General features: G+C 34.3%; 19 protein-coding genes, 1 long non-coding RNA gene and 1 pseudogene across 27 annotated transcripts in view; 12 read left to right on the plus strand and 9 right to left on the minus strand.

The window, feature by feature from the left end:
• Positions 1–62162: 62162 nt before the first annotated feature.
• On the minus strand, positions 62163–65901 carry LOC126752532 (DNA polymerase subunit gamma-1, mitochondrial). The gene is made up of 2 exons (XM_050463413.1): positions 63013–65901; positions 62163–62947 (listed from the first exon to the last, which is right to left on the minus strand). The coding sequence occupies exons 1-2, from the start codon at positions 65829–65831 to the stop codon at positions 62302–62304; spliced, it is 3465 nt and encodes a 1154-aa protein (XP_050319370.1). The 5' UTR covers positions 65832–65901; the 3' UTR covers positions 62163–62301.
• A 436-nt stretch (positions 65902–66337) lies between these two features.
• On the plus strand, positions 66338–67062 carry LOC126752697 (probable 28S ribosomal protein S23, mitochondrial). Its single transcript, XM_050463670.1, has 3 exons — positions 66338–66447; positions 66508–66669; positions 66723–67062. Exons 1-3 carry the CDS (start codon positions 66404–66406, stop codon positions 67033–67035), a joined length of 519 nt encoding a protein of 172 aa, XP_050319627.1. The 5' UTR covers positions 66338–66403; the 3' UTR covers positions 67036–67062.
• On the minus strand, positions 67045–68027 carry LOC126752666 (DNA-directed RNA polymerase II subunit RPB3). The gene has a single exon (XM_050463630.1). It carries the CDS (start codon positions 67910–67912, stop codon positions 67085–67087), a length of 828 nt encoding a protein of 275 aa, XP_050319587.1. The 5' UTR covers positions 67913–68027; the 3' UTR covers positions 67045–67084.
• A 333-nt stretch (positions 68028–68360) lies between these two features.
• On the plus strand, positions 68361–68907 carry LOC126752698 (glutamyl-tRNA(Gln) amidotransferase subunit C, mitochondrial). Its single transcript, XM_050463671.1, has one exon. The coding sequence runs from the start codon at positions 68419–68421 to the stop codon at positions 68905–68907; it is 489 nt and encodes a 162-aa protein (XP_050319628.1). The 5' UTR covers positions 68361–68418.
• Positions 68908–68918: 11 nt separating this feature from the next.
• Positions 68919–70224, plus strand: LOC126752633 (DNA polymerase subunit gamma-2, mitochondrial). Its single transcript, XM_050463574.1, has 3 exons — positions 68919–69675; positions 69731–69829; positions 69887–70224. Exons 1-3 carry the CDS (start codon positions 68919–68921, stop codon positions 70171–70173), a joined length of 1143 nt encoding a protein of 380 aa, XP_050319531.1. The 3' UTR covers positions 70174–70224.
• Positions 70130–71867, minus strand: LOC126752604 (origin recognition complex subunit 5). 2 transcript variants are annotated; one of them, XM_050463540.1, is made up of 3 exons: positions 70825–71863; positions 70576–70767; positions 70130–70496 (listed from the first exon to the last, which is right to left on the minus strand). In XM_050463540.1, the coding sequence occupies exons 1-3, from the start codon at positions 71725–71727 to the stop codon at positions 70215–70217; spliced, it is 1377 nt and encodes a 458-aa protein (XP_050319497.1). In that variant the 5' UTR covers positions 71728–71863; the 3' UTR covers positions 70130–70214. The 2 variants fall into 2 exon arrangements, with proteins under 2 accessions (XP_050319497.1, XP_050319496.1); XM_050463539.1 differs by having other exon boundaries at positions 70576–71867.
• Positions 71868–72235: 368 nt separating this feature from the next.
• Positions 72236–79348, plus strand: LOC126752520 (brefeldin A-inhibited guanine nucleotide-exchange protein 1). Its single transcript, XM_050463381.1, has 4 exons — positions 72236–73324; positions 73394–75714; positions 75874–77841; positions 78608–79348. The coding sequence occupies exons 1-4, from the start codon at positions 72511–72513 to the stop codon at positions 78752–78754; spliced, it is 5250 nt and encodes a 1749-aa protein (XP_050319338.1). The 5' UTR covers positions 72236–72510; the 3' UTR covers positions 78755–79348.
• Positions 79349–90343: 10995 nt separating this feature from the next.
• On the minus strand, positions 90344–98986 carry LOC126752732 (uncharacterized). Of its 2 annotated transcripts, none has more exons than XR_007666032.1 (3): positions 98842–98986; positions 98508–98554; positions 90344–90455 (listed from the first exon to the last, which is right to left on the minus strand). It is a non-coding gene; the product is annotated as an uncharacterized LOC126752732 (long non-coding RNA). The 2 variants fall into 2 exon arrangements; XR_007666031.1 differs by lacking the exon at positions 98842–98986 and adding an exon at positions 98618–98775.
• Positions 98987–102938: 3952 nt separating this feature from the next.
• Positions 102939–132352, plus strand: LOC126752667 (carbonic anhydrase). 3 transcript variants are annotated; one of them, XM_050463632.1, is made up of 5 exons: positions 102939–103127; positions 103426–103505; positions 128917–129075; positions 131203–131459; positions 131530–132352. In XM_050463632.1, the coding sequence occupies exons 2-5, from the start codon at positions 103469–103471 to the stop codon at positions 131893–131895; spliced, it is 819 nt and encodes a 272-aa protein (XP_050319589.1). In that variant the 5' UTR covers positions 102939–103127; positions 103426–103468; the 3' UTR covers positions 131896–132352. The 3 variants fall into 3 exon arrangements, with proteins under 3 accessions (XP_050319589.1, XP_050319588.1, XP_050319590.1); XM_050463631.1 differs by having other exon boundaries at positions 102939–103109; XM_050463633.1 differs by lacking the exon at positions 102939–103127 and having other exon boundaries at positions 103139–103505.
• Positions 132353–153563: 21211 nt separating this feature from the next.
• Positions 153564–190107, minus strand: LOC126752539 (brain tumor protein). The gene is made up of 3 exons (XM_050463428.1): positions 189629–190107; positions 157183–157368; positions 153564–157108 (listed from the first exon to the last, which is right to left on the minus strand). The coding sequence occupies exon 3, from the start codon at positions 157073–157075 to the stop codon at positions 154043–154045; it is 3033 nt and encodes a 1010-aa protein (XP_050319385.1). The 5' UTR covers positions 157076–157108; positions 157183–157368; positions 189629–190107; the 3' UTR covers positions 153564–154042.
• Positions 190108–192263: 2156 nt separating this feature from the next.
• On the plus strand, positions 192264–193243 carry LOC126752690 (dynactin subunit 6). Its single transcript, XM_050463660.1, has 3 exons — positions 192264–192388; positions 192447–192894; positions 193073–193243. Exons 1-3 carry the CDS (start codon positions 192366–192368, stop codon positions 193172–193174), a joined length of 573 nt encoding a protein of 190 aa, XP_050319617.1. The 5' UTR covers positions 192264–192365; the 3' UTR covers positions 193175–193243.
• Positions 193168–193716, minus strand: LOC126752713 (probable DNA-directed RNA polymerases I and III subunit RPAC2). The gene is made up of 2 exons (XM_050463690.1): positions 193602–193716; positions 193168–193547 (listed from the first exon to the last, which is right to left on the minus strand). The coding sequence occupies exons 1-2, from the start codon at positions 193617–193619 to the stop codon at positions 193239–193241; spliced, it is 327 nt and encodes a 108-aa protein (XP_050319647.1). The 5' UTR covers positions 193620–193716; the 3' UTR covers positions 193168–193238.
• An 869-nt stretch (positions 193717–194585) lies between these two features.
• Positions 194586–195532, plus strand: LOC126752679 (uncharacterized; annotated as a pseudogene).
• A 1976-nt stretch (positions 195533–197508) lies between these two features.
• On the plus strand, positions 197509–200275 carry LOC126752611 (general transcription factor 3C polypeptide 5). Its single transcript, XM_050463546.1, has 8 exons — positions 197509–197678; positions 197790–197991; positions 198190–198301; positions 198365–198623; positions 199348–199575; positions 199651–199782; positions 199853–200065; positions 200126–200275. The coding sequence occupies exons 1-8, from the start codon at positions 197556–197558 to the stop codon at positions 200201–200203; spliced, it is 1347 nt and encodes a 448-aa protein (XP_050319503.1). The 5' UTR covers positions 197509–197555; the 3' UTR covers positions 200204–200275.
• Positions 200258–202473, minus strand: LOC126752587 (asparagine--tRNA ligase, cytoplasmic). The gene is made up of 5 exons (XM_050463508.1): positions 202354–202473; positions 201720–202294; positions 201372–201664; positions 200785–201163; positions 200258–200714 (listed from the first exon to the last, which is right to left on the minus strand). The coding sequence occupies exons 1-5, from the start codon at positions 202385–202387 to the stop codon at positions 200319–200321; spliced, it is 1677 nt and encodes a 558-aa protein (XP_050319465.1). The 5' UTR covers positions 202388–202473; the 3' UTR covers positions 200258–200318.
• A 434-nt stretch (positions 202474–202907) lies between these two features.
• LOC126752547 (pre-mRNA-splicing factor ATP-dependent RNA helicase DHX16) lies at positions 202908–206388 on the plus strand. The gene is made up of 7 exons (XM_050463437.1): positions 202908–203429; positions 203490–203626; positions 203686–204002; positions 204070–204286; positions 204367–204635; positions 204702–205465; positions 205528–206388. Exons 1-7 carry the CDS (start codon positions 203089–203091, stop codon positions 206150–206152), a joined length of 2670 nt encoding a protein of 889 aa, XP_050319394.1. The 5' UTR covers positions 202908–203088; the 3' UTR covers positions 206153–206388.
• Positions 206389–206852: 464 nt separating this feature from the next.
• LOC126752665 (protein l(2)37Cc) lies at positions 206853–208222 on the plus strand. Of its 2 annotated transcripts, none has more exons than XM_050463628.1 (3): positions 206853–206951; positions 207147–207598; positions 207662–208222. In XM_050463628.1, exons 2-3 carry the CDS (start codon positions 207167–207169, stop codon positions 208058–208060), a joined length of 831 nt encoding a protein of 276 aa, XP_050319585.1. In that variant the 5' UTR covers positions 206853–206951; positions 207147–207166; the 3' UTR covers positions 208061–208222. The 2 variants fall into 2 exon arrangements, with proteins under 2 accessions (XP_050319585.1, XP_050319586.1); XM_050463629.1 differs by having other exon boundaries at positions 206859–206951; positions 207130–207598.
• Positions 208223–219851: 11629 nt separating this feature from the next.
• Positions 219852–228156, plus strand: LOC126752596 (aromatic-L-amino-acid decarboxylase). Of its 3 annotated transcripts, none has more exons than XM_050463525.1 (6): positions 219852–220083; positions 223131–223244; positions 223358–223443; positions 225916–226150; positions 226214–226612; positions 227107–228156. In XM_050463525.1, the coding sequence occupies exons 2-6, from the start codon at positions 223170–223172 to the stop codon at positions 227818–227820; spliced, it is 1509 nt and encodes a 502-aa protein (XP_050319482.1). In that variant the 5' UTR covers positions 219852–220083; positions 223131–223169; the 3' UTR covers positions 227821–228156. The 3 variants fall into 3 exon arrangements, with proteins under 3 accessions (XP_050319482.1, XP_050319483.1, XP_050319484.1); XM_050463526.1 differs by having other exon boundaries at positions 223134–223244; XM_050463527.1 differs by lacking the exon at positions 223131–223244.
• Positions 227470–229906, minus strand: LOC126752599 (protein anon-37Cs). Its single transcript, XM_050463530.1, has 4 exons — positions 229740–229906; positions 227897–229663; positions 227687–227807; positions 227470–227632 (listed from the first exon to the last, which is right to left on the minus strand). The coding sequence occupies exons 1-2, from the start codon at positions 229745–229747 to the stop codon at positions 228172–228174; spliced, it is 1500 nt and encodes a 499-aa protein (XP_050319487.1). The 5' UTR covers positions 229748–229906; the 3' UTR covers positions 227470–227632; positions 227687–227807; positions 227897–228171.
• Positions 229907–230484: 578 nt separating this feature from the next.
• On the minus strand, positions 230485–231775 carry LOC126753686 (3,4-dihydroxyphenylacetaldehyde synthase 2). The gene is given in 4 exon segments (XM_050465362.1): positions 230485–230990; positions 230993–231193; positions 231196–231634; positions 231698–231775. Coding segments are annotated over 4 exon segments (1224 nt in total).
• A 21224-nt stretch (positions 231776–252999) lies between these two features.
• LOC126752589 (LIM/homeobox protein Lhx3) overlaps positions 253000–288358 on the plus strand; it is a 95171-nt gene continuing 59812 nt past the window's right edge. The window contains exons 1-2 of the mRNA XM_050463514.1: positions 253000–253243; positions 259761–260789. Coding sequence (XP_050319471.1) covers positions 260285–260789 — 505 coding nt within the window. The 5' untranslated portion in view covers positions 253000–253243; positions 259761–260284. The remainder of the gene's footprint in view (positions 253244–259760; positions 260790–288358) is intronic.

Consider the following 288358-nt stretch of genomic DNA (forward strand, 5'->3'; position numbering starts at 1 on the left):
AGCAAATTGTTCAGATCAGACCACTATATCATATAGCTGCTAGATAGATCTTATAGAATAAAAATCTTTTTATACCCCTTTGTACTGTAAAACATGCACCTGTGAAGTGTTAAAGATTCTGTGCAGCCGAAGTTAACATTTTTTCTTATTTAAAAAAAATTTACTTTTAATTTCGTAGACCAAGCACTTATCGGACCACCCTCGTAAGTACATTTGTTTGTATGCTTATCGATATGTAAAGGAATGAAAGTGCAATGGAAATGGACAAACGGCGGTGTTGAGAGCCAACCAACAATAACCAGTACACAAAAACGCTTTGAAGCGACAAAAAGACGATAAGAAGTAATGGCGAAAAAATGAGAAAAAAATATGCAACCAAGTAACAACAACTAAAAAGAAGTTATGTTCGTGCACCAAACAAAAATACATATGATTATGTGCATATCTATGTGTGCATACATATTTACATATCTACACGTGTTGCTTGGCTTGCTCATGCTGTAATAGCTGATGAATCAAGCAACAATAGCAATAACATAACAACATGCGCCAGTCAACGCACAACAATTTGCAAGCGAAAATTATTTATTACATAAATTTCTTTATTTCACTCAAAAATATATACATAAGTACATATGTATGTACAGTTTTATATTTATGTTTATAAATATGAGCTTTGTATTTTTTTTTTTTATTTTTTTCCTTATAAAATTTTATTAGCACTTTTTCGGCAATTATAACTTTTTATGCTCTATTGTATGCACTGCACAAACGAACATACATACAAACATATGTTGATATGCACTTACGCTTAATAACAACGCCAGACACAAATTCATTATTCTTCACAAATTGGGTTTATGATTAAAACTGTGTTAATGGCATGTTGGTTATAACCTAATAATGTTATTTTTAGCATTTTTTTTGTGATTTTATACGAATTGTGTTCAACTTTTGAAGTTTTTACTAAATGTTTATAGGCTGCTCACTTTTTCATATTAACGCCATTTAATTAAGTATTATACAAGATATGCAACCTTTTACTTTATGTATTAATAGAAGGGATATTAAAGCTAAAGAGAAGGGACATATTCACAAAGCAAATTTGAAGGGAGTAGATAGTAAGATAATAATCGCGTAAGCGGTGTCTACGCCAATTAAGAAGAAGAAGATAGTAAAAAACAGGGGCATATGCGCTCATTCAGTACTTATTCGTTATTCCGATAAGACTTTACCAACATTAGTATAATAGTATTACACAATCAGTGGCGTAGCTACAACTTCGGGCGCCCGGGGCCAAGGATGTTCTGCCGCCCCCTTTAACTACCTACCTACAAGTTTCATGAGGTGGTTCGAACAAAAGTGAATTTTTACAAAATATCTTCGATATTAAGTATATAAAATTTAGGAACTAAAAACCACGCAAATTCTGAAGTTCCAAAATTCTCACAATACGAGGAAATTGATAGTAAATTTACAAGAAATCTTATTAAAAGCCATAGAAAAAACCCATTTTCGCCCTATATCTTGTACACTTTTGACACAATTTGCAGGAATTTCTCCCCGAATTGGAGTTTTCAAATACCATTTTTGAAAATTTGGAGAAATAAAAGTATTTGTTACATTCAAAGCATAGGATAACTGTGAGAGTGACACATCGCTAGACAAAGCTAGAAAAGTGCATCTTTAAGTTCTATCACTATTTTTAAGAAAGATATAAACCAAAAGATATAAGACAAATTCAAAGATTAAAGAGTATTCGAGTAAAAATTAATATTTTTCAATTTTATTCAGATTATTACATTGTGAGTGTACAGCTCTTTATCTTTTATAATAAATTTTGTAAAAAAATTTGTGGAAGTATTTTTCTGAATATTAAAAACAGCGAAACCCCTTTTTTCGCCCCCCAAGACGTTGCGCCCGGGGCGACGGCCCCCTTCGAAGTGGACTACAAACGGGAAAGAACGCAACAGTCGGGAAAGCACCATGAATAGCGACTATTACACAGGGTTATTGGACTCTTTGAAAGAAGGAAGGAAAAAAAGAAGGCCCTGTTTCACCAAGGCAGTGCACTGTGTCACAAATCAGTGAAAGCGATGGCAAAATTCATTGAACAGAGCTTCAAATGACTTCCACATCCCCCAAACTTTTCAGTTCTGGCCCTCAGCGACTATTTCCTGATCTCAGATCTCAAACGGATGCTCGCTGGGAAGTAACTTTCGTCGAATGAAGAGTTGATCGTCGAAACTGAGTCCTATTTTGAAGCAAAAGACAAATAGTACTACAAAAATGGTAACGAAAAGTTGAAGGGTCGTTATAATCAATGTACCATCCTTGAAGGGAACTAAGTTGAATAAAAAAACGAAGTTTGTCATGATAATGTGTTTTACTATGATAGACCAGAGACTTTTCAATTGACATGAGATTTTTCATAAAAATAAAAAAAACTGAAACTCTAATGTACTTGACAAGCGCATTCCTTATGGCATAAAAACATAGCATAGATGTCGATCGGCCAGTTTCTATGGCAATATGTTCTAAGATTGCCACCTTTCTCTGCCAAATTTCCTGAAGATATAGCGACATATAAAAAAAATTTGCATAGAAGAACTTGCTATATACTATATGCTTCCGATATCGGCGTTTCCAGAATATGAGCAGCTTTTTTTGGAATAAATCTAAATATGACTGATCTGCATATGCGCAGACAAACGAACATACAGACAGACATGGTTAAATCTAATCAGTTTTCCACGTTGATCATTTATAAAAATATATACTTCATAGGATCTCCGACGTTTTCTTCCGGGTGTTGGAAACTTGGTGGCAAAACTTAATAAAAACGACTTAATATAGTATGTCCATGAGCACTAGGGCTGCAATAAACTATATTTATTAAACTTTAGCATAAAATCACATTACTGTCAGAAAACGATGTGCGCTTAATTTTCTTCAAATATTTCGCAAATCAACCGATATTTCCGGTACGTTGCAAGTCATAAGCCCTAAAGCTCTTGTTTTCGACTGTTAGGATTAGGTTTTTTTTTAATTTTAAAATGGATCCGTAATGTGGATCGCTGGGTACTTTAACTCTTTTTGGGATATCAACCATTTATTTATAGACAATTATCACAAAAACCGAGTTTCATCATTTTCACCTTTCGCCATCTTCAGCTTTTTAATTTTTGGAACCTTAATATTAAAGCTTTTTTTGTGATTTTATAAAAATTTTTACACATTGTTTTCTAGAGTCTATAAAGACTACTCCGATGATTAGAAAAGTTATACGTATTGATATGTAAACTTAGTTCACCGCAATCTGATTTTAAGTAAAATATCAGCACGACTATTTTATTTATTAAAAGAAATTGCGAATAAAATAGCTTTATGGAAGATCGTCATTTTCCGGAATATTATTTAAGAACAACATGATTCAAGAACATCGGATCTTTATCTTTGTAATTTCAAAGTTTGCAGCATGGTATATATTTTTAAAGGTAGGGTTACCATGTAGTCAACAATTTCACTAGACCTAAGGGAAATTTTATTGTTTGGATCCCGCAAACCTGATCACAACTGAAGATGGCAGTAGGACGCTGACTTTTAACGAAAAAGAAAAAGTTAAAGGAAGATAAAGCGTATAGAATAAGGTAGGAATAATTTGAGTTACGTCATTGTAGCCATATGCTCCTTGAAGCAATTTTTTCAAGCTTAATTAAAAGTTTTCAAATCAACTATCAACAGTTTTAAGAAAAACTTTGTGTAAGAAATCACAAGTATATGTCACCGAGAATTTACTATGACTTTCCACACTAAAGAGTACTTAAAGCTTTTTTTTATAATTGTATCCACTTTTTATATATGTGCGTTAAAAAATTTAATTATAATTTTAATTGCTTTAATAATTAACGAATAAAGCAGAATTTAATTAAATACTTTCTGCTCATTTTATCGCACTATTACAACTGCTGTGCTAATGTATATACATAATTAAGCCCCATGCATTTGTGCAATGACATGAGAGCAAACACGCATGCGCATCTTCTTTCCGCGCTGTGGGAGCCAATAAAATATAAATTCACAGTATTTAAAGGCCAATGAATACTATAAAAACATAATAAACAACACTAAAATCTTTTTTTCTTGTGGAAAATTTCCGTAGCTTTTGGATTGACAATGAGTTCTAGTAAATGGAATCGTTTTGAAAAAAAAGTTGCTTTTATTTAAATTTTTTATGCTCATTTATATATTTCTGATTCGTTTCTTCCACCAATAACTATATTTATCATTTTTACATTTTATATTTTCGCGTTTTTCTTGCATTAAGTAATTTTTTATTCTTCCTGTCAGTCGAATTTCCATATTTCTCGTGTGACTGCTGGCAAGGGAATTTTATATTTTTCAACTACTAATTAAATTAAATGAAGAACAGACACAAAACACAATAAATTTCCGCCGCATATTCACACAGTTAATAGCAAAATTATTCAACATCAAGTTGCACTTTGAATTTTCATATTCCACGCACAGCGCTTAGATGCCAGAAAGGTGAGCGAGTGTGTATTTGAGGCGTCGCTTAGCTCGACTTAGTGACGCTACTTGTTGGTTACAATGAACACACTTGCCTTATTTAGTTGAAGACCTCGTCGATGACACCGTTGTCGTTGCTATTGTTGTTGTTTCTTTTTTTTTTTGTTTTAATTTTTATATAATTATATTATTATTATTTGTTGTATTTGTTTTTGATTTATTACTTGTTCTTATAGTCGTCGTCACGCGCGTCCGTCATACGCGTTTCACGCTATCGTCGTTATTATTTTCGATTTAATCTTGAAAAACAAAAAAATGTATATCACTTGTATTCTTCAAACATTATCGAAATCCTTTTAGCGTTCCGTAACCGACACGTCCGTCTTACACGCCTGTTTCAAGTTAACTGAATATTCACTTTAAGCTCAAAACTCAGTTAAGTTGAGCGCGCAAAAGTTTTTCGAAAAACCCCCACAACAAAAATACGACAAAAACAGTACAAACACAAAAAAGTAAGAAAATCAAAATTAAAATAAATAAAATAACAACAAATTAAAGGGGCGCCAAACGTCAAAAGCTCCATCGCCGCACAGCTGAGCGGAACTGAATGGAAATGAGCTGAGCTGAGCCGAGTCGCGCTGAGTGGAATGTGACTCCAGCCACAGCTTGACTTTGCAGTGACTTTGTGGCTGTGGCTGTGGCTTTTGGCCGGTCTGGGCTCAGCTTTAGCTTGACTTTGTGCAAAAAAGTGAATAGGATAGTCAAATAAGAAAAAAAAAAACAAGAAAAACAAATCAAAGTGAAATAAAAAGGTGTATGCTTTAAACTAAATACCTGTTCGCTGTTATTAATGCTGATTCCCCTAGCCTTGTTGTTGCTTTAAATAGTAACTCATTTACTTGTGAACCGACAATTTATAAATAAAGAAAACTGTATATGAGATATGTCTGTTATCTATAACAGATAAGTGGTTCTACTGGCATTGCTCTCTTAATGTTCTGCCTTCCTTTAAAAAAAAAGAAATAAAATATCAAATATTAATATAAACAAGTAAGGAAGAGCTAAGTTCGGGTGTCACCGAACATTTTATGCTCTCGCATCATAAAGTGATAATCGAAATTTCATTATCCGTCATTTACATATTTTTCAAATACCGTATTTATGTAAAGTTTTATTCCGCTATCATCATTGGTTCCTAATGTACATATATATTATACAGAGAAGGCATCAGATGGAATTAAAAATAGCGTTATATTGAAAGAAGGCGTGGTTGTGAACCGATTTCACCCATATTTCGTACATGTCATCAGGGTGTTAAGAAAATATTATATACCGAATTTCATTGAAATCGATTGAGTAGTTCCTGAGATATGGTTTTTGGTCCATAAGTGGGCGACGCCACGCCCATTTTCAATTTTTACAAAAAGCCTGGGTGCAGCTTCTTTCTGCCATTTCTTTCTTTTCTGTAAAATTTAATGTTTCTGACGTTTTTTGTTAGTCGGTTAACGCACTTTTAGTGATTTTCAACATAACCTTTGTATGGGAGGTGGGCGTGGTTATTATCCGATTTCTTCCATTTTTGAACTGTATATGGAAATGCCTGAAAAACCTGAAGAAAGTAGCTATAGTAGTTTCCGAGATATGTACAAAAAACTTAGTAGGGGGCGGGGCCACGCCCACTTTTCCAAAGAAATTACGTCCAAATATGCCCCTCCCTAAGGCGATCCTTTGTGCCAAATTTCACTTTAATATCTTTATTTATGGCTTAGTCATGACACTTTATAGGTTTTCGGTTTCCGCCATTTTGTGGGCGTGGCAGTAGGCCGATTTTGCCATCTTCGAACTTAACCTTCTTATGGAGCCAAGAAATACGTGTACCAAGTTTCATCATGATATCGCAATTTTTACTCAAGCTACAGCTTGCACGGACGGACACGGACGGACCGACGGACAGACAGACATCCGGATTTCGACTCTACTCGTCACCCTGATCACTTTGGTATATATAACCCTATATCTGACTCTTTTAGTTTTAGGACTTACAAACAACCGTTATGTGAACAAAACTATAACACTCGCCTTAGCAACATTGTTGCGAAAGTATAAAAATAAATGAACTCAAAAAAGACAACATCTAGCATAGAAAGGTATAAAATGATCTTAATCTTGATTTTAGTCGGTAATTTTGTATGACTGCTATATGCAGGTCAATGTGAGGTTGTAGTGTTGTCTTGGACAATAATCTGTGAAAATTTCATAAAGATATCTTGTAAAATAAAAACTACTTTAAAGTCTGTCCGATGTTTCCTACTGTTAGCTACAAACTTCATATCAAGAATGGGTGATTTTCAACTCATGGGGCGATTTTATTTATAATATAACTGGCCATATTGATTAAATAATTATTAATTATATGTAGAAATATTACTCTAAAGCAGAGTGAGAAAATAGCTGCTATCCACTCGAATCCGACTCAAGCAATAATTGTTAATTTGGATGATAAACAATACCGAAGGTACTCTAAGTACTCTGTTACATACGGCAAATCTTACTATCTGTTGTAGTCATGTCATGAAAAAATCTCTGTAGGTCCACACTTCGCTTAAAGTGTAGGTGGAGCTATAATTCGTGTTAATGGTGAGTGATATAAGCAAATAATTCGAGACGGTTCCCTTCAACAATATAGATCATCTTAACGTTTCCAGGGGAATTCCATAATTCATTGAAACGAACTGTTAATGATAGAATCATAACAATCATAAATTAGTTCACTGACTACCTGGGTGATGCGACTTGACTAGATTAGACTACCATTTGTGAGGGTACATGAAGCCAATGGTCTATGTCGATAAATCAGGCCCAACTGACTAGTTAGAATACAGATAGACCGGTTATGATCTGGCATAAGTGGTGAAAAATTTAACCGACAGGATGTCTTCATAAACCATGTACACGAAATAAAATGAATTACTATACATATGTGGAGTTGATGATGAACTCGAATTTCCCAAAAAATTAAAAATAGACCATCTGATTATATTTGATCTCTCGGACTGATCCATTTAAACTGCGCAAGCCAACCAAATTGAAAATAAAAAAATCCTAGAATGTCAACATCTCTTAGGGGTCGACTCAAGACATTTTGGTTAATATTTTGGGTATGAAACGTGTTAATCGTAATCTCATGCGAGAAGGCCAGAATCTTTTGCAAACATAACGTCGAATACATGTCGCAGAAGAGGTGCTGGATAATGTGGATGGGAACCCTACATTCGTCAAACACATACCTACGGACAAGGAGACGCGAGTTTATGAATATGATAAACTTGACAGTGGCGTTCCAAAAATAATAATAATTAGACACTGAACGCCACGGCTGGTCTTATAACAAGTGGGAACAAAATTAATCTAAGCGTTAGCATTCCGTTCTGTCTTAAAAAGGATTAAAAATACCACTTTTTTTGACCACAGTGAAATTTGACCTAACATATTATATTTATGAATAGGGCCAACTCAATGTTATATACTTATTATAAAATGAATATGTACTTTCTCCATAGTGAAACTGACTTGGATGCTTCAAGATTGCAGACTAATTGCTTAGCTTCTAGATCCTTAAAAAATATATATACTTGTATATGGCGACCAAAGGATTACAAGAAATAAAGCTAAAATCTTAAGATTATTTAAACAAAGCACAGAAGTGCGAGTTGCATATATCCCTGAAGAAACAGTGTGTCCCTTATTTTAGTATTCAATAAGTTTCAGAGTTGATAATTATTGTAAAACAAACCGTTGATCGCTATGCAAGGAAACCAACAAACTTATATAGCTTTCTGTGAAAGAAAAAAATTTAATATATTCTAAATTTATCTGGATTAAAACTTATTTATTTCAATTAAAAAATGTTAATCGAGCTCTAGCTGGTAAAATACCTAATTTCTCATTTGATCTGAACTCGTGCGTCATTGACCGATGACCGCCGACAACTAGTGAACAAACAAGAAGCCACCAGCAAATAGCTTTCAATGCCTACGCATTCAACATTTATTGAGCACTACCAATAATTCAGTCATCCAATTATCGAATCTCCTACATAAAAGCTTACGCGAAACTCATCAAGCGATCTCTTTGATGAGAGGAAACTCACAAAATACGATAAATGCATCAGTTGTTCGCTTGGTTTGAATCATAATTTTGATTACGAACTTTTTTTCGGTTACGTGAAAACCAGATCCGCATTGAACGCGAACGCATCAAATAGAGTTCATATATGTAGATGTATGAAAGTATGGTGCGCCTAATGTGCGTAAAAATTTATTGAAAACTTGAACTTGAACCAACACCGTAAAAGGAAAGAGGAATTAATATGTAAATATGTAATACATGTACATATGTATGTTATGTCTATCTGTGTGTTTTTCTGCGCCGATTATGCCGGACGAATCAATTCGGTAGTGCAAACATAGAAGCAAATAAGTTGGTTGAAAGCCTTCAAACGAGTACGTATGTAAATTACGCCGAACTACCTTTGGTTAAGGGAATTCCCTCATTCTGTATAACTATCACTTCTCTTTATAATATTTACAATTACAAAAACTTCAACACAAGCCGGATTATTTGCAGTTCCGCACTTTTGAATATTGCTTGGTAAGCACCTACATACATATACTAGGGTAGTGCTTAAGTATGGTAAGAAAAAAATACAATGAATTTCCCATGCCGAAGCCTCTACGCCGAAATTACAGTAGTCAAAGTTATGACAAATAAATGTTTATCGCAAAGTCTCAGGCCCAGTACACCAAGTCGCAGTGAATACCTCAATAACTTTCTACCTTCTGTGCGACAAGCCTAAACAATATTCTTTTGAAATCCAATTTCGTAATGCTGGTGTTGGTGATAGCAAAATGTTGAATAACGTTTGAATTCGGTTTTAATCGATTTGATGGATTACGAGATCATTTCTTCAACAAATGCTTCAATGAAAATTTTTATTTTACGTAAATGACTTGAGTCGAAAATCAGACAGACAGAAATAGTTGTGTAAACTGTGCAAAAAGGGAAAGAGACAGTTGAAATTAACTTTCTACCTTCTGTGCGACAAGCCTAAACAATATTCTTTTGAAATCCAATTTCGTAATGCTGGTGTTGGTGATAGCAAAATGTTGAATAACGTTTGAATTCGGTTTTAATCGATTTGATGGATTACGAGATCATTTCTTCAACAAATGCTTCAATGAAAATTTTTATTTTACGTAAATGACTTGAGTCGAAAATCAGACAGACAGAAATAGTTGTGTAAACTGTGCAAAAAGGGAAAGAGACAGTTGAAATTTCTGGATAAACGAATAATAAAGCTTAAGAACTAATTAGTTTATAAATGAAAACAAAACTGCTTAAAATGAACAACTCACAACACAACAACAACAATTTGCTATAATCTCATTGCCATACTAGATAAGCCCAAATTGCTTCTATATCTGAACATTGGAATTACGTTTTGAACGAAAATGCCGCTAGTCGAAGTTTCATAACTAAGATCCACAAAAAGATATAAAATTTTATTCCGGTACAGTGGATGTCAATTGTGTGGGGCATATGTGGGATAAAAACTTTTAAAAAGTAGACGTGGCCTTCCTCCTAATAAATTTAATGTACATATCACAGAAAATATGCGAGCTATATCGGCCCTTTGATACTTTCTTTTGGAACGTGAAAATGAGTGAAAATTTTACGGATAAGATGGCACTTATGAGAAGCAAAGAAAAAAATTGGACGATGGACCTGGTACCACCATGCTATGTATGAAATACTCTGCATCTCAGGAACAACTTAACTATTTTCAACCAAATTTGGTGTATAACATTAACACATTCTTACATATGTTACGCCTACTTCCCATATGTCACAATTTTAAATCCCATATTGTTATTTAATTTCACAATATATGAAGAAATCACCAACTAAAATATTGCGATAGTATTTTGTGAAAATAGTACCCTTATCATTTATATGTAAGAACAGTAGGAACTACTAATACCTTCTGCGAGTAAATCTCCCCAAATATAAAATTGTATTGGTCCAAGGGAGCCTACAAGGCCTCTTCTGAATCCTTTGCACTCCACTTCTGTTGTTTTACTTATTCAGTGAAACCTGAAAGTTCCTTTATTAATAATGTTGAAATGTTCTGTGGTAAAACACAAAATGCTGGTGGGGGGTTTCGTATGACCATTTCTCCTAGAATATGGAACACAAATGTCAAAGTCAGGTGTTTACTTTGACAGATAGCTCTCTTGAAAATTTTATGTCAATAAAAAGCTACCCTAAGCATTGTATATACACATGAAGAATAGTTGAATAGTTCCTTCCTATTTATTGCGAAGGTTAACCTTAAGTATTCGTTTATTAATTTAGTGTCATACAAAATCTTTGAAGCTTATAGAAAACAACTTTCTAATGACTTTCATGTGTAATACAGGTATCTAAATATGCATAAAAGTTATAAGAATATTAAGGCCTAATGAATGTTACGGTGAAAGGCACGTTTCTTTGCAGTAAATTGACAGTTGTGCACCAACAACAACATGCAGGCATTTTAAGAATAATTTATTTGGCATTTAGAAAGATTGAGTAAAACAACTCACAGCTTTTAGCTTACACAGAAAAAAGTCATTTGCAATGACAAATCATAAAAATAGCTCTTATGTAAATGCGTGATCAAGTATATACGAGGGCGATTCGATAAGTATATAGTTCGTGAGTACGTTCTCCTAAACAATGCTGTCAAAATTGGATCATTGGTGTCAAATCTTGATTGGTCATCAATAGCTATATGCTTAGCAGACTGACCTAAATATTTGTTTTGGAAATTATAGCTGATCTATATGAAATCTTTTATAAAAATTCCGCTGTTTGTTGATTGGTCAAATTCTAGGAAAGTGTGCAAAATTTAAGATTTATTCTTCGTATTGGAAGACTTTGTGTGAGAGAAAAAAAAATTGTTTCAAAAGAAGTTTCTTCGTTTCGTGGTCGCCGACTAAACATAGATGCACTGGTAAGCAAGAAACGCTGGATTTACCCAAGGAACCTGCTCCGAAGACGTCAGAGGCTGTAAAATCGACCGGAAAAATGATGAGTACCGTTTTTTGGTGGCTCACTACCACCACTATCCCCACAGTCAACTTGGTCGAATCAGGCTACAAACTACTTCCCCAGCTTATTCTCCAGATTTGCGTCAAGCTACTTTTTTTGTTTCCAAACTTAGGCCTTCGCTAGGCAGAAAGACTTCAAAAATCGTTTTTTTTTCAGGCGAGTTAAAGAAATTGGAGTTCCACTGGGTCAAGTGTGTCGACATAAAACATATTAGGTTGTCAAAAAAGTCTTGCGGTATTTTCGCTAGTTGGCGCTGAAAGCGCGTAGTTCTAGTTTTATTCGTCGCATTCGTCGGGTCATGCTATACCTTTTGGAAAGCTCATTTCACGCGCTAACACGTGTTTGATTGATTGTCGTTTCTTTTACGTCGTTCGTGAGTTATAGCCGTCCAAACATGGAGCAAAATAAAGAGAAAATACGGCATATTTTACAGTACTACTACGATAAAGGCAAAACTGCATCTCAAGCCGCCAATAAAATTTGTGCAGTTTATGGACCCGATACAGTTTCCATTTCCACCGCACAACGATGGTTTCAACGTTTTCGTTCTGGTGTAGAGGTGGTCAAAGATGCGCCACGCTCCGGAAGGCCTGTCGTCGAAAATTGCGATAAAATCGCTGAATTGGTCGAAAGAGACCGGCATAGGAGCAGCCGTAGCATCGGTCAAGAGCTGGGCATCAGTCATCAAAAATTCATTTCAATTTCAAAAAAAAAAAAAAATTCAATAAAAATACCGCAAGACTTTTTTGACAACCCATTACTATACGTATTGTGAAGTTATAAATCATCATTTCTCTACAACCTTAATTTTTCTTTTTTCGACCAAGTACTTATCCAACCCACTCGTATATGTATACATACTGATATAAAACCAATGTGCATTCTCGCTTATTTATTGACAATGAAATTCGCAATTGATCACTATTACTTAAGTCTTTAATTTCAGCTTAATTGCATGATAAATTAAGTTTAATTTTTTTTTAAAGCTCAATACTTCCTGTAGCCCCTTACTAGTGTTCCATCTACATCTAAACGTCATAATTATCATTACATTTGTTTTCAATGCAATCAACAATTTCAATTTCGAATGCTCTTAACACTTAATTAACGAAATCAATTTAGAATCGCAAACACACTTCGACATACGCCGACAAAGCGCCGAAATTTACAAAGTCATTCACAGCAAATGGTCGTGTGTGTACATTTGCTCATTTGAATACTCATTTAATGCTTTTTTAATTATCGCAAATTTACGGGGAAAATCAAAAAATGCATTTTTTATATTTTTTTCTGTTTTTGCAAAAAAAAAAATCTCTTTTTTCTATGATTTCATTCAGATGTCGCTTCGAGTGCTTATCGAGTATAATCCTGTTGTTATTGGCATAGCTCACTGAATTTAATGATTTCTAGTTGAGTTGTAACTTTTTGCTGTATTGCAATTTGTAAAAAATGACATTGGTGCTAACGGCGTTTTAGAATTTTTATGCGCAATTTGAGACAAATGCGGTTTTAATTTTTTTCTTTCAACAGAATAAAATTCCTAATTAACAAATTTAGTATCCAATTAGTAATATTATCTAATTGGAGAAGACTATTTAAGTTTTCGATCAAAATAGACTTATCATATAAATTACTTTAGATAACTAAAGTGGATTATTTGAAGTTCAGGGAGAAATAGTATTACACATTAGATCTGCATATTTATTTCTAAGACAAGCTTTGGACTTTTGCACCACATTTTCATTTTTTCGTTTTCGACGTTTCGCTTAGTCAGGTTAGATTAGGTTCAAACACTGATCCTCAGGATCTTGCACTTGGACTACTAGTGATAGTCCTTTGTGAAGTCATAAAATAATACTCCTGTAACTGTTCTTAAAAGTCGGCAATTCATCGTGAGGACAATACAAATTTGCCTAGATGTTTAATTTCTATTCCTATTAACCCAGTTAGCTGCCAATTGTTTAAGTCTTTATCTCGCAAACGCGAGGCAAACAAGAAGAAAGTGTTAATAAGTTTCCACCCTGTTTTCTTCCATACAGCTTCTGCAGCTGGCATCCGGTAATAATCTCAACCTTACAGCTTGGATGCCGATAGGGCAATGACCAGTTAAAACCCTCACAACAAGGGAGAATCTAACCATAATGAGGGGAAAGAGTTCACTGGATCTCGTGCGATCAACCTTGATCCAAAAGGGTAATGTATAGCACAAGAACCAGTGGTAGCCCAGCTACTCAATAATAGACTGCACGGTGAGTGCAGAGCAGGTGGCTAATGTACCTTTCATGCTATCTTGTCGACTTTGCTGTAACCCGTGCTTCCTCTTTGGCCTGACAGCCTACTAGTCTTATCACAAAATGACTCGCTGCTATTGATAATGTGGTTAGGCATTCAATGAGAATAGAACACGTCCAGCACGCAGTGAAAAAAATTAGCAGCCGTAGCTAAAAGTGTACACAAACACCGTGAAGAGTCGATTCGGCGCTGTTCACAGCAACTCGAATTTACGTATGGAACGACTTGGCTTCACGTCGAAAGCAAATTGCCACATTTGGCACGAAGCGAAATCTGAAGAGATTCAAGAACTGCCATGTCATCCAGAAAAAACAACAGTTTGGTGTGGTTTGTGGGCCGGTGGAATCATGGGTCCATATTTCTTCAAAAATAATGCCTACCGTCAATGGCGAACGTTATCGCGCCATGATAACCGACTATTTGTTGCCTGAAATTGAAACTCGTGGTCCCGGCGATATTCGCATTAATTAATAGATTTATTGAGAGAAAAATTCGGTGAGCAGATAATTTCACGTTTTGGGGCGGTCGATTGGCCACCGTGTGATATCACACCGTCAGACTTTTTCCTACGGGGATTTATAAAGCGTAAAGAATATGCGGACAATATAGCATCGATTCAGGTCTTGGAGCCAAACATCACGCGTGTTGTTCGCCAATTACCATTCGAAATGCTCAAATCGAATGTTATCGAAAATTGAACTCAACGGATCGCGGTCAATATTTGAATAAGATAATCTTCAGAAAATAATTGCCAAAAAATGTTCTTTCGAATGATAATAAACATTCCCTATTAAATTTGAAGTTTTTGTGTTTTTCCTTCAAAAAACTAGGAAACCTCGAAATGGATCACCCTTTATTACGTATGAGTTTGCCGGGCGAACATTGCATTTATTTGATATACATATATTTTCTGATTCCAAATCAGGGTAAATTGCCTTTACTTCAAATTTTTGACTCCACAGTAACGAGCGAACAGAGATCCTTCTTAAACCAATTGTAAACAGCAGGACTAACAACGACTAATTTTTAAGTCCGATGGTTTTGGGTGATATAGAAATCCTTGAAAGCTAGAGAAATGGTAAACGCTAAAGGACCTTTTCTGATATATGAACGCATTTTTTTTTTTAACTTTTCTCGCGTCTCATTGTTCTTTGAGAGTACGCTAACCCCTCTGAAGTTTTTCATTCTTCTCAAGGTAAACGTCAATAATAGCATAATATATACATAAATCTATTTACACAAAATGCCATTACTGCGTGCATTAATATTTAAATATCATTTTAAATTATTTTGATTTTTTATTTGAAAAATTTGAAACAGAATCTGAGCAACAAATGGAATAAATTTGGTAAATGTGCAGTAATTATCATTTGATATGTGCGTATTTACTTCTGTGGTATCATTAGTTCGTCCGCGAATTATCTTCATTATTCACACGTTTGAGTGCATTCAACCCGGATGATTTTGTGGTATTTTTCTGCCTTAATTACATAAATTGTGAAGTAGAATTACTACTAGTTTCAAAAACCACATTGTGTTAATGAGTGCTCTTGTTGAAAAATTAAATTTGAATTGCCATTATTTTTAGTAATCATTTGACTTCAGTTTTTCAGTTCATCTAATATATATAAATAATGCCTGTTTATTATAAAATTTTAAAATCAAAGCGAAAAATTAGCTCTTTAAATTATAACTGAAATATAATAATAATATTTTAATCAAATAGTTTGTGGTCCATATTATATGTATGTATATGTATTTTGATTTTTTAGAAAAGCAATCTAGCATCAGCAAGCGAATATAATTACCGTATGATCATAAACGGTCTACTGAAGCCGTACCTGATGTAATGGGTGTAGAGAGTGGCCCGAGAAGTAGTCAGGGCAAACCTCCTATGCGAATTATATAATATGATATTCCCACATCGGGAATATTCACGTTCGTTCTGCGTTCAGATGAAAGAAATCCATCTACTGGAGCAAAGATACGTGATCGAAGATAACCACTACTAATGAGTAAAAATGTTTTCCTCAAATAAGTGCTCAAAGTTAGCGTTTCACTCTATTAAGGTCGGAGAAAAATTCGGACGGGCTAGAAAGACACCACAAGATATCATAACTTTCCGCAAATCTTCAAAATTCCTATTGAATAAGAAAGAAATAATAGAAAAGACTATATACAATTACCCAAAAACCAAGCAGCACTTGTTGAACAACGTCATGTATTACCTCTGCATTTCAGCCCTCAAAAAAGTAAAGATTAAGAATAATGCTGGAACGTCTGTTGAAGAAAAGGAGACAATTCAGTCTGCTTGAAACCATGGAAAAGAAACTGATTTTGTATTTTAAGCAGATGGGTCTAATATGACCATAGCAATTTGGTCGAGTCTAACATTCTTCTTCTCTTCTTCTTAACTGACGTAGACACGGCTTACGCGGTTATAGCCGAGTCGTTTCTTCTCTTCGCAATGCGGCGCCAAACGAAACCAGGTCCTTCTCCACTTGGTCTTTCCAACGGAGTGAAAGTACTGCGTCGAATACTTTCAGAGCTTTAGTGTTTTCGTCCATTCGGACGACATGACCTAGCCAGAGTAGTCGCCGTATTTTAATTCGCTGAACTATGTCAATCTCGTCGATATCTCATACAACTTATCGTTCCGTCAAATGCGATATTCGCCGTGGGCAATGCGCAAAGTACCATAGATCTTCTGCAGAACTTTTTTTTTCTCGAAACTGACTTATAGAGTTTGTTTTTTGTTCGTCAAAAGAGAACGTTACTTCTCAATTGCCTGCTCAGTCCGAAATAGCACCTGTTGGCAAGAGTTATTCTGCGTTGGATTTCGGATCTGACATTGTTGTTGCTGTTAATACTTATCAAAGAAGACTTTTAATTTTCCTGAAGATGTAATAGAAAATCTCTCTGGTAGAGAGAAAAGTTTCGAGATATAGAAGTCAAAGCGTAGCGCAGAGAAGCCACCCCAATTCAGCCGTTAAGGAACCGTGGATTGTTCGATATCTTCTAGTAGTACTGTATAATTCACAGTGGCAAAAAGTTCTGTAGTTTCACTAATTTCTTAAATTCACTCTCTACTAATCCTAAGCCGTGCTTTCTGGAAAAATAAGTACTTATAAGGAATCCATACTAAACAATGAAATCATTTACATATGACAATAAAATATATGAAAATCTGCTTTTAGCGGCTTGAACTTGTATTTTATTGATCTAGCTAGATTGTTGAGCAGATAACAGCAATTTCATGCCTGTAAGAAATAGACTAAGGTCTGCAAAATTTTACACACACAAACGCATTTTCTACATTTTACTACCCGCCTAAAGCATATCATTAAAATTCAATTAATAAATTACTTTATTTTATACGATTGTAACTCCCTTCAGGCCAGTCAGTTGTAAATTGTACTAATGTACCAATGTATAAACCCACAGAATTGGTTAATAAGAATTCAGCTGACTGACCGCCCATAAAGTAATTTGCTTAACTTAAATGGAGGAGGTTATCAATTCGACAAAGGAAAGATAATAACTGTCAAATCATGATATACTATAATAGTACGCGCGCTTGGATGTTGTATACGGTTAATTTACTTCTTCTATGGTGACCGTAAAAATTTGGTTTATCTGATTCCCCGCAAACAGCTGCTACGGAGGATAATGTGACGAAAATCCGCGATCTCGCATTGGCAGACCACGGAATGACAAAGTCACAAGATAACTGAGACAAGCAAATGACCTTGTAGTTCATATGGTGTACGAAATGTTGGGTACGATAAAGCTGATGGCACGATAAGTGCCACAATTAGTCACTCCAGACAATAAATACAACCACAAGGCCACTTCAGTGTTTGATACATGGACCTACTGGTACAAACCAAAGAAACACCGAAACTGTAAACTTCGCCGGCGCACCGTGTCGGAAAAAAGTTACATATTTGTATTATCCTTTCTAGTAAAAAAGTCAATGTTTTCTGGGATTTTAAAGCTGTGTTCAACAGCGATTACTTGGATAAGAGCTCTTCTATGCTGAATTATTGTGTCGATTTGCCGCCATATAAAAATGATCCCATTTGCTGAAAAACGGGCAATTTTACAATGACAATATACTATCTTCCACTATCTTCACGATCAAATTGGTCAAATTGGAATAAATTATGTTACCTCCTATATCGAATTCCTCAGATTTAGCCAAGTGAGACTTTTTTTAGTATCCGAATATGAAAAAGTCACTCATCTTACAGAAATTTTAGTCGAATGAGATATATTCAGCCGCCACGAGAACCCCATATTGCACACCACCTTGAATGAAGAGTAGGTAATATTATTCTGTGGTCTTAACAAGTTTTTTCATGTCCGCAGAGAAGACACATTGAAAATTTGATTCCAACGATTTGGTACCATTTTGTACTTTGTGGTCATAACACATTTTGATAATCAGGGGTTCCCATTTTAAAATTTTTTTTGACGATTTGATACACACTTTGTCCGAGTTTTTCTAGAGGTTTTAGTTTTAAACCGTGGCCCATAGACGAACATTTTTCCATCCCATAGATAAAGATTTGTTGGAGTATAAGAAAATCAAAGCATTTATTACAACCGGCCTTTACGCGGTTATGGCCGAGTTAACTTTTCATTGGGGGCGTTTTTTATCTGGCGGGTCCCAAACCCTGTGCACAAAGAAATGTTCCCTGACAGGATGGTTCAGTCTTCTCTCTTTTAGCCTACCAGAGACTTCAAAATAATGTTCTTTGGAGAGTTTAATATTTCTACCGCTTTTTATCAAAACATCGGGAACTACTAAAGTTCAATCAAACATTTATAAAGAGGCCAAAGGGTAATTTTCCTCCTAAAAGGGTTAGGAGGTTAGCTTCACGATCAATGCGATTAACACAATAGAGTCACACTCATATTTACGAATATACCATATATAGTATATACATAGTATATATTTAAAGCGCTGAGTATGCGCACAGGAAACTGCCACCTATAATTGTCAGCGATGGCAATATATCTATGTATGCTTAGCAACATTAGCAATAAATAAATATTAGTTGTTGTTGTTGTTATTTTGTTTGTTGCCACCGTTGCGCGTGATGGCGTGCATGCGACTTAGTACTTCGGCAAAAAAAAAAACAAAACAGAAGATTCAAACAACGACTCATTTTGACTTTTCAGCACTGATGACAAGTATTTATTGTTATTGTTTTGGTTGTTGTTGTATCGTGCTGATGTGTTTGGCATTTTTAAATCGGCATAAAGGCAAGTAACAACAACAATAACAATAATGCTTATTAAACATCATAAGCGGCAAGCAATGACAATGATTTTAGCTAAAATATATTGCGGTATGTAGATGTTTGTATCTGGGTGTGACATAAGGGTGGGCCAAAAAACAAATTTAATTTTTTTCCTTAGATAAAAAATATTGTTCGAAAGGACGTTCGAAAACAAGAAAACACGTTAACTGCGGAGTCACCAAAACTATACTACCCTTCACAAATACAAAAATATTCCGTATCTGTTCGGTTAGCCTCTATATCGGACTACTCTGCCATACAAACTGAACGATCTAGGTTAAGTTCTTGTATGGAAAACTTTTTATTTGACAAGATATCTTCACGAAATTTAGCGTGGGTTTTAGGCTTGATTAACTTATTATGTGGAAACTTTTTTATCTGTGAAGGGTATAAAGCTTCCTTGCGAAGTTAACGTTTAATTCTTTTCATCAATTTGAAAATATTTTCACGGTATCTTAAGAAAAGAATTAAAGCTTTTTTTTCACACACCCTAGTATACATAAGTATGTATACATACAAGTATATGTATATGTATTAAAATGTGTATGACTGTGAAGTTGTAAAGCAAATAGCAGGGTGACCACAATTATATGATTGCTAGTGGTGGCAATATCATTCTTACGAGCTAATATTATTAGTTAAATATATATTTACACACTTACATACATATTTATACACTTACATCCGATTATGTTTCTGTATACATACATTTTTGACTGAACTTAATTATCTACATGTACTTGGTAGCACTATGTTTTGATTTTTTACAACTAGTCCATTGACCGTCCTCGGAAAAGCTAACTACAACAAACACACTTAGACACAACAACAGCAAACAAACCAACACGTTGCACTCGATATGGGCACGTTTCGGTGACTCCGATGTTCAACAATCGAAGTAATATTTATGCGCATAGCTTAGACCGGTCCCACCCGCCACTTGAGTCGTCGGACAGAACGCTCATTAACACAAGCGCTTATTTGCACATGGTTTACTTTGCATTTCAATAAGAATCTTCTTTTTGCTTTTTGCAAATTCGCTGCAAAAAGCTGGCGTACTAGTAATAAAATAATTTTTCTCTAAATATTGTTTTGTATGCGTGGACGGACTTATATTTATACGGCTAAGTACTGGTTGTAATATTTGATCACGCCTAGTTGTGACTTTGTTTGGCTTCCATGTTGGAAAATTCAACTTATTGATTAAGAAAAATACTCCAAAATCGTTATAGTGACATAAAAAGAAAACACAAATACAAAATGTTTAAGGTTATGTTATATGAGGCTCTTGGGGTGACCCACAAGACGGGGATTACACTTGGACTGCCAGTTTATTTAAATATATCGATGATGCCTTGAATTGCTGAAGTATGAGATCCAAGAGGCTTGAGCTTTTTTGTCGATAAAACACACCACACTGCTAACGAAAACAATGTCAGGAAATTTTTACCATGGAATCACTCAAAATGATTCAGAAATGTTTTGGGGAGTACAATGAATTACGAACGCAAGTATTGGTGTGTTACATTCAGTGAAGATCTTAAAGCCATCCGCTTCTGTTAAAGACCATGACATCAAAAAATTAAAGAAAAAATCCTTGATAATATGTTGGCATCAAAAAGATAGCAGAGGATTTCAATCGCTCTCAATCAATACTTTTTGTTAATTTTTTGGGTAATGCTTGACTTGTACCAAAATACGGATGGATTTTTTACCACGATAATGCACTGCCACGATGTCTGAATCCCTGCAAAACTAATATGGCCGTGTAAACTGACGCTGAGCAACTCCAAAAGCTCCGTCAGGATCGGAAAGTACCTCTCCAAGCCGTTCGATACCAAACGAGGTGAAAGACTAGATGACTCCCTATCGTGTGACTTCTTCCAATCTGCTGCTGAAGAAAATAATTTCAGCTGCAGAATTTAATCGAACAGCTACACTATCTATAAGAGTGTACCGCTGCTGGCGTAAGCTGATAATATTGATATCATTGGCCCCAACACCCGCGCCGTTAATTTTGCTTTCTCCAGACTGGACAAGGAAGCAAAGCAAATGGGTCTGGCAGTGAACGAGGGCAAGACGAAATATCTCCTGTTATCAAACAAACAGTCGTCGCACTCGTGACTTGGCTCCCACGTCACTGTTGACAGTCATAACTTCGAAGTTGTAGATAATTTCGTCTATCTTGGAACCAGCATCAACACCAACAACAATGTCAGCCTCGAAATCCAACGCAGAATATTAGTGAAATTTGAATTTTAGCTCTTCCAGGTCAATATTAATAGTCGGTACGTTAAGAAAACTGTTATTTTCTCTCGAAAGCAGGATTAATACTTATAAACACGGAATTAAACGCTAGAGACACTCTTGCCAACTAGTCTTACCATGCAATCTTTGAAAAGGAACCACTTCCGACTCGTAGAATGTAAAATCTGGCGGATTGCTTGGTCCAATACCAGCTATTTCCCTTCCTGGAAGATGAGTTATACAATCTTTCTTCGCACCAAGTACTTAAAGAAGGAGAAAATAATTCGAAATTCTCTATTAAATTAGTTATTAGATCTCTCATTTTGATACAGAAAACAGCGTCCAAAAAAGACGGTAAGTCCCACGACAGTTAACAGAAGAACAACAGAAGCACAAAACTTTCTTGGTTTCAGTAAAAAATCAGTTAATGATTTTAGCACCATCGAAGCATAGTCTAACCTTCCCACTTCAATCGCAAACAAACTCGTGCCAGCCAAACTGCATTAGCACGTACATAGTTTTTACCTCACATTTTTAACGTAGCCTTTTCCACCTAATTACACTTGCCCGCTTCAGACGGTTTCGCAATTTTCATTACAGTTTGACTGATCAAAACAAAAACAAAACCAATTGTAAAATTCTATATGTTGAACTTGGTTCACTAACTGATTGGTTGCTAATGCCTAACCGCTCAGCCACGACAAAGCTGCGGGTGCCCGTCGTTTGACTAATTCGCTCAGATCGGCGATTATGTGCCACTTGCATGTGTTGGGGGTCATGGAAATTGTCTAAGGTTAGTGTAGTCTCAGCTGGATTTCACACCGATGGTTCATGGCATTTGCGGCGATTTGCAGGTGAGGCGATTGCCTTATACTTCTGTGTGCATATTATGTAAGCAAGCATATATGGATATATAAATATATACCATATGTACATATGTATATGCATAGGTTTATATGTATATATATATTTAGATACATATGTAAGGCGGTAATCATGATGATTACCCCTACACAAAAGACTTTAATTCTCGCAAATAAATTGTTTAATTAAACCACAGCATAACCGAATGAAAGAGTTCGTGTGAAAACTTGAACCAATGCGGGCTGAACTAAAGTTACCATTTGCAGCAGATACACCGCGCTTATTGCGGTTATGTGTTTCGTTATGCACGAGTGATTCTTCAAGGAACCAACCACTGGTGAATAAATAATTAAGAATTTTGCGAAAAAATATATATATTTACATATAATGTATATGCGAGTTATAAGTTATCATTAAAGTTTAAACTGTGCAATGAGCAGATTTTCTATCAGCCGATTTTTATTTGTATTAGGGTGAATCTTAAAAAAATTTGCATAATATTTCTTAAGCCTAAGCCCTTCAAATTCCTCTGTGAATATTAAAAGTATAGATTACATTTTGTGGTACTTGTATCTGTATTTTAAGGACCACCCTAAACTAGATAAGCCATGTAAATGAAAGACGCCAAACAGAAACATTCGGACACTCACTCCTTATTCGACTGCATTCCTGAAAACTTGAACCACTGCGTCGCAAAGCCTACACCTAGTGCATATTTCTCTGCTCACATGCCGACAAAGGATATGTGAATAAAGCGAAGTCGGTAGGAGAGGCGCTCTGAGCTCTTTCACAGATGGCTCGAAGGTATTGCCGCTTTAATTCTCACAATATTGAAAAAGTTTCGTTGACTAAGCTATGATGCTGGTAGTATATGAGCGGCAAATAGGTATAAAGTACCGCAAGATCATCCAACGTAAAAATAACTATGCGGTTCTTTCGTCAATTGATGCCCACCGGATGAATTTGGTTGGGATCGACTGCAATAACTTATTTTTGGTGTTGTTCTAAAATGTTTCAATATTTTCAGTAGCAGCACACAACGTTGGAAAATTCTGAAATCAAATATACCCAACTCATTTCACTGTCTATCAAATACACGGAGGTCGCTAAAATCGAAACCCTCAAGTCATTTGCGAAATAAAATTTCGGATTGATAATAATTAAATTGTTGTAGAGAGTTTAGAGACGATTTTACTATTAGCAAAACACAAAAAAGAAAAAAAAGGATACGGGAAACGACCTACATGAAGAAGTGTATGAAAACTGTAGTAAAGAAGAAATTGAATTCAAAAAAATCGTTCTCATTCCTATAACAGTTCCATATTACGAAAAAAGATAACTCAACGCAGCTATAAAAAATTTTGCAAAAAATAATTTCATTCATGTATGCGTTAAGTAAAATTTTCATCAAAGATGCTCTCACAGAACAGGATTTCAGGACTAGCTACACTGTGCCTAGAGGCAGAATTAGCCAAGAATTGGATTTGTAGACTATTACCATGTTATTACTATGTTGTTGTTGTTGTAGCGGCAGAATTTTACCGAGTTGACAGTCTTGGTCTGAAAATAAATTCGGGTCTGCTTTGGTTACGTAGACCCGACTGTCGAGGAAATGAAAAGCTCACTTCTAAATTCCAAGTAATTGAAGTTTGAAGGATTTTAAGCTGCTTGTTCAAAAACTTCATCACGATTGCCAACAGATTTGAAAACAATCATTTATTTCATTAATTGCTTCTTAATTGGCGTAGACACCGCTTACGCGATTATAGCCGAGTTAACAATAGCGCGCCAGTCGTTTCTTCTTTTCGCTACGTGGCGCCAATTGGATATTCCAACCGAAGCCAGCTCCTTCTTCCTCTTCCTTTGCTTCCCCCGGCGAGTACAGCGTCAAATACTTTCAGAGCTGGAGTGTTTTAGTCCATTCGGAGAACATTTTATACCTAGCCAGAATAAAGCCGTTATTTACTTTAAGTATTAATTACATCGATGAATAAATGTTTGAAGAGATGTTTCTGTCTTCTTATTAATGAGTTATACTTACACAAGTTAGAAAGCCAAACAATGCAAATTTTGCAGAATTTTTAGCTGAAAAAAATTTTGAATTTATGAATACAAAAACTTTTACACATATTATGGTATCTCTTAACTGCATTTTAAGACTTTGTATTAGTAAAAATATTTATGTAGAAAGTAACTACAGCTGATCTCCGGGATCTCCTCTCATAAAAATATATTAATAACAAGTAAGGAAGAGCTAAGTTCGGGCGCAACCGAACATTTTATACTCTTGCAACTTGCAAGAATCAAAGCCAGGGAAATACTTTAAGGTGTAAAACCAATCGTATAGAGTAAAGTCAGCCGGATTTTAGAAAATTCTGATATTAGTTATATAGGGGCTGGCCCAAGTTTCCGCTCAAAATTATCTATTTTGGGCGCAAAGATACACTGTTATGGATAAAACAAACTCTCTTATTTTCATTGGGGTAATTCACATATTGGCCGATCTATGCTATACAAAGTCACCCGGAAGTTCGAAAATCTTTACATACGGTATATGGGGGCTAAAGGAAGTATTGGTACGATTAAACCCATTTTTGACTTACAGACATATCATTATAAAATAATGATTATCTCTTAATTTCAGTTTATATATAATATAATTTCCATTTCCACCGCACAACGATGGTTTCAACGTTTTCGTTCTGGTGTAGAGGTGGTCGAAGATGCGCCACGCTCTGGAAGGCCTGTCTAAGCGATAAAATCGCTGAATAAAGAGACCGGGTAGCAGCCGTAGCATCGGTCAAGAGCAGTTCAAAAATTCATTTCAATTTAAATTAAAAAAAAAAATTCAATATAAATACCGCAAGACTTTTTTGACAACAAATTAATTTCAATTGGTCATAAGATGAAACAAACAATTATTGGTCATAAGATGGCACACTAAAAGACATTATTCATGCAAAGTCTAATCCCGTTTGTTAATTGCTTCATTGATTTGTGTACTTGAAACCGAACAAATCAAGTAGAATTTAAAATTGTGCTATATGGGAAGAAGGCGTGGTTGTTATCCGATTTCTTCCAGTTTAACAATGTGACATAATAATGTAAAAAGAATGCAAGTAGGGTCAGGTACCGAGATATGGAATTTCACCAAAAAATGGGCGGCGCCACGCCCTTCGTCCAATTTTTACCACGGTTCCTATAAAGCCTTGTCATACCATCTCTCCGGAAAATTTTTACGTTTCTGGGGCATGTAGTTAACGACTTATCAGGCTTTCAGTAGTTTTGAACAGTACTGTTATATGGAGAGTGAGCGGGGTTTTCATCCGATTTCATTTGATTTTCACACTATCGGTAGGAGTTCTTGCAATATTCGTGCTGGGCGAATTTGGTTGTTGTAGTTTTAGTAGCTTAGAAGATATGCACATTAAACATATTACAGGGCCGGGCCACGTGGGAGGAACCCAGGAAAAACAATTATTTGATGTTTTCAAGAACCACCATAGTATAAAATTAACATTGGTATTACCCATTAAAGAAGCAATAATCAATGTAATTTGGTTACACATACGAGTATACTTACTATTAGTATTCTAACATTTTTATTTAAAATATAGTACTCAACGCTTGAATACAAAAGAACAACCATAAATATTATGCAATTTATGTTTACAGAAGCATTGAAAGTCAAGGTTTATTTTCTAAGTTTCTATTATTTTTACTTGAGGAAAAATATATGCATATATGGAGAGAAGAATATTTAATTAACAAATTATAAAAACATTACTTGGTTTATTAAAAACTGTTGAACAATTAAAAACGTTAAAAGTTTTAATTGCTAGATTAGTTATCTTAATGGTCACCTTTTATTATATTTTATTACCCAATTAACCCGTAGTGGATGCGCTACCATACGACAAGGCTTGTCTCATACCGCGCTCATCTAAATACATACACACACATACGTTTGTATGTACACCGTAATTTATATAAACTAAAAAGGTGAAATCACATAAAAATGTTGAGAAATGGGTGTGGCCAATTTTTATACACACTTATTATTAATATGAATACAAGCGTATATTAATCCGTCAAATAATTTCTTATTATTTATGTTTTGGTAGATTTCAGCGCTCAAGAAAAAAATGATGAAGACCAGCTATTGAAATAGTCTTGAAAAAACAGATAATAACATAATTTTATAATTCAGCCATACGAAGAAAAATTGAATGCTGCTCCCTTTTCACTCTGGAATCTGGAACTGAAGCAATACATTCCTCTAACATTAAATATTGTCAAGATCACGAATTAGGAATAATTTCAGGAAAATTGGTAAACGAAAGTAACTAAGTGGATTTTATATCACTCCAAAGTTATCCAAGTGTTAGTCATTATCGTAACTATATCCTTAAAATCTAAGTAATGCATGATGCATTAGCAGCTGAGAAACCGCTTCATAAATAATTTTGGTGGATCTTTTTTGACATTGATCTGACTTAGAGATCGCTTTTCTCCACTCTTTTCTTACTAAATTAACTAAAATACGACAAAGATTCGTGATCTTTCACTCTATCACTCTTACATTAGCAGTAGCGCCATATACATAGCTTCGGGAAAATTTATGAAATTATTTTGGATGCCCGCAAAAAAACAATTAGTAAGTATCATTGCTGAGATGAAAAAACACGAAAGTCTTTTAATTCTGGAATTTTACAAATGAAAAGGTTTTTGGGCGATAGATGTTGCGTTTTTTGGTCATCGATCGAAAAGATAAATGTGATAAATTTGTAATACCAATGAAATTACACTTTTCAATCGCTGACTGCAATGAGGAGTTCATGATGTAAGCAAAAACCTATTTTGAAGGTCCCGAAGCTTCACACTATCATTACAGGGTCCGGCACTCGAAGTGTATAATTTAAAAAGTCATAAATTCGGTTTGGAAAATTATTTTTATTTATTTTAAAGTACAAAATGTGTGAAAATAATCATAAATTCAGGACCAATTCACTTTCGTTCGATATGGCCACCTTTTGCCTTAACTATGGCCTTGAGACGGTCAAAAAATGAATCGCAAGCTGCCCGAATGGCTTTCTTCAGCATCTCGAGACTGGTGTATTTTTTACTTCGGACCTTGCTCTCCAAATTGACCCAGAGAGAATAATCCATTGGATTCGCATCTGGTGAATTCGAGAGCCATTGTGTGTTCGTAATGAAGTTCGGAACGTTGTTTTTCAGCCATTCTTGGTTCACTCGCGCTTTGTGAGACGGTGCTGAGTCTTGTTGAAACGTCCATGGTTTGCGACCGAAATGTTTGTTTGCTCACGGCTTCAAAGCAGCCTCCAGCACACTTTCCCGATAATATGTCGCATTTACTTTGACGCCAGGCTCGATGAAAGCATTTGGAGATTGCCCATCTGCGGTGACAGCGGCCCAAACCATTATTTGTGGCGGGTGCTGCCTCCTGGTGCCCAACCGATGACTTAGATTCTCGTATGAACGGTCGGTCAAGTAAACCCTATCGTTTTGAGAGTTTACGAATTGCTCAATTGGGAAAATTTTTTCGTCAGAAAACACAATGTTCGGAATTTGACCGCTTTCGGCCAAGCGAAGCAACTGCTTCGCTCTCTTAAGTCTTCCTTGTTGTTGCTTTGGTGTGAGACCATGAGCCTTTTGGAACTTGTAAGGCTTGACCTTGAGCTCATTTTTCAATATGCGTCGGATGCTGCGGTCGGATATTTTCAGTCTTTTAGCCATTCGATTGGCACCCGAATTACTTGTATGAGAATTGCCATGTTAAGTCCCCCAATACCCATAAAGAGATTTTGTATAACGTTTAAGATGCCTGTGTGACAATCGTGCTTAACTATTTTATCACTTGTGCTCTGGAGAATTCAACTCTTGCAAAGCCAATATATAAATTTAGATATTTAGATTTAGATGTTCTCACTGATGATTTCGACTAATTTTTGATGAATTCACGCACGGATCACGGATTTTGATTTGCCCACATGTTGATCGTCATTTGTGCCCTCACGACCACTTTTAAAACGTTGAAACCACTCGTGCACTCTGCTACGGGATAGGCAATCATCGCCATAAACTTGTTTCATCAATTGAAGCGTTCGGTGAAAGTTTTACCAATTAAAAAAAAAAATGAATGTTGGTTCTTTGTTCGAAACTCATTTTCGCACCGATAACACAAACATACTAACACTTAAAACGCAATAACTTCACTTCCCATAGATGAAATGTCATGAAATGATGATGAAGATAGCAGATTCTAACGCACCAGTCGACATATAGATGGCGTCACCAGGGGGCGCTAGATTCAAAAGGCCTGTTTACTTTGGAACGCACCTTGTGTAATGTTGGAAAGGTAAGGTTTTAAGCTTAATTTAACAAAAAAAAAAGGAAGTTAAAAAAAGTCGAGCTGCTCAAATTATATATATGGAAATTTTTTTTTAAAAAGGGAAGAATGTCACGCAAGCCACCAATGAAATTTGTGAAGTTTACGGAGACGATGCTGTACCAATTCGTGTAGCACAGCAATGGTTCGCTCGCTTCCGTTCTGGAACTATCGATTTACACTGATGGAATAATGTTTCTAGCGGAAAAATGGCAAAAAGTGGTTGATCAAAATTATACATATTTGTTTATTTATTTAATAGCATAAATATAAAAAAATAAGTTTAAGTTTGATTAGAAATGCGAAAAGACTTTTTCGACTACTCAATAGTATTAAAATAATGTAGAAACTTTGCTCGCTCAAAGCCCCGTAATTTCCAACCTCAACTATCGATTAGAGAAGAATAATTATCGTATATAACAATATTTCCTACAAAAGATTGATAACAATGTTATTCTCTTCATTGATTCATTGATTAAACTAAACTATAATTAAGTGTTTTTTGTGTGTTTACCACATTGAGTCATTAAGCTCGTACAAATATTTTGAAGTTTAGTCAAAACAAATTCCACGAAAGGCGTCCAACCGAAGCTAACGAGGTGATCCAAACACGTTGACCGACGAATACAAAAGTTTGAATGAAACACCGTCAAAGAATGAGAAGAAGCAGAATTTTTAAAAGAATTTGAAGTTCATTAAAACTGATTTAACCTTTTGCCCTTCGGTTCAAATCGATTCGAAAGAGTTAAGTTCAAAGTTTTTTTCCGCGCCGAAAAAGAAAAAAGGTAAACAAAATACGCAAATGAATTTTTAATCTATTTTAGATGCAAGATATGTGGAGAATTGTGTAGATAATATATAAAATCGCGTGTGACAGCATGTATGTGTGTATGTTTGCGAGTTTGTGGGGGCTGAGTGCCAATAACTAGTTGCGCTTTGGTCACACAGCTTATAGGCCATAAAAAATTATGGTATTCAAGTTTGCACACACAAGCATATGTACACGTATGACCGATTATATACATATACATATATTATATACATACATATTATACGCATATTTATATATATGCATTTACCCATATACGCGTGCTTGAAAGCATGTAGCGGCGACTTGATGCTACATATGTATATTAAATCATTAAGTTTTCCGCATTTTATGGACACTCACACACACATACTTACACACAATTCACCAGCTCACTGACTTGTACAACAGTAAATATTTGCTCGTAAAATCTGTCCGCCTAAATGATTTCCTCGTAACGCCGGAAGGTTTGCGTTTACAGCATTTCAAATGAGCAGCAAAATAACCAGTACCACAAAACAGCAACAACAACAACAACACAATACATAAACAACTAAATATAAAGCGGCGCGTAATCGCAATCAGTCATTCCATTTACTATGACTATGGTTGGGGTTTAGCGAACGCGTTCAAACTGTTGATTCGCCATAGACTTGAATTGACTTGCAATCGGTTGTTTGGGCGATTACACTGACAAACAAACATACGTCTGTACAAGGCGGTGTTTCCGTAACCCTTGGCGCTTGGCACATGGCACTCAAATAGTTCTACCAAATTAAGTTTATTGTATAATGCGCTCAGCTTTGCAAATACCGATAAGAAGAAAAAAGTTGGAAAAAAACAAAGCAAATACTCATACGCCACGTCTACCCTGTCAGAGACACATACCGACATTTGATTACCGCGTGCTACCTCTTCCGTCGCTTCCGTCTACATGCTATTATTGTTGTTGTTATTATTGTTTTGATTGTAGTGTCACTGCACAGAATTGTGCGGTCAAATCAAGAGAAGTGGTCAACCTTCAAACTTGAAATGATAAGCACCAACTACCAGCATGACTACCACTGCTGTTGATGGTGTTGCTGTTGTTGTTGCTGAGCTTGTGGCCTGAAGCTACTGGCCTATGCCAACTCAAACTGCTGCTGTCATTGCGTATCCAATTCTTTGTTTTTGTATTTTCTTCTTTTTGTCTTCTCTCATTTTGTTGTCACAGCTTGTATTTGACTCGCATTGACTTCGGCTTAAAGCACGCAGTCGCAGCAGCAGCAACACTTGTCGTTGTTGTTGTTTTAACGCTGTGCACACGCCTGCAAACAACATTGGAATGTTTACAATTAAACATTTCATGTTTACATGTGTCCAAACAGGCAGGCATGTCATACGTTTTTTGCCGCCACCCACAGCTGGACACCCCTCCGGGCATATCGCTGAGACAAAAAATTGCTAGCTCAATAGTAAAATTCTGTATTTTCGATATTCTCTGCTATACATATATATATATTTTTTTTTGTGCTTTTTCGATTTCGTGCAAATAGCTCTCCTGTTCTCACTTTTCGTGCAGGAATTCCAGTGACATTTTAGCAATTTGGAAGTGTCAATCTTAGCAGGCGTTTCTAATAACTACAAGATTATGGATTTACGTCCATGAACTGTATGTACATATGTATATGTATAAGCATACCATATACATATGTATGTATAAATATATACTGGCATTAACAAATTTTTTTAATATTCAATAGCATTTTTAGTGCTTTGATAATTTTATTTCCTTGTTACTTTTCTCTGGAACATATGGCCTCTACAATGTTGCGTTATCTCACACGATAGAGGGCTATGGCATTTACGCTGTTATACTTGTATGTAGGTGTCACAGCCACAACTTCTGCTTTCTTTAGGATTCCATACAAAGGACATCCTTGTAAGGTTGTCTGGAGTCTTAGCCCAACGCCTTATTTGCTTCAGTATGAAACTCCATTGCGCTTCCTCGCTTATATTTATACTCTTGCAACATGTTGAAATCCGGGTGACTGTCTGTCTGTCCGTCCGTCCGTGCAAGCTGTAATTTAAGTAAAACTTGAGATGTCTTGATGAAGCTTGATATGCAGGTTTGTTAGTATAAAAAAAGTTCGAGTTCGTAGATAGGCGTAATCAAACCACTGCCACGCCCACAAATCGCCATTAACCGAAAACCTATACACTGCCATAACTAAGCACCTAATTAAGATATAAAACTGTAATTTGGAACAGGAGATCGCAGTAACAAGGGACACTTGTGGATAAAAACTTTTGAAAAAGTGGGTGGGTGTTTAATGTGCATATCCCCTAAGCCACTAAAGCTTCTTCTTCTTCTTAATTGGCGTAGACACCGCTTACGCGATTATAGACGAGTTAACAACAGCGCGCCAGTCGTTTCTTTTTTTCGCTACGTGGCGCCAATTGGATATTCCAAGCGAAGCCAGGTCCTTCTCCACTTAGTCCTTCCAACGGAGTGGAGGTCTTCCTCTTCCTCTGATTCCCCCGGCGGGTACTGCGTCGAACACTTTCAGAGCTGGAGCGTTTTCATCCATCCGGACAACACGACCTAGCCAGCGTAGCCGCTGTCTTTTAATTCGCTGAACTATGTCAATGTCGTCGTATATCTCATACTTCTCATCGTTCCATCGAATGCGATATTCGCCGTGGCCAATGCGCAAAGGACCATATATCTTTCGCAGAATTTTTCTCTCGAAAACTCGTAACGTCGACTCATCGGTTGTTGTCATCGCCCAAGCCTCTGCACCATATATCAGGACTTGAATTATGAGCGACTTATAGAGTTTAGCTTTTGTTCGTCGAGAGAGGACTTTAAACCACTAAAGCTACAACAACTAAATTTGCTAAACTCGTATATTTTAGGCGTGGAAATTGATGAAATCGGAAAATAACCCCGCTCACTCCCCTTATAACGGTACTGTTTAAAACTACTTAAAGCGCGATAAATCAATAATTGCGCCCGAGACATTAAATTTCACCTCCGAGATGGTACTAGAAGAGCCGGTATGAAACTTGCACGATGGGCGTGGCACCACCCACTTTTTTGTGAAATCCCATATCTCGGTACCCGACCAACCGATTTCGAATAAATTTAGTCCAAATCCAATCAAAACTGTTCAAGCCCCTAGGAAATGAATATGTGGGCCCCAGTATCTATAGTTGACTTTTGACCGAAAATATCGCATAATGTTTTAGATATTCCATTTAAATTCAGACAGAATACTTTCCTAACCATAGTAATTCTGTGTGTCAAAAATGGCTTGAATCGACTGAGCCCCCCTATACCTAATATAAAGACTTTCAGACTTCCTGGTGACTTTATGCGGTCAATATTTGAGTAAAACACGTTTTGAACTTTTATATCATTAGGCAATTGGGAGAAAACTTGACCTAGCTCCCATAAAACCATTACCAGGATTTCCGAACATCTTGCGTATAATGCTTTTGGGTTTTCTAACAAATCGAATTCCGAATATACTTGTATAGATTAGTGCATAAGTTATATATTGGGGTTTTTTTTTATGGTAGGGGGAAGCATCGAAAGCCGGAGTGCGGAACTTTAATCCGCTAAACCTAACCTACACCCAACTCAAGACTCTCCCACGGAACCACCGATTAAGTATTACTTCGTGGGAGGGACAGGACTTTTAAGTCTCCTCTATTGTGCGGACTGATCTGTTGAAAAAGTCTCAGTTTTGTCATTATGGATGCTGACGCTTCGCTGACAGCTTTCCAATTATCAGTCGACTGACACATGAGTGTCGTTAAATAATCGACCGTAAAACCACCACCGAGTGTGGTTTTTAGTTTTTCCCTTGTATTTGAAAATCGAGGGCAATAAAATAGTACATGCTCAGAGTCCTCTATATGCTCTGTACATGTCGGACAGTTCGGACTAATGTCATTGTGGAATCTGAAAAGGTAGCTTCTAAAGCACCCATGTCCACTAAGTATTTGAGTCAGATAAAAGTCTAGGTCTCCATGTCGTCTGTCTATCCACGAGTGGATGTCCGGTATCAGTCGGTGGGTCCAACGCCCTTTAGATGAGGAATTCCACCGCTCCTGCCACATTTTAATGCTTTTGTTCCTCTCCTCTGTCTTTGCCGATACTGTTTTAGGCGTTGATAGCTGATAAAACGCTCGAGTTTATCTCCCTGGATGTCAATGGGCGGCATACTGGCTAATGTTTCAGCATCGTCGGTTGATATATGTATGTAGTTCGGAAAGCACTTATTACTCGAATTGCAGAAAGCCTATGCACGGCAATTATTTGTTTAGCATACGCTTTTATATCCATTGCCTGTATCCATACTGGTGCTGCGTACAGTATTACGGAGCTCATTGCTTTCGCTATTAAGAATCGCCGGCTGGAACGCACACAGCCTGTATTGGTCATCATTCTCGATAGAGCATTGTAAATTTTGGTTGTTTTCTGGAGGAATACTCCAGGTGTTCTTTAAATTATAATTTAGAATCTAATATTACTCCCAGATACTTCAGCTGCGGCTGCAAAGTAATCTCGCACTCCCCTATGATGAACTCTATTTGAACTTCTACCTTCCTGGTGCTTATGAGCAAAACTTCAGTTTTTTGCTCCGCCAGTTCCAGACTCACAGAAGAGAACCAATGCCGTAGACCATTTAAGCACTCATTGCATTTGTTTCTTAGGTCGGCTAATTGTTTGGCCACTGCTACCACCATGAGATCGTCCGCATACGCTATTAGCTTCACGTCTGTTGGTTGCTGTCTTTTTAGCACCCCGTCATACATGAGGTTCCATAATAGTGGGCCTAACACTGACCCTTGAGGTACTCTACTCGAGATAGAGTAACTCTTGGTACCTTCGTCTGTATCAAAAAACAGCTTTCTGTTTTTAAAATAGCTCAATATAATGTTTATGAGGCATTCAGGGGCGCGTATTTCATCCAGGGCTTTGATTATGTGTGCCCATTTTGCCGAGTTGAACGCATTCTTGACATCAAGGGTAATCAGAGCGCAGTACTTTTTTGTGCCACCTTTCCATCTTTTGGCACTTACTGCACATTTCGCAGTATCAACGACTTCTCGTAGTGCGTCATTAGTGGATCTCTTTTTTATAAAGCCGTATTGTCTCTCTGATAGTCCGCCGGCTTTCTGGATTGCTAACTCCAAGCGGTTTCTTATTATATTTTCGTACACTTTACCCATTGTGTCGAGCATACACAGTGGTCGGTACGATGAGGGTTCTTCAGATGGTTTCTTTGGTTTTGGGAGCAGAACCAGTCGCTGTACTTTCCACGCCTCGGGGAACACCTCTTCCTTTATGCACGCGTTGTACATTTTAGCGAATAGTTGAGGCTTTGAGCTTATAGCTTCCTTCAGGGCCCTGTTGGGTATCCCATCCAACCCAGGCGCTTTGGTGTTTTGATTTTCTTAGCTATGGCCAATAGCTCTTCTTCCGTGACTAACGGGGGTGAAACTGCAGCTTCGTTTCGTCGCTTAGCATAGGAAATCTGATCGTGTCTCGGGAACAATGTTTCGACGACTTTTCCCATAAAAGAGGCATCTTTAGGTTGCTGCTGCTTATTTTTAAATCTCGACATACAGATTTTGTAAGCAGTTCCCCAAGGGTCAATGTTTGCTTCCTCATAGAGCTTCTCAAAACATGATTTTTTTCTCCGGGTAATTGCCGACTTTAGGAGGTTCTTGTGGCTTTTATATTCATCTCTAAGGCGGTTTTCGTTCGTTTCACTCCGGTTACGCTGTAGACGCCGTCTGGCTGAGTGACAAAGCTTTCTCAGCGTGGAAATTTCCTCATTCCACCAATACACAGACCGCCGCTTATTGCGATGTGCTGTTCTACGCATTGTTGCATCACATGCTGCGACCAGTTCCTTTCGCACTGTCGATACCAAGTGGGCGGCGTCGTCACCTGATACATTTGATGCACTCCAGACTAGCTCAAACAAGTCTGGGTCGAACTCCTGTTGCTTCCAGCTTCGCTTTCGGAAAGTGTTTCTGCTAAGAAGTTCGGGCTCTCGGGAGTACGAGATTTGTGCCATAATTGCCATATGATCGCTGTTTGTGTATATGTTTGACACCGCCCACTTAATGTGCCTACTAAGCGAAACATTTGCAAACATAATGTCAATAATAGATCCTTTATTCCCTTTTTGGTACGTATTTTGTGTTCCGGTGTTCACTATTGTTAGGTGCGTTTGACTCAGGTATTCCTGAATTAGCCGCCCTCGATGGTTTGTGCATCTGCTGCCTCATGCAGTTGACCAAGCACTAAAATCACCCGCTATTATAATCGGTGTTTTGACTCTGGTTTCTAATGAAAGTCTTAAAAGGAAATCTTCGAATTCGGTGATTGCTGCGCTGGGACGAGCATAGCAACTTACTAAATATATCCCATGTATATTGGCCCATGTGAAGCAGTTATGAGCTTCTCTGAAGCAGGTCTTAAAAGGTTGACCTTTGCAGGACCATATTGCTGCTTTGCCAGATTTGCAATCCATGTGCTTTCCGGACGCTGGGAGTATTGTTCACTTAGTATGGCGACATCAATGTTTTCTTCTATGACTGTCTGTTCTAGCAAAGTTATATATAGTGTATGTATGTATGTATGTACAAGGTATGTCGCAAAAGAAACAGGACTGTTAAAAAAAACAACAAAAAATTAATATTTTTCAAAAGTTATATTTTTTTATTCAAAATAGTTTCCTTGTGCTTCGATACAGCGTTTAGCCGGGTCAATTAGCACTTCAAATGAGTGTTTAAGGTCATTTTACGGAATGCTCTTGAGAATATCGGTCGTCACCTTTTGGATAGCTGAAATGTCCTGAAACCAGTGTCCTTTCATGGGCAAATGAAGTTTACCAAATAGGTAAAAATCACAAGGTGCCAGATCAGGTGAGTAGGGTGAGTGATTAATGGTTAATATAGAGTTTTTTGTCAAAAAATCAGTGACAAGCGTCGACCGATGACACGGCGCATTATCGTGCAACAGGCGCCAGGACCCTGCCTCACGGTATTGTGGTCGAGCACGATGAATGCGTGACAAAAGACGCTTCATAACACCAAGGTAAAACACAGCATTAATCGTTTGGCGAGGTGGGACGAACTCTCGGTGTACAATACCTTCGGAATCGTAAAAATAAATCAGCATTGTCTTTATTTTTGACTTCTGAAGACGACCGACTTCTGATCGTCACAGAGGTCCTCACGACCTTCTTGGAAACGTTTAAACCACTCAACACATTACTACGGGATAGGCACTGACAACATAAACTTTCTTCATCATTTTAAATGTTTCAGTAAACGTTTTCCCAAGTTTAAAACAAAATTTAATATTTGCTCTTTGCAAAATTTTACGATCGATGACCAAAAGCTGCTGTCACTTTTTGATCGATAACATCGATTGTAGTTATCCAATTGTCTTAAAATTTTTACGAAATGTCAACAAGAGATCAAACTTTTTATTTCATATACCCACCAATAGGTGGCGCCACCAGAAACAGTTATATTTAAAAAGTTATGTTTATTTTGCGACAGACCTTGTATGTATGGCTTTGATTCCTGCAAGTTGCAAGAGTATAAAATGTTCGGTTGCACCCGAACTTAGCCTTTTCTTACTTGTTCTATAATGTGTCACATTTAAGCGTGTGCTGAATAATAAAATCAAATTTTGACTAAAAATTTAACTTAATAACCCAACTCTAGTTTTTTAAGATTGAGTGTGTTTGAGAAAAAAGCTTTAATAATTACCAAATAATTTTGTTTTGAGTACGCCGAGGAAATGCACGGCTTAATTGTAGTTTCTATGCTTAATCCAACACAATGGTAGCAAAAAGATACTTGAATAAGCATTGCCGTTCCGTACACGTAGCCTTCACCTAAGTCAACTCAAAATCAGAATCATAACCAGCTAAGAAAGGCCTTTGAGGTTACAATACTATATGCGCGTAGAAATAAATAATGTTAAGCAAGATTATATAATTTAACCTTTTCACTTCACACTTGCGTGCGTTCGCAATTTACTTACATACAAGTATGTGCATGTATAGATAACATACACTTATTGTACATATGTATTTACCTAGATATTCATGTATGAGTTTCCTTAGAGAGCAATGCTAATTAAAACATTAACACCCGGTCAAAGCAGGCGATTTATGGGCGTCACATGGGCAAATCCATCATGTCATGTCAAGACTACAAAAGTTTGTATGTATGTATATACGAATTATATACATATGTATATGTTTATTAAATAACTATAACTGTACGTATGTGTTTTTGCAGGCAATTTAGCTTCAAATTAGTGACTTTAGTGACGTCTGGTAAGAATGTAAAAAAATATATAAAAACACATTATGTATATCTGTATATAGCATTATTTATAGACCTGACACTTAATACTAACAAAAACATCAGTTGCTTTAATTAAAATATGACCCAATTAGCATAAACATATTTATATATTTAGGAAGTATATAACAACATTTAGCTGTAAATTAAGGCCCACATTTTCAACGGTGTTAATAAGAGTACAAGTTCATAGGGTATTACGTGTACACTTCCGATCAGTAGAATAGCACCACCCAGTGCTTTAGCGTGTGTAAGTGTAAATAAGTCAACACAGTGAATCGACTTGAGATTTATCGATACATCTAATGGGTAATTCAAGTAGAGGTACTTTTTTCAATAGCGTTCTTTTAACAGACCACGCGTGAGTCATGTCAAACCGTCACGCTATTTTTGTTCAGTATTGTCTGGCATTTCATCGTGAAAAAAGTACTCTTGAACAACGTTTACAAATTGTTCAACTTTATTATGAAAATTAACATTCTGCAAAGAATGTGTTTCGCGCGCCTCGCTCAACTTATGGTCAACATAATCGGTCTACTGAGGGTACTATTCGCAACACCACCATTCATCTTGAGACTCGGCATTCATTCCTGGATAATATTCGAACGAATATACTACGTTCAGCATGCAGTGAAGAAAATATAGCAACCGAAGACCGTGGAGAGTCGATTCGGCGCCGTTCGCAGCAACTCACACTGACGTATGGATCGACTTGGCGCATTTTAAGTCGAGATCTTAAATTGAAAGCGTATAAAATACAGCTCCGTCCAAAAAATAATGGTTCGGTGTGATTTGATATCATCGGTCCATATTTCTTCAAAAATGATGCCGGTGAGAACGTAACCGTCAATGGCAACCATTTTCGCGCCATAAAAATTGATGCCTGAAATTGAAACTCGTGATCTCGGCGACATTTGGTTTCAACAAGACGGCGCCACTTCCCACAAATTGCATCAGTCAATAGATTTATATTCCAGAACACTTCGGTGAGCAGATAATTTCTCGTTATGGACCGGTCGATTGGCCACCAAGATTGTGCGATATTACACCGTTAGACTGTTTTCTGTGGGGATGTGTAAAGTCTAAAGTCTATACGGACAATCCCGCTTCGATTCAGACCTTGGAACAAAACATCACGCCAGTCGAAATTTCTCGAACGAGTCATCGAATATTAGACTCAATGGATGACCATCTGAGACGTAGACGCGGCCAACCTTTTAAAGAGATAATCTTCAAAAAATAACTGGCAAAGAATGTTCTTTCGAATGATAATAAACATTTCCCATTAAATTTAAAATTTCTGTGTTTTTATAAAAAAAAAACTAGAGAACCTCGAAATGGATCACCCATTATAAAATCTGGTGAAAAGAAATCAATTATTTTTCAATTGATGGCTTTAGTAAGCATAAGTCGGATAGTGTTATACTTTATGGCGTTATTAAGATAATACAGAGTTTGTCCGGAAGGTAATAGGACTGATAGATGGCGTTCCTAGCTAACGAACGAGCGGCTGGCCAGTTGTCTTCGAGCCCCTGGAGAGTCAGGACAAACATTTCCGCGCGACGTGTTTCTGTGAGTGGTAGAAGCTAAAAATGCAGCGTTCGTTAGACCGGAGGTACGTGATTAAATTCTGTGTGAAACTCGGTAAACCTGAAACAAAAACGTTTAGTATGATCAAGCAGGCTTACCCAGACGTTGCTTTGGCAAGATATGGTGTGTTTTGGTGGCCTTTTTAGAGGGCCAGGAAGAGGTCGCTGATGAAGACCGGAAACATGAACAAACTCAAAGTGAAAACGATGTTCCTTGAGTTCAAGACAGATGGCTAAAACTATGAATATTTTTTATGGTTCGGTAAAAATAAGCGCGATGAATTAACATAAAAAATGAAACGAATCACAACAAAATCGATATAATTCTGAAGCGGATCGTTGCTTGCTCTAGTGTCACTTACAATAACGACAAGTAAAAACCGTCGTAGTCAAATCAGGGTTCGCCAGCTTAAGCGGTGATCAAGCCATGATTGAAGGTCAGGAAGGTTTTGCTATGTATTTGGTGAGATTGGCAAGGAATAATCTACTAAGAGAAGCTCCCCTACGGTCAAACTCTTGACTCGGACCTGTATTGCCTATAATTAGTTGAAAGACATCCACCTAATATGTAGTTCAGACCAGGCACGAAGTGATTACTATCAGTTCCCATATATTGCAAACGAATTTGCTGGTGAAAATTTTGCCTCAAGAAAGCTTATGAAAATCGACTATCCCAATGTTTTACCAATAAGAACAAGGGTTTCAAGAATAGTGAAATGATAATTATGCCGACAAGTTATCGAAACATGAAAATTCCATATTTTTCAAGTGTTTATCGAATAACAGTAAGCTATTCCCCTTTTTAATTTAATAATTTCACTGCTTTGGACTAATATTAAACCGTTGGATAAGCTCTAGATATACATACATACATACTACGATCAATAAAAGAATATCTGCTGAGGTCTCTTGCAGAACATGAAGGGAGAAAACAATGAGGTCTGCATGTTTCCAATTAATTTACTTTAAATTACCAGCTTATAAAATTATCTTCACGAGTTCTCTTCGGGATTGTTTAATTATCATATCATATTTAATGTCGTATCAAACTCCTATATATCCTTACGATCCGACCTCTTCAAAATAGCTTATTTATTAGACCTCTACATCTATCTTACTATCAAACAAGTAATAAAGGGCTAAGTTCGGGTGCAACCGAACATTTTATAGAATCAAAGCCAGGGAAATACTTTAAGGTATAAAACGTTAACCAGAGGATCGAAATCCAAGCAACTTTATATATGTATACATATACTAACAGGTGGCGCAAAAATTACCTTCCGATGTTTTTTAGAAAATGAAAAACTTTTTAAAAAATTAAAACTTTGATTTTGCTTGTGAATTATTTTTATTTGGTCTTTTAAATTTTTTTACATCAAGTCGGGAATATGATATCATGTAAATTGCCGCCGCCACAGTTCATTGTCATTTGAGCCCTTTTTATGGCATTTTCCATCACTTTAGCCAGAACTTCCGGCGATAGGTCCTCACATTCTTGACGGATATTGTCTTTAAGACAATTCTTGCAAGAGTCTGAGGCTTGTTGACATAAACCCGCGACTTCAAAAAGCCCCACAAAAAGAAGTCTGGAGCGGTCAAATCAGGCGATCTTGCTGGCCAGTGCAAATCGCCAAAACGGGAGATTAGGCGCCCGGGAAACGCATCCTTCAGCATATCGGTTGTGGCACGCAGTGTAGCGTACCATTGTTTATTTACGGTTATTTCGCATGTGTTTACTACACAAATGTCAAATCAGAACTGACATTAGAGGTCAATTGCAAAATTTATAGCATCTTCTGATCTTCTTCTGACTTTTGCGCCACTCTCTATATAATTATAACTCCTATACTGACAGACACATACATACATAGGGTTTGTTAGAAAGACGAAAATCATTATATATATTATATGGAATTTGTGGTAATATCGGCATGTTTTTATCTATTTCTCCAATGCCAAATACTATTAACCTGTCACATACTGAAAAACCAATCATATAGTGCAAAGTCAGCCGGATGTTCGAAAATCCTGATATTTGTTATATAGGGGATGGGTCAAATTTTCACTCAAATTTATCTATTTTAGACACAAAATACACTGTTATGTGTAAAACAGGCTTCCTTATTTTCATTGGGATAACTCACATATTGGCCGATATATGCGGTACAAAGTCTCCCAGAAGTTCGAAAATCTTTATTATTAAGTGTATGGGGGCTAGGGGAAGTATTGCCCCAATTCAACCCATTTTTGACATACAGACATACCATTGCCAAAGAAAGATTAGCCCTGATTTTTAATTATTTATCTCACACATTGACCAATATTTTCGATCAAAATTCAATTGTAGGTACCGGGGTCTAAGTATACGGTACCTAGAGGCTTGAAGAGTTTTGGTTGGATTTGTACAATTTTTGGTCCTAAGATGGCATACACTAAAGTCATTATTCGTGCAAAATTTCATCGTGTTATATTAATTGCTTCTTGATTTGTGTACTGAATAGTGGAAGAATCAAATGGAATTTGAAATTGTGTTATATGGGAAGTAGGCGTGGTTGTATTCCGATTTCGCGACATAGTAATATGAAAAGAATGCAACATACAAAATTTTGTCGAAATAGGTTAGACGGGCTCCGAGATATGAGATTTCAACAAAATGTGGGCGGAGTTTTTATAATATTTGAGCGGGGCGAGTTTGATTATTGTAGCTTTATTGGTTTAGGAGATATGTACATTAAACTTATTAGAGGGTGGGGCCACGCTCACTTTTTCAAAATTTTTAGCCCACATTTGCCCCAGTCAACCGGATTTCAATTGTTCTTGTCACCCTGATCATTTATATACATATACTATATATAACTCTATATCTATCTCGTTTAGTTGATAGGTGATGAACAAAACTATAATACTCTGTAGCAACTGGTTGCAAGAATATAAAATGGGTTTAGATAACACGCTACAAGCAACAACCCACTCTTCTAAGAAACATAATGCGTCTACTAAATGTGGATTCCTAAAGTATACTGATCAAAAAACGATTTAATAACTAGGGATTTACTATTTGGCCATATAAAACTTGAAAGCAGCAAAGGTATGAAGCTATATAATTGGCCGTCAGTGTATACTTGTACAATAAGTGCGTGAGGTAACGCAGAAAATTGACAGAGTGTCTTTAAAAAACAATTACCTAACTCCCAGACGTGTCAAATACAAATTAACTCAACATGATTTCGGCTGTTTCGCACAATTGTTGAAAATTGAAAAATAAAAAATTAATGAAAAATCGTACGAATTAAAAACGAAATCGTTTTCTTGTTTTGCCATTTTATTCTCGTGCGTTTCACTGTCTGACGAAGCTACATGTGTGTTTGTTGTTGTTTCTTAGAGTAGTTATTGCCATTGGCAAGGCTATTATTTGCATTTTACTACTGCGGCAGTCAAAAGTAATTTCAAATCGCGCCATAAAAAACGACTGACATCTCAAAAATAATCATACATTAAAATTTACAAACTTATTACTTGTGTATATATAAAGTGCTTGAACACAATTCAAACATACTATATATCAAAGTGGCAAAGGTAATTGTTGGCGAATTTGTTAGCATTCTGTTTTGGGCGTATTTGGCACGCGCCCCAAACGCCGAATTTTTCTTTTTTTCATTTGTCTTTTGACTGCACTTATGTTATGTTGTTGTTTTAGTTAATGTTGTTTTTTATTTTATGTGTCTACTGCGTTCACGAGCGTTGAAACATTTCATATAAAGCGATTACTATTGTTGTCGTTGAACCGTGTCCTCACCCTTTACTAAACATATGATAAATGAACTTTTGGTCAAAAACAAAATTAGAAGATCTGTAAATATGATAAGATTTTCTAATCGAAATAAGTAAGCACAAACGTGTGCAACAATTAGTTTTATATTTGTTACGTAGAGGTCGATGTCAATGATTTGTTGAAGCTAATTTGAGCATTCAGTAAATCGAAAGCGGTATCATTGGACAGTGGAATTTTAATGCCAAATGCAATTCTCATCTGCAAAATTATGCATTTCATTTTCAATTACCCGACAAATAGTTTTTGAGTAATGAGCATGGCATAATTGACTCCCAAAACTTTTTCTCGAAGCGCAGCGAGAAAAATTGTTTCGAAACGGCTTGACCGATTCACTTAAACATTTCACACGACCTCCGAAATATATTTTCCACGAAATAATCCAAGGAATAAGATTTTTGATAACAATTTCGATTTTTAAAACCACTCTGAAAAAAACGTTTCCGCAAAAATGATTTTTTTTGGAAGCCGCTTTGTCAAAAATAAAATTTTAACCAGAGCCTCGACCATTACCTGAATACATACCACCCTTGTAATAATAAGTTTGTATGGTTTATGAATTTGAAATAATTTAAGCATACAAATCTTTCTCACCGCCAGTCAACTTTTTTCGGAAGTCCTACTGAAGATGGCCTCCACGAACACGGGAATCAAAAATTTTTAAAATTCACGAATTGCTGAAGTTAATAACATTTATTGAATGTACTGTTATTTTTATTATTTACATAATAAAATGCCTATATAAAAAAAAAACAAAAAATTAGGAAACATGCCTTTTTTCTGACTTGCAAGTGGATCCAACTCCTTAATTGATTTGTAAGTAACATGATACTCACTGTAAATCTGAAAATCTGTTATTTTGTTTGATCACTGGAAAATATGTAAATAATTTTGTCAATGAGTTTGTATTGAATATTTACTGATTAGTCATTTTAATCGTAGAAGTAGTAGGAGGATGGAGTCATGTGTAGAAGTTCACGTAAGTGAGGAAAGTTTTCTAATCGCCATTCACTTGGGAGTGGCCAGAAACGATTCTTTTACATATGGCACAAGCAGCTCACGATTTCCAGTCTTTAACCAAGTATCCTCTGGGTAGCCTAAGAACATCCGCTTGAAGGCGAGCTAAAGTGAGAAGGCGAAACATCCCCTACACAGGGTTATGCGCTGGGTTTGGGACCCGCCACGTAAAAAACGACCCCAATGAAAAATTACCAACTGCCTCGGATGAGAGACCCCCCTTTTGATGACAACCATGGCAAACGAATTAATGACTACGATTTGAGGGTATTCCAGGTGTTCGGTCTCTTAATTGGGAAGGTGCCGCTGCGCAGCTGGTTGATGTCCTCACAAAAATAAAGGCTGACATCACCGCCGTCCAAGAAATGCGATGGACGAGAAAGGACTAAGGCGAGTAGGTCCTTGTGGAATTTACTAGAGCGGCCATATAAAGGAGCGTAAGTTTGGTGTGGGATTCGTGTTGGGAGAGAGACTCCGTCGCCGAGTACTATCATTCACACCGGTTGATGAACGTCTAGCCACAATATGCATCAAAGCGAAGTCCGTCCACGAGGAAACATCCCCAAATGGGTTGAGGCTGATCGACTTCACCGGGGCCCGAAATATGATTATCTGTAGTACTAGATTTCAGCATAAGAAAATGATAATATTGATATCATCGGCCTCAACACCCGCGCCGTTAGTTCTGCTTTCTCCAGACTGGAGAAGGAAGCAAAGCAAATGGGTCTGGCAGTGAACGAGGGCAAGACGAAATATCTCCTGTCATCAAACAAACAGTCGTCGCACTAGCGGCTCTCACGTCACTGTTGACAACTGTCAATGTGTTTTACGTGGGATCTGCTTATGAAAAGCTTAACACGATCAGCGCCCTGAAAATTGATAGTCATAACTTGGAAGGTAGAGCTTGTCTAAAACCTCTGCCATACTTTGGGTCCGGCACCCGGTTGCAAAACAACTCCATTTTTCCGCATTTTGGTTTTAACCACAGCCACCACGAATCTCCACAAAGGGCCAAACCCAATGAGCAGACTGGACCACCAACCAAAAGTCTTTGGTATTGACCTTGTAGCCGAAACTACGACCAAGCCTCTGGTGGCCAGGATCTTAGTCGCCTCTTACGACAGGCATGCCGCGGGTATATTCGGTTTCCCCTCGAACCCGGAGGGGTCCCCCCGTACCCGCAGGGGGACGTCATAACTTTGAAGTTGTAGATAGTTTCGTATATTTGGGAACCAGTGTAAACACCACCAACAATGTAAGCCTGGAAATCCAACGCAGGATAGCTCTTGCCAACAGGTGCTACTTCGGACTGAGTAGGCAATTGAGAAGTAAAGTCCTCTCTCGACAAACAAGAACCAAACTCTATAAGTCACTCATAATTCCCGTCCTGCTATATGGTGCAGAGGCTTGGACGATGACAACCGCTGATGAGTCGACGTTGCGAGTTTTCGATAGAAAAATTCTGCGAAAGCGTTGGCCCCGGCGAATATCGCATTCTATGGAACGATGAGCTGTAAGAGATATATGACGACATTGACATACATAGTTCAGCGAATTAAAAGACAGCGGCTACGCTAGCTAGGTCATGTTGCCGAATGGACGAAAACACTCCAGCTCTGAAAGTATTCGACGCAGTACCCGCCGGGAGAAGCAGAAGAAGAGGAAGACCTCCACTCCGTTGGAAGGGCCAGGTGGAGAAGGACCTAGCTTGGCTTGAAATATCTAATTGGCGCCACGTAGCGAATAGAAGGAACGAAGAAATAAGGAAGAAGAAGAAGATCTACCGCTACCTTAATGGGTAGCATGGTTAATGCAGAGCTCTCGACAGAAGACTCCACCTCCCATCCTCTCTCTTAACTTCAATCCACCCGTACCAAAGCCTAGCAAGTGTGTGAGCAGAGCAGGAACCGCCAGGAGCAAGTTCGGCGATGCAGTGGTCTAGATTGTAATAAATGCTATCGAAGTAATAGCAAATTTCAATTCGTCCTTACTTTGGGCCCTTCATATACTCAGCATCCGTATGTCTAATAGCAGCTTTCGCCGCAAAGCACGTGCCAGCTATGTCTACAGGTGCAACGTGTAAAATGGCATTAAGTTGGTGTTGTCTTTAATGAACCACAAATGCCGCTAAGGGCTGCACTTTTAGCATAACAATGGTTCGCTCGCTCCCGTTCGGGATATTTCGAAATTTCGATTTACACTAATGAAAGTTTTAAACTCATGGAATAATGTCTCTAACGGAAAAATGGCAGAAAGTGGTCGACCAAAATGGTACATATTTGTTTATTTATTTATTATTATAAATATAAAAAATTAAGTTGAAGTTTGATTAGAAATGCGAAAAGACTTTTTCGACTACCAATACGACTCTATACATGTCAATTCAATTGGAATTGCAGTATCGAAGCTCTTGAGGTAAATAATAACCCTTTTAAAGAAAGAAAGAAAAGTTTTTTGAATTCAAATAATAAGCCCCGTTATTGTCATTACGTAGGTTGCTATACATATTTCTGGCCTTATAATGTAAATAGGCATATTTATCAACGAAAATGTTTTTTGGTTTTTTTTTTGTTTTTTATTTTTATTTTTTTTTTTTTTTTTGTCGACTGCTGTTTTTTGTTTCGGGCTCATACGCATAGGTCCATGATTCGTCACCTGTGACGATCTTATAAACGTCTTTTGAAGCACCGCGATCGTATTTTTTCAGCATTTCTTTACACCAATCCACACGAGCCTTTTTTTGAGCGATTATCAAATTGTGCGGGATCCAACGAGGACAAACCTTTTTACCGGCCAGGTGTTCATGCAATATCGAATGTATGCTGGTGGGAGAAATGCATAGGCATGCCTCTATCTAAAGGTATGTTACATGACGGTCTTGCATTATCAGTTCACGAACGGCATCGATGTTTTCTGGCACAACGGCTGTTTTTGGGCGACCTTCACGGAATTCGTCTTTGAGCGAGCGTCGGCCACGATTGAATTCGTTGTACCAGTTTTTCACAGTGCTAAAGGATGGTGCTTCATAGCCATACAAAGATTTTAGTTCATCGATGCACTCTTGTCGTGATAATCCACGTCGAAAGTTGTGAAAAATGATCGCACGAAAATGTTCACGAATTAATTCCATTTTTTGGCCGAGATGAATTTTTTAATTCCCTGTAAATAAAACAATTCACGATTAAAAGACAAAACGTTCTGAGTGATGTTATGCTAAAAAATATCAAACTTTCCAATGGAAATGTCAGATTGCACCTGGCAACACTTAGTGTTGCCCTAGGCCAGAATATATATAGCAGCACTCGTATTTACAATATTTTATTTTTGAAATGCTCTAAATACTTCCGATACACACTTTGACTTAAAACACTTTCAAAAACAGATTCTATTTTCCTTTAAATTAATGCACACACGACGCATTTGGCTATGTTTTGCTATTGAATTTCTAATTACACAAATACAATTATTGCTTTACAAAGCAGTAAGTGAACGCCATTAGAACAGCTTAGGGCTTAGCGAATTACTATTTATTTATTTATTTATGGATATGTATATGTATATGTATGTATGCAGCAGTATGTTTGAATGTATGTAACTAGGTAGAATAATCAAAACGCAGCAAACATTTCAATTCCATTACAATTAAGCTTCAATTAGACTATAATCACTATTAAATGTTCGTACATACGTTCGTACGTACACGTATATTGGTATTATTATACTGCATGCACAGCCAGAGAGCTTTGGATGCACACGTATGCGAAGTCTACGATTGGAAACAGGGTATAGCATTTCATCTGGTCAAGAGTACCCATAAGGTTGTGCATGTAAACTATATATGTACATAAGTATGTATGTAACTATGTGTATAAACTCTTATGCACATGTAGTTTGCATAAATTGCTCCAAGCTTTCGGGCAATTTTATTTTCGTATTTCTATTTTACCATTCGAATTGTGTCATTATTCATTATCCTAGATTTTTCTCTTTACTTCAATTTAGAATTTCACATTGAAACGTTTTTACAGAAGTACATTGAAAGGTAGTGAATTAAATTTTCATTTTATGAGCCATTTTTAGATGTGATGTTGATGCAAATTTTGAATATATTTTCCAAGGATATCTTCAATTTTATAACACTTTTAGGAAATATAAACGAGTATTTAAGTATATTAGTTCTGAAAGATAAGAAAAAATAGTATTTAAAACATTATTAAAAGTCAGTTGTTCTTGGCAAAAGTAGGTAGGTAGTTTAACAACAAGTAATAAGGAGCTGAGTTCGAGTACAACCAAACATTTTATACTCTTGCAACTTGCAAGCATCCTATTATCAAGAAAGGCTTATCTCGGAATTTCAATTATATATCTCACATGATAGGAAAGGTTGCGTAATCACATACCAACATTTGGTTGAAATTGGTAAAGTAGTTCCTGAGATATAGGATTTCACCTAATGGTGGGCGTTGCAAAGCCCATTGTCTAATTTTTACACCAACTCTTATAAAGCTCTTCCCCAACATCAGTGAGTTGTAGCACTTTTGGTAGTTTTCAACATGACCATTATATGGAGACTGCGACCCAATTTTACAGAGTACAGGGTTGGTCCGGAAAGTAATAGGACGAAGTCGATTTAAAAAAATTTATTGAACCAAACGTTACAATTCTTTTAAAACTTTCAAAATAGGCTCCTTCTGCGTCAATGCAGCGCTGCCAGCGCGATTTCTAAGCATTGAAGGCGTCACGGAAGGCATTCTCCGGAATAGCCTTGAGAACCGAAGCGCATGATGTTTGGATCCCGTCTGTCGTCTCGAAATGCTTGCCTTTCATCGGCTTTTTCAGACAAGGAAACAAAAGAAGTCCGGGGGCACAGCTGTTCACAAGAAAGGAGATGTGAGCCGGGCGTTGTCGTGGTGCAAGTTCCAATCGGCTGCGATGTCTTGTCGAACCCGACTGACCCTTGAGACATGGACATATTCTTTCGTTATCCTTAGAGTAACTGACTCCATCAATTTCATTTTACGGTCATAAAAATCATTTTACCAAAAATTAATGTTTCATTAACAAAGCTGTCATCTTATTTTTTGTGCAGTTTTGTATGGAATTTCATCATGGAGAGACTTACGTCTGAAGAACGTTTACAAATCATTCAACTTTATTATTTCGGCATTTCGGAATCTCGGCACTTCGCTCAACTTATGGTCAACATAATCGGCCTAATGAGCGTACTCTTCACAACGCCGTCACTTTTCTTGAGACGCAGCAATCATTATTAAATAATATTCGACCGAATTCCAGAACGCTGAGAAGAAAATATAGCAAATTATTGACGAGAACTTCAAAAAAATTATGTTTTGTACAATCGGAGGCCGTGGAAAGTTTTCAGCGCTTCGCAGATCAACTCCACGTTGTCCGACTTAATTTTACGTCATTTCCAGTCACCGGAACATTCGTTAATGCTATTCCGGCTTTCCTCCAAAGGAAGCAAATTAAGGTTGACAAGACCAGAAGTATGGACTTATTAAATAGCTCCAGAAATAGTATATACAGACTTGCAGCTACTATAATATGAGAGCAAGCCCTAAAAATGTGTTGTCTTATTAAAAATACTTGCCAACAATGAATACTTGGAACCCATCAGGCACCAAACCTTGAATGAATGTCTACAAAAAGCATAACGGAAAGAAGCAGTTTCATTAAGAGTATCAAATTGTTTGAGCGCAACGATGAAACGAGATAGCAAGATTATAGCCAGAATACATGTGGCGATTTAAGTTGATTGTCTTCAATTGACTCAGAAGGGTTTCCCCGGAGCAGTCTTTTGAGTTCACTGTGTATCCAGATATATTATCTTCTTCTTAATTGGCGTAGACACCACTTACGCGATTATAGCCGAGTTAAAAACCGCGCGCCAGTCGTTTCTTCTTTTCCCTACGTGGCGCCAATTGGATATTCCCAGCGAAGCCAGGTCCTTCTCCACTTGTCCTTCCAACGGAGTGGAGGTCTTTCTCTTCCTCTGCTTCCCCCGGCGGGTACTGCGTCGAATATTTTCAGAGCTGGAGTGTTTTCGTCCATCCGGACAACATGACCTAGCCAGCGTAGCCGCTGTCTTTTAATTCGCTGAACTATGTCAATGTCGTCGTATATCTCGTACAGCTCATCGTTCCATTGAATGCGATATTCGCCGTGGCCAACGCGCAAAGGACCATAAATCTTTCGCAGAACTTTTCTCTCGAAAACTCGCAACGTCGACTCATCAGTCGTTGTCATCGTCCAGGCCTCTGCACCATAGCATATAGCAGGACGGGAATTATGAGTGACTTATAGAGTTTGGTTTTTGTTTGTCGAGAGAGGACTTTGCTTCTCAATTGCCTACTCAGTCCAAAGTAGCACCTGTTGGCAAGAGATCCAGATATCACACGAAGCTAAATCAAGCGAAACGGTGGTTACGGCATCATATTGGTTGAAAATTCGTCGAAATAGTTGTGAAAAATCAATGCAGTATGGGACGATGCGTTATCGGGGTACAAAAACCAAGAGCTTTCGGCCCTGTTTAAATATTTTTCTCCAAACAAAAACATTTGCTCGCTACAAAGAGGCCTCTTCCAACAATCTGAACTGTTCGGCGCCAAAAGTTTGACTCTGCACACCAAATTTAATGGAACATCTTGGTTAAATAATTTCACTCTTCATGAAAATCGCCGAATGCACTTTATGTACTTCAGAAAGGCAAGCCTATACTAAACACTAATAATTATTTTAATGTGATTTGGCATAATTGGCACTGACAGTCATACCAACCAGACAAAAAATATTTTTATTAACGGGGTTTCGCGCGAAATTTAAATTAAACAGTCTTACTATTTTTAATCCATACGATCAGTTTGTGTGATAACTATATAATATAGTGGTCTGCCGTCTATCAACTTCCCCGAATTTCTATAAAATTTACTTAAAAACGTCAATGAAATCTACTAACAAATATAATCATATTTAATATACATATGGTATGCTAGTATAACCAGGCCGTATAAAAACAGAAATATATGTCAACCATAAACTGAGACGTAAAATCAAAACAAAACACAAATATAATGACCAGCAAACTGCCATCGGTAATTTGTAAGCTTTTGTAGCACCTTGAACCTACCACTTCTTGTTTGAACGCTGCTCTAATTGTACAATTATTTGTTGCTGCCAACTTCCGCACCTTAAGTGACAACAATAACATCAACACCGTATCTACTGCTGTATTGCTGTACAAATACATAAAAACAGGCCTGCATTACCCACGCACATCAATGTCAAAAAATTTGCCATTCACTGCAAATCAAATCAAAATATACGAATAATCAGCATAACCGACATTATGACAGTGCAACACCCACCCACCCTTGGCCGAGCGTTCAACGACATTAATGTGACATTAAATGTTTACAAAAACAATGGTGACACGTGCTTAGTAAACTAAACAAAAGCAAACTAAACGCTCACATACTCCTACCTATGTATGTAGTAGTGAGCAACAAACTGACAAATTCACCTAGATTTATATATGCATGTATGTACAGCAAATCGAAACAGTTATACACAGACATACATATATAGGTATATATATATATATATAACGCATAGTTATATGCATGACATTGAACTCGTAGTGGTGTTCTCGCTGGCATAACCGGGCGTATGAGTAACCAGGCAAATGCTTTGAATATTTAACAGCAAACTTACATGCACACTCATACATCCATATTTATGTATGTACGTCCAAAGAAACACATATTGAAAGTGATGTGCCAAACTCCACATTTCCGTTTCTATTAATTTACATATATGGGAAATGTAAAAACGTAAATTGTTGTGGTTGTAGGCTTGTTTCCACTTATATAAAGCTGTGTGTACATATGTAACTTTACATAAGTGCCTACAGTAATTGTTTTAATTGAGTTATTGTCCTTCAATTAAAGCTTTTCAAAGTAAGTTCAATTGCACATGTTGTGATTTTATTGTTCTAAGCGCCTATACACGACCAACTATGTATAAATTTCTATATAGTTTGAAGCATTTATATTTTGAATATGCATACATGTATGTACATATGTAATAGAGTACGGAGTATATATTCGGCATGTGTAAGCATCTGAAGCAACAATATTTTATGCCACATGTAAATATATGCTTTCATATACGTTTACATTTATACTAATACACTACACATACATATATAAGTATGTGCATTAGGTTGAGCCAAAAAAAAACTAATATCGAATTTATTGGATAAATTAAACCTATCTACATATATAAAGTTAAACAAGAAAAAACGTTAACTTCGGTTGCACCGAAGCTAAATACCCTTCACAGGTGCATTTCTGTTAGTAACTATGTGTTCAGTTTGTATGGCAGCTATATGCTATAGTTAACCGATCTGAACAATTTCTTCGGAGATTACATTGTTGCCTTAGAAAATAACATATACCAAATTTCGTGAATATATCTTGTCAAATGTGAAAGTTTTCCATACAAGCATTTGATTCCGATCGTTCAGTTTGTATGGCAGCTATATGTTATAGTGGTCCGATATCGGCCGTTCCGACAAATGAGCAGCTTCTTGAAGAGAAAATGACGTTTGCAAAATTTCAAAACGATATCTTAAAAACTGAAGGACTAGTTCGTATATATACAAACAGACAGACAGACGGACAGACAGACGGACATGGCTAAATCGACTCAGCTCGACATACTGATAATTTATATATATACTTTATAGGGTCTCCGACGATTCCTTCTGGGTGTTACAAACTTCGTGACAAACTTAATATACCCTGTTCAGGGTATAATAATATGCCTGCAAGTCAAGACTTTTGGGATTCATTTTAAAAGATGTCTGTGAGTATCCACAATTCCACGTAAAACAAGTAAGGAAGGGCTAAGTTCGGGTGCAACCGAACATTTTATACTCTTGCAACTTGCAGCAATCAAAGCCATGGAAATACTTTAAGGTGTAAAACCAATCATATAGATAAAGTCAGCCGGATGTTCGAAAATCCTGATATTACTTATAAGGAGCTGGGCCAAGTTTTCGCTCAAATTTATCTATTTTAGGCACAAAGATACAGTGTTATGAGTAAAAATCGCTCTCTGATTTTCATTGGGGTAACTCATTTATTGGTCGATATATGCGGGACAAAGTCACCCAGAAGTTCGAAAATCTTTCTATTGTGTATATGGGGGCTATTCATATTCAACCCATTTTTGACATACTGATATAGCATTATAAGATTATTATTATTATTATTCTCCCTTAATTTCCATTATATATATCACACATTGACCGACATTTTCTATTAAAAGTCCACTACAGGTACCAGTGTCTAAATATTCGGTACCTAGGGGCTTGAACAGTTTTTACTGGACTTAAACAATTTTTGGTCAGAAGGTGACATAAAAATGTAAGAAGAATGCCATGTACTAAATTCAAAATCGGTCTGTCGGGGCCCGAGATATGGAATTTCACCAAAAAGTGGGCGGTGCCAGGCCCATCGTCCAATTTTCACATCGGCTCCCATAAGACTTTCTCATACCATCTCGGTGGTAAAATTTAATGTATCTGGCGTACTTAGTTATTGATTTATGGCGTTTTTAGTAGTTTTTAACAGTACCGTTATATGGGGAGTTAGCGGGGTTATCCTCCGATTTCATCCATTTTCACACTGTCAATAGAAGTTGTTATAAGATTTCCACTTAGCAAATTTGGTTGTAGTAGCTTTAGTGGTTAAGGAGATATGTACGTTAAACGTGGTCACGCCCACTTTTTCAAAATTTTTGCACACAGATGACCCTTGCTACTGCGATCCCGTGTACCAAATTTCAGCTTTATATCTTGATTGAGTGCTTAGTTATGGTACTTTGGCTTAGTTTGGTTACTTTGACAACCGGATTTCAACTTCTCTCGTCACCCTGATCATCTGTATATATATATAACCCTATATCTATCTCGATTAGTTTTAGGTGATACGTACAACCGTTAGGTGAACAACACTATAATACTCTGTAGCAACTGGTTGCAATAAAAATACCATTACTTTTGAAGCCTTCAGGAAAAAGTTTTTTAATTGAGCATTCTTGAAATCATAAAATTTCGTAGAAATATATATCTGGGGAACAAGATTTTTTAACTCTTTGGAAACTTTTACTGCTGATTGGCATCTTTAACAAGTAATCCATCCTCCCTTACAGCGATATTTTTTCTCTATATGTATATGTATAGGTTCAAAGCCGCCTTCGATAGCGCGAAAAGGTATTGCCTCTGGGCAGCTATGTCTAAACTTGGTATCCCCGTAAAACTAATACGAGTGTGTAAGCTGACGTTGAGCAACACCAAAAGCTCCGTCAGGTTCAAGAAGGATATATCCGAACCGTTTGATACCAAGCGAGGTTTCAGACAAGAAGACTCCCTATCGTGTGACTTCTCCAATTTATTGCTTGGAAAAATAATATGAGCTGCAGAGCTAAGTAGAGAAGGTACAATCTACTATAAGATTACTATAGCAAAATATAGTCTAACGTATGCCGATGATATTTATATAACTACTAAAGACAAAATATCCCCTGACATCAAACAAATAGTTATCGCATTCGCAACTTGGCTCACCCGTCACTGTTGACAGTCAAAGCTTAAGTCGTAGATAATTTCATTTATCTTGGAACCAATTTGGACTTAGGCAATTGAAAAGTAAAGTCCTCTCTTCACGAACAAAGACCAAACTCTACAAGTCTCTCATTATTCCCGTCCTGCTATAAAGTGCGGAAGCATGAACAATGATATCATCGTTGAGTCGACATTGACATAGTTCAACGAATTAAGAGAAAGCAGCTGCGTTGGCTAGATCCTGTTGTCCGAATGTATACTGCCGCTTAGAAGGTATTTGATTCACTACCCGCCGGTGGAGGCTGAGGAAGAGAAAGGCCTCTACTTTGTTAGAGAAATCAGGTGGTGAGAAGCCGGCTGTACTTGGTATCTCGAATTGATGCGAAAAGATGAAACGACTTTCGCGCTGTTGTTAGCTCGCCTATAACCGCGTAAGTGGAGTCTATGCCAGTAAAGAAGAAAAGAATAGGTTCATTTAAGGGATTAATTCGATGTTTTTTTGCTTCCCCTAATGTGCACATTCTATATGTTTGTATGTATAATACAAAATTTATAGACATATAGACATATTCTTAAACTACATATCACAATACTGTGTCTGACTTTAAGACCGAAATATATTGTATTAAGGGGGTATTCTGGTCTAGAAGCATGAATTTCAGGTAATTTTTAAAGTGTCGTAAAAAAATGGCAATTAATATTTTACAGAAAAAAAAATTAAAAACTAAAAAAAGTAAAAAATTTCAAAAATTATGAGCTGACGAAATGGGGGGTCTCTAAAAATTTCCACGTGACCATGCCAATGATTTCAACCCTCCTAGTTATCTGAAACTAAAAAACAAAAAGATTATTAATCTAGAATAATGTCGCAATGGCCAGAACTACGGAAAAGTTGGAAAATTTTTTTTTCACAAAATGGCGACTGCCTGAAAAAAACAAGTTTTTTTGGATCACTTTTTCTGACTATTTCGAGTTTTTTAAAAGTAATAAAAATAAAAATTTGAGGTTGGGGCTAGTTCCTACCATAGACAAGCCTATAAAGAAGACTCTATAAAAATTTCAAGCAAATCGGTCGAGTAGAACCTGAGAAATCGTGGGTATCGTTCCGAAAAAGTCAGTTTTGAGAACAACGCGTTTAAAGTTTCGCGTAAAGTGTTTTGTTCGATTAGTTCCGGCCGAACCAGTTTGGATGGAGGTTCAGAAAAATGCCTATATCTCCGAAATTAATTTGAATTTTTAAAAATCCTCTTGTACACATATTCTTGAATAGTTAAACATTGAAAATATAAAAAAAAAAAAATTTTTTTAGTCGTTTTTTTAACAAATTTCTAGACCAGAATACCCGTCTTTTCAAGACAACAAATTCATAGTGTTACCATATTCTATTTCATATTGACGACAACAAATTGATCGATCAGTTGGCAAATTTGAATGCGTTCTTGAAATCAGAAAAGAGGACCGAGAAATATCAGACGATTTTTTTGAGCAATCTGTTAATGACCAGCTGTGTCAATTCTTCAAAGCTAATAAGAACGCTGAGTCGTTTTCGGAAATCTTGATAATAGTTCAGAATTTGTTGTCTATCCCTAGTCACAATGCAAACTGCGAGCGTATTTTTTCCTTAATCAATACACAGTGGAGTAACGAGCGTGGGGGGGAGGTTTACATATGCAACGTGACTGATTTTGACTGAGATCGATATGGTAACTCTACATAAACCACTATATCCCTCATATCAGTGCTGGAGGACGGTTCAGACCGTTATCTCTAATTTTATTACCAAATCATATTATGTTAAAGAAAATATTATCATTTGTAGATATGTGCGCCGTAAAATCAATCGAAAAGGTAATATGTGGACCGATTTTTCTAATTTTGAGTACACCAGCAGTAATTTTGTTAAGATATCTCATAAAAGCCAGATCATTAATTAGGTATGTGGGAGATAAGGTAATTTCTGGACCATTTTTTCCTATTTTTGGAATTAGAGTAAAATACTATGATAACCCAAACAATCGTGGATATATTCGGCATTATATTGTATATACTAGAATAACAGTCGTTATATGTATTATATGGGGCTGGGGTAATTCACACAGTTTCGGCTCTAAACTATAAAACAGGGTGTCCCAAAATTAACGCAAGATTTAAATTTACCGCCATTTCAAAATCTCTTCCCATTTGAAGAAGTTAAAAGACTATTTCGACCACATTTGGTATGAAATTTTTGAACTGGCGGACTCGGATCGTCATGCTGATCATATATAAATACATACATATATCTATATATTCTTTATAGGCGACGTTTCTTATTGGATGTTATAAACATCGTGACAAACTTAATAAGCCCTATTCAGGGTACACACATTTTTTTAGTCATGTTATCCTTTCCACGGAGTAACAAATGTTCCTTCATTTTCCAAAATCACTTCGTCTTTTCATTTGAATTATTTTTATACGTGTGCAGAACCCCACATCTATTTCATTTACTTTTAGATCTAAAACAGAAACTTTGCTATAGATTCTAATATTAATAATATATAATCTCAGTAATTATATTTATAACAATAAATTCAAAATACCTTATTGAATATAACAACATTTATTAGAACTACTAAGTTATGATATATGAGCACTTCAGCCAAAAGAGGTTTCTTCGCAATTGTCTACCATAATTCAGCTAAGTTGGCATAAAAATAAGTAAATGAATTATATGTCCGGCCTACCGTAATGTATTTAGTAAAGCATTAACTGTTAATTCATAAATTTTTTCCAACAAGGTCTACACAGTCTACACACGGTTTTATGTACCATAGCTGTAATGCATACCTTTTGTTTCAAGCCACGCTTCTCATTGCACATTGAGGTTTTTGTGGCACTGATTGGCATTGGGTTTAGGAAATTCTGAACGCACAAGGTCAGTAATAAGTTTGTAATTTTAAATTCTGACGTATAAAAATCTAATCTAACGTTACATTAGTAACAATGCTAGTAAAAATATACGTTACAGAGAGTTAAAAAGAACATGAGAACGAAAGAGAACTAAAGCGGGCACGGAATGGTTGCTAACATTTATTCTCTATTTTTTTTTAGTAGCCTTAACTTCGTCAATTTTTACGTATATATATTTGTATTTCCCAATTTCATAAAACTGAATATTTTCTAAAGTTAGTATCATTTTAATTTTTCACAATTTTCTTACCCAGAAAGGGGTATTAAGTTTGCAACGAAGTTTGTTACATGCAAAAAGAAAAGTCGTGTGGGCGAAAAATAGTAAGACTTTTTAATTTAAATTTTGCACGAAAACTCAGTCGTCGAAATATTTTTTTTCTATGTTGGTATGACTCTCAGTGACATCAGTGCCAAATCACATCAAAATAATTATTAATGTTTAGTATACGCTTGCCTTTCTGTAGTACATAAAGTGCATTCGGCGATTTTTACAAAAAATTTGAACTTATTCAAAAAAGACCTTCCATTAAATTTTGTGTGCGGAATCAAATATCTGGCACCGAAACGTTCAGAATGTTGGAAAAGGTCTTCGGCGAGCAAGTGCTTTTGATTGGTATAAATTATTCAAAGAAGGTCGAGAACGCGTTGACAAAGAACCAAGTCCGGATGGTCATCAACATCAACTGATGATCAACACGTCAATAAAATAAATGAATTTGTGCTTGAGAATCGACGATTAACAGTCAGAGATCTTACTGGCATTTTTGGAATATCGGAACAATCAGTGAAAACCATTTTGAAAGATCATTTGGGCCTAAGGAAAGTGAAAGAACGATTGGTTCGAAAATCACTCATATTTTTCGAAAAAATGCGTAGTGTTAACGTTTGTGAAACAATGCTTTTCGAATACCAAGATGGATCAATGCTTACGACCCAGAAACTGACGAATTCGGTTTCAAAGGTTAGCCGAAGCCGAAAAAACCACGTCAAAGCAAGTCAAAAAGCAAGGTTATATTGACAGATTTTTTTCGATTAACGAGGTGTAGTGCACTCCGAATTCTTTCCGACCGGCCAAACTGTCAACAGGACATACTATTTGAGTTTTATGCGTTGTTTGCATCAAGCTATCCGCCTGAAACGGCGAGAATTATAGGCCGATCATTCTTGGTTTTTGCACCAAAAAAATGCACCGTCACATACTGCATCGATTCTTCGTCTGTCGCCAAATTTACAACCAATATCGTGCCGCAAGCACCATATTCTCGTGATTTAGCTCCGTGTGACTTCTGACTATTCAGCAAACTCGAACGACTGCCCCAAGGAAACCGTTTTGAGTCAATTGAAGGCACTAAACGCAAATTGCTAAGCGAATTGAAGGCTTTTCCGAAAATTGACTTTAACAACTATTTTGAGGATTGGAAAAAACGTTGGCACAAGTGGATTGGTGCAAAGGGGATTAAGAATTTTAAAATTATGAACAAAGTCTTACTATTTTTTGCTCATAGTACTAGTATGTAAGTTAAAAACGTTTAGTTATTTTTACTAAAAAAAATGTTTTCCGGGAGCTATGCTCCTTTTTTTGGGAGCAATGCCCCTTTATTTGGGAGCTATGCTCCTTTATTGAATTCTGTGCAAGAACTGAATTTTACAATTATTTACGCTTAACTCTAAACCTACGTTTGCCGCTGCAACGGGTATGGAGTTTGCTGACGCTGCGCTTCCCACGAGTTGCCACTACACGTGTCGCACTCTCAGCGATTTAGTGGTGTCATATTATATTGCTTTGTATCATATGATATTAATGCATCATATGATACTTTTTAAATGTATGGGGTGCTAACTTGTCTATAAAATATCAACATGATGAGTTCAGTCGGTTTATCCATTCGGCCTCGAAACTGAGCAAGGTGGAAACAGTGTCTCCTTCACCTGACCAATTGGAATCAACAAATGCTGCAAAAAGCTTCCATTATTTGGGGCGCTGATCAACACATTGTTTGGATATAAGGTACATATGTGCTTTTAATCACATTGGATGTTGTCCGTCCGCTTGTCTGTATACACGCGATCCAGTCCCTTAGTTTTTTAGATATTGCTCTGAAATTTTAAAAACGTACCCAAGAAGCTGCACATTTGACCGCCGATATTGTACCACTACCCATAGCATAAAGCTGTCATACAAACTGAACGATCCAAATCAAGTTCTTGTTTGGTATATTTTGTATTTGTGAACACCGGGCAGGCTTGTTAAATAACGGTAGCTTCTGTGGCCCCTTTAAAAACATAGAGCCGAGAGTTAACAAAATCAACAAAACCCGACAATCACAACTCCGTTGCAAGTAAATGTAGCCCAGGAACCAAACGCATCCTATCGCCAGAAGAGGCTGCATTGTTTGAGGAGTATGCCAGATATAACGTAGCGATCCCCACGACAACACCCCTAACCAGGCTCATCTGTAAACAGCTACCTCTCCGACCTTTCTCGTTTCCTCACTGCACGGAACCTCACACTTTCCCCCACCAAATCCACAGCGACCATTTTTACGAACTGGACGAAGGAGTATAGACTTGAGCTTAATATTGAAGTCGATGGCGTGAAAATTCGGACTGTAAATAATCCTAAGATTTTAGGTGTAACTTTCGATAGTCTATGCTCCTTCACTCCCCATACGACGCGATGGGTACAGGTACAGAGGTACAGAGCCGCAACAAAATCCTCAAGTCGCTAGCCGGCAGCACATGGGGAAAAGACAAAGAAACGTTGTTGGCAACATACAAGGCAATCGCAACACCTATATGGTCCCCTGGATGCAGTGGTATGCAGATGCAGTATGCCAGAATACTGCACTCCGGACCACGACGGGATGCCTTTTGATGTCTCCTACTCCTACACGTACACAGAGAGACGCTTATGCTCCCAGTTAAGGAGCATAATGAACTCCTCTCCAAGCAGTTCCTGCTGGGATGTTTTCACAGAAATCATCCTTGCAGCCATCTGCTTGGAGCGAAACCGCCTCCTAGGAGCATCTAAAGGTCCTTTCTAGACTACGTCGACGACGTCGTACAGTACGTCGACCGGACTTCGGACGCAACTGACTTCCGACAGGTACTGACCGCCATTCACAGCGGAGCCATTAACACCTTCACCGACTCCCTTCCCGTGAATGGCGTTCTTGGAGTCAAACCACCACCCATCGCAGACGAAGAGCTCGAGTTGCCGCGAGAAACGCGAGTGACCCTAGCGCAGCTTCGTTCTGGATATTATAGCAGGTTAAACTCCTACCTATCCAGAATCGACCCAGACATACCCAACGTATGTCCTACATGCAACGAGTCTCCGCATGACACAGACCACCTCTTTGCATGCCCTACCAACCCCACTCATCTAACACCCCTTTCCTTTTGGTCCGACCCAGTCGAAACAGCACGTTTCCTCCCCGTTAGGTGACGTCGATGACAACATAGATAACCCTTACCATCCTAACGGGGACTGATAAACCGTTAAAACAACTACGACAACACCCCTAAACAAGCTCATCTGCTCAGACTCGGGCGAATTATGAGCTTGTTCCGGAGGTCCGCGAAAGAAGAAAAAGAGGGGAGACGGATTGCCACTCAACCAGTTGTCACGGCGACACTGATAACCCGCAGGGTGAGTTTGAATGGTTCCAGCCTGCAGGCCAAGGACTGTCATTCTTGCAACGGCCTATATCTCGTGGGCGTCCACGATACCCACAGTGGTGATACATATTTATGTAGTTGTCTAGAGTATTGCCGTACTCAGCGATTGTCAAGCGGCACTTAAAGCGATCTCAGCTTACGAGATTACATCGCTATTGGTGCAGAAGTGTATTGAACGACTGAATAGCCTACACAACCAAATGTGCCTGGTCACAATTGTGTACCCGATAATGAACTAGCTGACGAGTTTGCTCGCTCTGCAGTTGCTTCCCGGATGGTAGGACCGGAACCCTGCAATGCGGTCGGTCCTCATATTATAAGGGAGCTGCCTATGTGATTCGTTGCGAAAGAGCGGACTCATTTTATTTCCATCTATTTATCTAAGGTCTGAAAAATTCTCTAAATTTTTCGTTTATCAAAATTTGAAAACCCAGTATGAAAACTCTGTTATGTTGAATTTCGATTCAGTATAAATATTTTGGTTATACCTCTTCACAGCATTTAAAAACAAACACAATAATTTATATGGTTAGAACTAAAAGAGAAAATAATTAAGATTTTCGAAAGGGAAAATTCCATAAAAATGTTATTTTATCCAAGTCCATTGACTTAAATCACCGCCTCCTGCTTTTGCTATAGCATCATATATTGTTAAGCTTTCACCAGGTGGAATCCCATAACCAATATGCAGACCATGAGGATTGGATGGGGTTTTACAATCCATAGTGCTGTCCTTCCTCAGAACAGTATCCACTTCGACGGATGAAAAGAATGCTACAGACATCGGTAAATCGGAAAGACCAATACGTGATGAACAAAAGGAGCGCGTCAACAGATTTGTTATATGTAGAGCCAGGGCTGTTTTATAGGCTAGTTCCTCCTTCACCAAGTAACGCACTTCATCGTGAAAACTTAAACTGAAGCGCATTTGTGTTCCCATAAGCCAACGCATACAAACTAACATAAGATGGAGAAAATCGACAGCACCACTTTGCACCACCCAATTTATACGTGTTGGCAGAAAGCGATTCTCATCGCCACTATTTACTTCCAGTGCTCGACTTAGCCGACAATTCAAAAATGGCGTTTTCGGACAATTACTTGAGGCAATCTCTTCCAATCTGTTGAACATCGCACTTTCAGTACCACCCACCCATTTAGGGTGTTGAAACATTTCTTTCACCGCGCGGTTGCAGGATGCAGCCAGTTTCAGTGCTTCGTAACCAGAGTAACTGTAAATAGAGATAAAAGTATTAAAAAAATTTTAATAACCACAGAATTCACTGAACCGCCTTACCTTCTGTCTTCATAATTATCCACGAATTCTTCGCGTAAATTATAAACTCGTTTACCCTTGGTAATGGCAAACATTTTTTGCGCCTTAACTCGTGCTTCTGTATCTGATAAGGTTGGATTGAATTGCTTTAGTAGACCTTCGGCGAAATTTTGGCCCGCTCCATAAATGCGTGCGTAATTGATAACTTTGGCATGATCTCTCGATATACCCACAGCTTTTGCGGTTATAGAATGCATATCAGTACCATTTGATTTTGACCCACTGATTGTCATCCATCCTAAAGGCGTCGCGCCATGAATGCCACAAGCGTAGGCATCGCCAAGTACTGAAGCAATCCATAATTCCTGCGAGTCAACATCGGCGCCAACTATCCGATATCCTGGTGGTGCTTGGACCATTGAACGTAATTCAGAACCGATACGTTCGCGCTGGGAATTTGATGCTGTCATCCAAGTTGGCTCCATTGCTCTGCGTGTCAACGTACCACAAGCAACAACTTGTGGACAAATTGCGCCGTATTCCGTTACATAGTCAATCTTTTTGTCATTTTTCAAACTATTCGGCAATTCGTCTCTATTTAACCAAACCACCATTTGTCCTATTATACGATCTCGATTGTTACGCCAATAGGACATCATCCGTGCAATATCAATAACACGTTTCGCCGAGCCTTCCACGGCATCTCCACTACTTAAGACATTTTCAGAGAATTTGTTTAGAAAATCCTTCGACAAAGGATTACCCACACGAAATGAGTTACCATTTTTATGTGGTAGTTTTAGGAAAAAACAACAGCCTTCTAAAATTTGTTTACACCATACACCTGCTCCCTTATAAACGCCATTTGTGTGGTCCTTTGGTTGTTTTTTATAAAATTCTTTTTTTCCCAATTTACTGTCAAGTTCCTGATCGAGCACGCCCATGTCGTAACCAAAGTCTTGCATTTCTAAAGTAGCCGACGCAACAGATTTAGGTACTGGACAACGTTCTGTAAGTTTTTTAATTGGTATACGATATGGATTCGAACCATCATCCGTACCTACAGGTGGGTATGGTTCTGTGCGAAATGGTACAAGAAATCCCCAACCATGTTCTCTTATATAATGTAATGGATATCCCTCCCAACACAAAGAAAGTAATTTTGGAGCTATTTGCATTCCGGTTCCTACTTCAGTTGCACCCGGTGACCAATCAGTATTATTCGTCGTGTGATCCTTCGGAAGTTTTTTGCACAATTTTCGATACCACGCTGGGTAACCCGGTAACAGTGGACGTCGAGCCGGCAAAAGCGACTTCATATCGTACAAATATTGAAATTTCCTTTGTAATTGAAGCTCTTCTTTCGAGAAACTACACTGTCCTGCTTTTAATAAATTCGTTGAGTCCTTCTTTAAGGGTTTCGTCTTCTTTAATTTAATTTCTTGCACACTCCAGTCTTCGTCCCACAGCCAGAGATGCTCACGATATGCCTCATTTTTCATTAGCCTACAAGCATTGTCAGCCCGACGCGTAAGGTGGTTCTTGGCTTCGATGTTTAAATCCTCATATGCTAAATCTGACTCTTTTATGTACCGCGTCCAATTAGAATTAACCGGTAAATATGCGGAACCTAATTCCAACATGCCGGCTAATGTAGCCGGATGAGGAAATCTCTCTAAAAATATGGGATACAGTTTTTCGAATACATTGAAAGTAGCTATAACGTCACCAGCACAGTAACTCATTAACATTTGAAAGTTTTCCTTGACATCCGATAGTGATCCTTCTAAAAATATGTTTCGTGGCTCCTTTGATAGCGACTCTCCGCCACAGTACAAACGATGGACATCAACTAAACTGTTAAGTGAACTCTGTGCTTGCCATTCCTCGTCTTCAGGATCGGTTTCTTTACGCGATTTCAAAAGTGCTCGCTGATAAGAGGTTATACCGCTTACGCTTATATGCAATGACATTGTATCCACAAAACGTACTGCCGTATCTTCAATGAGATACTGTTCACGCAATCTAGCTCTATCGTACGAAACATTATGACCAACTATTATTTTTGGTCCTTTCGTACCCAAGGAAATAAGGTCATTTAAATGGTAGCACTTTGAAGACACTGGATGATCATTTGATTTAATCTTTGTATCTTCGTTCACGAGTTGAGGACTTACCCAAGAGTACCAATTATGTGCACTTACCGCTGTAGCTAATGTGGGCGCTGCACCCTCAGATACACACACTTCTACATCAAATATTAATGCATCCTCAAGTGGTACACTAATTGTCTTTCCTTCTCCGGTTACTGAATTATAAATGGTCCAACCACTCTTGAAATTCCATTTTTGTGGACGTTTTGGTAATTTTTTACACGAAACTAATGAATTAAGTAATTTCTCGTAAGGATCTACTTGCTCTTTAGCTATATTGTAAAAGTGCTCTTCAATATTTTTGCCATGAAGTTTGGGCAGCTTTAGTTTTACATCTGGTAAATGGTCTGTGCTATTTACGTTAATGCCATGCTTTTTTAAATCGGCTAAATAATTCACTGCTTCCTCAGCGCCTGCGTTTGTGGTTGCAGTAAATATTTGGCTATGTAAACTTCGAGAGAGCATTTGCACTTTGACAATATTCTCAGCAAAATCGTTTTTTGCATCTGAATGAGTTGGTTCTTCCATTTGAATTATTTCACTGTCTTGCTGGTCGATGGAGGCAATTGCCTTCACATTGCCTTTAGCCTTAGTATTAACCAACCCGTCTTTTCGCCGAAAAATTCTTACTGTGCTATGCGGATAGACATCTTTAAATTTGGTAGAATAACATCGTAGAAATTGCATTTCCAAGGCAATTTAATATCATTAATAATTTCGACGTTTAAAAATGTAAACAATGCGGTAAATGATAAGTGAGTAAATCAAACACAGTTCATTCATAAAAAATAGTAAACAAATCATTATTAATCGATTGTATTTAAATGTTATCGGAAATATCAAATTGAGGAAATTTTATTACTTTTAGTACAAAAAATTTCAGAAAAGAATTAGAAATTTATTTTTTACGTTCAAATTTAAAAAGAAATATTAATTATAGTTAGTACTCCTTACATTTTTGTAATTGAACAAAACGCATATGCTATAAACTACATAAACTGTAAAAAAATATAAAACAAAAAAAAAAACACAACAAATGAAATATAAACAATATGGTATTTAATATTATTGTTTATGATTATAGAACTACAAAAATTATTTTGAACTGAAAAAGTTATTATTTTTCTAATTACAAAGATCATGAGTTTCAAATAGTCATCGATAAAAATCGATTAGCTTGAAACATACAAGTGATAAAAATCATATGTTTCATAACATTATTTCTATTTCTAGAAAGCGAATTTGTGGAATTGTTATAAATGGCGCAAAGTAGATTAGAAAAAATTGGAACTATATTCACAAGGTTTGTATGAATTTTTGGCAGTCATTTTTATGCTATACTGTAAGTAAAATTATTTTTCAGAGTAAATGGCCTAATAAAAGCCGGTGCCATGAAATATGAGGACAGACCCATTTGGTTTGATTTGTATACTGCTTTTCCACCAAAACTAGAACCACGTTTTGATCGTCCTGCAGCCGACATAAAAATCAAAAATATATTTTATGCAGAGGACTTAATAAGAGCGTAAGTTTATAAAAATAACCTAGATACCTGTTTAAAAATAAAATTTATTTCAGAAAATTTCATAAAACGACAAAACAAAATGAAACTATAAACTTTTTGGATACGAGAAGGAAAACCCAAACACAAAATTTTATTCAGATTTATGAAAATTTAAAAACTCAAAATCCGCTAGATGACGAGAAATTGTATGAGACAGCAGTTGAATTGTTAGCAGAGCAATCCAGAAACGCAAGTTCTGAAAAAAGTTCAGAGGCCACCGATGAGATCAAAACAACACTATCCAATGATTTCGCAGAAAGCTTGGATAAAGAGGGGCGTAACAAATCTGGTGTAAATGTAGACATTCAAAAATTATTCAGTGAATAAAACAATATCTTTTGAAATAAACATAAATTTATTAGTATAAATATTGTTTTTACACAGCTAGCGCATCGTTTTGTGTCTCATGGCTCAGTTGCGTTTGCAAATTGGACAATTTATTTTTTAAAACTTGTACTCCCATTATAACTATATTTTCAGGCTTCAGAGCACCGGATGATTCTACATTATAGAAGAATTTATTTGGTTTCGCTTCCCAACTATAAGGTGCCTCATATTGATCATCCTCTAATTCGGTGTGTTCACTTTTTGGCCACTCATCCGGTTTGGGATATAGCGTATGACGCATAGAATTATCTGGATCATATTCAAAGCAAACGCCTGCAGTTGGGTTCCATTTAGCGTGTTCCTTTCCAAAGCCTTTCTTCGCATAAGCTCTCAATTTCAATTCTTGGCCACGACGTAATTTGATTATTAAAATTTCATCGGTGCTCTCGCCATATTCATTGTCTTCTTCATTTACATGGCGTGATGTTACGGGTAATACTTTTGGGTTGCTCGACTTCAAATCTGCAGTTGTGACATGACGAGTTTGCTCTTCAGTACACTTGACGTCAAGTGTAAACTCTACACTACACTCCGGACAAAAATCCAAGCAAATGCAATCACGTGTATATTGAAGGCGTTCAACCACTTCATCAGATATTAAGGGAATAAGTCCAATACGATGAGCGAGAAATTCGTCAGAAAGTACCGTGGAGTTTGCTTCAAGCTGTACCCAGTCGATAGCTAGTGTTGGTGTCTCTGCAATGAAAACACGTCGCAAACTATTTGCTACACTCAGTTCGGTATCCTCCAAAACGAATTTCACATTGTCGTCTGTTAATTCGGTTATTTGCACAGAGGGCTGATTAGCGTACGGCATTTTTATCACTTAATTATGAATATAACCACACGAAAACAAAAACTAGAATGTTGTGAAAGTATTTGCCAAAGATACTCAATTTGCCATCGTTTTATTTTTCATAGATGTGTAATTCTACCGGCTATTAATCGATTATATTACCAAAACTTATTTGTCTGAATTTACGAAACACTACCGGGTTCAGTATTTTTAAGATGAGACACTTTTCAGAAATATTAATTTAATACAAAGGTATAACGTCAACTGAGTTTTAAGAATAGTTGGACGAATCCATGAGCTAGTCTATTCAACACTTTTTTAGTTTAACTTATTTTGATTTGAGGAGTATTAATCTATAAAAACCAATAAAAAATCCAAAAGTAATCGCTGAGTTCTATCGATGAATATATATTTCAAAAGCATCGATAAAAGTAAACACCATATGGCGAAACAATTACCTCTAATCGCATAATCAAGTTATTATTTATGCGATAAATATATTTTGTGCACGCTTCATAACCGGCGAAATGCAGCGAATATTACAGAAAACACGTAGCTACTGCACAGTTTTAAAAGAAGTGAATAAAAATCAAAAATTTGACAAACCGAAGGAAAACAAGTTGAACTTTAAGGAACTAAAATATCCATCGAAAGTTCCAAGTAAACCAATAAAACAAAATTTTCCGACAGGTGAAAAACCTGTAATAGATAACGCAACTATACAACTCCTTGAGCGTCTTGCTTTGGTTAATTTGGAAAGTAAGGAAGCTTTAACTACGTTGGAAAAAAGTATTGAATTTGCGGAAAAAATATCACACATCGATACAAGCAACGTATTGCCATTATATACCGTGTTGGAGGATCAAAACTTATATTTACGCGAAGATTCCGTAACAGAAGGAAACTGCAGAGAAGATATCCTACGTAGTGCAAAAGTTACTGAGGAAGATTATTTTGTCTCTCCACCCGGCAATATTCCACTACAACAAAAAGAAAAGGATTTTACTGATAATTAAACGCGGCGAATATGAAGCAGTTGAAACAAGTTATTGAGGCTTTACATTCATCTCAATATTTACGTGCCTCTATTGACTCTAATGGATCGATAAACAACTGTAAATTGTTAGAAAATGGTGTTAAATATAGTGAGCAACTGTTCCTCCATTGGCGTAAGACACATTCATTAGATAAGGAAGTACGCAATAATTTCATCGATATCATTGAAGACGATGCCCCAGTTGACACTAATAGTAGATATAATTTTATATTTTCAAAACAATTTCATGACGGCATTAAACATTTATATAGTAAATCGGCAAATCAACAATATCCCGCAATTTGGAAAGCGGTACAAAAAGTACATGTTAATAATTTAAATAAAGTAGGCTCAAACCATTTAGATGTTTCTACAACGGGAATTCGTACATACTTATTCACATATTATTTAACTCATCCGGCGAAAGGTGTTAGTGATTTTTTCAAAGCTCAACGTGAATGCAAAATCTGGTGGATGCGCTTTAGTACTGATCCCAGCAAATACTATTTAGATCCATATAAATTTAGTGACATTTCGGAGTCAACAGTACCTCCTGGCACCCAATCGATTACAATTAAATCAAAATTACCCTATGTTACACTAGATGTGGAGTCAATAACATTAGTTCCTCTATTAAAAACGCATCTGGATGAAAAAATAAAAGCATTTTTATCAAATAATACAATTGGTCAAGATATCGCACCTGCCGTTATACGGTCAGTTATTGATCTAGAGGCTGCAACAAGTGGTAAGCAGATAGTCAACATTCTGAAATTACTTTTACTTAATATTAAAAATTCTAGCGGTTCTCTTCGATAGCGTGGATAACGAACATGAAAACACTTTGTTGCTCAATAGAAAATTAGCTCCTTATCAATGTATCATAGCTTGCTGTCATCAAGGTAAATCTTATTTATGTTTTAGTTATTTGTAAAAAAAAACAATGTATTTTTATTAAGGTAATAAATTGATCGACTTGGAAGATCTTTGTTTGCATATAAGTAACGTGCTCTTGCGGTCCGGTCTACGTTTGAGATCAGAAAATATGATTTTTACCCAATGTTTCAATAAAATGGAAGAAGAACTTTATAAATGTGATAGCCTAGGCATACCATATGCAGTGATCGTCAACGAAAGCACCCTTCTGAATGGCCTATTGAAACTACGTAGCCGTGATACCACCTTAGAGGAAACCATACATATTAGCGATTTGCCAAATTATTTATTACAAATATTTTCTAACTAAATAAAGTTAGATAAAACACAATAAAAATAAATATGGAAAACTTAATTGAAATCGCTCAAGTATTGACGCACATTAAATCCTACTACTTGGCTTATGCAGATGACAAACTCCAGTCCTACTGTACACTGCAAACGCGACGTTCCATCCATAACATTTTCTCCCGAAACAAAACTAAGTAGTTTAAGATTGACTAATGTTGAAATTTGTGAGAGCAAGTTACAAGTTAAGCCAACTTTCTCATCAAGTATAGCATAAAATATGGCCAAAAGGCGGTCAACACTGAATGATTTTGGTCCAATATAGGTATTCATTTTCTCTGTTACCTGGTAAAAGCAAAATACGTCAAATATGTTTTAATGTTTAGTTCGCATATAAACAATTTAAGCCGACATTTTCACTCACCTTAGCATTCGCGTTGACATTTTGCAATCGTTTTCGTCGTTTACCATGATTCTTCACAAACAAACGTTTGTCCTCTTTTGATGAATTATAACTCGCGATAAAAGCAGCTATTAACAAATACTTGCCATAATAAGGCAGTTCCAAAGATTGAGCAACCTTTAAGATCTCTTTATCATTGTTTACCACTGGAGTCTGTATTAAATTTTTTAATATAGTCATTTTATTTAGATAATTATTATTATTTATTACCTCTGGCTGACCACTTCGTATATATACTTGTGATAAGGCTGTTCGTAGTTGACCGGCAATACAACGCCATAAACGCGAAACATCGGACATGCTAACCGTACCATCCAATATAGGTTCCATGTAGAATGTAAAACATTTTCTCGCAGTAATCTTCAATTCAGAAAGATCACGACATGCTTTATAAAATACTCCCAGAAATAGATTTAAATAATTGTTGAAAAACTCTCTCGTTACTGTATCAACTATATCCAGTTTTGTTGACAGATTCTCTGGTTTCTTACGATTGAGTAAAGCAACCATAAGCTTTTGTGCATTTTTGAAGTCAGCGCTTAATATTTCCAGTGTTTCAGACTTTGTGTACTGGGGAAAGTATAATGTAATGGGATCATCAATACTTGTTTTACAATAAAACTTTTCTAATGGAAGTTGTGATATTAATACAACACAAATATTCAGACCAGTAAGTTGTTGCAAACGTAACAAAGATGGTAACACATTTGCATCCATATCCCTTAGTCTCTCCGCATTGTCTAAAGAAATTATATACTGAGCATCTGGCTGTGATTGTATGCGTCGCAATTTTTCCACAAAGTCTTTTAAATTTTCTGTTTTAATATCATCCGCAATATCACCGCTTATATATTCCAATATATTTTCAAATAGTATTCTTGAAGTATAACTTTCAACACAATTGACATATGCTATGTTTAACTTATTTTTATTACGACGTATGCTTTCATTAAGGAAATTTTTAAGTAACGTAGTTTTTCCTGTACCTGTATGACCATAAATATGAATTGCAGCCGGAAGTATTTCTTCAGAATGTCCAATTAAGTTGGTAAGCGTTTTTAACACTTTTTTACGACAGGGAAATCTCTCGTTCAATTTATTGAATACTTCCATTTTTCTAAAGCTAATTAAAATATGAGTTTGATCTTATATTTTCACTTTATACGGATTTCGTAAAATATATATGGATTAAAGAATTGTGTTTACTATTTTTAAAAGCGCGCACATAGGTATGGATATTAATAATCGAATATTTTATTTGAACAAATTGAATGCCAAAGTCGAATAAAAGAAAAAAATTATCGTTTTCATATTTCACGTCTAGTAATGTGAACTTATTAATAAAGATTACAGTAATTTCTTTGATTTTAATTTATCGTGATATAAAATGAGAGAAGTTTTATGATTGTACCTGTATTAAACAAATTTGCTTTCGAAACTAATGAGAGTTATTTTATTTGGATTTTTAAATAAATAGATGTATTTAATGCCCTGCGCCTAAACCTATGCCTTACTTGGATATGGGATAATAGAATAACAACAACTTTCAATTTTAGATCACATGTGTCACTCTGTCGAATAACTTGCGATATTCTTTCATTTATCGTTTATCGATTTAACTAATGGTTGTATTGACAATCACTGATGACGTTTATTTTTCATGAAAGGACAGTGGACATTATTTGGTGGTTTTTTCTTTGCTTACACATATGTATTTTCAGTATATTTTCTAATCGATGCCATCGGTATTTTTAATTAAATTGTAAAATGTTGTGTTTTAATTAGTGCTGCAGAAAATACTACCTTATAAACACTTGAGTGTTGTGGGGGTGTGCGTGATTGCTGACCTTATCGGCCATCAAAAAATTTTGTCTTAATGTGAAGGATTTTGACAATATGCAAAGTTTTTCCTCGAAAGCTAAAGAAATGTTTATCGTGCGTGCATTAGAGAAAATTTTAGCGGATAAAGATATTCGGCGTTCGCATCATTCGCAACTGAAAAAATCTTGCGATTCAGCGCTCGAACAAATTAAAAATGAACTTATTAATGCAGGTCAAATTGCAGAAGGTAATGAATTGCCATGTGCAGCATTACCTTTACCAAAGAATGACGCTGCCAGTATTATTAATGCAGAAACATATTTTCTGCCATTTGAACTGGCATGTAAGAGTCGTTCGCCACGTATTGTTGTGACGGCGCTTGATTGTCTACAAAAGCTCATAGCATATGGTCATTTGACTGGTGCCATACAGGACTCTGCCAGTCCTGGGCATTTACTTATTGATCGCATTGTCAATACTATATGCGGTTGCTTCAATGGGCCACAGACCGATGAAGGTGTACAATTGCAAATTATTAAAGCGTTGCTTACTGTTGTTACATCACAGCATGTTGAAATACATGAAGGCACCGTTTTGCAAGCCGTACGCACCTGCTACGACATATATTTGTCCAGCAAGAATCTAGTCAATCAGACAACAGCACGTGCAACACTTACACAGATGCTTAACGTAATATTCGCCCGTATGGAGAACCAAGAATACGAGCTGAGCACGAGTACCCATATGGAAAACGGCACTAAAAACACCTCAACAACAGATATTGGTGCACAATCACCAGTGGTAGAACGAGCAGAAAATATCAACGGTAGCGAAACCGAAATGTCCTTGGAAGATATTGCAAGCTCCGTTCTAGATGAAGTACTAAATAGTAAGCACTTTATTTTTAATTGTAAAGTAAATTTATATATATGTATATATTGATATTTTCTTTATATAGACGCTTTCGAGCAAGCATTGAAAGAAATGTCCAACGGTGCCACGGAAGAAACGACCACTAATTCTTCCTTTGGATCAGTGGAAGGAATCGATAACCAACTCAATTCAGAAGAAAATGCAGATAATCAAAATGAAAGCGATGCCGTCGTCACAGCAAAATTCACACATATTTTGCAAAAAGATGCCTTTCTCGTATTTCGTGCACTATGTAAATTAAGCATGAAACCATTACCCGAAGGACATCCCGATCCGAAATCACACGAATTGCGTTCAAAAGTTTTATCGCTGCATTTATTACTATCCATATTGCAGAATGCTGGTCCGGTTTTCCGTTCCAATGAAATGTTTATCATGGCCATAAAGCAGTATCTATGTGTGGCGCTTTCGAAAAATGGTGTTAGTTTGGTGCCCGAAGTTTTCGAATTATCGCTTTCTATATTTGTGGCGCTACTCTCTAATTTCAAAGTGCATCTTAAAAAACAAATAGAAGTGTTTTTCAAAGAGATTTTTCTCAATATATTAGAAGCAAATTCGAGTTCCTTTGAACACAAATGGATGGTAATACAAGCATTGACACGTATATGCGCCGATGCACAATCTGTGGTTGATATCTACGTTAATTATGATTGCGACTTTTCTGCAGCGAACTTATTTGAGCGGCTCGTTAACGATCTATCGAAAATAGCACAAGGTCGCCAAGCAGTAGAATTGGGCGCAAATCCACTACAAGAGAAATCAATGCGCAAACGTGGACTGGAGTGTTTGGTGTCGATTTTAAAATGTATGGTCGAATGGAGTCAAGATTTGTATGTAAATCCAAACTTGTCCACAATAAATCCACAAGAAACGGTAAACACACATGCCACGCATAAAACAAGCGTCGATATGTCACATAAACATAACCAACTAGATAATACCGATTCGCTTTCGCAGACCAACAACTCGACACGTTCGGCATACGGTGGCTCCAGCCATAGTATAAATTCATTTGGTAGCGTAAAGAATACAGAGGTGCTTGATTTGCCAGAAGCTTTGGAAGAACGAAAAATGCGTAAAGAAGTGATGGAAACGGGCATCGAAATGTTTAATAGAAAACCTAAAAAAGGTGTACAGTTCCTGCAGGACAAGCAGCTTTTAGGCACAAAACCAGTTGACATTGCCAAGTGGCTGCATGAAGATGAACGTTTGGATAAAACGGTTATCGGTAATTATCTGGGCGAGAATGACGATCATTCTAAAGAAGTAATGTGCGCCTATATTGATGCCTTCGATTTTCGAAAACTGGAAGTTGTCGCCGCACTGCGTCTTTTACTCGAAGAATTCCGTTTGCCGGGTGAAGCGCAAAAAATCGATCGTTTAATGGAAAAGTTTGCGAGTCGTTATTGTGAATGCAATCCGAACAATCAGTTATTCCAAAGTGCCGACACTGTGTATGTGCTAGCCTTTTCTATAATTATGTTAACGACAGACTTGCATTCACCACAAGTTAAGAATAAGATGACCAAAGAGCAGTATATAAAAATGAATCGTGGTATTAGTGACAGCAAAGATGATCTACCCGAAGAATATTTATCCTCAATTTATGATGAAATCGCTGGACACGAGATAAAAATGAAAAATACCATCATCAACAAGCCGGGTAAACAGATCATTGTTAATGAGAAGCGTCGTAAACTTTTGTGGAATATGGAAATGGAGGCTATTTCGGCGACAGCTAAGAATTTAATGGAATCGGTATCACATGTAAAGTCACCGTTTACCTCGGCCAAGCACCTGGAACATGTGCGACCAATGTTCAAAATGGCTTGGACGCCTTTTCTGGCTGCATTCTCGGTTGGCCTGCAGGATTGTGATGATCCAGAAATTGCATGCCTATGCTTAGATGGTATACGTTGTGCGATACGCATTGCATGCATTTTTCATATGTCCTTGGAACGTGATGCTTATGTACAGGCGCTGGCACGTTTCACTCTACTCACTGCGAATTCGCCGATCAATGAGATGAAGGCCAAAAACATTGATACGATAAAGACGCTAATCATGGTAGCACACACGGATGGCAACTATCTTGGCTCCAGCTGGCTTGACATCGTCAAGTGTATCAGTCAATTAGAGTTGGCGCAATTGATCGGTACCGGTGTGCGTCCGCAATTTCTATCCGGCGCACAGACAACGTTGAGAGATAGCCTAAATCAGAGTGTTAAAGAGCATATTGGCGAGACAAGCAGCCAAAGTGTTGTAGTCGCTGTTGATCGTATATTTACAGGTTCCATAAGATTGGATGGTGATGCCATAGTGGACTTTGTCAAAGCACTTTGTCAGGTTAGTATTAAAAAAGCATTTTTACATACATATTATGCAGTTTGCCACGCAGTTTGTAACACCCAAAAAGGCCTGGTGCTACCGAAGTTATCATTTTTTTGTTTTATTTTTCAAAAAGAAACAAATTTTATAACTATTTTGTGTTTCCGCTTCCCATAGGTCTCCGTTGACGAATTACAGAATGTACAGCCTCGTATGTTTTCGCTACAAAAGATAGTGGAAATTTCCTACTACAATATGGAACGTATACGTTTGCAATGGTCACGCATTTGGCAGGTTTTGGGCGAACATTTCAACGCTGTGGGTTGCAATACAAATGAGGAGATTGCATTTTTCGCTTTGGACTCATTGCGTCAGTTGTCCATGAAATTTATGGAGAAGGGGGAATTTGCAAACTTTCGTTTCCAAAAAGATTTCCTTAGACCTTTCGAGCATATAATGAAGAAAAATCAATCGCCTGCTATACGCGATATGGTTGTGCGTTGTATTGCGCAAATGGTCAATTCACAGGCGCATAATATAAAATCCGGTTGGAAGAATATATTTTCAATATTCCATTTGGCAGCTAGCGACAATGAGGAGGCCATCGTTGAGTTAGCATTTCAAACAACTGGCAAAATCATTGGCGAACTCTACCAAAAGCAATTCGCCGTTATGGTCGATTCATTTCAAGATGCAGTGAAATGTCTGTCGGAGTTCGCTTGCAATGCACGCTTTCCGGATACAAGCATGGAGGCCATACGTCTGGTGCGCACTTGTGCGCTTTGTGTGCATGACGCGCCACAATTATTCGCTGAGCATGCTGGCATGGAGAATGATATTTCAGTGGCAGAGGAGGATCGCGTTTGGGTGCGCGGTTGGTTCCCAATGCTGTTCTCGTTGTCTTGTGTGGTCAACCGCTGCAAGCTCGATGTGCGTACACGCGGCCTAACGGTGTTATTCGAAATTGTTAAGACGCACGGTGATAGTTTTAAGCCGAATTGGTGGAAAGATTTATTCAATATAATTTTTCGTATATTCGACAATATGAAATTGCCCGAACACGTGACCGAAAAATCCGAATGGATGACAACTACCTGCAATCACGCGCTATATGCAATAATCGATGTGTTTACACAATATTTTGATGTTTTGGGTTATCTGTTATTGGAGGATCTCTTTGCGCAGCTACATTGGTGTGTACAGCAAAGCAATGAGCAATTAGCACGTTCCGGTACAAATTGTTTAGAAAATTTAGTTATATCGAATGGTTTTAAATTTAACGAAACGACTTGGGATAAGACTTGTCAATGCATATTGGACATTTTCAATGCTACATTGCCAAAAGAATTGTTAACTTGGCATCCGAACGCTCAACAAATGCAAATACAATCAATGGAACAACAGAAGGCAACATTTGTAGCGCAAAATTCGCACGATAAAAGCAATCATCTACAACATGGTTCAACAATTAATCGTAGTCAATCACAACATTCCGTTTATAGTACGAATATACTGGACGATGATGCGATGAGCACATCTCAGGGCTATCATCCGCATTCGCATATAATGCTGCACAATTCACAATTCGAAAATTTGCGTATTAAGTGTGCCGTGCAATTGGAACTCATACAAACCATGGACAATATAGTATTCTTTCCGGCAACGTCACGCAAAGAAGATGCCGAGACACTTGCACAAGCTGCCGCCGATTTGGCCGGCAGCAATGCGGCGCAAAATGTTTTGGAATGCCAAAGAGAGGAGCAGGGTATGTACAGTTATCTGCATACTCGGCAATTACTGATACTAGCCGATTGCCTAATGCAATCGCATCGCTTTGCGAAACGTTTCAATGCCGATCAAGAGCAGCGCAACATTTTGTGGCGCGGCGGTTATAACGGTTCGATCAAGCCGAATCTGCTGAAGCAAGAGACTGCTTCGTTGGCTTGTGTGTTACGTATTTTCTTTAAAATGTATGGCGATGAGAATCGTCGCAGCGATTGGCCGGGCATCGAACACGAATTGATACAGGTGTGCAAGGAGGCGCTTACATATTTCCTCAGTCTGCAAAGTGAAGCGCATCGTGATGCATGGACTTCACTGTTGTTGTTGATACTTACGCGTTTGCTGAAGATGTCTGACGCAAGGGTATGTATATACATATGTAACATGAACACGTTTTTAACGCACAGAATCAAACATCGTTGGCTATAAAATAGATATTAATGAACAATACGGCGAGCTGACTCGATTTAGCTATGTACGTGTGCCTGTCCGTCTGTCTGTTTATGCTCGAACGAGTTCTTTAGTTTTTGAGGTATCGATTTGAAATTTTGCACACGCTCTTTTCATCCCAAGTACATGCTCATTTGCGGAACCGATATCGGATCACAATAACATATAGCCGGCATACAAACTGTACGATCAAAATCAAGTGCTTGTGTGGAAAACTTTTTCATTTTACGAGTTATCTTCACGAAATTTGACAGGGTTTATTTTCCAAGCAAATTACACAATCTCCGATCCATATGCAGATCAGACTACTATAACATATAGCTGTAATCTGACCCATCAAAATCAAGTTCCTCTATGGAAAACTGTTTTTTTCCAGATATCTATATAAAATATAGCATTGGTTATTGTCCAAGATATCGCTACAATCTCCGAACCATCTCATTCAGACCATTGTTACATATAGCTGTCATATAAACTAACCGATACAAATTCTAGACACGACTGTCGCAAGAACTGGCACGTATTCACACCCGTTAAAGAAGTCTTATTTTATGCTTCAATTTTATTTTATATTAAAAAGTTGTAGGTAATTTTTGTAATAACCAAAAATCGATTTTTACGTGTTACTTCTTGAAATATTTCTCATATCTTAATAAATTATTTATTTTATTGATTTCAGTTTGCAACGCATGTCTCCAATTACTACACGCTGCTATGTGAAATGATGTGCTTTGATCTAAAGCCCGAACTAAGAAGTGTCCTTAGACGAGTATATATGCGAATCGGCCCAGTATTTAATATAGTGAGCCTTAACATAAGGAACTAAATAATTTATTATATATATACACATATATATAAAAAATATATCCTTTCCGAGTTTTCTTATCTTTATTGTAAACAGAAATCGTAAATATACAAACATACATACATAAATATATGCAATTATAAAATTTTATAATAGCAGAATTCACCTTTGTGGCTTTTGATGTTGTAGAATGTAAATACCAAATAAAATATAAAAAAAGTTTAGAGAAACTCTTTAGTAGTTAATTTATGTTTTTATGTTTCCAATTGAACATAAAACGAATATAAAATATAAAAAGGCCGCGAAAAGGAAAAAATATATTTTACTGTAAATTTCAATATCTCATGTATTTGGATTTTAGTATTTTAATATTTTGTTTTAGTTTTGAAACAATTTTGTTTAACTTCTGTTATGCAACAGGTGAAGGAAGCAAATTTATTTTTGTTTATATGAGTAATTGTAAGTTACTGACAATATATGAATATAATATGTAAATAAGTAATACACATACATACTACATACATACTATGTATATGTATAAACACTTTTAAGTAAGCATATGAAAATATTATTTTAAACCTGTTATATAAAATATTAAAATCGATTTAAAAAATATTTCGCTCATTATATTTTGGTGCAGTTGTTAGTCTTTTATGAGGCAATGCATTTCTGTTTAAGTGTGCTTTTTGGTCTTGTTGTTGGTTTTTTTGGCAGACAGGAATACATACTTTTGTTTCATTCGTGGGAAGCAGTTGCTGCGTCGATGAACCGCAAAGCGAGCTAATAAAAGTACAGCGATCAACTGGTGTGGAAAATATTGTTAAACCCAGTGCCGACAGTCTGTCTGCATATATTTAAAGTGTATAATTAAAATTAATTTTGAGTTTTATAACATTCCACAAATAATTTTGAAAAATGCTTCCGTTCCGGCTACCTCAACCTAATTGTCGTGGTAACGAACATCCCATTTTATCATTCAGTACGAGCACAATAATTGAGTCAACTGTAATATGAATATTTTTTGTGTTTCTTCGTCTCTGGAACAGTAACTAAGCAAATTAAGTTTTTTTGTAAAAAAAGTGTTTTGATAAAAATCAGGGTTGCTAATAATGTATTAAAAAGATGTTTGAATTAATATTAAAACTATTATTATTTTTTTTTAATGCCATTAATCTTAATTAAAAATAAGAAAAAAATTAACTTCGGTTGCACCGCAGCTAGAAAAAATAAAAAAGATTCCATAGAAGAATCAAGAATCGCTCTAGAGATTATAGCGTTTCCATGGATATGCCAAATTTCGTGAAAATATCTCATGAAATAAAAAAGGGTTCCATACAAGAACTTTATATTGATCGGTCAATTTGCCTGCAACTATATGCTATAGTGATCAGATCTTCGTTTGGGGGTTGTAGCGTTGCCTTGGACAAGAATATATTTCGTCACATCAGAAACAGCTTGCTTTTGAATTATATACATATATGTATAAGAACTATATATATGTATGCATAAGAACTATATACATATATGTATGTATAAGAACTTATTCTCGTTCAGTTTGTATGGCAGCCAAAGCTATAGTGTTGCGATATCGATGGTTCCGAAAAATGAGCAGCTTTTGTAGATAAAAGAACGTGACAAAATTGTAAATTGTTGTCTCAAAAACTGCGGATCTAGTTGGACAGACAGATGGACCGTTCCCGCGACAGTCGGGTATACGTTACCGGAACGGACTCTGATTTTTGTATTCGGTCAAGGACTGTCAACTCTACAGAACTCTGCCGCTACAACAACAACAGCCAGTTGGACGTGGCTAAATTGATTCAACTCGTTATTCTGATCATTTAATTATATATTTTATAGGAGTTCGAAAAATCAGAATGAAAATTAAAAATGACAGTTCCGCCCAGATTGAAAAATAAAAAGAAGTGGTAAACCTAAGTTTACAATTTAAAATAAAAAAGGGATTTATGAATTTTAAATTATTTTGCGTTGTGCCATTTTCGTTAGCTTTGTAAAGAGAAATCTTATTTTTGATGAAATTTACACATCGTGTTATTAAATTACTTTTTTTTTTATTAATTTTCAACACTTTTTAATATTCCAGTTTTAAAAAATCAACTTTTTTATGTTTATTTCGGAAATTAACAATAAAAAAATATCAATGATAATTTAAAATGTGATATTAAATGCAAATTTTTTAATTAGAAAATGCGGAACTCAATAATTATTAATTTTCATTTAAAGGCTAGGTCTAAATATTAAGGTTATATTCAATGCTAGTGGTGCTTTCTTGTAAATATAATACTTCAACTGGCACGGTATTCTCGACTTATGTTTCCAAGTAGTTTATATAGATATATTTCACATAAATTTTTCAATTTACCTAAAAATTTCAAATTAATTTAGTGATTTCCGTAAGCTTTGACAGTGATATATAATGCAGTTGATATATAAAAATAAATGGGATTCAATGAATCAGACTTCTCTTTGGCTCAAGCTTTATAATGTCTAACTTGTCATTAGTGTGTTTTTAGTTTGCGAAATGTATTGATATTTTTATATAGCCCTAGAAAAAAGTGTAATTTTAGGGTTTGCGGTTTGTTAGCCCAACGATAGGTGGGTTAAGCCAGCACATTAACACAGAATCGGAAAATTACTCATTATATATAAATATGGAAGCTGGCAAACTTTAACTCCCACAACACTTTACATAGTGACTAAAATAGTATAAAGCTAAAGCTTAGATATAGATATAGGTTATATGTATATGTATGTATATATATAAATAAATACATATTTATGCATACAAGTATCAAAAATGATCTGAATCATGAGCCAAATAAATATCGCTATGACTGTTTGCACGTATAATCTTTACATCCAAAGCTTGTGTTTACCCAAATATTCAGAAACGTCATGTCAGCTGTCTCGTTGAATTTCATTTTTCGATCGAACAAACTGTTTTTAATAGTCCTTTTTCACGTTCACTGGGTTTATTACCTTCGGTGCTCATTTGGCCTGTACGTTCTTTTTCAAATACCAAAACATGCGCCACTAAAAAGGTATATTTGAACGTTAGTGTCAACTAAAACACATATCCATTCAATACTAAGCGCTTTCGTTCATAGAAATCATTCAACCCTTTGTCTAGCAACAACCGACATTGAACCATCGTCATGCTCACAAAACGCGGGCCTAACAAGCAATTTGAACTGCCTTAGCAAAACTTACCAAGTACCATGGAAAGTTCCATTTCACCACTTAATGTTACAATGAACTCCTACTTTAGTAACGGTGTTATTCAAAACTACCAAAAATGGAAAAATTCTATAAATAATAAGTGTAAAAGTGTGAAGATAGCTCTGGGAATAAAATGCTTACATACTTGTATGTAATGGATTTATTTATAATGTCGATCTTTTAGTACAATTTGGAAATATGGCTGAAATATGGCGTTAACGCCGGATTACCGATGTAAATATCTGATATACATACATAAAACCTCTTGCATATGTAGGTAAGTGCTTTCGTCCATTATAAGTTAGTTCGACTGATCACCTTTGCATGTTAGAGAAGATCTCTTAATCAAACAAATATAAAGAAACATATTTCACGAAGTATAGGCCCTTAGGAGGCCTAGCCCTACATTCATAGGGTGTAGTTTTATCAAAAAACTTTTGTATTTAATAGTAATTTGTATTTACTATACAATCAGGACAGATTTTAGCACCACCAATAGTTGTTTACGCTTTTATAGTTGACTCAGCAAACTTTATACCGTCTAACAAGGAATAAAAGAGACTAATCAATTTAAGAACTGTCTAACTCTATTGTTTTTTCAGCCTGTTTTATTTATATAGAATTTTCAATAAATACATATGGTATACAAGTAGATTGTCACCAAATATTTCAAACGAATTTAATTTTCTTTTTATAAGACCACACTTATTGTAAATCTTTAGTTATTAAAAAATTGAATTTTCGATCTTTCACGGTATCATGTTCTTAGTATAGTTATCCATATGTTGATCCACCAGTTTTTTCTTCTTCTTTATTGGCGTAGACACCGCTTACGCGATTATAGCCGAGTTAACAACAGCGCGGCAGTCGTTTCTTCTTTTCGCTAAGTGGCGCCAATTGGATATTCTAAGCGAAGCCAGGTCCTTCTCCACTTAAACCTTCCAACGGAGTGGAGGTCTGCCTCTTCCTCTGCTTCCCCCGCGGGTCTGCGTCGAATACTTTCAGAGCTGCAGTGTTTTCGTCCATTCGGACAACATGACCTAGCCAACGTAGCCGCTGTCTTTTAATTCGCTGAACAATGTCAATGTCGTCGTATATCTCATACAGCTCATTGTTCCATCGAATGCGATATTCGCCGTGGCCAACGCGCAAAGGACCATAAATCTTTCGCAAAACCTTTCTCTCGAAAACTCGCAACGTCGACTGATCAGTTGTTGTCATCGTCCAAGCCTCTACACCATATAGCAGGGCTGGAATAATGAGTGACTTATAGAGTTTGGTTTTTTTCGTCGAGAGAGGACTTTACTTCTCAATTGCCTACTCAGTCCGAAGTAGCACCTGTTGGCAAGAATTCTTCTGCGTTGGATTTCCAGACTGACATTGTTGGTGGTGTTAATACTAGTTCCAAGATAGACGAAATTATCTACGACTTCAAAGGTATGACTCTCAATAGTGACATGAGAGCCTAGTCGCGAGTGCGATGACTGTTTATTTGATGACGGGAGATATTTCGTCTTGTCCTCATTCACTGCCAGACCCATTTGCTTTGCTTCCTTGCCCAGTCTGGAGAAAGCAGAACTAACGGCGCGGGTGTTGAGGCCGATGATATCAATCACTCTTATAAAAGATTGTTCCTGCTCGATTAAGTTCTGCAGCTCGAATTATTTTCTCCAGCACCAGATTAAAGAAGTCGCACGACAGGGAGTCGCCTTGTCTGAAACCTCGTTTGGTATCGAACGGCTGGGAGAGGTTTTCCAGTTTTTTACTTGATCAAAAATTTAATTGAAAAAACGACTAACAATTGTGTACAAAGTTTAATTTTTTCAAACGTCACCATTTTGTCAATTTTTAGTTTTTTTGGCCGTGGGTTATTGTTCGGACAATATCTTCTAGTAGAGAATTTATATTTATTAGATTTCTTCCACGGAGAAGGCCGAAATCATTGGAGCAGTGATGGATAATTTTCAACGCAGTCAATGATCCCGTGTACCTCGAAAAATATTACATTTTTTTCTTAAGAAATTTTTCAGTATACTTTTAAAAAATAAAACAAAAACAATATGCAGTACTTTATTAAATTCCGAAAATTCGGTTACTAGGGGTGCCCCTTACAGGCACTCGTACCTTTAATGTACGCTTAACTTGTTTATTAATCTCTCATCAACTAACTTGTTTGATATACAAAAATAAAAAATCTCCATCTTTATTTGAAGTAATTGAATACATTTAAAAACCAATTGTAATAAAGTGCTGCTACTGTGCACCCGAAGTCAATATTTAGATATTCATGGACATACTTACATACAAGTGCATAAATATTTGTGAAAATTATTAACAAATGAACATTTTACTGATTATCAGTAACTGTTATAATTACGAAATAACGGCTAATTGCTGATAAATGTGCAAATAAACGATTTGGTCGCGTGCTCATCGCCCTTTCATACCTAAAAACGAGCATCTTTGACGACATCATTAAAAAGGTGAGCAATAAAAATGCTTCATTGTGGATGCGTGTTGATGATTCGCTTCTAAATTTATGAACAATTTGTTTGAAATGTCTTTATTATGAATTATTTATATGCACATATATATTTACATAGCATGTATGGAATGTTGGTATGTGTGTATTAGATCGCGTGCCTTTTGTATTTATTATGTTTTTTGTGTTTGTCAGTGATATTTTTTTTTGTATATTGTATTTAACTCTAATATTTATACTCTCGCAACAATGTTGCTAAGGAGAGTATTATAGTTTTGTTCACATAACGGTTGTTTGTAAGTCCTAAAATTGAAAGAGTCAGATATAGGGATATATGTACCAAAGTGATCAGGGTGATGATAGAGTTGAAATCCGGATGTCTGTCTGTCAGTCCGAACGTCTGTCCGTCCGTCCGTCCGTGCATGCTGTAACTTGAGTAAAAATTGAGATATCATGATGAAACTTGGTACACGTCTTCCTTGGCTCTATAAGAAGGTTAAGTTCGAAGATGGGCAAAATCGACCCATGCCACGCCCACAAAATGGCGGAAACCGAAAACCTATAAAGTGTCATAACTAAGCCATAAATAAAGATATTAAAATATAATTTGGCACAAAGGATCGCATTAGGGAGGGGCATATTTGGACGCAATTTTTTTGGAAAAGTGGGCGTGGCCCCGTCTCCTACTAAGTTTTTTGTACATATCTCGGAAACTACTATAGCTATGTCAACCAAACTTTACACAGTCGTTTTCTTCAGGCATTTCCATATACAGTTCAAAAATGGAAGAAATCGGATAATAACCACGCCCACCTCTCATACAAAGGTTATGTTGAAAATCACTAAAAAAGTGCGTTAACCGACTTACAAAAAACGTCAGAAACACTAAATTTTACGGCAGAAATGACAGAAGGAAGCTGCACCCAGGCTTTTTTCAAAAATTGAAAATGGGCGTGGCGCCGCCCACTTATGGACCAAAAACCATATCTCAGGAACTACTAGACCGATTTCAATGAAATTTTCATTCGGTATATAATATTTTCTTAACACCCTGATGACATGTACGAAATATGGGTGAAATCGGTTCACAACCACGCCTTCTTCCAATATAACGCTATTTTGAATGCCATCTGATGCTTTTTCTGTATAATACGAGTATATACATTAGGAACCAATGATGATAGCGGAATAAAACTTTACAAAAATACGGTATTTGAAAAATATGTAAATGACGTATAATAAAATCTCGATTATCACTTTATCATGCGAGAGTATAAAATGTTCGGTGACACTCGAACTTAGCCCTTCCTTACTTGTTTATATGTATATTTGTTTATAGGTAGACTTTTTATGCGAAAACAAGAGTTATAGACACATTGTTGGTATGTACATAAGTACATATGTACATATATCGGCATAGAAATAAGTACACCATGATTTATATAAAGAAAAAAATGTGTATTCTATTTAATCACAAAACTATTTGATTTGTCAAAAAGTTTGTAAATTTGCTTCAATGATATTCCTGAGTCACGCTGTATATTTAATTATTTCATTGGGAAACCATCATTTGGTTACAAACCAAAATTTTTACTAGTCCTTCGATCATTACATACATATATTCATACATACATATATAGTAATAATATATATATATATACATATTTATTTGGGGATTTTTGGATTTGAGATATTTTTAGGCTGAAAAATTTTCCTCACCACCAGACACCTTTATTCGCAATAAAGCCTGGATCAAAGGAATCCAAAATTTTTCAAAATAAATCTCCGATTATTAAAGTACATAATTTCTATTAATATACAGTTTTTTTTTTTAATTTATTTATTAAATAAAATACATCTTCAAAAAAAAAATTAAAAAAAACGTATTCTCCTTACAATTTTTAATCATACACTTTACCGGTGCAATTTTGTTTTTGTTATTCTTGTTCGCATCTGTCTGTTCAAGTGGAAAGTAATCTAAATTGTAAAATATGGTAAGTAAAACGTAAAAATATTTAAAAATGTCTCAAAGTTGGGTTTTTGGTAGAAAAATATAATTTGATAATATTAAAACATACTCCGTACAAGGTGTGTTCCAAAGTAAACAGGACTTAAAAAAAAGAACAAATGGTTTTTTCGGCAAAATCAATTTATTTTATTCAAAATAGACTCCTTATGCTTCAATACAGCTTTTGCATGGTACAAAAGCATGTCGAACGAGTGTTTTAGCTCGTAGGTTGGTATGGCCGCCAGTATGCCGGTGCAAGCCTTTTGAATGGCCTCTACGTCTGCATAACGCTTTCCTTTCAAGGGCAAATGCATTTTTCCGAAAAGGAAGAAGTTGCACGGTGCCATATCAGGTGAATACGGGGAGTGGTTAATGATTAAAATGTGATTTTTGGTCAAAGAATCATTCTTCGAATGTTGGATTCTGAGCAATTTTTGGTCGTCAGTCAATTTGTGCGGAACAAACCTTTCGTAAGCCCAAATGTTCGGTCAAAATGCGACAAATCGATGTTTTGGAGATGTTCAATTCCATTTCCATGAATTTCAATGATGATTTCGGCTGATTTTTGATGATTTCATGCACAGTTTCGATGGAGTTTCCGGTGATCAGGGATTTTGATTGGTCCACATACTGATCGTCATTTAAGCAAGCTTTCTGAAAAGCATTCAAGACCCAACATCGATTTAGTTTAGAAGCTAACACATAAACACGTTGTGACTCATTACCTCTATGGATAGTTTTATCAACTACCTGTGAAGTTTTCATATGACCAGCAACAGGACCGGCACTTTCATATAGGCCAGTTAGCCAATTTTCTTTTATTTTCTATTTATTTTTTTTTTTTTGATTTTGATAAAAATAATTTACAAAATTACTTAATTGTTTTCATTTGTAATAATAGCACAGTTTCTCTAATTCAAACTTATCAAATCCTAACTACGCTCTACAATATGTCAAGAAACACTGACGTCTTGGCAACATTATCAGTTGGAAATAAAAGGACACACGCTTTTAACAATAAAATAGTTGGGACTAATTTTCCAAATTAGGGCAAGAAAATATTTAAATAATTTACTTTTTTACTGTATTATAAATTATAATATATAGTATATACATATATATATTTTTTTTTGAATTCGTTATTATCGATATCAATTCAATTCATCAAAAACTGTCGGTTGAGTGCTGTCAAATTTCAAAATTTTTTGTGGTATTACGATTTTCAACTTTGTGTCAGTGGGGTTGACTAGAGAATGAAAAAATTTCAACTAATACAAAGCAGTTGTAGTTAAACACTGGTGCGTTTATTTAGGAAAAATATTAATAAAATACGCAAAATGAGTTAAAAAATACTGTATTTATAATTTATTTACTATTTTAATCAAATATTTTGTAAAAATCTTTCTATGTATTGTATATGTGAAAAAATTGTAGAGCTCATGGATTAAAATCTCAAAACTAAACAAGGCAAGCACTAAAAATTAAATTAAGGGAGCGTGGGAAATGTTTCGAACGTAAAGCGCCAATCGACTATTTCTAGGAATGTACTTTTTGAGTAGAATTGAATTTTTGACACGTTTTGCTCATCTTCGGTTATTTGTGTTTTATCCATTACGCACAAAATCAGTGTTTGAAATCTTCTAAGCAACTATAGATAACGTAGTCTGCGCCAGCACAAAGTTAAAATTATTTTAAATATATTCTTGATAATTACCAAAAGCAAGGACACGAAGAATTTCTGATAATGCTCCTTATCCAATTAAAAAAAAAAAAAAAAAACAAAATGCTTAATTTTTTAAACGAAAATAACTGATGAATCTGCAACAAATGCCATTTAAAAGCCATTTGATTTTAATTGTCAGTAAAACTTTGGCTTACTTGATGTTAAGAAGTTCAAATGGATTAGTTTTCATCCCAACATTTTTGTCCTCGCAATATAATCAACACTAATATTCATTTTAATAATTATTTTTAATATAATTTTTGAGTGTTCACTGATTATTAAAATGAACATTGGTATCATTTTAGAAAAAATTTCCAGCTGTTTAATTATTTGTAAAATATTCATTTTTAAGGTTGGCACACCAATGAAACTTCGACTGAAAATAGTTGAACCACGTAAAGAGTCTGTGTTTTTGCCGCTATGACTGAATTTGATATCCTCGCAAAACTAATACAGCTGTGTGACGTTGAGCAATACCAAAAAATACCAAAAATCTCCGTCAAGATCGGGAAGGACCTCTCCGAGCCGTTCGATACCAAACGAGGTTTCAGAAAAGCCGACTTCTTCAATATACTGCTGGTGAAAATAATTCGAGCTGCAGAACTGAATAGAGAATGTACAATCTTCTACAACAGTGTGCAACTACTGGCGTCATTATCGTTGGTCGTGACAACGACGAAATATCTCCTGTCATTAAACAAACAGTCTTCGCATTTATGACTTGACTCCCACATCACTGTTGACAGTCATAACTTCGAAGTCGTAGATTATTTCGTCTATCGTGGAACCAGCATTAACGCCAACAACAACGTAAGCATCGAAATCCAACGCAGAATAACGTGCTACTTCGGATTGAGTAGGTATGCAATTGAGAAGTAAAATCATCTTTCGACGAATAAATACATGGTATCCCATATCCTACTAAATAAAAACGAGAATTTTTCAATCACATTACTAGCATGATATGAACCACCGAAAAAAATACGATAAAATGTTTTTTATATATCTATTTTTATTCAGGCGCTTATCCCGTGACGTGAGTATATATTTTTGTTTTTAGTTTTTTATCAATGGTATAAAAATAAATTAATAACAAAAGTTGGTGTTGCTATTCAATTTTGATTTTATATTTATTTAATCCAACACGTAGTCCCCCAAATGTATGCATATACACGTACATATATTATTAATCGTAGCTGTGTGCCAAAAAATTAAATATATTTGACAACAAAATATACATTAATATAATACTGTTTATAAATATATTGCAAAGATGACCGCCGAAAGTCAAATTTTCAAAAATCATGATGACAAAAATATAAAAGAAACTTAAATTTCTAACAAAAATCAAAATATCACAATATGTACATACATATTACATACATATAAACTAAATTTTTATACCGAATGCAAATTTTTTTAACGATGGACTTACTTCCGTTGTATACATGCATATAAACTAACTACATATATATACGTATATAGTATGTTCCATGGAAAAAAGAATTTTCTAAAATTGTTTGATATACATTATCTTAAAAAATTAGAAATATACTATTGTTCGATGACACAGAGTATGGACTTCATAAACAAGCGCAACGCGTCAAATATTTTTTTTGTCATAGCTAATTTACTATAAAAGTGCACTTACGGAAGGTATTTTCCAAGTAATTGCAATTTTTTAATATTATTACATATGTATGTATAATTTTTTTATTGCAATTTGTGAAATTTTTGGAAAGTTAACTCAACACCCCATAAACGAAAATTTCAAAAATTTATGCTATTCAAAAATTATCTCGTGCACCCTAATGTAATATTGCGTTGCGTTTCTTTGATAAGCGCCTTTACTTCAGCTGAGAATTTGAGATAATATTTAACAACATCTGATGATAAATCTAGCGTTACTGTTATCAGCCTATTTCCGCATGTCTCATCTGTCTGTCAACTTCTGTATGAAATACTTGGAAAATTAATCATTCCTTAGGTAATGTTTTTGTAATATTTATAATGCAATTACTTATCTTTAAGGTAGTAGTCTGGTAACTTATGCCTATTTTCATGACTTCTTTTGAGGGTGGTTTTTTATAGGAAAATAAAAATGAATTATCTTGAATATTTAGAGTGTTTTTATTTACATATTGAAAATATAAAAAAAAAATTATTTGAAAAAATTTAATACTTTATTACTATTATTATTGTCACTCGAAGTTGGAACCTCAAAAAAATGCACGTGGGTGGCCCGGGTGATTTTGGCTCTTGATGTTATCTGAAATCAAATATTCTTGATTATTCTTAATCTATAGACATGTCATTCTGGTCGGAACTAATGAAGTTAAATTTCAAGGGTAAATAACAAAATGGCGGACTTTGAAAAAAAAGTCCTTTTATTTTAGCAAAGAAAGGGTTGTAAAATAAAAAGTTAGGGGTGAAAAAAAGTCTCGTTAGTACCGGCGAGAACTATAGGTGTGTAGAACAGCCTGTTAAAATTTGAAAGCAATCGGTTTAGTAGAAAAAAAGTTAGGACCCGGGCCGACCAGAAAAACAATGTTTTGAGAAAAACGCGTTTAAAGTTCAACAACTCCGAGAGAGAGGACTCCGAGGCGCTCTAGGAAACTCGCTATAGCTCCCGAAATATTTCGAATTTCTGTCTGAAAATTTCAAAGTATATTCTCAAGACATTGTACTTTCAAATTAAGCAAAAAAAAATTCGATTTTTTGAACCCAAGTTACCAGACTACTATCTTAAATGGTAGGACGTAATTTTTGTGTGCTTTTTTATTGCAAATAGGGTTGCGAATTTTGCCAATAAAAAGTTTTGGAAAAAATACACATTTGTTTTTTTTTTAAAATTTTAATCCAAAAATTAAATTTTCAGTTGGTAATCCAAAATTAATAAAACATGTATTTCTATAAAAAATAAAAATATTATTTGACGAATTTTTGCGTGCTTTTGTAATGATATTACGGTTTCGAAGTTAGTTATAAAAAAATGTTGGGGAAAAAAATTCGTAATTTTAAATTAAATTTTCAATTATTAATCCAAAATTGATAAAATATAAATTTTTTGCCAGCTACAGCAAAAGTAAACTGAATATGTTGGTTTAGTTCAGAATGGCAGAACTCGAAGTTTAGTAAACGCGAAAAATCTATATTCAAAATAATAAAAAAATAAAATTTTTAATTAAAAACTTGAAATAATAATGTTTTTTATTTTTAATACAGCATTCGGGGTTAAAAGTTTATTTATAGTTTTTCAAACCGGTATTCGAGATTAGAAATTTTAAAAATATTTTTAATTAAGGTTCTTGGTATTACAAAATAAAAAAAAAATAATTTAAATATAAATTTAATTATTTGTGTACCCTGAAGAGGGTATATTGAATTTGTTCCAAAGTTTGTAACACCTAAAAGCAAACGTCGGAGACCAGCCCAGTCGATTTAGTCAATCCGTGTGTATATACGCAAATGAGTACCTCAGTTTTAGAATAAATAAGATTTTGCACACACTCTTTTCTCACCAAGAAGTTGCTAATTTTTCCAAACCGGCGTTATCGGATCACTATAGCATATACGAACTCACCGATTAAACTAAAATTCTTGTATAGAAAATTTTTTAGTTTCGATCGGTACATTTTTCGAACACATTGTTAAGATCGGGTCACTATGGCGTATACGTATCTGAAATATAAACATTTGCAACCCTTATTGCAATACTGCTAAGCTGATAAATGAAACTATGGTTTTCTCTTAAGGGAGAAGATTAGGTCGAATAAAATTAAAGTATGTACAAATATAAATACATATTTAATGGAAAGATAAGAAAATGTTATCTTGTCAAAAAAATGTCATTTTGCATATCGTGGGATGAATGCCTATGTAAAAAAAATTTTATAATTAAAGATTTCATCATGTTCGACGTTTTCGACTTACACATGATACACCTAGAATGAATTGACATTTTTGCTGGCCTGAAATAACATTGTATGCTTCGGTATATATTTCAGCAGCTTGCTTTTAACGACAGGATATATTTCGACTTAATACGAGATCGGTCATCTTCCAACTTAGTGATGTACTAGTAGAGATCAATGATATAATAAAAATGTATTCAAAACAAAAATTTTCAGACAAGCGAATATTTACAGTGAACCAAAAAAGACTTGTACAAAGAGATTTTTTGACTTTGAAGTGACTTATCTCCTAAACTACAGAAACTTTTGAATTGTATACAAAAGTGAGAAAGGCCGTGTGATGAGTTTTCAAGTAGTTAAAATTTATTTTTCAAAATCCTACATTTTTCAAAAAGTTGAAAAATTCAAAATTACTCCGTTTTAAAAGAACAAAAAAATTTATTTTTCAAAATCCTACATTTTTCAAAAAGTTGAAAAATTCAAAATTACTCCGTTTTAAAAGAACAAAAAAAGTTGTACAGTTTGTATTGATTAACATTACAACATTCTTAATACTTTATATGAGCACCTTTGGTCTTTTTTCGGAATTAGCATCTTTCATTATATCAAATTCAATTACGCTAATTTGACAGCCATACAATTTTGTTCCCAATATTTTGAAAGAAATGATTCTAATGTTCTCATGCTGTCAATTTTAATTGTGATTTAAAGAAAATATTTCAGATTTTCCTTCTTGAAATTATTTCGCATTTTCCTGACCAACGATAATGACAACTTGACACACATAATGACAGAATTATCAAAAATGACAGAATTATAAAAAAATTGCTCCAATTCTCATTTTTTTTTTTATAAAATTGACACCAGTTTACCAGTACTCCATTATTTCTGGCTGCTCCTTAGAATTAATACTGAATGAGATTAATGCTTCACGCTTCGGAATGAAACAATAAATGAAAGCAATTTTCTAATTATAAATGTTTACATTAGTTAATTTCCTTTTTTGCTGTAGCGAAGCTCACTAGGGAACCTCTGGTTATTTAATAGAATTTAGTGAGTCCATCACCAAGCGAAATCCCCAAATTGAAACAAATTGAAAGTAATTTAACCGACGTTGCACAATTTTCAATTGTTTATCACACTTAGCGGCACTGCATTAAATTCTGCTTAATTAATTTAGCGAATAGCATATAATGACAACGTTAAATTACCGCTAAGTTGGAATACAACGACAGTGATTTGTCGCAATCAGCGAAAAGGGTGCTATGATAATTTCATAAAATTGACATTTTAGATTAGGATGCACTTGTCAATTGGAGCAAAGCTAAATAATTTTCCAGTTTATCACTGCTACTATATACTAAGTAAATACATAACACAACTACAAGTATGTATTTGGCATGTGTGATCGTCATTAGTTGAAGATGTGTAAATTGTGAGGGCAAGCAAAAGTAATTAGGAGAAAAAATTCTCGAAACGTGACATTTAGCAAATAATTTGGGCTATACATATGTACATATGTGTATATTATTTTGTTTATTGAATATTTGCTACAACTAAACAATCTTTACACAATATAATTTGTTGTTTAAGTAAGGGCGAGCCAATAAATATTTTATATAATATATTTGTACTAATATTTTCTGTAAAAACAAGACTTCGGTTCACAAATACTAAAGATTCCATACAAGAACTTGATTTTGATCGGTTAGTTTGTATGTATAATTCCTTCGACGATGGCATCTTGGACAAACCATATTCTTGAAGATATCTCGTCAAATAAAAAAGTTTTCCATACAAGAACTGAATTTTTATCTATAAATTTGTATTTCAACTATATGCTATATTGGCCCGATATCGGCGGTTCCGACAAATGTGCATCTTCTCTTGGGGAGAAAATGACGTGTGAAAATTTTCAGATCGATAACTCATAAAATGCCGTGAAATTCCCCATAACCGGACACCCACCGTCGTAGTGTTTTTGTCCGGCTGTCCATATATGGGGCCGTGGCAAAAATGTGTGTCTAAAATGTATTCTTCGAGTCAGAAGCTATACATATTTCTATTGAACTAATAAATGCGATAGCCAAAGTGAGCCAGGAGTGATTGATTGATAAAGATGATTATCTCTCAGTGTCAAAATACCTACAACTAATAAGAATTTAAAAAAGCGGGAACTATAAATTGTACACATTTTTCTTGACAAATTTTATGAAATCTTCTCCGTTTAGCGGAGATAATTTGAACGCAATAGAAGTTCTCAGAAAAAATTCTGAAAATTTCTCTTTTTTCGGCCTCCTGTCTGTATACAAATGTACATACATACATATAACCACTTTTCAGACAGTTTTATGTCCTTTTGACCCGAAATTGTTGGAGAACGCCTCAAATATGAACACCAGCAAAGAGAAAATACGCCATATTTTACAGTTTTTCTTTGATAAAGGAGAAATCGCAAGCAAGACGGCTTGTGAATAGTGTTTATGGTTCTAATACTATAAAGAGCGCAGTTTTGGGTCCGTCGAATCCATTTCGGTAATATGTAATGATGGCAAGCCAAATGTCGAAAATACCAGTGAATTCGAATCTGCCCTTCAGGTAAGCACTGTTTAAATTACTCAGGAGCTACATATTGCACAGGAAACTGTTTGGAACCATTTAAATAAAACTCAATAAGCGCAATGTATGAATGCCACACGAATTAATGTAAAAACAAAACCTCATGAATCGAATTTCCAGCTACGAATAGCTGTCTAAATGCAAAAATCTTTTGTAGCGGATGGTAATGAAAAGTGGTCACTTACTACAACGTTAAACGAGACGGTTATGGTTAAATTACGGTGAGCATGAGCAAAGAAGGAAAGATTGGAACTCTGCGATTGGTAGCTAATCATCTATTATGAGCTGCTTCCCTACGACTAAACTCTCAATTCGGTATGTACTGTAAACAATTGGATTTTCTGAAGGAAGCAATCGCCAGCGATCGGCTTTGGCTGATAATTGAGGAATTGTATTCATTAGGTCATACACATCGAAAGTGACCCGCCAGAATTTTTGGAAACTTGGTTTGGAGGTTCTTATGCATAAAGCTTGTAGGCTTAAGGAAACAAGTGATCACTACCTTTTTCTACCTATAGCGAATTATTATGCTTAAGAAAAGTTCGTCTCAGAAGAAGCTTGTAAAAGTTTACTGTCCCAGTTTTTTGCTAATAGAGACGAAGGTTTTATGAGAGTAACATTATGAAATTACCTTCCAAATGTAAATAAGCTATCAAACGAAAGTTGCATATTTTACTCACATCGCATGATTTTAATCATAACAAAGTATATAGTATGTACTTATGGAACCTTCAATTTAGTGCAAAAACAATGGATTTTTTTTATTATTATGGAGACAGATTTTGCTATGAGATGTGTAGGTACTCTTTCATTTACTTCTGGGTTCATTAAATATGTAAGGATTGCTAAAATGTATGAATGTACATAGGTATGGTAGACAGGTATTCTAAGGAGAATGCAAAATGCTTAATTGCACACCCTTTTAAACGAGAAAAATACTGCAATTACATATAAGTATTTATTGGGCAATTAAGTTTAAACGAAATTGCCTAAGTAGAAATGCATAAACATTATTATAAACATATCTTCAATGTCTGTGCTACTAATTCTTAAATTAATACGTTTTTTATTTCTTTGAAATCGAAAATTTTCTTTTGAACATTCAAACTATTACGTATGAATGTACATATGTATATGAAAAGATAAAAGTGTGGGTATTCTTTGTGAAATACATAACAATACAATTAATTAAAACCGTAATTATTAATATTAATATATCATTAACAACAATTTTGTATTTTATTTTTACACCGAAAGCAGAATATTAACTTAAATGAACTGTTTATAGAAACTATTAAGGCTACACCTACTGTGACTACTGTATACAATTAAAAAAAAACGGGAAAAATTTTAACCTCGGTTGGACTAAAAATTTAATACCCCTCACAGGCAAAAAAGAAAGTGTATTTCGGCTGTACCGCAGCTATAATACCCTTTATAAGTACATTTCTTATAGCGTTTTGATCATTCAGTTTGTATGGCAGCAATATGCTATAGTAGTCCGATCTGAACAATCTCGAAGATCGTAGCTCATACAAGTATATCGCTCATATTAGAGCTCTTGGTTTTCGACTAATCGACTAACCGGATAGGGCATTATTCAAATAATAATATTGTAGTATCCGGATAGTCGTAAGTCGTCGACTATTCGATTAACCGCCCATTTTCGACTATCTGGTTAAACGTTCGTTGCTGACTATTCGAATAGTAATAGCAGAACCAGTCACACATCAGTTGAGCCCGTGTAAAAGCACAAATCAGCCATCTTTGTTTATTTTCATTTGAACAATGTTGCCATTGCTAAATACGCATATATAGTTTTGTACAATGTTTTCAATTAAATAAAATAAAATATCAAAACTGAAAACAAACTATTAGAAATAGTTTATATATGTATTTATAAATAATAGCATTCGACTCTGATTTTGAGTTATTTTAAGAAAATTTCAAATATATTGAACAGATTGAATTATAAAAGTTGTTAATTACTACAGTATATCGATATTGGCAACCATGGGTTGAGAGAGAGCAATCAGCTGCCACGTTTCTACGGCAAAAATCCAAATGCCGTGAATTCTCACGGCATCCTACGTCAAAGAGAGAAGGGAGTAGCGTTTTTCACTGTTAACTTACATTACGCGTCCATTAGATAGGTCGTATCAGCTGAGTCGGGCCACGATTCTACGTTCTCCACTGTTTGTGCTATAAGCGTTCAACTTCTACAAATTTTTTCTACCAAAGGCTGCTTGGATTTCAGATAATTTTCATTTTTTTCGTAGTAGAGTTTTTTGCGAGTATTTGAATAAATGAATCGAAGGAGAATAACTATTCGAATATTTAGTCGTAACATTGCGTATTCATCTTTTAATATTCATACGAACGGTTACAAAGCGGATATTCGAATTAAGATCCCTACTTCATATATACATATATAGTTATACACTATAGTGATCAGCTCATCACACTGATCAGTTATATACATATATATGTATTCTTTAGGGTTTTTTGTGGGCGTAACAATCTTCGTGGCCAAATTAATGTACCCTCTTCAGGGTATAAAAATAAATATTTGGCTGTAGTACATGAGACCTTCACGTTGGTTCAAAACATACAAATAATAAAAATTATTAGTCTGTAATTTTGAATTGAAATTTGAAAAAAATGTTGGGCATTAAAAATGTCCATTTTCGCTCGAATACTCGTATGAGATGATTTTTGACCCGCCAAAATTAGATTTTTCATACAATCAAAAACATCGGGCGATTGGGCAAAGTTATTCAAAATGAGCAGGAAAAAGTGAAGAGACCGAATGATTTACTGTATCTTCGAGCTACAACTGCAGCCAATAAAAAATATACAAAGTCTATCGCAAAAGAAACAGAACTTTTTAAATATAACTGTTTCTGGTGGCGCCACCTATTGGTGGGTATATGAAATAAAAAGTTTGATCTCTTGTTGACATTTCGTAAACATTTTAAGTCAATTGAATAACTACAATCGATGTTATCGATCAAAAAGTGACAGCAGCTTTTGGGCATCGGTCGTAAAATGCAAAGAGCAAATATTAGAGTTCGTCCCACCTGGCCAAACGATTAATGCTGTGTTTTACCTTGGTGTTATGAAGCGTCTTTTGTCACGCATTCATCGTGCTCGACCACAATACCGTGAGGCAGGGTCCTGGCGCCTGTTGCACGATAATGCGCCGTGGCATCGGTCGACGCTTGTCACTGATTTTTTGACAAAAAACTCCATATTAACCATTAATCACTCACCCTACTCACCTGATCTGGCACCTTGTGATTTTTACCTATTTGGAAAACTTCATTTGCCCATGAAAGGACACTGGTTTCAAGACATTTCAGCTATCCAAAAGGCGACGACCGATATTCTCAAGAGCATTCCGTAAAATGACCTTAAACACTCATTTGAAATGCTAATTGACCCGGCTAAACGCTGTATCGAAGCACAAGGAAACTATTTTGAATAAAAAAATATAACTTTTGAAAAATATTAATTTTTTGTTGTTTTTTTTTTAACAGTCCTGTTTCTTTTGCGACAGACCTTGTAGTTTAAACAAAAAACTCGCTTAAAGGTAAAATAACTGATTTTATTGCTTCCTAATACCGGAGCGGTATTCAGCTTTAGAATGCTAGAACTTGAAACAATAATTGAAATATTCATTCTTTTCGATTTTTATGTTTCGGATAGAAAGATTTGGGAATTGAAAATCGTCTGAAAAAAGATAAGTATCAATTGAATGAGACTTTTGTCCAGAGTATTTTACCTACCTCATAATATCAAAGCCATTGGAGGAATGATATGATGGCCCATCTTTCTGAAAAAAAGACGTTTTTTATTCACAATGCATAAAATATGAATCAATGAGTGCTCTACAGACAAATTTTTCGAAACCGTAGTATTGAGAGAATGTAGGAGTTTTCAGTGCTTCAACTTTTGATTAGTGCCAGTTCAAAATCTGGATTGATCTTAGTAGTTATTTTATCACATTTGACACATCAGTCCGAAAAAAATACATATTTTTTGTTTTCAATTCGATCTGATACTCCTTGATGTTGAAATACAATATGTAGAAATCAATATTTATAATTCATTCTTACTTACTTGTCGTATTATATTTAGTTATAAATTAATTTTCAATTTAGACACAATTTGTGAAATTCGCTTTACTAACCGCACTCAGCTGTCACACCTGGCATTTTAAAGTTAAATACGTAAATGTCTCAACGGTAAATCCCCATATTGTGCGCCAAACTTCAAAAGAAATTTACTAAATGAGAATAATGATGTTTATAAATAAATACGAGTTTAATTAGTTAACTAAATGAGACCCGTCCTAACCTACCCTAACCGCCACAACTATAAAATGTGAACGCTTAAAACTGTGAATCGCTGGTTTTTATCAGATGAACAAATTTATTTGTTCTGATATATATATATATAACAAGCAAGGAAGGGCTAAATTCGGATGCAACCGAACATTTTATACTCTTGCAACTTGCTGGAATCATAGCCAGGGAAATACCTATTGATGTAAAACGTCAAGCAGAGGATCGGAATCTAAGCAGTTTTATATATACATACATACACCATATACAACTTATACGCTGACCTACATACATACATATATATTCGGCATAAGATATGTTAGAAAAACCAAAATAATTATACGTAGTAATTATACAAAATCAGCCGGATGCTCAAAAATCCTGTTTTCGCCCAATTATATTAATTTTAGGCACAATAATATACTATTATGAGTCACATACGTTCTGAAATTTTCATTGAGATAACTCAAATATTGGCCGATATATCCAGCATAAAATCACCAGAAAGTTCGAAAATCTTTATATTAGGGATATGGGGGCTTAGGGAAGTATTGACCCGATTCCACCCATTTTGGATACACAGAATTACTACTGCAGGAAAAGAATTCTGTCTGAATTTCTATTGTATATTCCACATATTGGCCGTTATTTTCGACCAAAGTCAATTATAGGTACCGGGGTCCATATATTCGGTACCTAGGGTATTGAACATTTTTGGTTTGATTTGAACAATTTTTTGTCATAAAGTTGCATACACTAAAGGAATTATTCGAGTTTAATCCCATTATATTAATTGCTTCTTGATTTCTTTACTGGAAAAATAAAAGAATCAAATCGAATTTCAAATTTTGCTATATGGAAAGTAGGCGTGGTTATTGTTCGATTTCGCTCATTTTCACAACATGACATACAAATATGAAAGGAATGTCACACACCAAATTTCAAAATCGGTTGGTCGGGTCCCTAGATATGGGATTTCCACGCCCATCGTCCAATTTTTACCGTGGTCCCTATAAAGCCTTATCATACCATCCCGACGGCAAATTTTTACGTTTCTGGCGCATTTAGTTATCGATTTATCGCGCGTTTAGTAGTTTTTAACAGTACCGTTATATGGGGAGTGAACAGGGTTCTATTTTCACGCTATCGGTAGGAGTTCTTGTAATATTTGTGCTGAGCAAATTTGGTTGTTGTAACTTCAGTCGTTTAGAAGATATGCACAGTAAACATATTAGAGAGCGGGGCCACACCCACTTTTTAAAAAATTTTTTCCCATAGGTGCCCCTTGCTACTGCAATCCCCAGTGCCAAATTACATCTTAATTTAGTGCTTAGTTATGACATTTTATAGGTTTTCAGTTAATGGCGATTTGTGGGCATGGCAGTGGTCCGATTACGCCCATCTACGAACTCAAATTTTTTTTGTACCAAGGAACCTACATACCAAGTTTCATCAAGATATCTCAATTTTTACTCAAGTTACAGCTTGCACGCACGGACGGACGGACGGACGGACAGACAGACAGTTAACCGGATTTCAACTTCTCTCGTCACCCTAATTATTTATATGTGTACATATATATAACCCTATATCTATCTCGCGTAGTTTTAAGTGATACATACATACGTACAACCGTTAGGTGATCAAAACTATAAAATACTCTGTAGCAACTTGTTGGAAGAGTATAAAAAAGTATACATATTTACTTATCCATCTTTTCTATAATTTTACTTTTGAACATAGCTGATATTTTAACTTATAAGCCACCCAGCGGCAGTCACGCATCCAAGAACTGAGGAGCTGCTCATTAGTCGGAACCGTCGATATCGGACCCCTATAGCATACATGTAGCTGCAATACAAACTGAACGATCAAATTCAATTTTTTGTATAAAATTTTTACATTTGTGAAGGGTATTATAGCATCGATGCAACCGAAGTTAACTCTTTTTCTTGTTTAATTGAACATTGTAATCAAGGCCTGTAATGAGCAATGAAGCAAAACGAACACACGAGGGTTAATTATTGCCAAGGACGCTTAGCCTATACCTTGAACGTCAAAGCGTGGAGAAGCATTTTTTAGTTTGATATTGAAGATTTATTTAGTTCAATATAACAAATTTTTCCGATTTTAAATTTTCTCTTGATGGGTTTAGAATAACTTTCGATGCGCGCCTCGTTAACTTTGACTGTGCTCAAGTTATAACTTATAGCCCTGCACAGGTGTATTCTTTATAGCTACAATATATAAAAATGAAACGGAAAATGTAATTGGCTAATGGTAAACGTTTTGCTAGTTCTTACTAACCATGTTGTTTGACATAAATAACCTTCAAGTTGAATTAAGCTTACTTAATAAGGAAAATGGTATTTTTCAGACGTATTTTTATCAACTCAGCTAGTCACGCTGATCATTCATACACTTTTCGAGGTATAACAAACATTTTTAATTTTACTATATATACATTTTTTCCTAAAAAAGTTGCAATAACAACAAAAAAATCATAACTTTTTACATAATGTTAGTCTGAAGCGAAAGTAAAGTGGATAAGTGCGGATGCTCTGCGACTACCATCCGATTTAAAAAATTTAGTTTAAAGAAAAACAACTTTTAAAGTTTTTCTTGCCGAACTGTCTGAACGAAACTATTTTTACAAATACAAAATAGTCTGCTTTAAGCCAGCATAAATGTTCGATTTTTTTTAAATGCTGGATTGGTTAACTCTTAGGTATTGGTCTGGTTTTTTTGCTCCTCTATCCTTCTTCTTCCAACCTACTGAGCCACAAAAATCAACAAAACTCAAAACCGTTTCTAAATAGCCGACACCTGCGAAAAAAGGTGTCTGGTGGTCAGACTAGTAAAGATTTTGATTTTTTTTTATGAAAATTATTACCAAACCTGACAAATATACATATAATATACATATCTAAAAAGGTGGTGTGAAACTTTCAAGTCGATCGGTACAACCGTTCGAGAGAAATTTTCCTCTCCGATTCTAAATACAGTTCTTCGAGAAACCCGATCGTAAAGTTTTAGGAGTCGATTGCACTAAATTAAAATTTTAACTATGTGCTAATATCTCCGAAATTATATCGATATATGTATGTATGTATGTATAAGCAAAAACTCGATATTTTGAAATTAACAAGTGGATATAATCTTCAAAGGTTAACGAACCGTACTCAGTATTTTGCCGTTTACTGTTAATACAACATACAGCGCTCTGTTGACTTCATTGATGTTATGAATTTTACCAACAGCATACAAACATATATGAGATGCTGAAAATATAAGCTTATTTATACACATGCTAACGTACATACAAGCCGTTTATACTATTAAGCTTAATGTAATGCGTAAATGGTATAATTGCGACTGCGTTCCGAAGCGCTGCTGTCAACAAACAAGTCGATTTCGTTCGTAACCGAAGTTCTTTAGTGCAGAAGCACACTTTTAACAGCTAGCTTTTGCTCTCGTTGAGACTTACGCTGTCCCATGTCCAACGATTCTTCCCACGACACGAAAGCGTATGCGATGCGTTTCCGAAACACTGTCGCTGCTACTGCGCGTTGCGCAGCACGTTTATTTCATGCTCGCCGAGGGTAAAAGCAGTCAGTCATTCGGTTATTCGCCCGCATTTCCGCCTATAAGCATATACGCATACACACAAACAAATATTTACATACGTAAATAAATTCATACAAATGCATGGGTGTGTATGTGTGTAGCAGGTAGATTCTGAATATATGTACGTACGTTCACTATTCCAGCGCGCCCCAACGAACGCCAGACTATCTGACTAGCAGGCTAGCCGATTGGCTGACTGACTGGATGTGTGTGACTGACTTAATTTTTTAATTCATTTCGGTTGCAGTGCAAGCAGACAACGGCACACAACCCTCAACACTCAGCACAGTCTTCTTTAGGCAGACAAACGTGTGAGACGTCTTAGCACATTGTGTTCCGTCGCTCAACGAAACGTAAACGCGGCTCTCTACTTCTACTTATACTTTCCATTGATCACACGACGCCACCTAAATACTCGTAAGAGTCTATTAAGCGGTATTAAAGCTAACTGAAATCAAACAATTCAATTCAATTCACTTGTTGCTGCTCTCATATAAACAACATCTCATCCGTTGTGAAAAGAAACAAAATATCAAACAACAACTGCTCCCAGTTTTTGTTTTTTCTCTAAAAACGTTTTTATTTTTCGTTTGCCCGGCGTAACTATTTGTACTATTATTGTTATTTATTGCGGTTGATTGCGGTTGTTGATATTGTAGAAGTGATTTGTTTTGTTGTTTTTGCTGAGAAAGTGTCTGTTCCGTACAGAGTACTAATATTTACGACATTTTAGGTAAATCAAACTAAAAAAGTTCCACCCACGAAACGTCGGAAAAATGAGCTCACATCACTGGGGTTACACCGCTGAAAATGGTAAGTCGAGTTTACATCACAGATCTAGCATATTTATTGGTTTGAAGGTTAAACATTCTCCCAAGGCAAACAGTCACAATCTGTCTGTCATAAATAAGAGAATATGTGAATGTGTGTACATAGAAAGCAGGAAAAAATTAAATCATAACATTTGCTTACACCTTATCTTCTATGTCGCGCTTTGTCGCGTGCGATTGTGCAAAGTGATTATTTGTTCGCCTGATAGGCGCTCGCTATAGCTGTAGTCGACAGACGGACAGTTGACGCATAATGCATGCTGCATTGCTGGCGATTTCACTTCTATGGCATTAAATGCCGATCGGTTGCATAAACACGACTTTGTGCGCGCACATTTGCTTGTTTCATGTGGCTAAATGTTTGCTGTAAATATGTAAATATGTATTATGCATGCACGAAACATATTTACATATATGTATATGTATGTACATATGCACATATATAGCACACCCATGTACATTAGGCATGCGCTTTTTAATTAACGAATTCAAGAATTTATAGGAGAAAAAATTTCATTACAAATAGTTGGGTTTGAAAATCGATTAAAATACATATTTATTTTTAATATGAATTTAATTTCGTGAATATATCTTGCAAATGAAAGAGTTCTGCATACAAGAACTTGATTTGGATGGTTTAGTTATTATGGCAGCTATATGCCATAGCGTTATGATATCTGCGATTCCGCCAAACGAGCAGCTTCTTTGGAAGAAAAGAATGTGCAAAATATTAGGGCGACTCCGCTTATCACGCTGATCCTTTATGTATTTCCTAGGGTCTCTGACGTTTTCTTCTGGATGCTACAAACTTCGTAGCAATTTTAATATACCCTGTTCAGAATTTAAATATAAAATAATAAAAAAAAGTACGACATTCGCAGACACAGAAATATATTCGACAATAATACAATTTTTATTGCATTACATACATATTTCTAATAAGAAAACCGTGCTTGGTACGTTAATGTTTAATTGCTTGGGTTGTGCGTGAAGCAAAATTTCAGGTTTTTTAAAAGAATTCTAAGTAATGCTTGGTGAGTTGATGGGATTCCTTGAGAAAAGAGTTCATTAAAATAATACAATTATGTAATGTAATTACTTATTAACCCGTATAAGTCGGTATTGCGGTATTGCGTAACTTTCTATGGCTTTTTGGAGCAGGAAATAATATAAATAATAAATATTTCTACTTAACAAATTCATAAAAACTTATTTAACTGCTTTAAAACGGACTTTTCATAATCATTTTAGCTTTAGGAAATAAGCAAGACAATTTATTTTTTATGTAAAAGAAAATTATATTTTTCTTAAAGAATTTTTTTCAACGTTTTCAGTTAGTGAATATTTTTCATATATGAAGCTTTTTTAGCTTTTAATTTATTGTATTTCTACTATCATACTCTAATATTTATCAGAATTTTTAGTATCGAAAAGCATGAAAGTTTTCAATGATGTTCGCTTTTGCTAAATTACATCCTATTGGCCATCGTATTTTTTCTGAAATATTTTATGGCGTAAAATGTGTTCAAATAATATTGAAAAATTATTGGAAATATACAAATATTTACACTAATTAGACCTGATTACATAGATTATATTGAATTATGTTAAAATAACAAAAATTGAATTTTTACAATCAACTTCAATGTCTTGACATTTTTTTAAATTATTAACTAACAAAAATTAACTTATGTAAAGATAAGCATTTAATACGAAACTCAAATATCATCAACGTAGTTCCATGAAAAACATTATTTGGCCATTCATGTTGAAATACATATGTACAAAAATATATGAATATACATATGTATAGCTCTAGGCAAAGATCACAAGCAGAAAAATCCATAAACAATAATCAAAAAATTCCATAGTTTCTTTTAATGCTTTGATTTCTAATTCTATGTGCTAATTTCCTGCTTCGAACAAAAATCGACCCCGCCTAATATAAAGCCATAGATGTACGCATACTTAAGTCCAGACGTGAATGTACTTATGTATCTCGTGACTAAACGTGCAGTCGACAACGATTACAACCTTTGCTGTTTCTATTGAACTTTAGAATAAATCTAAACGATTTTTTACAGGTGTTATATAATACGTTAAGGAAACAATTATACTTGTTATTAAATGCACAATACAGAGAAACAATTATATCTTGATGCTGAATATTATCACTAAGAAAGTTTGTTGCAATTTGAACGGCTTGAAATGAGAGAGATTTTTTTTGATTTTTCGATAATATTTGCAATCAAAATCACATTGGATGAAACTTATTGAAAGAAGAAGATAATATAACAAAATTTAAAGAAAAAATAATATGAGACATAAAGGTGAATTGCACCGATTCTTTCAAAGAGAAGCTTTTTTGTTGTAGATTAAAATGAAATACGAAATTCACATTTATTTTTAGGTTGGGTTTATTTTTTTAATTTAATATAAATTATTTTATTAAAATAAAGGCTATTATTTTTTAATTCATAATAAAATTTATTTAAATTAATAATAAAAAAATTTATTAATTAACCTTTACTGGACAATTTTGAACAATTTTTTTTAAGGGGTCAGTAGGGTAATCTTTTTTTTTAATTTTTTTTTGCATTTTCTGTTCCCTTATACCCTTAGAATTAATGTAGAAACCCACTTTACCATTGGAAGGTTTCGAAAAAGGCCAAAAATAATAATACCGCTCGACGTTCAGAGCGCTCGGAGTACACACCTCAAACTTTAAACGCGTTTTTCTCAAAACACACTTGTTTAAACTGGCGGACATGATTCCGGTCGAACTACTCAACCGATTTGCTTATTTTTTTTTTTAATGTTCACAAAACGCTTGGCTATCGTCCCTACTAGATTCATAATTTTTTATAATTTATTGACAATGTTATGACAAAATTTATGTAAAAAAACACGGGGAAAAATTAAAAAAAAAAGTTAACCTTTTTTATTTATCAAACATTTTTTCATGATTCTAGTAGGGACGATAACCATTCACGTACTTTTTAAGAATAAATTGGGTTTTTGTGTTTCAGATGATCCAAACATGAGAAATCGTGTCCGCCAGTGAAAAAACGCATCTCATTCACCCAACCATTTCTCAGACAGATGTCATCAAAAAATTTCGAAAAAACGTGTGCATACACTTCACGATATACTTCATGATATGTGAAAAAAGTTCTATTGTAGAATAAAAATTTCTATGAAAAAATGTAAAAAAAAAACAGGCCAGATTACCCTACTGACCCCTTAATAAATAATTTTTATATTGTATGTTCAAATATTCCCATTTTCTCTAACTTAAAAGCAAAAGCAAAAAAAATATACATATATGTGACCTGGTCTACGGAAAGGGGGCTTAGGTATCAATCAAAAAATCAATTTTCACTTTTTAGTTGATTCGGATGGAAGATGAGATGTTTATTTTTAACAGCTGTTTCCCAGAAAACTAGTTTTCGCACGTTAGCTCCCTTTTCGTAGACCAGGTCACATATGTATATGTATACATTTAAATGAGACAAAATTAAAGTATTTTCTCATTTCCTTTATGTGAGTCAGCTGCTTGCGTAAATTAAACTTTAAGGCGTTATGGCTTAATTATCAATTTTTTGAGATTTAGATAGCTCAAAAATGCCTTTACCTTAATCCACGTAAAGAAAGAACTTTTTTTCAAAACCACTGACTCATGGGAGTTGGCTAGCTTATTTGCTTACCAGCACTTTCTTCATAAAAAAAAAAACGCACAAAAAATTACCGTTTCTTCTTTATTAAAATTGGACATACAATTATTCATAAAAAGGTGCTAATTATGTTATTTACACTTACATTTATATGAACATTCGAATAAAAATCCATATGCATAAGTTTCGCAAAATAATACCATTGATAACAATGGTTTAGTAGTATTATGTCTGGAATTTTCCTTCGGCATTAAAATTGAACTCTTAGTATAATAACTTAGAAAATTGAAAAGTAACAAATATAAAATAAAAATTGTTGCAAATGAGTAATAGATAGGCAAAAAAGGCAACGAACAAATGTATGCCCATATGTAAGATATATTCGATAACTCCAAGGGTTCACTAGGTTATAATTAGAATTAAACACTATAAACTTACGCATAAGAATATTTTATTTTTTCAGATTAATATATTTTATTTTAGACAGTTTCCCTTCAAATTTGTAACGAAGAGTTAACCTCAATAATTATGTTCCATTAGTTTTGTTTACTGATGTCTGCATAGCATGGGTACAAGTTTTTTGCAACACAAAATAAATTAAAATATATATACTTATTTTTCAAAATAAGAAAAATTCCATAGCAAAACAGCTTAACTGGACTTTCATTTATTTTATAATCTCTGCTCAAAAATGAATACTTTTTAAAGAAATTTGAAAAATAACAATTCAAAAATCTCACTTAAGGAAATGTTTGTCTAGGCATTGATTTAAATTAATTAATTTTTTTTATAAATTATGAATCAATTTGAACGCACTTAAAGGGAAACCTGCTAAAGTCCAATAATTTGTTTTGACAATAGATCATCATTTTATTTTATATGATTGACATTTTCAGCAACAATAACTGAAGATTGCTTATACAGACAAACCAGTTCAAAATTTTCCATTTTATTGCAAATGAAATTATAGGTAATTTATTTATTTATTTTTTTTCAAATTCATTATCTCTATTGCTTTTGGGTCAAAGTTGCAAGAAATGTCTAGTCAAAATTAAAGATGGATCAAAGTATACATATGTACATATGTCTGTATATACATACATATGTGTTTGTCTAATTGTTTCGCAATAAGGACAATTCAATAACTGATTAAATATTTTAATTACTCATTCTATCTGGTGGAATTCTACCAAATTCTAAAATATTTTTGCTGATTAATGCACATCTTGGCTTGTAAGCTAGAATTTTTAGATTTTCTTAAGGATTGAAATATATGTATACATAATAAGTATAAATATATAAGCGTTAAAAAATCATGCAAATTCTATTTGTTGCTTACTTACATGCACAGTGAATTTATATGTTTGTATTCTTTTGACTTACGCAACTAAGACCGCTTTCATTCTTAATAATGTCTCACTTCTTCGGGACATCGTACTCTATAAGTAAAAAGTTTAACCCTTAAATAAAAGATAACAAAATGACACGCACTTACTTATATACGTGCCGTCATAGAGTTTTCCACTTTTGTCAAAAAAAAAAAAAATCAAACAAAATGGACTAGAGAAATAGACTTACCTGTACTAAGTAACTTAGGATTTTTACACCAGCACCCTCCCATACCCTACATAATTAAAATGCATCATAGCCACTTTCTGTACGCACTTACATATATACTACGTTCCATGGTAGAGTTTTCCACTTTTGTCAAAAAAAAAAAATCATTTGAAAACACCACCATACCATAATATAAGAAAGCTTTTTTCGATTCACCAGCATTTAATCTGATTTTAGTGGCTGGGTTAAGTTAGATAAATATGCTGATTCTCGTGAGGCCACGAATAATCTCACGCCAGTCCGTTGTGATATTCAGAACTCGTGGGTATGGATCAAAAAGACCATCGAATATCGACAAAACGGCTAGAGTCTGCCACAATTTTTTTGAGGCGGCTAATATCAACTCCAGCCAATTCGACGGATTTGTAGAAAGTATAGCAACCGAGATGCTTCAACTTTAGTCTGATGAGATGTTGGTGAATTTTTCCATCTCATCTTTTTCCAAGTTGCATATTCCATAATCTTTGGTCTCACCGAGTAATTGCCAATGAGTCTGTGTCCAGTTAGGGCACTGCGGCGATGTGAACCTTACTAAGAGATCCAGAAGGTTTTCGCAACTCCACGAGTCGTGGCTGCTGACCAACACGGGAGGTCCATACATCTAATGCACGAAGACAATGGAACCCTTGCTCGTTCCTATCCTGATGGAATATGAGTATGGGTGCTCTATTAAGCAAGCATCGGCTTTACAGTTTTTGACTATTCTACTGTGAGCTGGTATCCAGACAGTTTTAGTGACTAAAAAGCAGTATTATTATCAAAGATAAATATGTGGGCGTGGAACCTGTGGGTAAAAGGTCCACACTAGCTGATGGGTGTTGCATCTCTGTAAAAACTGTATTCGTTTAGTAGAGTTGAGTTGAATGAGGGCAGACAGCGGCATCAACCGCTACTTGACAAAAATATTAATAAGTTAAGTTTATATTTCAAGTATAAATTGAATTAAAACTAATTTTTTAAGCAAAACTTTAAAATTAATATATTTAATAAGGCACACGCATATATACAATATAAGTATGCATATATTTTTTTAATATTTTCTAATAGTTAGAAACTATTTCGAACTTCTTAAGCATTTGAGGAACTCCATACATAATAAATTCGCTCCAATAGCATCTCGTGCTTCAATTCGAGACCTTTATGCCCAAAATAAAATTTTTCCAGACAACACACCCATTTTGAATGCCAATATACAAACAACTTTATCAAGAACATTTCGAACATTGTATAAAATATAGACATAAATACGTACATACATATGTATGTATATACATACCATTACTATATATGAAAGTAGAAAGCAAGGGCAAGAACAAATTCCTGTCACATACAAAATTATATACCATAAATGGAATTTTTTTTTATTACAGTTATAAAATTGAAGACTCGCGAAAGTATGAATTTGAGAGTGCAATATTAATTGAGCAATGACATCTAACTGTAAATGTTAATGTAATTAACACAGCTGATTATTGAAAAAATAATAATAACAATATTTATTATTTCTGTTTGTTTGTTGTTGATTACTTCTGATTAAGAAATGAATGATGAATGTCTCAAGGTAGATATTGGCCTATGCTTACAATGGAGAAATAAAAAAGAAAATAAATAAATTATTCTAAATTATATTAGTGATTGCGCAAATATAAATGCGTAATGTAGGTATGACAGGGTCTTTATGTGTTTTAGATATAAATTGGTTTACTGAATCGCGTTGATAACTGCAAAAGTCAATACATCAAAATGTCGTCTTAAAGATTTTCGGAACTAATACCTGATAAAAAAAAGTGAACTATGGCATTCTTGGTAAATGGGTTGGTGTGGTGTGAAATTGCACACTGCACTTCGAATAAAAATTTTTGAAAGGTATTATAATAGATTTATTATTTTGTGCGACGGCATTAAAGACACGCAAGTCTGATCGATTGATATTAGATTTTGCGAAATAGACATGATAGGCGTAGGGAAATCACCTGATTGAAAAACGCTATTTAATTTTTCTATTTAAACGCTATGTGTACTTTACAACCTGGTCATCCATCCTTTTGTTTAATAACACATTTTTGAAGATAATACAAAATTTTCAAGGTTAGATACTTACGTGACACCGAACAAACTAATTTCGAATTAATTACTTTCAGTAAGCAATTATTAAATGTCCCATAGATATCGACATATGAAACCATAGCTATAATTGTGATTCATAGATAGCACCACACACTTATTTAAATCGAAGCAATTAGCCTATTATTAATTTTGTTTTAAAGTGTCTCTTCAGACTTATCATATTTCCTGTCAAAGCTGAACCATATGATCACTGAAAGTGAGTCAATTTGCTAATGTTAACATTGTGCCAAATTCATTAAATGAAAGTTATCTGCATATCAATTTTAATGATAAAAAGTGTAATAATTGCTTCTGATTAAATATTAAAAGAACACAAAGAAAACATTAAAATAAATTTCAATTAGTATAGTTATCGTGATCAGAATGAGCGTTATGGTTCTTAACGCACTCGAAACTTTGACGCGTGTTTGATTTTTCGACGAAACCTAATGGACTCATCATAAACTAAATATAAACCAATTTTAAACCAATAATTTCTTAAAGCTTGCCGTGTCGACAAAACAAAGTGATGTTAATCGAACAGACCGACATAGTTTAAAGATTGGAAATGATGAATACTTGTACATATAAACAAATGAAGATATATTATCAAGCGGTTATACCACTTTAATATGGTATCCACAGCTAGTCTTGCATTGATTGAATTCACCTGGACATATACTTATGTACATACTAGGGTGTTTTTTTTTGAAGTATTAATTTTTTTCACTCCCGTCATGAAATTTCCTTGAATTTTTACCTAAACAAATTCCCTGAAAATTTGAGCGCTTAATATTAACATTAAGGACTGGACCAAGGCAAGTAAAAATGTTCCATAGAAAATGCAGCACAATCGTGATTTTTTATCTTTAAAGTTCTATAGCTCAGAGGAATTTTATGGCATCGCTTTGACTTTAGACACATATTTCCCAGAATTTAACACTCTCTAAAAAAGCCCATTGCGACTAAGTCGAAACTCACACCGCCGAGGTAGTACGGGGGTCTAAACTTGATTTTCCACGAATTTCGCATTTTTTTTATATATATCTCGTAAATGACAAGAGCTATAGAAAAAATGTATTTGACAAACTCGTATGAAATTTTTATAGAAAAGGTCTGAGGTCAAAATCGCTATCATTAATACTTCTCGAGATATTCGGCATTTTAAGTAAGGCTTTATAGAATTTTTATAGATGGTATGTTTAAAAAATCTATGAAAATTCCACACAAAATTTCTTCTTTCCTTCTTTCAAAACTTTGGAAACCATCTTATCCTTTTTATAGGTCTAACACATTGATAGTGAACAACAGCGCGCCAGTCGTTTCTTCTTTTCGCAATGTGGCGCCAATTCGAGACACCAAGTGCAGCCATAACCTTCTCCACCTGATTTCTCCAACGGAGTAGAGGTATTCCTCTTCCTCTACTTCCCCCGGCGGGTACTGCGTCGAATACTTTCAGAGTTGGAGGGTTTTCGTCCATTAGGACGACTTGATGTAGCCAGCGTAGCCGCTGTCTTTTAATTCAGTGAACAATGTCAATGTCGTCGTATATCTCGTAAGGCTCATAGCTCCTGTCATCAAACAAACAGTCGTCGAATCCGATATTCGCCGTGACCGCAAAACTCGTAACGTCGACTCATCAGATGTTGTCATCGTCCATGCCTTTGCACCATATAGCAGGACGGGAATAATGAGTGACTTATAGAGTTTTGTTTTTGTTCGTCGAGAGAGGACTTTACTTCTTAATTGCCTACTTAGTCTACTTAGTAGGTAGCACCTGTTGGCAAGAGATATTCTGCGTTGGATTTCGAGGCGTTATTGTTGGTGTTGATGCAGGTTCCAAGATAGACGAAGTTATCTACAACTTCGAAGTCATGACTGTCAACAGTGACGTGGGAGCCTAGTCGCAAGTGCAACGACTGTTTGTTTGATAACAGGAGATATTTCGTCTTGCCCTCGTTTACCACCAGACCCATTTGATTCGCTGTCTTATCCATTCTGGAGAAAGCAGAATTAACGGCGCGGTTGTTAAGGCCAATGACGCCAGCAGTAGGTTAAAGAAGTCACACGAAAGGGAGCCGCCTTATCTGAAACCTCGTTTGGTATCAAATGGCTCGGAGAGCTCCTTCCCGATCATGACGGAGCTTTTGGTGTTGCTCAACGTCAGGGATATCAAATTCAGACATCGCGGGATAAATGCAGCTCTTTTTCGTGCTGTCAAAGGCAGCTTTGAAATCGATGAAGAGGTACTGAGTGTCGATTCTTTTTTCACGGGTCTTTTCCTAGATTTGGCGCATGGTGAATATCTGGCCAGGTGTTGATTTGCCAGGTCTAAAGCCACACTGATAAGGTCCAATCAGTTTGTTGACAGTGGGCTTTAATCTTTCACACAATACGCTCGATAGAACCTTATACGTGATGTTAAAGAGGCTTATCCCACGGTAGTTGGCGCAGATTGTGGGATCTCTGAATTTTATGAGGACGTTCTTCTAACGACATACCCATGCATCCACAGCACTTAGGCAGCTTACAACAACATCGGCCTTCATTTTTAAGGAAAAAAAGCTTTCAAATATCATGCCTTCAGCCGTTTGGTGGCGACTAATGTATCTAATAATTTAACTCTTCATATGGTGAATGTATCAGTAAACTGAGGTACTGCGAAATACATAAGTATGTATATGTCTTTTACTTCTTTTATTTTTTGGTACTAAATATTATATGAAGTTAATAAACTTTTAATGCCCTATAGTATACCTACGCATTTCATATTTTCCCAATGGCTCTTTCTCATCTCTAATGAGCGCACGACGAATCCAATTCCTACATACATATGTAAAGAGTATATAACTTTAAGAGTATTGAAGGCGTATGTGTTAATTAATAAATAATATTTATTGTACTGTGTTCCTATATATACTCTCTGACGTCATGTTGGAATTATCCCAATTCTTATTTTATAGAGAATTATTATTTTTATCCGATACATGCGAAAATATCGGTTTATGCCGCCGAAATCGAAAAAACCACGTCAAAGTTGGTCAATAATCAAGGTGGTGCTAATCGTTTTCTTTGATTGCCATGTAATGGCTTATCGTGAATTCGTTCCACAGGGTCAAATAGTCAAAAAACTATACTACATAGCCGTTTTGAGGCTGAATTTGTGGACAGAAACTTCATGGATATGTCACCACGAAAATGCGCCGTCACATTTACCATGACTTTGGCTGTAGATTTGTTTGAAAATGTTGTTTTTTCGTCCAGGTGACCATTTGACCTGGTGATACTAAGACAACAATTCAATTTCAGTTTGCGAAAAATCAGTTCTCATGGAAATTATATTCAATTATTACCAGAACGTAAACTATAAATATTTTTATAAACAGTTATTGTTTAGACCAGCATTTAGTGACTAATAAATATATTTAAAGTTAGCGAACGCAATTTTATATTTCATTTGAAGATAAAATTACAAAGAAAACAGACAAAATTGTAGTATTGATTATCTCATATCTCAATTTCTTTTAAGAAGAATCGATGAATCTCCCTACAAAAGTGAACTTCTCATGATAAAAACTTTAAGCGTTCTTTACAAGCACTTTTTGTCAGAATAAACATTTTTCTTTAAATACGATATACTCTAAACTAAATTGACACACCCTTTAACTTAATCATTCTATTCTCATATTGCATATGTATGTTTATGAGAATTGACTTTATTATGTATATTTTAGTGATTTGACCGATATGTCTTTATTATTTTTGGAAACAATTGTTGCTAAATTTAAAATTATCTAACAATTGAAGCATTTCGATTGCGGCAATTACCAAAAATGAAATAATTTAATTGAACGTAGCCACGAGCCGTCAAACAGAAGCGATTGAGCAACAACTGATTTAAATCAATTATACAAATCTAAATAGTAACGGGCGTACATAGTATAATCAATTAATGTGCATAAACGATAGAATTCAGATTTTAATAAACAGTGTTAATAAATTGTGTCGCGCTATATTTATTATTGGAAATACAATTAAAGTTGAAAATAAAAATAAATGCAAATAAAATGAGTAAAGTTTTTCACAGCGCATTTTCTAAAGTAAATTCTGCTATTTTTCCAAATATAAATGATAAATTATATACAAACAGATGCTTTATTGATCATCATGAATAATTGGAGCGATATACTTTTTATATTTTTAAAGTAAATTCCGAAAATCATTTAAATTGGTTTAGGTGTGAAAACTGATCTTCAAAGAATCAATCAGCATATGTAAATAAACGTCATAAGCGCTATGGCAGCTGCGGCTGTTCGTGACGAATATAGTACGATATATGCATAATTGTGCGAAAAAATTAATATTATCCAAAAACAATATACACATATGTACATATATGTATGTATTTATATAAATGCATGAATTGCATTCAGCCTTCAATTGAAATTAAACCGAAAATATTTACATATGAATAACGTCATAAGAAGGCGTACAGCCCCTGCACTCAAATGTACAAAATCCATATATACTTACATATGCATAAACCTATATATATGAAGAAATGCATAAAAGTGTAACCTTTTTAGTGAGTTAAAAGTGATCATCCAAAACAAAATTGAGCATTGCTTTTATGACAAAAACTCCATTGTTTTGTTCTCCTTAAGAAGCGTTTCTCTCGCATTTATAGCGTGTATACCATATTTGGATGAGGCAAACTTTGGAATATACATTTTGTACATACATACATACATACATGCATACATACATACATACATATAATTGCGTAAATAAACGATTAAGTGATTTTTTGAAGTAGGCATTCAAAACTTGTTGCGGAATTATTTCACCGATTTTCTCCGATTGCAGCTGATTACTTTCCAAATATCAAACATGAAGTTCAACGAACACGCTTCTAAAGAAATCAGCAAGCATTTTGCTTATTATGCGCATATTAAATTATCCGGTAGACGTCATAAAACCCGTTAGTTTACAGTATTCCGGAAGAATATAATAAGATAAAATGCATTTAAACCCCATTCAGTTATAGATATTAAAATACCATAAATTATCATCTTTTTTTTAATAAATTAATTGTTTCAAAATGTTTAATTCAAATTGGCAGCATGGCAGACGAAAAAAATAAGAGGCTGCACCGATAATACCCTGCACAGGTGCATTTTTTATAGCATAAAAGAAATTAATTTGTATTTTGATCAGTTAGTTTGTATGACAGCAACTTATACTCGTATGCTATAAGATACGATATCGGCGCTTTCGACAAATATGCTACTTCTTGGAGTTAAACGGGACGGGTGTAAAATTTTAAATTGATATTCGAAAAAACTGAGGGCCTCTTGGGGTATATACAGACGAATAGACATGGCTAAATCAGCCCAGCTCGTCACTACTAGGGTGTGCCATTTTGAGGCAATTTATAAGGAAAACAGAAAATTTGAAAGAGGCACATCTTAATATTAATATTAAGAGCTCATCTTTTGAGTGACTTTTTTTTACACATTTCGAAAGTTTTGAGCCTGTTTTTCAGTTGAAAAAAAAACAAAAAAGGTTGCCTCAAAATGGCACACCTTAATATGTATATATATCTACTTTACTTGTATAGGGTCTCCGACGTTTCCTTGTTGGTGTTACACACTTCGTGGCAATTTTAATATACATACCCTATACTGTTCAGGGTATATAATTAAAATTGCTTTTGCCGTTGTTTCACCGTGAGATGCTTCAGTTTGAAAGAGTCACTGAAAACCGGCTTTTTGCAAAGCAAAATTTCTTTTGTAATTTTCAGCGAAAGAACTGTACATTTCTCAAGAATGCAGTGCGAAAGAGGAAGAGAAGAGTGCACATGCAACTACTTACAAATATATTTATATACATATGTATATATAAGTACATACATATTGTATATATTTGGTCTTAATTTTTTATACGCACTTTTACTCGCCGAAATTCGCAGAAAACCGATTTCAAAGCTGCGAATATCGTTTGAGACAAAATTGCAATCAGTCAGGTTGTTGGTGCAAGCTTTTGGACTGTATGGAATTGAAAAAAGCACATTTGTTTTTATATTGATCTTACCGATATGTTTATAATACTTCTCGGCTTTCTTCCATTTTGTTTTCTGCAAACAAGTTTTCGACCGGCTGCTAATGAGTGCTGGATTTTGTAAGAAGCCATAAATGCATTAAGGTTTTTAATATTGCCTGATGAACACTATAGAATTCTGCTTATACTCGTATAGTATGTATGTATATATTTTTTGACTTTTTCAGTCGATTTTTATTCGAACGATTCTTGAAATGGAACACTCTAATAAAGATATCGGTGTTTTATTACATTTATTTATGCCAGTACATATTCCTGTATATAGGTACCTCTTAGTTTATCAACATTTTTGATTCTGTTGATTTTTTAAGTTTCTTCTCTGCCTCCACTGAAATCAAACTTTCCTTAACTTTGATTATTAAAATCCGCTTTTCAAACATACCTTATACTAAATTACTTCAAACAGATGGTACCGTTATAAGGTTCGTATCGATTTAATGAAATTAACGATTTCAAAATTCGTTTTTATTATTCAATATAATAAGTGTTGGTCGATATACAAGTATGTATAGATTGTACCCAATTTTCGATAAATCTATTATGTCGCCGAAGTCGATATATAGATTATAGCAAATTTTCGATAAATGTTTTAATGGATTTTTTACTAAAATAATAGGCTTCAGTCATGTAAGTTATGTCCATAGCTTTCGAGTGTCAACTTTCTCAATAAACCTTAGCTTTTGGTCGTCCAAAATCATTTTTGTAAGGTTTTTGATGTTTTCGTAATAACCTATTATTGACAACTATGGGGTCGTAGTCTTCAATACTCATAAAGCCTATACATAATTTAGCAAACCATTTACAATATTTGATTCGAATTGCATTTAGGCCCGATAATACTCATGAACTTACTTTTTAGTATCTAGATACTCTTCTTTATTAAAATTTTCATTGCTTCAGTTTCTCAAAATGTTATGCTATATAATTAGGGTTTTCACAAGTCTCATAAAGTTATAAGTTATAACGATTCGAAAACATAGCATTGAGAATTGTAAATGTGTAATCTCATTTTTATATGAAATCAAACAACAATTTTTTTAAACAAGTGTAAAAATTTATAATTTTACGATTTTACGAAGCTTTACGACATTTTCTATATCTTTTTTCTGGTCTTTTCAATGGACTCATACATACTTATGTAAGTATGTATACCTAAATGCATATGTAGGTAGGTACAATTGAATAATAGGATATTTATTCAATATTGAGTACTCAACGCACCCGAGTATATTAGCAGTCATCGGCATTTGCAATGGAAAAGGCAACAAAACAGCTAAGCAATTGTTTAAGAACACAAATTCTGCTTAAACAGGTGAAAATGAAAATGTATATTGATAAAATGCAAATATTACAAGCACTAAAAACAAATTTGTGGGCTATTGCTTAAAAAAGCTATTCGTAGATACATATACAAATATTTCATACAATGATTTACATTTTTGCATGTCTAAGTAAGTTCCATTGTACTCATAGCGTGTTGTTTTCCACATTCAACTATTATTTACTTTTTGTCATTGTTGCCTATATGGTGAAAATAAGTTCTCACGAAAGTAGAAAAGTAGAAAAATAATTGAACACTTCTACTTACTTCAGTACATCAGTAATTGTTTAAAATAACACTGAAAGATTGTAATTTCAAACACTTATTTAAAATGACGATTTTAAATTCACCACTCGAGACGATGTCAATATTGATACTTGTAGAATGCGTCTTTGAACTGTGGCAGCTAAATTGTCAGTTCCTTGTGTCCTTGTTAGAAAAGTTTTTAGTTGAGTCCGTAATATTGCACTGTTGCAAAGAATTTCATATTGAAACGACTTTTGATCAGCACCGTATTCATTTGCTCATTATATTGGAAACAGACTTGAACTAAGTATATGGAGCATGAATATATGGTATGTAAATAAACAATGTTAAAAACCAGAAAGGAAGTGTTGGAAAGCAAGTGCAATACCTGAATATAAAGAAAAATCTGTGGGAGTTCCGTGATTTGGCATATTTGACAGACAACTACCGATGTCTGCTAACACAAAATTATGGCAATATTTAAAAAACAATTAAATGGAATATTTTTGTAAAAATTATTCAATATATACATACATAATTGCAGACAAAATGTTTTAAAACTCAACATCGTTCAATACTTGAGTGAAAGTAAAGTGATTTGATGATTTATTACATATTGTATGTATATGTAGCTTACATTATGTCAAATGCAATGACCGCGATTGACATTTCTTTTTTAAGGCTTCATAGTGAAAACAGTTAAATTTAATTGGTCGTTGCAAAATGGCAACAAATGGCATGGCAAATTTATCGATAGGCGTCTTTTGAATAATTTTTTTCAACACAGTGGAAACGACGTCATTCACTATCATCGAATTTGACATAATGAAAACGGTAGATTAGTCTGTAAATTTATGGTCTCAATATAATAAATAGTACATATTTAAAAATATTTCGACAATTCACAAATTATAAATATATATGTATATTAAATTGGTAAATTTGTAAATTACATAACTGAATAAAGATGACAATCTGAAGACTCAGTTAAGCAAGTCTGACTGTATTACATCATGGAAAAGTAAAATAGAATGCTAATTGCTAAGTTGAGATTTAAGCCTCAAATGATAGTAGTCATAACATTAGTCAACTCTTTATTTGTCGGTGTCTATTCAATTTCCTTTGATATAACACATTTACTGCATCCATAAATACAAAATTGCATTTCGACAACTGAGCTGTATGTATGAATGAGTGTACATATGTACATATGTATGTACTTGATGCTGTAAGTGCCATACGCGCCGTTATAAATTAGTTAAGTGCACATTGTAAATAATTAGTTAGGAAGTGATGATTAATTTATAAGGTCATAACATTTCTAAGTAAATAACAGTATTTAAAATGCAACGAGCAGCTCACATACAAACATCATATTTATACTATATACATACATATGTACATATATGTAAATGTGTCTATATAGTAATCAGAAGCTTGAATTGCTAATTTTTTACGAAAAAGGTAAACTAATTTTAATTAGTCTTCAATCGAGTATATTCACTACGCTCGAAAAATGATTTCAAATCAAAAGCAATAATTTAGTTTAAATTAATCAATTGTTAGATTTGTTTAGTCAACTTTTTTGTAGTCGCACGAACTCCATTGCATCAGACAGTTTTGAAAGATCAGCTTCATATCTTGAAAAATTTGCATATATGTACATACGTATGTATGTATGTATGTATGTACATATGTATGAACATATACACTACTACAACAACAATTGTTATATAGAAACATATCTTTATCGTAGTTTCAAAAAGCACGTGCTAATAGGACGATATATTTGACTTACCTTTTGTTTATGTTTTCTACTTCTCTTGTTGTTTGTTTTGCTTTGACATCACATGATAGGGACTGCAGCACGTGATAAAATGTATAATACGTCTTACAAAGCGCACATTTCTATTACAACAACATACGCCATAAAAGTCAAGATTAAACAAAATATTTGTATACATTGTATACGTAGTTATTTAAACATTAGGGTGGTCGATAAAAAAAACTAAAATAGATTTTGTTTTATTGGGCACATATGAAGGATTAATACACTAGAGCAGAATAGCGAACTTTTTTTGGAAATTTATTTGTTTAGCGCAAAATTTCAAAAAAAAAAATATCAAATGTTTTTGTTCTTCTAAATACTATGTCATGCAAAATATGGTTGTTTACAAAATATTTTATTAATTTTATAACCTTAAATATACTCTACTAAGTTCGCCACGAAGTTTGTAACAACCAAAAGGAAACTTAAAACTAAACTAATTTTAGATAATCTTTGTTATTATACCAATATGTGCACAAGCTTTAATTCAATTGTAGTATTGCTTATGATTATTATTTTTTATATCTAAACCATAAAACTTAGTAAAAATGTTAAGCCCAAAAGAAAATATTACAACGCCCACAATATCAGATTTTTGTAAACAAACCTGACACCCTAATATTATTAAAATTATTTATACATGCCTAAATATGTACATATATATGAAGACCAAAACCTTAATACTTAAATATTCATGGTAAAGACAAGGCCGAGTTTTTCTCTTTTTTATAAAAACAATCATTTCTGCTGGAAACAAACACACCAAAGTAGTTCTAACCAGATTAGATAATTATGAGTGAGCATTGGTACGCGTTTACACTTGAAAAAATACAATTTATTACTTCTAAGACGTGAAGAAAGGCAAATGAAAGATAGATATTTGCAATTTATGTAAAGAATTATATAAGCTTGAAGTAAAATAAATTGTAATATAACAAATATATTTAAAATCGAATTAAAAAATCACCTCCTTAAGTATGTTAAGTAATGTTATTAACTGTAAATGTATCACTGTTTATTGCGCATAATTTATTTTTATTATTTTTGTTTTTGTTGTTGCACACGCGACAATTTTTCAACACTCGTACGTACAATAAATAAAAAACGTCAACTACGCACAGATGGTTGTAGACAGTAATTAAAACAAACATTTGAAGGCGTTGACATTATTGTAAATAAACTCTAATAAATATCAAACTAAGCAAGCGAACTTTTTATCTAGAAGTTTGTTCTTCAAGGTGCGCCCATAAAATAGTACATATGTATGTATGTAAACATATATTAAGACAAAAAAACACCCGGAAATTGTAATTAAATTCCCCGGGTAAGTTATTAAATATGAGCAGGATCTGTAATCCAGTTTGTTTACAGCAGCTGCTTAAGTCGGTACCTACTGAGGGGTACGTTTTGATTTTTACAACGGTTAAAAATATCGAACAAAGAGTTTGTCTTAAATTTTGTACTTCTAACCAAATTTCGTGTGCATAATCATGGCGAATGTTGGAAAAGGCTTACAGTGATTCAGTTTTATCAAAAACACAAGCCTACGAGTGGTACGAAGCCTTTAAAATGCCGGTCGATAGATCGTTGTAGACATGCCTCGTTCTGGACGGCCTTCGACCACTTCAACTGATGAAAATATTGGGTAGTCGAAAAAGTCTTTTCGTATTTCTAATCAAACTTCAACTTATTTTTTTATATTTATACTAATAAATAAATTAACAAATATGTACCATTTTGGTCAACCACTTTTTCCCGTTTTTCTGCTAGAGACATTTCTCCATCAGTGTGAATCAAAATTTCGAAATTTCCAGAACGGAAGCGAGCGAACGATTGTTGTGCTACACGAACTGATACAGCATCGTCTCCGTAAACTTCACAAATTTCATTGGTGGCTTGCGTGACATTCTTCCCTTTTTAAACAAAAATTTTCATATATAGCGAACTCATTATTTTCACTCATATTTGAGCAGCTGTAACTTTTTTTCAACTTCCCCGAATTTAATTTTTGGTTAAATGAAACTTCAAATCTCACCTTTCCAACACTATATGGTATGACACCATGTGATTGGTAGCACTGAGCACTGGAGATACACGACTGCAACGACATCTATTGACAAAATACGAAATTACTTTTTCGACTAACCAATATTAAAAAAGAGAAAGATATGGTGCTTGAATTGTCAGCTGTGGTTATGAAAAATGTTAGCCTTTAGAGGTCTGAAAAAATCTTTGACATAAGTGTATTACTTCTGTTGGGGATTACTTTGAAGGCGACAAAATAAATATTGATGAATAATTAAATGTTTTGCGACTTTTTCTTACAATTTCCGGGTACTTTTATGTCACAAAGTAGACAGTATTGCAAATTTACAAAAAAGTGCTATGTTGACTTAACATAAGTATTTATTCTCTTTTAGAAAATTTTCAAACAATTAGTTAATTCGGTCATTTAAGGCAGCGTGTTTTAAGAAATCGATGTAAAATATTTCATTTATTTATTAAGGATTAAATTTAATGCCGTTAACGACAAAAGTAGATACAATAGTCGAATTTGTGTTTTATCAAAAGAATACAAGAAATTTTAATTTTTTAATGATATTTCAGGTTACATACATACATACATGTGTATATGAAACTCTTGGTACATACAATAAAAACAGAAAATGTTAATTTGTAATTAATAACATTTAAAATTATAGAACTTGTCTGCTTAGTTTTAGTGCTAAGACAGACTTTATTGTTAAAGTGATTTTTTTGTAATATTTTAGCTGGTAGCTAGGTAGCGTCTAGAGTCTACAAGAGTTAAGGAATAAAGAGCTATTTTTTAACGAAAGTAAAAATATTTAAGCAACAGTTCCACAATTGACTTTCCACATAAAAAGTTGTCAATCATTATCGCAAATAAAATTAACGCCGATTTGCGACAGACGATCAGCTGAGCATGTGCAACTGAACAATTATTTGCGTTATGACGATAATTATTCATAAATAAACATAATTTTTGAAAGATTTCTCGTCGGTTTAAGGCTGTTTACTTATTAAAGATTCAGACGCTGACGGAAATTCGGTGACCAAAAATTCGTGGTATCTTTTATGAATAAATATATGTACATATATACATACATAGTATATACTAGTACTTATGTATGTATGTGTATTTATATCTTAAAAAGAGCAGAATCGCTTAAGGCGAGTTGAAGTTCAATGAAATGATGCGCTAAACTTATTTGCTTTACGCCAATATGCCACTTCAGATTTTCTTTAATTTATACTTATGTATTTACAAAGGCAAAAAAAAAAATATAAATACATGCATTTGCATATTTATATTTTCCCCGTTTTCAAAGCTTTTAAATATAATACATACATACATACAATATATATTTTATCATAAACGATTTGTCATGAAAGCAGACTTGTTATGTGTTAATTATATGGGAAACTTTAAGTGCCTTTAAAATTCAAATTTAAAAAAGCCTCTTAAAGTTAAGCATTGCATTGTAGGAATATTTTTTGCTCTGTATATATGTATGTAAGTATGTACATAGGTTTATTTTAATCTATAAATTCTATATTAGTTTTTTCGCTCACCTTAGTATATGTACTTGCCTATAAGATATGTATTTCAATCAGAAAATTTAAAGAAACTTCCTACACTTTCAATAAACCAGAGCTTAATTTTTCTTTGTAAAACATTTGAATAAAATTAATTAATTCGACTTTGCGAAATTTCAAATGTAATACGCAGATTTAAGCTAACTAAGTTATACACATACATACATATATAATTTTTTTAGTTTAAAGTGCATAAAATATTGAAAAAATAAAAAAGTTTCCAGATGTAGTCTACATGGATAGAGAAGGTCTGTACAGTATACATAAGTATGTAGTATGTATTTGGACCGTTTCGAATTAATCTATGGAGAATAAATCTTTAAACTTTGATTACTGGCTTTTGGCACACATTTTTTGTAACTTAGTTATATACATACACACTATATAGTATGAGTAATATAATATATACATATATACATCTTGAAACTCTCACACCAAAGAAGGTCTCGCATGCAAAGTTAAAAGTTTTATTCTACCTCAATGACGTAGTTTCCAACGACTCTGATTGGTCGATGCAACTTTAACAGAGCAATAACAAAAACGTAAAAAGTAGTTGCCACATCAAGCGTTTAAAGAAAATTAGCAGCATAATAAATAAGAAATAAATAAACTTAGTAAATTTAGCATCACACGACGCTATGATGAAATTAAATTCATAAAAAACAACAAAGAAAATATGCGAAATTTTTAAAAATAATAGCTAATTGCCCAATCTAAATACGTCACAACCGGGTGAATGGATTAACCCTTACGTAAATGTTTGCTTTGAACGAAGTTCGCGGTTCCCTTCACAAATGACAAATTTTCTATACAAAAGCCTGATTCTAATCGCTCAGTTTGTATGCCAGCTATATGATATATAAAGTGATCCAATTTTTTCGCAGATTATAACGTTGCTTTCTGTAGTAATACATATGAAATTACGTGAAGATATCTTTCCGAACGGAAAAGTTTTCCTTACAAGCACTTTATCTTGATCGATTTCGACAAAAGAGAAGCTTTTTGAGGAGGAACGGAAATTTCAGATCGATATCTCAAACACTGAGGGACTAGTTCTATACAGACGGTCAGACAGACGGTCATAGCTAAATCGACTAAGCTCGTCATATTGATCATATGTATATGTACATACAAGTATGAATACAGAAACTTCGTGGCAAATATTAATATACCTTATTCAGGGTATAAAAAGGGTTGGACATTTCATTATAATTTTTGTAAATAATCTTTGACAGGTTTATTTTTGAAAGCATACAGTTTTTAAATCAACGAAGGACCAAATACCAAGTAACATTAAATATTAAGCATTTTATAATACATTTCAAGTTTAACTCTAAAATTCTGTTAGATACATATAAGGATAACGAGACCGTTTGGCGTGTATTGAATTGGACAACTATATATTGGGTCGTTAACTAATTAATTTCGTTTCTTAATGTAATTTAAAAACGATTTTTTTATTGTGAAAAACATTTAATGAAATTATGCAGTGGCGTAGCTACAACTTCGGGCGCCCGGGGCCAAGGATGTTCTGCCGCCCCCCTGTATCTACCTACCTACAAGTTTCATGAGGTGGTTCGAGCAAAAGTGAATTTTTACAAAATATCTTCGATTGGAGTTTTTAAATATCATTTTTGAAAATTTGGAGAAATAAAAGTATTTGTTACATTCAAAGCATGGGGTAACTGAGAGAGTGACACGTCGCTAGACAAAGCTAGAAAAGTGCATCTTTAAATTCTATCACTATTTTTAAGAAAGATGTAAGCCAAAAGATATAAGACAAATTCAAAGACTGAAGAGTATTCGAGTAAAAATTAATATTTTTCATTGTTATTCAGATTATTTCATTGTGAGTGTACAACTCTTTATCTTTTATAATAAATTTTGTAAAAAAATTTGTTGAAGTTTTTTTCTGAATATTAAAAAACAGCGAAGATCGTTTTGCCGCCCCCAAAGACGTTGCGCCCGGGGCGACGGCCCCCTTCGCCCCACCCTAGCTACGCCACTGAAATTATGGTACATATGTATTGCATTTTGATCCAACATCTTTTACCACTTTTCCGGCAAGAATAAATGCTTGCTTGAGGTCACCCATTACTCTGGTAGACTACACCTTTTCTATTGATCAATTCTGGCCTCTTCTGTTTATGTGCAATACTCAATTCTTTCAGCTGATACACAATACACTTCAAAACTAATTGTGGTATTGTCGGACAGAAGCTTAAAATAAACGTCCCCTTCGAAATCCCACGAAACAGAAAACATAACCTTTTGGGACTATCGGCCCTCGAATTGCTTTTCGCTGGTTTAATCTTTTTAGTCCATGATCTCTTGCGCTTTACATTATTGCACAGTCCACTTGCCGTCGTTGTCAGTAACAATGCGCTTAAATGAAGTTTGAAAAGCAAATCAAGTCGATAATGCGACGATGTAAATTTCATTCTGTAAAAACATGAGGAACTCATGTATAAAGCTTCGAAATTAATCCTAAACGTTTCACGAACGCGTTCTTTTAGCAATCTCTTGAGTTGTTATTCGACGATTTGCATCGACCGACGACTGCATTTTATCAACATCGGCTTCAAGAGTGCTTCCAGAACGTGGTGCACCCTCGTGATCGAAATTGCCGGAACGCAGTTTTCCGAACCAATTTTGGCAATTGCGTTCAGTCAGCATATCTTCTCCGTACAGAAGTTCGCCTTGCTTGAACTGCATTTGTATTATTTGATAGTAAAATAGTATAACATGCCGAAAATGCTGTTTTCGATCTTCCATCTTCGATAGGACAAAAAAAAAATGTTTTAAAAAACGTTAAAAATTTTTTTACAAACAAGTCTTACTCTATAAGCTGTTTAATTATATAACAGTAAAGCGCTTAAGTGTGAAATTGGTTGTGAAAAAATTCCTTAAAATCAGCTGTTGTCATCGAATGAAATTACTAATTAAATGGCCCAATATGTATATTTTCATTTTATTATATCATAAATAAAGAGCATAACAAAATTAAAGAAATTAATTTTTAACTTAAAAGAAACTAAATTTTTTTTATATTAAATTGTATTTAATTGTGGCTATCAGGGCTGCTAGTGAATATACATACATACATACATATGATGTATTACTTAGGGTCGTTTTTTCAATGACAGGTTAGCAGCCATCTGTCAGTTGAGTTGTCGTTAACTTAACCAAACCTTCTTCTTTCGGCAAAGAAGACAATGTCCTTTGGAGACAACGGCTAGTAGTATCAGACTCCTAACACAAATACGTATTAAAATCCTTTATAGAAAACGTCTAATAGTTGCTGACTACTTATACAAATATTAATTTTTTCTAGAGCAATTTAGAAAAATACCAAAAAACTTATTTTAACAGCGTAAAACTATTTTTCAAAAATTCATACCAACATATATTTTATTCCTAACATTTTATGGACAAAAAGAATACGTAAGACATGCTAAAAAGATGTGTATATGATAAAACATATTTACTTATCATTGCCAATATTAACAAATGCATATAATGGTACAAATTATTTGCGTCATTACAATTATCATTTTATATTATTATATTTATTGCAGTTGATATACTTACCTTTGCATGCAATATTTGTATAACATTATTCCAAGAAAGTTTGGTGTAATAAATTCGTTTAGGCAGGTCACAAGTAAGACATTTGCCAACCAATAAATTACTCATCTAATAAAAATTAACACATCACATGATTTATTTGCGTCATGTGATCGGCGCACGGTATAACTGGAAATTATATGCATTCTGTCATAAATTATGATAATTCTTAGCAGATGATGTTATTTATGAGTGTGAACTCGCCCTAATTGTTTGATAGTTGCAAATTTGATTATTTTGTTTTAGTTGTTGTTCTTGACAGTAAATAGGACGTGGGGTTTTTCATATGAACATACAATTTTTTCTCATTGGAACATTTTACTTGGACGTCTCGTGACATAGAGTACATACATATGTATGTACTGTTAGCAATCTCACAATGTTTTTGAGATAACTTCTTGGAAACTCTTTTTATTCATTTTGTTTAAATTAGAAATAATACACTGAGAATTTTTACATGATATTGAATAAATATATTTAAGAACATAATTTAAACGGCGCACTTTTATTGATTTTTCCATATATTTTATAAAATCTAAAATTTTAAATAGATATCTCAAATAGTTTTTTTATTTACAGCCTTCTGACATGCAATTCTATCAGGTTATTTTTAAATGCGTTTTTATCAAAATTGAATTTATAAATTTTGCTTAAGTATTAATAGTCGGGGACAAATGATCCGATTATGGTATTTGGCATAATAAAAACGACCCAAATTTTATAGCGAATTTCAACACAGATAAAATAGAGATAATCTCTCGAATGGTGTTTTGGTCAAAATACATACCAGTTTGCCGTCATGATGCTGTTATTGCTTTCATTTTTTAACGTCATAGCCTTATTCAGATAATTGTAGAGATCGGGAGGCAGCTCTTGAATGGTGGCACAGATTAACTTTGTGTGTTCGTTTAACTTTTTTTATTTACTACACTTTAGTTGTTGACTCTACGTCTCTTGAATAAATATTTATATGTTCTTACTATAATAAATGTGACTGTTTACTGAAGATTGAAGTATCTGAGACAAACAAAAAGACACCTAGTGAGTTGTTTAGAATTAGGATTGAGAGTATTTGTATTTGATGTGCCTTAATTAGAATTATAAAATTTCTTTTATTTTTATATTTATTATATATTTTTTTATAAATTTAAGGTATTACTTCAATTCCCAATATATTTTATATATGTATGTGTGTAAATATTTACTAATTTGTTTATTGTATTTAATTTACTTACAGGTCCTGCTCATTGGGCTAAAGAATTCCCGCAGGCTTCGGGACACAGGCAATCGCCAGTCGACATCACTCCTTCGTCAGCAAAGAAGGGTAGTGAATTAAATGTCGCACCACTTAAATGGAGCTATGTTCCTGAACATACAGTTAGTCTTACAAATCCAGGTAATTAATAGACGTACTCGATTCACTAGTTCCCTGTTATTTTAGTGTTGCTTTCTTAGCGAAAAATGTACTTATAAACGAGGGCACAAATACAATTAAATTCATTTAAAGAGCATATATGAAACCCTTCTTACTATGCAATGTTTATTTCATTATGGCAAAATATGTGTGTATTTTTATGATAGTCGTTTGTTCGTTTCGCCACTCTCTAAAATGTGAGGAATCGAATTCAGCTAATATAACCGTATAGTCTAAATTTGTAGCCTATCACAGATATGTACTTCACTTGTAATTAAATTGATTTGATTAAAATAAGATACCGGATCCGTATTATACATAATTGCTCGTACACGTACTTGATTTATTCCCTTATTGTACTTTAAATACATATGTACATACATATGTACATATATATACCTTAAAATACCACGGTATTACTCAAAGGAACAATTTCATAAAATTTTTTGTATACTTGATTTCCATCTAAATTATCTCGGTATGTGGACTTTAAATTCATGAATCCGCAATTATTAGCACCCACTCACATACACCACTCCTAGGTTTGCTTGTCAATCCATACTTTAACAACAAAGCGATGAAAGTAAAGGATATGTCAGAATGGACTTTTTGCTCGTTAATAAAAATGGCGACTGTAGTTTTGAAAGGAATAAAAAGTTGAGAGTTGCCCAACATTTGACTTCGTTTTATTGCGTTTCACTTCATACTCCAATAAAAACATCGAACTTTTTTGTCAAAGCAAATATCTGAAGCAACACGAAGCAAAAGTTCAGTATGTATCAGCCATTAGAGTTTCATCGTAACGACTTTGTGTTCGCGCCTAAGTGTAGGCAACATTTGCTTTTCAGTCGTTATTAGTCGTGTGTGGAAGGTATTATGGAATCTGTTTAAAGGAAGAGGAAAATAAATGAAAAGCTTAATAATTTGAGGAAACTTTTGTGAATCCGCTTCCGTTTTTTTAAATAATAAGTTTGAATTTGTCTTGCTTTTCTCCTTGTTTTAATAATTTTTAAAATTTGACTATAAATAAAATGCATTAAAATTAATCTTTAATAAATAAATTAAGTTTTTTAATGGAAGGTTTACTGTATAACTTTTAATGAGAAAGAAAAGAATCTAGATGCCCGAATTTCGAGCGGTTTTTGGGCAATTGAAAATAAAACATTTGATATTTTTACTAACCATTTTTTAATCTTTTGTTTATTAATATTTGAAGAGTACACAAAATTAATTAAAAAACAAAATTTATTGAGTTATGCGCGCTTAAAGTAGAGGGGGAAACAAGCCATCCTCATGTCCATGTTTACCACCTTTGTGGTCATCTGAAAAAATAAAGCAATGATAGAATGTACTATGTACATACATACATATGTACATAAAATGGCAGCTACTCAAAAATAAAGGTTGATTTTTCACTATTTTTTTTAACTTTGTCGAATTTTTTAATATTACAAATTTTAATTTTTAATTTTTTGTTGCTTCATAGGAAGAATGATCGAGAAATATTTAAATAATATTCATCAAAACAAGTAGTTTCGAGAAAAATCGAATGGCTCAAAAATCGCCATAACTTCGGAAATAATTTGAAGTTTCAAAAATCCTTTTAAGCAGATATTTTTGAATATCTAAACTATCAAATTATGAAAAAACAATCGAAGTTTCTAAACTAGAATACCTCCTTTAAACGTTTTAAACATGTTGTAAAGTTAGAAGAAGAGAATAGTTACACTTTGAAAAAACTTTGCAGACTTTTGAGGAGAAAAATAATACACTTTTATCATCTCTGTTGCGCTAAGCGTTAAATTTTAGTTTTGTATTTTAATTAATCACGCATTTGTAGCAGTCCTGTCACTCCAAGCCGATCACTTCGTCTTTTGTTACAAACAACCGTTAGATAGAGAAAACCATATACATATGAGAGTAGAAAAATACACAAAAAGCAAATATTTCAGTTTTTTTTCAATTACGGATATTCTTTTTATGGTTTACAAAATTTTTAATAATTAGTTGAATTCAAAATTGCTACAAAAATAATTATTATAATAACTGTTAATATTGTAAAAAAAAACAACAATTCATAATTATATAAATTTCTTTGTTTTCTCAAAGGTTACTGCTGGAGAGTCGATGTTAAGGGTCAGGATTCCCTGCTCACTGGTGGACCATTGGGCACAGATCTCTATAAATTAGAGCAATTCCACAGCCACTGGGGTTGTACCGATGACAAGGGTTCGGAGCACACCGTTGACGGAGTCTCTTACGCCGGTGAATTGCATCTTGTGCACTGGAACACCACCAAATATGAGTCATTCGCCAAGGCTGCTAGCGCACCTGATGGCTTAGCTGTGTTGGGCGTCTTCTTCGAGGTATTTATATCAATGATGCAGTTTGCCTTCACAATCTTATTATATTTTATACTTTCTACATTTACTTCAGGCCAGCGACAATGCTCATCCGGAATTGGAGAAGATCACTAACCTCTTGCCTTTCGTTGTACACAAGGGTGATCGCGTCACTCTACCCGACGCCTGTGATCCTGGCAAGCTGTTGCCCACCACCACCTCTTATTGGACCTACGAGGGCTCACTCACCACTCCACCATGCTCCGAATCGGTGATTTGGATTGTTTTCAAAACACCCATTGAAGTGTCGCGCGATCAATTGGATGCTATGCGCAATCTCAATTGTTACGATGTCAAGGACGAGTGTCCATGCAATGAATTGAACGGCAAAGTCATTAACAATTTCCGTCCACCATTGCCTTTAGGTAATCGTGTATTGCGCGAGATCAGTGGACATTAAACCCACACATACCTACAAACAAATCACATTCAAAATTTGAAATGAAAATTAAAAAACAAAATTGAAACGCTTTAGTGGGTGCCTTATCACGCTTACATACCCGTACATACATATGTTTAGTAGTATTGTACTTTTTGTTGTTATATAATTAATTCAGCAATATGGAATTGTTGCTAATAAGTAATTTAGTAATTTTTTTAGATTTGAAATCTTAAATTTCAAAATAAAAATGTAAATGTATTTAAAACTGAAATTGTTTGTATGTACATAAATGTATAGTTACATGTGATATATACCCGCTTACTATCTACATAATTAGTTAATACGTATGCTAATAATCATATTATATATTATGTACGTATATTTGCACATGGCATATCCATTGCTGTTGTTGTTAATGCATTGTATGACAAGTATTTAAATAAAACATTATTTCATTGTTGCAATTATTCAAAAAGGAGTGTGATCAAATTTGACCCGGACAGAAGAAACTAAACTTTCACGTATTTTAATATACTTGTAACTCTTTATTAACACCTTCAATATACGCGCCAGTGTAGCATAAACCCTTGCCGGAAAGATATACAGTGCCTTCAGCGAATTTTTGTGTTTTCGGTGTCGGATCATTCTCGTCAACAGAAATGGTGTGTCTGATGAATGTAGCGTTCTTAGCTACGTTGTCAAGCATTCTTTTTGCGACCTCTACTCGACGACAAAAGATTCGAGTATTTTGATACTACTCTAGCAATGACACGTTTCATACCAAAAACATTAACCAAAATGTGTGTAGTCTCTCATGTCAGCACTACGATATTCAAGTACTGTTTCTTTAACTTTAACGATGTTATTGTCATTGTGGTAGATGGACGTAACGCATGTGACAATTTTTCGATGGCGACCTTAAATTAATGCTTTATGTCACTCATATACTTGTGTTCGTGGTAGAGTAGACTTCCCAAAACACTTTTGCGATATTTTCATTTTCAAAAATTTGGAAAGACAAATTGTGGTGCGAGTTAAGGTACTAGTTACTACTACTTACAGGTTAGATCACCGAAAAAACAGCACTTAGGCGGATTAAATCTGGGTGGAATTCGGTACCGTAAGAGTGGTTGAACTGATTAACTTGGAAATAGCGAACGCCGCATTAAAGTGTTACCATCGAGACACTTACTTCGCTTGTGCGGAGTTTAAACAAAGGTATTAGAGACTGTTTGACTCCTCGAACACTTAAAACTATTTTCGAATAGAAATTGGATTGCTATATAAGGGTTAAATTTATAAAGTTACAAGTCGTTTTAAAACACAACTACATTAAAGTTATCCGGAGATCGGGCAATATGAACTCTTCATCCGTTGAACATCGGGATCGGGAGTATTTGAGATTTGAATAATGAGTTAATTGACAAATATAGAGTTGATAAAGGCTACTAATGAACTCTCCATTTTAATATGTTGGACGTTTTATCATTATATACCTCTGTATATTGTTACATTTCCAGCTTTAAATGGATGCTTATACGTAGATGGATTATGTTCAAAGGACATCAAGAAGCCACTAACTATTGCCTTTTACACTGAGTACAGGTTTCAAGAGTGAATTTCCTTCTGCAGTATTCAATACGATCAGATCATAGGCCAAACTGAAACGACTTAATACCGACAATCGGAACTACACGAAATTTGAAGCTATCGACTTTAGTCCGGCTTTTTCAATATTTCCGAGATAAAACCCACTCTCGCGTTATGTGCGATCAGGTTGCGCTTGTAGGAATTAGAAAAATAGGTTTTTGTAATTACTTGAGTATGCTTATTTTACAATTTTTCATCGTTAAAGGCGAAAACGCAAGCCAAGTCACTAAAAATGTAATAGTATTTATGGTCCTGATATTATATTAGCGAATCAAACCCGATTTTGGTTTCGTCCATTCCGTTCCGGCATCCACGACCCCATGGACCGAATTTCTATCACATAATCGCTGCTGAATCGCTTCTTAATCGATATGCTTCTGAAGCGGATAGTTACTGATGATTAAAAATTGGTCACGTAAGATAACGGCAACCAATATGGTCATCGTCGAATCGCGGCGACCCAGCGCAAATTTTGGCCAAGCCAGAATTTATGATCAGGAAGGTTTTGCAATGTGTTTTGTAAGATTGGCAGGGATTCATCTACTATTATCTGTGCCCCTACAGCCAAAGTCTTAATGGGAACCAACACGTCTGAAGAAAGCAATCGCCCATAAGCTGCAGGATTGTGTGTTTCAACAAGACCATGCCAGGCCATACACATAGGTAGTGACTCACCAGAAACTCCGGGAGCTTTGTTGGAAGGCTTTTAGGCATCCTTTTTATGGCCTATCTATCTACATATGTATGTATGTATGTCGAATGCTTTTGATGGTGAATAACTTGCCTCAAACGAAGCATGTGAAAAGCAACTGTATAGGTTTTTCTTTATAGAAGGTGCGTTCCAAAGTAAACAGGACTTAAAAAAAAACAGAACACATGTTTTTTCGGCAAAATCAATTTATTGTATTCAAAATAGTCTCCTTCTGCTTCAATACAGCTTTTTGCACGGTCCAAAAGCATGTCGAACGAGTGTTTTAGCTCGTTGGCCGGTATGGCCGCCAGTATGCCGGTACAAGCCTTTTGAATGGCTTCTACGTTTGCATAACGCTTTCCTTTCATGGGCAAATGCATTTTTCCGAAAAGGAAGAAGTCGCACGGTGCCATATCAGGTGAATACGGGGAGTGGTTAATGGTTAAAATGTGATTTTTGGTCAAATAATCGTCCTTCAAATGTTGGATTCTGAGCAATTTTTGGTCCTCAGTCAATTTGTGCGGAACAAACCGTGCACACACCTTTCGTAAGCCCAAATGTTCGCTCAAAATGCGATAAATCGATGTTTTGGAGATGTTCAATTCCATTTCCAATTTCAATGATTTCGGCTGATTTTTGATGAATTCACGCACAGTTTCGATGGAATTTCCGGTGATCACGGGTTTTGATTGGCCCACATGTTTATCGCCATTTATGTCCTCATGATCACTTTGAAAACGTTGAAACCACTCGTGCACTCTGTTACGGGATGGGCAATCATCGCCATAAACTTGTTTCATCAATTGAAACGTTTCGGTAAAAGTTTTACGAATTTTAAAACAAAATTTAATGTTGGCTCTTTGTTCGAAGCTCATTTTCGCACCGATAACACAAACATACTGACACTTAAAAAGCAATAACTTCACTTCCAATAGATGAAATGTCATGAAATTCTCACTGGACAATCGATAAAGACAGCAGATTCTAACGCAGCACTCGACATATAGATGGCGCCACCTGGGGGCGCTAGATTCAAAAAGTCCTATTTACTTTGGAACACACCTTGTATTAACTGTGCTAAATAAACCCTTCAATTATCGAAACACCATCCATTCTGAGGCAATATCAGAAATATACGCTGCGGTTAGGGATTGCACATAACTTAACCGAATCGAATTTGAATTTAAATCCACCCAAGGTGTGTCACATCGTCTATCTGTTGGTACCTAAAAATGGTTAGATGAGTGTTGTTCCTCATATGAACACCAAAGACGATGAAGTTAGTGCAAGTAAAAGAGAGGATATTACGGATGAAAACAAAAAAAAAACTATCATTTTCGATGATCATAAAATAATGTTGTGCGATATACATAGTGACAAGAAAGTATCCGGAAATTATAAAGTAGACCTACAGGTAGTTGACATAAAAATATATCGTACGTGAATATTTGGATATGCGAAAGCTCTGGCCAAAGGCCGCTTACACGGAACTGATTCACAGTATTACAAATTAATGAAAACATGCCTCCAATAGTTTTCGCATCCTTTGTATTCTACAAATCCAGAGACTTCTAAGGCAAACAGGACCAGCCCATCCATATAGGCAAGTTAGGCAACTTCCTTGGGCGCCAAAATTTGAGGACTGCATTTTGGCAAATTTTCCTTACCTTTTTTATTTACTTCTGTATTTATTTTCTTTCAATAAAAAATAAAATAATTTACAAAATTACTTAATTTATTTTATAAAAGTCTTTGTTTCATATTGTTGGATTCTCATACAAATTATAAACAACATTGGGAATATTATTAATTTTTTAATAGTAGCACCTAGTAGGGTATGTTGTATGGTGGACATTGCTATGAGTTGGTTGCGAGTATATTGTACTTATGTACTTGTATATATGTATGTATGTATGGTATTTTCGATCAGAAATGGCAACAATTCACTTCAGAAAACAAAAAAGATTGTTATGAAGGCGAAGATGAGCCAATTCGCGATTTATTAAAATTTAAAAATTTACTTCTATTTTGGTATTATTGCTACTGCATTGTCTTCAATTGATGGAAGATATGTTCCGTTGAAACAAGTTGCTAAAACTTTTGAATTTTTATTTAATATTGATCAGCTGCAAAGTTTTACATCACGGATATAAAAGCAACAGATTTATGCAACGAAGTTCAAGCTATTGAAACTTATCAAAACCTACCTACGCTATACAATGTGTCAAGAAAGGTTGACGGGCTAGGCAACAATTACACTATTTTACAGTAATTTTGCGACTGTGATGTTAGAAGTTGTTTCTTGCTAATTTTGGGTTGCTGAAACCGAAAATGATAGAATAAATTTTTTAGCACGTACGATTTTTTTTCGTACTCAAGGAGTCTAGTTTGGAGGTCTTTCTCTTCTTCTGCTTCCCCCGGCGGGTACTGCGTTGAATACTTTCAGAGGTGAAGTGTTTTCGTCCATTAAGGCGACATGACCTAGCCAGCGTAGCCGTTGTCTCTTAATACGCTGAACTATGTCAATGACGTCGTATATCTTATACAGCTCATATTCGCCGTGGCCAACGCGCAAAGGACCATACATTTTTCGCAAAACCTTTCTCTCGAAAACTCGTAACGTCAACTTATCAGCTGTTGTCATCGTCCATGCCTCTGCACCATATAGCAGGACGAATAATGAGTGACTTATAGAGTTTGATTTTTGTTCGTCGTTTGTGAGAGGACTTCCTTCTCAATTGCCTATTCAGTCCAAAGTAGCACCTGTTGGCAAGAGTTATTATGCTGAGCATGTTCCTTATCAGTCCTTCGCCGCCGTGTTTGAATAGCTCGGCCGCCAATCCATTCAATTGTATTGGTCGGACAACGGATCGTCTCCTCCATCGTCAACGATTGGGGAATCGCATTCGCCTTCTCTTGATGTTATGCTTTCACTGCCATTCAGCAGGGTGGAGAAGTGTTCCCTCCATAGCTTTAGTATGCTCTGGGCATCAGTTACTAGATCCTCTCTGGGGTTCTACAAGAGTATGCTCCGGTCTTGAAACTTTCTGTTAGTCTCCGTATTTTTCGTAGAATTTTCGAGCATTACCCCTGTCGGCCAGCTTGTCAAGCTCTTCATATTCACGCATTTCGACCTCATTCTTTCTCTGTCTGTAAGTGCGTCTCGCTTCCCTCTTCAAATCTCGATATCTATCCCATCCCTCACGTATTGTGGTCGATCGTAACGTTGCGAGGTAGGCAGACAGTTTTCTGTACGCTGCGTCACGCCACTCCTCGTCTTACCAACTGTTCTTTTACATTTTCCGAAAACCAATGGTTTCGGTTGCAGCTGTACGTAAGGAATTTGAAATGCCGTCCCTCAGTTCCCATTATACCGAGTTGTTGACGAGTGCTCTCATGGAGCAGGAGTACAAGTCGGGTAGAAAATCATTCGGCTATCTGTTGTGATATCAGCTTCTCGACGTTAAACCTTCCTTGTGTTTGTTGACGCACGAGGGCTGCACAGAGGCGGGTGCGTATCTTGGCTGCAACAAGATAGTGGTTAGAGTCGATGTTAAGACCTCGGAGCGTACGCATTTCGAAAACACTGGAGACGTGTCTTCCTTCTATCGCAACATGATTGATCTGGTTGCTGGCTTTTCGATCCAGAGACAGTCAAGAATCTAGTACTACAGATAACCATATTTCTGGCCTCGGCGAAGTCGATCAAACCCAACCTATTTGGGGATGTTTCCTCGTGGATGCTAAATTACCGAATGTTGTGCCAAAGATACCTTCCTTGCCCACCCTACCCTAGCGTTAAAGTCGCCAAGCACGATTTTGCCATCGTGGCGGGGCAGCTCTTATAGGTCAAACCATTACCGGATACCTCAAATACCCCACAGACCTCTTAGTACATCAGTCGCAAATTTTTCTTTCAGATTTATTGAGTAGTGTTATCAAATCTAGTTAGTTAAATCAAATCTAATGTCTATTTTAATAACTATTCACCTTCACGTTTAATATTTGAAGCTGTTTAATTATCTGTCAAATGTACTGAAAATAGTTTAAGTTCTTAATACCAAAAAGTTTATCCGAGGTTCAAATCAATTGAATGGTTGTAAATTTGACGAAAAACTCAGGCAGAATCAATGCGAGGGCCCATAATTCAGGACTCATTTTATGAATAGCTTCGGGCAACGACGCAGAACACTCAAATGGTGTTCCTTGTTAGAGTTTGGTCGGTCGGAAAGGTTTCGGAATACACCAACCTCGATAATCAAAGAAAACTGCCTGTTTCCGAGACTCATTTCAAGACTCATCGCCAGTAATAATACCTTTCATGACATCCCGGAAGAGGAAAAGCGTTATTTCACAGACGTTAACGCGACGCTGATTTTCGAAAAAAATTTAGTGGTTTTCGAATCAATCATGCTTTTACTTTTCTTATTCCCAAATGATCTTTCAAAATCGTTTTCACTGATCCTTCCGATATTCTAAGATGCCAGTAAGATCTCTGACTGTTAATCGTCGATTCTCAAGCACAATTCATTTATTTTATTGACGTGTTGATGATCAGTGAATACTGACGGTCGTCCTGGACGTGATTCGTCGTCAACGCATTCTCGAATTATAAATTTCCTTGGTAAATTGACATAGGCTTAGAAGATTGCAGAATTTGCCATTTGCCTAGGGCGGTAAATTGTCTCGGGCCGGCCCTTAAGGCGAATGTATTTTTAACCACATAAATGACATCGAAATACTCGAACATCATTATACATATGTACGTATACTTTGCGTCTTCGGCCAGTAGCGCTATGAAAAATTTAATAAGGTGTAGTACATTCTTATAGATGGGTACCACCAAAACTGGGTTTTGGTTCAATATGGTCGCTCGTCGGTTTTTGATAAGCCAAGTCTAGGTGCCACGAGGGGACCTGTACAAAAAGTTTACCATCTCGTATTGGCAGACCACCCATTTGAAGATGCACGAGGTAGTTGAGACAGGTGGTTTAACCATTAAATTCGATTCGATCGAAAAACTTGCCAACTCGATCGGGACAAATTACGTAAGAACTATTGAATCCGTGTCGAAAACTAAAGTTTCGATGATGTTTAACTCACTTACCGACTTTAGGCTAGACTAGATGGCGCTAAATTCGAAGTCATTGAAACCGCCAAATCGAGAATTTTGTCGAAATCTATCCGTTGATGAGTAAGTTGCAGAAATTTAAAAAAATTTCCCATTTTAAAGTATTTATGTGATAAAATTGCAAATTATGTGTTAATGTGATACAAGAGACAAAAACTCACCACACAATCAATTTGAAGTACATATTTTAAGGAACTTTTATAAACATGGAAAAAGGTACGAAAAATTATAACCCGTTTCAAGTTTGTGCAATTCAAACTTAGTTTTTGAAGCAGGAGGTGGTCACTTCAGCTCAGTAACTTTAAACCACTCCAAAAGAAGGTAAGCAGTAAATGAAAGCACGATTAATAGGCATTCAAAATTTTGGAAGTTCTCCAGTAACTGCAGCATCGTATTTCGGCAATGGAAATTTACACAGATACTGATGTATCCTGTACACACCGTGGTATCTTCGTATCAGGTTATTGACAGTATAAATAATCGCATAAAAATTTCGATTTCGTTGCGGCTTCAATGATTAGACCCAGTATGAATCTCAAAAGACGACATGGGTAATACGTAGGTTGCTATATATATTTCTGGCCTAATAATGTAAATAGGCATATTTATCAACGAAAATGTTTTTTTTTTGTCGATTGCTGTTTTGTTTCGGGCTCATACGCATAGATCTATGATTCGTCACCTGTGACATGTGCTACATGATCACCGCGATCGTATTTTTTCAGCATTTCTTTACACCAATCCACACGAGCCTTTTTTTGAGCGATTGTCAAATTGTGCGGGATCCAACGAGAACAAACCTTTTTTACGGCCAGGTGTTCATGCAATATCGAATGTATGCTGGTGGGAGAAATGCATAGGCATGCCTCTATCTGAAGGTATGTTACATGACGGTCTTGCATTATCAGTTCACGTACGGCATCGATGTTTTCTGGCACAACGGCTGTTTTTGGACGACCTTCACGGAGCGTCGGCCACGATTGAATTCGTTGTACCAGTTTTTCACAGTGCCATAGGATGGTGCTTCATAGCCATACAAAGATTTTTGTTCATCGATGCACTCTTGTCGGGATAATCCACGTCGAAAGTTGTGAAAAATGATGGCACGAAAATGTTCACGAGTTAATTCCATTTTTTGGCCGAGATGAATTTTTTAATTTCCTGTAAATAAAACAATTCACGATTAAATGACAAAACGTTCTGAGTGATGTTATGCTAAAAAATGTCAAACTTTCCAATGGAAATGTCAGATTGCACCTGGCAACACTTAGTGTTGCCCTAGGCCAGAATATATATAGCAGCCCTCGTATCGTGTATGAAATTTTGGGCACGAAAAAACTGTCGGCGCGATGATTTTTTTGTGACCATCGACGAAACATGGATCCAATGCTAGATGATCAAAGATCAGTCAAAACAATCGACTTCCCCAACGGCTGCATCGACAGCTAACCGTCTGAGAAATGCTATAACCCCAAAAAACGCCATCTTTATATAAATATGAATTATAAGTTATGAAATAAAAGACACAATTTGCGTTTTATTTAAAAACAAAATATTTTTATTGTGATAAGAAGTAGAAATTTTTATAATACTTTCGGATTTTTGTTTCATTCGGTTTTTTTTGTTGCCCTTAAGCATTTAAAAGAATGTTCTCTTAAATATATAATAATAATAATAATAATAATAATAATATATTATCAAATTCATAGTAATTAATAACTGCGTGATCACCACGTAAGATACGTAGAGTTTCACCAAAGGTATAAAAATATTCGTACGCTTACGGTTAGCAATAATTAATAACATTGATTTATGTATATAATTTTTTTTTTGGTTTTTATTTTTTTTTTTTTTGCATACATCTTGTTTGTTAATTTATGCTTACTTTTTGCTTTAGATTTCATTCTTCATCAATAGTAATTATAAGTTTTTTGTTTATTAAAAATTTATAAATGCAAAATATGCTTAAATATATACATATAGTATATATGTATGTATATATATATTTTCATAATTGCTCATGTATTTTTTTTATAATTTATTTTTATACTTTTTGTATTGTATTACTGATTTTATTTAATATAAATATTTACGGAATATTGGATAAATATACTATGGTAGGATTAAAAATGTGCTGGGCAACTACACACAATGTGTTATTAGAATGTTGGTGTTTGACAAAATGGTATGTTTTTATATATATATTTAATTTTTTTCATTTTACATACATGCATTCAAGTATGTATGCATGTGTAAAAATGTTCGCATGTTCGTACATCATTGAGAGAGTCGAATTGCCGTTTTCCTTCTACAATTCGCAATTAGCATTCTAACGGTTCAGCAAAAAACTGGCATTTCATACTCATTAAATTTATATATATTTTTTTTAGTTTTTACTACGTCTACATTCAAGCTTAATTGTGTAAAAAATCCAAACAGATGATATTAGCTAAATTAGAGTAAGTATTTATGCTAATGCAAGAGTTAAATCAAATTTATGTGACTAGAAATTCAAAGTAAAAAAAAATTAACAGTAAAATTTGAGCGTATGCAACAAGCGTTCAAATCAGCCGCATACAACTGCACATAATTAAATACATATGTATTAACTAAACATATTTACTACCGCCACCACTTATAGTCTAAACACTAGAATAAAAACTTAAAAAACATCCCAGCATGAAAATTGTACCGACCAAGTGGGTTTCACAATATTATTATGGACCCAGCATATACAATATGTACCATATACATATGTACATAAGCATTAACCATAAGCAGACTATACTTTGTCAAAACTCCCTGTATTCACTTGCACTTCCTAGTTCAGATTTATTTTGCTTCAATTTATACGTGCAATTTTCAAAAGTAATATAAATGAATTTGAAAAAAGAAAACTAAAAACAAACATTTTTTTAATTAAAAATTGTTATAAAAAAATGTTAGTTATAAAAAATTTTAATTTAAAAAAAATTAATAAAAAAAATGTATAAAAAAAATTACTAAAAAAACAAATAAATAAAAAATAATAATTAATTTAAAAAATTATAAAAAAATTAATAAAAGTTAAAAAATATATAAAAGAAAAAATAAAAAAAAAATTAGTAAATAAAAAAATATATAAAAAACGAAAAATAATTAAAATAGAAAGCATAAACAAATAAATAGTATAAACAATAAAAAATATACCAAGTACAAACATTACATATTTAAAAAAAGTTTCCAACTTTTAATAAATGAAAATATTTGAAAAAAAATCTTCAGAATCCCCAGCTCAACAAATTACAAACTATATTTTTTACCCTTTTGACCATTGGTTCAATGGCCAGACTCCGTTAAATATGTTGTGAATACATTTCCACTCAATTTGTTATAGATCTGTTATAATTGAAAGATATATGTTTATTATAACTCTAATATTAAAACATACTTCTTTTATTATAATTTAGAGGTGAAATGCTGATAAACTCTCACTTTTGAAGGAATAACTTAGGCTCATTCTCTTTCAGAACTTCACAATGAAAAATTAGCTCGTTAACTCCCACTTTTGAGAGTTTGGATTAGTTCTCTTTTCCCTTGCAGAACTTTTAAATTTCAGACTAATGGAAAATAAGCTGGTATAAATCAACTGTAGTGTTTGGCAAAACAAATACTAAAAAGATATAAAAAAATAGTAAAATTATAAGCACCCTGAAAGCTATGTTCGATTTGCCACTTTTCTATATTCGCAGTCTGCTTTTCCGAGAAAATAAATTATCTGGTTGAACTCAAAATAAGAGAGCCATTTAATTTATATCTACATGAATATTATTATATCATATTATATGCAAATTTATATTTGTTTGTTCGATTCGACTATCTTCACGTTCAAACAATTCAAATTTGACGTTTTGATTGTAGGAAAATGTTGAATAATTTGAAAATAAAAGATGGTTGTTGGCTGCGTTGTCAAATTCGTCAGTCGCGCCACCAGTTTTTATACCAAAGCAAGGTTGCATCTGCATAAATAATGAAAGAACCTCTGTACAGAGTTTAAGAAAATTGATATTGGAATTTCAAAACATCGAAAAACTGGAGTTTAATCCATTTGGATAAAGCATATAGAACATTAGTCCAATTTGACGAGTTTACCTCGATTTGAAATCACGTCATTCGATATTCCGTAATTTTTATTGTACCTTTTTATATCAATGGAGCTTTAAAGGAAAATGAGTTATTCATCACGGTGTAAAATATATATTTTTAACTAGAAAAGTTTGATAACCATTAGCGTTTAAATCTGACTGCTATTTAAACCAGTAGTGCTCAGCCAGCACTATACTTTATTTTATATGAATTATAATTTATAAACCTTGTAATTTTATTTATTCAAGTTGTATTTTTTCCGATGTTACAATAGACCTCCTACAGTTACATATGTAGCACAATCCTGGTTAAAACATAGTTTTTTAGCTCAGCTTGGCAGATTTGAACAAAAATTAATGTTATACTGCGCTGAAAACTGGCTCTACGAAATATTATTATTAAGAAACGCATAATTTTCGATACATCTACCTTTAAGTCCATCGATGCAAGTGAATAGTAGCGGCGAAATGTTAAAAATTACTACAAAATTTGCATAAGTAAAATACTCAAAACTATATTACCAAGACTGAAAGAAAAATAAACGCAGAAAATAAATAAAAATGCAAATATTTTTTTTTGAACAAAAATTAAACTTTACTTTTACAAAAATATACAGAGATAACAAAACAAACAGTTAATAAAAATAAAAATTAACTTTCATGGACAAATATATGTAGATTGCATAATAAAAATACTTGATATATAAAAACGTTGCTCATATTAACACATTTCAATTTTCCATTGTAAATCTTACTTGATGCTTTTTTTTCTAAGTTTCAACATTGTAATTATAAATGCAAATACAAATACACACAAAAAAAACATTATTAAGACAAACAATGTTTTACATTTACATAAGATATTTGAGAACACTTCAAAATAGGATACAACGAATATGATAGTGAGTTAAGCTTAGCAATAATACCCGAATGGTAGTAAAAAATTTGTTAAGTTATAATAAAGAGCATATAGGAAAACGAGGACATAAAGATAATATAACGGCGGAAAGGTAGTTAGGGTAGGAGAGGAAGAGTGGAAAGGAAATATATATTAACAATAATATTAATGTAAAAAATCTTATGTTTAAACAGCATCAATACGATATTGGCGGGAACAACATGCGTATGGAATTTATTTTGCATACAACGTTAAGCAGCAGTATTTCCATCTTACGTGCCATACTTTACTTTTTTCGTTTTATTTTGCTTTTAGTTTAATTTTTTTATAATAATTATTTTTTCTTTCTACTAGATATTTTGACAATTATATTATTTTACGAAGCGGTAGAAAAATATAATGCACTAATAATTATTTTTTTATACTTTATGATAATTTTATGTCAGTTACTCATATCCATATACTAATCGTGCTAATTCTTTCAACAAAGCAATTTAAAAATTGCTTATTAATAATGTACTTTACAAGATAATTTCATTGTAACGACGATTTCTTTAACATTTCGCATGCTGGTCTGTTTTGTTGTTTTACTTTCGCAACGTTACAGTTGTAACAATAAATAAATCGAAATTAAGAATACATTTTTTCTTATTGGTTTATCAACTAATAGGAGCGTTGCTACATATAAAAAAGAGAATAATAATAATAATAATAATAATAATAACACGACTTTAGGTTTGTATATAAATATATGTAGGTAGAAGCTACATTGAAATGCATTACGATTTAAAAATGCAATAAAATTACACAAAAGTAATTCAATTTCAATTAAGTTACAAAACACTAACTAAACATTGTATATATATATACATATATATTTGTGTGTAATTAATATTAAATTCATTATAGAGAAAAAAATTCGAAATAAAATAGACAACAATATTTGAGAAATGCATAAAGAGCAACAGCAGGTGGAGCGCAAGACCTGTTGTTACACATAGTTAATGATGATAATTGTCAATAACCATAAACATAATAAGAAACAGCTATAATGTATGCATATTTATGTATGTGTATGTGTATGCACATTTCATTACTAATCATTACATTATATATAATTGCTTTATATTACCAACGCACACATGCTGCTACTTAAATACCAAGAGAGCCATTTATTATTATTATTTTCTTTATACTTATAATATTTTAATTATAGTTATTAAATAAAGCGCCAACAGTAGGGCAGTCGTCAGCAGAATCAATTCGTCACACATTTTTGTTTGCATGCTACGGTAATTATTATTTTCTTTAATTCATTTATTTTTTTTTTTTTTGATTTTGCAAATTGAAATATATATGTATGTACGTATGCAAGTATATAAACTAGATTTTAGGTAGTTTAACGGTAATCACCTAAAACTATTAGTAGAAACATAGGCATTTATGAGTCTATTGGTCGGTATTTCCATATTTGCTGCATGTTCCACACACGTTTCATACTTATTAAGTAATGATATATAATTGTATGTATGTATGTACGTTTTGTATGTATATATAAAAGCCAACAATTACATTTAAACATTTTTAGGTTTTACACGTTCATTCTATGTATGTATGTTTTAGTTTTGTTTTTGTCAATATTACTTACAAGCTACAAGAGTAAACATCAATCTTACAAATGCATACAAAAATATTAATATATTTTTTTTGTTTGATTGTTTTTATTTTTTTTTACTTTTTTTATTAATATTATAAACTCTTTAATTCGTTTCGGCAGGAGAAATATATATATATATGTATATATATTTGTAAATATATAAAAAGCCAACTTATGCTAGAGAGCATAAAATAATTGCGCGACCTTATAAAATTGGTAGTTATAAACATTTTAATAGTTAAAAAAAAAAACAAAAAAACAATTCATTACTAAATCGGTTTGATTTATTTATTTTTTCATTTGTTTTTGTTTTGTTTAGAAAACATCGCGAAACATTGGAGTTGCACAACGGCACTTAACAACACTGTGTTGTATAAAATGCGGCGTGTGTGCGTAATTTTAAATTTCAAGATTTTGGTTTTAAAAATTCCCTAAATGAGTCACTCTTCATAAGTTCTAAAAACTTGTTTCGCATAAACTGTTTTTTTGTGTTATTTTATTTTTTTCGCGCCTTTATCAATTTAAATTTTCATACACTTTCACACTTCCAACACTTTTTATGTATATTACTTTTCGTTATGTTTTTGCATTGTATATATGTATATGTACGTATGTATACATATACATGTTTTGCATTTATTATTACATTAGGTAGAACAGTCTAAACGTTACAACTGTAAGAACTAAAAACAAAAATTCAAAATAATAATAAGCAAATATTAGTTAATAATAATGAAAAAAACAGTTAAATATAAATATTTATATAAAAAAAACTACTACGGAGTATTATTATTTGCATGTGTTAAGTAACAATTAACTTTTTCATTAAAGTAGCTCAGTACATAAATTGATGTATGTACTACATACATATGTACTTATTTATATGTAAATATGCAAATGCAGACTTTACAATAGGTAAAACATTTATTTTTGGTTAGCTTACGCTATCGCAGTCGTATTTTAAATTACAATAACTAAAAACTAGTACCAAAATAGTGAATTACTTTTTGCATATGTATGTCAAAACTGCTTAGATTAAGCATTATGAAAATGCAAAAAAAAAACACAAACAAGAACTAAACAAGCAATTGAAATAAATTAGTTGCAGACAACACAAATTCGCTTTAAATTCGTTTAACATTAACTTAACGTATAAAAGTAGTTTTTTCACTTAGTTTAGTCTCAAACGTTACCGAACTTTCAAGAGAGTGTTCAAAACGTTGATGCAAAAGTTTGCAATATACATGTATAACACTGTATTTATATTTATGCATAAACTTATGTATGTAATCACTACATTTTTTAGAAGCAGCATCCAGCATCACACGGTTATCTATTTTCTTTTCTGGTAATAAAGTGTGTGTGTGTGTATGTATATATATATATATAAATGTATATATATATATTATCTAATAATTAATGCATTTAGTACAACTTTATACGTTTGTATGTATGTATATATATATTTAGATATTACAAATAACATTTAAACTCACATACGACTTAAACGCTTGAATGTATTGTATGTATGTATGTATATATGTATACGAATGTTTATAAAAATCAGTCATATAGTTAAATATTTTTTTATCCAACGAACATTTACATATATACATATGTATATGTATGCATATATATATATGTGTATATATTCTATGGATCTACTTAGTACATTACGGTAGATTTATATAGTAGAAATAGTTTCAGAAGGTATATGTATGGTATATAGTTATATTTAACGCAGCTAAAAAACCCTTAAAAATTACAATCTAACATTTTAGCATGCGCATTGCATATTTCAAAAACTAACTGTACAACATGTGACAGTTGATATATGCTAGTTTAGGGTGTTGTGCATAATTGCCAACATACATATGCTGTAAAAAAATTTTGCATTGCTACAGCATATGCACATTCAAATATGTATGGTTGTTGTTTATTAAGCTGTTGAATGCAGCAAAACGGAAACTATTTTCAGCATTTCATACATTAGACATGTCAATGCAGTAGCATGTGTGGGTGTGTGCGCACACAGCTTAAGTAGAAATAAAGTCTATTTGCTGAAACAACTACAAGCTATATATACACGATACATTTCAAATTAATTTCCATGCCTCTCAACCCCTTTCTTAGCTTAAATTGACCTCAAATTGTTGTTTAATAAAGAAATATATTATGAAATAAATTTAAAAAAAAACTATAACCACCCACGAATGCAATTACTATACTATTACTAACTAGTCTTTATGCAATTCGCTAGACGTTCGATAGAAAAATTATACATACATATGTATGTTGTGTGTACCATATGGTTTTCGACTTCTTATGAATTGCGCATAACAATGATTAACATACTAAATAACTGTATTTTATTTAGCAAATATTTGCACATATAACACATTAACTTACAAACAAATATGTGGACTTTTGAAATTTTGAATTTTAATGTTCAACATAAATTTAACATAATAATTTATTTTTTACTCTTTAATTAAATTTTATCACCAATTTATTTCCTATTTAATTGAAACCAATTTCGTATTTTTATAAGTTCGTTAAATTTTGTTAAAATTTGTTTTTATTCCCTATGGTTTAATAATTTTTTGGGAAAAAACAACCATGTGAAAACTCGTCAAAATCTCATGAGATTGTGACATAAATGTTTATTTTGCGTTTTATTATTTAATTAATTTCTTGTCAAAAAACTATATTATTTTCTTAAATCACTTTTTGTATTTCCTATTGTTTAATTAATTAAAATAAAGTTGTAAAATTCGTCAAAATCTCAAAAAAGTATAAAATCAATTTCATATTTCATTATTTAATTAATTTTTTGCGAAACATATTTTGTAATTTTTATCATATAATTTAAGTTTGTAAATTTTTTTGTATTTCCTGTTGTTGAATTAATTTTATTAAAAAAAAAACTTTGAAAGATGTTCAAAATCTCATGAAGTTGCAATATTTTTTATATTAAATTCTTATTTTATCAAATCAGATTTTTAGCAATAGCAATGAATTATTGAGCATTTCAATAAGTGTTTAACGAAGTGCTTTTGGAAGCACACAACTTAACACTTCCGTGTCAATTTACAAATCTAAGTAAAAACGAAATTTCAAAACAGCCGCGTAGTATTTGGTTTTCTTTGCCAAAACTTTTGTTTCGAAATTTGAAAACGCAGCTTTACAATGTACAAAAAGTCCACAGTGATGTTTGTATTCACGTATTTTAGTATATGTATGCTGAATACATAACCATATAAGCCGTTGCAAATTGCATAAAACCGTTATGTAAAGTATTTGCAAATAATAACTCATAGTTTTATAATAGATTAACTTGCTTTGCTTTGTAATAAAACTGCATAAACTTTAACACCAGTCGCTGACTACATAATTCATAATTTATATTCTTTTTGAAGTTTTTTTTATGTTTTTGTTTCATTCTACAACATTGATATTAAATTGGCTTTAGTAGGCCGCAACGCACAACAAATGAGATCAATATCTTTCATTCAACTTTTACATTTCTATAATAATATGCTAAAACGTTTGGTTGGTGGAGGGAAAACTTGGAAAACTAGTTAAAATGCAGCGCTGGCTAAACTACTTTTAGTTTTCTTTTCTGCTTTTATCGCTGAAACTAAAAATTAAATAACTTTTCAACAAACAAACAAAAATTTATTGCAAAATAAAGCAGTATTAAATTAATTTAGTTGCGTTTACTTTTGTTTTGCACACTTTTTGGTACTAGTCCCCATGCAATTGTTGCAATTGTACGCTTCCAACAATATTAATATGTGTCCGCATTCGGGTGCAATATTTTCATGCTTCTTCTTTCGTTTCATAAATATTATTTTAGTTTCATTTCAACAACCAACGTTGCTTATTCACGTCTTTGCATTATTTTAGGTTTTTATTTCTTCGCCTTTGCTTTTGCATTTATGTATCAAAGTTTTTCGTAACTGCTACAATATTTATGTAGTTTGAATTTGTGTTTCATTTTGGAGTTTTAATAACATTTATCAAAAATATAAACACTACTTACAGAATTTCGAATTGTTTTTGCTTTTTTGTTTTTTTTTTTTTTTGTTGGTTTTTGTTTTATTAAATTATCAATCTTATGTTCTTTGCCGCATTTGCTTTGAGTGTTAATAATAATTTGTGCCTTTTGTCCGTACTATTTCATTTTTTTCTTTTTCTTAAACTTTCCATCACTTTAAAAAACCTTTCTATATTTCGTATAATTTAATAAACAACAGTTCAATAAGTTTAATTCGAGTTAGATTATGTATGTATGTATGTAGTAATAATAAGTCGATTTGCAGCAGTGTTGATTGATTTCAAACATTAAAGGAGATATTGGTTTTTTTTTTTCAAAAATCCCTCTTATTTTTCAAACAGATTTGTATTCTATCAATTTTTGCTTTTTTACTGCTAATAAGCATACACACAACTTTTAGTATACTGTGCTTAGTCAAATTTCAAAAAACGTTTGTTAATAAAAAATCTCTGTCATACACATGCCTTTCGCACAGTAGTTGTTGTAGTTATACAAAACACACCTCACTACTAATTGGCTTAGTACCAATAACGGTAACAATACAATTATTTTTCATGTCTGCATGCAAAAATGTGTTTGTGTGAGCATATAAAAACTATCGCTTAGTGGGTTGATGCAGTTACTTTAAATGCTATACTATTTATTATTAATTATTGATTTCTTTCATTTTTTCGATTTCTAACAGTAGTCAATAAGTTTTGTATCGCCGTTTATTTTAGGTTATAAACAAGTGTTTATAAATATAGCACATTATATAATATTTAATATTTTTTTAATTGAAGTCATTATTGCGTATGGGTTTGTTTGTTCGTTAGACACGCCACGCCTGTATGTTGTTGTATTAATCTTTCGAAATTCTTTACGCTTTGAGATTCTTAAAAGCCTTCAGTGTATGTATGTATATATGTATGTACATATGTGTTTAGAAGTATTTTCTAATATAAAATATTTTAATATTTCTGTTGTTGCATTTTCGCTACACTCACGCATAAATTGCGTTTTTGGCTTTTGCTTGAAGGAAAAAATACTATTTGTAAATGTTAAAGTTCTTTTAATATTTTTAGTACCAATTAATGTTAATAAAGATTTTTTTTTAACTTTCAACGCTTGTAATACAAAATTGTTATGTGAATGCAATGAAAAAAGTAAATTGCTGTTAATTTATGAAAATTCTGCAATTTTTTTTTATAAACAAAGCGCAACATAAAGTATAAGAAGTTTTTGAATACTAAATTGGGAATCAAGTTTGCACAAAAATATTAATAAACAAATATTTATTATATAATTTTAAATTACTTGCAAAACTTTGGATTGCATAATTTCAAGTAACGACACGGTCAAAATAATCAAAAATAATACTCAAATCAAAACGCGAGTGTCATATCAAAAAATGTGTATTACATACATATGCATGGGTAATGCGAAAATTTTGTTCAATACAAAAACAATATTAGAGATAATTCATTTTTTACGAAAACAAAATTCAAAAGTTCTATCTTCAACATAGCCTTTACAGTTTCATAGTATTTAAATAATTTAACGTTTGCAAGCAAATAATTAACATAACCAACAATTTCATTTGATTCTTTTTTTAATCAATGCAATAATTTTTGTATTTATGCTTTTCTCTTATTGAAATTTAAGCTGTAATGATTAATTTAAAGAATTTTTATATGCAAAATTGTTACAAACGTGTTAAACATGAGCGTGTAAAATAAAAAATATTAGACCATGTGATTAATAGAAATGATAAATTTGTCCAGTTTTGTCAAAAACTATTAAGTGTTTTTTTAGAACTTGCTGCAACGAAAGCAATATTCTGATCGTTAGAAAAGTGTCTTGAGAAAAAACAATAAAATTAAAATTTTACAGAGTAAAACAGCCTGTTGGCAAGCAGTGATAAACGCATTTACCGTTAACAGCAAAAAAGGAACAAATTATTGAAATTGAATATATGTATATTTGAATGTGTGCGCGTGTGCGTTTAGATTTTACTTATTAAATGTATGTACATTTGATGACAGCATACACATAATAATATTAACACACTGCAAACATTTTTGCGTACAAGAAAATTTGGCCACTTATACATTTTTTTTTTACTTTAAAAAACCGCTATATACATACAAATGAGCTGAAAAATACATATGTATACATTAATGTATGCATTAAATTCGCATAATTTTGTTTATCAAGCCTTTTTCCATAATTAAGCCATAAAAGCTAATATTAATTCTGCAAGTAATATTTTGTATATGGTTAACTTAGTACACTTGTACAAAAACATATTTACATATGTATGTTTTTGGGCAAATAGTTTACGTATAAACATATTTATGTAACTGCATGGATATTGTATTGGTTTGTGTTGTTTGGGGGGAGAACTGCTGCGCCTGCGTGTGTGTAAATGAAACTACTGCACTACAAATATTTAACAACAGCAAATATTTTGTACATAAGCATTATTAAACTTGTATATATATATATGTATATATGTACGTCTGTATATATGTAAGTATATCATAGTTACATAATTGTTTTAATAATGCCGCAACCTGTGCACTACATACAGCTAATAATGTTTCGTAAAAAACTTGGATAGAAGCATGGATTGCATACACATAACTACAAGAAGTGTATGTATGTATAAATATATGCGACCCCGACATCACTATTAAACATTTGGAAAATTAAACAAATGCAACAGCTAAATTCATTTTATGAATATAACTCTTTTTTACATTAATGTTTAATTTTGTTTTTTTTTTTTCTTTAACTAAGTATAACGTCTACTTTCAAATGCAAATTTACAAACTATTTGCTAGGTTGTTTTCAAGTCTTATTTGATTGCCAAAATTTATGTTTTACTTTTCGTTTATATTAATATTATTTAATTTTTAGCTTCATTTTCGTTTAACTAAATGTTTATTTATTCAAAATTATTTATTTTTCACACAAGTTCATTTCATCAACAGCTTACCAAAAAACATTTTATTGTGCAGAATATGTTTTTTTTTTTAGTTTTATATTTAACATTTTTTATTTATTTTTGCTTAGTTATACACAAAATAGTTCAGTTCAGTCTATAAAACCAAAACTATGTATATATAAAAATAAAAAAAATCTAATTTTTTAAACAACTAACAATGCTTAATGCTTTGCTCGAAATAAAATTTATCTAAAATACATATACCATCATCATCATGAGTAATAATTTCAATAAAAATAAAAAACAAACCAGTGTTGTGCGCATATATAAATTACAAATAAAATAAAATTAAAAATAAACAAGCAAAAGGTATAAAAAATAACAAATAATTTATAAGTAGATAATAAGAAAACCATTAAATGTCTCCGTGTTTATAATTAAGTTTCACTAATTTAATTAACACTAAGATTTGTTGTTATTGTGTTTTGTTTTTTCTTCAATATTTTGTTTTTCATACTAAACTCAATCATTTTTAGCAGCATTTAGTTGTGTCAAAACCTTACGACTTCTACATTTATATAGCATATATATGTGGTCATTAAAGCAGTAGATATCGGAGCAAACTAATTTACTGTGGTAGTTTGCTGCTCTTTTGCTTTCGAAGTATCAAAAATAGCAGGACAACTGGGTACAACAAACATATGTACACTTTATAATAGGTACATACAATGCATAATTGCGTGTCAATCTTATCTGTGCAAAAAGTAATAATAATAATAATCGTAATAATAATAATTATCTTATGCAAGTGGCCTTACCAATGAACGACCGTATACACACATAACATTTAATATAAAGATTAGATTATTGTAAATAAAAACGTTTACCGGCATCGGTGCAGCTTCACGTTTCGGTAACTGCCACACGACTTGCAAGCTTGCTTATCCTTTACATATTACACCGACTTAACATTTAGGTAATTATGCGTAAGTTTTTTGTTTTGTTTGCTTTACTATTCTCCACATTTACATAACAATTGGTGGGACCTGAACATACCTGTAAATGTATAGACGGTAATCTTTGCTAGCCAGTACGACGCTGCCATCGTCCATGAGAGCTACATCAAAGCATTGTGCATGTTTAACCTTTGATTCCAGGGCGCTCACTAGTTGTCCTTCTTGCGTGAAAATCGTCAAATTGAAGTTATTATGATTGTCAGCAATTAAAATTTCACCATTCGCATTTATGCCAACACCGATTGGATAGTTGGTGACGCCTTCGCCACCAATCTGTCGCAAATACTGACCCTCATAATTGAAGACTTTAACGCAATGTGCACGATTGTCACTGATGAAAATCTCCTGTTTGTCATTGACCACAACACCATTGGGAAACTCCAAGTGCTTGCTGCAGCCAAACTTGTGAATCACATTGCCATTCTGATCGAAAATGATGACGCGCATCACTTTGCACTCCACAACAATGATGCGTCCTTTGTTGTCCACGGTGACACCGCGTGGATGTTGCAATATGTTGGCACCGAATTTACGCACAAATTGTCCATACTGATTGTAGATCTGTATTTGATGCGTTGGTGAACGTTCGGTAACAATTATATCACCGGAATTACGCACGACAGCTACACGATTTGGATACAAGAGTTGCGAATCACGTTTACCACATTCACCAAATTGAAATTTGAAACGACCTTCTTTATCGAAAATCTGTATGCGATGATTATTCGTATCGGCGACAATTATATCATTTTGTGCGTTTACTGCAACACCACTGGGTTCGGTGAATTGTCCCTCCAGCACACCGAATTCACCAAATTTACAATGGTAAATCATTTTCTGGCGCTTAATTTGTGACTTAGGTGGATAAGTGGAGGTAGAGAGCAGTTTCGAAGTTAGATCCATTAGCGAATCGGTAGATGCATTACTACCTTGTACAGTTAGTGCACTGAGTGCGCTGCTATTGGCGCCCACACTGCTTGTCAGTGAGTTAAGTAATTGTGCGCTTGAAAATGGATCTGTAGTAGAGAAAATATTATCACTACCGCCATTACTCCATTTCTCATAAGGATTAACACTGACATATGGTGCAATAACACCATTGACGGCCGTTGCATGGTTATGATAACGTTTAGCCATCAACTCTTCGAAATTTGCGTTACTATTTGCGCCACCGTTGCCAATCAAATTATGATTGCCGCTACGTCCAAGTATACCGCCAACACCGTTTACACCACTACCAACCACAGCATTATTGTAGGTGTCAAGGAGGCTACTCGACAAGCCCAAACCGAGTGGCAAATGTGCTGAACCCACACCGCTGAGACTACTATTGCTGCTGCTACTATTGGATGAGCTCTGTGTTGGTCTGGCAATGGGTGGCTGTTTAACTAATTGACCACCACTAGTTGTTTCAACATTGCCTGGTCTAACATAACCGAACGTGTTGCGTACACCCGCCTGTATGGACTGGTAATTTGAAACAAATTCCAATTCAAATGGCAATTGCATATCCATTAAAGCGGTTTGTAGCTGTTGTTCAAGCATTTTGCGCAACATTAAAACATCGGTGACACTATGTGTTTTCGGTGAACGTTCCAAACTATCGCATGTATGCACGGCTTTCTCAATGAGTTCCTTGGAGCGCTGTAACCAGACACTGCTCGATGCCACTTTGGCATTATATAAACTCTCCAGTTCCTTCAAAACCTCTTGCTTACGCTCGTCAATCATCGAACAGAAGAATTGATAAGTCTCATTGACCTCATTGTGTGCTTTTTGATATTGCATTTTTATTTTGCTGGAATTATTATCAGAATTACTACTGACCAGCGATACAATTTCGGCAATTTTTCCACGTAATTCAGTCAATACAGTTTGCAACACCGTTTCGGACGACGATTGTTGTTGGCTGCTGAACGTTGCTGTTGTCGACGTATTATTCGGTGGGAAAACTGTCGATAATTGATGTTCTTGTATATGTTCAACTTCATGTAAGCCGGCAGAATGCTCTTGCAGGACACATTCATTGCAAGCAATCTTGCAGCATGTGCGACAATTGAATTTCAAAGCTTCATTTTTGTGGCGACGACAATACGATGTTGAACGTAATTGTGGCACTATATTGCCAAATAAATCATCAGCGTTACTGCTATTCTCCAATTGTTCACCATTATCGCCCAATATAGCGGCATTATTACTACCAACAAGATGCGAATTCATTACCATTTTGGAGAGTTGCGTAAATTTGGTGATTTGTTGCTGTTGTTGTTGCTGCTGCTGTTGTTGTTGTAACATCATAGTTAGCGAACTAGATAACTTTAAATCGTTTGTAGTCAGATTACTGGACGTAGGGCCTGCTAAGTTTGTGGCGGTGACTGAGGACGTTGATGTCGTTGATGGTGCTGTGGTCACGTTATTTGTGGTCGTATCAAAACCTTTTATTAATGAGACATTATGCCCGTTAAAACAGTGCATAAATTGATGAGCTGTAACGCAATTGGCGCATAAATAGCTAATACACTCAAAACATCTCGCCACAGCATCTGATTGTTTACTCTTACAAGCGGTGCAACGCGGTACGGCACCACCATTAGCTGTGGATACGCTTACAATGCTATTATTGGTAAGTAGATTGCTGCTCGACGGACTACCTTTACCGTTCAAATTGCTGCCAATGACGCCAGGACCGTTACTACTGTTACAAGTGATACCGCCAAGTACACCACTACCACTACTACCGTTATTTATGTTGCTGCAACTATTATTACTATTAGCACTACTTGTGCTGCCGCAACCACTTAGACCGCTACTAGACGACGACGACGAAGAAGATGATACTGAGGCCGAAATGGGATGATGCTGATTACTAACGGATCCTGAGGAGCTGGTAAATTCGTCACAAATGGCTGAGTCACTAACTGGTGGTGATGAGCCGCTCAGTGTAAGTGGGGAGTCAGATAAATATCCTGTGTGTTCGCCGTAAGATTCTATGGAATTAGTACCACGTATGGAGTCCAATGATGGGGTAGGAGAAGAGGCCATTTTAGCAGGTGAGCCAAATGACCAATATTGCTTCTAGAAATATAAATAAAATTTATTTAGAAAAGAATTCTTATTAAATATTTAAAGAAGCAAAGTTAGTTCATTACCTTTAATCCTTGTAAATGAATTTTATCTGCTTACGTTCGACCGAGTAATTTCTAATTTGCAGTGCTTGTATGTAAAAAATGTGTTGGTTTAGCTTTAACGTAGATATTTACACAGTTGCTGCCTTTTTATTCAAAGGTTCAATTCATTTTCCACTTTAGAAAAAATGTAGTGATCATTTTTAAAAACTGCAAAAATAAAAACAAAACTTTTACTAACAATATTTTATAATAAAACCTTACAAACTACACTTAATGATGCGCTTTTTTTTAAATATATTAATATAATATAAATTTAGGGAAATTACATGCTTAAAAGTCTGTAGACAATAATTTGTTGTAATAGCACCGCCAACGGCCCGGACAAAGCTAGTCGTGAACGAGTTGAACTGACTGTGCTGTAGCAAAGAGTGCATACATACATATATATATAGACATACTCACAAATATTCCAAAATACTATATGTAGGTATACACTGCGCCAGCAGACAGACAACCGAACAGATGTTATGTACTAATATATATAGACAAATTTCTAGCTATTAATTTTTATAACCTTTCCGAAATTTTCAAACAGGATGGCATTTCAGTAAATGCAACAATAGAATAAACAGGATTATTTGCCTTCCTAGAAAAAATGCTTAGCGACGCAGGACGATCACCAAACAGACTCACCAATACAAGCAAATATATTTTAATGACGACAGCTGCGGCGTGTATAAAGTTTGTCGGCTTAGCTCACTCAACCTCCAGAGTATCGTACAGAAGGACTCTAAGAGTTGCCAACAAAGTATACAAGGGTTTTATAAAAGTGACATAAATCGTCACGCATACTGTAATAAGGACATTCAAAAATAACTGCAAACATAACAGATTCAGAATTTTTGATTAGTAGAACTTTTTAGTTAATTTTGACTACTCTACTGACTCGTAACATATTATAAATTGCCATTATTATTATCCAGTTGCGACACTCACATCTTCTAATATTTTAAATTTCTGATTTTCATTTATAAATATTAGTTAAAAAAATTTTCTTGTTATTAATTTTTCCTCATAAAATTAATAAAAGAGCGTGTGCAAAAATATTTGGTATGACTCTTTAAGAAAAAAATATTCTCCACATATTTAAATATGCTTAAAATTGACAAAAAAAAAACCTGTGCCATTTAAAGTTTAAAAATGTTTTAAATATATACTTTTCTTTCTTGCGCCATTTATAATGGATTTTTTTTTTCAAATAGCATACAACTTATAACTTACCTAAAAGTTGGCAATCACGGTATTCTACCCTTAGCGCAATTTCAGCGTACCTACTCGCTCAATTGCATTGCATATGTATATTTGTTCCGGGTGCAAACGAGCGAGTACGCGCACCCTTAACGACTGTGTCGATTCGCTTCATTCCGCCTCCGCAGTGTATGAGACTCTCATGGTTGTTTTTGTTTTCGTTCTTTTTTTGTTAAAAATCAATATATATTCTCAATTTCAACACTAACACAGCCGACAGAGGACAGCCGCATTTTCAGCTGCCGCCAGTCACTACCAACAAACAGAAAGCAAGCATAATGCAAAAATGTATCTTGCAAGGGAGTTACAACAAACACATGTGTGTATACATCCTATATTTATGTATATACGAGTAGACAGACGCTTCCACACCCATAGTGGGGAATAATGTCGCCCCAACTCACTCATATTTCAGCAAAAAGCCGAACTGTTGAATGTTAGACGGCACAAAAAAAATTATTTTCCCCATTCGCATAGTTACCAAGTAGTATGTGTACGCGTGTATGTGAGTTTAGATATATTTATACCAGCTTTGGAGCTCTACAGGTTGTGAAGCGGCGCAGTTTCATGAACTTTCGAGCCCCAACCCAGAACAAAATAGTAGCGAATTGTTGATGTTGATTTTCGTTGTGGCTGCGGGTGCGTTAACATCCATTCGGCTATTTGAAATTCGCAATCATACATACATACATACATATGTACATATACATAAAGAAAAAGGACTTGTATTTCTACACGCACACAAGCATCGATAGAAATAATTGTATTAATGCATTTGTAGGTATGCTCAGATACTTTCCTGTGCATGTAAAGCGAGGCCAAAAATAAACTGAACTCCCTTTCCATATAAAATGTACATATCTACATAAATAATAAAGCACGCTTTTGTGTATATGTACCTGTATATAAATGATTTGCATTAATATTTAAATATAGTGACTTAATTGCAGAATTTTCCCAACCTTACATACACTTATAATATACATAAAGTAACATTTTCTCAACAATACTAACGAATTTCTAGTATGACAATTTGTAACCAAAAGTAGTATTCAATTTCTTATTGAAAATTGTATTGAAACTAAATTTGTAAATCATATTTTTTGCAAACACCAGATACATATTATATTTATATCCCTTCATACATACATATGTACGTACAAAATTTAGATACGTGTGTACCCCTTGTTTCCAGACCAATGACCGTTGCAACTTTTTGACAACCGTTACGTTTACCTGGATGTTTGCAGCAAGGATAAGGGTTGATATGTATGTAGATATGTAAGTATAACATCCCTATAAACGAAATAGATGTATGTATGTATACGTATGCAGAAAAGTGCACCAATACATATTCACATATAGTGGTAAGTATTTACACTTGCATACATTTGAATATGTGTATAAATACAGTATACAGACAGCACCATTAAATAATAATGTTAGTGGTGTTTATTTGAAAATGCAAGCCTGGAACTAGTTTTTCACCGCCAGGAATTGTTAGGAAATTAAAATAAATTACTAAATTTTGGTTCTATGAATCACGTTATTACTTTATAATTTTCACTGACATTCTATTAATGTTGCAGTTTTCACCTATTTTTATACTCTCGCAACAATGTTGCTAACGAGAGTATTATAGTTTTGTTCACATAACGGTTGTTTGTAAGTCCTAAAACTAAAAGAGTCAGATATAGGGTTATATATACCAAAGTGATCAGGGCGACGAGTAGAGTCGAAATCCGGATGTCTGTCTGTCCGTCCGTCTGTCCGTCCGTCCGTGCAAGCTGTAACTTGAGTAAAAATTGAGATATCATGATGAAACTTGGTACACGTATTCCTTGGCTCCATAAGAAGGTTAAGTTCGAAGATGGGCAAAATCGGCCCACTGCCACGCCCACAAAATGGCGGAAACCGAAAACCTATAAAGTGTCATAACTAAGCCATAAATAAAGATATTAAAGTGAAATTTGGCACAAAGGATCGCATTAGGGAGGGACATATTTGGAAGTAATTTTTTTGGAAAAGTGGGCGTGGCCCCGCCCCCTACTAAGTTTTTTGTACATATCTCGGAAACTATTATAGCTATGTCAACCAAACTCTACAGAGTCGTTTTCTTCAGGTATTTCCATATACAGTTCAAAAATGGAAGAAATCGGATAATAACCACGCCCACTTCCCATACAAAGGTTATGTTCAAAATCACTAAAAGTGCGTTAACCGACTAACAAAAAACGTCAGAAACACTAAATTTTACGGAAGAAGTGGCAGAAGGAAGCTGCCCCCAGGCTTTTTTTAAAAATTTAAAATGGGCGTGGCGCCGCCCACTTATGGACCAAGAAGCATATCTCAGGAGCTACTAGACCGATTTCAATGAAATTCGGTATATAATGTTTTCTTAACACCCTGATGACATGTACGAAATATGGCTGAAATCGGTTCACAACCACGCCTTCTTCCAATATAAAGCTATTTTGAATTCCATCTGATGCCTTCTTTGTATAATACGAGTATAAACATTAGGAACCAATGATGATAGCGGAATAAAACTTTACACAAATACGGTATATGAAAAATATGTAAATGACGGATAATGAAATCTCGATTATCACTTTACCATGCGAGAGTATAAAATGTTCGGTGACACCCGAACTTAGCCCTTCCTTACTTGTTGCTTTTTGTTTTGACTTTTCCGAGGATTTTTATGAAGTAGGTAGATTCCTTAAAGTTAGAGTCCTATGTAATTTAAATGTATTTCTTTTTTAGTATTAATAACAATGATAAATAATACAAACAAGAATAATAATATAAGCAAAGGAAGACCTTTCTTATTTTTTATAGAGAATAGAAAAAAATAGGTGTTAACAAATACTTTTAAATATTTCCGGAAATAAATCACAAAGTAAACAAAAAAATAGTTTGGTTAGAAACTGCCAGTTAATTGATATTTTTACCAGACCGTAGGGCTATAATAGCATCTTTAATGATAAAGCATTAAATATGTGACAACCAGGAGAAAAAAAATTTGAACATGATAAAATTGTATGACAATTTTTTTTATTAAGTATTATATGTTAACACTTATATCGGTATTCTGCTTGTCACGATTGTCTCATGTCTCTAATTGTCAAAATCGTAATTTAGTGACTCTGTTACAGCAGAATACCGATATAAAACAACGAAAACAGCAAAACAAAAAATTCTTGGATCTTTTAACCACAAAACCCCTTAAGTGCTACCTCGAAAATTCAAAAAAAAATTGGTGTTTGGAATTTGAGGTTTATTCCCTTAACGGATTTTGTTCATGGCTATTTACACATTAATGTGTATATAACTTTCAAAACCTTTAATAATTTTTATACTATTATTTGGAGGAAATACAAGTTTTCTGATTTATAAACATTAAAACAACATTTTGTTAATTTGAAATTTGTTTGCTCTTCACCGAAACAAGTAAAAAGTTTTAATGGGATATTTATAACCAATCTTTTGAGCATACATACATTTGTATCTATATTATATTTGAAAATTAATAATTGCAACTCAATTTGCATAAACATCCGTTTTTTCCGACTCCACGCTTTATTTATAATAAAAAATTAATAAAATTGAATAGTCTGACTTTTGCAAAATAATTACAGTAGTTATCTCACATTAATAATTGTCACTAATTTGCATTTTTATCGATAGTTTAACTAAAAACAAAGCGTCACATATATATAAAGTATGTACGTCTATTTTTTAATCCTACTTGATAAATAACCATATATATTTATGGATTTCTAATTCATTTGAGTGAAAAATAAAAAATAATTTGTTCAATAACGATTGTTAGTACTTCACTCTCCTGCGGATATAGAATTTCATAATTTTTCAGTTATTATTATAGCAACGCGGGCCAATGTCACAAATTGTATTTAATAACTGGTAAATGGAGCTCTATTGGAGTTTATCGGCACATTCATTGTGGTTCTCTATAACTTCCGACTTCTTTTTTGTTCTCGTGAGCACCGGACAGCTGTCAGAATATAAAATGCACACTTAATGGAACTCAAAACATATGCGTAGAGGCTCTAAAAAAACAAGGGAGACTTAAATTCGGGTATAACCGAACATTTCATACTCTAGTAACTTGCAAGAATTAAAGCCAGGGAAGTACCTTCAAGGTTATAAGACTTGATAGTTATATGGGGTCTAGGGTGAGTTTGCAGCCGATTTTATTCATTATAATGCACCGTAGTAAAACAAATACGTTCTTTCAATTTTATTAAGATAACTCACATATTCGCCGATATACATATGCGGTATAAAGTCACCCGAAAGTTCGAAAATCTTTATATTAAATGAAGTATTGCAACCTTTCAACCCATTTGTAGCACACAGATATACTGCTATCAGGAAAGAATTCTCTCTGAATTTCAATTATAAATCTCACACATTGACCAATATTTTCAGTAAAAAGTCAACTGTAGGTACTAGGGTATAAATATTCGGTTCATAGCGGCTTGAACAGTTTTTGTTGGATTTGGGCAATTTTTTTCATAAGATGGAAAGAATCAAAAGTAATTTAAAATTGTGCTATATGAGAAAAATTGTTGGCCATAAAGTGGCATACTCGAAGGGCATTATTCGTGCAAAGTTTTATCCCGTTTATTCTTCTCTTCTTGATTTATACACTCGAAAAGAAAGAATCAGATAGAATTTAAAACTATGGTATATGGGAAGTAGCCATTGCTGTAGTCCGATTTCGCTCATTTTCACACTGTAACATAAAAAGAGAATAAGAATGTAACTTATCAAATTTGGTTAAAATCGGTCGGGCGGGTATTCGATTACTTTTTCCTTACTTGCGGGATAAATTGACAAAGTTAAGCAAATTTACCCTTAAATAAGTATCAATGAACGTATTTTTACGAACAAATTACAATACATATATGGTAATTACATTTATTATTCAATGGACAAGGTATAAGGATACCTTATAAAGTATAAACATGCAATATTGAGCATGATCAACTGAGTCGATTTAACCATGTCCGCCTGCCTTTATAGACGCGAACTTTTCTCTCAGGTCTTGATATATCGATCTGAAACTTGGTACGCATCTTTTTCCACAATAGCAAATGCAACATATATTTTCCAAGATAATGCTACAATCATCAAACATGTTTTTAAGATCGGACTACTATGGCATATATGTAGCTGCAATACAAACTGCCCGAAGAAAATCAAGATAACGATCTTTTTACACTTTTTATGCTAAATGTACCTGTGAAGGGTATTATAACTTCGGTGAGGAGAAGTTTTTCTTGTTTTTTTTTTTTAATAAATTTTGTTATTGACAACTAAAAACATACAGGTAACTGACAAAAAATTTACAAATTTAGCATATTCTTCATAAAAAAACTAATTGTCGGAACCACTTCAACAAGAATTGTAGAAGGTTAGTCAAATGTCTGCAGGTTTTACACAATTAAGTTGATAGCAAAAAACAATGCTGGTTCTTTTAGCATTTAACACATTAAGAACATACAAAAAGCCATTGTCAACAGCTTTACCTTGCAGCAAGTAAGTACACGACACTTTTTGTCGCTTAAATAAATAAAATATGTACATAGATGTATCAACATGTGTATTGAATAAAAAACAGAATTGATCCTGAAAGCATATATAAGAATTGTCTACACTGGTGAAATAGATCTTGTTTAACTCCGACGGAGTCAACGACAGCGAAACGGCACAACGATGATGAAGCATCCAATAAAACCAGTATTATACAAAAGAAGGGCAAAGAGTATATACACATTTATATACTTATGTATGTACATATTTAAGTGTGTGTGGTACCAAAGAAAAATTACTATAATGGTTCTTAATGCACATACAATTTGTAAGTAAATATAAGTGCGTGTGTGCGTGGTGAGACGAATGATTATTCGAAGATTCCTTTATGTTTCTCTTTTGTAAGGGCTTTAAACTTTGGAAAAGTCAAGGTCAGTGATTCTTTAATTCGCTTCACTTTATTATACGGTTTGACTTCTGCAAATTGACCTCGTCTCCATCTTACACACTGGTTCGTACATTCATAAATACAGACATACATATAATATAAATACAAATCGGTTAAAATTCTATGATCATGATTTGGTCATAGAAAATAATTATATACCACAATTATTTGATTAAATGCATCGTTGGTTGTGTAATTAAATATCAATATGTGTCATTATTTATTACGTATCTGCCCATTCAGCTATCAACTTGAATACAAAAACAAAATATTTTATTAAAAAAATACGGTTTTATCAGTAACTACCGCTTAGCATTGTCGAATTTTTAGAAGACGTCCGGTTTGTAGATACTCGAGTTCAAGGCTCACTGTATAATTTTTTCTAAGTCACGCTGAAAGTCATAATATTTAATCCCTAAGTGGCCATTTAGAGCCGAAGTGGAGACACAGTAGTAGGCTTTAATCACATTCGTAACTTAAGTCAAACGGTATTCTTAGCCAGCAGTACTAAATACACCTGTTGACATTTTTTTATCCTGAGCAGGGTATATTGAGTATGCCAAGAAGTTAGTAACGCCTAGAAAGGATCTTCGTTTATCCGTCTATACATATTTACGCGAGCTAGTGCCACAGTATTTTGAGTAGCAATCAGCGGTTCCCCTGGTCATATAGCTACCATACAAACTGATCAATCGAAATAATGTTCTTGTGTTGGAAACTTTTCTTTTGAAAAGATATCTTCACGTAATTTGGCATGGATTTTTGTCCAATACAACACAACAACCTCCAAAACATTTTGTTCAGATCGGACAACCATACCATAAAGTTGCTACACAAACTGACCGATCAAAATCAAGATAAATGATTTTTTTTTATTTTTTATCCCGTGAAGGAGGCGTGAACACTAGTTAAAATCAAGTGGCACACATATTTAGATATTATAATTTACATTTCCAAGGAATGGATACTGGATAAAATATTCAAATTACAATTATTGAGGCTATTCTTTAGATTATTGAGCTTATTAATTTTCTAACTATTGGTGTGGGTATGCATCCAACTAAAAACCAGGTTTTGCCTGATAGAAGTGAGTGGTATTCGAGCTTATCGCCTCTTTGAAGCCATCTATAGTTCCCGATTAAGAGACAAATGGATACTTCTTATCTACACTAATATTATAAAGAGGAAAGATGTGTACCTATGTTTGTATGTTTGTAATGAATAGGCTCAAAAAGTACTGGGCCGATTTAAAAAATTCTTTCACCAATAGATTGCTACATTCTTCCAATTTGACATAGGCTACATTTCATTAAAAAAAAAAAAATAGGGATCCTTGGTAAAGTTTGAACAATGTAACCGAAGGTGTAGAAAAATGAGTCTTAAAATGTCTTTCGTCGAATGCGCTGCCGAAACTATTAGCGATAGAACAAAATAATGTACAACAATATTGAAAAACATCGTAATGTCTACAAAAAACTCCGCGGTAGCATATGTCCAACTATTGTAGTTATGTCACTACAACAACTTTTTTCATTTTAAACATTAATGAAAATGCTAACCAAATTCAAACCATGCTATTTATGTGTTTATATTAATGTGTATTTCAACTCAAAGAATACAGTACAGCCAGTGGAAACACCGCCAGCAACAAAATTAACATTGACGAGTTTTTTCTCAACTTTCGTCAGTGATCCGTTTACGAGAACGTTGCTCTATTCGGAAATACCCTGATATTATATATGGAATGCATCGTCGAAGAAATAGTTGCGCAGAAAGCAAGGCCAACCAGTAGATTGAAATCCAGAGGTGTTCTCAACTAATGCATTAGGACGAATTTACACAATCCACACCCAAAAACCGACGACTGCTTCTACCTTCGGTTGCTATTGATTAATGTACGCGGTTCAACTTTATTTGAGTAATTGCTTACTGTGAATGGTACGGTGTGTGCAAGTTTTGGAGAAGTAAGCCAGCAATTACAATTGCTGAAACACGTTAATCACTGGAATGAAAATGAAGTTCGCACACTTTTCGCGATCATTTAATCATTTCGACATATCAGCCTTCAAATCCGCGTCAATTATGGGATACGAACAAAAAAGACATTGCCAAAGACATTTTACATCGTGTTTGCTAAGAATTGGAAATGGGTAAATTCCGGTTGATACTTCCGGTGGTTTGATATCAATTCCATCTTCCCTTTACCAATTCACCAAAGATGAACTCATCACAAATGTTCGGACATTGGCCAAATTATCGTAACTACGATTCCTTAAGTGCACGCGCAATGTTAGCTGCCAAAAATGCCGATGTTGTTGACTTAAACTGGAAGATTCAAAGTCAAATTCCGGGAGACTTGCGCTCATACAAATCGATCGATCGTCTTGGTAATGAAGACGGCGCCGTGAATTATCCAGTGGTATTTCTAAATTCTTTGGACAGGCTTGGTATGCCACCGCATCATTTGCGTCTCAAAGTAGGACCGGTCGTTATTATGTTTCGCAATCATGCCACGAAACTGCGTAATGGAACCCGACTGATTGTGACGCACCTATCGAATACAAGGGGCAGAATGCTTGATTCTACGAATTCTTTTGAGTTCTAACGATTTCCCATTTCAGTTCAAACGTATTTCGTTTCCAGTGAAAATTGCATGTGAGATGACAATCATCTAAAGATAATCGCATTAGTCAACATTTGGAAATGACGCTTATGTGCGAGAAAACTTTTATACAAATTAGTACAATTAAGCGCGAACAGGTCATAGTGGGCGCCGAGCTGGTCAGAGCGCAAAGCTGGTTGAATGCGAGAAAACCATCTTTATTTTCTTAAATCACTATATAAGTGATGAAATTCTCCAAATTCACTTCGTTTATCATTTATTGGATGTTTTCCAAAATTTTTTATTGATAAAATACTTTAAAACAGTAGCCGAAGCTAAATACTCATCATCTGACGAATCCATATCTTTTCAAATTTCACAAACACGAATGAACAACAAACCCAAATGCATACATAAAACACAAATAATAGATAAAATATCAGCGCTGATTCTCGCATCCACTATGCACACTCAAACTTGTTTCTCGCATGAACAAGTTCTCGCAATAAGCGTCAGTCGGCTCGGCTCGGCAACAAGCGGCCACTCTGTTCGCACCCTTAGTCAACATTTGGAAATGTTAGGTTTTTCACACGGCCGTGGCGTGCTCACGAGTTGGAAAACCATCTTTTCTGTACACCGGAACAGAAACCAAAAATGTATCAAGCTGCGTTACATTGAAAAAAAAAAAAAAACAAAAATTAAATGATAAATTTAACTTTCTTTTCATTTCAAAACACATAATTTCACGCAGGACAACGGCTGCGGGGTCAGCTAGTTTGTTATAAAACAGTGACACTTAGAATATTTAATTTAATTTATTTTGTGATAAGATAGTATTGAGCATGTGAATCTGACAATACCCAAACCCACAAAGGTCCTTAAGGTGTGCACTCGCCTGGCTGGTAAATACTAAGTCTGTAAGCCAAAGATCATCAGGTGGATGTCCATCTTAATCGTGAGACCTATCGTTCCATACGGAATATCGCAGGCATTAACTATCGAAACTGCAAAGGCTTGTACGTGCCGGACGACAGCAATAGAGGTCATGCTGAAACTCACACCGCTTCAGCTTGTAATCGAACAAACAGCTACACATAATATACTTCAAATGAAGGCCTTATGAGATGAAACACCAATGGCTCTTTTCCCGAGGGATAGTATTACCAAAAGTGTAAACTTCACAAAGAAGTTTAAAATTACCCTCAGCAGTAAGATTGAATGGAGTAAATTCACACATTTCCTACTACTAAGGCACAGCACTATTAAGTAGTACACTGATGCCTCGAAAACGGTGCAGGCTTCGCAAGACCGCGTACTTTGTTTTCCGAGTATTTTTCAAACTTCTAATGCAACTATCTCAATGAAAGTATCGCCATACTCAGCGATCTCCGCACACAAGATTGAACTGTTATTGATGTAAGTCAAGCATATACAGTGCCGCACATAAGTATTGGCACAGCAACCATTTTGTGTTTTTCGGCTATTTTAAAAGCAGACTAATAGGTTATTTAGTGTAAATATATTTTCCCTTGTTAATTCCATTCATTAACTACCACCTACACTAATTCTTTTAAAATAATTCATTTTTAATTATGCTTTTTAATTCACATTCATAAAAATAAGCAATTTCTACGACACAAAAGTATTGGCACACCCGGTCTGTTAATTAAAAAATCAATCTGGCCATTTTTCCGAGAATACAACACTTTTCTTTTCATTTATTAACAGTTATTCAAATTGACAACCAGTTTTGCTTTGTGAAATTCGTTTGTGTTCAATAACGTGAAAAGCTAAATTTTTTTATAAAAATGTCTTCAAAACAAAAAGAAACCACTATATCTCAGCGAAAAATTATTTTACATATGCACAACCAAGGCAAATCGTATGCTGAAATAGGTAAATGATGGAAGAAACAATTCGCAATATCATAAAGCGGTTTAAAGGAGCATCATGTTTAAAAAGTGCTGAGCGTACCGGTCGTCCTCAGGTTCTAAGCGATCGCGAAAAGCAGCACATTGTTCGAAAAGTCAAAATAGATCCGAAAATATCATCTACTCAGATTGCTGCTGAAGTGAAAAATGAATTTGGAAAAGATATTCATGCGATGACCGTTAAAGAGCAACATTCGGCTGGCTATAATTCGCGTGTTGCCCGAAAGAAGCCGTTGATATCTTCACGTAACCAGAAGAAGCGCCTAGACTACGCAAAAGAGTATAACAAAAAACCAAACACATTCTGGGACCAAGTACTCTTCTCAGACGAGAGTAAGTACAATATCTTTCGGAGCGACGGTCGTACTTCGGTGTGAAAAAGCCAAACATGAATTTGAAAAAAAAATCTTGCTCAACAGTGAAATACGGTGGTGGTGGTTGATGGTGTGGGATGGCTGCTGCAGGTGTGGGTGAGCTGGTATTCATAGAAGACATTATGGACAAAACGGTGTATCTAAATATTTTGAAGCAAAATTTGAAAAAAAGTGCTCAAAAACTAAATTTACCAAGCTCATTCACATTTCAGCAAGACAATTACCCGAAGCATTCGGCTCATATTGTAAGAATGAAGAATAACTTATAACACCGCACACCTCTTGTCCCATCCACCAATCTCCTGACCTCAACCCAATTGAGCATTTGTTTGAGTTGGAAAGGCGGGTGAGAAAAAGTTTGCAACAAACTAGAGTTGAAGCAGGCTTTGTTAGAGGAATGGCACAAAATACCCCAGCTAACAACCCAAAAACTAGTATATTCCATGCCAAGGCGTCTGGAAGCTGTAATCAAGCAAAATAGACTACCCACCCAATATTAATTAAATTGCATAATGTTTTTTTTTCTTTGTAATCTACTGAGTGTGCCAATACTTTTGTGTCGTAAAAATTGCTTATTTTTTATGAATGTGAATTAAAAAGTATAATTAAAAATGAATTATTATAAAAAAATGAGTGTATGTGGTAGTTAATGAATGGATTTAACAAGGTAAAATATATTTACAATAAATAACCTATTAGTCTGTTTTTAAAATAGCCGCAAAATACAAAATGGTTGCTGTGCCAATAAATATGTGGCACTGTACATAAAACAGCTAAACAGCATATCAGGCAACCAAGTGCACCTCATTTGGGTGCCTGATCATAAGGGTGGAGCCGGTAATGAATGGAGGAGTTCAAATTTGTGCGCGGTCAGTTAGGAGACGTCTGGTTCAAAATCAAATTTATGGAAGAACATCTTGCAAAGTGCCATTATGGACACAGAGACATCGAAGCTGTCGCATCGAGTTCGCTTCATGTCAAATTGAAAGGCCCAATATAATGTAAAAAAAATGGTGCAACGTACTATGGATGTGATCATAAACGCTGGGAAAGACATCCGAAAAATGCAGAATTTCACCCCAAACATACTGCAAAATCTTTTAAGCATGGGGGAGGAAACATCATGCTGTGGGGATGCTTCTCCTGGTGTGGTATTAGGTCGAAAAACAGGGAAGAATTGCGGAGAAACATCCAAGAAAATTGGTATTCCATACCCTAGACTACTTGTTCGGCGCTAGTTGACTCAATGTCAAAAAAGTATTAAGTTGTGTTAAAAAACAATGAGTCTTCAACAAAATATTGAATATGTGATTATACTTCCTGTTTTAATCAAAATTATTAATTATTTGAAGTGGCCGGTTTCACAGTCCATACTTAAGTTGTGCTTAAGATAAAACAGTAAAACAGGGTTTAAAAGTTCATACTTATGTTATGCTTAAGGGGTTAGGGGTAGTCAGAGGCACGAAAAAATTAGAATTTTCAGTATTTTTTTTACTATTAAATCATGTTATTTTTCAAAAGTAGTAATATGACATTATTATAGAATGTGTTGACTTGAAGTCACGAAAATTTCAAAAAAAAATTATTAATTTCCAATGTTATAGTTGTTTGTGTTGACCCAGTTCCAGTATCAAAAGGTACTTGCGGTGACAATCAGAAGTCCTTGGAGATTCATCTAAAATCAATCGGACAAAAAAAAAATAGTTTTATAAATAGATAATCCTGGGCCTGATCGAAGTATTTTTTAATTTTTCAAAAATTAACAAAATGGCGGCCTCAGGAATTTTTTTTTCTAAATTTTTGGGAAAAAAATCCTTCGATCAGGCCCGAGTTTATTATGTATTCTAAAAGCTGTATAAATTTCATTAAAATCTACTGAGCGGTTTTCGAGTTACAGTTGTCACCAGTTCAAAACACATAGTTTTGAGAGAAACACGTTTAAAGTTTCACACTAGCGCATTGCCCGAGTGCCCGAGCCCTCTTTGTTATTTGTCGAATAACTCAAAAACTAATTATCGGATCAACGTGAAATTTTCAGAGAATATTTTTAAGATATTACACTTAACGAAAATTCAAAACAAAAACCCCTAACCCCTTAAGTGCTGAAAATGGAAAACTTAAGCAGTTGATTTTTGTTTTGAATAGTTTTGAAAATTCAGTTATTTGTCAAAAGAAGAATAATAAGAAACAATTTTTTGTGAAAAAATATGGAATCGGATTGGGATTTTCAACAGTTCCAATAGGTTCTTCGACTCGCTAGCGGTGAAATTCCGGATTCTTTTGTTGTTTTCATCCATTTTCGATATAACTTTACTCGCAAATTTATGTATTGCCTGATATAATTTAAATAATTCAAGCATATTTTTATGGATGACATTTGTAAAATATATGTTGTTGCCCATAACGTTGCCATATATCATAATAAAATTTTATAGAAATTAAGCATTGACTGTGAAACGCAAACGACTACTCAGTCTGCAACAATGCTTAGCTAAGATTTTATTTGGGCACAACTTAAGTATGGCATGAATGATCAAATTATAATACACATTATTTGAAATTTTCACTGGTTGGGATAGACTTTTTAAGGGTTTTGGTTTATAACGCGGACTGTTCTTATTGTTTTGTCGGACACTGTACATACATACAGTTACGGACAATAAAATAAAATCATCCATGGTACTAATTTCCCGATCTAAAAAAAATATGAATTTGATTTAAATTCAACTAAGTTATATTTTTATTATTTACTTCATATCAAGTGCTATTGATAGCAGTAAAAATATTGGAAAAAACAATTGATAAATATTACAAAAACAAAGGTTAAAAATATAGTAAAATTCGAAGAAGAAAATATAGAATCAAAATTTTTTATACATATTTAAAATAATAATTTTTTTAAGGGAACTAATAGAGAAAATTGTTAGTACATTGTAGTGTATTCTTTATCGTCTAATACAAATACACACCTTTTAGCATAGACCTAATTTAGCTACCGAAAGTGTTCTGTGCAACAGAATGCCAGACCTTTGTACCTTTTCTCAGAATTCTGTCTTATTTTTCAAACGGGTGCAATAAACAATTTCATAAATTCTTCTCCTGGTGTTGGTAACATGATCTGAAAACCATTTTTTGCAAAACCCGGAGAAAAAATGCAGAAATTTTCATTCGGGAAGTTGACTCAACAAAATGGCGGTTATGTTTTCTTGTATCCAAAAAATAAGTCCCGAAACACAATATGAGAAACAATGCTAAAGCATTATATTGTCGCCACGTGGTTTGAAGGACAGTCTTTTTTCGGAAATTTTAAGGCATCTAACACAAATGTTTGGGATGTATTCTATATGTTTGTAATTTGCCTTTACGCGTGACCCGTTAGTTGCAAATTTTGGACGCACAATCTTTCCTCCTCTGAACAATATTTTGCTCGACCCATTTTTTTAAATAAATTCCGAATTTATACAATTATATACAGTTTTTAAATCACAGTTAACCGTAAAACTCGACAATGCTATCTTTTCCTCCTTTTTAAAAGTACATATTATTGCCTTTGTTATTATGCAGAAAAGTTACTACATAAATGAAAAATATCAAAAAAATTATACCATTGTTTCAAAGCAAAACCTTTGATTCTATTTTATTGTCCGTAACTGTATATTACAAATATAAGCAATATACACAGACATTATAGATTTTTTAAGAGTTGATAACTTTTTTAAAAAACGCAAAAAAATCTCATTTCTTTATTTGAAACGTTAGAGTTGTTTGTTCATGACATTTACTTTTTGAAATAATTTCATTTAAATGTACTTGCTGTCATCCTTTTTGGGAACATCTAAAATCAATCGGAAAAAAAAATTATTCCTAATTTATACCATTATATTTTTTAAATCACAAACCGTAAAACTCGACAATTGTTTTTCCTCTTTTATTGCCTGTTGTTAACTTTTGAAAAATATCAAAAAAATATTTCAAATAAAGGCATAACCTTTGATTCTAAATTTTACTTTTTATTATATTTAGCAGATTAAAACACAGACAAGTTAAATAAACATGTTAAAGTTCCCTACAAATATTTTCAAATAATTCACTGGCTATGTTATTTTAACAGCAGTAAATTAACAGTACAGGTGTTAAACAATGTAGAGCATGCATTCAGGCGCCCACATTACAGTACAAAGCCTTGCAGACCAGTACACGCGACAGTAGGGACCATCCAACCAAGCCAAACTCGTACTCAGCAACATTCCTCAAAATTATTTGATGAATATTTTTAGCTACTATAAAAACAACAACACCGATATGACTAATAGATCTATCTAACACAGATTCCTTGACATCTACTCAGCATAATTTGATCCTCGAAAGTGCCGTCATCACAACATAACTTCAGAAAGTTATTTTTAGAATGTTGCTTAAAACATTTTCAATACAAGTGGATATTATCCAATATCCGTATGTTAAATTCCTTAATCCACAATATAACGGGTGATTTTTTAAGACTTGATAACTTTTTTAAAAAAACGCATAAAATTTGCAAAATCTCATCGGTTCCTTATTTGAAACGTTAGATTGGTTCATGACATTTACTTTTTGAAGATAATTTCATTTAAAGTTAAACCGCGGCTGTTAAGTGGTCCATTCGGAAAGTCAATTTTGGGCAACTTTTTCAGCATTTGCCGGAATAAATTTCTTCGGAAATGTTGTTTCCAAAGCTGGAATAGTTATTGGCTTATTTCAGACTTAAATTTGACGTAGCCCCACAAAAAATAGTCTAAAGGCGTTAAATCGCATGATCTTGGTGGCCAACTTACGGGTCCATTTCATTACATGAATTGTTCTCCGAAGTTTTCCCTTAAAATGGCCATAGAATCGCGAGCTGTGTGGCATGTAGCGCCATCTTGTTGAAACCACATGTCAACCAAGTTCAGTTCTTCCATTTTTGGCAACGAAAAGTTTGTTAGCATCGAACGATAGCGATCGCCATTCACCGTAACGTTGCGTCCAACAGCATCTTTGAAAAAATACGGTCCAATGATTCCACCAGCGTACAAACCACACCAAACAGTGCATTTTTCGGGAGCAGTTCTTGAACGGCTTCTGGTTGCTCTTCACCCCAAATGCGGCAATTTTGCTTATTTAAGCCATTCAACCAGAATGAGCCTCAATAAAATTTGTCGATAAAAAAGCGGATTTTCTGCCAACTTTTCTAGGGCCCATTCACTGAAAATTTCTTGATTAGACTTTCCGAATGGACCACCTAAGACGCAGCCGCGGTCAACATTTAAATGAAATTATCTTCAAAAAGTAAATGTCATGAACCAATCTAACGTTTCAAATAAAGAACCGATAAGATTTTGCAAATTTTATGCGTTTTTTTTTTTTTAAAAAGTTATCAAGCTCTTAAAAAATATATAACCGAATGTTAATCACTTCGGAAGATATTCCTTTACAAATTATGAAAAGCGACGAAACAATATTCGATGGATTTTCAATATTTCAATTAATTTAATAGTCTATGACATACAACTGATTCATTTATTAATTTAATTTAAAAATTCAAGTAATTTTCAAAATTATCAATTTGCAAAAATAAACAAGTGGGAAACGTCATGGGTTTTTGCAAATGGCATCATTGTGATTGAAACGGCTTTTTATTCATACATTTCAATATATAATATGTATATATTGACATATGTACATCAGTATATATGTACATATGTATGTAGAGAAGTATGCGCGGTGTTAATAACCGCAAAATAATACATATTTACATGTATTGGTATGCACAAGTTTCGATAGTGGTAGCCACAAAAATGGCCACGAAAAAAACAGTTAAGCCAAAGCAATAAAATGACAGAACAAACAAGTTGAACTCGCAATAATCGCACCATGCGCATTCACCCTCATCTTTATGCAAATAAAACGAAAAAAAGAAACAAATTTAATAATTATTATAGTAGCTATATTTATGATGGACAAAATAGTAACGGTACTGCTCAAATTTGCTACTTTCAGATCAAAGTTTATGCTAATAAACATACGTAAGCATATAACTTTCTTCAAAAATGCTTTGGACCAAAACATACGCTTATTAACATCTAAGCCTTTCTCAAAAATCTGCCACTAAATGACTAACAAACAAAAAAACTATGCAATAAACTCACCACAATGCCATCATTTCGTTAGCCACAAAGAACTAAGCAATATTTCCTGCTTTTTAATGGTAAATTAATTGAGTAGAAAATTCAAACCAGTCGCAAGCGCAAAGAAGACACAAAACAGGCAAAAATTAGACGTAAACTTGGTTCTGAAAACTTGTCAGTTTCTAGTGAAGCTATTTACGCATTTGAGTGTGAACTATGTATACCAGCCACCACTACACTACACCGCACTACACTCTATCTAACAACGAGAAAAAAAAAATTAACAATAAAATTAACAACCGTCAACTTCAGAACGAACATTGACCTTCATTAAACCAAAATTAAAAAAAAAAACTAAAAGATAGAAATGAAAAAATAACACAGAGAAATAACAAGAAAAAACGTTAACTTCATCTACACCGAAGCCATTATACCCTTCACAAATAAAAATTTTTTTTTTTTGATCTGCCAGTTTGTATGACAGCGAGATGTACGTACATATGTATGCTATAGTGGTCCAATCTGAACAATTTGTTTAAATATATGTATATTGTCAAATAAATAAGTTTGCAATATAAGAATAAAGTTTGATCGATTAGTTTCTATGACAGCTATCCAATCTCGGCGGTTCTGTCAAATGAGCACCTTGGAGAGGGGTGCAAAATTTCGAAGCGATATCTCAAAAACTGAGGGGCTAGTGTATGTATAATAACTAACATAACTAAATCGACTTAGCTCGTCACGCTGATCATTGATATGTATATATTTTATAGGGTCTCTTAAGTGTTTTGTCTGTGTGTTAATGTTCAGGGTATAATGCAAAACAGAAAAGCACTGCTGTTTTTGGCCGTTGCTTTGGCTCTTTCTTTATACATATGTATGTATCATAAAAAACTGATTTGTACGAAAGAATAAAAAAAAAAAAAAAAACAATTATTAATTCTAAAAAACAATACAGTACAGCTTTTGTAATGTGAAATTTATAGAAACAAAGTATATTGCCCAAAACGAAAATCTGTTTTATTCAACATATTTTCCACTTTTGTTGCCATACTCACACTAAAGCAATTAACACAACAAAAATGTTTATTAAAATATATACATAGATTTTTGTAAAAATCAACTTTAACATGTACATACATACCTACAAATAGAACAATAATAAACAAACACTGCATACTCTCCGCACTAACAAAATGAATTTTATTGCAAAACTAATATTGTTTATAGTTCCCATGAGGTGATATTCGGATTAAATATGTTTCACTGTAAATGAAAACCACATGCGCATGCATATAAATGTTCGTACGTAGATACTCTCAAGCCTAAGCTACGCTCAGCATATAGATCGGCAAACAAGCATGTATCTGTATGTATGTATGTATGTATGTATGTATGTATCAAAGGCGAATACACTTCGCGTTAAGCCGTGACTTTGTTCACAGTGAACTTTTAAGTTGGACAATGGCAAAAAGAGCGGCAAAATGGCTCAGAACTAACCAACACATGAGAAATCTGTAGATTTCAAAATTCGGTGATTGGACTCGTATTTCCTTCTACACTTTTATGTAGGTATGCATATACTATAAATACGCATGTATGTATGTATGTAAACGATTTGTATATGCTTAGGTATGCACGTTTGTTATGTACTTATGATTTAATGCCAACGCAAACGAATTGGCGTTCTGTTTTTTTTTTTTTTTTTGTTGATGGCTAAATGCGCCGTGGTAACTGCCAGATCGTATTTGTGTGTAATTACGACTATACACGTGCGAATGAGTGCGTGAATGCCCTGGCAGACTTGGTAAAAAGTTTTTTTGATTTATTTATTCAGAATTTTTACCAACTTGTCACAAAACCATAAAATAAAAAAAAAAAACTAAAAATAAATCGGAAAACCCAGCACAATATCACTATATAACAAAAATAAAAACGCAATCAATTAGAAAAAAAATTCAATAAAGAAATTGAAATATAAATAAAATAAATTAAAAATTAATAATACAACTAAAAAAGAATATTTAACATATATTACAAAAAAATATTTAAATTATTTACATATGTATACATACATACATATGTACATATAAAAAATTTAAATAAAAAAATTTAAAATACTAAGTAATTAAAAATAAGCGTAAACGACTATAATAAAATGTTAATTTTTCTTGTTCTTTTTTAACAAATGAAAATTATTAATACAGTGAAAGTCCTCATAACTGGACACTCACCGTTGTAGTGTTTTTGTCAGGCTGAGAGAGCTGGTTCACATATAGAGGGGTGGCAAAAACTTTGTGTTTAAATTTTGTATATATCACAAAACTATTTGTATTTAGGAAAAACATTAAAATAACTGAACTCTTCTCAATGGAGGTGACTAAAAATTTTAGGCCCGTAACCACACGACAACAACATCAACAAAAATTAATAAAATAGCACAAACTAATAAGATTAAAAAAACGGGAATTATACCCACAAATATTTTACGATATACATATGTACATATGTATGTACATATATACGTATATACATATAATAACTTTTATGAATTCTTGGACCGGCTAAGAAAGATAATTTGAACGAAATATTACCAAAAGTTGGAAAGTATTCATGTCCAGTTATAGGAATTGATTTTCTATGAAAATAATAATGAAAACGCTGTATGAAAATTGTCCGGTTATGGAAAGTGTCCGGTTATAAGGACTGTCCGTAACGAGAAATTTCACTACATCTTAGTGCAAATTTTTCGAAGTTGCCAGACTTGCCTTGTCTATTAAAATGATTTTATGTCTTTTAAAAGTTGCTTATCAACTTTCAATTGTATCTGCATATTTCAAGTATGAGCATTGGTTTAATGTCGATATATTCTTTTGACAGCAAGGTATGTCTGACCTTTGATGGCACAGATTAGTTTAAAAAGAGTATGTACCAAATGTTAAAACAACTTTATATTGTATAAGTATTTCGTAGTTAGATGGATAGGCATTCATACTTTTCAAAACTATAACCGAAATCAGGCATAAGTTCACAAACTATAAGTGTACTATATTAAGTTTTTTCCAACAGGGTTGTTACTTTGATAACACAAGTGTAGGATTGAGAATATGTATGAACATATGTATGTTCAATTTCAATGCTGCTATTGTCTAAGACCGAGTACATTCACATCTCTTCACAGAAGGTTTATAACATTAACTTTTTATAACTTCATCATTAATATATGTATGTATGTACATATATACAATCATATGCATAAATGTACATATAGTATTTATGTACATTTGTAAATATGTATTTTTATACATAAATTTGCGTACATACATCCACACACACTGCCATTCTACAAAATGTTCTGACTACATTCTGTTGTTTCTGACTCATTAAATATGTAAGGTAAAATACAAGAACAAAAACTATAAGTTGTAACTTTTTGCCAAAAGCCATTAGGAGAGATGACATGCACATACATACAAACACATATGAAGTCATCTCAACATGTCCAAATACGAAATATGAACATATATTTATATACAGCTGCGAGAAATGAAATAGTAGTGGGTACACCAACACTCTTAAGCTTAGCAATTTTAAATTGTTTTTGGTCTGATTGTGAAAGTCCCTTTCGGAACTAGATTTGTAAATAGAAAGATGTTCTCATAGGCAGTGACGTTTATAATATTAAGTAAAACTTAATTCCAATCGTTTAAAGATATTTTATGGTAATACGACCTTTATTTTTAGTCACATCTCTACAACTTCTCTTCATAGATTCATATTCACATAAAGAATAATTTTCCACTCTTTAGTCCAAAGTACATTTTTACATTATTCATTTCTGTGCAAATTTAAGACGTCAATACACAGTTTTTTGCTATTTCATTCAATAACGGTATTCACTTATTTTTTTTGAGTGAAATAAGTGCGTTACATATTGCAGAATGTTATTTTGAAGTAATTGGTATCAATATCTTAAATAGTGCGAAATATACATATATCAAAATGTATTTAACGAATGCTACTACTATTTCATTTCTCGCAGCTGTATGTACTCAAAAATATGTATTTTTGTGCGCATGAGTGTACTTTTGCAGCACAAAGGTAAAAAATTACTATAGTAGCAACCTTAGGAAGTTGAACCCTAGTTTAGTTTTAAAAGATGATCAGCTAAATATATATTTCTTCTTCTTCTTAATTGGCGTAGACACCGCTTACGCGATTATAGGCGAGTTAACAACAGCGCGCCAGTCGTTTCTTCATACATATATATGTATATTTACATACACATAAACTAATCAACATAGACTGAGCTAATTCCAACACTAAAGAAAAGTAAAAAATATATTAAGTTAAATTTTGACATTAGCTGAAAAATTACCAACGAATATCATATAAGTACCTATTTATCTATTTTAACCAAGACTACATATGTACAATTAACATGCACGGACTAATAAAATGCTTCCAGGATTTCATCAAGGTTCCTCACATACAATCTCCAATCATACGGAGTGCCATACTTCGAAGCCACTATAGTTTTCTATAAATAGCTTCTTGATTCGTGTATCGGAAAGTGAAAGAATCAAAATAAATTTAAAATTTTTTATATGGGCGTGGTTGTAGTCCGATGTCGCCCATTTTCACACTGTGATATAAAAATCTTAAAATGTTCGGCCATGAATTTGGTTGAAATCCGTCGAATAGCTCCTGAGATATGTATGTAATTTCACCTAAAAAACAGTTCCGTTATATGGGGAGTGAGCGGGGTTATGATTTCATTCGTTTTTACACAGTCGGTAAAGGTTCTTGTAGGTTTTATCCTGAGCGAATTTGATTATTTTAGTTTGAATAGTTTGAGAGATATGTATGTATGTACATTATACCTATTAGCGGCCTCGGATCCTCTTTACCAAATTGCACTTTATATGTTTTCGTTTTGTGGCGTTATGTGGGCGTGGCAAGTTACAAGCTTCCACGGACGGATGGACAGAGAGTCCCACTGATGTGCATTCGTTTCGTCATCCTGATCATATACATATGTATACGTACAGTAAATTTATGCCATTCGACTTTTTAATATTATATTTTTTCGATTCGTCTGAGAATAAAATGGTATTCAATTTCTGAATGCTCCAATCGAGATAAACTGTCGCAAAAATGACCTGTCAATTTTTTGCTGAAGTAAAGGACTTTCTAGCGGGACGCCAACAGAACAACCCGACCTCAACAGCTCGTCTTCTGATTGTTCGAACATTAATTAGTAAACAAAAGTGTTTTTGTGTAAAAGTAAATTTGTGTAACCTTTTTGTTCAATGAATCGTTTCTTTATGTAGTTTTTTGCTGCCTTCCTCAGATGTGCCGAGAAAGTACATTGCCAGTTTGCTGAAATTTATTTATTAATCGGGGGCACCACTGATCTATTCACCGAATATTTTTAACTAATTTTATATTGAGATCAACTGTTTGCCAATCCCTTATTATTTCATTTGTAAAGTGACGACGGCAAAAATCTCTTTTCAAAATATCTCAATCATATTTGTAACGGTTTATTGCTAACATCTTCAACGAGTAACGTATTTTTAAAGTAGCGTGGTACTATTATTCCTAACAAATATTAGGGGGTGCTTTAGTTTTGTCCACTCAGATTTATACTTTTGAAAAGTTTTTTTTTTTAAACTTTGTATCTCGAAAGAATATAATATATGTAACTAATTTAACATTTTTTTTAATTAATATATGATGTATGTATGTATTGTAGCCTATAATAATTGTCCAACTAGTCCTGTTATATTTTTCAAAAATTGAGACATAAAAAACACAGTAAGGGGTGCTTTAGTTCTGTCCAATACTGTATATAACCCTATATATATATATACATACATATATCGCGATTTGTTAGTGATACATACAACCGCTAGGCGAACAAAACAATTATACTCTATAGCAACATATTGCAAGAGTGTAGAAATGTATAAAATATTAATAATTTGAATATTTAAATTTACCGATCACTGCTTTTAGAGTATTGAAGATAGTTCTGTGCGATCTATAGCATATACATATGTATGTAGCTACCATACAAACTTTCTTATTAGCTTCGCTGCTTACTTCCAAAAAAAAAAACAGTTTTGAGTTTTGGTTCACAGTCCAAGGAATTGTTTTTACGTATTCATGTTAATATACATACATTTTAATAACAGAGTGCTGTTAACAATTTCCTTAGAAATACAGAAGCTGTTAAAATATATAGAACGCACACAAGCGTATGGAACCAATGTGTAGTTCAGTTGCAATTTGAAAGTCATGGTTATTTTCGGCAAGCTTTTCTAATACCAATTATATACCAAGCGTAAAAAAAATTTAATTGCAAAAACACAAAACAATTGATTTTTCTATAAAACATGTACCATAAATATAAATAAAGTACAAATATAGGTAAATAAAGTAGTTTTGTGCGTACTTGATCGTATATTGCCTTTTACCGCGTCCACCTTGCTGTGACAATTAAATAAACCGTTGTGAATGCACATATGTATGTATGTATGTATGCAGGTATGTCCCATTGACTTCTACTATCTTCTTAAGCGTAGAAGTTTTAAATGCAAAATACTAATTACACACACAAGTTTATAAACATTTTATGCACGCTAACACACATATACATAAATCCACTTATATAACCTATTATTTTAATCCACAAGACATTTTATTGAATATTTTAATGAGTTGCGAATCGTATACACAGAAGTACACAAAAAGACACTAACTTAACTTTTATACATCACTATACGTACAAGCATACATGTGTTTGTTTAGGTATATTATGTGGCCTCTGTTTTCGAGAGCATTGACACTAAATAAAAATTTAGAGCGTTGAACTGCTCTTACAACAACAACAGAACAGTTCGACGCCTCCAATTTATCTAAAATTTATGTATGAGGCATTCCAACTTAATTGAATTATTATAAACCTACTTATGCCCTATTTTGTAGCTGTATTAAATACAAAGGTATTTAGATAGGTAAGACCAAAAATTATTACCCGCTGCACGACAAATAAGTTTCGATGTTTTTGTTTGAGGGCAAAATAATTATTCAATTCGAGAGGAAGTAAAAATCTGGTGCCATTGTGACAGGTCGCAAGGTTGAAATCAATGAAAAATGTATGTTTCCATTTACTTAGATTATAAAACAACATCACAAACTGCCGAATATTCTTCCCAGTTCAAAAACTTAAACATAAAATATGAACAAAACTTTCAACCAACCGAGGCAAAAATCGCTCAAGAAAACCATAATAAGCGAATGAACTTTTTTGAAGTTGTAATTATACTATTATTTTTAAAAACGTTCCAGGAAGTTTAGGCAAAAAGTTCTAGTCTAAATTGTATTCAATTATATCAGATATTATTTTAAACTTCGTACATTATACCAATTGTTAGTGTTGTTGCTGTTGGGTTATAAACCATTCTCCAAATACTAGTATTTAGGAAATGCTGAAGGGTTGTTTGCCCTTAAGGGGTTAGAGGTAGTTAGAATTTTCAAAAAACTATTTTTTTTTTTGCATTTTCGTTAAGTGTAATATCTTTAAAATATTCGCTCAAAATTTCACGTTGATCCGATAATTAGTTTTTGAGTTATTCGACAAATAACAAAGCGAGCTCGGGCACTTCAAAGCGCTAGTGTGAAACTTTAAACGCGTTTTTCGCAAAACTATGTTTTTTGAATAGGTGACAACGGTAACTCGAAAACCGCTCAGTAGATTTTAATGCAATTTATGGAGCTTTTAGAATACATAATAATCTCGGGCCTGAACGAAGGATTTTAATTTTTTCGAAAATTTCGATTTTTTAGGACCAATTAACTGTTGTTTTTTTCGGAAAAATTTAGAAGAGAATTTCCTGAGGCCGCCATTTTGTTAATTTTTGAAAAAAAAGAAAATCCTTCGATCAGGCCCGAGTTTATCTATTTATAAAACTAATTTTTTTTGTCCGATTTGATTTTAGATGAATCTCCAAGGACTTATGGTTGTCACCGCAAGTCTATCTATCGCTGTTTTTTAATATTCAGAAAAAAACTTCAACAAATTTTTTTTACAAAATTTATTATAAAAGATAAAGAGTTGTACACTCACAATGTAATAATCTGAATAACAATGAAAAATATTAATTTTTACTCGAATACTCTTCAGTCTTTGAATTTGTCTTATATCTTTTGGCTTATATATTTCTTAAAAATAGTAATAGAACTTAAAGATGCACTTTTCTAGCTTTGTCTAGCGATGTGTCACTCTCACAGTTACCCTATGCTTTGAATGTAACAAATACTTTTATTTCCCCAAATTTTCAAAAATGGTATTTAAAAACTCCAATTCGGGCAAAAATTCCTGCAAATTGTGTCAAAAGTCTACAAGATATAGGGCGAAAATGGTTTTTTCTATGGCTTTTTTAATAAGATGTCTTGTAAATTTACTATAAATTTCCTCAAAAACCGTATTTTCAGAATTTTGGAACTTCAAAATTTGCGTGGCTTCTAGTTCCTAAATTTTATATACTTAATATCGAAGAAATTTTGTAAAAATTCACTTTTGTTCGAACCACCTCCTGAAACTTGTAGGTAGGTAGATAAAGGGGGGCGGCAGAACATCCTTGGCCCGGGGCGCCCGAAGTTGTAGCTACGCCACTGAGTAAGGGATATGAATACCAACATAAGATAACTCAAAAATCAAATTTTTTTGTTTTATTGTAAGGGCTAGTTTCTCTAATAAGTCTAAGTGGTTTTTTCACAGTAACTAAAATTTGTTGAGTCTAAGCAAAGCCTGAGTTCGAGTGCAACCGAACATTTTATACTCTTGCAACTTGCAGGAATCAAAGCCAGAGAAATGCCTTAAGGTGTAAAACGTCAACCAGAGAATCGGAATCCAAGGAATTTTATATACAGTGGACCAATAAAGTTTACATACACCTAGTTCTATTAAATTACGACACGTTTATTTCATATAAAATTAATAAATTTTGTGGTTTTTTTCTATCCATTTCAAGACATGCATATTTAACATTAAATATAGCATATCAAAATATTTTTGTTTTTTACACAAATAAAAAAAATTATTGCTAAACTAAAAATGCGCCTAATTCATATCAAAAAAGTTTACGTACACCAATGATTATTTATATAAATTAAAAGTAATTACAATAGGTTTAGCGGTGTTTGGCCTACATTTTATTGCTATTATTGTCCCTAGACGTCGACGTATGCTCTCCACTCTATTTATAGTATTATTTCCGGATATTTTGACCCACTAAGTCCATGATCCAGCTTTTTTGCCTTATTTTGATGAAATTCGATGTTTTCGAATACGATTTTCTAAAAATTTCCAGACATTTTGAATAGGATTAATGTATGATGATTGCTGGACCTATGGAGTTATTTTTAATTTCATAACAACTCTGCACATACAAGATAAGATGAGTGTTTTGGGTCGTTATCCTGTTGTAAATAGAAGTGGCTGCTATTAACAGCAGATTTAAGCACACTTAAAATTTAAATTTGTTTCTTAAAATGTTCAGATACATATGCTTATCCAAAAACCGCCAAAACTATTGTAATTACTTTTGATTTCTATAAATAATAATTAGTGTACGTAAACTTTTTTGATGTAAATTATGCTCATTTTAAGCTTTAACATTATTTTTTTTTATTTGTGCAAAAAAAAATTTTTTTTTGATATGCTAAATTTAATGTTTAATATACATCTTTTGAATTGGATAGAAAAAACCACAAAATTTATTCATTTTATAACAAATAAACGTGTCGTAATTTAATAGAACTAGGTGTATGTAAACTTTATTGGTCCACTGTATGTATACATATACTATATAACTCATACTCTTACCGACATACATATTCGGCATAAGGTTTGTTAACAAAATGAAAATCATTATACATACATACGTAGTATATGGTATAAAAAAGTCACCCGGAAGTTCGAAAATCTTTATATTATGTACATATGTATGGGAATCAGGGAAGTATTGACTTCATTCAACCCATTTTTGATTTTGATGAATTTTGTATCCCACACATTGACCGATATTTACGGTAAAAAGTCAACTATAAATACTGGGGTCCACTTATTCGGTACCTAGGGAGCTTGAACAGTTTTGGATTGATTTGGTCGATTTTTGGTCATAGTGAATGAATTAAACGAAATTTAAAATTATGTTATATGAAAAATAGGCGTGGTTGTAGTCCGAGTTCGCCCATTTTCGCACTGTGATATGGGAATATGAGAAGAATGTCACGTACTAAATTTAGTCAATATATGTACATATGTATGTGATTTCACCATGGGCACAATTCCGATTTCTTTGGCGCCGCGATTTGAAGGTACCGTTGGAAAGAGGAAGTCCTCCTGATTAAAAAATATATAATGGTTATAGGTACCGCAAACGCTTAATTTACGGGATATTCGACCTAAAGTTCCCAATTCCCAAAATTCGAACATTTCAAGAAGCTATTTTACCACATTAAACACACTTTACTCACATTTTTCATTTCAAATTAATTAAATTAAACTATAAACTTTTAAATAAATCCACATTTTACATTGTTAACAGTCTTTTTACCGAAGAAATCTTTATTTTAAAATTACATTTTACACTCGAAGTGAACATCATGTGTGTGCTAAAAATTACGAAGAAATGAAGCGCTGCCATGTGATAAAAAGAAAATTCGCTGAAATGCCTTTTTTCCCAAAAAATCCTCTATCCATTCATGTGGATATATTCTTTATTTAATTTAATAAAGAAATAAGTAATATTATATAGTAATATTATATAATAATATTATATATATTGTCACCTAATATACAAAAAAACGTATTATCAAAAATAAATGGAAAGCGCTGACAGATATAATAAGCAAAATTTAACCATTTTATAACGAAAACTCAAATTTTGTTTCAATATCAGTGCAAGATAACCAAAAAATATAACCACTTTATAACGAAACTCAATATGTTTTTTTTATTTTAACGCAGAAAGAAGTACTATGCGAAAGTACTTCAGAAACCCCGGGTATTCGCTCGACCAGGGTTATTTTTTTAAAGCGCGGCCGAAGGCCGCCAACGCAGAAAGGAGTACTACGCGAAAGTACTACAGTCACATAAATCACATATTACACATATGTGACCTGATCTATGGGAAGGGGGCTCAGGTGTCAAAAAACGAGAGACTGATAACGATAACGAGAAACTGACGAAATTTATTTTTAACAGCTTTTCCCAGAAAACTAGTTTTCGCACGTTAGCTCCCTTTTCGTAGACCAGGTCATATATATGTATGTATGTATATCGATTCTTAATCGACTTCGACTACTGAAGATCGATTCCGAAAAATCTATTATTTTAGGAGAAAACTCGATTTTCGAGTAGAATCGGAATCGAGTTTACCATCCCGACTGGCAGCCATCGCGTGCACATACATATAATAACCTCCGTACAATACCCACCACAAAAAAAAAATGATTTTTTTTCCATGTAATTTATAAGGAAAGCAGAAAATTTGAAAGAGACTTTACATTTCGACACATTTCGAAAATTTTGAGCCTGTTTTTCAGTTGAAAAAAAAAAGGTTGCCTCACACACCCTAATGTACATATGTATGTAGAAAGAAAGAATTTTTTTATATTTAATATAGAAAAAAGAATCACGCGAAAAAGCAAACAAAGAAAAATTGTTTAAAATCCTACATATTTGCTGTTTAAGATGTGGCAAGGCTTGTTTTCCTCATAATTGTAAGCAATCTAACCTTTTCAACGATGAGTGTGCGAAGTGATTTTTAAATTAAGAAATTTAGGTAAAATATACTAAAATAAAAGTGAAATGTGAACTTATTTCAATGTTTAGAGTGTATATTTAAATATACAGAGTGAAAAACGTGAAAAAATTTAGTGAAACATAGAGAAATACCATGTGTTATTAGTGTAAATTTTTGAACTTTTAATCGTGAATATTTTAAAAAATAAAAGTTATTTTTATATTATTTTTAGATATTTCTTCTCTGGAGAAGCTCCCCTATCCGCACATACCCCATTTATACGGAAATTCGGTTTTTTTACCCATCCGCCAAAGTAATCGGAATCGTGCCTCACCATGGAAGCAGAAAGTCTGATCAGCGCAGACGCACGAGGATTTTCGAATATAAGGTCCACATAAGTATGTATGTATGTACGTATGTTTAAAATAATGACAAATTCAAACCCTACAGATTTATGTGTATATGGATATGTCAAAAAAAACGCTTAGAATATTAATGGGTATACAAAAACAGAACGGTCACTCATCTATTTGTATTCTCACGAAAACTACATTATTAAGGTGAAAATTATAACGCTATGTGTGTGTTTGTATTACAATAATATGTAATGAAAATATAATATTATGAACTTACTTTTAATATGCATATGATTCGATATGCACTTAGGTATGTATATGCATACATATGTATGTGTTCTTTCTTTACCAAAAGTTGGGCAAACCATATCGTGGATACGCATAACACACACACACATGAATTATGCCGACTGTATACAAACAATCAAAACCAACATTGAACGGAAGGGTGACAATTTAACGAAAGCAGGAAAAAGGGGAAGAATCAAAGGTTGTCGGACTAAACAAAAATGTTGTTTTGTATTGCTCTTCAAAAAGGGAGTATAGGGCATGGCAGAAGAGAACCGCCATTTGCTACTCCTTAAACGTAAAAACCCACCGATGTTACGGCCATAAATCCCGCAGTTACCTACGCTTTCAACCGACAATAACGCAATACACACACAAATTCACGATGTTGCATTGTCTAAATAAAACTCATCATATACAGGGATGCCATGGGAATGCACAATTTTTAGCAACCAATTTCCAAAACATACATATAAGAAATTTAAAAATTATTTTGAAATCTTAATTTCCATATTAAAATATTATTGGATATAAAAATCTAATATATGTTGGTTACTGAATATCGTTCCAAAAAGTGCTTTGCTTAGAAATATTCGCGCTTTCTGGAATTATTTTCAAATAATTTCACAATTTTTCAACTTCGTGTATACAGCAAATCACAAAATGGTAACTCTGTAAACAAACAAAATAAAAAGGGCAGAAATCATGCAAGGGACCATAAACAACAAAAAAAAATAATGAGAATGTAGGAGGAAGTGGAACTGAAGCCATCAGACAGTGCAGTTTCTGCAGGGCAAAGCTGTTGGTTCTGATGTGAACTCCATTGCACAAAGGGGAAACGAATTGGCAATGGAACGCACGACGACGCGAATTAGTCACCATCCACATCTCATATACAAGAAAACACGTATTCTTGTTTGCCGTCCGTCCACCCGCTCATTCATCCACAATATCTATGCTTCTCTCTCTCCAAGAACGAGAAAAAGCATTTCTATGGCGCGTTTTCGTTGCTGTCTAGTTGCTGTTTTTTAATATATATGTACTTATAAATGCATATATTTATGGATATGTATATATACATATATAATGTTTTGTCTGTGGCAGGGGCCATCTATGCTATTAAGAGAATATGTACACTCGCACAATTGTTATAATATAATAAACACTAGTATTACAGCAAAAACCGGGGTGCATTGATAATGCCGCAAACAGCGTCGGTATAGTTTAGAATGCGAAATCACATATATATATATACATATATATAGTACTTAAACAAACTGGCTTTAAGCATAAAATTTAGTAACTTCCTGGGTTATTAATATTCTTTCATTATTTGATAAACACGAGCTAACCGAAGTTTAGGTTTGTTTCAACAGTTTTAATGTTATATTAAACAGAATTTCTGCGTGTATATGTATTTGTGCAAGTATTATAGATACACGATTTTTTACTAACAAAGTAATGAAAACAAAAACTTATCTTCACCTCCCAAAGCATATGTATATATGTATATCACACACAGTAATTCACTTCCGCCTTAGTTTGGTACATTTTTCATATGTTAAAACTATACACTTTTATGGATAATTGTATAAATTTATTAGGAACAGAAATGATATAAAATTTGACAAACCTGAGAACTTCGCTATGACCATGTCAATATATATATGACTTCTAGGGAATATTACTATAGGGCAGCCACCTTAGGCTACAATTAGAAATGCAAAGTTTTTAAACGTGTGTTGCGCCAGTAATCAATGCCTACGATCCGTTGTTTTGCAGTTGTTTGAGTTGGAACAGACGAAGTAGCACACAAGGCAGGGCGATTTTTACTCGCGTCGCTTTTTAGCGAATTCTCTCGTCTACTATGGCTGTATGACGCAAAGACGAATGTTAGAACAAAAACTTTATACTCAGCACTTTGTATTTGCTTTTTTTTATATCAAAGTTTTGTCGTTTATTTCTCTTAATTCGATGTAAAAAGTCTCAATTTGTAAAATGCATTGTTTGAATTTATAAATTCTACACTTTTCTTAAATTTAATTTACAAATATTACTTTAAAACAGTGCCCACGCGCGAACAAACTACGTTGTAATCATAGATTTAACTGCAACAGCTACTAAACAAAAACTGAAAGAGGAATAGAACCGAAACATTCAAGCAGCGCCATTAATACGGAAATATTCAGGGCTGTATTTTGTCAAATTAGAGTTACCTCATCTGCAGACCTAATTGGCACATGTGCTCAGGACAATAATTCTTAACATATAATAACGGTATATAGAAATTTTTGCTTGTATCATTTTATTAATTCAAAATGGTTATTTAAATCTAATTCAGGAAATACTACAAATTTCGAGATTTTAATAAAATTTCATAGAAGTAAGATATCAATTAGATCTAATAGATTTTAGTATTTTGTAGGAAGCAAGAGTCGAATCTATTTTTAATGCTTAAGCTATGTGTGAATTTGGTAATTTTTTTGTTCTTAGTTGTGGTGAATAAAATTAGTACCCTGTAAAAAGAATTTGAATATTTCTGTGACAAAAGGAATGCAAGGTTACAACAATCAAAATTATTAGGAAATGCTCATGCGACATTGAACACTTTTCTGGTTAAGGAAAATATAAAATATATTCATAAAAATATTGAAATGATTAGAAAAAACTTTATATTTCATATCGTTTCAAATAATGTTAGTTCATCGAAATAAGAGCCCTTGGAGGAATAAATACGGGTTAATTTCGAGAAATACTTTCTTTTGCTAGTGGTAATATTGATCGCACTGAAAGCAAAATGCTTCATCTAAATTTAAATGTATTCAAAAAAATATAGTCAAAAAATATTACAAAAAACGAAACTAGACACGATTCCGATTACTTTGGCGGAGGGGTAAAAAAACCGAATTTCCGTATAAATGGGGTATGTGCGGATAGGGGAGCTTCTCCAGAGAAGAAATATTCAAAAATAATATAAAAATAACTTTTATTTTTTAAAATATTCACGATTAAAAGTTCAAAAATTTACACTAATTACACATGGTATTACTCTATGTTTGACTAAATTTTTTCAAGTTTTTCACTCTGTATATTTAAATATACACTCTAAGCATTGAAATAAGTTCACATTTCACTTTTATTTTACCTAAATTTATTAATTTAAAAATCACTTAGCACACTCATCGTTGAATAGGTTTGATTGTTTACATTTACGAGAAAAACGAGCCTTGCCACATCTTAAACAGCAAATATGTAGGATTTTTAATATTTTTTCTTTGTTTGGTTTATCGCGTGATTCTTTTTTCTATATTAACTATAAAAAAATACTTTCTACATATGTATATGTGTAATATGTGATTTATGTTACTGAAGTACTTTCGCGAAGTACTCCTTTCTGCGTTGGCGGCCTTCGGCCGCGCTTTAAAAAAATAACCCTCGTCGAGCGAATACCCGGGGTGACTGAAGTACTTTCGCGTAGTACTCCTTTCTGCGTTGGCGGCCTTCGGACGTTTTCGTTTAAAAAATAACCCTTTTCGAGCGAATATCTGTCAGGCTTTCCATTTATTTTTGATAATACGTCCTTTCTGCGTGAAACAAAATATGAGTTTTCGTTATAAAATGGTTAAATTTTGGTTATTATATCTGTCAGCGCTTTCCATTTATTTTTGATAATACGTTGTTTTGTATATCAGGTGACAATATTTGTCCATTTCGTCGTAATTTTTAACACACACATGATGTTCACTACGAGTGTAAAATGTAATTTTTAAAATAAAGATTTCTTCGGTAAAAGAAAGCTGTTAAAAGTGTAAAATGTGGATTTATTTAAAAGTTTATAGTTTAATTTATTTAATTTGAAGTGAAAAATGTGAGTAAGGTGTGTTTAATGCGGTAAAATAGCTTGTTGAAATGTTCGAATTTTGGTAATTTTTGAAATTTAAGGTCGAATATCTCGTAAACTAAGCGTTTGCGGTACCTATAACCTATATATTTTTTAACCAGGAGGACTTCCTCTTTCCAACGATACAAATCGCGGCGCCAAAGAAATCGGAATTGTGCCCGAAACTGGATGATGATGTAAACCAAATCGCTATTTCTTCGGATTTATAATTAATTCAAAATCAATGAAGAGATTCAGACAATCATTTATACTTGTACTCTTCTATATATATATATATATATATATATATATGTGTAGTGTGTTGAAAAATTGTTAATTAAAAAATTTTAGGCGTGCAGACACGTTATAAATAATTCCACAGTTCCAGTTAATATAATCGATTATCGATAGTCGGCTGTAATGTCAAAATAAAAAGTGTAAATAATCTGAATTAAATAATACAAATATCCAGAATATATAGTTTTACAACATGTCCCACACGGAACACAATGAGTATATATTGTGATTAAATTGAGAAAACAGGAAACATTGATATTTATTTTCATTGTAGGATTAAAATAATGGCGAAAGCTATTGTTTGTGAGGACTGTAGCTTGATTGGTGACATCACCATTTCACCTGGATGTGTAATACACCCCAGTGCTACTATAATTGCTGAAGCTGGACCTATTGTGTTAGGTGAAAACTGCATAGTGGAAGAGTACTCCACAATTGCATTCCATCTGCCGACAGATAACAAAATTGACCCAGCAGTTGAAGTGCGAACTTTAAACATTGGAGCAAATAATGTTTTTGAAGTGGGTAGCAGAGTGGAAGCATGTCACATTGGAGAAAAGAATGTGTTTGAGAGCAAGTGCTACGTGGGGCCTTGCGTCTTCGTTTCCAGCGGCTGCATTATTGGTGCTGGTGTGAGATTAGTTTCGGAGCAGAAACTTCCTGAAAATACTGTGATTTACGGCCGAAATTGCTTACAGAGAGAGGCAATCGATAAACATGGGGTAAAAATGCATATACTTTATTTTTGAAAGTGTTAATGTGTGTAAACTTTTCCAAACAAATTTTGTTTTCCGTTAACGATGATTTCGTTCAAAATTATAACGATAAACATACATATTAACACTTTCATAAAATTACAAATAATAAAAAATAATATTTATTTTATATATTCTAATTTAGTCACAAACCCTCCAGATTGATTTTCTAAGAAAAGTACTACCTAACTATCATCATCTTCGGAAACCAAATTATGATCCGAAAAAAATGCGCATTGCTACTTAATTAAATTATTTATTTAAATTTATTATAAACAAGCTTATACACATAAATAAAAACCAAATATGTATTATATTACCGCAGGCTTATTATTTGTTTCAATATACGTTTTAACTTCTGACTCGAACGTGCTAATAGTATGATCACAAAGAGATTCTAAATCATCTAAGCCTCGTTTTAAAATGTCGATAGCTCTGTTTTGATTAGATTGTATCCGAAAATGCATTTTGCTTTCAGTTGGATGAGGAATAGTGTAACCGCAAAATTCAACATCCGGATATCTGCTAATGATCGTTTTTAGAGCATTGCCTAAAGTATGTCCCTCGTTTTGAAACACAAATGTGCGTGAGCCTTCGCCGCTATTTTCATCACCAGCAACCTGTTAAAAAGTAATTAATTTTATTTTATACGTAGATTTAAAAATAACACGTACTTCTGCTAACGCGCCCATTTTTTATTTTGATTTCCTTATTGAGTCGTTGAACAACACGAGGAAAGTAAACCAAAAATAATAGAATTGTTAATATTTCGATGAATGGATTTTCTTTTATCGATACTTTTAACGACGGTGACCATATGTTCACAAAGCAGCTTATACAATCGAAATATTAGGGCGGTTATAGTTTAATATATTTATTTGTCATTAATTATTATTAGATTGAAATTTCATAATAGGGGTATTCTCTTGCCCTTGCAAAACCCTTGCACGGTGCAAGAATTGCATATATTTCCTCTTGGTGCACCGGCACAACAACAAACATACGCAGAAAATTATTTGCAATGGCTGTAAAATATGTCAGACCAAAACCCACGTATATTTGCGTGGAATGTCACGCAAAAATACAATTGCAACTCGGTTTTTGCTGTCATTTTACATAAAGACATATTACGTCTTTAAATTGTTGAGGAAGGTAAGGTTTAAATAGATTTTATAATTTCTATTTAAATTATAAAGATTTGTTACAGTTTATTTTGTTAAAAATGTATGCAGAAGGTGCGTCAATTCACAATAGCCTTGCATAAAAGTCATTCACAATAAATTGACCGAATCAGCCTTTCATATATTACTAGATTCTGCAACGGGTGCTCTCGTGCCCTTGTATATTTCGGTATAGTATTTTTGCAATCTGCAATCTTGCAAGAGCAAGCGAATACCCCTAATATATATTTTTATATTAACATAGTATAACGAACAAGAACACAAATTCTTTCCGACAACGAAAACATGTTTTCGTGGGAAAAACTGGGTTTCGCACGAAAACTTGTGTTTTCGTCTATGTAAAATCTGTCAAACCAAAACACAGTTTTCGCTGAAAACTACTTGAAAACTTACATTCCACTCATTGTATTCGGTACCTGCTCTAGTTTAATCGATTTTTTTGGAAGACATATTTTGACGGCCCTAAATTGTCACTTGATATTTGTTTACATTGCATATACAAATCAGTTGCCAGTTGAATATATTACTATAATATTAAAAAATGGAAAAACAAAAATACAAAAAAAGAAATTTGTGAAGTGATAGGGCAGAAATAAAATGAGTGCTCTTCGCGGGCCAAGGAAAAATAACCACATAGTGGATGAAATGGCAATGGAGTTGCTACAACAAGGCGTGTATTTCACGGCGAGTGAAATCAAATCAAAAATGCACAATCTTTCACAGCTTTATAGGTAATTAAATAAAATTAAGGAAAATGAAGTTATTAAATAAATATAATATTTTACAGGAAGGAGAAGACGGCAGTCGGGTCAACTGGCGGTTCTCCCTCGCAGGGGCCACTGTATGAAAAAATGAGAGCCGTACTGTTGCCGTACGTCAGCTACAACGCCGAGAGCTTAGTGGAGGAAAGCTTATAAAGTAAGAAGCATTTGTTTTGTAATATTTATATTTACATACATCTATATATTTTTAAAAAGGTTTTACTGACTCCGAACCACTTCAAATTTCGGTGGAAACGGTTGCGCCTTATACATTTGTTGCTGCATCTCCATTGCCAGCACCGGCTTCCCTACATTCGCCCTCAGCGATGCCGATGTCGCCAACCGATAGTTCTTCATTAACAATATCGTCTCCCGAGCCGGGTGATTATGGAAATAAAAATAGGAATAATTTTCAGAGCCTGATATTAAAAAAATGTGAAAGAATTGAAAAACAGCTCGAGAAAGCAAATCAGGAATTCAATGAAACCAGCAAACAAATTATGGACATGACAGAAAAATTGGTTGAAAATGACAATAAAAAAACCCAACTGATGGAAGAATATCTGAAAGACTCTAAAGAAACAAATAAACGATTGCTTGTGTTTCTAAATAAATAAAAAAATAAATTAATATATTTTCTTTTTGGAAGATGTTTAACGTTGACATGAATTAGTTCAGCCTATTTAGTTATACTTAAAATTATTTTTATATGGAAAATAAAATAAAATTTTGTTTTGTGTGTATAACTTTATCTTTGATTTAATTAGGTTTTTCACAAGTCTCATAAAGTTATAAATTATAACGATTCGAAAACATAGCATTGAGAATTGTAAATGTGTAAACTCATTTTTGTACGAAAGTCAACAACAATTTTTTTAAACAAGTGTAAAAATTTATAATTTTCCGATGCTTTACGACGGGTTGAGAGTAAAATGTAGACATTGTGATGCAATATACACATGTACTTACCAAAATATGAACAAAGTGGTGTCCTTATCGTTTCTCCATTAATTGGGTCGTCAGATGGATATGAAACATCAGACGGATTTTGGCGTCTAGTCTCCAACTCTTCCCAAGCGCGTAACCATTTAGCGTTTAGCGTGTCGTTGTTATCATTTAAAAAATTGTTGTTTTTATTATTGAGTTGGCATTCCGTTTTCCGATGCGTCGAAAGCGGGCCTTGAGGTGTCCAAAAGCATTTTCGACCGCTCTACGTGTTTTCGAAAGAGTGTACTTGAATACCTTCTCACGATGATTTTGATTTACGCTAAATGGATACGGTTTCATCATTTGTTTGCTAAAACGAAAAGCCGAATCCCCAATAATAAATACTGGCACATTTATGCCTGAAATGTCTCGAGACATTTCGGTTAGTAAACGACAATTATCTATTTCTTTCTCATAAATTTGAGAGTCATTACATCGCCCGGGACTTCCTACGTTTATGTAAGTAAAACGGTATCTGAAAATGCATTGCAAACAATGCCAACAAAACGGTGGAATACCCTCCTTTATATTTAAAATAGTCCACAGCTTCGTCAGATGATGGGTGAATCTTAATGTGGCATCCGTCTACAATTATTAGACCATTAGCGCAAATTTAAGATTTTATAACCAATATTTACCAATTGCTCCTAAACATTGTGGGAATCCAATTACCTCGAAACCAGTCACCAATTCGGTTATATTTTCTCTGTTTAGAGGCAACATTTTAAAACAGGATGGTTGCAGTAATCTCCAGATTTCGCTGCAAAATTCCAGTAAAATTTCTCAAACCGTAGATTTTCCTACACCGAACATGTTGGCAATACTCCGATACTCTGCAGATGACCCTAAAGCAAATAATGTTATAGCCACCCTTTTCCCTTAATAATATATAATTGAAAACTTTTGCATCAGTAGGAAAATATACACACTTTTGTTCATCATGAATTAATCGGCATCCCAAGGTCCTTAATTAAATCTAATACGATTAAATGTTATTTCTTTAACTCAGCTATGGTGATGAGTAGTAAGACTTTTCTAATATTTCTCTTGAAGAATTGTCGTTGAGCAGGGTATTTATTTGGCTTCTCAAAGTCAATGCTTTCGCAATTAATATCTTTTTCTCAAAATTTTAAAAAATACGATCTTTAGTAATAATTATAAGCAAATATTAAGGATTTCAAAACTTACCATTCTCGTTGCTCAAATGTAAACAAACAAATAAATTTGTGAGTTGTCAGTGAAAACTCATCGAAAACACGAATTGTCGGTCCGAACGACTTACATTCCACAACATACAAATGTGTTTTCAAAGTGTTTTCAATGTCGGTCCGAACATAGTATAACAGTTCGCTGATATGCAATTCAATTTGTTTCATGGTTGTATACTTTATGTTCGGAAATTTAAATGTTATTATTATTTTATGTAGTAAGCAAATATACATACCATAACAGACTTATTTCGAAAATATTTAAGTTTCAAACACGAAAACACGGTCCTTTCGTTTTTCTTCTTCGTCCCTTCGCCCGCAAAAAGTCGATTTTGGAGACAAAATAGTTCGTGTGTGAACTGGCTTTGTGTAACAGCCTCCCATATCGATATGAGAAGATTGTATACTCGATACCTACAAAATGTATCGAAAATTTGTAAACAGTTTCACATCCCATCCGTATAAAGACATGTAAACAAAGTATTTTCACAATGACCACAAAGCAACTAAATTTTTCTTCGAACAAAGAATTGGAGGTAATTGAGTACCCAGCGAAAGTGGTTGATGTGAACAAAATGGTGCAGACGCTAGGCGGGATAATTAACATCTCCCAGGTAGGTGTTATGTGAATGGGGATACTAATTTGTAGAGTTCGCATTATCATAATACCATTATTAATTTAGTAAGCGATATAAAATATTCTAATGTTGTTCATTTCTCCGAAGTCTTTGGGGTATGAACAGAAACGTTTAGAGCTTCGTTTTCACCCGAAAAATCCGTACAACAAAGCTACAGGCGGCGATGCTGTTCAAAGCGCGGGTTTGCTAATTTCTGTGAAAGTACGACGCTCCAAGAAGAACCGTAGTTCACCTGCCGAATATCGCTTGTGCATTCTTGGACACTGCAAACGAACTTTTAATTTTAACAGTAAGTGTTACATACTAATAAATTTTGCAATTTATTTTATTTGATTGTACTTTTATTTTATTTGATTGTACTTTTAATTTTAATGTATACTTTTTATATTAAGTTCAGGAATTGTTAGTGTTTAGAATAACTTAATTTATTACATTACTTACGGTTCAGATTTACTCATAATAAAATAATTCTAATTTATATTTTTAGACTTATGTGACTTTCAGTTCCTGCCTTTGTACAAACAGCCAAATGAATCAAACTTAAAGTTTAATTTATCAAGCTTGCTTCCTCAATCCATCACAGATACAGACTATTTTGCGTAAGTTCAAATAATACACGTAGTGTGTTTAATTTATAATAAAAAATCATTCAATTTCCTTAGACAAACAGATTTGCCTCTAGTCAGTTTGCCACAAATTTTTGCACGAGTCAACACTACCAATTCGACAATATTTCGAGGTGATCAACAAGATGACGGTCAAAATGATGTGCTGGGTGTGATACAGAAATCTACATATGACAGTTGCGACATAGTGCCATTCAGTATGACAGATGTTTTTCCGGAACGTCCAGATTTACAAACTGTTAAACGAATGCGTATAAAATATGTATCTGATGAACAACTCCAGAAAGTGAAAAGTGTAAGTAGACATGCAGAGAAGAGTATTCATACAAAAGTTTCAAAAACTCAATGAAACATAAGAAACTCTATTATCTGTTTCTAACTATATCTTACTATTTGAAGAGTTGTCGAAGGCCAAGCTATAAGTTTTTAACAATTTTATATAAAGACTTTAAACTTCGGCTGCACCGAAGCTAAAATACCCTACACAGCTGCAGTTTTTATATAATAATATATATAAAAGGGTATGAGAAGATCTATATCTAAAGTTTAGAAGAAAACGTTGGAAAACCTCTAAAATATATATGTATGTAAACGATAAGCTTATCGAGCAGAGTCCGTCTTTTTACATATAACTAATTATTTTCTCGGTTTTTGAGATATCGATCTGAAAATTTAAACAGGCCTAGAAGCTGCTCGTTTGCGGGAATCAACGATATCGGCATATAGTTGCCTTACAATCCGAACTATCAAAATCATGTCCTTGTATGGAAAACTTTTTATTCAACAAGATATCTTCATGAAATTAGGTAAAGATTGTTCCCTAAGAGAACGTTACAATCTCCGAAGAGATTTTCAGATCGGAGCACTATATCATATAGCCGCCAAACAAACTGATCTATCAAAATCAACTTCTTGTATTAAATCCTTTGTTTTATAACTTCGGTGCAACCAAAGTAAAATTTTTTTATATTTTATTTTTGTCAATTTATTATATGCAATACATATGTACATATCTGTAGTTATTTGAGGAATGCCCAATTTGGACACGTATAGGACTGCTCTACGAATCTGGCGTATCTCTTGAAAAACTAAAATGCATAGTACCATCCTTGTCTTATTACTTTTCGACTGGACCATGGCGTACACTATACGTGCGTTATGGTTATGATCCGCGTAAAGATTTCAAGAGTCGTTATTACCAAACATTTGACTATCGACTACGATTCCGTTCTGGTATGTCCGAATTCGTAAGTATTTTTTTTTTTTTTTTGCATTCAAGCATATGTAATAATAAACTGAAAATATTATTTCAAAACAAATAGGTGGCAAACAGGAAGGATCAACTGAAAAAGCAAAATGAGAGTCCATACGAACTTAGCGAATTGGTGCAAGATATAAATTATCCCTACTTCGAAGAAAACAAGTTACCACGCTCTCGGCATTGTATTTTAAGAGTAAGCATTATAAGTTTATTTGTTTATACATATACATGTTCGTAACATTTTGAAAAAATTATATCTTTAGTATTGTGATTTACATATGCCGAAAATTCAAGAGATGATCGAGAAGATACCTTCACCGCGCACTGGTGCAATATGTAATGAGAAAACGGGCTGGCTACCAGCAGGCTTTGACATGCAAGTTCGTCAGATAATGAGTAATTGCATTAAAGAATTATTACGAAATCATTATCGCAAAGGTCAGATACATGCTGAACTGGACTCAGTAGATAATGCGGTGCATTAAATGTTTTGTGTTAATTATTTTAAATTTTACAACTTTTGTTTTGTGTTGTAGGAGGATGCAGATGCAGAGGGCGACGTAACATTTGATGAGGACACTAGCGATCTTTGTAGAGAAATTTTCGACGAGTAAATCTTATTTTGCGTATTTTTATTAAATGCAAATAAATGAATGCGTTTAAGCATATTGTTTAATCAAATGCAAGCTTTACTATGTGTTTTTATTCGTATTAAGAACGTCGCGTCATTTAAGGTTTGCAACGATCAAGGAAACGTGGATACAAGCAAACTTCGCGAATATGATAGCGATTGAGTAACCAGCAAAGGAAACGTTCCAAGCCGAGACCGTATCCACCATGCGGTTGTGTGCCATATATACGTTGATCAGTATACCAGTAATATGGAGTTGGGTCAATACCCTCGCGTTTATAACCTTCAAGCAGCTCCTCATAGTTATAAATCCTCATGGAACCGCCAACAATTTCACCAACATTCGGTAAAAGTACATCAACACTTTCCGTTAAGTTGCTATCTTCGGGACATCTTGCCATATAGAAAGATTTTATAGCAAGTGGAAAGCGGCATAACATAATTGGTTCATTTATGGTATCAGTCATTTTACGCTCGGGCGCCTCTGGTATATCCTATGTAGAATAAAAATAATTCAATATCAGTAAATGTTGTAACCCAATAACTTTGTATACTGTTGATTACCTCGCCATATTCGTAGAATGTGCCATCGTCCTTAGTTACGTTGTTCTCCTTTAACCATTTGATGGCATCTGCATAATTCATGCGACGGAAAGGTTTCTTGGGCGGTTTAAATTCAGGGTTAAGTTCGTGAACGATGGAACCCCACGGTGATTTTAAAATACGATCAACCACATCGCACACTAAATCTTCCAAACGATCTAAAAGATCATCAAAGGTAATAAATGGACATTCGGCTTCTACGTGTGTATATTCGGACAAATGACGACGCGTTCTACTTTGTTCTGCGCGATAACTCTGGGCAACAGTGAATACATCGCCAAGTGCTGGCAGACAAGTTTCCAAATACAATTGAGAACTTTGAGTTAGATAGGCCTCTTCGCTGAAATTATGAATTTATAAGTATTCGTGGTTAATTTAAAAAGTCAAGTCATGTTAAATGCATGGTAAAATAATGCTTTAAAAAATAATTCAGTTAACTTTTTTATTCCCGAAAAACTTAATTAATTTCTATGCGAATTAAAATAATTTACAAACCTTAGCGAAAGCCTCCGTAATTCAAAATATTTTAAAACTTAGTTAAAACTCACCCAAAATATTGCAATTTAAAAAGTGTTGACCCTCCTTCGACCTGTGTCTGCACCAGAGTTGGTGGATTGACTTCATTATAACCCCGATCAAAGAAGTGCGAACGGAAAGCTTGCATAACAACTGATCTTATTTTCAAGATTTTTGAAGTATTTTCACCACGTATCATAATATGGCGATTGTCCAGTTGAACGTCAGGATGTGCTTCCTCATTAAGAATATTTTCAGCCCCACCTGCTGGTGCCAAACCAATTAATTCCCAAAAATCGACATGCAATTCATGACCACCTGGTGCCTAAAAATATTTTTAACTACTAACTATTTAACTTAGTAGTATTTATTTTTCTTACCATTTTGCCATCAGGTACCGGCTTCATTACACCATAAAGGAGCACTGAACTCTCAGTACTTAACACAAGTGCTTCATAAGTTTGACATAGCCGATTAGTGAGTATGCACTGCAAAAATCCTGTGCCATCTCTTAGAGTTATGAAAATTAATCCCTTACCCTGGCGACGCAAACGATGAACCCATCCATAAATCTTAATACGTTCACCACGGTATTCCTCACCGTGACTTATGCGTATTCTACGTGCAGCGGGTAGGCTTGGATCCTCCTCGATTTTAATTTTGCGTGCATCTTCCAAATTTTGCATTCGCTTTTCAGCATCTTCGGCTTCACGTTGTTGTTTGTCGGCATTCTTATGACCTTCTCGTGTAAAGATCTTCTGGATTTTCTTCAGCTGGGATTTGGCAGCAACTTCATATGGGCTTTCAGCTTTTGGATCTTTGCTGTCTACGTATATTGTGGGAAATGGTTCAACCTTTGCATGACGCATAGCCTGCAAAATTGTTTTGTAAGGGTTGTCTTGTGTACCTTTACCATTTTCATCACTACCAGTTTTTTCAGATGTATAAATTCCATCTATAGTTACAAATGCAACAAATTAATTGATGTGTACTTTTTTAATCATTTTATCTTACCAATGGAAGGAATTTCAGAACTTTCAGTTGCCATTGTAATAAATGCAAACGATTGAATCAGCCAATTACGAATGCACCAAAAAAATGAATGTAAACCACTGGACACGTTTCGTTAAATGCTGCCACCTATTAAAAAAACACCTCAATAAATTTGGCATAATTTAAAACCGAATAGTTAAAATTGGTTAAGAGTCAAGAGTTTAAAGAAATAGTGATATGTTGTATTTTATAAAAAGAAAATAGTTCATGATTAATTAAATGAAGGAAAGGAATATGACATTGCACATAACTAAAAAAAATATCAAAAAATTTAATTAAAAACGATAGTGACAAAGAACGATATAGAACTGAGCAACCGCAATATTTTGCAAAAGCGTTACCACAAAAACAATTGTTTACATATATGTAATTCAATTATTGCCTTAAAATTGACAATAGAGGGACTAAATAAATGTTTCTTTAATTTTGAAAGTTACACCTAAAAACATATGATTCGTTGATGTCTTGTTGGAAATAATACTCTCCAAAGCTTGATCCTCATACGTCATCGGAAAACAAGAAATCGATTTAACGCAAGCTTATCGTATCATCTCCAAGAACTATTCTGAGATATAATTTAAATAAACACAACATTGGATTATTTATAAAAAATCATTACTATCAATAAAAACTAATAATATTAGAGCTGCATTAAATAGAATTCGTGGCTGAAGTGTAATTTCCTAGAAATTCATCATGTCAAAAGCCAGCAAAAGGGCTGCTAACTCAAGTTCCGAAGAATTGGACAGTGAGGAAGAGGACCGCTTAAAAGATCTTAAAGAGCGTGATGAATTTGCTGAGCGACTTAAGAAACGCGATGAGGGCAAGGTGCGAAAGGTATTGGAATCCAGTGCTAGTCGGAAAGCTATTGAAGAAGCTGCTAAGAGACTGAAGCTTGAGCACGAAGATCGGGATAAAATTCTACCACAGTTACGAGTGCAATCTCGTCGAAAGTATCTTGAAAAACGAAAGGATGATAAAGTGGCCGAACTTGAGGCAGATATTTTGGATGATGAGTATTTGTTTGACGAAAAGATGTAAGCCTCGAAATTATAAGTTTTAAGACAAGTTTAGAATCAATTGTTTACTTATTTTAGTTTGACTGCAAGAGAACGAGAGGAACGTGAATACAAGAAGCAATTGTTACAGATTGCAAAGGAACATGAAAAAGCGCGAGAATTGGAGCGAATCCAGAGATATCATATACCACAAAACCTAAAAAAGGGCGAAAAAGGTGAACTATTGCTTGTACTACTTTAGTATGCACATTTTAATATTTCTAAACATTTTAAGAGGAATATGTGGAAGTTGATGAGCTGGAAAAACAACCTAATTCGGAACAGAAAAAATGGGAAGCTGAACAGTTGGCATCTGCACGTTTCCAATTCGGTTCGAAAGATGCAAAAATTAAAGAAGAATATGAACTTCTACTTGAAGATCAAATTGAGTTCATACAAGCTCTTACAATGGATGGTTCGAAAGAGGACTCTTCAAAAAAGTCTGAAATTTCTGAGGCAGAAAGAAAGCGTATGACGATAGAGGAAACACAAAAATCATTACCAGTTTATCCATTCAAAGATGATTTAATAGAAGCTGTCAAAGAACATCAGGTATATCCATGTTATCAATATAAAATTATTATTTTGATTAAATTTTACAACATGTTTTCCTTTACAGATTCTAATTATAGAGGGTGAAACTGGTTCCGGCAAAACAACACAAATTCCGCAGTACTTAGTAGAGGCTGGTTTCACCAAAGATAATAAAAAAATTGGTTGTACGCAGCCTAGACGTGTAGCTGCTATGTCTGTTGCTGCACGTGTTGCTGAAGAAATGGGAGTTAAATTAGGAAATGAAGTTGGTTATAGTATTCGGTTCGAAGATTGCACTTCAGGTATAAAAAGTTTGCTTATATTTATTTATTTTTTTTTTATTTGTTTACTGTTATCAGTTTTTTGAATTGTCTTTTTTCAGAACGTACTGTACTCAAGTACATGACCGATGGTACTTTACACAGAGAGTTCTTATCAGAGCCGGATCTGGCATCCTACAGTGTTATGATCATTGACGAAGCTCACGAACGTACCTTACATACAGATATATTATTCGGACTTGTCAAAGATATAGCACGTTTTCGACCGGAACTGAAGCTACTTATATCCAGCGCAACGTTAGATGCTGATAAGTTTTCTAAATTTTTCGATGATGCGCCAATTTTTCGCATTCCTGGACGTCGTTATCCGGTAATATTTCTCTTATTATTGCAAAAATTCACTTTTAATTCTTTTTATGTACATATCTATTTTAAGGTGGATATATTTTATACGAAAGCACCAGAAGCTGACTATATTGATGCTTGTTGCGTTTCAGTTTTACAAATACATGCTACACAGCCACTTGGTGATATTTTGGTATTTCTTACGGGGCAAGATGAGATAGAAACATGTCAGGAAGTTTTACAAGATCGTGTAAAACGACTAGGTTCGAAGATACGAGAGCTTGTTATTATACCAGTTTATGCTAATTTGCCAAGTGATATGCAGGCAAAAATTTTTGAACCTACACCACCCAATGCCAGAAAGGTTGTATTGGCAACAAATATAGCGGAGACTTCGTTAACAATTGACAATATAATTTACGTGATAGATCCTGGATTCGCCAAGCAAAATAATTTCAATTCACGCACTGGCATGGAATCTTTAATGGTTGTGCCAATTTCAAAGGCGTCAGCGAATCAACGCGCCGGCCGCGCTGGACGTACAGCTCCAGGAAAGTGTTTCCGGCTTTATACCGCTTGGGCTTACAAACATGAACTAGAGGATAACACTGTACCTGAGATTCAGCGTATTAATCTTGGCAATGCCGTGCTTATGCTGAAAGCCCTCGGTATAAATGATCTCATACACTTTGACTTCTTAGATCCGCCACCGCACGAGACGTTGGTCCTAGCTTTGGAACAGCTATATGCATTGGGTGCGTTAAATCATCATGGAGAATTGACAAAGTTGGGTAGACGCATGGCAGAGTTTCCGGTTGACCCAATGATGGGAAAAATGTTATTAGCAAGTGAAAAGTAAGTAAAATAATAATTTATACATATATTTTTATTCGTAATGATATCAATTTTTATTACAGGTACAAATGCTCGGAAGAATTGGTATCTATTGCAGCGATGCTTTCTGTGAATAGTGCAATCTTCTACCGACCAAAAGATAAAATTATTCATGCGGATACAGCTCGAAAGAATTTTAATCACATGCATGGTGATCATTTGAGTTTGTTGCAAGTTTATAATCAGTGGGTTGATACGGATTATAGCACACAGTGGTGTTACGAGAACTTTATACAGTATAGATCTATGAAGAGAGCACGTGACGTACGTGAGCAACTCGTAGGTTTAATGCAGCGCGTAGAAATTGATATGGTCTCATGCATGCCCGAGACGGTAAATGTAAGAAAAGCCGTTACAGCTGGATATTTTTACCATGTTGCGAAATTATCAAAAAGTGGCAATTATAAGACTATTAAACATAATCAAACGGTATTGATCCATCCGAATTCCTCGCTTTTTGAAGAGCTGCCCAGATGGGTACTATACCATGAACTCGTATTTACCACGAAAGAGTATATGCGGCAAGTGATCGAAATTGACAGCAAGTGGTTGTTAGAAGTGGCACCACACTACTACAAAGCTAAGGAACTTGAAGATTCGACCAATAAAAAGATGCCCAAAGTTACCGGACGTGCTGTTATGACATGAATCAGTGCGTGTCAATGTAGTTTTAGCTACTGAAATATGGTTGTAAAAGAATGAAGGCCCTCGCTTGCAACGCCTTTCAACTTACAATTTAACTTAATTAAAGACTTTGGCGATAATGTTATACATACATGATCCATTCGAGGTAGATTTATATATATGATGATGTTCTCAAAAATCCCTATATATATGTATATAAATAAAAAATGTTTTCTATAAGTATGTATTTAATACATTAATACAGTATTTTAAATTGTCCAAACAACGGAGTCTGTGAGAGTTTTTTTACTCATGGACAATATGTATGTAAGTAAGAACGATAGAATTTGGGAATAGTCTATTTGTTTTGTTTATTTGGTTTTAGCGCGAAAAAGGCAAATTGGACATATGATATTTTGAAACATTTAAATTATTTTTAATTCTAGTTTAGCCTATCAACTGACTATTTAATTAACGATATTTTTTGGGTTTTATCGTGTGTATCGCGTTTTTTGGGGTTATCATCAACAAAAATAGTATCTATTTATATCTTTTCTTTTTTTTAACCGCTATTATTGTTATATGTTTATCCTTCCAGATTTACATGTAAACATTTTATGTTATATCTTTTAAATTATATTTTAAGCTGTTATAATTGACAAGTTGTTATCATAACAACTTCAAGTGCTGCCCATTGCCCATCAGTTCGATTAATAAATCGATTTTTTAATTGTAAAACTATTCAGTTAGACCATCTTCATCAATCGCGTGTGAATATTTTCGTACAAAGACCGCTTTGATTTTATAATAATACTGATAATAGGTAATTTAATACGCTTGTTTTCATTGTCAAAAACTGGCAAAACAAGTATTTCTCCATTTATGAATATATTTCCGTGAAATTTTATATATATAGTAATGTTTTCAAGCAAACATTATTTTCTAACCTAAAAAATTGTGAAATATACTACAAATATTCCTTTGAAGTAAAATTCTTGAAGTGTTTAATTTTCCAGAGGTTAAATAAGTCCGAAAACAATGGCTGCACAATTTTTCAATCGTATTGGTCAATTAGGCCTTGGTGTTGCTGTCCTAGGCGGAGTTGTGAATTCGGCGTTATATAATGTAGATGGTGGTCACCGTGCTGTCATATTTGATCGTTTTACCGGTGTACAACAAGATGTTGTAGGTGAAGGCACACATTTCTTCATTCCATGGGTACAAAGACCCATCATATATGATATTCGCTCACAGCCAAGAAATGTACCCGTCATCACGGGCAGTAAGGATTTACAAAATGTAAACATCACATTACGTATCCTCTACCGTCCAATTCCCGACCAATTGCCTAAAATTTACACTATTCTTGGTCAAGATTACGACGAAAGGGTGCTGCCATCAATTGCCCCTGAGGTGCTCAAGGCGGTTGTGGCTCAATTCGATGCTGGTGAATTGATTACTCAACGTGAGGTAAGTGTACTGATATAATGTTGCTTAATTTCTTAACATTAGTTTACTTTATATCTGATGTAGATGGTATCTCAGCGTGTATCAGAAGAACTTACTGAGCGTGCCAAACAGTTCGGTTTCATTCTTGATGATATCTCTCTCACACATTTGACCTTTGGCCGTGAATTCACTCAGGCTGTAGAAATGAAACAAGTTGCACAGCAGGAGGCCGAAAAGGCACGTTTCGTTGTAGAAAAGGCTGAACAACAAAAATTGGCTTCCATTATTTCTGCTGAGGGTGATGCTTCGGCTGCTGATCTTTTGGCTAAGGCCTTTGGTGAAGCTGGTGATGGTTTAGTAGAGTTGCGTCGTATCGAAGCAGCTGAAGATATTGCTTATCAACTATCGAGATCGCGTGGTGTTGCATACCTACCAGGTGGACAAAATACCCTACTCAATTTACCGGCGTCTTTGGCGCAGTAAACGAAACTTTATGTTTTTGAAAATACTTAGCATTTAATTAATATGGTTACTTGTTTCTTTTTACATTATCTATAAGTCAGAGCAGGGTAACTGTGCTTTCGACCAATAATAATAAGCTAAAGTGATTTCCAAGTTTTGTTATATGGAAATTCAACTAATTAATTTGTTGTTTCGCTTTAATTTAGTGGACAAAAATACTTGAAAAAGTAGGTATTTGAAAAATTTTCAATAAAAATTAGCGTATTGTCGTATTCCTTAATTCGTTGTTTTAGAAACCGCTTAACTTATAAATAACTTTCTCGCGTCTCACACTCATGGATATCCATGTCACACTAGCGTGATCAAGGCAGTGGAGGGTAGGAACGTAACAGCGCCGGTATGCAGATGGATAGGAGCCCTACTGCGCACCAGGATAGCGGAAACAACGGTGGGGGAAAACAAGATTCGTCTTGGCACCACAAGGGGCTGCCCACAGGGTGGAGTACTTTCCCCTCTGCTATGGAGCCTAGTAGTAGATGAGCTCCTTGAGCTGCTCACCAGCAATAGAATCCGCTGTCAGGGGTACGCGGACGACATTGTCATAATGACGCGAGGTAGATTTGAGAATACTATCTGCGACATTGTTCAAAGGGGCTTAAACCTAGCGTAGGGATGGTGCAACACGGTAGGGCTAAACATCAACCCAGCAAAAACTACCGTGATCCCTTTCACTAAGCGGAGATGACTTCCGGGCTTGAGGCCCCTAACAATTGGAGGCATGGAGGTGGAGATGTCGAAGGAGGTCAAATTCCTTGGCCTCATCTTAGACTCATCCCTACGGTGGAGTAAGCATTTGGACTTAACGCTGTCCAAAGCAACTAAAGCACTTATGGTATGCAGACGCCTGGCCGGCAGATTCTGGGGATGCAAGCCAGGTATCATGAGATGGCTGTATACCATGATTGTAAGGCCTATCGCCACATATGGAGTGGTTGCCTGGGCTGCCAAGGCAGAGCAGTCTTCGGTGGTCCGTAGACTATCAAAGATGCAATGGGTTGCCTGTGTCTGTGCTTCGGGGGCAATGCGCACATGCCCCACGGGGGCACTGGAGGTCATTCTGGATCTCGCACCGCTGCATCAGGTGATAAAACAAGTAGCAAAACATATCATGCTGCTAATTTCAGCAGAGGGCTACGGAAGAGGGAAGCTAATGTCCTCTCGACAGATGGAGGCACTAGCGGAAAGCACACCGCTGGTCCTTCTCCCAAAGGAAGGCACCACGAAGAGGATTAATTTCAAAAGGAACTACAGAGTTACTATGGGCAGCAAGACGGAGTGGAGCGATTCCACGCTGGAAATGGTGCTGGAAGACAGTACCATCCAGTGGTACACTGACTGCTCAAAAATACAGGAAGGTATTGGGGCAGGTATTGCGGGACCGCGTACTAAGCTGTCCATACCAATGTGATGCTTCCCAAGTATCTTTCAGGCTGAAGTTTTTGCCAAATGTCAGTGCGTAGAAATCAATCTCCGCCGCAACTATCGCAACCAGCGCATAGCCATTCTCAGCGATAGTCAAGCGGCACTAAAAGCGATCTCAGCATATGAGACCAAATCGCTTTTAGTAGAGGAATATATAGAAAGGCTAAACCGCCTATCCTTGTGCAACCTGGTGCCGCTCTGCGGCAGCTTCCAAGATGATGGGACCAGAACCATGCATAGCGGTAGGGTCACACACCCTTAAGGAGCTGCTCCTCACGGAGAGAGAACGGCATTGGCAGCAGGCAACAAATATGCGCCATGCCAAGCTGCTTCTAGGGGGGTACAACCTCTCAAGGTTCAAAGCACTAATCAACCTCCCCCGAGACAAATTCAGCCTTCTCGTCGCGATCTACACAGGGCACTGCAAGCTCAGGAAGCACCTGTCCAACATAGGCATAGTCTCCTGTGCTAACTGCCGGTTCTGCGACCTGGAACTGGAAACACCAGCACACCTAATTCTGGATTGTACAGCAATCTGCAGAAGAAGGCTTAAGGCCCTGGGTTCCATATACATTAGCAGGGATCACATCACCTCAATAGCGCCCGGCAAACTCCTGGAACTTTTCAGGCTGTTGGAACTTTGGGAAGTTATGTGATATAGGAGAGGGCACAATAGACCCTAGGTCGCGGTGCATTACCTCGTTAATAATCTAATCTAATCTAAATAACTTTCTATCGAGAATGCTTCTGCGTTTCTCAAAAGTTGGTTGTGTCCGAATTGCGGTTGGTTGTATGTTTGATTTTCTCAAAGTATTACAGGATAAACTTGTAACGATTAATCTCCGTTTGGATGGTAAGATTCAGATAAGTTGTCTTCTAACAATAGACGGAAACGTGCTGTTTCGACGGGACTGATCAAGTGGAGAGGAGTGTTGGATGAGTGGGAAACGCCTCTTGTTGTTGTTGTAGCGGCAGAATTCCGAAATTCCGAGATCCACTCTAAGCGGACAACAGCAAGAATGATGCCTAAGAAAACTTTCTTGTTTAATATAGGAGATAGGTTTCTTTCTACAGATGTTCTTCAGAAGACACCGAAACGAATTCTGGAAATGTTCGGCAGGTTTATAGCTTCCTCAACTGCGTCTTATTAGGACTCAGACCTAGCGATATAGTTGTTTTTGATGCAGCGATAGAATTCTGCTCAGTTGACAGTCCTTGGCCGGTTAATCCGGGTTCATTACAGTTACGTAGACCCAACTGTCGTGGGAATGTAGGACTATTTAGTTCTTAACCGGCGGTTGAGTAAATAGTGTAAATTGAATGCAATGGTCTCAGATAGTTATATTTATAACATAATCTCAATGCTTTTCCATTGAACCGCACCTTCCTTAGTAATTTGACTTCATAGAATTTACTGACAAAACCTTCTCCATCCCATCAATTGCTACGAACGTGGTCGTTGGCGTGCCCAGATTCCACAAGCTGATAGTGCCTATTGCTGTTGGCTTCGTTCTCATTGACAAAACGGCGAAAATCCGCCAGAATTTCCTCGTCAAGCGACAGTTTTAGCTAAAGCCAGGTTGATCTCCTTTTAAGAAACCTCAACTCAAAGTTTTGAAAGATATTATGTTATCATAAGTGGAAGAATAGGAACTGCAGTTGTGTACTGCAACCTGTTCCAGGATAAGATCAAGCTTTGTTTACCTTAAAATGCCTACTTATTCTAACAAAGCATAGTTAGCTTACTGAAATCTAATACGATATAATTCCTTCGTTGCATTTGAATAGGTGTATGAGCTATTTAGTCGATATTTTACATCCTATCCTACAACTGCAGCTAGAATACAAGTATTTCGTTGTGTATGACATTATATGGTAGAGCAATATCATAGGACTCCGCTTTGAGCTTTTTAAGAGGGTTTCGCTTAGCTAGGATGATGTGAAAAGCTCACACCATCAGAAGCTTAATTTTATTTTATTTTATTGTTTTACTCGACTACAATAATTTTTCAGAAAATGTTGGCAAAACCACATGAATTCCTAAAATTCATGAATTATTTATTATCCTTGGACCTCTACTCAGCTCATGTTTATATTATTTTTATGCGGATAAGAACATACCTGTATAAATATATGGCTAGGCTAGGATAGGGGTTCAACTTGACAATGGAGTACCAAAAATTAGATCCACCATGAAAAAAATTTAAAATTAAAATTTTTTTGGTTGAGGACTTCAAGTATCAGAATAACCTTCGAAAACACTATATGACGACCGCCGGCTTATATCAATTTTTGTTCTGACTAGCATAAAAATTACTTTATAGCTGTCTCCAATCAGCATTAAACCATTCGGTGTCGACTTAAATTGAGATATCTGATAAAAAATCAAGGAAGGAACCATATATAGGGAAGGAAGTTCGTGCAAACGACCTCACCGACGGATTGTGCTATTATTATATACGACTATTTTCCGTGGAATTGGAGTCGTAACTTTGTTTTCAATATAAAAAAGACAATATTGTCGTATATTCTCTTCCTTCGGTAGCAACAGTCTAAAAATATTTGATTTTAATTAATCACTTCCAGATCCCGCGAAAGTTAATGTTACAAAAAACCACGATCCCGTACTGGCACCCTCTGATATAAAGTTTTCAGGATAGCTGTGATTGTAGGCATTTCTATAGACTATGTAGGTCGTATTCTCCAAAATGACTGTGCGATGGATAATGTGCGTAACCAAGAGACTACAGTTTTAACGCAATCTGAAGGATAATATGGATACAAACCCAAGAAACAGTCAAAATAGTGGATTTCACCCGTCGAACTTGCTCTAAAGAAGGTTTGTCTATTGGGCGGAAAGGTGATGGACTCCGTTTTCTCGGATTAGATGGGATTCCCATGTAGTGATCGGCTGTCTGTCTAATACAAGGCCCTCAATCCGCTTCAACATTGGATTGTAAACAAAACAGTCCTATTTGGCGATCAAAAAATCTAAAATCTTCCCATTATAAACATAAGTCTATAAAAAATGCACTACAACAATAATATTGATTTTTTATATCTCCTCTCCCAGTTTCCAGTTATTTGCTCGCAGCTGTCGGCTTTTAACTCAGTTCAAACGCATAAATAAATTAAATAAAAGTCAAACTGCTGGAGAAATGCCATTGTCGTGTTTCTTTACAGATTTCAGCAACGAGTGACTCTCAAACGTATTATAGTATTGATTGACGTAAATGGGGAGGGAGAAGAGAAATTTGGCGCCCATGAGTCAATGGTAACTCCCAACCTGTTGGCATGAAGAGTAGTTGTGCAAATACGAGTATGTATCGTAAAAGTGTGCCGAGAGTGAGGAAACCCCCATTTATCCACGCATAACTCACATTCTCACGTTTATGTAGTACTTGCGTATAGGCGAGTATGCGTGTGTAGCAGTTGATGCTGCGTACATCGTCACCCAAGCAGTGACGTTGGTGCTTTTTGATAAGAGGTCTCAATGCATAGGGTGTACTGATAGGCATTGTTTTATGGTTTATATAACTTTTTTTTTCTTTAAAACTAAAATATTTATTATACAAGCTACGTTCCAAAGAAAACAGGACTTAAAAAAAACAGAACAAAAGATTTTTTCGGCAAAATCAATTTATTTTATTCAAAATAGTCTCCTTCTGCTTCAATACAGCTTTTTGCATGGTCCAAAAGCTTGTCGAACGAGTGGGTTAGCTCGTTGGCCGGTGTGGCCGCCAGTATGCCGGTGCTAGCCTTTTTAATGGCCTCTGCAAAACGCTTCCCTTTCATGGGCAAATACATTTTTTCGAAAAGGAAGAAGTCGTGCGGTGCCATATCAGGTGAATACGGGGAGTGGTTAATGGTTAAAATGTGATTTTTGGTCAAATAATCGGTCACAAGATGTCCATCGAATGTTGGATCCTGAGCAATTTTTGGTCGTCAGTCAATTTGTGCGGAACAAACCGTGCACACACTTTTCGTAAGCCCAAATGTTCGCTCAAAATGCGATAAATCGATGTATTGGAGATTTTCAATTCCATTTCCATGAATTTAAAATTTCGGCTGATTTTTGATGAATTCATGCACAGTTTCGATGGAATTTCCGGGATCAGGATTTTTAATTGGCCCATTTATGTCCTCACGACCACTTTGAAAACGTTGAAACCACTCGTGCACTCTGCTACGGGATGGGCAATCATCGCCATAAACTTGTTTCATCAATTGAAACGTTTCGGTAAAAGTTTTACCAATTTTAAAACAAAATTTAATGTTGGCTCTTTGTTCGAAGCTCACTTTCGCTCCGATAACACAAACATACTGACACTTAAAACGCAATAACTTCACTTCCAATCAATGAAATGTCAGGAAACTCTCACTGGACAATCGAGAAAGATAGCAGATTCTAACGCATCTGTCAACATATAGATGATAATTTTATTTTATAAGATATCTTCACGCAATTTGGCAGTTTTTCCAAGGCAACGCGACAATCTTCGAACGAATTGTTCAGATCGAACCACTATAACATCTACATATTTGAAAAATTTTTAACCATATTTTAATTTTAATATTTCCAGATATTACACTAAATTCTCTGTTATTAGAAATCAAATTTTCATTAAAGGGAAATTTCACATTGAAGCACCCTTTATTTGCTTGCAAATGCAGACTCATAATTTTTATGTACGAGTGCGTGTGTACAAACGATATAATATATTGATATACATGTACTTGTGTATGTATATTTATACTCTTGCAACATGTTGCTACAGAGTATAAGAGTTTTATTCACCTAACGGTTGTACGTATTACCTAAAACTAAGCGAGGTAGATATAGTGTTATTTATACATAGATAAATGATCAGGATGACGAGACGAGTTGAAATCCGGGTGACTGTCTGTCTGTCCGTTCGCGCGATAAATCAATAACTAAATACGCCAGAGACATTAAATTTTACCCTCGAGATGATATGACAGAGCTTTAGTAAAGCCGGGATCAAAATTGGACGATGGGCCTGGCACCGCCTACTTTTAGGTGAAAACACTTATCTCGAGACCCACCCGACCGATTTCAACCAAATTTGGTATGTGGCATTCTTCCGAATTTCTTTTTCTTTTTATATTACTGTGTGAAAATGGGCAAAATCGGACTACAGCCACACCTACTACCCATATAACACAGTTTTAAGATCTATCTGATTCTTTCGAGTGTACAAATCAAGAAGCAATTAATAAAACGGAATAAAACTTTGCACAAATAATGCCTTTAGAGTCCACCTTATGCTCAAAAATTGTCCAAATCGAACGAAAACTGTTGAAGTCCTTAGGTACCGAATACATTATTTGGATCCCAGTACCTAAAGTTGACTTTTTACCGATAATATTGGTCAATGTGTCAGATTTATAATTGAAACTCAGAGAGAATTCTGGATTCTTAGTTATCTTAATAAATTTAAGAGAGCGTGTTTTGTATATAATTTGTACTTAAAATGTATAAAATCGGGTGAATCGCCCTAGACCCATATAATTAACAAACCTTGACCTTAAGCACCTGAAGGTACTTTTTGGCTTTAATCCCTGCAAGTTGAAGAGGGTGAAATGTTCGGTTATACCTGAACTTAGCTCTTCCTTACTTGTTTTATATACTTATGTACATATGTTATATGTATGCCCGTGACCACTTTAGAAGTCGAAAAATCACTGGAACTAACGAAGCTAATGAAAGTGGTTAGAAGCAGGGTGAAGTACAGATTTGATGGCAGTTGTTGCTGCTATTATTATGTTGGAAGCTGTTATCGTCACTCAGTTCAGATTACGTCAGACAATGGGCAATGTTTGAATTAAATGAAAATAAAATAAAAGCCAAGCTAAATAAATAATGAATGAAAGATAGTTTAAAACATAGATTTAATATACTTGTACATATATACATATGTAAATTTAAAATGTATTATCAAAATTAAATTGATAGCTTTTTGTAATAATTTTTATGTATTTATGTTTTTTCTATACATGCCTACAAGTTTACATATACACATTTGTTGTATATGTATATTACGTTAATCTGCAAAATATGATTTTTACACTACTATTTGCTGGGTTCGCTAACTCTGAAATGTTCTAAGAATGTTGATGAGTTTATTTTCGCTCAAATTTATTGTGAAGAAAGTTTTCAAGAAATTAAAAGTTATTGAAATGATTTATTTAATTACAATTAAAACACAATAATTTTCGCTGGACGAATGCAATAAATGGAAATCCCATTTAACTCTATCTATTGATTGGTCTATACTTGATCAAACGCAATAAAAATTACTTTCTGCGTGAAATACTCGTATATGAAATAATGACACGTGAATCCAACTGGCAGTCGGTTGTTGTCCCGTGAAAGTCATCCAAATCTCCCGAAAACACAACAGGCTAATAGAGAACTTTTTTCTTAATTCACATGGCATCGACTACTTTGAACATGGTAGTTCTACTAATCAACAAATAGTGTTATGCCTTATTAGAACGATTGAACGTCGGAAACGAACTTAGGCCTTTCACTTGTATATGAGAGAGTCGCATCATAGACGCTAGTATCTTGACATCTCATCATATTATACTCGCATTCTTTATTACTCTGTTTAATTTTTTTGTATTAATTGACTGTGTACATGTTTTTGAGACCGTTTTAAAATAATAATGTGTAATGATTTGTTAGAATTTTTTAGCTTAATGTATATAATGGGATACCAAAACATTAAACTTTTTTCAGAGTCGGTGAAGAAAATTTCACGGAAACGGAAACCGAAAGATTGATCCATCCAGAATTTTTTGAGCGAACGAAGACAATTATTGATAATAATTTCGATTTTTGAAGTCATTTTTTTGATTTCACCATCAAGGTTTTGACTAGCCCTTCGATAATTACGTGTATTCATCGATAAAATAGCGTGTTTTTGGTTTTTGGATTTAAGATAATTTTAAGCAAAAAAAGTCCTCCTGCAAATCGGCTGTGGAATCAAGAAAATCTTATTATTATCTGTGGTCCATTTTTATAAGCTGCAAATCAAGTTTAAATGTATGTATGTAAATTAGAGTAAATTTTACTAGTTATTGTATACAAACATACATATGTATATATATTTTACTTTAAATATAAATTCTATTACTGTAAATATCGCCAAACAAAATTTAAAAGTTCATATACATATACAACAATATACATATGTATACGTACCCATAAACACGCGTCAGTAACATCGAGTCGGCGCTTTAACTGTTCATGAGTTTACTTATGCCTTAATTAACTACATAAATAACAGTTTTACGAAAAATAATACTGGTCGAAATCGAGATTTCAAGCGTCTTATGATTCACTCAACAGCGAACAGAATCGATACCAGTTCGGAAGAAAAAATATTTAATTCATTAAAAGCGTTTATTTTTCGATAAGATCATGTACCTGTGCACATATTTTTGTTTGTATGTATGTATGTAAGTTGGTTTCGCTTTTATAAAAGCAAATAAGATGTCGACTAGAACCACATACATACTATGTACATATGTATGTATCTATTCATGGACACACGACAGTTATGCATCTGCAAAACTGTGTAAATATGCATATGTGTATGTATTGACTTATGAATTGTTATTGTAGCACAATAGTAGTTAAAAGTGAATGTTAAACGTTCGTAACAACGGTACTTACTTTTAAACATATGTACATATGCATGTATACTTCCAGGGTTATTTGACAGGGCCGCTTTAGTGTGAAGAATTGAAAATAAGGGCCCAAAAATGTTTTTAATTTAATTTAATAGAAAATCTTTATAAAAATTGTTAATTCTTGCACGTATGTATATATATGTACATGAGAACCGTTAAATGTTATGTGGATATGGGAGCTTAGTAACAACTATTTAAATACTGTCAAAAATAAATATTTGATAATTGCTTTCAATGACAGGCATATTACTAAGTTATGCTAGACTAAGTCATTATAGTTGATTGAGATATCTTATAAACTAACTTTAATACCAGATAAATTATCCTAATAACTAAAGGAATGACCTCCAAAAGGGCTACAGCCTTTGCCATGCAACAGTTTTATAGTTATGAAGGTCCGATTCGATTCCACCTGTTTACTAGTATATTTCATTAAATTTCGACAGTAGAAATAAAAAAAATATTAACCATACATATACTGGCCGAGAGTTACATAATATAAAATGCGAATCAAAAAATATTTTGTCGTGGTAACAAATATCTTCTGTTACTTCTTTTTCACTCATACCGAACAAGTACAGGAAATACGAAAGTCACTAAAAACATATACAAGGTGCGTTCCAAAGTAAGTCTAGCGCCCCCTGGTGGCGCCATGTATATGTCGACTGGTGCGTTAGAATTTGCTATCTTTATCGATTGTCCAGTGAGAATTTCATGACATTTCATTGATTGGAAGTGAAGTTATTGCGTTTTAAGTGTCAGTATGTTTGTGTTATCAGTGCGAAAATGAGCTTCGAACAAAGAGCCAACATTAAATTTTGTTTTAAAATTGGTAAAACTTTTACCGAAACGTTTCAATTGATGAAACAAGTTTATGGCGATGAATGCCCATCCCGTAGCAGAGTGCACGAGTGGTTTCAACGTTTTCAAAGTGGCCGTGAGGACATAAATGACGATCAACATGTGGGCCAATCAAAATCCGTGGTTACCGGAAATTCCATCGAATTCATGTGTGAATTCATCAAAAATCAGCCGAAATCATTATTGAAATTCATGGAAATTGAAAATCTCCAAAACATCGATTTATCGCATTTTGAGCGAACATTTGGGCTTTCGAAAGGTGTGTGCACGGTTTGTTCCGCACCAATTGACTGAAGACCAAAAATTGCTCAGAATCCAACATTTGAAGGACATCTTGTGACCGATTATTTGACCAAAAATCACATTTTAACCAGTAACCACTTCCCCGTATTCACCTGATATGGCACCGCACGACTTCTTCCTTTTCGGAAAAAATGCATTTGCCCATGAAAGGAAAGCGTTATGCAGACTTAGAGGCCATTAAAAAGGCTTGCACCGGCATACTGGCGGCCTTACCGGCCAACGAGCTAAAACACTCCTTCGACATGCTTTTGGACCGTGGAAAAAGCTGTATTGAAGCAGAAGGAAACTATTTTGAATAAAATAAATTGATTTTGCCGAAAAAACCATTTGTTCTGTTTTTTTTTTAAGTCCTGTTTACTTTGGAATACACCTTATACAACTAAGTTTCCGAAAGAGCTGTCAAGCGGATCAGGGCGGGATGGAATATCTTAAGTATATACATATGCCTGTGTTTTGAGCTATCTACAACTCGTCTTAAGTATCTAGGAGCTTCGGAGTTCAAGGGACAAGAGGGAGTATCAAACGTAGTCGCTCTTAAACTTCGCAAAAAGCGTTGATGTTCTGTATGGCGATTACTTCACCTAAAACATATACATACATATAAAATGAGAAAAAGTTTCACTTTCAAAACAAAAAAGCTGAAAATTACGTACATTTATGTTATAAGTGTGCTACGAACCAAAAACTATATGCGCTAAGCTTTACACAAGCTCTCACAATTACGACATCTGTCACTTAAATAGAGCTTTACCAGCTTTCAGCACCATTAAGTTACCGCCACTTCAAACTAATGATCCATTTCCGAGAAAGGTTCACTGTCACCAACATAAAATCGCACGCATCACCCTTAAGGGATGTATCTATGTACCTCCATACATACATACATATGTACGTATGAAGAGTCTACACATGCGTAACATTTGACAGTTCGGGCTTAATGTTTCTTTTTTTATAATTGATTATCGATAGTTACATACATATACATACATACATATATATACAAATATTTACTATAAATCTTTCGTATATACATATAAGAGTGTTATCTTGCTTAGACTTCTCACGAGCTGCTGCACGTTTCCACCGTTGCTGTTAGTTCCGCACACTTCGATCGTTAAGGTGCTGTTTTAGCTTTATTTGTAGTTGGGTTTTTCTGATAAGATTCGCTTGCATCTAACGCTGATTAAAACGCTATGAACTGCATTCACAGAATTAAGCAAACGCGCTTCAGCAGATAAACATACTTATGTACAAATATACAAATATAAAAGTGTGTGTGTGTGTGTCAACCAACCACTTGTTGTTACAATTGGTCTATATTATATATATTTGTATGTATGTACATATATTTAGAAGGCACCTGCGCATTTTCGTTGCTCCGCTTTTGCTGAACCGGTCCTGCGGGGCTTTTTGCTTTAAATTTCGCTTCAATCACTGAAGTCTTTTCAGTTGATAAACGCTCGTGCTTTAGTTAACTCGAACAGTAGTGAACAGCATTGCCGCGAGCTCACTCGTTTTGTTCTGTATAAATATATTTATATACAAGTATTATAGTGCTAATAGGTTTTATTGCCATTTATTGTTGTGCGGCAGTTTTAATTGAATTTGTTGCTCATAAAATTTACTTAGAATTACAAAGTGTAAATAAGTGCAGACATATACAAAGTTAAATTGTGGTGAGTGTGCTGAAAAGGAAATTTTCATAACTTTAATAAAAAAAAAAAAAAACAAGTAGAAAAAATAATTTTTTTTTATTACCAAATTTCTTAATAAATATTTTTTTAGTAATTGTTTTATTTTATTGTTAGATGTTTTTTATGCATTTTTTTTTAATAATTCTTTTAAAATAATATTTTTTATATAATATAATAAGAGAATAATTCTTAAAAATTTTGGTATAAATAAGTTAAAAAAAATTCTAGTTTTGTGCCTTTTCCAATAATCGTGTGCTACAAATCCGTATACATACAAATTTATAAGTGCATATACCCATTGTAAAGATATACATATGTATGTATGTACATATTTGTGAACTGGCTAATACACAAGTGCATTAACACAAATTCTTTTGCTTTACTATGTTATGTTATGCTAACTACATTACTGTTAGTTCATATTCAAGCTAAAATATACATACATACACAAATACATATATACGCATTAACAGCACAAATTTACTTTATTAATGCTTATTCTTTTAATTACCTGTCGATTTGATACACAAATAACAAGGCTAACAATATTTCGTATAAGCTTTTATAGTATATTTGCATAAAACGCATAATATATACATACATACATATGTACATAAGCACATAGGTAAATGTATGTATGTATGTATTAAATATTTACATTGAATCTTTGCCAATGGGTTTCGGAGCGCATAAGTCAGGGGCGTAGCACGTAGAAAAAGAAACATAGAAACATGCACGGTACTATTAGGTTCATTTGTTATTAGTAATTTAGGTTTTCTTTATAAAATCAGTAGTTTAAAGAACATATATACATACCTGCAGTTAAAATTAAAAATATATATATATAATGTATATTGTTTTTGCGTATTTGGGTAGTCTAATTACATTTAAAAATAACATAGTACTAAATTTTTAATATCAATCAGCATATCTTTGAACGGGTTTTGCTCAAAACTGCATTTTCCAACTTTGGCCGAGTTGTCACTCAAAAACTAATCATCCGATCGCTTTGATTTTTTCCGCTTATTTATTATACGTTATATTTCTTCTTACGATGACCAGTCAGTTTTTCGATTGTATTAGAAATATAACTTTAGCGAGCCAAAAATCATCTTATTTTAATCATTGCCTATTTTTAGGCATTTAAGCCGATACACTTCTGATACGAGTATAGTGAGCATAATTTTAAATACTCCTTATTATTTATTAAAATTATGATTAACGATTAAATATGTAGGTTTTACAACTATTTAATACGTTAACTGTAATTTTAAAACTTATATTTTTATATTTTTTATTTCTATAAAATTGGTTATGGAAGACTACTTGGAGTCAAAAATTACTATGTTTAAAGAAATTATTTGGCTAACTTTATCATTCAATTATATTACAACAAAAATTAATATTTTTTCTTGATTTTTTTTGCCTATTATACACATATGTATGTATATTTTTTTACATTTATTTATATTGATATTAGTGCAATATTGAATTTAGTGCTTCCCACTTTAATGAAACTATTGTAAACTTATTTGAAAAATAATTATATTATGTAAATTAAAAAATTAAAATCTCGTGCTTTTAAACTTTTCAAAAAAAAACAAAAAAAATATTCTAAATATTTTTTAACAAATCATATGTTTTTTAATTATATAAATAAAGTAAAAACATATATTATATGTAATCCAAAATTTTTTTTCCGATTTATTTATATATAAATAGTTATGAATGAAACTTATGATTACCAGACACGATAAGCAAAAATACTTAAGGGGGAATTCTAGTCTAGAATTCAAATTTTGAGCAGTTTTTTGAATTTTATTTAAAAAAAAACCAAAAAATATTTTTACCATCCATTTTTTTATGGTGTCTTTATTGATATCTTAAGAATACAGAAAAAAATGTTACAAAAAAATATTCAAAATTAAAATAATAAGAGGGGGCGCATCCTGGTGACATTGATCCTGACTCTCCTTGTGGTCTGAAAAAAAAATCAAAAGAAATTCTTAATCAGTAAGGAAAATCAGGGAACACGATTTTTTTTTTTTTAATAAAATTATTTTTTACGCTTTTTTTGAAATTCCTGAATTTTTTTTTTAAATATTAAAAACAAAAATTTTGACACGATGCTGGTAGAAACGATAAAGGATTATATAAAGAAGGTTCACACAAAATTTCAAGTAAATCGGTTGTATAGAACTTGAGATAATGCCGTGTGGAACAAAGTAGTTTCGAGAAAAACGGGTTTAAAAAAGTGAGTCAAGCCGAACCGGGCTAGGTACTGCGTCACTAAAGCTCTGAAAATAATTTTAATTTTCAAAAATCCTTTGGAGGATATGTAACTGTAGCTCTTAAAATAATTTTAATTTTTAAAAATCCTTTGGAGGATATGTCCTTAAGGGTCTAAACTTTAAATATATGAAAAAAAAACGATTTTTTTACCATCAAAATTCTAGAATAAGAATACAAAAAAATTAAGTACATTGTTAGGTTTACATTGGCTTAAAAACAAAATCCAAAGAAACACAATTTTATAGCCCCTACCTCAGGGAACACGAATTTTTTTTTTTTCCAAAAATAAAATTCATATTTTACCAAAGATCAATGAATGTAACCATAAATCGTGTATAAATATGAGATAATTAAAGTGTTAGAAATTAAAAAAAAAAGCCGATAATATTATTAAATTTTTAATTTTCAAAAATCGTTATAATTTATATATATAAAAGCCATCAGCTTTGGATATTTTCTACAAATATATGAAGAAAAAAACGATTTTTTTCAAATGTTCTTCATTGTGTGAATAAAATAAATAATAATAATGAATTATTAGTAGCAATGGGCTTAGTTGGAAAGTATAACCTATGAATATACTTATAAATACCTACGTACAGTATTTGTATAAATTAATAAAAACTTAAGTACATTGTTAGATATGGAACACCTGCATTATTAATAAACACATGCATATCCATTACTGTGACTGCTTTTACTTAACATATTTCTTTCTATTCTATTTCTCTATAAAGTAGCAAAAAGTCAAAATTTATAAAACACTCTTCAATAAAATGAATAATAATTTGGAAAATTTGGTGAAGGGTATTTCTGATATAAATATGGATAAGCTTGACCCTAACGTGTCGGTAAGTTGTGTATATAGATTTTCAAAATGGTATTTGCTTTATTAACAGGAAACTATCTTTACTATAAAATATGGTTTTATGAAAAATAAAAATTTAATTTTATTAACCCTTAGATCGACATGGAGGCACCCGAGTTCAAAGATTTTGCTAAAACGATGGTTGATTATATCGCCGATTATTTGGAGAATATACGCGATAGGTAAGCAAAGCAAAATAAAGAAAAAAAGTTGATCACTCAGCAGTGTCAAAAATCTGCCCAAATGAATATACATTGGTATTGAACTTGTAGCTCTATCTTTAAGAAAAGAAACAGACATGTAAGGGATGTCACTAACATAATATTAATTAATTATTGATAGAGCTAATAAAAAATGTAGAAAACGCACTTAAGAGAGAGCCACTATCTGTGAAACGTGCTATCTCATGAAATCTTATCACTATTTAACACAAGTCAAGCCACTTACAATTGAGAGTAAAGTCTCTATATAGTATACAAACATATTTCTACATAACTGTATTATAATAATGAACGCGTACTTAAGATTACAATTTTTGTTTAATTTTACAAAGTTAAAGACGGGAAATTATTAAAAAATAATAATCTCGGTTTTTAGGTATTAATGTGATAAGTTAGAATTTTTGTAAGAATTTGCTTACTTTTCTAGAAATACGAAATACTAAGTTTCGAAAGAGATATATTTATGCGATCGCAACTTTATAAAAAAACTTACTATAGGAGGTTACACTTCCTATTAAGATTAAGTGCGCTCGTTAAAATTCTCTACCAAATGCAAATCAGATAGCGTTAATAGCGGTAGAAAGCATATCAACTGATTTATTTTTCAAAATTTATTGTACATGTTTGACAATGTGCACCAAAAGAAAATATTTTGTCGGAGCATAGTTAAATTTAAAATTTTATCGCGTCAAAGTTTAGATTTATCAAAAAATGTTTTATTTCAAGTAATAATAATGATAATTTTATCTCTCTCAAATTTCTTTAGCACAAAATCGTTTACTTTCTTGCTTTGTGTCGTCACTTTTCGCTCTCGATTTCGATTTTTGAGTGATTGAACTTTTTTGCCGTTTTCGAATGGTCAATTGTCAAATTATTTTCATAAAAATCTACAATTTTGTGTGTTTTCCATTTTTCTAATTGATGTAATAATAAAGAAGATTGAGATTATTTTCGAAGTGGCAGTTATAAATTTAATCTCCTTGTGCTTTTACTTGATTAAAATAAAAAAAAAAAACGAAAGAAAACATATAATTATGCAAATGAGGTTTTTTTCTAATATTGAAATTAATAAAAAAAATAATTTTTACAAAAATTGTACAAAAAAAATTATTATTTATATGTACATATGACATTTTTTTCTCTAATATTCAAATATTAAAATGCTTAAAAATTTTACATCCAACTTTTATATACAAAAACTTGTTATTTACCAAAGAAGTCATGTATTAGTTACAATTGTTATATGTACTTATACATACATACATATGTATGTATGTATGTCTGTATATATGCAAATTTTAATTCAGTTGCGCTCCATTCCATCAATAATTCTCACTTTCAAATACCGACATTGAAATACAAAAATAAAAATATACTAAGCAAAAGCACAAAATCACAAAAAAAAACATTCGGTACATTTTCTGTCACGCCTTAAGGTCAAACCGAATGACTGGTTCCGCACTTTCATTTCTTATTGCAATATAATTAGCATTTAAGCCTTCAGTTACAAATCTAAGAAAAACGACCAGCCAAATGAATGAGTAAAACTGGCAGCAAACACAATGAGCAACACGTGTGCTTGTTCTTCAATGAAACTCGGTGAATGTACTTACATATTTATATATTCACTGCGAACCAATGAGCATACATAGTATATATAAGCATAACTGCATTTAGATGTATGTATGTCTATGTATGAGTGCTGTTAATCTTAGCTTCAAATAATTAGCTAACCTTGTAATTATATAACTAATTAAAAGTGAAATAATAATACGAACGGCATTAGGCTCCATTCATTGCATTGTCACGTTATTTATTGTTTTACGGCTGAATTTTACTATTACGGCAATATTTAACAAATAAATTGTTATCTGTCTGATACTATTTTCAATAAATTAGATGATTTTTGAAAGCTTGATTTTCAAAACTGCCCTGTTAGTGACAGATTTTGTCAAGAGGGTTCTGCTCTGTCATTTTTGATAGGACGGATATGCGGTTCAGCTCTATTTACCGTTTTGACAGCTTTAATATATTACCATAAATTAGTACTTCGTTTCGGAAGTTTTTCTATTCTTCAAAAAAAGGAATCAAATATTTCGTGGTTGTGAAAAATTTCTTCGTGAATTATCCGGATGTCTAACGTTGTAATACCTGTACTTTTCAAATCTTCCGTGGTCGTGACGAATATCAATTTCGATCGGACGGATATCCGGCCTGATACTTGTGATGACTGGAATTATACGATACTTTGTTTAAATAGTTTTTCTCAATTTTCTTTGATTCTTCATGTCTGAGAAAAATTCGGAATGTACAGTAATTTTTTTTTGAAGATCATCCTTTTTCGGTTGATAGATTCACAATTCTTTAACATATGCACACAATCTACATCCTGTAAATAAAAAATAAATATTTAACGTTTTTAAATAATTTCAGACGTGTTCTTTCCGATGTAAAACCCGGTTACTTGCGACCACTCATTCCCGATGCTGCACCGGAGACACCAGAAAGCTGGGAGGATGTTATGAAGGATATTGAACGCGTTATAATGCCTGGCGTCACACACTGGCATAGTCCAAAGTTCCATGCATACTTTCCAACAGCCAACTCATATCCAGCCATTGTTGCAGATATGTTAAGTGGTGCGATCGCATGCATCGGTTTCTCTTGGGTATGTTGTATGACATTATTCTCAATTATTAAATTCGAGAAATAATCATTTTTATTTTAAAAGATTGCTAGTCCCGCATGTACCGAGTTGGAAGTAGTCATGTTGGATTGGTTGGGTAAAATGATTGGTTTGCCCCAGGAATTCTTGGCCTGCTCGGGTGGTAAAGGCGGTGGTGTGATACAAGGAACAGCCAGCGAAGCAACTCTTGTGGCACTTTTGGGTGCTAAAGCTAAGAAAATCGAAGAGGTTAAAAAACTGCATCCAGACTGGAGTGAAAATACAATCATTTCAAAATTGGTTGGATACAGCTCTTCACAGGCGCATTCGTCGGTTGAGCGTGCTGGTTTACTTGGTGGTGTTAAATTGCGTGGCGTACCAGCTGATAAAGACAACCGGCTTCGTGGTGAGGCTTTAGAAGCGGCAATTAAAAAGGATTTGGAGGACGGACTTATACCATTCTATGTACGTATAAGTAAAATACATTGGTTAAGGAATTTAGAAATAAAATTAATATATTTTTCTTTAGTGAAGTTTGTCATATATGTATTTGTTACTTTAAATTTCTTTTCCATTATTTGAGTATATTTGTTATGTGTTCGAATATTGTTTTTTTAACTATTAGAAAACGCTAGCAAAAATACTTTTTCGAATACAAGAAGTTTAATTTTGCTATTTTTTTTAATTAAAAATTTAAAATTGAGTAGCTTAAAATTCACAGCTATAAAGCCTTTTAAAAATGTTTGAAATAATTAAGGTTTTGAATTTTTTAATATAGCAGCGTTTTTAATATAACGTCTAATTGTGTTTGTTATGACAATTGTCTATACTTTAAATTTTTTAAGCAAATTTAAGTACATACATACATACATATATGTCTATGCCAATTTTTTATAAGAATATCTACGCTCCAGTAATTTCGAATAAATTTCTAATATATTTTTTATGTCTATTTGTAGGCCGTCGTCACTTTGGGCACTACTAATTCATGTGCTTTCGATTACTTAGACGAATGTGGCCCTGTTGGCAACAAGTACGGCGTTTGGATACATGTGGATGCTGCTTATGCGGGTGCCGCTTTCATTTGCCCCGAATATCGTCATCTGATGAAAGGCATCGAAACAGCAGACTCGTTTAATTTTAATCCACACAAATGGATGTTGGTGAATTTCGATTGCAGCGCTATGTGGCTCAAAGATCCCAGTTGGGTGGTGAATGCTTTCAATGTGGACCCATTGTATTTGAAGCACGACATGCAAGGTTCAGCCCCTGACTATAGACACTGGCAAATTCCATTAGGTCGTCGTTTCCGTGCTTTGAAATTGTGGTTTGTACTACGTTTGTATGGCGTGCAAAATCTACAAGCACACATAAGACGTCACTGTGGTTACGCTACACAGTTTGCTGATCTCTGCAGAGCCGATAATCGTTTTGAAATCGTTGGTGATGTAAATATGGGTTTGGTTTGTTTCCGTTTAAAGGGTGCTAATGAAAAGAGTGAAAAACTTTTGAGACTTATTAACGGACGCGGTAACATACATATGGTGCCGAGTAAAATAAATGATGTATACTTTTTGCGTATGGCTGTTTGCTCCAGATTCACCAAGCCAGAGGATATGGAGTATTCTTGGCATGAAGTTAGTGAAGCTGCTAATGACATCTGCAAGGAATAAAAACAATAAAACCAGTTGTATTAAAAATGAAGACTTAAAACATAAAGAAAGAAAATGACTCATTTAGGGAACGAACCTGAAGTTGTACTTCAATTGGTTCTATGACAACGAATGCCTGCTAACATTCTCTCTACTATATATATATTCCATTAGTACATAAATGCTTAAATATATTATTGTTGTTGATATTATAGCCAAATACTATTTACTTAATGCTTTTAACAGTTTTGCATTGTTGTTGTGTGTTATATGCTAATAAGTAAGCTATTTATAAACTTTAAATCAAAGTTCATGTTATTAAAACGTAATTAAAAAAATATCACATTTGCCATTTCATTTCTATGGTTTTAATTAAACAGCCTCGTGTTTTTTGTAGTGATCGATTATGCGTTGCGCCTCTCTAATGCCACTCTTATGCGCACCATCTACAGTACCAAAGCCTTCTACTATGGTTGCATCGCCAGCAAAAAGTAGACTTGACATGGGTCCCACCGGCTCGGCCAGTGTTAAAACGTCATTTATTGTGCTACCAGTGGAAAAATAAGGACGACCACCCAAATAGCATGCCAGTGAACTCCAATTAGAACGCAAGATCGTAGAAGGATAAGGAATATTTTGATTTTTCAACAGTGTACGCAATAGATTTGTAATTTCGGTTAGCACTTCCATATCTGGTAATTTCTCAATTTTTTCGTAAAATTCACCACCAATAATTACTTCTACCACTCTATTGCTTTTTGGTAATTTCGATATCTCGACAACTTGTTTCGTCCATGTCATATCTGAATTAGTACCATCAGCTTGCCATAATGGCCGCAAACTACTCTTCAGCCAGCTGTCTATATTTCCCTCGTATTCAAAATAAATTTTTACTGGACTTCCAAACCCAAGTTTTTTTATGGAATTTATTTTGTTGCTTGGTAATGACGGTCTGAACATATTTTCAGAAAAGATTTTAAGTACACCCAATGGCACTGTGCAAATTATGTGATCTGCGCGAAATACATCACCATCTAAGCAAGCAACACGTTTTCCACCAATTTCTGGCGGTATATACCAATTGATTTCACCAACCGGCTTGCCAATCCTTAACTGCGTATTGCAGAGATTTTTCGTTAAGACATGTAATATGTTGTCTAAGCCAGTAGGTATGTAAATGTAGTTGCCAAAATTGACACCATTTTTCAACTTTGTTATATGTTCAATATTAACATATTCCAGCGAGCAACCTAAAAGGCTGCCAAACTCTTTGATTAGTGAATTGAATATTTCATTTGCAGTTTTCCGTTCGTCTCCATTAAAAACCGATGTTATTAATCTTGATTTTTCAGCTTGAAAATATGTGTGTAAATTATTTAAGTCATCCATTGCGCCAGTTCTGTATTTTTCATCCAACTGTATATGTGAACAAAGCCGCTTGTAGAGTCTATCTATTAACTCGGGTAGTTTCCGATCAACTTTTTCTCCAAATGCATTTATATACAATTTGTCTTTGTTTGGTATTACTTTTTTCGGTAGCCCTCTCATGCTTTGCAGTATGTTGTAGACCGTATCATCTTTTGCGTTTATGGGCACAAATTTCGCGCCCAATTCGCAATAAGCATCACCGAATTGCTTGGAAATTATACGTCCACCATAACGATCAGTAGCCTCCAGTACTATTGTTTGTTTGAAACCATTTTTAATTAAATGATTCGCAGCTGACAGACCGGCAAGTCCTGCGCCAATAACGACTACGGCTACCTCATTTCTGGGTTTATTCAAAATGTTTGTTGGATATGTGGTTTTGAACGTATTATTAACTAGGTTTGTGCCATGTAGTTTTCGTCCAACACAACGAATGCTGTAAAATTTGTGTTCAATAAACATTAGAAAAACTTAATAGTAGGCTCTAGAAACTAAATGTCAACTGGTCTTACTATCTCATTGCACTTCCTTTATTTGCCGTAAATTAAATTTTTTAACTGATTATTAAAGACAACTATTTTTTGTAGTTTTAAATGGTAATTTATTTTCACTAAAATGTTTGACTTGAAATTGCGACCGAAATATTTTTTATATTTTGTTATTATTTGCTGTTATTACCAGATCTTCATTTTCTTAGCATTTTAGGGTATTTAACAAATATATCAGCTGGGCAAAATGGCGCTGCCACCCTTGACTACATATGAGTTCGGAAACAGTCACGTCTAAAAAATAAATTGTATTTTCTTCAAAAGTATGCTACACCAAGAAAAGTGTTAAATAAATAATATATGTATATTAAAAAGTGCAACACATATTTAAAATTTATTATAAAATGGAAAGCATATAACATTTAGTATTTAGTATTTATTGCATTACTTTCATAAATAAATATATTTTTATGTTTAACGGTACCTTGATAATAAATTATTTTATTATTCAATAATTCATCATCTACAGATATTAATTATACGTTGTAAAATTGAATGATGATAAGTTAACTCATCAGATGATAATCAACAGAAACTCATATTATGAAGGTTAAAGAAAATACATAAATATTTGTAATTTCTAGTAAAATAAAATTTGTTAAGTATTTATTTCAATTAACTCCTACTTATACTTCTCAGATGAATTGAATAAATACATATCACCTAAATTTAAAGACTTCCGTTTCCTTAAGGATTCCAAACAAATTTCTCATATAGTACTTTTGCATTTGGCAATGCCATCCGGTATTTTCAATTCTTCCTGTATTACACGCATTCCACTCAGTTCACTTTGAATTTCAGTCCAGGCAAAATTAATGTCTTCCTCTTAAGTATTCGTACCACATATAACAAAACGCAAGAAAATCTTTGCACAATGTATTGATTGCACCATATATATTCTTTTACTGTCCAATAGCCGTCGCAATAACCGTGTTGCCAATTTACCTCTAACTCTGAACCAACCGATGCCAAGTGAGCGTTTAGCCACCAATTCAAAGCGATTATCAACTAAAATATATTTTTCGAAACGCGCCGATAGTTTCAGATGGTGTTGTCAATGTCTACGTAAACCTTCAGCACCCACTGTACGGAAAGCTATCCAGATTTTAAGTGCCCTAAAACGTCTACCCAAGGATATTTGCCAATTGCGGAAACCAGGCAAGTCGTGCTTATTAGTTTTCTCATTGTTTTCTAAGTAGATGCGGTTCACTTGAAGAGCTTTCTAGCATCTTTCGGCCACATTACTGCACAATCGTAATTGACCATCAGTAATTTGTGCAAATTTATATTGAGGGAATCAATATCATGCAATCCGTCGTGCAAATGTGCGTATTCATCCAATGTCAAAGCAGCGCCTACATATGCTGCATCCACATACAGCCAAATTTGATAATGCTGACAGATTTGTGTTGTGCTTTGATGTCATCATAAGCGCAGGTGCCAGTTGTATCAAGTGCAGCTATACACATTGTGGGTATTAGTCCTCGAGATAAATCTTCTCTTATCGCTGCTTCCAACTGTTGTGCGCGCAGTACAAAATCATCTGCAGTGGGGAGCAATTGGATCGGCAAACAGTCTAATTTGTCTGACTTTTCTATACAACTATTACTCTGGTCGCTGGAAAATGCAGTTAATTTGCTTCTGATAATACTTTCGCTTATTTCCATTCGTTTTGTCATTCGTTGCACCATTTGCTCACGCGCTGTCACAGCAAGTAAAATCGCTTCACTTGCTGAACTCTGAATTATACCACCGCCAGGACCTTTCGCAGAGTGTAGAAAATGCAGAGGTAATCTAAGAAATTTAGCAAGCCTATCCAAAACAACTACTTCAAGTTCAGTGCAGACTGGACTGCAATCCTGTGGAAAATATTTGTGAATTAGCAACTATGCTGATTCAACCATATTAGATAATAGACTCACCCAATTTAAACCCAGTACGCCAAGGCCAGCTATGAGTAACTCTCCGATAATAGTTTTCAGCTTGCTCTGGCATTTCATCGGGTAATGCGTGATTTATCGAAAACGGCTCGACCGATGACAGTACATTGCTAATTATAAAAAGAATTTAAGTAGTTATACATTAATGTGTATATATTTTTTCTATAAGTTGTAAAAGCTCATTATTTACTGGTTAAAATTACTTAAATCCTTTACGAAGAGATTTACTAATCCTTTTTTTATCGTACAATAATTATAAATAGACCATTCTAGCAGTCGGATTCGCTAAAACAGTCTCTATGTGGATTAGTACTCAAAATAAAGAGAATTAAAAAATTTACTACATAGCAGACTTCTAAGCAAAAATAGAAGATGATTTTTTACCCGATGGTAAAAAAATTACAAAAATGTAAAGTTATTAATTGAAAAATTGAGTAATTAATAGGTTGTCAAAAAAGTCTTGCGGTATTTTCGCTAGTTGGCGCTGAAAGCGCGTAGTTCTCGTTTTATTCGTCGCATCGGGTCATGCTATACTTTTTCGGAAAGCTCATTTCACGCGCTAACACCTGTTTGATTGATTGTCGTTTCTTTTAAGTCGTTCGTGAGTTATAGCATCGCAAACATGGAGCGAAATAAAGAGAAAATACGGCATATTTTACAGTACTACTACGATAAAGTCAAAAATGCATCTCAAGCCGCCAATAAAATTTGTGCAGTTTATGGACCCGATAAAGTTTCCATTTACACCGCACAACGATGGTTTCAACGTTTTCGTTCTGGTGTAGAGGTGGTCGAAGATGCGCCACGCTCCGGAAGGCCTGTCGTAGAAAATTGCGATAAAATCGCTGAATTGGTCGAAAGAGACCGGCATAGTAGCAGTCGTAGCATCGGTCAAGAGCTGGGCATGAGTCATCAAAAATTCATTTCAATTTTAATAAAAAAAAAAAAATTCAATAAAAATACCGCAAGACTTTTTTTAAAACCCATTATTTAAACTTATAACAGGTAGGCTGAAAAGATCCTAACGGTTTATAGAAAAACACAAGTTTCTCTCTCTGAACTCTCTGAAACTTTCAAAGCCACAGTAAAGAAGAAGTCACTGGCGTCAGAACCGGAGAAAACGTGCAATGCCGTAACAATTCGAGGCGCAATCAATTCCATTATGCAAATTGTTTTAATTGATTTGTGACACAGTGACCCCAGAATAGGGCCCTAGAGCTTTCACACATACAAATATTGATGAAAAATGTGTCCAACAAGTTCCTTTAATGTCACATAAAATTTTTTTCTGGTTTTATACCCTGAACACGGTATATTGAGTTTGTCACAAAATTTCTAACACCCAGAAGTACACGTCGGAGACCCTATAAAATCACGATCAGCGTGATGTGCTAATTTGATTTTGCCGTCTGATTCTATATACCCGAACTAGTCCTCAGTTTTGAAATATCGCTTTGAAATTTTGCACACGTCCTTTTCTCCCCAAGAAGCTTAATTGAAAACTTTTTTGAAATGATATCTTTTGTAAATTTTTTTTTGAAAATTTATTATTTGTGAAGAGTTGTTTATGTTCTTTTCTGATTATTTTGGTGATCCAATAGGAAAGTATGGTAATTGTGTTCAAATAGGACAACGCCAGAACACAGAAAAAATAGAATGTCCCAGTTTTGTGTCAATGAGTACAAGGGTTCTTGTGAGAGTGGCATTATGAAATTATCTCCATAACGGCAATAAGTTATAAAAAAACACACACTTGGGGTACTCACAACCCGTCGTAAAGCATCGTAAAATCGTAAAATTATAAATTTTTACACTTGTTTAAAAAAATTGTTGTTGGATTTCATACAAAAATGAGTTTACACATTTACAATTCTCAATGCTATGTTTTCGAATCGTTATAACTTATAACTTTATGAGACTTGTGAAAACCCTAACTATATTTTTTCTGATTTCAAATAGTTATTTTTTCATCTTATTTTGATTTAATATCGAAAAAGGATTCAATCGAAAATTCTTGTCTCAAAATATCAGTTTATTTTAATTTTTATAAATACAGTCTGTTTGAAATATGTTTTTAATATATATTTATTTGCAATCTATCAATTGACAGTCAGCAAATTTTTTAAACACATTAATAGTGACAGGATTGATTGTTCTCCATTGAGACTAATCAATATATTCTTAAATTATTTAATTTGCTTAAACTTCTTAAAATTACTTAAAATCTATATGGAAGATCCAAAATGTGTGTTCGTTTTAAGCGTCTAACATCCATACTGTTGTCTTGTAAATTTATTGCCAGTAAGTTTTCATGATTAGACAATCTATCTAAATACTTTCGACAAGATTTGCTGATTTCGTCTTTAACAAAAGGTATATTTAAGTCTTTGTGGATTTCGAAGTTGCTTACATACCAAGGAGCACTTACAATGCTTCTTAAAGTTTTCGATTGATACCTTTGGAGGATTTCAATGTTGGATATACTTGCCGTACCCCATAACTGCATTGCATACGTCCATACTGGCTTAAGGATTGATTTGGAATATAAAAATGTAAATTTACACCGAGTTTCCTAAAATAAATTTTTGAAATGAAAATAAAAACCCAAAAAATCGATTAATTAATTTTATTTTTAGGTTTATCTGAAAAAGATGTAAAAACAAGTTGTAGAGCTTGTTATTACTTCTAACTTTGCCATTAATCTTTTTTCCATAAACCGTTCCCCAATACTTCCTCTACGCGATCTCAGATCGCCTGTAAATTATATTCATTTACTTTTTCGTTATTTTATCTTCCGTTTTCACTGGCTTTCATCTTACTGTGATTTTTTAGCCTTAAAAAATTATCGGTGCTGATTAATAGGTTAATACTAATACAAAGAGGTTAAGTCTCGCTTTAAGAAAATACGCGCATTGCTATGCTTTATATTTGAATGTTAATAAATTTTTTTTATTTTACATATTTATACCCTGAACAAGGTATATTAAGTTTGTCACGAAGTTTGTAACACCCAGGAGGAATCGTCGGAGACCCTATAAAGTATATATATAAATGATCTGTATGTTGAGCTGAGTCGATTTTGACCGTCTGTCTGTCTGTATATATACGAACTAGTCCCTCAGTTTTTAAGATATCGTTTTGAAATTTTGCAAGCGTCATTTTCTCTTCAAGTTTTTTGTCGGAACGGCCGATATCGTTTTGACCACTGTAACATTAGCTGCCATACAAACTGAACGATCGTCATTCTTGTATGGACAACTTCACAGACAAGATTTATTAACAAATTTGGTATATATTATTTTCTAAGGCAACAATGTAATATCCGATGAAATTGTTCAGATCGGTTAACTATAGCATATAGCTGCCATACAAACTGAACGATCGGAAACAAGTTCTTGTATGGACAACTTTCACATTTGACAAGATATATTAACGAAATTTAGTATATATTATTTTCTAAAGCAACAATGTAATCTCCGAAGAAATTGATCAGATCGGTTAACTATAGCATATAGCTTCCATACAAATTGAACACATAGTTACTAACAGAAATGCACCTGTGAAGGGTATTTAGCTTCGGTGCAACCGAAGTTAACGTTTTTTCTTGTTTTTTTGTCAAAATGGTATTTCGTTAATTTCCAAATATGAAATATTACGGGTAAAAGTATATACATACATATAGATATTATATAATTTCTACAATCTTACCGTTTTGGAATATCTCTTAAATAGCGTATTAGCAGCTCTATTGTACTACTTCCAAAGTCACGAAATTCATTAAAGTCCATATTAGGTGTTTTTGATTTCCTTTAGTATTATTTAAAATACTTGAAAATCGCTGTTGAAGACTAGACGACTAAACGGCACAAATAGGTACACGTTACAAAAATAAGTTTGCAAGCGTGAACGAAATATATTGCAGCTAGGGGAAGGTCTGGACTGATTGCATCATCTTTTGAGATTACTTAAGTATGTATAGTTGTGATCATGTTTGCACACAATTTTATGTGGATAACTCACACACAGACCGTCTAACGAAAGTCCGAAAATCTTTAGGTTAGTTATATAACGCCTTGAGGAAGTATTGACTCGAATTTTACCGTTTTGGCACACGTGCACATTTTCGGTATATGGGTGCTTGAAAACTTATTGTCCGATTTCGTAAATTTTTAGATGTGAGATGGATTACCTGAAGTATTTGTGTCGAGTTTTATTCTTCACCGTCATTGGTTCTTCATTTAATCAAAATTCAGAAAAGAAAGTCGTATACGGGAAGTCCGGAATAAAGTTGAATTGCGGTTATCCTCATAACTTGGTGCTGATTCATTTGAAATCAAAAAAATCAAAATTATTGATTTTTAGAACTCGGAAAAAACGCATTTGTTTGTGACAAACTCGGTTTTTTTGTTTTTGTAATCGTTACCTTTTAACGATCGTCTCAGTGTGACTCTTTGAAAAATCACTGATTTACGCGCTGTTTTTTTTTTTTTTAATGTTGAAATTAACTAATCGGTCTGGTTTTTTATAAATAAACACATTCATGACGAATACAAATTTCTTTTTTTATGTTTATTTATTGAGTGTATAATAGTTAAATAAATTGTTGAAATGACACGTAAAAAAATGTCTTGTACCTTGTCCACGATTGCGGCCGCAATTTTGATCTCAAACAAAAATTTCAAAATGATTATTAATCTGCGTTCCGCTCTCAATGGAAGAGTTTTGAAGATATCTACATCCAATTTGGAGAGAATATTTTTAACGTCATTCTCTATCGCGCTATCGAAGTTTTTTTCTTTGGAATTTGACAAAATGGTGGCAGTTTGATAAAAAAGTATCGAATTTTTTCTACTTTTTTTCGACATTTTTTTTTTTTTGAAAGTGGAAACCATTTTGAAAAGCACCATTCTGAGAAAAACACGTTTAAAGGCTAGAGCCGCTATGTTTCCCACTCTGTTTCCTTTTTACAAGAAACGCTTTAGTGACCGTAATAATTTTAACTTCGATTTCAAAATTTAAGATAATGTTTATTAGAATATATATCGTCACCTAAAATGCAAAATAACGTAACAACATTTTCGAAAATTTACAGTTGCGTGAATGAAACACGAAATAAAATGGAACAAGAGTGAAAAAAAAAATTAATATTGGTTAAAACTGGTTTATATTTGAGCGCAGAACCTGAAAATGTTGGACAAATGTAATATTATGAATGTAATTTGAAGTAGTGAATCGTAATCAATAAGATACTCAATTTCGAATTTTTTGATGATACGTTATTTTGCATTTTAGGTGACGATATGTACTATCCCATAATGCAACAAAACAATCGATTTTTCGAAAATTTCACACTGAGACGATTCCTTAAGTTTTGTTTAGAAATAACATTCAACATTTCCAAAAGTTCGGTGTAGCAATGAGGGGCATCGACTTTGAAGGGGAAAAAGTTTTGAGAGCTGAAATAAAATGTTCAAAAGACAAGTATAAAAGTACATACTCATAACTTCGACACGAAATTTAGATATAATATCCTTGAGATATTCTTCTCTCTTTCTTTATTGGCGTAGACACCGCTATAGCTGCGTAGCCGAGTTTACAATAGCGCGCCAGTCATTTCTTCTTTCTGCAATTTGGCGCCAATTCGAGATACCAAGTGCAGCCAGGTCCTTCTCCACCTGATCTCTCCAACGGAGTGGAGGTCTTCCCCTTCCTCTGCTACCCCCGGCGAGTACTGCATCGAATAGTTTCAGAGCTGGAGCGTTTTCATCCATTCTTCTGCAGAGCAGAACCTTTCCCTCGAAAACTCGTAACGTCGACTCAGCAGATGTTGTCATCGTCCATGCCTCTGCACCATATAGCAGGACGGGAATAACAAGTGGCTTATAGAGTTTGGTCTTTGTTCGTCGTGAGAGGACTTTACTTTTCAATTGCCTACACAGTCTGAAGTAGCACCTATCGGCAAGAGTTATTCTGCGTTAGATTTCGAGGCTGACATTATTGTTGCTGTTAGTGCTGGTTTCAAGATAGACGAAATTATCTACGACTTCGAAGTTATGACTATCAACAGTGACGTGGGAGCCAAGTCGCGAATGCGACGACTGTTTCTTTGATGACAGGATCTACTTCTTGGACGACGGTGATGTTAGCCCTTATTTTTACGAGGACATCAACCAGCTGGGCAGCGGCACCTTCCCAATTAATGAACCGGTCATTCCAGGTGCCTGCACTTAAATCGTAATCCTTAACACGTTTACAGGGGTCGTCATCAAGAAGGGGGTTTCTAATCCGAGGCTTTTTTGTTCTTTTTATTGGTTTTTTTTAAGGCGGGTCCCAAACCCAGCGCACTACTCTGGTGAGGGATGTTTCGCCTTTATCACTTTAGCTCGCCTTCAAACGGATGTTTTTTGGCTATCCAGAGGATACTTGGTCTAAGACCGGAAGTCGTAAGCTGCTTGATCCATATGTAAAAGAATCATCTCTGGCCACTGCCAAGTGAAAGGGGGAGCAGAGAACGTTCCCCACCTGCGTGAACTTTGATTGATTGATTATTTAAAAAAATATTTGAGTATTTCTATTTTTGTGGAACTCACAGTTTTTTGTATTTTTGTATTATCACAGTAATTTGTATTTGTATATTTCATGTCAGAAATGTTGCTTTCGAATCGTTCTATAAGCCTTCTTGATTGTACCTTTGTGTGCAAAGTAGCGATTAATGGTTAATTTTAATGTTTCACAACTTTTCATGTTAACTTTATATTATAATATCTATAGATCGTTTTTCCTATTCAAGATAGGTGATTAAAAGTATTCCATTCACATCTCAAAATATATACGTAATACATTTTTCAACTGGCTTTATTATTCCATATAACTTACATAAAGTTCACTGTTTAGTAATATCTTTTTCTTCATCAAATAATGTTTAATTTAAACATCTATCCAACTAATTGCCTAATAGATGAAGGTTAGGTCTAGCTAAAAAAATATATCGACACAATGCCTTCTCATAAAAACGTGATTTTTAACGTTTATGATAGATAGACGAAATATGGCATTTCATAGATGATATCCCTATTTCTTGGTTAGTTAGTTTATACTTGGCAATGTATTGGAAGTAAGATTTGCTAAATCAACTGAATTAATACATATGGAGACTATTATAAAACCAACTCAAGGGTACTTTTGCTTTATGGAACATTGTAATATGAGTCTTATACTGTAGTAATTGTACTCGATATACTGTGGTAATTATAAAATTGTCTTCAATATGTTTGAAATTGTCTTAAACTAACTCAAAATCAGAGTCGAATGCTATTATTTATAAATATATAAACTATTTTTAATAGTTTGTTTTCAGTTTTGATATTTTATATTATGAAAAATTGTAATTGAAAACTTAGATGTGTACAAAACTATATATGCGTATTGAGCAATAGCAACATTGTTCAAATGAAAACAAACAAAGATGGCTGATTTCTACGGGCTCAACTTTTGACACATTTTGCTCGCTACGGACGGCAACTGAGGAAGGGAGGAGCGGAATTCGCTGATCCAGCTATTAGTCATATGAACAATTCTGAAAATAAATGAAATAGCAAAAAGATAATAAAATATCACATATCACACTTAACATATGACTATTTGATATCAAAAATATTTATACCTAAAGTCTCTTCTTATAGTATATCGAATATACGCATGTACATGTGTAGAAATATTTAGACAATTGAAGGTACACTAGAGCTCCCACTCCCGGAATGTTTTCGAATTCCCGGGATTTCGGGATATCGAAATTTCATTTCCCGGGATTCCCGGGAAAAACGGGAGAAAATAAAAATTGCTAATTATTGCTTATAAATTTAAAAAAATTAAATTATTTTTTTTTTTATTTCCAATCGGTTACATAGATTCAATTAAGTATGCCCATGTTCTTGGGTTCTTTATAATAAAAAAATTATTATTTAATGATAATTATTATTTCTTATAAATTGAAAAAAGTATATAATTCACTTTTTATTTCGAATCAGTTACATGAATTAAATTAAAAATATACCTATGTATTTGGTATTATATATACATATATTATTTTGTCAAAAAACAAATAATAAAAATCACAGATCGATTTCTGTAGGAACTAATTTTAAATAGTATTTTAAAAATACAAGCGCATCCATTGTTTCATCGTTTAAACTAGATCTGATTTTAGTGCAAATGCTTCCAGACACTGAAAAACAACGCTCGCATTCGACACTAGTTGGTGGTATTGTCTTTAAAAAATTACAAGCAACCTCCAGATTGCTGCCAAGCCCGCCACCCCCAAGAAGTAAATTTATTTCCTTTGGTACCGCTTCCTCTACTGATAATGAGACATCTCTTTTTAAAACGCGAGATTCTTTGACAGTTTCTTGCAACCTTTCCTTCAACGTTTTTTCCTTTTCATTTTCGATTATTTTTAAATCGATATCGCGATTCTCAACATCATTAGTATTGTACTTTTTGACAATTAACAGCTGATCAAACCAGTGCTGTAACTTTGATCAAACAGTGTTGTAAAGTACTAAATTCTTACTAATTATTTTTTGGCAATGTTCATCAGTGTTTTAAAAAAAAGGACAAAAGTCCCGAATATCCCGGGAAATTAATTTTAAATCCCGGGAGGAGTTTTAAGTCCGGGATCCCGGGATTTCGGGAGCCCGGGAGTGGGAGCTCTAAGGTACACCTACCATATGTAGTGAATGATATGGAATTATCGCACATGAACGAGGTACTACGATCCATTTTTCAAATCTGAAAATAGAATTTTTCTATCACCCACTGATATTCTGTAACCTGCGGCTTTAGATTTTACAATACATAAAATTTCATTATATTGCATCATCTCATGTTTTCATACGTTCAGGGATTTATCCCGTTTAGACCGGTTCTGCCTGCTTGTTTGAAGTAAACAGGGTATTTTACGGTCCGTTTATTTTACAAAATTTGTCAGTAGACTAACGGTGTCCGAATCGGTTATGTCTTCTATGTTTGGATAGCCAAACGTTTTTGAATTTACATTCTTTTACGTTTTTGAAATTACTGTGTTTAAGATTTTTAGGTCAATGCCTACGCAGTGCGTAAATAGTGCCAACAGTTTTTGTTATGTGTGCGGAGAACTAACTTTTAAATCGCAAAAACGTAATTTTACTACGCTTGTGCTAAAAGCTTACAAACTGTTTTTGTATAAAAGGTTGGAACTTTCTCCAAAGTGTTGTCAATATTACTTTTTACAGAAAAAGACAGAAAGACCTCGCAAATTGCTTTCTTCAAGAAGGGGATCTGGTATACTGTTCAGAAGTTAACCTTTTGTTTAACGCACTAGGGCAGAAACATGATCCACGTGATTGGCGTCTATTCATTGATTCCTCTAAATTTAGTTTAAAGGCGGTATTGGTTCATAACGGTAACAAATATCCACCTGTGCCCTTAGCTCATGCGGTTCATGAGTATGGTTGGGCAATATGTGGAGACCTAAAAGTAATAGCCCTTCTTCTTGGAATGCAACTAGGATTGCGAATGGCGCAGCCGTTATGTACAGAAGCAGTGGCCAGTACGTCAGATACTAACTCCGAGACAAAAAATTGTTACCAGTGAACCTCTTATTAAGGAGATGCTCAATGAAATTGAAATACGAGCCTGGAGTGCCTTTAAAAGCGTTGTTAAAAATTTTCTTGGAAATGTGAAAGCTGACAATTACAAAGATCTTGTGACTGAACCACTTACTGCTGTAACATGTCCCTTAACATTCACTTTCTGGACTCCCATCTGGATTTTTTCAAAGAAAATTTAGGGGCCGTAAGTGACGAACATGGGGAACGGTTCCACCAAGACATTTCTGCTATGGAGAAACGGTACCAAGGCAAGTGGAGTGCCAGTTCGCTTACCGATTACTGCTGGGCATTGTTAAGCGATACTCCAAAAACAAAATATCGCCGAAAAACATCGACAGTAACATTTTAAGGTACTCTTTGGTTAATAAAATAACATAACAATAATATAACTATCGCTGTTTTTTTTTTAACAAAAATCCTCATAGCAAAAAAAAATATAGGTGATAGAAGAAATCTGTAGCTATTTTCTGCATTTGTGGCAATTTTTACATAATAAACACTTTGTTCTGTTCATCAAAAGACAAGTGAATTTTTGTTTACCAGTGTTATTAGTGATGAAAAGTGAGTCACATATGCAAACGTCAAGCGAAAACGAGCTTAGTCGAATCGCGGTAAGTCGGTACGAGTATAATGGTGGCCAAGCCCAGATGGACGGTCAGAAACATTTTACTGAAAAGTTTCATGGAATTGCCATGATATATCTACTATGAACTACTAACTGTGCTAAAAGGCTAGCCTCTCCCTAGTTATGGGGCTTTTAACAGGCCATTGCCCTATTGGCGTACATGTTGTAAGATTGAGAATCTTACCAGACGGCGTCTGCAGAAGCTGTTTGGAAGAAGATGCGGTAGAAACAACTCAGCACTTCCTTCTTGACTGTCCTGCGTTTGGGAGGTCAAGACTTAGACTCTTGGGAGCGCATACCTTCAGACATCCCACCGAACTGGCGGGTGTTGAAATTAAGCGCCTTTGCAAATTTGTATTGACTACTAAGCGTTTTGCCAATCTGTAAGTCCGAACACAGGAGTTCTTATTTTCCATGGTTTCACAAAGGACTAGTATATTTACCAGTCCACGTGCGATCTTTGATCAGCCATGTAACCTAACCTAACTGTACTAAATATAACCTTCAATCTAATACAAAAATAATAGATATATTTTTATATAAAGAAAAGAAAAAATTCGAAAAATATATTTTTTGAGTACTATAATTAGATTTTTTACAATTTTCGAGTTCACATCAGCCTAACACTTATTTATTTATTTATTTATAATAATTCATATAACAAAAAAGAGTTTTATTATATAAATGCATAAACGCAGCACTGGCTACGAGGCCTTCAGCCGCCTTGTAATTATAACTAGGTGAAAAATTCTATTTGCTAAGGGTTAGTAAAGATGTAAGTTGCTTAAATATGTTTTAACAAATCGTTGGTTTTTAAGAATCTATATACAATCATAACGTTTTTTCTGAAGGTTCACTTAGTAGTTTTATGAGATCAATGTTGCCAGAGTTGTGGGCTGTTGAGTGAAGCATCGGGCAGAGTGTGAGTAAGTGTTTGATAGAAGCGGCGTCATCGCAAAGGGGGCAAATGGATGGGCTTTTACCCGATAGTAGGTGGGCGTGTGTTATGATAATATGTCCAATCCTTAATCGGGTATATGTCTTCATTGCGCTAGTTGGAACTGTTGACGAGTAGATTATTCGATTTCTGGCTGGATTTATAACCGCGTAGTGATGTTTAAATGTTTTCCATTCGCTTGCGTTTTTTTTGATGCCTTTTGTGCTTAATAAGGTTAGAAATGTCTTGCTTGGTTGAGACGTAGTATGTTAAGGCAGGAGTTCTGGCTACATTTTTCGCAGCGAGGTCTGCAAAGTGGTTGCCTGTAATACCAGCATGGCCAGGGATCCACTTTACTTGGATTTTCTGAGAGGCACCAATGACCGCGTCCCTGATAACTTCTATTATGGGATTGCGATTGGAAGGAGACGTTATTGCAGACATACACGATTTGCTGTCGGTACAGATGAGGAACTTTCCTTTCGTCTTTTTTGCGTGATTAACTGCATGAAGAATAGCAGCTCCTTCAGCGATAAATACAGAGCTCGTTGAGGGGAGAAGCCAATTGCAAATAATTTCTCCTGTGGCAGTGACAACTGCTAACGAAGTGGAATCGATGGACTTGGAGCCATCCGTAAACAATAACTTCCAGCCATTATTTGTATAATAAGATTCCAGTTCAGCAAAGGTTTGTTGAAAGACTTCGTTTGGTGTGTTTTTCTTGGACAAAAACATAAGCTTATTCTGTAGGATTTTATCATTGATCAGACAGGGAGGATGTCGAGAGGTGAATTTGCATGTTGCGTTACGTAAAATATTATTTTCTGCAGCGAAACTTAAGCATCTCGAAATAGCCGATTGTATTCTTGGAATCTTTCTTTTTTTTCGTGGCATGCGTGATAGTTGTATTTAGTAATGGGTTGGTGTTCTCAGCCGTTTTCGCAAGAATTTGGAGCGAAGAATCTATAATTTTATTTTGATTAGTTGGTAAACCAGATTCAGCCATTATCGTTTTTATTGGCGAAGTTGGAAAGGCCCGGAGACTTCGCCGTATTGCGCAATGGTATGGTGCATTTAAAAGGTTGATACTGCTTTTGGAGCAATTGCCATAGATGGGGAGCCCATAATCTATTTTTGAAGTTAGCAGAGCTCTGACAACATTGATTAGTGTGTTCGGATGAATAAATGAATGCTTAGACGAGAGATATTTAACAATATTTAATCGTGTCATTAACGAGTTTCTGACATATTTACAGTGAGCATTAAAGTTATAATTAGAGACTTTTGTGTAGATTAGAACATCGTCAGCATAGATCTGGTGCTCAACTCCTATGTATTTTTTTATCATCCTACTAATATCATCGAAAGCAATGATAAAAAGGAAGGCTGAAAGAAGTGAGCCTTGCGACGTACCATTAGAGAGCGGCCTAACACTTAAATACTTGCAATGCAAACAAAAGGTATGCTTTCATAAATACATATACATATGTGCAAGAAAAAAGTATATATCTGTCATCCACAATGTTTTATAAAATTCTGTTAACGTGTAATTAACTGTGATACAAATTAAAATATAATTTCTAGCTTAAGCTGCTTAGTAAAACCGAAAATATGTATATTATTGATTTCGAATAACAGTAATTATGCATGCGCGTAAGAGTAACAATAAAACAATATTTTTTTACTTTTACGTAAGTCAACACACACACACCCACATATACATTACCTTCGAAAGTTAGTAAATATTTGTATTTATGCACTCAAGAAGTTGTGCGTGTGCATATTTATTTACATACATACATACATACATAGACATATGGTACACGCGTATTTGATGTTGTCAAATATGGGAAAAGAAAATAGTTCATTTTGAAGTGTTTTCATGCAGCCCCTTCGGTTCTCAAGTGCTGCCCGTTCGGGAAAGCCTTCCAGTGAGCTGCTGCTTTTCAAATTGCTGAATACGCGCTTGCAAAATTTTCAGCTGTCGACGTGCCGTCGATGAATTTGTGCTGCTGATAATGGCCGTTTTACGGTGGTGATGGTGATGTTGTTGTGTTTTGCTTTTGTTTTTGTAATTTGCAAGCGAGCAAGTATACGCAACGTCTACTGCGACGGCGCTGGAAGCGTGCGTTTTCCATTGGCTTTGCGCTGGAGTAGCCTGGAGAATCGGAGAGTGACAATGATAAGATAATTTTGTGTTGTTGTTGTTGCTGTTATTATTATTTGTTTTACTCAAAATATCAATATGGCATTTATTTTCTCTACTGCCACAAAATGGGTGGAGTCAAAATATGGAAGGCATTTACAAACTACACAGCCACACATACAGGTACATGCATGTAATAAAGGCGAGTGTGTGTGTGTGCATCGCTCATTTTTCCCGCCTTTGTGACACAATTTCTACTTGTTCTCTCTCTGCACTTTATTATTTACATAGACTGCACTTATGGTGCGTTGGTCGGTACGATTGCAAACCGGAAAGGTTATAACTTCCGATGACTTGGGAATAAGGTGTCGTGCAGACTTGGCGGATAGCGGTTGTTAGTGTATACATATATATACACTTATGTATGTATATTCACATATGTGTGTGTGTGTTTTGTATTAGCAAGTTGCAGTGCACACGAAAAAAGCACTTAAAGTATATATGTACATACAAATATAACATCCATTGATACATACAAACATATCTATGTATATACAAGCATATGCTCATATGAAAATAGTTTGCGTATAGAGTATCTCATTTGTTTCTTCCTTTCTCCAGTGAATTCCATACATATGAACATGTATGTATGTGTATGTGCCGCCGGACGAACATTAATGCTGGAGCAACAGCAGCAGCAACAACATCGCTTGCCTTATGTAAAGCAAAAAAAAAAACATAATTTGTGCATTAGATGGCAAATGCGACAAATAGTGAGATATTTAAACGCTAACATAATGTGCCGACAAAAACTAAATCGCTGAAAAAGCTTAAATGCACAAAGCTGGCAAAGTCAGTAACTGTTACCTCGCATAAAATAAAGGCGCTTTGACGTATTCGCACTTGTCCGACAATTAAAGCGCAATAAAATGAGAATGATCATTGGTAGGAGTCAAATTTAAAGGGGCACACAAGAACAAGCCCTGGTTACTTATCACTTCATTCGACGTTTTTTATGAACACTGTGGCCTTGTCAAAAGATTTAATTTGTAATTCATTACAAAGAATTTACGGTTACTTTATTAGTTTGCTATAATATTTTTGTTAGGCTATCTTTATTTTATTTGTAGCAGTTGTTTGTTCGATTCGCTACTCTGAAAATTTTTAAGAATAACGATTTTCTTATAGGCGATTTTTTCTTCTCATAGGTGCTGTAAGTTAATACAAAGCTAAAGAGCTTTATCGAAAGTTCAAATGTGTAAATTTAACCGGCAGAAAAATTATAATTTTCGAAATATAACCGTTCTGTAGGTTGGTCATTAAGAGATTACATAATTTAAAGTACCAAGTGGAAAATTAAAAAAAAAAAATTTTTTTTTTTCTTATTTTGATGGGTTATAGCTGAATCAAAACCTATTAAGTGTTCCGGCTGTTTTTCGATGATCGAGCTTTTCTCGTACAATAAACATTTTTTGGTTATAAAGGATAAATAAAATATACAATTTGGATGGTACGTAGGTTGCTATATATATTTCTGGCCTAATAATGTAAATAGGCATATTTATCAACGAAAATGTTTTTTTTTTTTCGATTGCCGTTTTGTTTCGGGCTCATACGCATAGATCCATGATTCGTCACCTGTGACGATCTTATAAACGTCTTTTGAAGCACCGCGATCGTATTTTTTCAGCATTTCTTTACACCAATCCACACGAGCCTTTTTTGAGCGATTGTCAAATTGTGCGGGATCCAACGAGAACAAACCTTTTTTACGGCCAGGTGTTCATGCAATATCGAATGTGTGCTGGTGGGAGAAATGCATAGGCATGCCTCTATCTGAAGGTATGTTACATGACGGTCTTGCATTATCAGTTCACGTACGGCATCGATGTTTTCTGGCACAACGGCTGTTTTTGGACGACCTTCACGGAATTCGTCTTTGAGCGAGCGTCGGCCACGATTGAATTCGTTGTACCAGTTTTTCACAGTGCTATAGGATGGTGCTTCATAGCCATACAAAGATTTTAGTTCATCGATGCACTCTTGTCGTGATAATCCACGTCGAAAGTTGTGGAAAATGATCGCACGAAAATGTTCACGAGTTAATACCATTTTTTGGCCGAGATGAATTTTTTAATTCCCTGTAAATAAAACAATTCACGATTAAATGACAAAACGTTCTGAGTGATGTTATGCTAAAAATGTCAAACTTTCCAATGGAAATGTCAGATTGCACCTGACAACACTTAGTGTTGCCCTAGGCCAGAATATATATAGCAGCCCTCGTATTTCGAAATGGTATTAAGCTATTGTTGTTACTTACTATTGTATTTTTTTTTTTGATACTCTAGGAAAATACCTATTTTCTCTTAACATACTGAACAGATTACGCTTATATTTAGTACTATTATGAGTGAAAATGTCCTCTGTCATTTGATATTACTAATTATTACCAATGGGGGTCTCTCATCCGAGGCTGTTTTCTTCTTTTCATGGTGGTATTTTTTACGGGGCAGGTCCCAAACCCAGCGCTCAATCTTAGGGAGGGATGTTTCAACTTCTTACTTAAGCTCGTCTTCAAACGGATGTTATTTGGCTACCCAGAAGAAGACCGGAAGTCGTGAGCTAGCTGAGCCATATGTAAAGTAATTGTTTCCGGTTACTCCTAAATGAATGGATCTCAGAGAACTTTTCGCATTTGTGTGAACTTCTACACATAGCTTCATGCTCCAGAAGAATTACTACAAAAAACAATGTTTGTAAAAAATACAAACAATTTTCTTAAACAAAGTCAATTGAAGTCAACTTCTCAAGTTCTTCTTGAGTTACCGTATTCTAAAGTGTAGCCGTTTTAATTCATTGAACACCATCAGTTTATCTTTAATTGCTCACTAAGAACTACCTTTAGTCATAAAATTGGTTTTAGTAGGCGAAAACCGAAAACAAAAGTTTTTGAAAAACCTAACCTCTCCAAAACAATTAGATTTTATACGGCACATAGTATTGTGTGTGGTCGAGTTTTAACATAAAATGTCAACCTAACGCATATACATATGTACATGTGTATTTTTTCATATGACGAAGATGTGCGAAATTCTTCCTCCTACTCCACACTTAGGTATATAGTCACCAAACACATATGTGACCTGGTCCACGAAAAGGGAGCTAACGTGCGAAAACTAGTTTTCTGGGAAACAGCTGTTCAGCTGTTCTTCCATCCGAATCAACTAAAAAGTGAAAATTGATTTTTTGACACCTAAGCCCCCTTTCCGTAGACCAGGTCACATATAATGATTTTCGTTATGCTAGCAGGGTTTATGTTCAATATGGCGGTCATTGTGTGTATTATCATTATTACCAGTAAACTTACTTGTATCTGCCATACAAAAAGATAATTCTTCTAAATTTGTGATACAAGTATGGACATATTTCGCGAAGCTTAAATTTGTCCAATGAAATAAATAATCCCAAAAAATTGTGTGTCGTGCTAAATGAAATAAAACAGTCTTCTTAAACCCCATATCATATTACGGAACCAGTAGAAAGGAAGCTCAGTTAGACTTCTCTCAAAATTCTTAGCACCTTATACATATGTATGTATGTATAAAGTACATTAAAGTTGGGAAAAGTATATGTTTTGGTACCACAAATTTTTTCAGTTCCAAGTAATTTAATGAAGTCAATTTTTTCCTACCTAAATAAAAGGTGTTATTTTTTATTTCGGTGATGTGATTGTAAGTAAATAAGTTGAAAAATACATAATTTTTATTGATTAAGCTTATATGTTTCATCCTGTGATTTTCAATAAACTTAATAAATATTAAATTTACACCCATAAGTTATACTATATGTATGAGATGAGATTTTGTTTTGACGATTACTAAATTTAATGATTCCAGAATTATCTTTAACTTCGTTAAATCACTTAGAAGCTATGGTAATTTTCATAACACGCACATGTATTTTATTGGGTTTCTTACGATTGGGGTTAAATATTATGTATGTGTAAGTATGTCTACTTTATTTCATAATTGTAGTTACTATGCATAGTCACCAAACACGTGATCTTGAATTTGACGCAATATTTCCGTCTATCAGCCGTGCTTGCCGTGTTTTCACATCAGCATTGCCCACTTCAATTTGAACGGCTTGAGATCAGAATTTAATTTTAGCAGTTACGCATAATGTTTTTGGCAGTCACCAGATTTTTGTTACCAAATCTTTTTGTTGAACATGATATGTATAAATACTTAATTTGCATTCCTTTCTAAAATTCTAAACAATATTAGTTATAAACAAAATATTTAAATTTTATATATACTATATAATATACTTAAAACTTTCAAAAAAATTGAAAAAATAGTCGTGAAAATACTCTTCCTCAAAATACCTCAACAAAAAAAATCAGTTATTTATAATATTAGTGGATCAACGGTTTTAACTCATTTGAAGTTATACAGTTATACGGATACATACATACATAGTACGTATATCAACGAGACAATTAGACTCATATTTTTAGAGAAAACTGCAAATTACTTCGAAAGTAATTCTAATTTGACATTATCTGCGCCATTATTTAATGAACTCAAGTTGTTGTAATCTTATCGCCGATCAACTTCGAATGGGAGCACTTATATAAACATAGAAGCAGCGAAGCACAGTCGCGTCAACACATTTTATATACAAATAAACTGCAGTTGCGATCGGAAATTTATACTGTATCCACTAAAAATAATTTACTACCAAATATCTGTTTTTGTTTTTAATATAGTTCAAAATACGTGAAATATATTGACCAAATTTTGGGTAGAATCTAGAATTTTTAGATTAATTTCAAGCATTGACTTAAAACAATAAGAAAATGTTTTAAAATTTTTGTTTTAACTTTAATTTTATTTCTTTACCTTATTTTTCCGATATATTTGAAGCTTTTGCAACAGACTTTTCATTATTAGATTATAACCTGATATTGACAATATTAAAAACAATTTGGGTAACTTTGTGTCCAGTTTGAAATGGAATCAAAATTAATTAGTTTTAAAACTGTGTGATAAGTTCCATAGTTTTTTTTGTAGAAAAAAATTAAAAAACATTAATCTTATCACTTAATGGTAATTAATTCTCTCTTTAGTCGATTTTGCATTCGGTAGATAAGCCACATATTAATATTAAAAAATATAAGAATGAAATATTTTGAATTAAAATATTTTATATTTAATTTTTTTTAATATTTCAATGTAAGAAGTAAGTATTTAAATTATTGTCTCCTCTCTATTTTATGTAAATGGTATTTATAAGGGGTTTCAAGGTTGTTAAACTCATCCATTCAGACATACGAGTATAAGTCTTTTAGTAAATCGTGTAACATGGGACCATGCGTGGATTCAGAAAAGTTTTATAAATGTTACATATGAGAAGGGTGGCGAATTTTTGAATTCAAAAATTGTGGATTTAAAATTAAATTTTTATTTATTTTTTATTTTTTAGTCTGGTTTGTGGGATTAAATTTTTCTTATTTTTTTTTAATCCAGTTAGTGGGATTAATTTTTTTTAATCACGTATTTGGAATCACAAAATAATAAAAAAGTAATTTGAATGTTAATTCTATTATTTTGTTGATGCATTATTTGCAACCCAATTATTAGTCAATGAGCAATATTAAAATCAAAGTTTCAATTTAATATTAAATTTTTAAAATGTTCGTGATTCGTTTAAAATATTTTCTAACATAATTTCAAAAATTAGAAGATAGAATCGAAAATATAATGAAATACAAACATACCTTAATGCATAAGTGATTTTTATACTGAAAAATTTAGTTTCGATACAAGTTACAGTAAACTCTAATGAAATTGAAACTCAGCACATACATGAATGTGTTTGAGATTTTAAAATTTCAACAATAATCGTTTAAATATTCTTTAGTCATCGATATCTTACATTTAATATATGTGACCTGGTCTACGAAAAGGGAGCTAACGTGCAAAAACTAGTTTTCTGGGAAAAGCTGTTAAAAATAATCGTCAGTTTCTCGTTATCTCATTAATTGTTCTCCTTTTTTTTGACACCTAAGCCCCCTTTCCGTAGACCAGGTCACATATACTACCGTAGGCTATTAATCGAAATTCAGAACATACCTGAGTGTATACACGAGTTGGTGACAGATTTAGCTTTGATAAAAAAAACAGTTAGTTAGAGTTATATTGCAATAACGTTACGTTCTGCTTGAACGTAAGTATTAGGATAGTCACGTGATAAATAATTCCAATCATGTTATAAACTTCATTATGACACTAAAAGTTGATAAAAAGAAATCCAAAATTTCATATGCGTCACAATCTTTATCTCGACCTCGGATGGTTTATTAACTTCTAAACAGCTACTTGCTTTAACATTTAGCGGTTAAAATCTAGATAAATATCATTCTAGACTCTTTTATGCTATGGGAAATTGAAAATTGTTTTTCAATAACGGTGAACATTTGTGCCTAGAAGTAATACCATCAGGTGGAAACTTGTCCAAGACCACATATATTTCAAAATCGATTTCGTCGAACAAAGGATGTTTCTTAAAATATTGTTTTGCCAACACTGCAAAGTATTTCTTAGTCAGTGATCCTGGCATGTTGCAAGAGTATGAAATGTTCGCTTACAACCGAACTTAGCTCTTCCTTACTTGTTTCAATGTAACTTTATTCAGTTAAATATTATAAACAAAAGAATTTAAGAAACGATTTAGTGAATATTTAACTTTTCTTTATTTTTTTAGTGCACTATATTCAAAAAATTAGTTTATTTAACAAATTTTATTTGTGGTGATTAAAATTTGCCGACCAGTTTGCGAAACCCTGCATTTATATACTATGTATATAATATTTATTTATATGAGCACATAAGCATATTTGTTGTTAGCTAAGTGTGCTAAACTTGTGCGTATGTTCACAGTTATATATGATATGATACATATGTAGTGACTACCTTGTTGCTGATTGCATAGACAACAGCAGGATGAAAGAAAAATACATAAACTGTTAAAACAAAGTCGGCGACAACTGCAAATAATCTCACTGCGTTTGCCTTTAAAGCTTACTTGTGTGGCATCCTACATTGTGCGGCAAATACTTGTAGGTACTTATAGTGGCTTATATGAATGTAAATATGTATGAATATGTGTATATACATATAAGCGCAAGCATATGGACCGCTGCTTATTAAATATATATATATATATGTATATTAATATTTCATACTTATGTTATAATATATTTGTGTGTGTTTGTACTTATAAGCGTACTTGAACTTATATATGTACATTGTTGCTGGTAATCTCTATCTATGTCTCTATGTATGAGAATATATAAGCAGAAAAATATTTTTGGTTACTCTGTACGCATGTACATACATACTTGTACATATGTACATATGTATGTACATATATATACTTTTTACGTATGTGTATGTATAACTATTGTACATAAAACAATATGGCGAAAAGTGAACAACAGCATTCATTTGCTTCATCTCTGCTGGCTGCTGCTGACAATTTCTGCATTTCGCTATTTACTATCCGCCATTTATCGTTTAAACATTTGCACTCTCGCACACACACACTCACACACAAAAATGTATGTACTGTTGCTACATACATACATATGTACATACATACATACATACATACGCTCTGCCGTGGCATATCATTTGTGTCACATTAAGATCAATTGTAAAATATACAAATATGAACTTGCTGACCATCCTGTAAGACATAAATAAAACAACTTTTGACGCCTCTTCAACTTTCTGCCGTCTGTCGTCACCGCCACCATTTCCATGTCCACCACCATCGCCACCACACCGCCAACATCACCAACATTTTACACCGCTTTACACATTGTACGCTTTCGTAAGTGCGGTGAAAAGCATTGCGCCTTGTCGTCACATCCGCAAAAGCGTTGCATATTCACCCACTCACAGCGCTGCCGCAAACCGTAACCGAATAACCGTACAACCGGAAGCCGACGCAAAAATCGTGATATTTCTTTCGGAATCATAGTATGTGTTCGGCCGTCGGTGAACACATTGTTGCGTTGTCAAAATATTTGCAGTAGCCGAAAAATTCAAAAAATTACGGAATTATACGAGTATACTTAGTGCAGTTTACGACGGCACGGCAGGTGCGTTTCAAATAGTAAATGTAATAAAATGGAAGAAATAAATATAACAAATAAATGTTAATACATTGCGATTGAAGTGGTTTAATGCGTGATTTTCTAGCAATTGCTGTGGTAATTTTAAAGCACGTGACATAACGCGGATAAACATAACTTTTGATACATAAGCGAAGCATATTCCGGTGCAAATTACACAAATAGTACTTGAAATTCATGAATTTCTCAAAAAATTTAATTCAATTTTGTGTTAATTTTGCAAGAAGTACAATTGAAATAATTCAGAAAGTACAATAAGAACTCGGCTTCAAAATTTTTAAAAAATTAAAATAATATCGAATACAAAGCAAAAACTTAAAAAACAACTAATGTTTTGAACAACTGGACTCTAATTTTATTTAATTACTTCACCTCTCTAACAACATTGATAGCTCATACTATTACAAACGGATAATTATAAGGAAGTTTAAAAATTCGTAGTGGTTCTACGAGAGTGCGCCAGTAGAATTGAGTGAATATTTTTTGCAGTTAGACCTTATCATCAGACAAAGCTAAATTTAATACAAATATGCAAATACATGCAAAATACTGCAAAAATAGTATCGAAAAGTTAGAAACTTAGAAGGATTTTGAAAAAAAAAAGTAGGAAAACGTTAACTTCGGTTGTATCGAAGCTATAATACCACAATTACAGAAAATTCCTTACGCGATCTTAATTTTGATAGGTCAGCTTGCATGACAGCTATGTGCTACAGTAACTCGATCTGAAGAATTTCTTCGAAAATTTTATCATTGTCTTATATTATAAATAATGCCAAATTTCGTAAAGATATCTTGTCGAACAAAAAAGTTTTCCAAACAAGCACTTGATTCCGATCGATATCGGCGGTTCCATCAAATGAGCAGTTTCTTGTGGAGGAAAGGATGTCGAACGTATGAGGATATTAAAAAGTATGCGACTATTTCTTGCGACTGTTTCTAGTACATCTAATGTAATTTTTTCATGTTGAAAGATATAGAAAATTTGATAATTAACCTTCGAAATATTTTCAAAGTCTCTCCCATTGTATGCGTTAGAAACCAAACTCTCTCCTAGACGTTTCCCTCTAGCATTACTCATTTTTTGTTTTACTTTCAATATTTTTTAGGAAATGAACAACTGCGACTTTAATGAAGATATGCTATAAATTATAGTGTTTACTCGACTTCTCCTAGCTTTTATGATATGTAGTATGTCACTGTGTTATGGAAGTTCAGGAAAAGTATTATATTAAATTTTTTGCTGTGGCAAAAGTTGTAAAATTTTTCTGTTCAATTTTTAAAATTACAATATGATCGGCGTTAAAAGCTTTCTACAAAATTTTTCCCATAATCGTTTAGTATGAAATAGCCCGAACCCTGTCTTGCTGCATGTTCATGTTGAAAAGTCCACGGCCTTGAATTGAGAAAACGTTTGCAGGCATATATGCTCTAGTACGAGATATTGTGGTACCAGAGAGCTTACTCTCTTAAAATTCAAGGTAATGGGTTAACTGCGCTTCATTCAACCACAGTTAGTGCATATTTTTCTGTTATCATGTGCAGGTTTTGGCGTCATGAACTCTTTGAGGGATACTGTTAAGATTGGTGGAAATACCCGCTCGTTATATTAAATTTATCATGATTTCGTTTTCTAAAATTTTTGAATTGGTCAATTTCCAATGATTATCAAATGGAAGCTTAGTGGAGTAGTATTAGATAATATTATATTTCTAGTGGAGTAGTATTAGATAATATTCTATTTCTATATGTATACAGAGATACCGAAATTTATAAGACAAATCAGTTTAACAAATACTCATATTTTTCCCCACCGATATTATTTCATATAATAACGGAACTCGGCGAAGACACAAGATAAAATGCATCAGACTAAAGAGTGCTCATTTTGTTTGTAGGATCATTAGCTTCATTTAGACTGCCTTAAATATCAATTCGTTCAGGTGTTGGTATTGACACGGGTATTGTTTCAGTTAGTGACCAACGCAAAACCGTAGACCGAATCAGCTGATATGACCTTTCTTATGAGTGCTCAATGTAAATGACCGTTTCCACAGTCCATGTACGTGGATATCCGCAAAAATTGTAGTTTTCCCGTTCAGTCAGCTGATTGCTCTCTTACATCAAAGGGTTGCCAGTCTCGCTGTTTTGTAGTAATTAAAAATAAACTTCAATACATTTGAAATATTCATAAACTAACACGGTATCAGAGTCGAATACTATTATTTTATATTTATAAATGGGTAGACTATTTATTTTATTTGGATTCTAGTACTGATCTTTTACATTATGAAAACTTACTATAATTGAAATGCTAGATGTGTACAAAACCATGTATACAAATTCAGGAAAGGAAACATTGCTCAAATGTGAACAAAAGAGAACAACAGATTTCTAAGTTGTCATTACGGAGATAAATTTTGACGAATTTTGTTGCGGTCAGCTCGTCGGTACGTCGGTCACTAAAATGATCAAATGTGAACAAACGTTGTCTCAACGGGCAAAAGTTATGACAAATTTTGTTTGATACGGGTAGTACGTCGGAACGTCAGTCACTAATTGGAGCATAAAAGCGGGAGTATACGTACAGTTTTAAAATCATCTGGAAAAGATCTAACCCATCGAGACCGTTTCGGAAACTCTTGCCTGAAGTTAGATGCTTCCACATTTTAACCTAGATGAGAAAAATTTCTTTCGAGCATTCGATCACTTTGTCATAGAACGTAAACCATGTTGCAGGTTTCCCTTCGACAAAATCGCAATTTGGAAGTAAAACACAAAAATTATAAAAAACTGATTTATGCTTCTATCAAAAAATCAGAGCGCGAAAAAAAAATTCAATTCTAATTCAGAAAAAAATTGCGAAGTAACATCCTAATATTGATGTAAGGAAGGACTAAGTACGGGTGTAATCTAACATGTCATACTCTTACAACTTGCCAGGATCACAACCGGGATATTCTCAGGTGCATATAGTCTGTTAGTTACATGGAGTCTAGGGCTAGTTTTCAAATTATCCATTTTAAGTACAAAGATATACTGTTTTTAGAAAAAAACGCTCGCTCAATTTCATTAAAATTGCTCCCAAATTGCCGATATATATGTTATGTACTTAGCATAAAGTCAACTGGAAGTTTGAAAATCTTCATATTCGGTATATGGGAGCTAGGAAAAGTGTTGACCCAATTCAGCACATTTTTAACAAAAAGTGTATATTAACATCTAAGAAAACTTTTCCCCGAATTTCAATAACAAATTTCACAGCTAGACCGTTATTTTGGTAAAAAGAACGCACTGGGGTCCACATATTGGGTACGTCGGGGCTTGAATAGTTATGGTCCGATTTTGACAATTTTTCGACTCCATCTGGCTTAGCTCAAAGGACTATTTGTGTGAAGCTTTGAATATTGATTGGGGCTTGATTTGTGTAACGTTAAATGAAGGAATCATATGGAATTTAAATTGTGTTATATTTTATATTGGGACAAAAAAAGCACCAGGAAATTGTAATTAAATTCCCTTGATAAATTATATTTTAATGAATGTATTTTGCTAAGTTCGTAATATGAGGGTGAACAGTCAACCAGTTTGTTTACACCAGCTGCTTAAGTCGGTGCACCTCAGTAGTGCGTTGCGATTTGTACAATAGATAAAAATATCGAACAAAGAATTTGTCTCAAATTTTGTATTTCTAATAAAATTTCGTGTGCGGAATCGTTGCTAATGTAAGAAAATGCTTACGGTGATTCAGTTTCATCAAAAACACAAGCCTACGAGTAGTACAAAGCCTTCAAAGACAGTCGAGCGATTGCTGAAGACATGCCTCGTTCTGGACGACCTTCACCCTTTTCAAAATTATTTGATGAAAGTATTAAAAAAAGTGAAGGAAGGAAGGGCTCGACATCTCTCGCGAGTCCGTTCGAATGATTTGGTGGATATTTTGGCTATGCAACTCGTTCTTGCTCGACTTGTCACGATAAAGCTGAATTTTCTTTCAAAAATAGTACGATTGTGACCGAATTTAAGACCAACAAGTAAGGAAGGGCTAAGTTCGGGTGTCAACGAACATTTTATACTCTCGCATGATAAAGTGAGATTTCATTATCCGTCATTTATGTACATATTTTTTTATTTTGCTGTAAAATTAATTAGATTAGTAGTTCCTGAGATATGGTTTTTGGTCCATAAGTGGGCGACGCCACGCCCATTTTCAATTAAAAAAAAAAGCCTGGGGGCAGCTTCCTTCTGCCATTTCTTCCGTAAAATTTAGTGTTTCTGACGTTTTTTGTTAGTCGTTTAACGCACTTTTAGTGATTTTCAACATAACCTTTGTATGGGAGGTGGGCGTGGTTATTATCCGATTTCTTCTATTTTTGAACTGTATATGGAAATGCCTGAAGAAAACGACTCTATAGAGTTTGGTTGACATGGCTATAGTAGTTTCCGAGATATGTACAAAAAAATTAGTAGGAGGCGGGGCCACGCCCACTTTTCCAAAAAAATTACGTCCAAATATGCCCCTCCCTAATGCGATCCTTTGTGCCAAATTTCACTTTAATATCTTTATTTATGGCTTAGTTATGACACTTTATAGGTTTTCGGTTTTCGCCATTTTGTGGGCGTGGCAGTGGGCCGATTTTCCCCATCTTCGAACTTAACCTTCTTATGGAGTTTCATCATGATATCTCAATTTTTACTCAAGTTACAGCTTGCACGGACGGACGGACAGACGGACGGACAGACAGACATCCGGATTTCAACTCTACTCGTCACCCTGATCACTTTGGTATTTAAAACCCTGTATCGAGGATTTGGAAAAATCGTTGGCGTATGTTTATTTCATCTGGTGATATAACATGTTTATACTGTCATTTGTGTACAGACTGATGGATATCTGAAAATCAAGTCGTTTCAGGGTTTTGATAATTTTAAATTAAACTAAAACATATACATAAAATGCAATAACTAGGCGCTAAATTAAGATACACCATAGAACTGTGATTTGGCACAGGGGATCGCAGGTACAAGTAGCACTTGTGGGCTTCATATTTTGAAAAAAAAGTCGTGAAACCGCCCTCAAAAGCACTGCTACCGGCATTGTAAAATTGGATAAAATCGGCTGATAACGCCGCCCACTCCACATATAACGGTACTGTTAAAAACTACTAAAAGCGCGACAAATACGCCAGAGACATTAAATTTTACCCCGAGATGGTTGTAAGGCCTTACAGGAGATCACATATCTCGGAACTCGCTTATGTTACAGTGTGAAAATGGGATATAACGGACTAAAACCAAGCCTACTTCCAATATAACACAATTTTAGATTCCATCTGATTCATTCATTTTCCAGTATATAATTCAAGAAGCAATAATTACTTCTTCCTTACTTGTTCATTCAAATTTCGTAGTTCCTTTACGCAACGTTTATGTTTTCTAACTTTGAACTCGTAAAATTTTTTTATCAAAATTCTCAAACAATACTCCAATTCGTTTTTTTCTATACTTTTACGCACTATCTTCGAATATCAATAGCTAGCTGCTAACCAACATACACGCGTAAGCATAAGGCGCATGAAAGCTCTTTTTTTTATAAAAAACAACCTTTTAATTTCGATACGCGTAGTCATCATATTTATAAATAGTAAATATACACGTAGAAGCGGCACTTGCATAAGAATGGTAGAATGTACGTAAGTCGGTATATGTGTATGAGTGTGTATGTGAGTAGGTAATAAAAGGTATTTATTGAGGGGCCGCGTTGTTGCACAGACGTAAGCAGCTGATAGGGTCTTCTAAACAACTCGAGCGGCAACTGATATAGAGAACAAACAAACCCAAAGAGGAGCAAAACAGATATTTAGATAGTAGCACTCGAAAGAAGTGGAGAAGGTGTTTTAGAATTGCAAGGTAAACGCGCTTGTATGTATGTACCAATGTGTTTGCTTATATGTGATTCATGTTGGTGTGTATATTTGTAAGTACCCAATAGCAATATCATGAATACCAATTCCAATTCAAGGTGATAAGAGGCGACTACTTTAAATCGTCATATCTTCATATATGTAAGTATATATGTATGTATGTATGTATATAAACATATAAACGTATATGCATTAATATCTTTTGAATATGAAACAATCTTACGGCCACCACCTCCTCGATAGCGCATCTGGACTTGGGTCGACAGAAAGGCGGTAAACATTGTGGTTTTACCGTAAAAGCGGTGCGGTTGTGCTATTAAACGGCTCGGAGTTAAATTGTGTAAATATATAAGAAAGAAATATGCATATATGCTTACATGAAAGTTACTACATAAATATGTGTGAGTGTGTATGTGCAAAGCATTAACGCGCAGCTTTTAATTAGACAAATTATTTTGCTTTAAATCGCTAAATCTAATTCTATGTAAATACGACAAATATATAATAATATTTGTATATAATACAAGTATATACAAAGTTAGTAAAATTTAAATTTAAAGCCAAATTATAGCAACTCGAAGACACGTGCAAAAAACTGAAAAAAATTAAAAATTTATTTATTACTAAGAATAATATAAAAAAAAATAAAATTAAAACCAATAAAAACCCAACGTTCAAAAAATATAAAAAAAAACCAAAAAACATATTAATAAGTAAAATAAAATTAATTAATCGCACACTCCTCCAAATACCGACGGCATTTCGTGCACATATACGAGCATAAACAATACCGTCGGTATATACTTATGTACATGTTCGGTATTCTGTATGAGCGCGCATCCTTTAAACGTCATTAAAGACGGTGCCAAGTCAGCCTCAAAGGCTGAAAAGTGAATACACACCTGCCTACGCACATACCCACACACATAAGTGTTAATTTTATTGCTGATGCTCATTTCCGTGCGTTGTGCGCGTGTATGTGTGCGTCCGTGTATGTCAATAGATAATTACAAAATTTGTTGATGTTTGTGTGGAGTAGTCTGCATTATATTAGCATTACAATAGTAAACGTGTTGCATTAGCAATGATGCAAACTTTGAAACCGCCACCACCACTATTACAACACCACCATCAACACCAGCCGCCGCCGCAGCCACAGCCGCAGCCTCATTCGTCATTGGCCTCGTCATTGTTTAGTAGCAGCAACATTTCTATTATGAATAATCATATCCATCAGCAGCAGCAACAACAACAACAACCACATCCTCTGCTGCATAATCATCAGAATCCACAAACGATGATGCAACAACCGCAGCCCAGTCACCTAGTACCTCCTTTGCCTACGCTGCCAACGCTGCCTATATTGCCGCCGCTGCCGCCTACACTGACGCCACAGGCTCCCACAATAATGAATAGCAGCATAGGTAAAGCTATTGGTAGTAGGAGTATTCTACAGCATAATCACAATTCCACAAGTCAACAGCAGCGGCAAGACAACAATAACCTGACTGTTGCCGGTGTCCATCTTGACGATGAACCAAATCCTGAAATGGTGCTCGCTTTGATCTCAAGGAATCGTGCGCTCGAGGGTAAGTCATTCAGTTTGAGCAACTAAATCGCATGAATTAGACCACCTGTCCATCAAATGGGTAGAAAAGCAACAAACAAAAAACAAAAAGTAATTCCATTAAATAGTAAGGCTGTAGTTACAGCTGTGCGCACATAAATAGTAGTGTATGAAGCTTGACTAACAAGTGACTTGTCAAGTGAGTTTTAGTTTTCTTAGAAAAATTTTAGGATATAAAAAATGTATTAAAGATAATTACTTTTTTTTTTATAAAGAATTCGTATTCAAATATTTTTTATCCGTGTCTTTAAGGAAATAGTAAGGTGGAGCAAAAATTAAAAAGAAAAACAAGAAATAACGTTAAGGTCGGTGGCCTCGAAGCTACATACCCTTTACAAATACAAAATACTCCTTACAATAACTTAATTTTGATGGTCAGCTTGTTTGGCAGCTATATGTTTTGCCTTGGACAATAACTCACGCCAAATTCGGCGAAGAAATCTCGTCAAATTAAAGAGTTCCTCACAGATTGCACCAATCGGCAATAATCCATGCCAAATTTCGTAAAGATATTTTGTGAAATAAAAAGTTGCCATACAATGATCGAAAAGTGTATGGCAGCTACATATACATATGTTTTAGGCGTCCACAACTTTGCTCAGCTTTGGCAATTAAAAGTTCGTATCTTTTTAAAGAAAAGAGCAAGAACATAACAGAAAAAAGTACAATCATGGATGATACATTATATGATGATAGCGATATTCCAACTTTTCCTTACCATATTTGCAGAATTGGTTTTGTACTTCAAAATAGGCCTCAGTCTCAGCAATTTCTTTTCAGTGAACATTTTCTTTAGCTTTGAAAACAAGAAAAAGTCACTGGGTGTCAGTTCTAGAAATAGTAAGCATTACAATTTTGCCATACTTGTGGCATATTCTCTTTGAGTTCACTCCATTACGCTGTGAGATGTTGACCTTTCGCTAGGGAACGGTGTTGTGGATACCGCGTGAAATCTCGGTATTCAGCAATTCCGTATTGTTTCAATTTTCTCTTTTTCTTGCGCTCACCTCCCGTCCTAGGCCGCGGTTTTCCAATCTTCAAAGCACTTAAAAATGTAATATTTGTGTTTCGGTTCTTCGGTTTTGGGAACAAAAAAGTCAGTGGGCCAGGTCTGAGGAATACGGTGGCTGCGGCATCATTAGTGTGTGTTTTTGGCCAAATATTTGTTATATCTGGCGGATTGTTTCGCGCAAATTGCCTAAAACTTGCAGGTGATATTCGTTATTGATCGTACGATTCTTTGGCAAGCACTCATGATAGATGACGTCCATGCAAACGAAGAAAACTCTAAACAAAATCTTCACATTCGACCTAACTTGGCGCGCTTTTTTCGGTCTTGACGGGGCTTTGACTTTATTGAGCTTTCATAGCCATAAACCCATTATTCATCACCCATTATGGCTATCTGGAGCAGATCTGGGTCGGCGCAGACTGAGTCCATCATCTCCTGACCAATGTCAACGCGACGCTATTTTTGGTCGAAAGTAAGCAATTTCGGCATAAAAATTGGAGACGAACCAAAGCGCGTCCAAGTAAAAAAGCTTTACCGAATTAACTATACATTCAAAATGGCCGACCTTGTCAGCATAAGTAAAGGATATGATGATCAACATAACGCAACAAAACAATTAAAAATCGAAAAATTCGCAAAAATTAAAAATTCGCAATACTTTTTGTACAAATCTCGTACATATTTAAGCATGATCAGCATGACGAGCTGAGTCGACTTAGCCAAGACAAGACAACGGTGAAAATCTCCGAAGAAATTGTTCGGATCAGTTCACTATAGCATATAGTTCCATGTAAACTGATTGGTCAAAATCAAGTTATTTAACGAACATTTTGTATTTATGAACGGGATTATAACTTCGGTGCAACCAAAGTTAACGTTTTTAACTTGTTTTTCTAACAGTTTTCATCACTGATTCAAAAGAAAAATATTCATATAATTTTATCTTTCTATACTATTTTTACTTCTCGACTTAGCACTCGATGAGCTAAACATCATCATGATATATGATTTTGCCACCATCCTTACTTTGTTATATTTGTAGAAAGCTAAAAAACCTTCCATATGAATTCAACGAGAGAGATTAGAGTTGTTATTGTTTACCCATTGTCAGCATGATGTGTATGAAACGAAATCAAGTTTTCTATGAAAAGTTCAGGACAAATTGTGAGTTCCCAGTCAATGCAACTGTCGTATTGCTATTTTAACGAACTGAACTGTAGCTATATATCTAAGACCCGGAATAAGAAAATCTGAAAACCTTGATGTGCACATTTCTTTAATTTATTATTATGTGTTGAACATAGCGAAATAGCAGAAATGCAAAGCAAAAGTTGTAAGTTGTAAACTTAAGATAGTGATATTATTAATATATATATATATATACACACATATGTATATGCATATATATATATATATTAATCTCTCAAGTACCAATTCTAATTTTGTTAACACTTATTGGAACTATGAACTGAAATTGTTAGCAAGACATTACATTTTTCTCGTCCACCACAATATGTTGTACTGGGTGGTCCGTTAGTGAATTACTTGCACGTGCTTGTAATATGAGTATAATAAAACTCTCTACTTCAAGTTCTTAGTTATACAACCGCTTGAGTTAATTGGAGCACTCTCTATGCTTTTATATTTATCTTATTGGAGCTTATATTTGAAAATATTATCTAAATGAAATTTCATTTCTGGGTTCATTTTGTAACAGAGGCAAGGGGGTTAAATCTGCAGAAATCGCTGGATGGGGAAGAAACTCACACTAGGTTATTGATGTTGCGTTCGCAGTTGAAAAACTTCTTGCGAATCGCTAGATCCTACAATTTCCGGCCTTCAAAAGTTACAAATTCCTCTTTGTTAGACATTTGACAGTGGTTTTACTAAAGATGCAAATCGAGTGTGATGTTTTCCTTCGAACGGATTCAAGATTTGTATACTCTCACAAGATATGGCTCAGTGTATAATAGTTTTGTTCACGTGACGGTGGTTTTAAACATTTGAAGGTTCAATCGAGGGTAGATTTAGGGTTATATACATACATATGTATGTACAATAAAATAAAAAAAAATGATTTCCGAGTATCTGTCCGATCATCAATATGTCCTTGCATTTAATTGAGTTATTAGGTATATCAGCAAAGCAGTACATTTTTAGGTGAAATTTCGTACCTCAAAGCTACTTCAGGAGGTAAGGTAGTCTAGGGCAATTGATATTTTAACCATCATTAGTTTATTTATATTTCAAGAGTAAACAAAATAATTTTTCATAAAGTTATGCGTCATTGAAGTACAGGTTGGTCAAAAGGCCGCATATCGACGATTGTGTTAAAAAAGAAACAGTGATGGATGCTCTTTTGATTTGATTACCACAAATATCCTTATCGTAAGAGCCAACAAAACCGAACAAAAAAGTTTCATAAAAAGGCATTTACTTAAAAATAAAGATCGATTTTCAATAATTTATTAATTTTCTCGATATTTTTAAAATTGTTACAAGCATTAGTTAGAGAGATAATTAAATATCCATTTCAAGAAAAGTAGAAAACGTAATCGACTGATTAGTAGTACTTAAGATATCGGGACGATCTCTTCGAAAAATATATTTTCGAGAAAAACCTCATAAAGTTTTAAGTTAAGGTCGATACTACGATACTAAAACGACTACAAATTTGAAAATATTTTGAAATTAGTAGTTCTAAAAGAAGAGAGACATTTCTGAATATATATTTTAAATACGAAAAAAATTGTTTTTATTTTTAATTCTAGCTTAGAATACATTTTTAAACGCTTTCTACTAACAGTTATATTATATTCTTATGATTCAAAGTAACATTGTTAGCTGTATGTTTGATACTACAAGTAGAAGTCTATGGTTAAATTTTTCCACGAATAGCTAATATATTTTCAAAATATAGTAATAATTGTGGGATTTGAAGAATGTTTATAGATAAAAAAATCTTTCTATTTGTATGTTTTTAATTACGTCTTGACTGATGGAACGTGTTCTATTCTTCCTCCCAAATACTTATTAAGAGTCACTGGGTTACTGTTGGAAAATTTTAGCTTCAAATGTTCTTTTTCCACTTATCACTTTGGCTGAAGTAATTCACGTATTATATTCAACTGATCGATAGAATTAATACATGCTTCATCATTGTGATAAAATACCTTCGCTTATTAAATTCACTTAAATAACGCAATGGTCGAACTCCAAAAGTTTTATATATTCAAGACGATAAATTGTCTGTTTTTATTGTATTTCATAAAAGTATGGAGCGATGATGTATCTAGCTGAAAAAGCTTATAAAGTATATAGTATACAAATGATTTGTGAGGCGAGCTGAGTCAAATTAGCAATAACCATAATTCGCGAACTAGTTTTTGAGATATCGATCTGAAATTTTTCACTCTTCTTATTCTACCCAAGAATCTGCTTATTTGTCAGGACCGTCGATATTGTTCAGATGAGTCCACCATAGCATAGAACTTTCAGTTAAACTGGCAGATCAAATTCAATATAAAAGTTTTCATAAAGAGATATTTTTGCCTTATTAAGTAATTTTAATTCGACCTCAAGGTTCTACATTATTTGTTTTTTTCCAATATTATTTTATTTATTGGATCTTTTTAAGCCTAACAATAAGTTATAAAATCTTAAATCTATTTAGTTATTGAGCTGTAATGTAATATCTCCCACAGCTAAATACTTGGGGGTGGAGATTGACACCAAACTGTCCTGGAAAATAAATATAGAAAAAAGAATAAACAAAGCATACATGGCCTACTATACTTGTAAGAAAATCGTCAACAAGAATTGCCTTAAACTGGTAATCTTGTGGATGTATACGGCTGTCATAAGACCTAAACTCTGGTAATAAACAAACAATACAACATTATGTCCGACTGATGCGCTCAATGTGATCCTGCATCAACTACCAATGGACATTTTTATTCACAAAACAGCAGCTAGTGCGGCGATAAGAATAAAAGAATTGGGAAGTTGGAATCAGCAGAACTACGGACATAGTGTAATTCTAAACAAGCTCACCCTTAATAAATCAGACTACATTCTCCCAAAGTTGGATTTCAATAGACACTTCCAGGTGAGGATACCATCTAGACGAGAATGGAGAAGAGGTTCAATAGTAGAGGAAGATACCACCTCAGTCTATACCGACGGGTCCAAAATGGACTGCGGAGTAGGCACGGGGGTATTCTCCGCTGATCTAGGCATATCTCTCTCTATACGTCTACCGAACTCGGCTAGCATCTTCCAAGCAGAAGTACTAGGCATAGAAAAAGCCTGCGAAGTTCTATTAGAAAACCACGGGAATATACATAAAGCAACTATATTTACGGATAGCCAGGCGGCCCTCCTGGCATTGTCTTCACCCATGACAAATTCCAGTATAGTTCACAACTGCAAGAGAGCACTAAGCTCAATAAAAGACAAGCTCCAACTAAACTTGATCTGGGTTCCCGGCCACAGGAACATTTTCGGTAACGAAAAAGCAGACCAGTTTGCAAAGGCAGGAGCTTTCCTCAATGAATCTGAGGCGGAACTAATACCAAGCCCGCTGGGATCGATCAAAGGAGAGATCAATAGACAATTTCAACAAATTGCAAACAATAGGTGGAAAAACATTACAAAATGCGTCATAACTAAACAATTATGGCCAACATATGACAGGAAAAGAACCAACGACTTATTAAATAGGTCAAGAAAAAGTATTTACAGAATAACAGCTACCACAACAGGACACTGGCCATTTGGGGAACATGCGTCCAAAATGGGTATGCCCTACAACGACATCTGCTGTGGCTGCGGAGTAGCACTTTCCACTTTCTCTGCGAATGCCCAGCTCTAGCACAGATCCGACACAAAACACTCGGAATCCACCAAGCACCAAACCTTGAATGGATTTCCACCAAAAGCATATCGGACATAAGTAGTTTCATCGAAACCTCAAAATGGTTTGAGAGAGAAGGTGAAACGTAATAGCAGATACAGGAGGTTCTACGAATAGTGTATCAAAATGGCACATCAAGTGCTAATTGAGCCCGATAGGGCTGCACTCCTACCTACCTACCTATTGAGCTGTTTTGGTGATACGTTGCTCTTTAATACGCAGGCATATCTCTTCTTTTAAGGCGTGTTTGATCGCAGGAATGTACCAAAGCATTAGCCAAAGGGTTTGGGTGATCTCTGAGTTCAGATATATATTTAAATCTGCTATCTTCTACTTCTTTCTTTACCATAGGAACACCAAGGTCTTTATGGATATTTTCGTTACGCATGAACCATGGTTAACACATAATTGTTCGAAGCATTTTCGATTGGAACCTTTGTATTATATCAATATTAGTTGCACAGGTCGTACCCCACAGTTGAATGCCATACATCCAAATCGGCTTTATGACCGCATTATATAAAGGCACTTTATTGTCTAGGCTAAGTTTAGAGTTTTTATTTAATAGCCAATTTAAATTTGCAGCTCTAATCTTCATACATGTTATTTTACTAGAGATGTGTTTTCTCCACGTGAGCCTTCTATCTAGGTGAATACCAAGATATGTTACTTCGTTCGCTTGGGGTACTAAAATATTGTTTATTTTTACTGGCGGGCACATTTTTGGTCGAAGCGAAAATGTAACATGCTTACACTTCGGTTCATTCACATTTATACGCCAGTTCGCTAGCCATTCTTCGACAGAACTTAAATGCTCCGCTTTAGCAGTTTGAATTTTTTTTTAATTTTCCGATATCCTTCCCGAGATGATTTAAACTCAAGACCCTCTGAGCCAGATGCCATTTTATTGGCATACATAACTTTGTGAAATAAAAAATTTGTTATTTGTGATATCTTGGTTTCCACCAGCTTTCGCTTCATTAGATACTTTCAAAAAAGCTCAACAATAATTATATAGATTTTCTGCTCAGCATCTTAGCTGAAGTAGCATTGACAAATCACGTGTCTTTACACAAGGGAATGCTATGACATCGCACATAAAGGGTCTCCGAAAATTGATATTTATGAGTATAAATATTGTTTCGGTTGGGAAATGTCATATCCGCGTAACGATTGTGATTACAAGCAAATGAAAACTAAAACATTTTCTAGTTAGCAATTCAATGCTAATGCGGCTAAACTGCAAGCCATGTGCCACGTGATTGGGCGGTAAGTGGTGAACGCTCGCTCGCACTTCAAAGGCTTAGTTTAAGTTGAAAGACAATTGCAACTTGCGACGTTAAGCAGTGCCCCTACGTGCACGTGCCGCATAGCCCACGAATAACAGCTGAGGACACACGCCATCACTTTTACGCCTTCGCCGCAGCGGCGTACACGATACATGTGGGAGCGTCCAAATTCGTACATGCGCTTGTAAGTACGTGGCAAGTACAAAGTGTTGCAGGTTGCACAGTGCATTGAATAGTCGACAATCAGTTCGCACAGTGCAGTGCATAAGTTCGGTCACGCTTCTATAAAGTTAGTATGTATGTATGCAGGTTTTCTTTTTATTTTTGTTTTGCTCACTTCGTGTACTACATACCCCGAAAAGATCAACAGGCACGAGGCATTAATATTTCCGTACGCTTTATGTTCGCTTGACTTATGTATGTACTATACTATGTGTGTATTTATGTATGTGCCGAGCCCGTTTCCCAGCAGTATATCCTTACAAAATGCATAATCCCAACGGAGATGACGCACGTTGCGACGCCTGCTCTGTTGTTTTGACTCGTTATGTGTACTCGTACGTTTCGCAAAGCGAGCAGAAAAAATTGAATTATTTGCTTGAGGCTTTTGTGTAACCGAAAACCTGTAACCAGAAACAAATATTTTATTAACACAAGTACCTCGTGTCCGTTTGTCCGTATTCAATAAAACTCGACACAACCCCCGGGCGATGGTGACGGTTGCTTCCTTTTACAATTGTGCTTGTATTTATTTGCTCGTATGTGTGTGTATGTGTAGCTACGACTTCGCTTACAAAATTCCCAATTTGTTGTTGTTGTACTCTCTAGTTGTTGGCATTTGTGGTGGTGTTGCTTCCTGCCGCCGTTCGCAGCGCAAACCGGATCCCACACCCACACCCTTGTTGTTGTTTGCTGATTGAGAGTAATTGTTTGCCCACTGTCAAAAATTGAGTAAATATGTTTGTCATTTCACTTGCTGCACGCACTTAACGAATTTAAACCGCTAGTTGCCTGTAAATACACGCGTCTCGGTCGCGCATCCATAACTTGGCTTTTGGGCATACGTCAATGTGGCCGCGTGCCGTTATGTACAATAGAATTATCGCGTCAAACTGTGCGATACATATGTATATACACGCAAATATTTCAGCCATATATGTAAATGTTCAAGTAGCACTAGGTTGAACAGCCATAGTTTTGACCTTGCGATTAATATAAGTTCGAGCGACGTAGATGTATGCAGTGGGTACAATTCCCGGCCGCTTGAAATGTTCACATTGATCCTTAGTAGATTAGATTTAGATTTATTTATGAGGAATGCACCGCGACCTTTGGTCTATTGTGCCCTCTCCTAAATCACATGGACTCACTTAGCCCCAGCACATCGATGAATTCAATATTCTACTGGGGCTAATGAGTCGATGCAATCCCTGGATCCGAGGGCCTTAATCCTGCGTCTGCAGACTGCTGTGCAGTCGATCAGCAGGTGTTCCGGTGTTTCAGGCTCCATGTCGCAGAACCGGCAGTTAGTGCAAGAAGATAGGCCCATGTTATATAAATGCCTATTTAACTTGCAGTGGCCAGTATAAAATGCGACCAAGAGCCTAAGCTTATTCCTGGGGAGGTTGATTACAACTTTGAACCTGCTCATGTTGTACCCTCCCATTAGCAACCTGGCATGCCGCATGCCGTGAGTTCGTTGCCAATACTTCTTTCTGCCCACTCCCTCTTCTTTGCGAAGTAGCTCCTTTATGGTATGGGGACCCACCCCTGTAAAGGGTTCAGGACCTACCATTTTGGTGGAGGCTGCGGAGCGAGCGAGCTCGTCTGCCAGTTCGTTACCGGCTATTCCTTTGTGCCCTGGCACCCAAATCCTTGATCCTTAATAATTTGAACGCAGACAAAAAACTACAAGTTCAGGACTCGAAATCAGATTTAAGGATGTGTTGGATGAAGTTTTACAACGGCTAGCTAAACGGATGAGACAACAATTCGTTCTTCGACATTTACTATAAATTCAGCAACATTCAGTGACTGATAAAAAAATTGGACATGGGGCTTTAAATCGAATCCATGGATTGCACTCGAAACTTCAGTACCAGATCCACTTGGAATCTTGTGCGAATCCATTACCCGTCCGGAAGTAGTCAAAAACAGATACAACAATTTGTCAAACAAATCACTGCTTTATTGGGCATATGTTATGAATTGGTCATACTTTACATTTACTTTAATTTAACCATTGTTGTCGGTTGTACAAAATATTGTCTTAGCTTCGCCTTTAGAAGAATCCACTTCATCGATAGAATAGAGAAGTGGAGGTCTTACAAACACTTTCATTATTTTTTCTGAACGAAAACTATTATAATAAAGTACGATAGTGGAATCATTTTTATCAATCATTTTTTTTTTTTCATTATTCATAGTTTTCTTGTGCGAAGAACACTTTCTAATCCGCCCCTTAATTTTAGCTTTCAGAATCATGAAAAGTAGAAAAAGTAGGCTCTACTGTCGAAATTATCACAGCTAATCGATTTGCTTCCTTCGAGAGTTTAGTACCACGATATTTTATATGTGACCTGGTCTACGAAAAGGGAGCTAACGTGCGAAAACTAGTTTTATCTCATTATTAATTGTTCTCCTTTTTTTTGACACCTAAGCCCCCTTTCCGTAGACCAGGTCACATATATGATATTATAAAAATATTTCTCTAAATTCTCAAAATGCTTAGCTTAAATTGAGATTTATAAAATATTGTGGATATTATGACCCAATAATATCGACTAAATTATATGAGATTCGTCGATTGAATACTTTTTTGTTAGAGACTATTATTAAGAATGATTATTAACATATGACAATTGCCTCACGTGACTTTTTTGAAGTGCGTTTACCTGAAAAATCCTTTGATTCGTATCGTTATGAATGACATGATGCTTTGTTTATTTATGACGTATTGTCTCGTAATCTTGTCTCTATCTTTCTTCATGGAAAGTTCTCCAATTTTGAGAAGTCATAAACTGTGGATGTTTCTTTACTCAAAGCTTTTCTATGCCCCACATTTTTCGTAGTTTTAACTTATTGTGACGAGGTTAGACCGTAGGTAATAGCATACTGTAAATTTTTGTTCTGATATTTTGTATTATAATACTGTCGTCCTTATTGGCCAAAAAACCGGTTCAGTCGATTTTCACAAGCTTCATTCAGGTGAATTTTTGATCAGCAAAATAAATTGCCACAAGGATGGAATACCTGTATAATCGAAATAATTATTTGGTGTCAGTTGTCAACTATAAGGTGAATGTAAAAGAAACTCCTAATCAGTGGCGTAGCTACAACTTCGGGCGCCCGGGGCCAAGGATGTTCTGCCGCCCCCCTTTATCTACCTACCTACAAGTTTCATGAGGTGGTTCGAACAAAAGTATCTTCGATATTAAGTAGGTATATAAAATTTAGGAACTAGAAGCCACGCAAATTCTGAAGTTCCAAAAATTCTCACAATACGGGTTTTGAGGAAATTGATAGTAAATTTACAAGACATCTTATTAAAAGCCATAGAAAAAAACCATTTTCGCCCTATATATTGTACACTTTTGACACAATTTGCAGGAATTTTTGCCCGAATTGGAGTTTTTAAATGCCATTTTTGAAAATTTGGAGAAATAAAAGTATTTGTTACATTCAAAGCATAGGGTAACTGTGAGAGTGACACGTCGCTAGACAAAGCTAGAAAAGTGCATCTTTAAGTTCCTTCACTTTTTTAAGAAAGATATAAGCCAAAAGATATGAGACAAATTCAAAGACTGAAGAGTATTCGAGTAAAAATTAATATTTTTCATTGTTATTCAGATTATTACATTGTGAGTGTACAACTCTTTATCTTTTATAATAAATTTTGTAAAAAAATGTGTTGAAGTATTTTTCTGAATATTAAAAAACAGCGAAGATCGTTTTTCCGCCCCCAAGACGTTGCGCCCGGAGCGATGGCCCCCTTCGCCCCCCCTGAGTACGCGACTGCTCCTAATAAAGACAAAGTTACTAGAAGTGGGCACGGTACATCATCTTTAGTATCGATACCGTCTATCGCTTCAATTTTCAGCAGAATATTTTCTACATATTTAGTTTGAAATTAGCATTTTCTTAGTTGTCCATAAAAATATATATCTACCATCACTTCCGAATATACTGGATATTATTGGAGTCCCGATAGAACTAGTTATTTTGGAAGTAGTTTCGCGGTTTCCGAACCCCTATCTACTATCTAATTCCCTAAATTTAGAGTAATTTTGCAGAATACAGTTCTCAATCGCATTTATCTAGAAACTCTAGTTGCGAATAATTTAAAACATCATTTTGAATAAATGATCACCCTAGTATTTAGACACCCTGCTGTAAATACGCCATGAGCACTCACAAATGAACCAGTACTATATGCATATAGGTATGTATATATTCATAAGTACTACTCGTATATTCACTACCATGTGTACTTTGCCAAGGGTGGATCGTAATTTGTTTTATGTCAACATTGCATTGTATCCTTATGCGATTTCGACTTTTTCCGCTTTTTTTCCTCGACTCATTTGGACCAGTCAGCAGGGTTTCTTCTATACGAAAAGCTACGTTACCGCATTACCCACTTTGAATAAATGTTTATATTAGTAGCGGATGCATTTACGCGCGTTCCATCGCCTGCTCATTCGAATGTGTATCGAGTGGTTAGATACTTGAGTTAAGCCAACACGCACTCGAGCACAGGATTTTATTTATTATTAGTATTATTAGAAGTTATTAAATTAAATTAGGATCAATTTCCGCTGAGTGCTTTCGAGTACAACGCCAAGTGCCCTGACTTACGTATGCACTTCAATTGCTAAACACCATAATATGTACATATGTATGTATGTGCATGTGTATGCCTGTATGTTTTAAGAAATATTGTAAATACAGATGTAATAATTTCTACGTACTATAAGCATATGTATTTCACTTTGTATGAATTCATCAATGCAAATATTTACTTTTCTTGTATTGGTAAATATAAGCTTATGTTGGCAAATTTTGTTTTTGTACCTAAAAAGCGGAGTGAGTTAAAGATAAAGAATAAATCATGCGGGGATGCAGAATTCTGGTATCCTTTCATGTTGCAGAGCTGATGTAATACTTACTTTTGATTGACCTATTGGTAGCTTACCACCATTAAGGATATTGAATATACGGCCTCCTAGTTCCGACCATTTCTCATCCAAGTAAAGACTTACAGGATAACTAGTGCTGGAGCCATTTGATCTTTCGATGGGTTCTATCAAATTTTGGATTATCTAGACAGGTACTTAGACCATAGCTGAACTCTTTTATAGAGTTATCCAGTATGGTCACCAGCTCACAATGAATGGCATATAGTGATGGAATTTGAAAGTTAATAATCAGGATTATGCATTCCGAGTAAATGTAAAACGAAAGGAGCCGCCGATGAGCATATCTTCTTTTCTGCTGTGTCTTTGGTGCTGTAAATTTCCCTATATATTTTGAGTTTTATGAAAATAACCAAGTGTATTCCTTTTATATATAACGGACATTTTACGATTTCCGGGTCCGTTATATCAGAGACGTTACAGTCTTGGCCAACGTAACAACCGCAAGTGCTTTTCTGTTACTATCCAGATAAAGAAAATCTTGAGTAATTCTGCCAGAGAGCTTAACACCATACTTCAGTGAATAATGACACTTGACTAGCGATTTTTTTTAAGATTAACTTTAAAGGTTTTGGCAACCGCCACGCAAGCAGCTCTCTGTATTTGTCTGAGTTATTTTACAATGTATGTACACATATTTTCAGCCGAGGCTTTGCTAAAATCACATTCAAATTAAAGATTCTGCACAAAAAGTCATACGAGATAAACTGAAAAAACAAGTAAGGAAGTGCTAAGTGGTGTAAACAAACATTTTATATTCTTCATGTGTTGACAATATTGGAAAATGTAGCGAAAAGGTTCCATTATTGTTCGACGAAATCGTGAATGGCTTACAATCAAAGCAAAAATTATACTATCCTTAATAGATTTTATCTATTTTAGTTCTACCATATAATATTAATATGCCACAGTCCAAGTAAATGCTCTCTGGGTTTCATCAAGGTACCCAGTGGCGGATCCACGGGGGGGAACTGAGGGAGAGTTCCTCGCCCAAAAGTAAAAAGTTATACATTATTTCCACTGAGCCACAAATGTCATAAAAAAATAAAAATCATTTTCATCATATTTTCAAGTTTTTTAAATTTATTTCTTGCGCACAGACCGACATGCAAAATAAACCAATGCTTACACAGAGCAAACATACATATGTATATGTATGTACATATATACATATTCTTTCTTTGGCACATTTGTCTGTATGTTTACGAATGCAAATACGAGCCACATATGTACATATGCATGTACAAACATTTATAAAGAAATACTACTGTGATCAAATTGAAAGGTGAATTTTGTCCATTTTATCTCCTTCAAAGTAATCCCCTCCCACTGCAATACACTTATGCCAATAAATTTTCCAGTCATCATAGCACTTGGAAAAATCCTCCGTCGTGATGGCCATCAGAGCCTTCTTCGATTCAGCTTTTACTATATCCCCAATTGAGCCAAAGAGGTGCCCATGGAGGGGCCATGTGAATTTGCTGAATAGCGAGAAGCTATACAAAGGTAATTCAGACGAATGCGGTGGTTGCGGCAAGATATTAGTTGAAAATATGGCGAAATGATCTCGAATAACCAATGCAGTATGAGATGGTGCATTATCGCACTTCTTTGTTCAATAAATTCAGACATAGTAAAAATCGAAGAATTCACTTTTAGAGCCTCTCAAAACGACGCGTATCTCAAATACTAATGAATATTTTGACGTGAAATTTAGCATATGTAAATATCACTAACAGTACTACCAACTTACAGAAAAAAAAGCATCAAACGTCATAACAACATTGGTTGCAACACTGAACACGCGAAGAATGCATGCTGATCATCACTTTAATGAAATTTTTTCAATTCAATGTTGAAGTGGAAAAACCCGGAACATGTGGTCGTCAGAGTCATCGAAACAATCACCCATCTCAAAACTGTGAAGACTTTTACAGGGTTTCTGCATGCAAGTTTTAAAAACTCGGTTTTCCGATGAAGTTCTTGAAAGTTTCAATTTGAGTCAGCTGTTACCAAAATGAAAAAAAGGATTTAACTGTACTCATTGAATGCCTAATTAGACGTTGTGGGAAAATTTTGCCCGGAAACAAAGGACTGCAAAAAACGAAGCTCAAAGCAGAAGTATCGCTATTTCAACAACCATGGAAAATAAAAATGACTACGAGAAACATAACATATTAACATAAAAAATGCAACTTATCACTAGCAAACCTCAGGTTATAAGAATTACCAAAGTCTATAATTTTGATTTTAGTGAACGCATAAGCTTCTCCAGTTTCATTGCCTTAGAAAGCCTCAGCACTTTGCCAGCCATAAACGCTAGTGCTGAACGATCCTTTTCTTCTTTGCGCCGAATCAAGACTTGGCTCAGAACAACGATGCTCCAGGAAAGATTGAACGGCTTAGCACTCCTCAACATAAACTACGAAATTTCAGTGGAAGCAGAATAGAAAGATTTAGTAAAATGAGCAAACTCCCTATTGATTTTATGCTGTAAATTAAATGTTGAAATATGTATGTAAAAAAATAAATCAGGTGGAAAAAGTTTAAAATTTGCATTTCTAAAATCAGGCATTATTCAAAATTGTATCCGATTAATTGGAACTTTATTTTTATATTGGAATGTGAAAGGATCAGGTGGAATTTAAAATTTGGTTATATGAAAAGTAGGTGAGGTTGTAATCCGATTTTCTCCATTTTCGAACTGTACTATAGGAATATAATGAATGTTATGTAGCGAATTTGGTTCAAACCAGTCCAGCAAGTCCACGGCAGTTCCACACACATTATGCAATTTTGAAATCGGCTCCTTTAAAGCCCTCTTTGTCATCATGGATGTAAAATGTAATGTCTCTGAGGTATTTGCTTAATGATTTATCATACTTAGTAGCTTTTAACAACGAAAATGTGTATATTAGGTGTGAAGGGCCCGTCGCTCCGTGCGCAACGACTTGGGGGGCAAAAAACGATTTTCGCTGTTTTTAATATTCAGAAAAATATTCAACAAAATTTTTACAAAATTTATTATAAAAGATAAAGAGTTGTACCCTCACAATGTAATAATCTGAATAACAATGAAAAATATTAATCTTTACTCGAATACTCACAGTCTTTGAATTTCTTTTATATCTTTTGGCTTTTATCTTTCTTAAAAATAGTGATAGAACTTAAAGATGCAGTTTTCTAGTAAAAAAATCAATATATCAGGCAAAGTTGAAGCAGTTTCCACATATCACATCGTACAGTCTATTCTGACTCATGGTCGATCTCAAATAAATTTGATAAATTTAAGTTTGCTAAAAGATCTTTCACAAAGGATGCAGGTATAGTGAAAGTATTCTTGTTAAATTGAAAATTTGAAGTAATCCCGCTAATTAAACTTTTTCTGAAAATCCAGACAACTTTTTGAACTTTATTTTTATATTCTTGGACTGTAAATCTTCGTTAACAGGTAGAATTTAGGCAATTGCTGGCATTTTCTTTAATTTCGAAAAGTTTGACATTGGGAGTCTTGTAATCCGATTTCTCCCATTTTCACAACGGTATTATAGGAATAAATGAATGTTATGTTATACAGCGTCGCATTTCTTCTTCTGAATTCAAACCAGTCTTCCAGACATATTTCACGGAGATAACACACATTATATTTTTGTCTTTGAAATCACAAACTCGTCTCCAGTCATTCAGTTTATCCACCTTTGTGAAAGATGGATTTCTTTGTCAAAATCAATTTCCCGCCCAAAAACAGAAGTGGACAAATAACGTTTCAATGTCATTAATGACTAAAGCTGATTTTCTGGTATCATACTTAGTAATCTCTCAACTGAACCACCTCTTTAATAAAGGGGCAACTTTCACGGTATTATTTGGTTGATATGGTTTGAATAGTTAGGAAGGTATGTATATACAAAGCACAAGTGCCCCTCCTTGATGTGATTGGTTGTGCCAAATTTGAGATTTGTATCTTCAATTTTCGGTAAAGAGGTCGGTTGTATGCCCGAGATCCGATTTTAATAGAGGAGTTCGCCCAAACAAGTAAAGAAGTGGCAGCACTGAGTTCTTACAATTGAAAAATTATCAGCCGAATTAGCTTTTCTTCTAATAAAATAATTATATTCTTAAAGCACGAAACCGGAAAATTAAATCCTTATTCAAATACCTACATACATATGTATAAGGACATCAAAGCAAGTCTTATTTCACTGCTATGATTTTTTCTGAATATTCTCCGTATTTAAATCATATTACCACCATTCACAGTAGCAGAATTCAGCATTGATGCGACTTAATACTTGTGCCGTAACTTTTTTTGTACAATTTAGTCTACTTCAGCGGCCTTTAGCAACAACATGGTATTACACAGCCATATGGATTAGCTGGAAAGTATGGCGGCGCATATCCAACCGAATATTTACAGTACGTTCCACAAATGCGAGCATGAGTGTGATACCCGCACCAGTTATAAGGGTGAAGAGGCAGTATCCCGCGGCGAACTTTATTAAATTATTTTATTTTGACGTTCATTTTCTTGTACGCCATTTATTTATTATATGTAACTGTTATAAATTATTCTGTTTATCTTACATGCCTCCCCTGCAGCCAAAGATCTAAAAAGGCTTAGTAACGTAGGAAAACACATAAATTCGAAATATTTCAACAAATGTTAATGCTGTGCGCTGGAAGTATTGTTTGGCATCGTTACAAATCCTTTTGGGGAATTGTGCAAACGAAAATCATACATACATACTTAGGCATGTGCATACTTGTTGTACTATAATGCCACTGAAAAATATGCGCTAAGCTGAAATTATCCCTTGTTAAATTTCAATGAATTTTATTTAAACTTTTTTTTAAGTATTCACAGGTTAAATTTCATAAGTTAAAGACAACTAGAAACAAGAAAACGTTAACTTGCGGTTGCACCGAAGCTAGAATACCCTTTCACAAAAAATGTTTCCATAAAAGGACTTGATTTTCATCTGTTAATGTTTATGGCAGCTATATGCTATAGTCATCCGACCTGAAAATTTTGCTCTGATATTGTACCGTTGACTTCGGCAATAAGCCTTGTGAAATTTCATGAAAATATCTTGTCAAGTAAAAAAACAAACCTTACAAAAACTTGGTTCTGATGGTTCAGTTTGTATCGCAGCGATATGCTATATTGTTCAGATTTAAAAAATTGATTCGGATATTGTAGTATTGCTTTGGATAATAACACTGGTATACAGGTAGTGTGGTTTTGTTGGGCTGGATATAAGATCGATTTTTGATATATTTTTAAACACAAATCATGAAAATTTACTGATTTTGTAAGATTTGCTTTTGTTTATTTTGATACACCTGCAACATGTTGCTACAGAGTATAATAGCTTTGTTCACTTAACGGTTGCTTGTATCACCTAAAACTAAACGAGGTAGATATAGGGTTATAAATACAAGATGCATTCCAAAGTAAACAGGACTTAAAAAAAAAACAGAACAAATGTTTTTTTCGGCAAAATCAATTCATTTTATTCAAAATAGTCTCCTTCTGCTTCAATACAGCTTTTTGCACGGTCCAAAAGCATGTCGAACGAGTGTTTTAGCTCGTTGGCCGGTGTGGCCGCCAGTATGCCGGTGCAAGCATTTTGAATGGCCTCAAAGTCTGCATAACGCTTTCATGGGCAAGCGCATTTTTCCGAAAAGGAAGAAGTCGCAAGGTGCCATATCAGGTAAATACGGGGAGTAGTTAATGGTTAAAATGTGTTTCAAGAAGTCCGTTTACTTTGGAACACATCTTGTATATAAATGATTAGGATGACGAGACGAGTTGAAACCAGTATGTCTTTCTGTTCGTTCGTCGGTCTGACTGTGCAAGCTGTAACTTGAGTGAAAATTTACTTCTCGTAGTGAAACTTGGTACACGTGTTCCTTGACAAAAAACAGAGGCCGAGGGGCGTGGGGCGTGGCACCGACCAATTTTAGGTGAGACGCGATCTACAAATTTCAACCAAATTTGGTACGTGACGAGTAAAAATTAGCAAAATGGGACTACAATCACGCCTATTTCCCGGAAACATTTTATACTACCCAAACTCCCATATACTATTTGTAATGATTTTCATTTTTCCAACTAGTTTTCTGCCGAATATGTCGGTCAGTGAGTATTATTTATATATAAAATTACTACAAAATATGTTCGCGAGTATACCTGAGCAATGTCCAAATTAATGCAGTCAATCCTTCTTCCAATATCACACTTTAATGTACTATTAGTTTTAATAAAGACATTTTACCTGCGTTGTCACAAAAACTTTACAAAATTATTCGTGTGATTGATCGAATTGGAATCCCCTTTTCGTTTGTTCGGATTACATGTAATAATTTCAGAACAAATTCCAAAAAACAACCAACTATGTCATAATTTCTTTAAAGTGTTTTCCAAAGAGTATCATCACAACAACTCCGGTCTCTCCAGACTGTCGATGTGGACACGAAAAATTAATTATATAAGGTTATGAAATATTTAAATAATCATCATATGGTGTATATGTATACTCATTAACTTAAAAAAATGATCCAGAAAAAATAAAAAAATCAGCCAACGAATTCATTCGGTAGCAAAAGCAGTTGCATTATTATTGACACATTTTGATTGGAATGTTTCTGATATGAACACAAAAATTTTGCTATGTTCGCATTGAAACACTTTTTCTGTAAAACAAACGTCGGAGAAATTGTTTCACATTATCTAAACATTGTTGTTATGATTAGTTTTTCTTTTGTTGAAACCTACAACTTTTACAGAAAGCACCATCAACTTTTTTAACTTGTTTTTCAAAAGTCATCGTTATGCAACACATTGCGTATACCATATACTATACATATATATATCGATTCCATGTTTTACTATCTTCTGAAGGTGTAAATTTTGTATTTAAAACATTGTGCGCGTGAGTTACTAAAACTCTTCTGACATTTGACAATATTCACCGTTATCTTTTAACAATTAGTGCAGTCTTGTACTTTTTATCGTAAGAAGCACCCGCAGCAGCATTGAAACTCCTATCTACATCGCCGCAACAATGTACAAGTCTCCTGACCGAGGCATATTTTTAAACATAACAAGCAACTATCGATGCATAACATTATGGGTATTCACATCGAACACGTCAAAGTCGTCAGATGGTTTTTGTTAGCTCGGTTAGATGATTCTTCTGAAATTTGGCGACAGAATGGCTTTTAGCAAACACAAAATCCCTTAAAATGTTGACTATTTCAAGAAGACCGAGAAGAATTCATTGAGGCGACACACCACCCTGCCAAGAACTGCTTAACACTTTAAAGGAAGTGAAGTGAAGGAAATGTTATTGAGAAAACGTAGAATCATTTTTAAAGTAGTTGCTAATGTCGTAGACATCTCAGTTGTAAATATATTATTTATTATACCCTGAGCAGGGCATATTAATTTTGTCACAATATTTGTAACACCCTGAATAAAACGTCAGATTAGCTAAAAACTATGTATAGTGAAAAAATTTTGCTATGTTCCATTGAAACACTTTTTCTGTAACAAACCGTCGATAACTGTCCATATAACGTCAGAATGAGTTTACAGGAAAATAAGGCAAATTTTCATTTTATAGCAGCAAATATATTGCACTATCAGTTTAACTTATTTTTTTTAAAACATCGCGTGAGTTACTATATTTTAAATAAGTTGTCTTTATGTTTTAATGAAATTTATTTGTCTAAGCATGGAACATATTATAAAACTTGAACCTATCAAGACAAGAACTAATGAATGACAATCCTCTGGATTCTTATACCGACAAAAGCCCTAACGTTTTCGTCTTTTATTCGCTTAAATAAAATTTTACAAGTCCACAAATTATTCTTTATATTATATACATATATAGAAAGTAGTGTCACGTTGTTTGTCCGCGATGAAGAACTAACACTATGATAGTAAAAACAATTCAATAAAAAATGTAGTGATAAAAAGTAGTGGACATCTCCATTTACCATGCACATTGGCCGGTCTCACAATTTTTTTATGTTTATTAAGTACAATCTATTAAACGGATAACTCTATTAACGGGACAGGAAGGCTGGTAATCAGACATTGAGAAAGTAGCCTTAAATTTGTCTTTTTTCCAATGAAATTTATTTGTATGAACATATTCAAAATTGAACCTCAAGTACAATCCTCTGGATTCTTATACCGACAAAAACGTTTTCGCTTTTATTCGTAAATAAAATTTTCACTGTATTGAGTAGATGTCATATCTCATAGTGTATTATATTGAATAATAGTATAAAATGTATACCACAGCAATGCGTGGCCGGATCAAGTAATATGCAAGTATACTAAAAAAATTTCCACTGAATTTCATATTCAAAGTACCTCACATACAATCATTAATCATATGGAGTAAAATCACCCGGATGTTCGAAAATCCTGATATTAGTTATGTAGGGGTTAGATCAAGTTTTCGCTCAATTTTATTCACATTAGGAACAGAAATACACTGTTTTGAGTACAACACGCTATGTAATTTTCATTGAGATAACTCAAATATTGGTTGATATAGGGGGTATGAGGTCACCCGGAAGTTAGAAGATCTTTATATCAGGTATATGGGGCTCAAGGAAGTATTAACCCGATTGAACCCATTTTTGATACACATACTATTATTAGGAAAGGATTCTTTCTGAATTTTAATTGTATATCCCATACATTCACCGATGATTTCGATCAAAAGTCAACTATAGATACTGGGGTCCACATATTCGGTACCTAGGAGCTGGAACAGTTTTGGGTTGGTTTTGGACAATTTTTGGTCATAAGGTGGCATACTGTAAAGACATTATTCGTATAAAGTTTTATCCCGCTTTTTTTAATTAACTCTTGAATTTAAAATTGTGCTATATGGGAAGTGGGCATAGTTGTAGTCCGAACAATCTCCGAACATATTCTTTACATTGGACCACTATAGAATATATCTGCTATACAAACTGACCGATCAAAATTAAGATAGAGATCAGTTCAAACAATGTTTATAATAGAATCGTTGTAACGCCCAGAAAGGTGCATCGGATACCCGATGGCGGCCATGCCCGTCTGTCTGTTTGTACATCGATTTGATATTTTGCACATAACCTTTCCTCCCCAAGAGCCTTCTCATTTGTCGAAACCGCCGATGTCGGACCAGCATAGCATATACATATCTATCATACAAACTGAAGGATCGGAATCAAGTGCTTGTATGGTAAAATATTTTATTTAACGAGAGATCTTAACGAAATTCGGCAAGGGTGTTAGTCTAAGGTAATAATGCAATTTCCTAAGAAATCGGAATCAAGTTCTTGTAAGAAAATATTTGTATTTGTGAAGGGTATTATAACCTTGGTGCAATCAAAGTTAAATTTTTTTCATTGTATCATATAAGAAATGCATCTGTGAAGAATGTTTTAGTCTCGCTATAGCTAAAGTTAATGATTTTTCTTGTTTTAAAATTTTTAATACAAAAAGTGAGCCCATGGAATTCGATTCAAAAGTATTTAGTTTCGATCAGAAGAACTTGGGCACGAGTAATGAATTTCGTTATTGATTAAATCACATCCTGAAAAAGACAAAAGATCACAGCGATTAATTCTAAGCAATAAAAGAGTTCAGAAGTACTATAAGAAACTAGAAGTGAATAAACACATTAAGTTAAATCAATTATCAAGTTTTCCCCACTATTTTCTTCGAGTATCATGGTGTAGGTCACACTCTCTCTCTGTATAGATCGCCGTATTAATTTGTCCAAAACTTGAGGTTTTTCTACAATTAATTTTTTAATTAATATCGAAGCTACTTTCTGTATAGGGATTGGCATAGAAGAAACTCACTTTCGGGTTTATTTATTTTGGTCGTTAGGTAGTTACTTATTCGACCCATTTATATTTGCTAGGAAAACATTATTTCAGCTGTTCTTAAGACTCCTTTTTTTGATTACATTACAAAGGTAGCCCGATGACAATACAACTACAATACAAATACGTTTATAGGGATCTTACAACTTGTATATATTATTTTTGTAGAACAATTGGTCTTTTACCTTAAAATAACCCGCAGTTTTGGCGAATGCTATTCAGCCAATTTGAGCTCGAGAGGTGTCTACTTTGCACCGGGCTTTCGGATAACCAAATTTAATAAAAAATATGTTCAACCCATTTTCTTGATGTCTTTACTCTGATAGCTAACTCTGTAAATATTTAAGGTTTTCGTTCGTAACGGCCTTCATTGAGTTTCCACTGGATCAATAATTATCAGCGCTCATATGGCCTGCAGGGAATTCGGAAAACCATTCAATCGGTGCTTTGTCTGGGCAAAGCCTTTTATTAAAAGAACTAAAGCTTGCGTCATTAAAATTATTTATTTCATGAAAAAATTGTCTGATATGTAGCTTTGAAATTTCTACAAGTATCCTTTAAAGTTTAGGTCTGACTACAAACCATATGCAGGGAAATGTGTCAAGATATTCTGATTCGAGTATGTATATAGGAATTACAGAGTAATAATGGAATTACAGAATAATAATGATGCTAGAATGTATTGTTAAGCATCAAGAAACAATATGTTTTGACAAGTGCTAAGGTTACAGCCTTTGGTCAGACATTTTTTCGACCCCGTTCCAGCGCTGTAAGTTCGATTTTTACGATATCAAAACCAAACAGCGTAGAAAAATATATGAAAGTAGTTGGAATAGGTTGTTAACTCGGCTATAATCGCCTAAGCGGTGTCTACGCCAATTAAGAAGAAGAAGAAGTTGGAATAGGTATTTGTACATAAGTACATATCTAAAATTTCTTACCATTTAATGGAAAATTTAAGAAACCGAGATTTCACGATTTCAAAGGTAAACACAAATATCTTTATGACTTTATTACTTGATATTAAATAAAGCTAATAAAAAATCAGTGCCACCGAACAATAAAGGGATCATCATTATAAAGCAATAGAGTATTCGATATGTCAATATTAATAGCAATAAAGGTGATTATTTGTCTTATCACACGGTTACGATATGACAGTTTGCCCTAATGGAATATAACCCAGTCAGAAAATCAAGTTCTCTGTTTTCGTTTTTTTTTAATTATTTGTTTGTTTTGATATAATATATATGTATGTATAATATTTTTAAGTTTGTAGATATGTATGTGTATAATTTGACTTCACCTTCGGCAAGTTGAATTCAACCAAAATTGTTTATAATCTCTCTTTTTCATGGGTTTCCTCTTTACTTTTGTGATTATCAGCGTATATTCAACTGATAACGACATTTCAGTTAGCTTTTTGAAAATATTCAAGTGTTATGCTGTGTTACGAAAATAAGACAGTTTTTATTGCTTTGCAAAGAAACGTTGGACATCTAAAAGCACTTACCATTTGCCGCCTTATTCTAAATATGTACATACCTACATACATATGTATGTATTTCGTACTCGTATTTACTTTCTGATAAGGTAACGAGTACGCCGTCGAATAGGAAGCGTGGGTAAACAGTTATGGTAAGATACATAAAAAATATATATGCATTTACACCATTTTTATGTATGAGTAAATCTTAAATATTAAGTATCTAAAATTTTGCGTAAGGCTATTTGGTACAAAATAAAAAATTTCAGTAGACAATTTAAATTGCAAATTTTAATTCAAAAAATAAATTGAAATACTTTCACGAAAGCGTTTGTCTCGGTTTCGCGAAAATTTTTTTTAACTATTTATTGGTGCAAGATACAAGATCCCGAAGGCACCGATGCCGCAAATGAAAGACATACCTCGGCAACCGGCGGGTACAGAGAAGTATCCAGGGCTCATCCTGGATAGGAGTCTTTCATGGCAGCCGAATATTGAAGAGGCAACGATTGCTCTATACTGGTGTAGAGAACCCATTGGCAAATGGTGGGGTCTTTCACCGAAAGTGGTCCTCCAGGTCTTTGACACCATAGTCAAGCCCATTATGTTCTATGGAATCTTTATGTGGTGGAGGCTTTAGAAAATACCACAATTGCAAAGAAACTATAGAGCGTTCAACGGATGGCGTTCATCAGCATGTGTGGTGCACTAATGTTCACTCCAACCATGGCACTTAACGCTATTTTGCACGCGGAAGGTGTATGGATGCGAAAGTTGCTATCAGATTCAAAGAATTTGAATTCGTAAAAGAACACATGTCTGAACACTCGGAAATCCTAGCACACTTTGACTTCATAGCGGATCACTTGGATCTTGAAGTCATCAAAACGAACTCTAGCGGCCCTTCTCTGCCCATTTGGAGAAAGAATGATAGTGAGCTTCCTTACGGATAGGTCAAAGCTTGGGGGGAAGGTAAGTGAAGGTGTTTACTGTTGGTAGTTCGCTATCAGCTCCAGCTTCAGACTTCCTGACTATTGCAGTGTTTTCTAAGCCGAGGTTGCAGCCATTAAGGTAGCAGTAGATTTAATAGAGAAGTGACCATCCTTAGATTTCAGAGTGGCGATACTAGTCTTGAACTCATTAACAATGCGTTCAAGGTGGTCAAGGAGTGCCTAACCTAGTTATAAATATGTAACATCGAGTCTCTTTGTGATAAGAGTGGTATGGGTGCCAGACCACAGCGGAATCGCAGGCAAATCCAGCTGATGAGCTAGTAAGGAAAGGCATCGTAGAACCGCTATCATTCGAAGCGGGGGCGGCTCGGTGCTCCCGTATCCCATTGTGTTCCACTATTGGATAGTTGGGCTCCGCGGGATCTTGGGCAGCGCTGGGCCACCAGCGATAAATGTGCTGCCGCAAAATCCTTTTGGCCCAAGATCGATCAAGAGATCTAGTGATTTCTTTGGCTTTAGTCAGGCTAGCCTATCCCTAGTTGTGGGTTTTTAACAGGCCATTGGCCTATTGACGTCTATGCTGTAAGGCTGGGAATCTTACCAAACGCCAACTGCCGAAGATGTATGGAAGAAGATGAGTTGAGAACAACTCAACACTTCCTTCTTGACTGTCCCGCGTGTGGAAGGTCAAGGCTTAAGCACTTGAGGCCGCATACCTTCAGACATCCCACAGAATTAGCGGGAATGGAAATTAAACATATACAATTTCATAAAGGACTACATATAGCAGTCCACGTGCGGTCTCTCTAGATCAGCCATCTAACGTAACCTCACCAAGGCACTTTATTATAAAAAAAAAGGTTTTCACTTAAATTTATTTAAATTCATCGTAATGCTTTCGATTAATGCCAGCCAGTAAAGGAACTATCCCTATTCGTTATCTGTAGACTAGAAAATACATAGCCCGATTTTTACTTTTTTGGAAAGGCATTATATTATCGTCTTCACGTCTTCCTCTCGTCATACTCAAATTTATGTTTATGTACATATATTAGTGCGAGTCGATTTTTTTTCTATAAAGTCGCGTATTCGAGAAATGTTCTACGGATTTTACAGATTATTCTGAGAGACTATGGGTCTAAAACCGTTTTCGAGCCAACTACTCTGTGCAACATGTTTCGCGGTAAAAAATAATACTCAAATTGCGAGAGCTTCTTTAAACTGATACTGAGTTGACCAAAAGTATATCAGATGTAAAACTAAATAGTTAGCTTTGCGATCTTTTTTAAGGACTCCAGCACTGAACACTTCTGGTATAAACCTCCCACACTTCACACACCAGGCCAATCACGAGTGCAGTAAAATTTCTGAATGCTTCTAAAAACAAGTCGACAAATTCTCCGACAAAAAAACATATACACACATACATACATACATATGTATAAAAAAGTTTGTTGCTCCCGTTTAGTTTGGAAGTCATCGCTTTTGCAAAAAACATTAAACATATGTACAACAAAAAGCAGTTCTTTTTTTTAATGAGTGCAAAAAACACACCGCCGATTGAAAACACTTTTTTGAACTAAAACTTGCACAATGCAAACAGTAAATCATACAAAGCATACTTACATACATACATATGTACAATGTTGACTTTTGTGTGATTTTACTGAAACACAACCAAATGAAGGGTTTGAACAAACGCACGCTGAGACCACCTGTTTAAATCCGATCTAAACAATGGACACAGCCGAGCGTAAAATGATCGAAGCAGATAAAACATACGATGAGTGATGGACGATAGACGGATGAATGGTGGCAAGTGGAAGCACAAATTATTGGTATAAGTTAAAAGTGAAAACAAACGCAGAAAAAAGCAAATATGTTATGCTGAAAATACGAACATGAGGTGAGGGGTATAAAGTAAAAAGGCTTAACAAAAAGGAATATATCCTTACTGTTAAATTTAATGCTTTAGACTTTTTTCGTTCGAGAGTTATGCACTGTTGGTTGTTTTGAACATAACGATTGATGGCAAGTTGGCGTGGCCATTAGCCAGAGTTTGTCTAAAATTTTGTATTTATAACCAAATTTCGCGAGCGGAATCGTTGCGAATGTTTGAAAAGGCTTTTAGTGATTCAGTTTTATCAAAAACATAAGCCAAAAGGTGGTAAAAAGCCTTCATAGACAGACGAGAGATCGTTAAAGGCATGACTTATTCTAGAAGACCTTCGACCTCTTCAACTGATGAAAATATTAAGAAAGTATTTAAAATCGTCAGGCAAGTGTTAGAGATATGTCGAGCTCATCTCTCGCGCGTCCGTTCGAATGATTTTGGGTATGAAATGCGTTCTTGCTCAACTCTTCCCGATAAAGCTGATTTTTTTTTCAAAGAGAGTACCGTAAATAGTCTCTTGATCGTGCGAATTCTGATCTCACATTCAGGGAGAGCATCATAACTGCCGGTTGTAGATAGGTTTATGAGTTTGACATGCAAACAAGTCAACAACCATCGGAATGGAAAAAAACAAGCCGAAACCAAAAAACCACGCCACAGTCGTTCAAAAATCAAGATGACGCTCATCGCTTTTTTCGATATTCCTGGTTTTATGCATCATGAATTTGTTTCCAAGGGACGGATGGTCAAGAAGGATTTATAATTGGCCCAAATTCTGGAAAAACAGTTCATGGATTTTACGAATTTAAAGCCAAAAACGCAATAAATATCAGATCAACCACCAGCAGACTCTGGGGTGATTTTTTCTTGTTCCCCAAACTGTA

This window comes from Bactrocera neohumeralis, chromosome 3, assembly GCF_024586455.1.
Source record: "Bactrocera neohumeralis isolate Rockhampton chromosome 3, APGP_CSIRO_Bneo_wtdbg2-racon-allhic-juicebox.fasta_v2, whole genome shotgun sequence".
Classification (NCBI taxonomy): domain Eukaryota; kingdom Metazoa; phylum Arthropoda; class Insecta; order Diptera; family Tephritidae; genus Bactrocera; species Bactrocera neohumeralis.

What these genes read in the sequence shown, in the direction of transcription:
- LOC126752596 (XM_050463525.1), top strand. Translation starts at nt 223,170, where the DNA reads ATGAATAATAATTTGGAAAATTTGGTGAAGGGTATTTCTGATATAAAT. An exon ending in AGCTTGACCCTAACGTGTCG is followed by an intron (nt 223,245 to 223,357) that starts GTAAGTTGTGTA and finishes ATTAACCCTTAG; the next exon opens with ATCGACATGGAGGCACCCGA. An exon ending in ACGGACTTATACCATTCTAT is followed by an intron (nt 226,613 to 227,106) that starts GTACGTATAAGT and finishes GTCTATTTGTAG; the next exon opens with GCCGTCGTCACTTTGGGCAC.
- LOC126752690 (XM_050463660.1), top strand. Translation starts at nt 192,366, where the DNA reads ATGTCCCACACGGAACACAATGA. An exon ending in TCCCACACGGAACACAATGA is followed by an intron (nt 192,389 to 192,446) that starts GTATATATTGTG and finishes TTTTCATTGTAG; the next exon opens with GATTAAAATAATGGCGAAAG. An exon ending in AGGCAATCGATAAACATGGG is followed by an intron (nt 192,895 to 193,072) that starts GTAAAAATGCAT and finishes ATTCTAATTTAG; the next exon opens with TCACAAACCCTCCAGATTGA.
- LOC126752547 (XM_050463437.1), top strand. Translation starts at nt 203,089, where the DNA reads ATGTCAAAAGCCAGCAAAAGGGCTGCTAACTCAAGTTCCGAAGAATTG. An exon ending in GTTCGAAGATTGCACTTCAG is followed by an intron (nt 204,287 to 204,366) that starts GTATAAAAAGTT and finishes GTCTTTTTTCAG; the next exon opens with AACGTACTGTACTCAAGTAC. An exon ending in TTCCTGGACGTCGTTATCCG is followed by an intron (nt 204,636 to 204,701) that starts GTAATATTTCTC and finishes ATCTATTTTAAG; the next exon opens with GTGGATATATTTTATACGAA.
- LOC126752520 (XM_050463381.1), top strand. Translation starts at nt 72,511, where the DNA reads ATGCAAAGTTTTTCCTCGAAAGCTAAAGAAATGTTTATCGTGCGTGCA. An exon ending in TCTAGATGAAGTACTAAATA is followed by an intron (nt 73,325 to 73,393) that starts GTAAGCACTTTA and finishes TTCTTTATATAG; the next exon opens with ACGCTTTCGAGCAAGCATTG. An exon ending in TTGTCAAAGCACTTTGTCAG is followed by an intron (nt 75,715 to 75,873) that starts GTTAGTATTAAA and finishes CGCTTCCCATAG; the next exon opens with GTCTCCGTTGACGAATTACA.
- LOC126752587 (XM_050463508.1), bottom strand. Translation starts at nt 202,387, where the DNA reads ATGGCAACTGAAAGTTCTGAAATTCCTTCCATTG. An exon ending in TTTAAATTGCAATATTTTGG is followed by an intron (nt 201,164 to 201,371) that starts GTGAGTTTTAAC and finishes TCATAATTTCAG; the next exon opens with CGAAGAGGCCTATCTAACTC. An exon ending in CATTCTACGAATATGGCGAG is followed by an intron (nt 200,715 to 200,784) that starts GTAATCAACAGT and finishes TATTCTACATAG; the next exon opens with GATATACCAGAGGCGCCCGA.
- LOC126752667 (XM_050463632.1), top strand. Translation starts at nt 103,469, where the DNA reads ATGAGCTCACATCACTGGGGTTACACCGCTGAAAATG. An exon ending in GGGTTACACCGCTGAAAATG is followed by an intron (nt 103,506 to 128,916) that starts GTAAGTCGAGTT and finishes ATTTACTTACAG; the next exon opens with GTCCTGCTCATTGGGCTAAA. An exon ending in TGTTGGGCGTCTTCTTCGAG is followed by an intron (nt 131,460 to 131,529) that starts GTATTTATATCA and finishes CATTTACTTCAG; the next exon opens with GCCAGCGACAATGCTCATCC.
- LOC126752539 (XM_050463428.1), bottom strand. Translation starts at nt 157,075, where the DNA reads ATGGCCTCTTCTCCTACCCCATCATTGGACTCCATACGTGGTACTAAT.
- LOC126752666 (XM_050463630.1), bottom strand. Translation starts at nt 67,912, where the DNA reads ATGCCGTACGCTAATCAGCCCTCTGTGCAAATAACCGAATTAACAGAC.
- LOC126752604 (XM_050463539.1), bottom strand. Translation starts at nt 71,727, where the DNA reads ATGGAAGTATTCAATAAATTGAACGAGAGATTTCCCTGTCGTAAAAAA. An exon ending in ATGTCAACGCGAATGCTAAG is followed by an intron (nt 70,497 to 70,575) that starts GTGAGTGAAAAT and finishes TGCTTTTACCAG; the next exon opens with GTAACAGAGAAAATGAATAC.
- LOC126752665 (XM_050463628.1), top strand. Translation starts at nt 207,167, where the DNA reads ATGGCTGCACAATTTTTCAATCGTATTGGTCAATTAGGCCTTGGTGTT. An exon ending in AATTGATTACTCAACGTGAG is followed by an intron (nt 207,599 to 207,661) that starts GTAAGTGTACTG and finishes TATCTGATGTAG; the next exon opens with ATGGTATCTCAGCGTGTATC.
- LOC126752611 (XM_050463546.1), top strand. Translation starts at nt 197,556, where the DNA reads ATGACCACAAAGCAACTAAATTTTTCTTCGAACAAAGAATTGGAGGTA. An exon ending in GGATAATTAACATCTCCCAG is followed by an intron (nt 197,679 to 197,789) that starts GTAGGTGTTATG and finishes ATTTCTCCGAAG; the next exon opens with TCTTTGGGGTATGAACAGAA. An exon ending in ACGAACTTTTAATTTTAACA is followed by an intron (nt 197,992 to 198,189) that starts GTAAGTGTTACA and finishes TTATATTTTTAG; the next exon opens with ACTTATGTGACTTTCAGTTC.
- LOC126752633 (XM_050463574.1), top strand. Translation starts at nt 68,919, where the DNA reads ATGAAGCAGTTGAAACAAGTTATTGAGGCTTTACATTCATCTCAATAT. An exon ending in TCTAGAGGCTGCAACAAGTG is followed by an intron (nt 69,676 to 69,730) that starts GTAAGCAGATAG and finishes TAAAAATTCTAG; the next exon opens with CGGTTCTCTTCGATAGCGTG. An exon ending in CATAGCTTGCTGTCATCAAG is followed by an intron (nt 69,830 to 69,886) that starts GTAAATCTTATT and finishes ATTTTTATTAAG; the next exon opens with GTAATAAATTGATCGACTTG.
- LOC126752697 (XM_050463670.1), top strand. Translation starts at nt 66,404, where the DNA reads ATGGCGCAAAGTAGATTAGAAAAAATTGGAACTATATTCACAAG. An exon ending in ATTGGAACTATATTCACAAG is followed by an intron (nt 66,448 to 66,507) that starts GTTTGTATGAAT and finishes ATTATTTTTCAG; the next exon opens with AGTAAATGGCCTAATAAAAG. An exon ending in GCAGAGGACTTAATAAGAGC is followed by an intron (nt 66,670 to 66,722) that starts GTAAGTTTATAA and finishes AATTTATTTCAG; the next exon opens with AAAATTTCATAAAACGACAA.
- LOC126752698 (XM_050463671.1), top strand. Translation starts at nt 68,419, where the DNA reads ATGCAGCGAATATTACAGAAAACACGTAGCTACTGCACAGTTTTAAAA.
- LOC126752532 (XM_050463413.1), bottom strand. Translation starts at nt 65,831, where the DNA reads ATGCAATTTCTACGATGTTATTCTACCAAATTTAAAGATGTCTATCCG. An exon ending in GATAATTATGAAGACAGAAG is followed by an intron (nt 62,948 to 63,012) that starts GTAAGGCGGTTC and finishes CTCTATTTACAG; the next exon opens with TTACTCTGGTTACGAAGCAC.